The following is a 266,462-nucleotide window of genomic DNA, read 5'->3' on the forward strand; positions in this document are numbered from 1 at the left end:
TAATTTAGGCTGACATCTCAGTGCAGTACTGAGGGAGTGCTGCACTGTCGGAGGTGCCACCTTTCGGATGAAAAATTAAACTGAGACCCCGTCTGCCCTCTCAGATGGATGTAAAAGTTCCCATGGCACTATTTTGAAGAAGAGCAGGGGAGTTCTCCCTGGTGTCCTGGCCAATATTTATCCCTCAACCAACATCACTAAAAGAGATTATGTGGTCATTATCACATTGCTGTGTGCGCAAATTGGCTGCTGTGTTTCCCTGCATTACATCATTGACTACACTTCAAAAAAAAGTACTTCATCGGCTTTGGGGTGTTTTGGGGCATCCTGAGGTCGTGAAAGGCGCTATATAAATGCAAATTCTTGATAGCACCATTATCCTTTGGACAGTTGACACGACCTTTTGGGAGTCAGCACAGGATCATCCTGGGAGCATATCAATATTTGCAGAGATCCCCCACCCAGAAAAGTATGGACATGAGGAGTGCCTGCCAGAAATTTCCCTCTTGAACTGGTGGAACAGTGGGATGAAAGCATGGTCTCAGGTACACCAGTGTATTGGTCCATTTATTGACCAATCGCACACTGTTTTATACACTGGCTTCACGTTTCAGATGATTAACTAACATGCTCAATTTCACAACATTTATAAAGCACTTAGGGTAGACGTAGAGAAGGTGTTTCCACTTGTGGGGAAATCCAAAACTAGGGGCCAGAAATATAAGATAGTCACTAATAAGGAATTCAGGAGAAACTTCTTTACTCAGAGAGCGGTGAGAATGTGGAACTCGCTACCACATGGAGTAGTTGAGGCAAATAGCAGAGATGCATTTAAGGGGAAGCTAGATAAGTACATGATGGAGAAAGGAATAGAAGGATATGTTGACAGGGTGAGATGAAGTAAGGTGGGAAAAGGCTCGTATGGAGCATAAACACCAGCATGGACCTGTTGGGCCGAATGACCTGTTTCTGTGCTGTAGATTCTGTGTAATTCTATGTAATTTATTGTCTGTTCATATCTATTCTTATAATCACAATTCCTTTCCAACCAAATATTTATCCAGCTTATTTTTAAACGAGTTAATTAACTCATCCACCAACTGCTTCTGTTAGGTTCCTGTTCCACATATCCACTACTGTGTTTTAATGGAAAAAGCTTCTTCTAATCTCTATCTTGTTGAAGCTTGTTCATTTTAGACCAGTGACGTTAATTTTAATTGTTTTATTTTTATTTTCATACAAATTCTTCTCTGCCAATTTTCTCTCCTCTCAATTATTGGGTTCCTGTTCCCCTCACATGGTGGATGATATTCAGGCTTTGGAAAGGGTGCAGAGATGAGCTACTAGATTAATTCCCAGCAGAAGCATCTTAGTTATCAAGACAGTTATCAAAGCTGGGACTCTACACTTTAGAGAAGCATAGACTTAGAGATGATCTGATAAAGGTTTATAAGATGATGAAGGGAATAGATTGTGTTCGAGTTGACAATTTGTTCCAATTAAATAGGTTAGGGAGGACCAAGGGTCATAATTTTAAGTAGTAAAAGGCCAGAGCGAGGTTAGATGTCAGGAGGTGGTTCTTTTCCCAGAGAATAGTGGACCTCAGGAACAGGCTGCCGGCTCGTGCGGTGGACGGTGATTTGCTGAATTCCTTCAAGTGAGAGCTGGACCTGTTTCTGGCTGGGGCGGAGATCGCCTCTTACAAAAGGGTAGGCGCTGCATAGAATTATCAGGGCCAGAGAGATCTCCTGGACTAGTTTCAATCGCCTAAGGGGGTCGGAAAGGAACTTCCCAGATTTTGTTCCCCCAAATCGGTCCGGGTTTTTATCTGGTTTTTCACCTCTCCCAGGAGATCACACGGCTTTGGATGGAATGGGGACTGTTTATGTATTGTGATGCACAAGGTATCAGAAATTGTGTGGGACAGGCTGGATGGACCAAAGGGTCTTTTCCTGTCTGTCGTTGTTCGTATCTTCACAAGTTCAGGAGAACCCATCTCCTTCCAGTACCTCATCCAAGTGGTCATTGTTTACATGAGAGGCTTGGCGTTAAGTGTTGGAAATCTTACAGTCTTGTCCTCCCTGACATTCACACACATGTATTTCCAGTAGGCGTCTCTGGGTAGCGATGAGAAGTGGGAGCCTTGGCCTATTTTCCACTCTCTTACTCAGGGGCACTGAGGCCTACCTTAGCAACTTTTACCACCACCTGACTGAGAACAGCTAACTGAACACAGACCAGAAATGAAAACGTGGCCATTCCGCCAAGTATGATTCAGAAACACCTTCTGGAAACTGGCCGGTGGCCATCAGGAGGACCACTATACTTTCCTTTATTTTTTTTATTCGTTCGTGGGATGTGGGCGTCGCTGGCGAGGCCGGCATTTATTGCCCATCCCTAATTGCCCTTGAGAAGGTGGTGGTGAGCCGCCTTCTTGAACCACTGCAGTCCGTGTGGTGAAGGTTCTCCCACAGTGCTGTTAGGAAGGGAGTTCCAGGATTTTGACCCAGTGACAATGAAGGAACGGCAATATATTTCCAAGTCGGGATGGTGTGTGATTTGGAGGGGAATGTGCAGGTGATGGTGTTCCCATGTGCCTGCTGCCCTTGTCCATCTAGGTGGTAGAGGTCGCGGGTTTGGGACGTGCTGTCGAAGAAGCCTTGGTGAGTTGCTGCAGTGCATCCTGTGGATGGTGCACACTTTGGTTTCCCAAAGTATTTTCCTGTAAAGTGCACGTTGTTAGGACAACCAATCCAAAAGTCACACTCAACATTTTTCCTGACAAAATGTACCTTATGCTTTTCACAGAGTGCCAGATGAGTGAATGAATTCAGATCCGTAATGTGTAGTGAGGTGGGGACAGTTCGTCATCAGATCTGGATTTGCACAGCCACTTTTGTCTGTATTAGGTTTGTCCAAATTCAAGTCACACTATAAGAAAACATTTTGTGAGGCTCGTTAAACCTACCAATATGATTTAAATTGGTCACACACTAGATTAAGTTTTGCACTGGCCCGTTTCCATTAGGCTACCTCTCTGCACACAGTCAAAGTTGCAAAGGGAGCTATGAGTAATTATGCATGGAAAATTGCAGGCAGTCATTTCACTATACATTGGCTAGCTGTGAGCTAGCAGTTAGGTATTCTCACCTTGATTTAGCCTGGACCACCTAATCAGCCATAATATCCGTCCTCATATGCAGCAACTTACCTTAAAGTGGACACATCCCTTTAAATTTGGGCTGCTCGGCTGATTTTCTGTATCCCCCATTAGGCAAGCTGCTGCTACAAGCCCAAGTTGTCCTGAAATCTTATGATAATAATTCAACTAACCTGATCAGTAAAACTGCAGTTAGGTCAATGCACTTTTGGCTAATTTTTGCACCAGTAGTTAACCATTCTCGGCTCAGGTTTTACCAAGACTGCAAAATCAGGTCTTCTGTGTATATTTGCAATTCTCCCAATATTCGCTATGTAATGCTTGATTTACTGCAATGCATTCTTAATTTGTTGTCAATTGGTTAACTGTAGAAATAGTAGAATATTATACAAAAGGAGAGTGTGTGTAACTTTGGCTGTGAACAACACAGCCCACACTGTATAATATGGGCAAAAATTATCTGAAAATAGATAACATTCAACAAGAATTACTAACTACAGTGATTAATGATAGTGAATACAAGGAGGAACGTTTATTTGTATGTTTGCGTCAGGCCCAATGCCAAGAAGAACCACAATTTAATGTACCATAGGAAATCAGGTCTGTTCACTAGTGCGCGTCACAGTTTTGCACTAAATTGATATCAATGACCTATTAAAGGCCAGTCCCAGTGCACTTATGCACTCCCATGTCAAAATTGTGTTTATAAAATGGAGAAAGCTATAGGTTGCACGGAGGCACACAACACGGGCTGGTAGACAGGTTGAGGGAGGGGAGTTGTCCGACATTTAAAATGAGGCCTGTGTGTTTTATAACTCAATGCTCATAGCATTAAAGGGATCAAAAGTAACTTCCGACACCGTGGCTGTGAGTTCTTTTCCGATTGCCAAGGCAATCAAATGAATTGCTTATTATTCGCAGTCTATGGGGAAACAACATCAACACTAGTCGGTTAGGGCTTTTTTCTGTAGAAAACAGAAGGCAGAGGGTTGACCTAATTGAGGTCTTTAAAATGATGAAGGGGTTCGATGGGGTAGAAGTAGGGAAGATGTTTCCAATTGTGGGGGAGTCCAAAACTAAGGTCCACAAATATAAGATAGTCACTAATAAATCCAATAGGGAATTCAGGAGAAACTTCTTTACCCAGAGAGTGATTAGAAGGTGGAATTTGCTGCCACAAGGAGTAGTTGAGGTGAATAGCGTAGATGCATTTAAGGGGAAGCTGGATAAACACATGAGGGAGATCGGAATAGAAGGATATATCGATAGGGTTAGATGAAGTAGAGTGGGAGGAGGCTCGTGTGGAGCATAAATACCGGCATTTTTAACTTGTCTGATTACATTTTGCTTTTAAAAACATTAAAAGTAACTCTTTCTTTTCTGTTCGAAAATCCTTTCTGTGGAAAATTATCCAAAAAAAAAATCCCAAAACGTAACACAGCACAGCTGCAGTCTTGGAGTTGAGGGTGGCAGTCGAGAGACAATGCTGGTAATCGCAAGCACGTGTGTGAAAAGTGATCAACGGCAGACAGCAGGACGTAAAGAGAAAATTCAAGTGTGTCGATGAATGTAATTCTTCCTGTGTTGAGAATCCCTACGTGGTCAGTTTTCGGTAAAATATTAAGATGCCTATGTGGCAAAGAAGCAGAATGCAAAATGGTTAGAAAGGGTTAATTAGTTAGTAACTGAGATTGGTACAGGTGGCCTGGCCCTCCTGCTGGGCCATATGTTTGCGTAGTCAGCAGGTTTGCATGGTCTTAGCAATGTAGAGTCTTTGATGTGATTCAAGGACTGGTCTGAATGTCTCCATGTTTATGGCAGATCAATATAGGTAACGAGCTTAGCCAAAGTTGAAAGACATTCCAGGTTGGGAGATAAGGAACAGAAGGAACAGGGAAGAACATTCCAAGTTGGAAGGTGAGGAAGTATCCCCTTTGATGTCTAACAGCAACATGGTCAGCACATGATTATCTATGATTGGCCGGAAATAATGTAACCTCGCATGGCAACCTGTGCCCGGCTTATGATTGGTGTTGACCCTCGTTAAGTATGTTCCAACCCTATTGATTTGTATAAAAACGTGTGGATTTCTGTATGTTTTTGTTCTTGCTCTGCCAGCATAGAGGGACTCTATCAGGAGTCCAAATCAATGCTGCAGACTAAGAACCCTGCTATTAAAGATGTGTTCAACTTTAAAATGTATTCGACTTCAGTTTTTACTGAACCAGACTGAGGGGAAAGAATCCGGATCGTCATTTGGTGGCAGCGGTGGGATCTTAACGGTCGTTCACCGAGAGTTCGCGGAGTAAGAGGCGGATTGTCTCAGACACGGAGGAAGGAAATGGCGCCCCGATGTAAGTAGTCTTAATTTACTACGTCGGTTTTCCTCCAATCCGTCAGTCTGACGATGAATCGTCCAATCGCTAACACTCGTGTGGCGTCCTTACAAGATTCAGGTCAGTCTGGCGAATACACAGAAATAGCAGGAAGAGGTCAGTGGTCGAATATCACTGAGGGAATAACTTGTAAGCGGTAGGTCAGTGGTTAATATCACTGAGGGTATTCAGGGTTTAAGTTCCTGGTGATTGGATATAAACAGGAACTATTGATAAAACTTAGATGCCGCAAAAAGGCTCAGGAATTAATTTGGAAAAATAACAGAGGTACCACAGCCAAAGAACTAATTGCTTTATGGAGACAGTACTAAAAAAAAATATGGATAGAATTAAGTGACTAGACAAATGTTTAAAAGACAGAGACCCGAAAAAGAAAGGTTCTGTTGTTTAAGTGTACTGTCCCTTTAAAAAGCCTGTCTTGATCAGTGTTTTTTTGTCGGTGTTGTGGGCCACGCCCCCTTCTTACTGTGTCTTACGTGTTTTCTTCCTTTGTGTAATGTATCTGTCTTGTCGTGTGTTTAATTCTGATACTGCCGAATTAAAATTGGAGTTATTGAGGTTAAGTGACCTATTAAATTCTGGTTCTTATAAAGTGTGGGCATGTTAAATTCCAGACATGGGATCTACAAAAAATTGGCATTTTGAATGTTTATTTTGTGATTGGCTGTGGTTTAAAAAGAGGTTAAAAATTAACGGGATAGATTAAAAAAACTATCTGGTATCACTGTGATAGGAAAAGTCGGAAAGCTGGAACAGCTCGGAGCGTTGATTATAATCACATCCACTAAAAGTATGTGAAAAAATAGTGTGTATATAGTATAAAGCAATCCACAAATGTGAGAAGTAAAAAAATCAGTCAAACCTGTGTGAAGTGAAATTTTGAAGGTGAGAACTTAATCTCAAAAGGGAGAAGGATCAAGTTACTCCTACCACAAGAGCAAGTTAATATTAACCCCTTCCATCCCAAGAAGCCAGACTGTCATGCAGATAGAAATGACCCAGTCGGTTGAGAACTGTCTGAGGCTTGCCCAGAACACAGGTGAACATGAGGTAATAATTGGTATAGGTTATATTAGTAAAATTGTCCCAATTACTCGGAAATGCCAAAGGCTACAATTGACTGAGATATAAGTTTTCACGCTACAGTGAAAAATTGATAAGAAAGGAATGTAAAACAAATCATATGAAAAGGAAGCATAGTTTAGACAATTGGAAGTCCATTACTTGAGCTATGTACTGACACAGGGTACTAAACACCTATCAGTTTTACCCTGCCACAGTATGATAAGGAAGTTTTGACAAGTTCTGGGGCTATTCAATTTTATTTGAAATTAATAGTAGAATACAAGATCTGACCAAAGAGGGGAGACCTTCCCTGACAAATTATATAACTCGCATTGAGACTGCTAAGAAAACTCAACAATTAGATCAACACCTCCTAACTCAAGTGCTAAAACAAAGAGCGACATGGAATGGAGGTGGACATCGTAAAAAGAGATAGGCAAATATGGAGACGTAAAGATCTGTGATAAGTGATATAGCAACTGCCTTTGCCTCAGTTGTTAACACCATTGATTTGGCAACATTAGATCAAAAGGTCAGAGATTTAGGGTCTCGCATTAAAGATATATTATAAGATAAATGAAAATACAGATAAGGAATTGTCTGAGGATCAAATGCTGACCATATATTTGCAAAGGATAGCTACAGTGCTAGAAACACATGCCCAAACCATTAATAAATTTAATAAAAGAGGAATATAACGTATCTTAGCAGGCGGCTGCTAATGATATCTGCTTAATGTGGTTACATCTTGAAAACACAGAGATTAGGACTTGGAGTTAGAAATTCCAGTCTACAGCCCTGCGTACATCTGTATTGTAAACAATTTTACAACACCAAGTTATAGTCCAGCAATTTTATTTTAAATTCACAAGCTTTCGGAGGCTTCCTCCTTCCTCAGGTGAACGATGTGGAAACATCGTTCACCTGAGGAAGGAGGTAGCCTCCGAAAGCTTGTGAATTTAAAATAAAATTGCTGGACTATAACTTGGTGTTGTAAAATTGTTTACAATTGTCAACCCCAGTCCATCACCGGCATCTCCACATCATTACATCTGTATTGGGAGAAACAATATTTAGAAGATATCCGCACGATGGATACAAAATTACAAGATTATGAGGGGCCCAGATAAAGTAGACAGGAAGTACCTGTTTCCCCGAGCAGAGGGTTCAAGAACTAGAGGACGTAGATTTAAGCTAATTGGCTGGAACAAAATTAAAGGGATGTGTTACTAGACATGCTGTCACTGTGTGTCCACATAGTGTTGGACACAGCCTTGAAGCACAGTGTGGGTTTAATAATACCGGTACCAATCCGGATATTAACTGTACCATGGAGGCCCTAGAGGCGGATCTAAAACCCACTTAAGTGGTATATGCCGGAGAGGGCGAATATTGTGTTACAACTAATTTGAAAACGTTTAAATATGCCAATCTAACTTGTGATATTTTAAGTCCAGAATTCTACTCCATTTCTGAAGTCCTGGTTCGGATTGGACCCGAGGAACTGGTAGAGATACACCGGCATAACCTCACCACCTTACAAGTTTCTGAGAATGTCAGAAAGGACTTCAAAGCATATCAGGACACATTTGGGTATCTGACACCCCTGTTGCCTAAATACTTGAAAGCATTGCGAATGGAGACATGCCTCTCCCAGAAGGTTTATTATAACCTACAACAGGACAATAACAACATTAAGCATGACATTGACCAAATTAAAGTCACCACCTGGTGAAATGACCTCTGGAATTTGGGACTAAATATACAGATCCATCCTTGGATTAGATTAGTTTCATATGTATTAGTCGTAGTGCAGTTTGTTGTAACGTGCTTCTTGATTTTCATTGCATGTAATAAATGTAAGCAGAGGATGAAGGGTTTGGCAAAGATAGTAAAACAGAGCCTGGGTGAGAATGTCCCCATTGTCTCTGTGATTTCAACTAAGAACACATCTTAATGGTACTGGGAGTAGCACCCGCTGGGGTAAGGTGCATGTAAAAGGGAAGACAATTATAGTTTGATAGGATTATCAGATGCTCTGCCTCTCTTCCACCCGGACTGGTGGCCAACACGAAGGGAACCTGGTTAAGATGAGGTACAGCATCTAACGGGATATTGTAGGGAGAATTTGGATTAAGGGATATAATGGGGAGGGCACTAATTCACAGGTGTAAAATGGTCTGAAAGGTACCATTCAGTCTAGTTAGGCTGGAAACAAAATATAAAGCACCATAGGATATTTGACTATGTTAGCCTTTTCAAATTAACATGAATAGGTTTAGCTGACCAAGGACATTCGCAACTTACTTGAGAGATGTTTAGAAGGAGTCTGTTCCTGAGAACAGATAAGAGTACAAAGGCGTATTGATGAAACATGTTTGTGTTCTATTGGGACTTCTCTAGTTCAAGGGCTAGTCATATTCATTGTTATAATTCTTATAGTTTATTGCTTACTTAAATGTTGCTGCGCTGCAGAACCTGCAGAACCAGTGAGCACCGTAATAATTGGTTATCATAAAATGATAAAAGGGGGGAATGAGAATCCCTACGTGGTCAGTTTTCGGTAAAATATTAAGATGCCTATGTGGCAAAGAAGCAGAATGCAAAATGGTTAGAAAGGGTTAATTAGTTAGTAACTGAGATTGGTACAGGTGGCCTGGCCCTCCTGCTGGGCCATATGTTTGCGTAGTCAGCAGGTTTGCATGGTCTTAGCAATGTAGAGTCTTTGATGTGATTCAAGGACTGGTCTGAATATCTCCATGTTTATGGCAGATCAATATAGGTAACGAGCTTAGCCAAAGTTGAAAGACATTCCAGGTTGGGAGATAAGGAACAGAAGGAACAGGGAAGAACATTCCAAGTTGGAAGGTGAGGAAGTATCCCCTTTGATGTCTAACAGCAACATGGTCAGCACATGATTATCTATGATTGGCCGGAAATAATGTAACCTCGCATGGCAACCTGTGCCCGGCTTATGATTGGTGTTGACCCTCGTTAAGTATGTTCCAACCCTATTGATTTGTATAAAAACGTGTGGATTTCTGTATGTTTTTGTTCTTGCTCCTGATAGAGGGACTCTATCAGGAGTCCAAATCAATGCTGCAGACTAAGAACCCTGCTATTAAAGTTGTGTTGAACTTTAAAATGTATTCGACTTCAGTTTTTACTGAACCAGACTGAGGGGAAAGAATCCGGATCGTCAGTGTCAGGATGCACTTTCTCTATCCTTTTGTTCTCACTTGGTCTGTGGATGTGTTTTAAATGTGGGGTCTCGAGTGTAAATGAATAGTTTAAAAGACTTATTATTAATTTGCTTAAAATAATAAATTGCAATGGATAAAGCAATAATTACACAGAATTACATGGAATTTGCAGCACAGAAACAGGCCATTCGGCCCAACTGGTCTATTCCGGCGTTTATGCTCCAGACGAGCTTCCTCCCTCCCTACTTCATCTCACCCTATCAGCATACCCTTCTATTCCTTTCTCCCTCATGTGTTTATCTAGCTTCCCCTTAAAACCATCTATGCTATTCGCCTCAACTACTCCTTGTGGTAGCGAGTTCCACATTCTCACCACTCTTCGGGTTGTAAAGAGAAACCACATTGGAATAATATTTATAAATTCAATTAACTAACGCTTGGCATCACTGATCTATCAATACGTTTCTTCCAGCAGAAGCCTTGTTCACAGTCCCATCATCATAGTCTCAGTGTCAGAAAAATAATGTTCCGTCTGACCACAAGGTGTCACCAAGTTTCTTATTTAAAATATTGCTGTTCACCTGGGAAACCCACATACCTTTTCCTCCAACGATTGGGAAATGAGAGTTTGGAACATTTCAGGGGCAATGAGGTCGATTTTCATCCCCCCTTTTTCAGCCAGGAATGGGGTGGAACGCCATGAGAATCGGGGAGCAGAATTTACTGCCCGCTCTCAATCATCCCGTCCCCGGTGCTGACAATATGTGGGGGTGGGGCGAATGTGGATGCAACTATACCAAGGGCCCCGAGCTCGGGTTGTGGGGGTGGGGGGATAAAATTTATGAATGAAACCGATCAGTGACAATGCAGTAAAGAAAATAGAATTCAAAGAAGTTTCCGAATTTCTGTAAATCTTATTTTAAGACTTTCAATTTGCAATTCATGGGCCCGATTTTACCAGGGGTGCAGGTTCCCGGCGGGTGGGCAAGCGGGCGCGTTGGTAACGCGCCCGGTGAAATTAGTGGGTTTCCCGCGCCATCGCAGCAGGCAAACCACAAATTGGATTCACTTACCTGCTCCTCCGGGTTCCCCGCTGCTGATCTGCGCGTCGGGCGGGCTGCGCATGCGCAGTACGATCTGTCAGCTGGAGGCGCTCTATTTAAAGGGGCAGTCCTCCACTGACAGATGCTGCAACAAATAGCAAAGATGACTGCATGGAGCAGCCCAGGGGGAAGGCTGCTCCCAGTTTAATGATCCCTCACCCCAGGTATCAATACATGGGGTGAGGAGGAGGGGGAGGACAGAGATCTTCCACCCGGCGGGTGGGAGGAAGCGGCCTGTCTCTGCCACCAGGAAGGCCTGGCTCGAGGTGGCAGAGGGGGTCACCAGCGCAACCAACATATCGCGCACCTGCATACAGTGCAGGAGGCGGTCCAATGACCTCAGTAGGTCAGCCACAGTGAGGACACGTAGTCTCTCCCCTACACTCCGTCTGCCACATCACTGCCCCCACCCCACATCTCCTTCGGCACTGCCAACACTACTCTGTCACATCACCCCTCATACCCACTCAAACCCCATCCTCATCTTACCTGCACCTACTCACCTCGCCAGTACTCACCCTGCCATTACCAAGCAACCCAATCCTCATACAATCTCATGGCTCTATCCCATACTCATCCTCTTGTGTATCTCTCTCACGGCCAGCCTCACTCAACCTGCCACCACCTGTGCTGCAGCCACAGGGCATGCATCAGATACGTGCAGTAGGCAGCGTAAGGCAAACGTGTCGTGAGCATGAAGGGGATGCACAAGGGTGTTTGAGGGTTTGTCATGGTTGTTACTTCTATTGAATTTCAGAACAACTCACATCACACATTCTATTGGCACCACTACTGCCATGTCTTCGCGAATCCTGTCTGGTTTGTGCAATAAAGCCCACTCGTGGGTATCACTATGAGGACCCACCACTGATGCCACCCATTGTGTCACTGCAGAGTGGGTGTAGGTGTATTTGCAGGGCTCTTCTGCGCAGACGACTGAGAGACATCGGCGATGTGCCCGGTGGCACCCTGGAAGGATGCGGAGGAGAAGTTCGGGAGGGCAGTGGTGACTTTGACAGCGACAGGTAAGAAGATGGTGCTCGGGCCAGCCGGGAGCAGCTCGGCATGAAAGAGGCTGCAGATGTCCACGGCTACATGTCGAGTGACTCTGAGCCTCCGTGTGCACTGCTGCTCAGAGAGGTCCAGGAGGCTGAGCCTCCGTCTGTGGACCCTGTGGCGAGGGTAGTGCCCCCTGCGACGCATCTCTCTCTGCGGTTGCCCTCCCTCCTGCTGTACAGGTGGATGTGTCACAGCACTCTGTTGTGGAGCTCCACGTGTCAGAGGTGGCTGGCAAGGTTGGTGAGGCTGGTGATGCTGTTCGCCCTCCGAGGAGGTCATGACTGCAGCTACGGCGGCCCCCATCCGGCAGATGTACATCTGAGGGGGTCCGCAAGGTAGGTAAATGTCTCCGGACCCCGGGGTAAGTGTGCAGGTTGGTGACTTTGACCGTCAGGAGGAGGGTGGTGGAGGCCAAACTTTGTCCCAAGTGACAGAGTGGCCTCCTGCAATGGGTGAGGGTCTCCACCCCCCCCCCACCTGTCAAATGGACCTTTGCAGCTGCCACAGGCTGATAGCTGCAACACGTCCATTCCAGCTGGGAGTGTTTCCCCCAGTACGGGAAACAGTCCCATGTTGCTCAAAAATCACACACAGTCCCTTAATCAGGTCAGTTAATGACCTGAAATAGCAAAGTAAATAGCGTCAAGCGGCATCCCGTTGGCTTTAATTGCCTGCGGGATTCCCATCAGCGGGGGCTGCGCGCGCACGCCCGTGCGTCAACGGGGAACCCGGAAGTGGGCGGGATCGAGGCGGGATCGGGTCCCGCTCCTGGATTTCGCAATTTTCGAGGCCCCCCCCCCCCCCCCCCCGCCGAGAACGCACCCGAGAGCGGGTGCTAAAATCGGGCCCCATATCTTTGTCTCAGCAAATGAATCAATCAAGTCTACAGATCTTGTTAGATCACTTTCAGCGGCCAGGGTCGCTGAACTTTTAAGTCTTGACCGACCCATGGTTGCGAGCTGGTAGTTCTTCCCAGGTTTGAGCACACTAAACAATCTTTCTGCACTGACCATGGATGCTGGTTTGCAGCAAAATATGCAAAGTGCAACAATCAGGTTGAGGAGGAGGTTCTGAAGAGGGACTCTGTGCCGCTTTATTCAGGAAACGAGGCCACAACAGTATTTCTTAGTCAGTGTTTTCTTTATAAATGTGTTTGAGGAACTCTAATTCTACTTTTATACCAACAACAGCAACTTGCATTTATACAGTGCCTTTAACATAGCGAAACGTCCCAATGCATTTCACAGGAGCGTCCGTCAAGCAAAGCGAGCCACATGAGGAGATGTTAGGACACTTGGTCAAAGAGGTAGGTTTTAAGGAGCATCTTAAAGGAGGAGAGCGAGGTACAGAGACGCAGAGGTTTAAGGAGGGAATTCCAGAGCTTAGGGCCCAGGCAGCCGAAGGCACGGCCGCCAATGGTGGAGCGATGAAAATCGGGGATGCGCAAGAGGCAAGAATCGGAGGAACTCAGAGATCCCGGGGGGGGGAGGGGGGGGGTTGTAGGGCTGGAGGAGGTTACAGAGATAGGGAGGGGCGAGGCCATGAGAAGATTTGAAAACAAGGCTGAGAATTTTTAAATCGAGGCGTTGCCGGACCGGGAGCCAATGTAGGTCAGCGAGCACGCAGGTGATGGGTCAGTGGAATAAGAATTGAGAAAATCATCGTGATCAACGTTTTTTGTTTTCAAGGAAGGTCCATATGAATTCAAATCTTTTGCAGGTACATGTGAGTGCATCAGACCGGTTTTTGAGTCCACTTATAGAGTCCGTGATGGGAAAGAAAATATTGTCCTGAAGTTGGTCCTTCACAAGTTTGTCCTTATAAACACCTTCTGTAGATGGTGGATGTGAACGGCAAGGTGCCACTGATATCTCTGGAGAATGGATGCCAAAAATAGCTGCAACAAGCTCTCGTTCATTACTAATTTTGTTCCATTTTTCTCTCGACTGAGCCAGTTCAGCGATAAGGCCGTGGATGTTGTCTCTTCCGACCCCAAGTGTAGCATCTCAGTACTTAAGGTTTAGATTCCATTCATTGATTACAATAATGGGATCAGAAGTTTTAGCTATTTAACTTATTTACTGAGTAGTCTGAGACCTCCCCCCCCCCCCCCACCCGAAGTCCATTTTTCTGCTTTTACAGATAGAAGCTCTCTATTTGAGAAACAATAGTCCCTCTCTAAACCTCTCTACCTCTCTCTCCTCCTTTAAATCGCTCCTTAAAACCTGCCTCTTTGACCGAGCTTTTGGTCACCTGTCCTAATATCTCCTAATGTGTCAAATTTATTTTTGATAATGCTTTACTATGTTAAAGGAGCGTGCTGCCGTTGTCATGCCGATCCTGGGCCCGAAAATGGGCCTACATGAATTTCTACCCTGATGTCACCATTAATTCCATTTACAGCTGTTCCCATGCTGCTGCTCTGTTTTCTCTCTCTCTATCTCTCTCTCTCTCTCACGTAGATTTATATCTGACTCTTTCAACTCCTCAACTCCTTAAAACTGGAGTTGTAGTTCTTAATAATCTGGATGATTTTATTTAGTGAAATGAATACTTACGATATCAGGATGCCATTTAACAGCATTTTATACTTGCAATACTAAAACATGACAATGATGCTAAATACATATGAAACATGTTTTCTTTCAATACCCTGGTGACAAGACATTTTCTTAATGTGTTTTTTATTGGTTGCCTTAAAAGGATGATAAAGTCTGAATATTTTTTCGCTATTTTTGTTCAGTGTTTTGAGACATGTTAAATCCTGACTGCTTCACCCCTGCCTATTCACATAATCTAGAATGTTTTGCTGCACATGGAATATACGATGACATAGAATCATAGAAAGTTTACAGCACGGAATGAGGCCATTCGGACCATCGAGTCCGTGCTGGCTCCATGCAAGATCATTCCAGCCGGTCCCGCTCCCCCGCCCTATCCCTGTGGCCCTGCAAATTTTTTCCTTTCAAGTACTTATCCAGTTCCCTTTTTGAAGGCCATGATTGAATCTGCCTCCACCACCCCCTCGGGCAGTGCATTCCAGATCCTAACCACTCGCTGTGTAAAAAAGTTTTTCCTCATGTCACCTTTGGTTCTTTTGCCAATCACCTTAAACATGATAAAACATGATAAAAAGAAAGAACTTGCATTTGTTATCGCGCCTTTTACGACCTCAGGACGTCTGGAAGCTCTTTACAACCAATTAAGCACTTTTTATTTTTGAAGCGTTGTAATGTGGGAAACACGGCAACCAATTTGCGCACAGCAAGATCCCACAAACAGTAATAAGATAATGACCAGCTAATCTGTTTTTAGTGATGTTGGTTGAGGGATGAATGATGGCCGGGACAACGGGGAAAACTCTCCTGCTGTTCTTTGAATAGTGCCGAGCGATCTTTTACGTTGTCCTGAGAGGGCAGACGGGGCCTTGGTTTAACGTCTCATCCGAAAGGTGGATGTTGATTTGCACTTGTGGGAATGGTGGCTGAGAATCTCAGCCCTTTCCTGCTGACACCCAGAGGGGAATGGAATGAAATCAGAAAACAGCGGCCTAAATTTTTACTTGGAGCCGGGAAGACGGCGGTGGGGTGGGGGGGTGGGGGGGGTGGGGGAGTTCCTGACAGGAAACACGGAAGTACAGGTTTCCCGGATGTCCCTAAGATTTTGACGTAAGGACCTCTTTTATTTTTTTTTTGTCGGTTTCCCGCCCCTCAGGCCGGTCTGATTGACAGGCTGGCCTTAGTCGGAGAGGAGAACAGCCAGGAAGCGGATGCAAGAAGATAAGTCTTAGATTTGGTGGGGGGGGGGGGGGTCATGGGGGGGGAGGTCGGGGGTCAGAAATCATCAGGGATCGGTCATCAGGGTCGGGGATCATCAGGGGGTCGGGAGTCATTGGGGTCGGGAGTCATCGAGGATCATCCAGGGATTGTAGATTGTGGGGGGGGGGGGGGGTCGTAGGTTGTGGAGAGGGAGTCGGAGATTGTGAGGGGAGAGTCGTAGATCATGGAGGGGTCGCTGCGGGTAGGCTTGTTGGGCCTGGCGGAAGCACTCCTGCGCCTCCAAACCTCCAAGCTGTGCTATAAAGGCACTTACCTGCAAAGCCCAATCATCTTCAGCTGCTTCATCAATGACCTTCCCTCCATCATAAGGTCAGAAATGGGGATGTTCGCTGATGATTGCACAGTGTTCAGTTCCATTCGCAACCCCTCAGATAATGAAGCAGTCCATGCCGCATGTAGCAAGACCTGGACAACATCCAGGCTTGGGCTCATAAATTGCAAGTAACATTCGCGCCGGACAAGTGCCAGGCAATGATCATCTCCAACAAGAGAGAGTCTAACCACCTCCCCTTGACATTCAACGGCATTACCATCACCGAATCCCCCACCATTAACATCCTGGGGGTCACCATTGACCAGAAACGTAACTGGACCAGCCATATAAATACTGTGGCTACAAGAGCAGGTCAGAGGCTGGGTATTCTGCGGCGAGTGACTCACCTCCTGACTCCCCAAAGCCTTTCCACCATCTACGAGGCACAAGTCAGGAGTGTGATGGAATACTCTCCACTTGCCTGGATGAGTGCAGCTCCACAACACTCAAGAAGCTCGACACCATCCAGGACAAAGCAGCCCGCTTGTTTGGCACCCCATCCACCACCCTAAACATTCACTCCCTTCACCACCGGCGCACTGTGGCTGCAGTGTGTACCATCCACAGGATGCACTGCAGCAACTCGCCAAGGCTTCTTCGACAGCACCTCCCAAACCCGCAACCTCTACCACCTAGAAGGACAAGGGCAGCAGGTACATGGGAACAACACCATCTGCACGTTCCCCACCAAGTCACACACCATCCCGACTTGGAAATATATCGCCGTTCCTTCATCGTCGCTGGGTCAAAATCCTGGAACTCCCTTCCTAACAGCACTGTGGGAGAACCTTCCCCACACGGACTGCAGCGGTTCAAGAAGGCGGCTCACCACCACCTTCTCAAGGGCAATTAGGGATGGGCAATAAATTCCGGCCTCGCCAGCGACGCCCACATCGCATGAACGAATAAAAAAAAAAATTGGGGCCTCCTCTCACGCGGCGTGAAGGAGAAAGCCCGGGAATCCCGGCCCCCAGGAGTTAAAAACAAAAAAGCTGTAAAAATGGAGGCCTGCAGCCTCCTTGAAAGCTTTCAGTGTCCGACCCGCCTCCTGAGAGCAGGTTGGTCGCCCGCCCCTCGTCCCGCCTCCGTTAAAACCGGAAATGGGCGGGTTGGAGGCGGGTGTTAGACTTTTAACATTTTTACTGCCCATCCACCCCAACCCACCCGTTTTTCTGAGTTAAAATTCAGGCCAGCATGCCTGGGAGCTGCTTTATGCAGGAATGCACTGCAGCCTGATTGATGTTACAGATGTCTCCAGCTGCAACCTGAAATAACTCTGATGCACAGAAACTCAGGGCTGTGGTGACCTGAACTGCCACAGGCAATGGGAACGCCCCAGTTTTAAAATTCTCATTCTTCTTTTCAAATTCCTCCATGGCCTCGCCCCTCCCCCTGTCTCTGTAACCTCGCCCCTCCCCCTGTCTCTGTAACCTCGCCCCTCCCCCTGTCTCTGTAACCTCGCCCCTCCCCCTGTCTCTGTAACCTCAGCCCCTCCCCCTGTCTCTGTAACCTCGCCCCTCCCCCTGTCTCTGTAACCTCGCCCCCCTCCCCTATCTCTGTAACCTCGCCCCCCTCCCCTATCTCTGTAACCTCGCCCCTCCCCCTGTCTCTGTAACCTCGCCCCTCCCCCTGTCTCTGTAACCTCGCCCCTCCCCCTATCTCTGTAACCTCGCCCCCCTCCCCTATCTCTGTAACCTCGCCCCTCCCCCTGTCTCTGTAACCTCGCCCCCCTCCCCCTATCTCTGTAACCTCGCCCCTCCCCCTATCTCTGTAACCTCGCCCCTCCCCCTATCTCTGTAACCTCGCCCCTCCCCCTATCTCTGTAACCTCGCCCCTCCCCCTATCTCTGTAACCTCGCCCCTCCCCCTGTCTCTGTAACCTCGCCCCCTCCCCCTGTCTCTGTAACCTCGCCCCTCCCCCTATCTCTGTAACCTCGCCCCTCCCCCTGTCTCTGTAACCTCGCCCCCTCCCCCTATCTCTGTAACCTCGCCCCTCCCCCTATCTCTGTAACCTCGCCCCTCCCCCTGTCTCTGTAACCTCGCCCCTCCCCCTATCTCTGTAACCTCGCCCCCCTCCCCTATCTCTGTAACCTCGCCCCTCCCCCTGTCTCTGTAACCTCGCCCCCCTCCCCCTATCTCTGTAACCTCGCCCCTCCCCCTATCTCTGTAACCTCACCCCTCCCCCTGTCTCTGTAACCTCGCCCCTCCCCCTATCTCTGTAACCTCGCCCCCCTCCCCTATCTCTGTAACCTCGCCCCTCCCCCTGTCTCTGTAACCTCGCCCCCCTCCCCCTATCTCTGTAACCTCGCCCCTCCCCCTATCTCTGTAACCTCGCCCCTCCCCCTGTCTCTGTAACCTCACCCCTCCCCCTATCTCTGTAACCTCCCCCCTCCCCCTATCTCTGTAACCTCGCCCCTCCCCCCATCTCTGTAACCTCGCCCCTCCCCCTATCTCTGTAACCTCGCCCCTCCCCCTGTCTCTGTAACCTCACCCCTCCCCCTGTCTCTGTAACCTCACCCCTCCCCCTATCTCTGTAACCTCGCCCCTCCCCCTATCTCTGTAACCTCGCCCCTCCCCCTATCTCTGTAACCTCGCCCCTCCCCCTGTCTCTGTAACCTCGCCCCTCCCCCTGTCTCTGTAACCTCGCCCCCTCCCCCTGTCTCTGTAACCTCGCCCCTCCCCCTATCTCTGTAACCTCGCCCCTCCCCCTGTCTCTGTAACCTCGCCCCCTCCCCCTATCTCTGTAACCTCGCCCCCTCCCCCTATCTCTGTAACCTCGCCCCTCCCCCTGTCTCTGTAACCTCGCCCCCTCCCCCTGTCTCTGTAACCTCGCCCCTCCCCCTATCTCTGTAACCTCGCCCCTCCCCCTATCTCTGTAACCTCACCCCTCCCCCTATCTCTGTAACCTCACCCCCTCCCCCTGTCTCTGTAACCTCGCCCCTCCCCCTGTCTCTGTAACCTCGCCCCCTCCCCCTGTCTCTGTAACCTCGCCCCCTCCCCCTATCTCTGTAACCTCGCCCCTCCCCCTATCTCTGTAACCTCACCCCTCCCCCTGTCTCTGTAACCTCGCCCCCTCCCCCTGTCTCTGTAACCTCGCCCCCTCCCCCTGTCTCTGTAACCTCCCCCCTCCCCCTGTCTCTGTAACCTCGCCCCTCCCCCTGTCTCTGTAACCTCACCCCTCCCCCTATCTCTGTAACCTCGCCCCCCTCCCCTATCTCTGTAACCTCGCCCCTCCCCCTGTCTCTGTAACCTCGCCCCTCCCCCTGTCTCTGTAACCTCGCCCCTCCCCCTATCTCTGTAATCTCGCCCCTCCCCCTATCTCTGTAACCTCGCCCCTCCCCCTGTCTCTGTAACCTCGCCCCTCCCCCTGTCTCTGTAACCTCGCCCCTCCCCCTATCTCTGTAACCTCACCCCTCCCCCTGTCTCTGTAACCTCGCCCCTCCCCCTGTCTCTGTAACCTCGCCCCTCCCCCTGTCTCTGTAACCTCCCCCCTCCCCCTGTCTCTGTAACCTCCCCCCTCCCCCTGTCTCTGTAACCTCGCCCCCTCCCCTATCTCTGTAACCTCCCCCCTCCCCCTATCTCTGTAACCTCGCCCCCTCCCCCTATCTCTGTAACCTCGCCCCTCCCCCTATCTCTGTAACCTCGCCCCTCCCCCTATCTCTGTAACCTCGCCCCTCCCCCTATCTCTGTAACCTCCCCCCTCCCCCTATCTCTGTAACCTCGCCCCCTCCCCTATCTCTGTAACCTCGCCCCTCCCCCTATCTCTGTAACCTCGCCCCCCTCCCCCTATCTCTGTAACCTCGCCCCTCCCCCTGTCTCTGTAACCTCGCCCCTCCGCCTGTCTCTGTAACCTCCCCCCTCCCCTATCTCTGTAACCTCGCCCCTCCCCCTATCTCTGTAACCTCGCCCCTCCCCCTGTCTCTGTAACCTCGCCCCTCCCCCTGTCTCTGTAACCTCGCCCCCTCCCCCTGTCTCTGTAACCTCGCCCCTCCGCCTGTCTCTGTAACCTCCCCCCTCCCCTATCTCTGTAACCTCGCCCCTCCCCCTATCTCTGTAACCTCGCCCCTCCCCCTGTCTCTGTAACCTCGCCCCTCCCCCTGTCTCTGTAACCTCGCCCCCCTCCCCCTATCTCTGTAACCTCGCCCCTCCCCCTGTCTCTGTAACCTCGCCCCTCCCCCTGTCTCTGTAACCTCGCCCCCTCCCCCTGTCTCTGTAACCTCGCCCCTCCCCCTGTCTCTGTAACCTCGCCCCCCTCCCCTATCTCTGTAACCTCGCCCCTCCCCCTATCTCTGTAACCTCGCCCCTCCCCCTATCTCTGTAACCTCGCCCCCTCCCCCTGTCTCTGTAACCTCGCCCCCTCCCCCTGTCTCTGTAACCTCGCCCCCCTCCCCTATCTCTGTAACCTCGCCCCTCCCCCTATCTCTGTAACCTCGCCCCTCCCCCTATCTCTGTAACCTCGCCCCTCCCCCTATCTCTGTAACCTCGCCCCCTCCCCCTATCTCTGTAACCTCGCCCCTCCCCCTGTCTCTGTAACCTCGCCCCCTCCCCCTATCTCTGTAACCTCGCCCCTCCCCCTATCTCTGTAACCTCGCCCCCTCCCCCTGTCTCTGTAACCTCGCCCCTCCCCCTATCTCTGTAACCTCCTGGGCCCTTAGCTCTGAAATTCCCTCCCTAAACCTCTCCGCCTCTCTCTCTCCTCCTTTAAGACGCTCCTTTAAACCTACCTCTTTGACCAAGCTTTTGGTCACCTGTCCTAATATCTCCTTATGTGGCTCAGTGTCAAATTTTGTTTGATAATCGCTCCCGTGGAGCGCCTTGGGTCGTTTTACTACATTAAAGGTGCTGTATAAATGCAGGTTGTTGCAGTAATGGGCAGCAGCTCCTGTTGTAGCATTCTGCAGATGGCCAGTCGTGCGAAGTGCACTCTCCTCCTGCACTGCCCTTCACTGATGTCCGGGTAGCTCACCGTGGGCCTGTAGAAGCTATGAGCAGAGTAAGGTCACCTGTTAGCTGCCCTCCTCCTGCCTGGCCTCTCTGCAGGGCCAATGGCTACTCCACGAAGCTCGCCCACTTGTTTCTGCTGCTGCTTCTGATTCTCCTCTTCCTGCAGCCAGTAAAGTTTGGCCAATATCTACCCCCGCCCGCACCCCTCCCCTGTTTTCCTGTCATGCAAACACCTCCCCGTGCTAAGGGAGTGGTTGGAATGGGGAAAAAAAACAAATGCAAAAGAAGAAAAGCACAGTTTCAACCAGAAAATGCTCTCAGTAAAAACCTCCTTCTACTCTCCACATAGATACCAACGATCTGACTATTTGCAGGTGAGTGCCCCTTTAAATACCGTCTGTTTCTGACCCTAACCACCCAGCGGGACTGGGCGGGTCCAGCTCTAAATGTTCACGATGCTAAAGGTTATAACTATCAGGAAAGACTGAACAGGCTGGGGCACTTTTCTCCACAAAAGAGAAGGCTGAGGGGTGACCTGATAGAGGCCTTTAAAATTATGAACGGGTTTGATAGGGTGGACGTCCAGGTTTTGGTCTCCCCCCACTTGCGGGGGGAGACCAAAACCTGGGGCCACAAATATTAGATAGTCACTAATAAATCCATTCGGGAATTCAGGAGATACTTCTTTATCCAGAGAGCAGTTAGACTGTGGACCTCGCTACCACATGGAGTAATTGAGGTGAATAACATAGATTAATTTAAGGGGATGCTCGATAAACACATGAGGGAGAAAGGAATAGAAGGACATGCTGATAGGATGAGATGAAGTCGGGTGGGAGTTGGCTCGTGTGGAGCATAAACACCGGCATTGACCAGTTGGGCCGAATGGCCTGTTTCCGTGCTGTAAATTCTATGTTAAAGTGCATGAACTTGGCATCAGGGTTTTATTGACATCGTACGACTCCCTCTGACATACTTTAACGAGGCTCCTGCCCATTTCAGGGGGGCTGCCTACGTCTAGGCTCCAATGAAGCTGGCAGCGGGTCAGATCGGCAGCAACAAATGGAGCGGCAAGTCCTGTGCTCCCATTTTCATAGCGTTACCGCCCCATTGCCACCAAAAAAAACGGGGATGAAATTTAATTCCAGTATTTCTGCCAAAGCGGCTTGACCTGAGGAGCAGGAAACATCTCTGGATCGATCTGTAGCTTTGTACTTCCAAACAAAGCTGGTTTTCAGGCTATCTAGTGTTTTTTTTTTGTAAAATGGAGATTAATGAAAGGGTCAAGAGTAGCACGGAATCGATGGCCCAAGTCCTGTTTGCTTTTGGTACCGTTATTACCCACTGACAGTTTTATTGACTCTTGTCAAAATATAGAGGACATAAAATCACAAGGCCTGCAGAGCTCAGATGGAGGAAGTGTTTACACATCCCACCCCCCCCCCTGGCTCCTTATCATTTAAATCGCATCATATTACACAAAAAGTCATCTGTCTCTCTTGGCTTCTGAATGCAGCCAATGTTTTAAAACTCCGCTCTCTTTTACTGCTTGGCCTAGTGTTGGATACATTTCAAACCCAGGCGTTTACTTCATTGTATCTGAAACTTATCTTTGCAACGAAGATCGGCAATGTGTCCAGAGAAAGAGCGAAAGGATATCATCAACATCGTTCAAGGTACTAACTATTATCCATTTTATTTTTAAGAAACATTCTAGTAGGTTCTGTGGTGGAGGTGGTTCAGTTGCATCTGTGAACTAGAAGTGTGTGTTATTTTATGCACATTTCCCGGTTTAAAGACTGTTGTTGCCATTTGATGAATCTTTTTTAGTAGCAGCTTGATCAGTACAAATCGGTGTGCAGTGTGCGTGCCTTTATCCCCGAACAGCCGCAACTTTGCATTTGTTTCATGTTCGCAGATCATCAAAAAGGCTCATGAGAAAGCTGCAGAATATTTTATTCCGATCTCAAGGAGAGCGAGAAACTGCCACTTTTGAATACTTAGCTTCAATCCGATGTAGCAATGGATTCATATAGGGTTCCCGTTCAGCCAGTACAGTTGCTCAGTGCCAGCCTCCTGTCGGTTTCTGGTTATAAAAAGCTTCCATGCTGTCACTTTAATGACATCAACCCTTGCACCAACAGGATAAGGGGTAGATAACAGTGTGAGTCGTTAAACCAAGGCCGCCTCTGCCCTCTCGGGTGGACGTAGAAGATCCCATGGCACTATTTCGAAGAAGAGCAGGGGAGTTCTCCCCGGTGTCCTGGCCAATATTTATCCCTCAACCAACATCACTAAAACAGATTATCTGGTCATTTATCTCATTTATGTTTGTGGGATCTTGCTGTGCGCAAATTGGCGTTTCCCTACATTACACTTCAAAAAGCACTTTATTGGCTGTAAAGCGCTTTAGGACATCCTGAGGTTGTGAAAGACGCTATATAAATGCAAGTTATTTCTTTCTTTAAATTCGGAGAAGTGCATCACTTCAAACCCCTGCGTGTTCTCTCTTGTACCCTCTTCATACTTTGACACCAAATTTCCATAAGTTAATTTATAGGCCGTGCGTCCCAGAATGTATAACCAAAAACCCTGTGAAAACCAACATAGTTCTCACTCACAGTCGTCCTTACATAGATTTACATAGATTGTACAGCACAGAAACAGGCCATTCGGCCCAACAGGTCCATGCTGGTGTTTATGCTTCACACGAGCCTCCTCCCGTCCTACCTCATCTAAACCTATCAGCATATTCTTCTCTTTCTTTGTCCCTTGTGTTTATTTAGCTTCCCCTTAAATGCATCTAGTTTGCCTCAACTATACCTTATAGTAACGAGTTCCACATTCTAACCACTCTCTGGGTAAAGAAGTTTCTCCTGAATTCCCTATTGGATTTATTAGTGACTATCTTATATTTATGGCCCCTAGTTCTGGTCTCTCCCACAAGTGCAAACATCTTCTCCACGTCTACCCTATCAAACCCTTTCATAATCTTAAAGACCACTATCAGGTCACCCCTCAGTCTTCTCTTTTCTAGAGAAAAGAGCCCCAGCCTGTTCAATCTTTCCTGATAGGTAAAACCTCTCAGTTCTGGTATCATCCTAGTAATTTTTTTTTGCGCCTTCTCCAGTGCCTCTATAATCCTTTCCATAATATGGAGACCAGTACTCAAAGTGTGGTCTAACCAAGGTTCTATACAAGTTAAGCATAACTTCATTGCTTTTCAATTCTATCCCTCTAGAAATGAACCCCAGTGCTTGGTTTGCTTTTTTTATGGCCTTACTAACCTGCGTCGCTACTATTAATGAATTGTGTATCTGTACCCCCGGTATTGCTATCCATTCTGCTACTTGTCCCCTGACTCCACGTGCTCTGACCTTAGTCATGTGTCTGTTCTGCGGTACCTTTTGAAAATCCAAATATATTACATCTACTACATTATCCTTGCCTAGTCTTTCTGTTACTGGAGCAGGCTCTAGGGGCCGTATGGCCTACTCCTGTTCCTGTACTCCTGTTCCTATTTCTTATGTTCTTCAAAGAATTCAATACGATCGGCCAAGCATGACCTTCCCTTTTGGAATCCGTGCTGACTATTCTTGATTATACTTTCAGTTTCTAGATGTTTTTCTATTACATCTTTGAGTAAGGATTCCATTATCTTACCCATCACTGACATTAAGCTAATTGGTCTATAGTTCCCTGGACTTGTTCTATCTCCCTTTTTAAATATAGGAATCTCATTAGCTGTCCGCCAGTCCCCAGGCACTAGTCCCTCTTCTAATGAATTTTTATATATATGTAATAGTACCTCTGCTATCTCTTCCCTAACTTCTTTTAATATGCGTGGATGCAATCCATCCGGACCAGGGGTTTTATCCTCTCTAAGTTTGATTTTTTTTAAAAATTTGTTCATGGGATCTGGGCGTCTCTGGCAAGGCCAGTATTTATTGCCCATCCGTAATTGCCCTTGAGAAGGTGGTGGTGAGCCGCCTTCTTGAACCGCTGCAGTCCATGTAATGAAGGTTCTCCCACAGTGCTGTTCGGAAGGGAGTTCCAGAATTTTGACCCAGCGACGATGAAGGAATGGCGATATATTTCCAAGTCGGGATGGTGTGTGACTTACAGTTATACAGCACGGATAGAGGCCCTTCGGCCCATCGTGTCTTGGAGGGGAACGTGCGGGTGGTGTTGTTCCCATGTGCCTGCTGCCCTTGTTCTTCTAGGCAGTAGAGGTCGTGGGTTTGGGAAGTGCTGTCGAAGAAGCCTTGGCGAGTTGCTGTGGTGCATCCTGTAGATGGTACACACTGCAGCCACAGTGCGCTGATGGTGAAGGGAGTGAATGTTTAGGGTGGTGGATGGGGTGCCAATCAAGCGGGCTGCTTTGTCCTGGATGTTGTCGAGCTTCTTGAGTGTTGTTGGAGCTGCACTCATCCAGGCAAGTGGAGAGTATTCCATCACACTCCTGACTTGTGCCTTGTAGATAGTGGAAAGGCTTTGGGGAGTCAGGAGGTGAGTCACTCACCGCAGAATACCCAGCCTCTGACCTGTTCTTGAAGCCACAGTATTTATATGGTTGGTCCAGTTAAGGTTCTGCTTAATGGTAACCCCCAGGATGTTGATGGTGGGGGATTCAGCAACAGTAATGACGTTGAATGTCAAAGGGAGGTGGTTAGACACTCTCTTGTTGGAGATGAGCATTGCCTGGCACTTGTCTGGCGCAAATGTTACTTGCCACTTATGAGCCCAAGCCTGGATGTTGTCCAGGTCTTGCTGAATGCGAGCATGGACCGCTTCATTATCTGAGGGGTTGCGAATGGAACTGAACACTGTGCAATCATCAGCGAACATCCCCATTTCTGACCTTATGATGGAGGGAAGGTCATTGATGAAGCAGCTGAAGATGGTTGGGCCTAGGACTCTGCCCTGAGGAACACCTGCAGCAATGCCCTGGGGCTGAGATGATTGGCCTCCAACAACCACCACCATCTTCCTTTGTGCTAGTAATGACTCCAGCCACTGGAGAGTTTTCCCCTGATTTCCATTGACTTCAATTTTACTAGGGCTCCTTGGTGCCACACTCGGTCAAATGCTGCCTTGATGTCAAGGGCAGTCACTCTCACCTCACCTCTGAATTCAGCTCTTTTGTCCATGTTTGGACCAAGGCTGTAATGAGGTCTGGAGCCGAGTGGTCCTGGCGGAACCCAAACTGAGCATGGCTGAGCAGGTTGTTGGTGAGGAAGTGCTGCTTGATAGCACTGTCGACGACACCTTCCATCACTTTGCTGATGATTGAGAGTGGACTGATGGGCCGGTAATTGGCCAAATTGGATTTGTCCTGCTTTTTGTGGACAGGACATACCTGGGCAATTTTCCCCATTGTCGGCTAGATGCCAGTGTTGTAGCTGTGCTTGAATAGTTTGGCTAGAGGCGCAGCTAGTTCTGGAGCAGTTTATCAATTATTTCCCCCCTTTCTATCTTAAAAGCCTTTATATCTTTTTTGATCACTTCTTTTAATGTCATGCCCACCATGTTAGTCTCCCTGGTAAATAGTGAGGCAAAGTAATTATTTAATATTTCTGCTGTTTCGCTGTCATTACCTGTGAGTTTATCATGTTTATCCTTTGATTGTCCTATCCCGATTTTTCTTTTGTTATTTATGTGTCTGTAGAATACTTTACTATTTCTTCTTATATTCCTTGATAATTTAATTTTGTAGTTTCTCTTTGCCTTCCTAATTTTTTTTTACTTCTTTCCTAACCTTTTCATGTTCCCTTTTGTCATCCTCTCCTTTGTTGCCTATGTACTTAGTGAATGCCTTTATCTTTAGTTTCAGTTTTGCCCTTATTTCTTGTTCTTGCTTTTTAGTGGGATATATTTCTCCTGGACTCTATTGATCACCATTTTAAATTTTTGCCACAAAAGAGAGAGACAATGCAGACACTGTAGTTAAGGAGGAGTGTGAAATATTGGATGGGATAATCATAGTGAGAGAGGAAGTATTAAGGGGATTAGCATCTTTGAAAGTAGATAAATCACCATGCCCGGGTGAAATGTATCCCAGGCTGTTTAAAGAAGCAAGGGAGGAAATAGCGGAGGTTCTGAGCATCATTTTCCAATCCTCACTGGATACAAGTCTGAGCGACAGGATAAACCGTCACTTAGAAAGGCACGGAGTAATCAAGGACAGTCAGCATGGATTTGTTAAGGGAAGTTCATGTCTGACTAACTTGGTTGAATTTTTTGAGGAGGTAACAAGGAGGGTAGATGAGGGTAGTGCATTTGATGTAGTCTACATGGATTTTAGCAAGGCTTTTGACAAGGTCCCACATGGTCAAAAAAGTACAAGTCCATGGGATCCAAGGGAGAGTGGCAAGTTGGATCCAAAATTGGCTCAGTGGCAGGAAACAAAGGGTAATGGTCGATGGGTGTTTTGTGGCTGGAAGGATGTTTCCAGTAGTGTTCTGCAGGGCTCAGTACTTGGTCCCTCGTTTTTTGTGGTATATATATTAATGATTTGGACTTAAATATAGGGGGCATGATTAAGAAGTTTGCAGATGACACAAAAATTGGTCATGCGGTTGATAGTGAGGAGGAAATCTATAGACTGCAGGAAGATAATAATGGACTGGTCAGGTGGGGCAGAAAAGTGGCAAATGGAATTCAATCCAGAGAAATGTGAGGTAATGCATTTGGGGAGGGCAAACAAAGCAAGGAATACACAATAAATGGGAGGATACTCAGAGGTGTAGAGGAGTGCTTGTCCACAGATCCCTGAATGTAGCAGGACAGGTAGATAAGGTGCTGAAGGCATACGGGATACTTTCCTTTATTAGCCGAGGCATAGAATATAAAAGCAGGGAGGTTATGCTGGAACTGTACAAAACACTAGTTAGGCCACAGCTTGAGTACTGCGTACAGTTCTGGTCACCACATTACAGGAAGGATGTAATTGCACTAGAGAGGGTACAGAGGAGATTTACGAGGATATTACCAGGACTGGAGAATTTTAGCTATGAGGAAAGATTGGATAGGCTGGGGTTGTTTTCCTTGGAACAGAGGAGACTGAGGGGTGATTTAATTGTGGTGTACAAAATTATGAGGGGCCTAGAGTGGATAGGGAGGACCTATTTCCCTTAGCAGAGAGGTCAATGACCAGGGGGCATAGATATAAAATGATTGGTTGAAGGATTAGAGGGGAGCTGAGGAAATTTTTTTTCACCCAGATGGTGGTGGGGATCTGGAGCTCACTGCCTGAAAGGGTGTTAGAGGCAGATACCCTCAATTCATTTAAAAAGTTACCTGGATATGCACCTGAATTGCCGTAACCTACAAGGCTATGGACCAAGTGCTGGAAAGTGGGATTAGGCTGGGTGGTTCATTTTCGGCTGGCACGGACACGATGGGCCAATGGCCTCCTCCTGTGCCATAAAATTTCTATGATTCTATGCTATTTCTTTGTTTATCAGTAAATTGTTCCAGTTTACTTTTTATGGTTCTATTCTCATCCCCTGAAAATCAGCTTTTTTCCAATTTATTACTTTGGTCTTTGTCGTATTTATGTCCTTCCCAATCTTTATCTTAAGCCTTATTATGTTGTGATCGCTATTGCCCAGATGCACCCCTTATTTCTTTTATCTGTTCTGGTTCATTTCCCATTACTAGGTCCAGCAGTGCTTCATCTCTTGTTGGGCTTTTTACATACTGGGTTAGAAAGGAGTCCTGCACACATTGTGAAAACTCTATTCCTTGTACCCCTTTACCTACCTCTTCTTGCCAGTTTATTTGCAGACAGTAAAAATCTCCCATGATTATAATTCTGTGTTCTTTACTCATTTCACATATTTGCTTACATATTCCTTCCTCCACCTCCTTTCCACTGTAATCTTACTCCCCTTTCCTTCTCACCCTGTCCCCGCTGTGTTGAAGTCAAAACTCACCCTACAGTCTCCTCCTCTAACTCATTCTTTCCCATGAACTCAACGACCTGCAACTCCTTACCTTCTTCAGTCTGTGCTTCCTCCAACAATCTCCAGGCTTTTAAAACCCAAGGTAAGTGTCAACTACTTCCTGATTTATATTGCTTTTTCTCTTTTCTCCCCCAACCTCGGTACCTGCACTATGGCTCTTGATCCTTTCTCTATAACATTTAAAAAGAAAAAACTGCTGCTTTTGTCTGGGGGCTCTGATGCAGGAGGTTTACTGCAGGGCAACTGCAAATCCCTGATGCAACTCTCTTGGGAGGTTCCATGCATTATATCATTTGGCATATACTTGGATGGGTATTTGAATCATCCCCTGTGTAAAGTCTGGTTCATCCAAATCCAAACAGATTATCCTTACTAACACTCCCTCTGTACAGTAGTGCGACATTTCCATTTCCCACATCAGACATCATTGTGTCTTACATAGAATTGCATGGAATTTACAGCACAGAAACAGGCCATTCGGCCCAACTGCTCTATGCCGGTGATAATGCTCCAAACGAGCCTCCTTCCACTCTACTTCATCTCACTCTATCAGCATATCCTTCCATTCCTTTCTCTTTCATGTGCTTATCTAGCTTCCCCTTAAATGCATCTATGCTATTTGTCTCAGCTACTCCATGTGGTCATGAGTTCCACATTCTCACCCCTCTCTGGGTAAAAAAGTTTCTCCTGAATTCCTTATTGGATTTATTAGTGACTATCTTATATTGATGGCCCCTAGTTTTGGGCTCTTCTCTCAATGGGGCTAATGAGAGTGAGGAACATAAAGTAATTATTATCAGTAGAGAAAAAGTACTTGAGAAACTAATGGGGCTAAAAGGCAATAAATCCCCTGGACCTGATGGCCTACATCCGAGGGTTCTAAAAGAGGTGGCTGTAGAGATAGTGGATGCATTGGTTGTGATCTTCCAAAATTCCCTAGATTCTGGAACGGTCCCATTGGATTGGAAGGTAGCAAATATAACACCACTATTCAAGAAAGGAGGGAAAGAGAAAACAGGGAACTACAGGCCAGTTAGCCTGACATCGGTCGTCGGGAAAATGCTGGAATCCATTATTAAGGGAGTGGTAACAGGGCACTTAGAAAATCATAATATGATTAGGCAGAGTCAGCATGGTTTTATGAAAGGGAAATCGTGTTTGACAAATTTATTAGAGTTTTTTGAGGATGTAACTAGCAGGGTAGATAAAGGGGAACCAGTGGATTTAGTATATTTGGATTCTCAAAAGGCATTCGATAAGGTGCCACATAAAAGGTTGTTACGCAACATAAGGGCTCATGGGGGTTGGAGGTAATGTATTAACATGGATAGAGATTTGGTTAACGGACAGAAAACAGAGAGGAGGGATAAACGGGTCATTTTCAGGTTGGCAGGCTGTAACTAGTGAGGTGCCGCAAGGATCAGTGCTTGGGCCTCAGCTATTTACAATCTATATTAATGACTTGGATAAAGGGACCGAGTGTAATGTATCCAAGTTTGCTGACGATTCAAAGGCAGGTGGGAAAGTAAGCTGTGATGAGGGCACAAAGAGTCTGCAAAGGGATATAGACAGGTTAAGTGAGTGGGCAAGAAGGCGGCAAAAAGAGTATAATGTGGGGAAATGTGAGGTAATTCACTTTGGTAGGAAGAATAAAAAAGCAGAATATTTTTTAATTGGTGGGAAACTATTAAATGTTGGTGTCCAGAAAGACTTGGGTGTCCTGGTACAAGAAACACAAAAAGTTAAGATGCAGGTTCAGCAGTCAATTAGGAAGGCAAATGGTATGTTGGCCTTTATTGCAAGGCGGTTGGAGTACAAGAGTAAGGAAGTCTTACTACAATTGTACAGGGCTTTGGTGAGACCACACCTGGAGTACTGCGTACAGTTTTGGTCTCCTTATCTAAGGAAGGATATACTTGCCTTAGAGGCAGTGCAACAAAGGTTCACTTCATTAATTCTTGGGAGGAGTGGTTGAATAGAATGGGCCTATACTCTCTGGAGTTTAGAAGAATGAAAGGTAATTTCATTGGAACATATGAGATTCTGAGGGGGCTTGACAGGATACATACTGAAAGGTTGTTTCCCCTGGCTGAAGAGTCTAGAACTAGGGGACATAGTCGCAGGATAAGGGGTCAGCCATTTAAGACTGAGATGAGGAGGAATTTCTTCACTCAGAGGGTTGTGAATCTTTGGAATTCTCTGCCCCAGAGGGCTGTAGATGCTGAGTTGTTGAATATATTCAAGGCTGAGATAGATAGATTTTTGGACTCTAAGGGAATCAAGGGATATGGGGATCGGGCAGGAAAGTGGAGTTGAGGTTGAAGATCAGCCATGATCTGATTGAATGGCGAAGCAGGCTTGAGGGCCGTATGGCCTACTCCTGCTCCTATTTCTTATGTTCTTAATGAGACTGATGTTGTAGACAATTAAGACTGTGGACCATTGGCTACCAGAAATTGGTGCAGATTACTCGTTCTCACTTTACTTCGGATCTTTAAGTGACAAATAAAGGAGACTTTCAACCCATCATTCTTAGCTGGACCAAAGTCAGATTCCGAAGATGAAAGGATAATATCTTCCCCCACTACGCTACATGAAAGAGTGGTGGACCAAGCTGAGAAATTAACATGCGGGAAGGGCGGTTACAAGATAGACTTGTACCCAGAAAGTACAGTTGGCAGTGGTTCTGCCTCAGGACCATAAGATTGTGAGTTAAAAATGTGCTTTAATGTCAAGCGGGAGCTGCAATATAGGAAAGAATGAAAGAAGTTGCATTTATGTAGCACCTTTCACAACCTGAGGACGTCCGAAAGTACTTTACAGCCAATGAAGTAATTTTTGGAAGTGTAGTCGCTGTTATAATCTAGGAAACGCGGCAGCCAATTTTGCGCAAAGCAATGTGATAATGACCAGAGAATCTGTTTTTTAGTGATGTTGGTGGCGAGACAGGATTGGCCAGGACACTGGGGAGAACTCCAATGCTGTTCTTCGAATAGTGCCATGGGATCTTTTACGTCTACCTGAGAGGGCAGACGGGGGCCTTGGTTTGACGTCTCATCAGCAAGACAGCACCTCCGACAGTGCAGCGCTCCCTCAGTACTGCAGAGTTAGCCTGGATTTTGTGCTCAAGTCTCTGGAGTGGGACAACCTTCTGACTCAGAGGCGAGAGTGCGAGTCACCTGAGCCACAGCTGACACTATCCTTCAGATAAGATGTTCTTTCTATTCTGTCCTGGTGGTTGACAATGATTTCCTGACACTAATCTTAGAACTAGAGCTATTTCTCTTCCGTCAAGGCCTTGATGTAAACAAGACTCATACTGTTATTGAACAACACTTTGGTTAGCTGCCGTCAAATTAAATAAACCATTTTTGCAGTTCAAATTACTCACAACCACCATAAAACACTTTGGAAGAGTATTATTATACCTACGAAAGGCAAGTTAAAAGTATGAAACAGTTATTTTTAAAAAAGCACTATGAAATTGAGCAATATAAAATCTTCCACTGATGATTCCTAAATAAATATTTCTGAGGGTTAAATTTTAATACACATTAAACAGTTAGCAAATCAAAACCTAACTGACTTTAATTTGGCATGGGATAATATACAGGAAGAAGAGAACCCAGTAAAGTATCTGTACGTAGCATCAGCCTAGATTTTGTGCTCAAGTCTCTGGAGTGGGCCTCACCACTCAGACGCAGCGATTGTACCCTGCAACCCTGGCCCCCCTCCCACCGCCCCGCATGCCCAAAAATGGGCCTCCCGCATTTCTTGCCCACTTAATCTGTGGGCGCCTAAAAAAGAGGTTACTATTTTGGGTTGTCACCATTCATCTGTACATCCGTAACAAGTAAAACACACACTTGTTATTATGAAGCTCTCTCTGAGTGTTTTAAGTTCACTAAACTGAAGGTCACAAGAGGAACTGAAAAAGTGCGGACAGCAGACGATGAGCTGAAGGTCTCCCACTTTCTTTCCGTCTTCCTGCCGAGTATTGTACTGGATAAATTAATCAAGGATACTTTTAGAAATGGATCTCAATTAAATATTTAAGTTCTTTTTGAAATAAACATTATTTGCAATGATAGAAATTTGTATATTTACAACAACAAGGACAACTTGCATTTGTATCGCTCCTTTAACATGGTAAAACCATCCCAAGGCGCTTCATAGGAGCATCTATCAAACAAAATTTGACACTGAGCCAAAGAGGGAGCTATTAGGACAAGTGACCAAAAAGCTTGGTCAAAGAGGTAGGTTTTAAAGAGCGTCTTAAAGGAGGAGAGAGAGGTAGAGAGGCGAAGAGTTTTAGGGAGGGAATTCCAGTGCTTTGGGCCTAGGCAGCTGAAAGCACAGCCGCCAATGGTGGAGCGATGAAAATCAGGCATACGCAAGAGGCCAGAATCGGAGGAACGCAGAGATCTCGGAGGGTTATAGGGCTGGAGGATGTTATAGAGATAGGGAGGGGCGAGGCCATGGAGGGATTTGAAAACAAGGGTGAGAATTTTAAAATCGAGGCAATGCCGGACCGGGAGCCAACGTAGGTCAGCAAGCACAAGGGTGATGGGTGAACGGGACTTGGTGCGAGTTAGGATATAGGCAGCAGAGTTTTGGATAAGCTCAAGCTTATGGAGGGTGGAACATGATTGGCTATCCAGGAGAGCATTGGAATAGTTGAGTCTAGAGGTAACAAAGGCATGGATGTGGGTTTCAGCAGCAGTTGGGCTGAGGCAGGGGCAGAGACAGGGGACGTTACGGAGGTGGAAGTAGGCGGTCTTGGTGATGGAGCGGACATGGCGCAGAAGCTCAGCTCAGGGTCAAATAGGACGCCAACAGTCTGCTTCAGCCTGAGACAGTGGCCAGGGAGGGGGATGCAATTGGTGGCTAGGAAACGGAGATATGTCAAAACAGCAAAAGAAGGGGGCAGTGGTTCAGGCAAGTTTAGGATAGATGGAAAGAAGTTTTCCTTTACACAAAGAATGGAACAGGTTAACAAGAAGGTTGGTTGAGGCCAGAATACTGGACTCTGTTAATAAACAGCTCGATTCTGTAACAGGTAGATGGTAGGCTTGCTACTCTGAAAGATGAGCCACGGTGGCCTCCTTCATCCAATGTATCTTATGATTTTGTGATATAAATCGTATCCTATGACTGCTCCTCATGTTTCCTGTATCTAACACTCAACTTTACCAGCAGATTGAGATGAAGCCATGAGTAATAACTTGGCATACTCTTGCACCTCTTCAAATTTGGTTTCTAGATAATCCCTTTTTACAAGCTACTGAAATCAAAAGCAAAAGTTTACACTGAACCACCAATTTTACATAGAATTACATTTAATGTACAGCACAGAAACAGGCCATTCGGCCCAACAGGTCCATGCTGGTGTTTATGCTCCAAATGAGCCTCCTCCCATCCCTCTTCATCTAAACCTATCAGCATAATGTTCTATTCCTTTCTCCCTCATGTGTTTATCTAGCTTCCCCTTAAATGCATCTATTCTATTCACCTCAACTACTTCTTGTGGTAATGAGTTCCACATTCTAACCACTCTCTGGGTAAAGAAGTTTCTCCTGAGTTCATTATTGGATTTATTAGTGACTATCTTATATTTATGGCCCCTAGTTCTGATCTCCCTTGCAAGTGGAAACATCTTCTCTACGTCTCCCGTACCAAGCTCTTTCATAATCTTAAAGACCTCTATCAGGTCACCCCTCAGTCTTCTCTTTTCTAGAGAAAAGAGCTCCATCTTGTTCAATCTTTCCTGATAGGTTTAACCACTCAGTCCTGGTATCATCCTTGTAAATCTTTTTTGCACCTGTTTCCAGATATATTTCCTAAACGTTTTATTCCCAGACATCTGGATTCAATTGAAGCTTTATTTCCCAGGGAATATAGTTCTTCAGTATCTGTGGGAAAATAAGTTATCTACGTTTGCGTGGGTTTACGGTTCAAATAGAAGGAATATGAGCATTAGCTGGCGTACTGTGGTACTTAAAGGAAAGTCACTTCAGGGTACACTTATTAGAGTCTATGGCCTGTATTTTAATTGCCAGCGGGTTGAAACCGACTTTAATGTCCAGGCCTCATTTAAATCCTGCTGTTCTGGGAGAGAAGTCGGCGGGAATTGGAGGAAAATCACATGGCCCGGAAGCCACCCACCGACACCAGGTAGGAGGCAGGAACGGCTTCGGGGGCTGTCTTGCAGGGATCTTCGTGTTCAGGAACCGAGGTGCGAGGGGGGCTGGTGGGGTCCGCAGCAGGGGAGCCCTGTGCTTTTCTCATGAAGCCCAGCGGACCACTCTTGCAACTCCTGGCCCCATAAAGTTAGTTAAAAAAAAAACCTAACCTGGCTCCTTTTTCCTGCTGTCTTCACCCAGCGGGAAAGCCCCAGCGACTTCCCGCTCAGGCCATCCAGTTAAAATTGCAGTCGGGTCCCGATGGCGCCTGCTCAGTGCAGCGGCTGGAAATTCCGAACGCTCGATTCCTCTCAGCTCCAGATAAGTAACCTAGGCGATTTGAACTGCCCATCCGCCCAGGCGAGGCAGGTAGGGTTAAAATCGCCCCCTGTATTTTCATCTGATAAACAATTTCAACAAAAATGTAGGTGCAAGTAAACATATGTTTGTCTGTTTAGGCTTCAGCTAGTATCCTTCCAAAAACAGAAAAGCCAATCTTTTTTTGTTGCGGCCTTGTTAAAGGTAATTTTAAAGGCTAAACGTTTATAAGTCACAGGCTGGAGCTGTTTTCTCTAGAAAAGAGAAGATTGAGGGGTGACCTGATAGAGGTCTTTAAGATTATGAAAGGGCTTGGTAGGGTAAACGTAGAGAAGATGTTTGTGGGGGAGACCAGAACTAGGGGCCATAAATATTAGATAGTCACTAATAAATCCAATAGGGAATTCGGGAGAAAATTCTTTACCCAAAGAGTGGTTAGAATGCGGAACTCGCTACCACAAGGAGTAGTTGAGGCGACTAGCAATTCTGGGCACCACGCTTTAGGAAGGATGTCAAGGCCTTGGAGAGGGTGCAGAGAAGATTTACTAGAATAGTACCAGGGATGAGGGACTTTAGTTACGTGGGGAGACTAGAGAATCTGGGATTGTTCTCCTTACAGCAGAGAAGGATAAGGGGTTAAGAGTTGTTCAAAAATATAGGTTAAATAGGGATAAACTGTTTCCACAGCAGGAAGGTCAGTAACCAGAGGACAGAGATTTAAGGTATAATTAGCAAAAGAACCAGAGGTGAGATGAGGAGAATTTTTTTTTTATGCAGCGAGTTGTTATGATCTGGAATGCACTGCCTGAAAGGGCGGTGGAAGCAGATTCAAAAATAACATTCAAAAGGGAATTGGATAAATACTTGAAGGGGAAAAATTTGCAGGGCTATGGGGAAAGAGCAAGGGAATGGGACTAATTGGAGAGCTCTTTCAAAGAGCTGGCACAGGCACGATGGGCCAAATGGCCTCCTCCTGTGCTGTAAGATTCAATGATTAATGATGAACTCAAACAGGATTCTACGCACATTCAAATCAAAAAGTGACATTTTGCTACCAGGTGAGACCTGACATTGTGGATAGGAAGATTTGGAAGTATCACCACAACACAATTAGTATCAAATGGCATTGTTGTCTTTCCTGATGTCACATTTCAAAGTATTAAACATCTAGCTATAATATATTAAAAGTCTCGCATCCTGCTTGCACTTCCTGTAAGCATCACACTTACTTCCTGTCACATTTCAACCATCACACTTTCTTGATTGGTAATAAATCAGAATTGAATAGGTATGGAAAGTAGAATCTAAAGTAATTTTTTTTTACAAAGTGGCCCTGATAGTACAGTGTACATTGCATGGAATAACACCCCAATTGTTAAAAAACTGTGAATATTCCTCCAACTCGCTATGAGCAACGCCATTGGAGATCTGCTAGTACATTTTTTTTAAAAAGAACAAGCCAGTCTTTTCCTGCTGTGACCCCAATAACCTAGACTTTTCCCCAAGGGCAGGAGCTGGAGATTTAAAAGCAACCGTCAACCTACAGAAATTCCCCTCTGCAATTATCCTCTGACTTAACAAACGCATAAGAAGAGGTAAGTTTGAAAGGGCGCTCAAAAAAGTCACACTTGTCTGCATGGACACACAGGGGAATCAGGTGCTGAGGTCTGGCACAAATTAGCAGACTATAAAGATAATGGGTACGAGGTTACAGGTAGAAAAAGAGAGAGCTGGTTACGTTCACATATAGAATGAACGGGTAAGTGGGGAGGTGAGATCAGTGGGCATATAAATAGGCTGTGGGCGGGAAGGCTCGGCTGACACACACAGATGGAGGGATATACAAATCCGGGGTGGTAGATATTACAATACATTGCAGGTACAGAAGAGAGTAGCATTTAACTCGTGAGGGATTATGTGCGGTATCAACTTGTTACCATGTAGAATGGCTAGTAATATCTCACCTGACGTCGGGAGATATGAGCTGGTAGTGTTACATTTGTGGGATAAAGCATGGTTCTGTTTGCCCGACATTATTAGAGACTACATTTCAAAAGTACTCCATTGGCTGCAAAGCACGTTGGGATGTCCTGAGGGCATGAAAGGGGCTATATAAATGCAAGTTCTTTCTCCTTTATGGGCATAGATAACAAAAATTATTCAGTTGTCACCATCATCTTAAAATTTAATCAGTACATGAGTCTTTACCATATTCATCATATTAACATCACTTTGCAATAATTTAAATGTAGATCCTCTTCCACCATTGGCTGGACTTGCCTTCATTCTTGTGCTTCTCTTGATCCTCACCAACGTATGAACGTCCCTTTCGAAGCATTAAGTGACCAAAACTGCATCCCTTACTCCAGTGTCTAAACAGTTACCATTTTGACCTGACTTGTATTGAATATTAACATTGCCCCAAACTGTATTATCAGCTTCATAGAACAGGTTTGCTGAATGTTTTTAGTAAATCTCAACAGATCTACAACTTCCTTCACTTTGCAGTAATGCCTTCAGGAAGCTCTCATCTGATACTGTTGTTAATCATACAATCTTACAGCGCAGAAGGAGATTCATGGCCCATCGTGCCAGCTCTTTGAAAGACCTATCCAATTAGTCCCACTCTCCTGCTCTTGCCCCATAGCCCTGCAATTTTCTTCCCAAATATCTATCTATATCTAATACAGCCATCACACTCCATGCACTTAATGCTTCGAAAGGGACGTACATACGTTGGTGAGGATTGAGAGAAACACAGGGATGAACCCGAGTACAAAGGGGATGAGCTGGGAGGAAAGATTAAAGAAGTTTATAGTCCAGGGGGAGAAGTTTAAGGTAGAACCTCATTGAGATATATAAAATATTAAATGTTATTGATCAGGTGAACTCAGAATATTACTTCATGACAAGTCAAGCCAATGGTAGAAGAGGATCTACATTTAAATTATTATATATCTATTATTATAATTAGTTTTTTGAAATGTATTCTATCTGCTCAATTCAGATCCTCAGCCAAAACCAAGCAATGGTGGCGGGTTGGCAGCAAGGGGGGGGTGAAGGTGCGCGGGGCAAACCCGCATGAACCAAACTCACCGTTTCCGACGCGCTCGCACGTTGATTGCTGATCATTAACGTCCTCTCCGGGTTTTGCACCCGGCAGCCAGCCTGATTGACATCTGTTTTCACCAGGCATGAATCAGAAGCGGTGGGCAAGCCGCCCAGGTAAGTTAAAAAATCTTTGTAATCACTTACTCTGTCACGGGTAAAGTGCCTTAAGTACCTCAGTGAGGTACATTTGGTTCTTTAACCGTCATCCCGTCGGCTTTAATTGCCGGCGGGACTTCCGTTATCGGGCCGCTCGCATGCGCACAGGTGGGTCCCTAGGAACCTCGGAAGTTGGCGGGTTGGGGCCGGCTTCCGAACCAGAAAGGGATTTCCGCAATCTTCAGAGCGCCCCCGCCCCCAACGCACCCTAAAATTGAGCCCCGAGAGTCTTTGGATCTAGTTTGTGATACCATAGTAACAGGAATCCTCGTTAGATTTAGCAGCACAGCTCTAGGCACAGACTGGAGGTTTAGGTTCCATTTGTGCAACAGCAATAAACACTGCCAGTACCAGAGATATCAGCAAAAATCTTTTCAGGATGTCTTCCAGATAACAGTGGGGACGTTTTACTGGCATGTTAGTGGGGACGTTTTACTGGCATGTTACAGTGAGGACGTTTTACTGTTATGTTACAGTGAGGACGTTTTACTGGCATGTTACAGTGAGGACGTTTTACTGGCATGTTACAGTGAGGACGTTTTACTGTTATGTTACAGTGAGGACGTTTTACTGTTATGTTACAGTGAGGACGTTTTACTGGCATGTTACAGTGAGGACGTTTTACTGGCATGTTAGTGGGGACATTTTACTGGCATGTTACAGTGGGGACGTCTTACCTGCATGTTACAGTGAGGACGTTTTACCGTTATGTTACATTGGGGACGTTTTACTGGCATGTTAGTGAGGACGTTTTACTGGCATGTTACAGTGAGGACGTTTTACTGTTATGTTACATTGGGGACGTTTTACTGGCATGTTAGTGAGGACGTTTTACTGGCATGTTACAGTGGGGAAGTTTTCCTGTTATGTTACAGTGGGGACGTTTTACTGGCATGTTACAGTGAGGACGTTTTACTGGCATGTTACAGTGAGGACGTTTTACTGGCATGTTACAGTGAGGAGGTTTTACTGGCATGTTACAGTGAGGATGTTTTACTGGCATGTTACAGTGAGGACGTTTTACTGGCATGTTACAGTGAGGACGTTTTACTGGCATGTTACAGTGAGGACGTTTTACTGGCATGTTACAGTGAGGAGGTTTTACTGGCATGTTACAGTGAGGACGTTTTATTGGCATGTTACAGTGGGGACGTTTTACTGGCATGTTACAGTGAGGAGGTTTTACTGGCATGTTACAGTGGGGACGTTTTACCTGCATGTTACAGTGGGGACGTTTTACTGGCATGTTACAGTGGGGATGTTTTCCTGGCATGTTACAGTGAGGAAGTTTTACTGGCATGTTACAGTGAGGAAGTTTTACTGGCATGTTACAGTGGGGATGTTTTACTGGCATGTTACAGTGGGGACAGGTAACTTGTTAGAGGTCATAGAGACCCATGTTTTATTCGCATTGCCTTGTGAGTAGCTTGTGATTTTCTCAATTGGTATTGAGCCATTTGGCACAATATTGTTTATTCCATTACTGGATTGATGAACATTTAGGCACTTACATGGGTCAAGTGGTCAAGGAGTGTTCCAGAATCATTATAACAGGTATGCTGTGGTTGACCTTTTTTAATCTGTTAAAAAAAACTCAATCTCAGGAACTGCACATTTCAAAACTGCACATTTCTGCACTAAAAACAGGAATTGCTGGAAAACACTCAGCAGATCAGGCAGCATCTGTGGAGAGAGAAACAGAGTTAACCTTTCAGGTGGCTGACTTTTCATCAGAAGTGGAAGATGACTGGAGATGAACAGCAAGTGCAGAACCAGGGGAAAGAGTGGGGGGGCGGGGAGGAAAGAACAAAAGGGAAAGGCCTGTGATAGGGTGGAGGACAGAAGTGATTACATAGAATTACACAGAATGTACAACACAGAAACAGGCTATTTGTCCCAACAGGTCCATACCGGTGTTTATGCTCCAAATGAGTCTTCTCCGTCCCTACTTCATCTAATCCTGTCAGCATGTCCTTCTAGTCCTTTCTCCCTCTATCTAGTTTCCCCTTAAATGCATCTTAGCTATTCGCCTCAACTACTCCTTGTGGTAGTGAGTTCCACATTCTAACCACTCTCTGGGTAAAGAAATTCCTCCTGAATTCCCTATTGGATTTATTTGTGACTATTTTGATACACTCGTGGGATAATGCCCATTGAATGAGTGCCTATTTCGAGGTTTTACGTGGCTCGTCCACGTTGCAATATCCAGCTTCACCACAGCCAAGTTGGGCCGGCTGCTAGTGAATCGCAGGTACTTAAGGTGGGGAGGAGGGGTTGATCTGTGATTGGGAAAACAGACGTTACCGACAGGTTCACCGGGCATGGAATCCACCATAACGGAGAGACGTGACTGAGCTAGTGTTGTTTGGTTAGCGGCAATGCTTGCCGATTACCCATGATCATCATCTGATGGTTGGGCTTTATTACTAATTATCACACATCAGACAACGTTCAACATAACAACAACGGATTTAACATGTAACATATTTACAGAGCGTCGGCTTAGCGGCTCTTAAGTTGACCCATCAACTTTGTCATTTAAATGTCCATATAGTGTCTCTTGTTTCGGGGACCCCCCGCGGGGTTGCATCTATTCTGGTTTCCATACCCACTGAACTGGGGATTAAATGGTGTATCGGCTCTCCTCTCGGAACGCCTTCCTCGAGGTTCTGTGGAGCTCTCTTCGACATCACCGGCTGAGAACTACTTTCACGGTCCCCTGGTCTATGGAATTGACTGACGGTCCGTTCCAGTCCAGTCTTCCGTGATTTGGTTTACACTGGGCACTTGTAGATCTTGACAGGTTGCCATTCTCCATCTCGATAGAGGCTTGTGATGCTGGGACTGCAGGAGTCAGTCTAACGGTGCAGCTTTTGTATTTTACGCCTTGGTTGGCTGCCCCCAAACGGCGGGGAGGTTTTTTTGCCCGGTACCAAACCCATCCGGCCGAGAGCGAACTCACATATTTTTGTTTTAGAAGGTTCCCCTCCTGAGGGAATGTGATCTCCGTCTGATCACCCTTTGTGCATTCTCTGAGCAGTCGCAACAGCCACGTATCGTGAGGAGGCTGGCGGGAACACGACTCACTGTGGCCGAGAACACACAAGAGAGTCACAGTTACAGTAAGACAAAGACTTCACCAAGTGAGTGCTAGTTGGGTCGCGATTTAACAGCAGAGCTGCACGACTACAGTTACGTTGCTACTGTAACCGGACATACTAAAACAAACACCGGCTGAGGGCAAGTCGTTACCCCCAACTTTTGGTTCCACACCAGGCATCTACCTGGGCTCTTGCCTGGACAGGTCAGGAGAGAAATCGCTTACCCTCCGCGGATCTACGCAGATCACCCGTTAAGCAAGTTCTTTGAGCAGCCCATTCAGCCAACGATGTTATGTTGTTTCCAGTGGGACCACGGCTCACTGTGACCGAGAACTTAAAAACTGTCACAGCTACGGCAACCAGAGGGCAACCCCGCAACCTTCTCAACGTCTACCCTGTCAAACCTTTTCATAACCTTAAAGACCTCTATCAGGTCACCCCTCAGTCTTCTCTTTTCTAGAAAAAAAGACCACCTGCCTGCTCAATCTTTCCTGGTAACTGTAACCTCTCAGTTCTGGTATCGACCGAATAAAGCTTTTTTGCACCTTCTCCAGTGCCTCTATATCCTTTTTATAATAAGGAGACCAGAACTGTTCACAGTACTCAATTGTGGTCAAACCAAGATTCTAAACAAGTTTAAAATAACTTCTCTGCTTTTCAATTCAGTGCTTGGTTTGGGTTTTTTATGGCCTTTTTAACCTGCATCGCTACTTTTAGTGATGTGTGTATCTGCACCCCCAGATCCCTCTGCTCTTCTACCCCATTTACACTCCTATTATCCAAGCAGTATGTGGCCTCTTATTCTTCCTACCAAATTGATGATGGTGCAAGGCAAAATGAGGTGATAATGGGGCCGGTTTAGAAACAAAAGAAGGGTAGAGAAGAGGTGCAAATGGTTACAGCAAAATAGCAGAGGGAGACGGAAGCATGGAAACTCTGGCAAAGAGGAGAGGGGTCCCATGGCCCGGGAATGTGGGGGAGGATGGCGGGTAGACCCCAGGGGTGCGGACCACCCTCCCGGCTGTGTATCGACAGGGAATCCCCACCCCAAGCTCCAGCCCGCACCTCCCCCACTCCCAGTGGTTGCACATTTTGGAAATTGTTTCAATGCTTCTAAAATTAGAAAGCAGAACAGGCATGCCTACCATTTTTTAAATCAACAGAGGAAAGTGTAGCCAGAGAAAACCAAGCAAAAGGAACATTTTGAAAATATCAATACCTGATATTTTCTTTTAATTAGATAAAACAAATTGAATGTTTATTTTAATTTTCCATCTGGTGAACCATTAAAACATTGGTTCAAGGCTACCTGCTTCATTCTGCCCTTGGTGGAGTGACAGGAGATTGACACAAAATAGCTCATTTCGGACCCTGAACAGAAGTAAATGTCAGTGACAGATTGCTGTGTATTTTGGCGATGGAGTGGTTTTGTCCTGCTAAAGTGTGATGCAAGACTCTTAACACTTTTATAGCAGAGTGTAAAATCACCCCATCAGTGATATAAAAAAGAAAGAACTTGCATTTATATATCACCTTTCACAACCTCAGGACATCCAAAAGTGCTTTATAGCAAATGAAGTACTTTTAAAATATAGTCACTGTTGTAATGTGGGAAATGCGGCAGCCAATTTCCACACAGCAAGGTCCCACAAACAGCAACGTGATAATGACCAGATCGTCTGTTTTAGTGATGTTGGTTGAGAGATAAATATTGGCCAGGACAGTGGGGAGAACTCCCCCTACTCTTCTTCAAACAGTACCATGGGTATCTTCTACATCCACCTGACAGGTTTAATGTCTCATCCGACAGACAGCACCTCAGACTTTTTATTTATTCGTTCATGGGATGTGGGCGTTGCTGGCGAGGCCAGCATTTATTGCCCTTGAGAAGGTGGTGGTGAGCCACCTTCTTGAACCGATGCAGTCCATGTGGTGAAAGTTCTCCCAGTGCTGATAGGTAGGGAGTTCCAGAATTTTGACCCAGCGACGATGAAGGAACGGCGATATATTTCCAAGTCGGGATGGTGTGTGACATGGAGGGGAACGTGCAGGTGATGTTGTTCCCATGTGCCTGCTGCTCTTGTCCTTCTAGGTGGTAGAGGTCACGGGTTTGGGAGGTGCTGTAGAAGAAGCCTTGGCGAGTTGCTGCAGTGCATCCTGTGGATGGCACACACTGCAGCCACAGTGCGCCGGTGGTGAAGGAAGTGAATGTTTAGGGTGATGGATGGGGTGCCAATCAAGCGGGCTGCTTTGTCCTGGATGGTGTTGAGCTTCTTGAGTGTTGTTGGAGCTACAATCATTCAGGCAAGTGGAGAGTATTCCATCACACTCCTGACTTGAGTCTTGTAGATGGTGGAGTCAGGAGGTGAGTCATTTGCCACAGAATACCAAGCCTCTGACCTGCTCTCGTAGCCACAGTATTTATATGGCTGGTCCAGTTACGTTTCTGGTCAATGCTGACCCCCCAAGATGTTGATGGTGGGGGATTCGACGATGGTAATGCCGTTGAATGTCAAGGGGAGGTGGTTAGACTCTCTCTTGTTGGAGATGGTCATTGCCTGGCACTTGTCTGGTGCAAATGTTACTTGCCACTTATGAGCCCAAGCCTGGATGTTGTCCAGGTCTTGCTGCATGCGGGCACGGACTGCTTTATTATCTGAGGGGTTGCGAATGGAACTGAACACTGTGCTATCATCAGCAAACATCCCCATTTCTGATCTTATGATGGAGGGAAGGTCATTGATGAAGCAGCTGAAGATAGTCGCAGGTTTGGGAGGTGCTGTTGACACTGCCCTGAGGAACTCCTGCAGCAATGTCCTGGGGCTGAGATGATTGGCCTCCAACAACCACTACCATCTTCCTTTGTGCTAGGTATGACTCCAGCCACTGGAGAGTTTGCCCCCTGATTCCCATTGACTTCAATTTTACTAGGGCTCCTTGGTGCCACACTCGGTCAAATGCTGCCTTGATGTCAAGGGCAGTCACTCTCACCTCACCTCTGGAATTCAGCTCTTTGGACCAAGGCTGTAATGAGGTCTGGAGCCAAGTGGTCCTGACGGAACCCAAACTGAGCATCGGTGAGCAAGTTTTTGGTGAGTAAGTGCCGCTTGATAGCACTGTCGACGACAATTTCCATCACTTTGATGATTGAGAGTAGACTGATGGGGCGGTAATTAACCAGTTTGGATTTGTCCTGTTTTTTGTGGACAGGACATACCTGGAAATTTTCCACATTGTCGGGTAGATGCCAGTGTTGTAGCTGTACTGGAACAGCTTGGCTAGAGGCGCAGCTAGTTCTGGAGCACAAGTCTTCACCACTACAGCCGGGATGTTGTTGGGGCCCATAGCCTTTGCTCTATCCAGTGCACTCAGTCATTTTTTGATATCACGTGGAGTGAATCAAATTGGCTGAAGACTGGCTTCTGTGATAGTGGGGATATCGGGAGGAGGCCGAGATGGATCTTCCACTCGGCACTTCTGGCTGAAGATGGTTGTAAACGCTTCAGCCTTGTCATTTGCACTCACATGCTGGTCTCTGCCATCATTGAGGATGGGGATGTTTACAGAGCCTCCTCCTCCCGTTAGTTGTTTAATTGTCCACCACCATTCACAACTGGATGTGGCAGGACTTCAGAGCTTTGATCTGATCCGTTGGTTGTGGAATCGCTTAGCTCTGTCTATGGCATGTTGCTTCCGCTGTTTAGCATGCATGTAGTCCCGTGTTGTAGCTTCCCCAGGTTGGCACCTCATTTTTAGGTACGCCTGGTGCTGCTCCTGGCATGCTCTTCTACACTCCTCATTGAACCAGGGTTGGTCCTGGTATGCCACCACTAAAAATGGGCATTCCCTGGGATATGGGACTAGGGCAGGAAAGTGGAGTTGAGGTAGAAGATCTGCCGTGATCTTACTGAATGGCAGAGCAAGCTCGAGGGGCCGTATGGCCTACTCCTGCTCCTATTTCTTATATTCTTATGTTCTTATAGAAGCAGCTAGAATGTTATGACAGAGAGAAACTATTTCTTCTGGTGGGGGAGTCTAGAACAAGGGGACATAACCTTAAAATTAGAGCTAGGCCATTCAGGGGTGATGTCAGGAAACACTTCTTCACACAAAGGGGAATGGAAAACAGGAACTCTCTCCCCCAGAAAAGCTGTTGAGGCTGGAGGTTAATTTAAAATTTCAAAACTGAGATTGGTAGATTTTTGTTAGACAAGGGTATTAAGGTTTACAGAACCAAGGCGGGTAGATGGAGTTAAGATACAGGTTAACTTTGAACTAATCGAATGGCGGAACAGGCTTAAAGGCCTTCTCCTTTTCCTATATTCCTAAAAGTGATGGTTCAGTATTGTACGTGACTAAGGCAATTAGCTGTGAAGTGTAAAGCATGTGAAGCACAAAATCCAAACATAGATTATCAAAGTTGTACTTCAAACAAGTTCCGTTGGCATGCATTAGAGAAAGATTGTGATCTGACTGAAGTGTTGGAAACAGCCTGGTCAATTTAGCTATTAGAAAGCAGGGCACAGGATGGGGAATGTAAGTCTAATGTTGCTATCATGAAGATAAATATTAAGCAATGAAAAGTTAAATATTAAGCAATGCTGTAGAATTTTTGCCATCTATGTCCATACATTTGTCATATATCATAAAGCAAAGCAATGGGATTGCATTCAATAAGCTTGTCAATATGTGCTGGACTTAAGCAAGTACTGGTTTTATTGTTTATTGTGAATATTTATTCTGGAAGCATGCAGTTAAAAAATATAAATAAGAGCATTCTGTCAGTTTTGTGGATGACCTAAAATCCAACTCGATCAAGAGTTAGAAGTTCAGCATGCAGACCTTTGATTGGTTTATGCTAATGAACCACTGGTTAGGCCTCAGCTGGAGTATTGAATCCAATTCTGAGCACCACACTTGGGGAAGGATGTCAAGGACTTGGAGAGGGTGCAGAGGAGATTTACCAGAATGAGGGAATTCAATTATGTTATATAGACTGGAGAAGCTGGGATTCTTTTCCTTAGAGCAGAGAAGTTTAGGGGGAGATTTAATAGAGGTGTTCAAAATTATGAAAGGTTTTGATAGAGTAAATAAGGAGACACTGTTTCCACTGACAAGAGGTTTCGGTAACCAGAGGACACAGATTTAAGACAATTGGCAAAAGAACCAGAGGGGAGATTAGGAGACTTTTTTTTACGCAGCGAGTTGTTATGATCTGGAATGCACTGCCTGAAAGGGTGGTGGAAGCAGATTCAACAGTAACTTTCAAAAGAGAATTGGATAAATACTTGTAAAGGAAAAAATTGCAGGGCTATGGGGAAAGAGCAAGGGAATGGGACCAATTGGAGAGCTCTTTCAAAGAGCTGCCACAGGCACGATGGGCTGAAAAGCCTCCTTCTGTGCTGTATCATTCTATGATTCTGACAGCTGTGGTTTGTCATCACTCAGCATTTAACTTTTGAAAGAAAGAAGCTATGGCCTATTTTTCAAGATTATAATTTGGAATTACATATGAACCAGTCAGGGAGATAATGCTGTCAACATACATTGCCGAAATTGGTGACAAGAGAGTGATCTTGTAAAAAGTGGTTTCTCTAAATTTATTCAGAACTCAGTTCTGCAAACACATAATCAAAAGCGAAATACTGCGGATGCTGGAAATCTGAAATAAAAGCAGAAAATGCTGGAAATACTCAGCAAATCAGGCAGCCTCTGTGGAGAAAGAAACAGAGTTAACCTTTCAGGTCGATGACCTTTCATCAGAACTGGAAAAAGCTGAAGATTAAACAGTTTTTAAGCAAATGCAGAGCTAGGGAAAGGGGGAGAGGGAGAGGAGGGGAGGAAAGATCAAAAGGGGAAAATCTGTGATAGGGTGGAGGGCAGGAGGGATTAAATGACAAAAGGGATGATGGTGCAAGGCAAGGAGGGTGGTAATGGGACAAGTAAAGAAACAAAAGATGGGTCTAGAGGAGCTGTAAATGGCAATATCAGAACCATTACCAGCACTCGCTGTCTGAAACAATGGGAGCAGTGGTTATGATCTGAAGCTATTGAAATAGTGTCTGTGGCTGCAGTGTGTTCCATCCACAGGATGCACTGCAGCAACTCGCCAAGGCTTCTTCAACAGCACCTCCCAAACCCGCGACCTCTACCACCTAGAAGGACAAGAGCAGCAGGCGCATGGGAACAACACCATCCGCACGTTCCCCTCCAAGTCACACACCATCGCCATATATATATATTGCCGTTCCTTCATCGTCGCTGGGTCAAAATCCTGGAACTGCCTACCTAACAGCACTGTGGGAGATCCTTCACCACACGGACTGCAGCGATTCAAGATGGCGGCTCACCACCACCTTCTCAAGGGCAAATAGGGATGGGCAATAAATGCTGGCCTCGCCAGCGACGCCCACATCCCATGAACAAAAAAAAAAGCACCTCTCCCATTCTCTTTTAAATGAATTTATGGGTGGGGGGAAATTCAACTTCAGTGGGGGTGCAAAGCGGGCAGTAGCGAATCGCCAGCCCCATTATACACCCCGCTCGATTTTCCTTCCCTTTCCGCATTCCGACTACCCTCTGTCCGAAGATTTTTTTTTTGACCTCCCTTTAATTCTTTAACCAACGTGTAACCATTTGGAAGCTTACCGGAGTTTTCCATGTATATAAAACATATGTCGGACGAGAACATTCTGTGGAAATCAATTCACGGTCGGGCCTAGGACGCTGCCCTGAGGAACTCCTGCAGCAATGTCCTGGGGCTGAGATGATTGGCCTCTACATAAAATGGCTGTGAAGTATCTGATATGAATTGAAACAATAATTGCATCTGTTGAAGTGCAGCACGATGGGCAAAATGCTAGATGGTCAATAGTTCGACATGCATATCTTTATACAAAAGGTACAAAGGAAATATTGCGCCATGCTGTTTGATGACTAAATCACAGTATTATTGGATTGTCAGAATGAAGCTTTCAAACGTGAAAAAAAAGATAACCTACACTTCTCTTATTATTGTGTGTGGAAGTTTCTGAGATCAAGGCTTTGATGCATTTTCATAAAGAATTGAAAGAAATTGTCACAATAACCATGAAAATACCAACAGTTCTGAAGGTTGAAATAAAACGCAGAAGAGTGGGTGGCATTTTATAAAGCAAAGGCCATTAAAGGTAACAACAGAAAAGCATCAGTCATAATCACTGTTTACAAAGGCCTCAAACTGACAAGAGTAATTTGCACAGTAAGATTGCACCAGCAGCTAAATCTGTTCTGAAATCACAAATAACTTCAAGCGCATTGTGCAGTGTTGTCAATTGCCTTCAACTGCAGGGCCCTGACGAAAGTTTGTGAGGCATAGGTTATTGTTCAATATTCGTTCTTTATATGAGCTGACCCCCCCACATGACCTTGTTAGATTAGCGACATCACTCAGCACCAGGAGCAATAATGAAAAAAAAAGGTATCAAATGATTGCACAGCTGTCTGTGATTAAAGTCTTTTATCAAAAATTCAAAATATGCTGGTGGATCATATTGGGTAGAGGTTAGAGTGTGGATCTTAGCTCCCGGACGGGAGCTGCCAAACCTCTCGCCGGTAGGCCTGTCCGATTTTAACAGCCCACTGGCCAGCTGCCCGCCCAAAATGACGACCCACTGATGTGGGGAAGTAAAACGTGTTCATTATTTTGTATTATTGCACGAGGACAAGTTGTACTGATTGATGAATTCGACGAGTCCAACCATAACTGTTGCTCTGTACATTCGCTTGCTGTGAAATCAAACAGCTTAACATTTTGGATCTGGCGTTTCCTATATTAAAACAGTGACTACACTTCCAAAGTACTTCATTGGCTGTAAAGCGTTTTGGGACATCCTGGTGTTGCGAAAGACATTGGGCTCGAATTTAGCAGGCCTGCGGGTTCCCAGCGGGTGGTCCTCCGGGAGCGTGGTCAACACGCTCGGTGAAATTAGTGGGTTTCCCGCGCGATCGTAGCAGGGAACCCATTAATCGGAATCAATTACCTGCTCCTCCGGGGTCCACGGCGCTGGCCTGCGCGTCGGTCGGGCTGCGCATGCGCAGTACGATCTGTCAGCTGGAGGCTCTCTAGTTAAAGGGGCAGTCCTCCACTGACAGATGCTGCAACCAATGGAACAAATTTCAGCATGGAGCAGCCCAGGGGGAAGGCTGCTCCCAGTTCAATGATGCCTCACCCCAGGTATCATCAGATGGGGTGAGGAGGAGGGGGAGGACACAGATCTTCCACCTGGCGGGCGGGAGGAAGCGGCCAGCCTCTGCCACCAAGAAGGCCTGGCTCGAGGTGGCAGAGGGGGTCACCTGCGCCACCAACATATGGCCCACCTGCATACAGTGCAGGAGCCGCTGCAATGACCGCAGTAGGTCAGCCGCAGTGAGAACACGAAGTCTTTCCCCTACACTCCGTCTGCCAAAACACTGCCCCCACCCCACATCTCCTTCGGCACCGCCAACACTACTCTGTCACATCACCCTTCATACCCACTCACACCCCATCCTCATCTTACCTCCACCTACTCACCTCGCCAGTACTCATCCTGCCACTAACACACAACCCAATCCTCATACAATCTCATTGCTCCATCCCATACTCACCCTCTCGTGCATCTCCCTCACGGCCAGCCTCACTCAACCTGCCACCACCTGTGCTGCAGCCACAGGGCATGCATCACATATGTGCATTAGGCAGCGTAAGGCAAACGTGTCGTGAGCATGAAGGGGGTGCACAAGGGTGTCTGAGGGTTTGTCATGGGTGTTACCTATATTGAAGTTCAGAGCAACAAACAGCACACATTATATTGACACCACCACTGCCATGTCTCCGCGAATCCTGTCCGTTGTGTCCAATAATGCCCGCTCCTGGGTATCACTATGAGGACCCACCACTGATGCCACCCATCGTGTTACTGCAGAGTAGGTGCAGGTGTATTTGCAGGGCTCGTCCGCGCAGACGACTGAGAGACATCGGCGGTGTAGCCGGCTGCACCCTGGGATGATGCGGAGGAGAAGGTGTGGAGGGCAGTGGTGACTTTGACAGCGACAGGTAAGCAGTTGGTGCTGGGGCCAGCCAGGAGCAGCTCGGCATGAAAGAGGCTGCAGATCTCCACGACTACATGTCGAGCGAATCTGCGCCTCCCTGTGCACTGCTGCTCGGAGAGGTCCGGGGAGCTGCGCCTCGGTCTGTGGACCCTCTGGCGAGGGTAGTGCCCTCTGCGATGCGTCTCTCTCTGCGGTAGCCCTCCCTCCTGCTGTGCAGGTGGGCGTGCAACAACACCGTGTTGGGGGGATCCACGTCTCTGCGGCGGACGGCGTGGACTGCGAGGCTGCTGGGGCTGGTCATGCTCTTCGTCCTCCGAGGGTGTCCACACACCACCCATCTGGCAGGTGTTGGTCTGAGGGGTTGTGCAGGGTAGGTGTGTGGTTCCTCGGACTGGGGCTGCGGTTTCGTGTCGGTCTGTCCTCTGGCTTGGCGGGGGGTGGTGGGGGGCAGGGGTTGCCCTATGTGACGCGGTGGCCTTCTGCGTGGGTGAGGGCTCTCCCCCGTGGAGCGCACCTTGGCACCTGCCACAGGCTGCTGGCTGCAACACGCCTGGTTGGAGAGAGACTGTTTCCCCCAGTGTGGGAAACTCACTGCCTTGAACCTAAAATCCCACACTTCCTCTTTTGACAGCTGCTTCAGCTCATTAAATGACCTCAACAAGCAAGGTAAGTACACTCAAGTGGAACCCCGCTGGCTTTAATTGCCTGCGGGATTCCCACCAGCGGGGCTCGCGCGCAGCTCCGCACGTCAGCGCGGTACCCGGAAGTGGCCGGGATTTCGTCGCGATCCGGTCATGTGACCGGATATCGGGATTTTCCGGGCCCCCCCGCTGGAAACCCGCCGGAAACCCGACGCCAAAATCGAGCCCATTATGTCTTTCTTTCTCTCTTACCAGGTATTTTTTTGGCTCCACTTTCAAAAAAGATTGGAGAGGCCTGTGCAAAAGACATGAATTCAGATTACATCACAACAGGGTTAATAGTATTACATCTCTGAGTTATGGGGCTCGATTTTAGGATCGTGTTTCCGGCGGGTTCCCAGTGGGGGGGCCCCGAAAATCCCGATCTCCGGTCACGTGACCGGATCGCGACGAAATCCCGGCCACTTTCGGGTACCGCGCTGACGTGCGGGGCTGCGCCCGCGAGCCCCGCTGGTGGGAATCCCGCAGGCAATTAAAGCCAGCGGGGTTCCACTTGAGAGTACTTACCTTGCTCGTTGTGGTCAGTTAATGAGCTGAAGCAGCTGTCAAAAGAGGAAGTGTGGGATTTTAGGTTCAAGGCAGTGAGTTTCCCACACTGGGGGAAACAGTCTCCCTCCAACCAGGCGTGTTGCAGCCAGCAGCCTGTGGCAGGTGCCAAGGTGCGCTCCACGGGGGAGAGCCCTCACCCACGCAGAAGGCCACCGCGTCACATAGGGCAACCCCTGCCCCCCACCACCCCCCGCCAAGCCAGAGGACAGACCGACACGAAACCGCAGCCCCAGTCCGAGGAACCACACACCTACCCTGCACAACCCCTCAGACCAACACCTGCCAGTTGGGTGGTGTGTGGAGACCCTCGGAGGACGAAGAGCATGACCAGCACCAGCAGCCTCGCAGTCCACGCCGTCCGCCGCAGAGACGTGGAGCCCCCCAACACGGTGTTGTTGCACGCCCACCTGCACAGCAGGAGGGAGGGCTACCGCAGGGAGAGACGCATCGCAGAGGACACTACCCTCGCCACAGGGTCCACAGACTGAGGCGCAGCTCCCCGGACCTCTCCGAGCAGCAGTGCACAGGGAGGCGCAGATTCGCTCGACATGTAGTCGTGGAGATCTGCAGCCTCTTTCATGCCGAGCTGCTCCTGGCTGGCCCCAGCACCAACTGCTTACCTGTCGCTGGCAAAGTCACCACTGCCCTCCACACCTTCTCCTCCGCATCCTTCCAGGGTGCAGCCGGCTACACCGCCGATGTCTCTCAGTCGTCTGCGCGGACAAGCCCTGCAAATACACCTGCACCTACTCTGCAGTAACACGATGGGTGGCATCAGTGGTGGGTCCTCATAGTGATACCCAGGAGCGGGCATTATTGGACACAACGGACAGGATTCGTGGAGACATGGCAGTGGTGGTGTCAATATAATGTGTGCTGTTTGTTGCTCTGAAATTCAATATGGGTAACACCCATGACAAACCCTCAGACACCCTTGTGCACCCCCTTCATGCTCACAACACGTTTGCCTTACGCTGCCTACTGCACATATGTGATGCATACCCTGTGGCTGCAGCACAGGTGGTGGCAGGTTGAGTGAGGCTGGCCGTGAGGGAGATGCACGAGAGGGTGAGTATGGGATGGAGCAATGAGATTGTATGAGGATTGGGTTGCGTGTTAGTGGCAGGGTGAGTACTGGCGAGGTGAGTAGGTGGAGGTAAGATGAGGATGGGGTGTGAGTGGGTATGAAGGGTGATGTGACAGAATAGTGTTGGCGGTGCCGAAGGAGATGTGGGGTGGGGGCAGTGTTGTGGCAGACGGAGTGTAGGGGAAAGACTTCGTGTTCTCACTGCGGCTGACCTACTGCGGTCATTGCAGCGGCTCCTGCACTGTATGCAGGTGGGCGATATGTTGGTGGCGCAGGTGACCCCCTCTGCCACCTCGAGCCAGGCCTTCTTGGTGGCAGAGGCAGGCCGCTTCCTCCCGCCCGCCGGGGGGAAGATCTGTGTCCTCCCCCTCCTCCTCACCCCATCTGATGATACCTGGGGTGAGGCATCATTAAACTGGGAGCAGCCTTCCCCCTGGGCTGCTCCATGCTGCAATTTGTCCCATTGGTTGCAGCATCTGTCAGTGGTGGACTGCCCCTTTAACTAGAGAGCCTCCAGCTGACAGATCGTACTGCGCATGCGCAGCCCGACCGACGCGCAGGCCAGCGCCGTGGACCCCGGAGGAGCAGGTAATTGATTCCTATTAGTGTGTTGCCTGCTACGATCGCGCGGGCAACCCACTAATTTCGCAGAGCGTGTTGACCACGCTCCCGGAGGACCACCCGCTGGGAACCCGCAGGCCTGGTAAATTCGGGCCCATGGTGTTATATAGTTAGATATCAGGCAGTATGGGATGTAGACGCCGTTTTCCATTGGCAAGCCCTTGCTCCCTGTGAATTGAAACGTGACCTTAGCAGAGGGGTCAGTGACCAGGGGGCATAGATTTAAAGTAATTGGTAGAAGGATTAGAGGGGAGCTGAGGAGAAATCTTTTCACCCAGAGGGTGGTGGGGGTCTGAAACTCACTGCCTGAAAGGGTGGCAGAGGCAGAAACCCTCAACTCATTTAAAAAGTACCTGGATGTGCACTTGAAGGGCCGTAACCTACAGGGCTACAGACCAAGAGCTGGAAAGTGGGATTAAGCTGGATAGCTCTTTTTCGGCCAGAACAGATACGATGGGCCAAATGGCCTCCTTCTGTGCCGTAACTTTCTATGATTCTACAAGGTATTCTCGGATAGCAAGCAGCTTGAGTGAACTCTTGCAACTGTTCAGATATGCAAATAACATGGTTTCCCACCATACCCTCCTGATCTCTCCAACTGATAGCAAACACTATGCTGAAAACTACAAATCAAGTTTATTAACATATCGGATTAAAGAAAGAGCAGATTGTAGCTAAATTGTAATACTTCATTATATCTCACACTTGCAAAACTATAAAAATTAAAAATTATTTTCCAGTTCGCTGCAGTACTTGAAACAATTTGGGGGTAATTTTAACCTAACTCACCGGGCAGGAAACCCATGGGATCGGGTGGAACGCTGGTTTTACCCCCCGCCCCCATATTGCTCTCCGTTGACTTCAATGGGAGAACCTTCACCACACGGACTGCAGCGGTTCAAGAAGGCGGCTCACCACCACCTTCTCGAGGGCAATTAGGGATGGGCAATAAATGCCGGCCTCGCCAGCGACGCCCACAGCCCGTGAACGAATTTTTTAAAAATGGAGAGTAAAATCAGAGGGTGTTTAAAACCACCGTTGCACCCGATCCCATCAGTTTCCCGACGGGCAGGTTCGGTTAATATTACCCCCTGTTGTGTCAACGTGAGGAAGACAAGTTAGAGAATCCTTCATTAATCTCACTTGCGAAGCAAGAAGCGAACTGTGAAACAAGCGACACCAACCCGGGGTATATATCCTTCGTATCCTTTTAATGTTAAGCTGATAGTAAGGAAATCCAAGAAAGTGTTCTACACAGTTAAGCAGCTCTGTCAGAGTAAGGCTCAAAGAGTATCAGGATGATGTCTCAAGGACCAGCCAAGTAATTCACACACCTCCAGGACAAAGCAGAGGTGACAGACTGGTAAACAGGACAAATAAATCGCAGGTGCTGGAAATCAGAAACAAAAATAGAAAAATGCTGGAAAGTCTCAACAGGTCCTGCGCAGAGACCAGACATTTCAGGTCATCACAACAGTCCTGGTAAACAGGATCTCCTGTTCAGCCGGCCATTTCAGTGAGTGGTTCATTGAAGCCTCGTATGACACTAAAGGAAATAGACTATAAATATAGGAAGATCGCTGCCAGATCAATATGATTTATTCCTATCACCTAGGTGAGCGATGTAACTCAGTTGGTAGCACTCTCCAGCCTCTGAAGGTTGTGGGTTCAAGTCCCATTCCGGAGGCTTGAGCACAGAATCTAGGCTGACACTCCAGTGCAGTACTGAGGGAGTGCTGCACCGTCAGAGGTGCCGTCTTTCGGGTGAGACGTTAAACCGAGGCCCCGTCTGCCCTCTCAGCTGGACGAAAAAGATTCCATGGCACTATTTGAAGAGGAGCAGGGGAGTTCTCCCCTGTGTCCTGGCCGGTATTTATCCCTCAACCAACATCACTAAAAACAGAGTATCTAGTTGTTATCACATTGATGTTTGTGGGACCTTACTGTGTGCAAATAGTCTGCCACGTTTCCTACATCATAACAGTGACTACACTTCAAAAGTATTTCATTGGCTGTTAAGCATTTTGGGATTCCCTGAGGTCATGAAAGGCGTGATATAAATGCAAGTCTTTCTTTTTTCTCACTTGTTCGACAAGGAAGATAACATTCCATATATTTCCGCAATTGTAATAATAGAAATCACCAAAGAAAAATAACCCAGTCGCACTAATTACATAAATCTGAGCCATTGATACAGGAGTCCTGATCCACAGATGTGTAGTTCTTATATAGGGTGTTCCTAATACACATCACAGGTTACATGTCGCGCCATGTTGGAGTACAAGCCTGTTGGAGTACAGCTTGTTGATTGAGCAAGGGTAGGCATTTTCAATGTTTCTGACTTGAGATTATAAAAAGAAACTCATAACAGGATTTTAAAGAAATATAAATAGGAAGTAGAAATTAGGCAACGCAAAACTCCTGCACGTCGTAACTGCGACGTAGACAGGTCTTATGCATACAATTCCTAACATCGTCAATAAAGTAGTCCCACAGTGAAGGCGACCACAGTACAGAACCCCCAAGGTAAAGGAGACACTGTTTTAATTCTGCATTTAAAACAAAAAGGTGCTGCCATTACTGGCACAGACATGTTGAATCTGAACAGTGCTGGCATCAGATTTTTAGCAATATTACTAGATCTGGAGATAGGTAAAGACATAGAGCAAACCCAACGCGACCCTCCCCATACCCCACCCTACCCCACCTCCCCATGTAAAGCGCGTAAAACAGTCTGCAGACCGATCGAAGAATCGCATTCACTTAAAGTTCACTTCAGTTTTGTTGAAAGAGATTAAATGCAATTGTGCGTCCTTGACGGTTTGAAAATAAAATAAAAGGCATTTCTTACCAGCGTGCACTAGCAAGTGTGGGTGCTGGAGAGAGAGAGGTCCGTTGGGAGCGAGCGGCTCAAAGCCTGAGACTGTTAAGTGCACAGTGCAGCGTTTATGGTGACGGTGGAGATAGATTTTTCGCTCCTCTTCCTCTGCATCATCACAATCGCCACTGCAATCCAAATGGTTTCGCAGAAGGTCAAAGACGAGCAAAGTGGAACTGATCGGCTTTGTGTGACTCCCAACAGTTTTGCTCTGAAAATCACAGAAGGCACTTCCTGTACTTTGGAAATGTAATACGAGTGAGAAAACGAGCTAAATATTCCAGATTGAGGCACATTAAAACATACATTTTATTCAGGATTATCCATACCAGGACCTCACCAGTCCTACTTGAATGTGTGCGTGTATGCGTGTGTGTGCATGCAGGTGGGCAATTGTGTGCGTGAGTGTGCACGCGAGTGTGTGCTCGAGTGTGTGCACGCGCTTTCTTGACGAACTGCTTTTGAGCTCCTATCAGGCTATTTACTAAATTTATTTTGTCATTAAAAAAAAATTCTAAGTGGATCCTCTCTTTTAAAATATTTGGGAGGAGAGATCAACCCTCTCCGCAGTCAAAATTACTTGTAATGTATTTCATTTTTTGCATTATATTAAAATATTTTCAGCGTCATTCTGTAGTTGTCCTACCGCTGGGATCCGGGCCGTCCGATTAATGGGCAAACGAGTTGGATATAGATATTTTTTTAATTACTAAAAGCAAGTGGACTTGCCAATATTTGTAAGTGCTGCATGTACTACAGTGAAAGTTAAAGGCAGAATGACCTCGGAAATAACCACTGTAGTTAATCGTTCGCAAGGTCTGTATCGCACTGTCCTTCCTTGGCCACGCATATCAGCATAAAACAAAAATGCAGCACATGTGCAAGGATACAGTCCAGAGCTAAAACATACCTTCAAAGGGGAGGGAGAAAAGCATGATTTAAGCTCTTGGCTGGATTGGCAGATTTATCATCAGTGCAAAGCAAAAAACAAACAGCTCCATTACCTGAAGCCTTGCTGGGATGTTTATTTTGTGCTCCACCCGCTTTCCTTTTTATACCAGGGACAAATAAATCAGGTTTGCTCCATTTTCATGTGGCCCAGAAACAGGCAGGAGGCTGTATGGAAAATCCCACCAGCCAGTGCATGCGTGAAAGTAAAATGCTGTACAGTCCCCACACCCGGCAGGCAGCAACCGATCCAAAGGCTTCAGAGTTTTCAATTTTGTAGCTCGTCTCAGCACTCACCATTTCGTGCCGGGGAGGAGATTGTGTAAATCTGAAAGCAGCATTCAAATACTATCGAGTTATTGAGTGATGTCATTAGGAACACCCGATACAGACTGCTCCCAGCACCCAACGCTAATCGAAAGTGAACCCCCATAATACTGGCACACCCAAAAGTCACTCACAAATATACATATGTAAAGTAAGAGGATATTAAACAGGACAAATCTGCACATGAATACATAGAAAGGTACTAACATTACCATAAAAAAGTAACCACAAACAGTTGGCAAAGTACGTACCCTCACCATAAATAAATAGAGGGGTACACACACTCACCATAAGAAAATAGAGGGGTACACACACTCACCATAAGAAAATAGAGGGGTACACACACTCACCATAAGAAAATAGAGGGGTACACACACTCACCATAAGAAAATAGAGGGGTACACACACTCACCATAAGAAAATAGAGGGGTACACACACTCACCATAAGAAAATAGAGGGGTACACACACTCACCATAAGAAAATAGAGGGGTACACACACTCACCATAAGAAAATAGAGGGGTACACACACTCACCATAAGAAAATAGAGGGGTACACACACTCACCATAAGAAAATAGAGGGGTACACACACTCACCATAAGAAAATAGAGGGGTACACACACTCACCATAAGAAAATAGAGGGGTACACACACTCACCATAAGAAAATAGAGGGGTACACACACTCACCATAAGAAAATAGAGGGGTACACACACTCACCATAAGAAAATAGAGGGGTACACACACTCACCATAAGAAAATAGAGGGGTACACACACTCACCATAAGAAAATAGAGGGGTACATACACTCACCATAAGAAAATAGAGGGGTACATACACTCACCATAAGAAAATAGAGGGGTACACACACTCGCCATAAGAAAATAGAGGGGTACACACACTCGCCATAAGTAAATAGAGGGGTACACACACTCGCCATAAGAAAATAGAGGGGTACACACACTCACCATAAGAAAATAGAGGGGTACACACACTCACCATAAGAAAATAGAGGGGTACATACACTCACCATAAAAAAATAGAGGGGTACACACACTCACCATAAAAAATAGAGGGGTACACGCACTCACCATAAAAAATAGAGGGGTACACACACTCACCATAAGAAAATAGAGGGGTACACACACTCACCATAAGAAAATAGAGGGGTACACACACTCACCATAAGTAAATAGAGGGGTACACACACTCGCCATAAGAAAATAGAGGGGTACACACACTCACCATAAGAAAATAGAGGGGTACACACACTCACCATAAGAAAATAGAGGGGTACACACACTCACCATAAAAAAATAGAGGGGTACACACACTCACCATAAAAAATAGAGGGGTACACACACTCACCATAAAAAATAGAGGGGTACACACACTCACCATAAGAAAATAGAGGGGTACACACACTCACCATAAGTAAATAGAGGGGTACACACACTCACCATAAGAAAATAGAGGGGTACACACACTCACCATAAGAAAATAGAGGGGTACACACACTCACCATAAGAAAATAGAGGGGTACACACACTCACCATAAGAAAATAGAGGGGTACACACACTCACCATAAGTAAATAGAGGGGTACACACACTCACCATAAGAAAATAGAGGGGTACATACACTCACCATAAGTAAATAGAGGGGTACACACACTCACCATAAATAAATAGAGGGGTACATACACTGACCACAAATAAATAGAGGGGTGCATACACTCACCGTAAGTAAATAGAGGGGTACACACACTCACCATAAATAAATAGAGGGGTACACACACTCACCACAAATAAATAGAGGGGTACATACACTAACCATAAATAAATAGAGGGGTACACACACACACCACAAATAAATAGAGGGGTACACACACTCACCATGAAGAAATAGAGGGGTACACACACTCACCATAAATAAATAGAGGGGTACACACACTCACCATAAATAAATAGAGGGGTACACACACTCACCATAAATAAATAGAGGGGTACACACACTCACCATAAATAAATAGAGGGGTACACACACTCACCATAAATAAATAGAGGGGTACATACACTCACCATAAATAAATAGAGGGGTACACACACTCACCATGAAGAAATAGAGGGGTACACACACTCACCATAAATAAATAGAGGGGTACATACACTCACCATAAATAAATAGAGGGGTACACACACTCACCATGAAGAAATAGAGGGGTACACACACTCACCATAAATAAATAGAGGGGTACACACACTCACCATGAAGAAATAGAGGGGGATGTACACTACTTGACCTCGTCCTCACCAATCTACCTGTCGCAGATCCATCTGTCCATGACAGTATTGGTAGGAGTGACCACCGAACAGTCCTCGTGGAGACGAAATCCTGTCTTCACACTGAGGACACCATCCAACGTGTTGTATGGCACTACCACCGTGCTAAATGGGATAGATTCAGAACAGATCTAGCAGCTCAAAACTGAGCATCCATGAGGTGCTGTGGGCCATCATCAGCAGCAGAATTGTATTCCAGCACAATCTGTAACCTCATGGCCCGGCATATTCTTCACTCTACCATTACCAACAAGCCAGGGGATCAACCCTGGTTCAATGAGGAGTGCAGAAGAGCATGCCAGGAGCATCACCAGGCGTACCGAAAAATGAGGTGCCAACCTGGTGAAACTACAACACAGGTTGCTAAACAGTGGAAGCAACATGCTATAGACAGAGCTAAGCGATTCCACAACCAACGGTTCAGATCAAAACTCTGTAGTCCTGCCACATCCAGTCATGAATGATGGTGGACAATTAAACAACTAACGGGAGAAGGAGGATCTGTAAACATCCACATCCTCAATGATGGCAGAGTCCAGCACGTGAGTGCAAAAGATAAGGCTGAAGCGTTTGCAACCATCTTCAGCCAGAAGTGCCGAGTGGATGATGCATCTCGGCCTCCTCCCGATATCCCCACCATCACAGAAGCCAGTCTTCAGCCAATTCGGTTCACTCCACGTGATATCAAGAAACAGCTGAGTGCACTGGATACAGCAAAGGCTATGGGCCCAGACAACATCCTGGCTGTAGGGCTGAATAATTGTGCTCCAGAACTAGCCGCGCCTCTAGCCAAGCTGTTCCAGTACAGCTACAACACTGGCATCTACCCAACAATGTGGAAAATTGCCCAAGTATGTCCTGTCCACAAAGAGCAATCTGGCCATTTACCGCACAATCAGTCTACTCTCAATCATCAGCAAAGTGATGGAAGGTGTCGTCGACAGTGCTATCAAGCGGCACTTGCTCACCAATAACCTGCTCACCGATGCTCGGTTTGGGTTCCGCCAGGACCACTCGGCTCCAGACCTTATTACAGCCTTGGTCTAATCATGGACAAAAGAGCTGAATTCCAGAGGTGAGGTGAGAGTGACTGCCCTTGACATCAAGGCAGCATTTGACCGAGTGCGGCACCAAGGAGCCCTAGTAAAATTGAAGTCAATAGGAATCAGGGAGAAAACTCTCCAGTGGCTGGAGTCATACCTAGCACAAAGGAAGATGGTAGTGGTTGTTGGAGGCCAATCCTCTCAGCCCCAGGACATTGCTGCAGGAGTTCCTCAGGGCAGTAGTCCTAGGCCCAACCATCTTCAGCTGCTTCATCAATGACCTTCCCTCCATCATAAGGTCAGAAATGGGGATGTTTGCTGATGATTGCACAGTGTTCAGTTCCATTCGCAACCCCTCAGATAATGAAGCAGTCCGTGCCCGCATGCAGCAAGACCTGGACAACATCCAGGCTTGGGCTCATAAGTGGCAAGTAACATTCGCTCCAGACAAGTGCCAGGCAATGACCATCTCCAACAAGAGAGAGTTTAACCACGTCCCCTTGACATTCAACGGCATTACCATCACCGAATCCCCCACCATCAACATTCTGGGGGTCACCATTAACCATAAACTTAACTGGACCAGCCATATAAATACTGTGGCTACAAGAGCAGGTCAGAGGCTGGGTATTCTGCGACAAGTGACTCACCTCCTGACTCCCCAAAGCCTTTCCACCATCTACAAGGCACAAGTCAGGAGTGTGATGGAATACTCTCCACTTGCCTGGATGAGTGCAGCTCCAACAACACTCAAGAAGCTCCACACCATCCAGGACAAAGCAGCCCGCTTGATTGGCACCCCATCCACCACCCTAAACAATCACTCCCTTCACCACCGGCGCACTGTGGCTGCAGTGTGTACCATCTACAGGATGCACTGCTGCAACTCGCCAAGGCTTCTTCGACAGCACCTCCCAAACCCGCAACCTCTACTACCTAGAAGGACAAGGGCAGCAGACACATGGGAACAACACCACCTGCACGTTCCCCTCCAAGTCACACACAATCCCGACTTGGAAATATATCGCCGTTCCTTCATCGTTGCTGGGTCAAAATCCTGGAACTCCCTTCCTAACAGCACTGTGGGAGAACCTTCACCACACGGACTGCAGCGGTTCAAGAAGGCGGCTCACCACCACTTTCTCGAGGGCAATTAGGGATGGGCAATAAATGCCGGCCTCGCCAACGATGCCCACATCCCATGAATGAATTAAAAGAACTATAAATAAATAGAGGGTTACATGCACTCACCATAAATCGAGGGGTACAAACACTCACCATATTCTCAGGACGTGGGCATCGCTGGCAAGCCAGAATTTATTGCCCATCCCTAGGGTACTGCACTCATTTTAAATAAATAGCATGGCACATACCTCTCCATAAATAAAGGGGAACATACACTGACCATGAATAAATTGAAGTATCCGTACTTTCACCATATATAAATAGAGCTGAATATACTATTACCATCAATAAATAGAACGATATGTCGTCACCATAAATAAATAAACGGATTCTGCTACAAATTTCCGCTCTACACTAAAATACACCCTTGGTTTTTTAGTATCACAGTTCTCACCCATTGGCAGACCCGACATGCCCTCAATACAAGAATTTATCTTCACCGCCCATTATCTAGTCATACAATAGTATGACCCAGGGGCACAGAAACGAAGCCCTTTGCTTGAGACTGTAATCCGAACATTCTTCCACTTGCATTTCTCCTATCTCCAGGAAGGCGGACTGAAAAACAGTCCAGTGAGGTGAGGCCAATTGTAAACCAACAAACTGGTTTTATTTCACATTTACAGCATGAACAAGCATTATACACTTTTCAGTGCATTTCAATCTATTTCATTACATTCTTCATGACATAGAAAATAACAAAGGATACCATTCTATCCCAATTAATGGATTAGATTTACTTTACAGACCAGTAAATCCCAAAAAATAGTTGGCCCCAACCTTAGGAAGAAAGTTTTCCCTCTGTAACTATTTTCACTCCCAAATTCTGCACACTGACCTAATTCCACTTCAACCGGAAACCAAAAACTTGACCTCTAACCCTCCTCCAGCTATACAGGGATTGGTTTAGTAGAGCTGACCATCAAACCAGCAATTGCCCTCCTGGCTGTGGGTCCCATGGCAACAACCTCCCACTAGATTCAAATGAATGAGGCCATTCCAACATTATATTTATCAATGTCCATAAATATATTAACAAACATCATTGTCTCCAACCGATATGGTATGTAAGAAACACATTTTACCAGCACTTTACATAGAATGTACAGCACAGGAACAGGCCATTCGGCCCAACTGGTCTATGCCGGAGTTTATGTTCCACATGAACCTCTTCCCTCCCTATTTCATCTAACCCTATCCTTCAATTCCTTTCTCCCTCATGTGTTTCTCTAACTTCTCCTTAAATGCATCTATGCTAGTCTCCATAATACTCCTCATGGTAGCAAGTTCCACATTCTCACCACTTTCCGGATTGTAAAGAGAAACCATGTTGCAATAATGTTTGCATCCAATTAGTCCCACTCCTCTGCTCTTTCCCCATAGCCCTGCAGATTTTTCTCCTTCAAGTATTTATCCAATTCCTTTTGAAAGTTACTATTGAATCTGCTTCCACTGCCCTTTCAGGCAGAACATTCCAGATCATAACAATTCGCTGCCTAAAAATGTTTCTCCTCATGTCCCCCATGGATTTTTGCCATTTATCTTAAATCTGTGTCCTCTGGTTACTGACCCTCCTGCCCGTGGAAGCAGTTTCTCCCTATCTACTCTATCAAAAACCCTCATAGCAACTTGAGAGCAGCATTTGATATAACTAACTAACTAACGCTTGGTCACTCTCTGGGTAAAGAAGTTTCTCCTGAATTCCCTATTGAATTTATTAGTGACCATCCTCTATTTATGACCCACTAGTTCCAGTCTCCCCCATACAAGTGGCAACATCTTCTTTACGTCTACCCTATCAAACCCTTTCATAATCTTAAAGACCTCTATCAGGTCACCCCTCAGTCTTCTCTTTTCTAGAGAAAAAAAACCCCAGCCTGCTCAATCTTTCCTGATAAGTATAACCTCTCAGTTCTGGTTTCATCCTAGTAAATCTTTTTTGCACCTTCTCTAGTGCCTCTATATCCTTTATTATATGGAGACCAGAACGGTTCACAGTACTCCAAGTGTGGCCTAACCTAGATTCTACACAAGTTTAACATAACTTCCCTGCTTTTCAATTCTATCCCTCTAGAAATGAATCCCAGCACTTGGTTTCCTTTTTTTGTGGCCTTATTAACCTGCGAAGCAACTTTTAGTGATTTGTGTATCTGTACCCCCAGATCCCTCTGCTCCTCTACCTCATTCCAAGCAATATGTGGCCTCCTTATTCTTCCTACCAAAATGTAATACCTCACATTTATCTATATTGAAATTCATTTGTCTAGCCTCAGCTATTGGGTCAAATATGCTTTCCCATATAGCTTCTGTGTTGTGTGGATTTAAACCCTTGGGCACTGAATTTAACTTAGAATCATAGGATCGTACAGCACAGGAGGAGGCCATGCGGCCCATCGTATCTGTGCCAGTTCTTTGAAAGAGCTATCCAATTAGTCTCACTCCCCCGCTCTTTCCCCATAGCCCTGCAGATTTTTCTCCTTCAAGTATTTATCCAATTCCTTTTGAAAGTTACTATTGAATCTGCTTCCACCGCCCTTTCAGGCAGAACATTCCAGATCATAACAATTCGCTGCCTAAAAATGTTTCTCCTCATGTCCCCCATGGATTTTTGCCATTTATCTTAAATCTGTGTCCTCTGGTTACTGACCCTCCTGCCCGTGGAAGCAGCTTCTCCCTATCTACTCTATCAAAAACCCTCATAGCAACTTGAGAGAAGCATTTGATATAAATTAATCCAAAATTATCTCCCAGGTTAAATAGTCAAAAAATCTCAAAACATGAAGGCATCATAACTAAATTAAAATGTCTGTAAATAGAAGGGTACATTCAGTCACGGTGAATAATTAGAAGGGCGCATAAACTTATCATGAATAAACTTCCTCTTTAACGGCTAGTTGCAGCCCTCTAAGAGCCTTGTCGGATTTTGTGCTCTCCAGCCAAATATGCTGCAGAAAAAGCTCTCTGGGCAAGATTTTCCTTCACCCAAAGCCTGTTCAAGTTCAAGGCTCACTTATGCTTGCAACGCATAGGGTTGGTCTGATCCATCTCCCTCATTCTGATGAACTAGAGGGAGAGAGACACACACGACCTCAGCACAAATGAAGGTGAACGTATCTTCGTTCTTAATAAAACGAGAGGCACATCCCCTCACTGTAAAGAAATAGAGGTTATGCAGACACTCAGTACAAATAGATGGAATGGGCTAAGATGAGGAATAGAAACTAAAATGGGGGTATCGTCAAGCACAACACGAATAAGTAAAAGGAGGTCTTTTGGGGGGTTGTTTATTATTAACGTGTGGGCCTTCTGCCCAGGAAGTTCTACGAGAGGCCCGGTCTATTTTAACGGCGGGGCCTCGTTAAAGTTGACGCAGCAAGCTGCCAGTCCGAAATGGGCGCCCAGAGGTAGCACACGGGTTCCAGCTGGAGAATATTGAGTTGTCCAGAAACTCCCTGGCCGGCATTCATCGGGGGAAGGGGTTGGGGGGGGGAGGTTCTCTCGAACGTGGAAGGGCGACAACAGCATAAACGTTGTTTTCTGGGGCTCGAAGGAATACTTCTGCTCCTCCAGGCCCCACACAAATACTTTACACTTACCTGTAAAGGCCTTCGATTCTTGCCTGCCAGGTTTTACTGAGTGGACATTCCAACCAGTGGGTCATCAAAATAGCTTTGGGATCCTGCATGTGTCATAAGACCCCAATTTACATGTATTCACGTGGCTCCCACCTGAGTCAGGAAGACATCGCAACCACCCAAGAAAATAGCAATGTTAATTAGGCCGTGGGGCGGTAGAATCATAGAATGGTTACAACACAAAAGGAAGCCATTCGGCCCGTCGAGTCTGTGCCGGCTCTCTGCAAGAGCAATCTAGCTGGTCCCACTCCCCCACCCTTTCCCTGTAGCCCAGCAATTTTTTTCCCTTCAAGTACTTATCCAATTCCCTTTTGAAAGCCATGATTGACTCTGCTTCCACCACCCTATCAGGCAGCGCATTCCAGCTCATAACCACTCACTGCTTAAAAAGCTTTTCCTCATGTCGCCTTGGTTCTTTTGCCAATCATCTTACATCTGTGTCCTCTGGTTCTCGACCCTTCTGCCAATAGGAACAGTTTCTCTCCATCTGCTCTATCTAGTCCCCTCATGATTTTGACCACCTCTATCAAATCTCTTCTCAACCTTCTCTGCTCTAAGGAGAACAACCCCAGCTTCTCCAGTCTATCCACATAACTGAAGTCCCTCATCCCCGGAATCATTCTAGTAAATCTTTTCTGCACCCTCTCCAAGGCCTTCACATCCTTCCTAAAGTGTGGTGCCCAGAATTGGACACAATACTCCAGTTGTGGCCGAACCAGTGTTTTATAAAGGTTCATCATAACCTCTTTGCTTTTCTGCTCTCTGCCTCTATTTATAAAGCCCAGGATCGCGTATGCTTTTTTAACTGCCTTCTCAACCTGCCCTGCCACCTTCAACAACCTGTGCACATAATACCCCCAAGTCTCTCTGTTCCTGCACCCCCTTTAGAATTGTACCCTTTAGTTTATATTGCCTCTCCTCATTCTTCTTACCGAAATATATCACTTCACACTTCTCTGCAATAAATTTCATCTGCCATGTGTCCGCCCATTCCAGCCTGTCTATGTCTTCTTGAAGTCTATCACTATCTTCCCTCATTGTTCACTACGCTTCCAAGTTTTGTGTCATCTGCAAATTGTGAAATTGTGCCAGTTCACCCAAATCCAAGTCATTAATATATATCAAGAAAAGCAATGGCCCCAGCAGTGACCCCTGGGGAACACCACTTCCTCCGGTCCGAAAAACAACCGTTCACCACTAGTCTCTGTTTACTGTCCCTTAGCCAATTTTGTATCCATGCTGCCACTGCCCCTTTTATTCCATGGGCTTCAACTTTGCTGACAAGCCTGGTATGTGGCATTTTATCAAACACCTTTTGGAAGTCCATATACACCACATCAACCACATTGCCCGAATCAATCCTCTCTGTTACCTCATCAAAAAACTCTATCAAGTTAGTTAAACACGATTTGCCTTTAACAAATCCGTGCTGGCTTTCCTTAATTAATCCACACTTCTCCAAGTGACTGTTAATTTTGTCCCGGATTATCGTTTCTAAAAGTTTCCCCACCACTGAGGTTAAACTGACTGGCCTATAGTTGCTGGGTTTATCCTTACACCCTTTTTTGAACAAGGGTGTAACATTTGCAATTCTCCAGTCCTCTGGCACCATCCCCGTATCTACGGATGATTGGATGATTATGGCCAGTACCTCCGCAATTTCCATCCTTAGTTCCCTCAGCAACCTAGGATGCATCTCATCCGGACCTTGTGACTTATCTACTCTAAGTTCAGCCAGCCTTTCTAGTACCTCCTCTTTATCATTTTTTAGCCCATCCAGTATCTCAGGTAGAAGAAAGAAAGAAAGAAAGAAAGAACTTGCATTTATTTAGCGCCTTGCACGATCTAAGGTCGTCCCAAAGCTCTTTACAGCCAATGAAGTACCTTTGAAGTGTAGTCACTGTTGTAATGTAGGAAACACGGCAGACATTTTGCGCACAGCAAGATCCCACAAACAGCAATGTGATAATGACCAGATAATCTTTTTTTGGTGATGTTGGTTGAGGGATAAATATTGGTCAGGGCACCAGGGAGAACCACTTTGCTCTTCTATGAAATAGTGCCATGGGATCTTTTATGTCCATCTAATAAGGTAGACGGGCCTCGGTTTAACATCTCTTCCAAAAGACGAGCAATAGGTGGATTTCAACCCCCGTTCCAGCCAGTCTCCACTGGACGGAGGGAGTTCAAACTCCCCCTGAGGAGTGGATATTTTGTGATTCTTCCGAATGAAATGGATGATGCACACATGTTAATTTGAATTCAAAATTGTTATATGTCCTCTCTTCATTTACAATCTTTTCAATAGTTCATTAAAATTCAATCAGTGCAGGAGGCTGATGATGCATTTCAAACATTTTACTGTTCCGTGGACTTGTTATTTTGAAAGAAAACTAATTCAACGTAAGAACATTTTGGCTTCAAATGGAAATGAAATTAGTACTAAGACTGACTCTGTATTCTGTGCCGTACATTGTCTCTTTGATAGAGTTCCCTATATATCTCCAAGTGACTCAGCCCGATAATAAATGTACCAGCAATTGGGAAAACTGGATTTCTGTCTGCTTTACACATGTCAGTTTAACTTTCACAGAAAATGCTTCCATTGAACACTTAATTTACATTTTTTGTTACATCAAGGTCCATACAATTTGCCACAAATTTGCAGAAAATGTGTTCATGGTTCAACCTGTGAATAATAAAGCTGGTGGGACTTGCCTAGATCCCCATATGAATCCAGGAGAATACACGGACCTGTGAATTCCAACTGAGCATGAAGAAACAACATCTGTCTTTCAGGAGCACGTTGGGAGTTTGACGAGGGTCAAAGAACAAGCTTTAATCCGTTTGAAAGCGGAAAGAACACGGCCATTGTTAAGGGAAGAATGGGCAGATTGCTGGGTGAAAGACAAAAGGAAGAAACAAATTTCTTATAAGATAAGAGCAGAAGTTGGAAGCACGATGGGATGGTTCACACGCTGATGCTTTAAATTGAATGCCAAGATAGCATTTAAATGCCAGTTAAATCATATGGCAATATACCACAGGGGGACATCCTGACCTTGGTAGGAGGACAAATGAGTTGATAACGGGATTAGGTACCTGTGCTTTGAGGAACAATTATGGTTACTAGAAATGCTTATCATCGTATCATAGTAGACACAGGAGGAGGCCATTTGCCCATTGTGCCTGTGCCTGCTTTTTGAAAGAGCTCTCCAATTAGTCCCACTCTCCTGCTCTTTCCCCATAGCCCTGTACATTTTTTTCCTTCAAGTATTTATCTAATTCCCTTTTTGAAGTTACTATTGAATCTGCTTCCATCACCCTTTCAGTCAGTGTATTTCAGATCATTACAACTCGCTGCGTAAAAAACGTTTCCTCATGTCGCCTCTAGTTCTTTTGCCGATCACCTTAAATCTGTGTCCTCTGGTTACTGACCCTTCTGCCACTGCAAACAGTTTCTCCTTATTTACTCTACCAAAACCATTCATGATTTTGAACACCTCTATCAGATCTCCCCTTAACCTTCTCTGTTCTAAGGAGAACCCCAGCTTCTCCAATCTCTCCACGTAACTGAAGTCCCTCACCCCGGTACCATTCTAGTAAATCTCTTCTGCACCCTCTCTAAGGCCTTGACCTCCTTCCTAAAGTGCGGTGCCCAGAATTGAACACAATACTCCAGCTGCCGCCTGACCAGAGTTTTATAAAAGTTTAACATAACTTATGTTGGATAAAAGAAGTCTTGAGATACTTAGGCTTGGATTTGGTACTGACTGTCTAGTCTAGTCCATACTACTTATGCCACTGCCTTTTGGAGCTTTTTGTCTCAGGTGCTCACCCTTACCCTCTCCTTAACCTTATGTCTGCCAACAGTACAGCCACGGAAGCATCCTAGAATCTGGGTGCTTTAGTCACCGCAGATGTCCATGGTACTACTCCTCCTCCTGCCATCTTGAAGTCTTCCCATATTTAATGTGCTTCTGGCCCTTTCAAGTGCTGCATCACCAATGCATTTCGCTCACCCCCAGTGATGGAAAGCCACTCCGGAGTGGGAAAACCAACCGACAGTACAGTAGCGTAGTGGTCATGTTACTAGACCACTAATCCAGAGGATGTAAGTTCAGTTTGAGAATTAGGATTCCATTTAATAAAAGACCTGGAAATAAATTTAAAAACAGGTTATCAATAATACGGGTACAGTAATATAATACAGGTACGGTAGCATAGTGGTTATGTGACTGGACTAGTAATCCGGAGTCATGAGTTCAAATCCCGCCACGGCAGCTGGGGAATTTAAATTCAATTAATTAAATAAAATCTGGAATTAAAATACTAGTATCAGTAATGGTGGCCATGAAACTACCGGATTGTCGTAAAAACCCATCTGGTTCACTAATATCCTTTAGGGAAGGAAACCTGCCGTCCTTACCCGGTCTGGCCAAAATGTGACTCCAGACCCACAGCAATGTGGTTGATTCTTAATTGCCCTCTGAAATGGCCGAGCAAGCCACTCAGTTGTAAAATCTCACTAAAAAAAGTCATAATAAGAATGAAACCGGACGGACCACTAGGCACCGGATCTGACAAAGGCAAACCAAGCCCAGTCGACCCTGCAAAGTCTTCCTCACTAACTTCTGGGGACTTGTGCCAAAATTGGGAGAGCTGTCCGACAGACTAGTCAAGCAACAGCCTGACACAGCCATAGTCACAGAATCATACCTTTCAGCCAACGTCCCAGACTCTTCTATCACCATCCCTGGGTATGTCCTGTCCCACCGGCAGGACAGACGCACCAGAGGTGGCAGTACAGTGATATACAGTCAGGAGGGAGTGGCCCTGGGAGTCCTCAACATTGACTCTGGACGTCATGACATCAGGTCAAACATGGGCAAGGAAACCTCCTGCTGATTACCACCGACCGTCCTCCCTCAGCTGATGAATCAGTCCTCCTCCATGTTGAACACCACTTGGAGGAAGCACTGAGAGTAGCATGGGCACAGAATGAACTCTGGGTGGGGGACTTCAATGTCCATCACCAAGAGTGGCTCGGTAGCACCACTACTGACCAAGCTGGCCGAGTCCTGAAGGGCATAGCTGCTAGACTGGGCCTGCGGCAGGTGGTGAGCGAACCAACACGAGGGAAAAACTTACTTGACCTCGTCTTCACCAATCTACCTGTCGCAAATGCATCTGTCCATGACAATATTGGTAGGAGTGACCACCGCACAGTCGTCGTGGAGACAAAGCCCGGTCTTTGCACTGAGGATACCATCCAATGTGGCACTACCACCGTGCTAAATGGGATAGATTCAGAACAGATCTAGCAGCTCAAAACTGGGCATCCATGAGGCACTGTGGGCCATCAGCAGCAGCAGAATTGTATTCCACCACAATCTGTAACCTCATGGCCCGGCATATTCCTCGCTGAACCGTTACCAACAAGCCAGGGGTTCAACCCTGGTTCAATGAGGAGTGCAGAAGAGCATGCCAGGAGCATCACCAGGCGTACCTAAAAAATGAGGTGCCAACCTGGTGAAGCTACAACTCAGGACCACATACATGCTAAACAGTGGAAGCAACATGCTATAGACAGAGCTAAGTGATTCCACAACCAAAGGATCAGATCAAAGCTCTGTAGTCCTGCAACATCCAGTGATGAATGATGGTGGACAATTAAACTAACGGGAGGAGGAGGCTCTGTGAACATTCCCATCCTCAATGATGGCGGAGTCCAGCAGGTTAGTGCAAAAGACAAGGCTGAAGCGCTTACAATCATCTTCAGCCAGAAGTGCCAAGTGGATGATCCATCTCAGCATCCTCCCGATATCCCCACCATCTCCAGTCAGTCTTCACCACCAAGCCAGTCTTCAGCCAATTCGATTCACTCCACGTGATATCAAGAAACAGCTGAGTGCACTGGACACAGCAAAGGCAATGGGCCCCGACAACAACCCGGCTGTAGTGCTGAAGAGTTGTGCTCCAGAACTAGCTGCGCCTCTAGCCAAGCTGTTCCAGTACAGCTACAACACTGGCATCTACCCGACAATGTGGAAAATTGCCCAGGTATGTCCTCTCCACAAAAACCAGGACAAATCCAATCCGGCCAATTACCGCCCCATCAGTCTACTCTCAATCATCAGCAACGTGATGGAAGGTGTCGTCGACAGTGCTATCAAGCGGCACTTACTTACCAATAACCTGCTCACCGATGCTCAGTTTGGGTTCCACCAGGACCACTCGGCTCCAGACCTCATTACAGCCTTGGTCCAAACATGGACAAAAGAGCTGAATTCCAGAGGTGAGGTGAGAGTGACTGCCCTTGACATCAAGGCAACATTTGACCAAGTGTGTCACCAAGGAGCCCGAGTAAAATTGAAGTCAATGGGAATCAGGGGGAAAATTCTCCAGTGGCTGGAGTCATACCTAGCACAAAGGAAGATATTAGTGATTGTTGGAGGCCAATCATCTCAGCCCCAGGACATTGCTGCAGGAGTTCCTCAGGGCAGTGTCCTAGGCCCAACCATCTTCAGCTGCTTCATCAATGACCTACCCTCCATCATAAGGTCAGAAATGGGGATGTTCGCTGATGATTGCACAGTGTTCAGTTCCATTCACAGCCCCTCAAATAATGAAGCAGCCTGAGCCCACATGCAGCAAGACCTGGACAACATCCAGGCTTGGGCTGATAAGTGGCAAGTAATTGCACATGTCACTCTGCTTTTTAAGAAAGGAGAGTGAGGGAAACCAGGAAATTATAGACCAGTTAGCCTAACATCTGTTGTGGGGAAAATGCTGGTGCCTATAATTAAGGATAGGGTGACTGAATACCTCGAGAATTTTCAGTTAATCAGGGAGAGCCAGCATGGATTTGTGAAAGGTAGGTCGTGCCTGACAAACCTGATTGAATTTTTTGAAGAGGTGACTAAAGTAGTGGACAGGGGAATGTCAATCGATGTTATTTATATGGACATCCAGAAGGCATTTGATAAGGTCCCACATAAGAGACTGTTAGCTAAGATAGAAGCCCATGGAATCGAGGGAAAAGTAGGGACTTGGTTAGGAAGTTGACTGAGCGAAAGGCGACAGAGAGGAGGGATAATGGGTAGGTACTCACATTGGCAGGATGTGACTAGTGGAGTCCCGCAGGGATCTGTCTTGGGGCCTCAATTATTCACAATATTTATTAACAACTTAGATGAAGGCATAGAAAGTCTCATACCTAAGTTTGCCGATGACACAAAGATTGGTGGCATTGTAAGCAGTGTAGATGAAAACATAAAATTACAAAGCGACATTGATAGATTAGGTGAATGGGCAAAACTGTGGCAAATGGAATTCAATGTAGACAAATGTGAGGTTATCCACTTTGGATCAAAAAAGGATAGAACAGGGTACTTTCTAAATGGTAAAAAATTAAAAACAGTGGATGTCCAAAGGGACTTCGGGGTTCAGGTACATAGATCATTGAAGTGTCATGAACAGGTGCAGATAATAATCAATAAGTGCAATGGAATGCTGGCCTTTATATTTTTTTTTTTATTCGTTGACGGGATGTGGGCGTCGCTGGCAAGGCCGGCATTTATTGCCCATCCCTAATTGCCCTTGAGAAGGTGGTGGTGAGCCGCCTTCTTGAACCGCTGCAGTCCGTGTGGTGACGGTTCTCCCACAGTGCTGTTAGGAAGGGAGTTCCAGGATTTTGACCCAGCGACAATGAAGGAACGGCGATATATTTCCAAGTCGGGATGGTGTGTGACTTGGAGGGGAACGTGCAGGTGGTGTTGTTCCCATGCGCCTGCTGCCCTTGTCCTTCTAGGTGGTAGAGGTCGCGGGTTTGGGAGGTGCTGTCGAAGAAGCCTTGGCGAGTTGCTGCAGTGCATCCTGTGGATGGTGCACACTGCAGCCACAGTGCACCGGTGGTGAAGGGAGTGAATGTTTAGGGTGGTGGATGGGGTGCCAATCAAGCGGGCTGCTTTATCTTGGATGGTGTCGAGCTTCTTGAGTGTTGTTGGAGCTGCACTCATCCAGGCAAGTGGAGAGTATTCCATCACACTCCTGACTTGTGCCTTGTAGATGGTGGAAAGGCTTTGGGGAGTCAGGAGGTGAGTCACTCGCCGCAGAATACCCAGCCTCTGACCTGCTCTCGTAGCCACAGTATTTATATGGCTGGTCCAGTTAAGTTTCTGGTCAATGGTGACCCCCAGGATGTTGATGGTGGGGGATTCGGCGATGGTAATGCCGTTGAATGTCAAGGGGAGGTGGTTAGACTCTCTCTTGTTGGAGATGGTCATTGCCTGGCACTTATCTGGCGCGAATGTTACTTGCCACTTATCAGCCCAAGCCTGGATGTGGTCCAGTTCTTGCTGCATGCGGGCTCGGACTGCTTCATTATCTGAGGGGTTGCGAATGGAACTGAACACTGTGCAGTCATCAGCGGACATCCCCATTTCTGACCTTATGATGGAGGGAAGTTCATTGATGAAGCAGCTGAAGATGGTTGGGCCTAGGACACTGCCCTGAGGAACTCCTGCAGCAATGCCCTGGGGCTGAGATGCTTGGCCTCCAACAACCACTACCATCTTCCTTTGTGCTAGGTATGACTCCAGCCACTGGAGAGTTTTCCCCCTGATTCCCGTTGACTTCAATTTTACTAGGGCTCCTTGGTGCCACACTCGGTCAAATGCTGCCTTGATGTCAAGGGCAGTCACTCTCACCTCACCTCTGGAATTCAGCTCTTTTGTCCATGTTTGGACCAAGGCTGTAATGAGGTCTGGAGCCGAGTGGTCCTGGCGGAACCCAAACTGAGCATCGGTGAGCAGGTTATTGGTGAGTAAGTGCCGCTTGATAGCACTGTCGACGACACCTTCCATCACTTTGCTGATGATTGAGAGTAGACTGATGGGGCGGTAATTGGCCGGATTGGATTTGTCCTGCTTTTTGTGGACAGGACATACCTGGGCAATTTTCCACATTGTCGGGTGGATGCCAGTGTTGTCGCTGTACTGGAACAGCTTGGCTAGAGGCGCAGCTAGTTCTGGAGCACAAGTCTTCAGCACTACAGCCGGGATGTTGTCGGGGCCCATAGCCTTTGCTGTATCCAGTGCACTCAGCCGTTTCTTGATATCACGTGGAGTGAATCGAATTGGCCGAAGACTGGCTTCCGTGATGGTGGGGATATCGGGAGGAGGCTGAGATGGATTATCCACTCGGCACTTCTGGCTGAAGATGGTTGCAAACGCTTCAGCCTTGTCTTTTGCACTCACGTGCTGGACTCCGCCATCATTGAGAATGGGGATGTTTGCAGAGCCTCCTCCTCCCGTTAGTTGTTTAATTGTCCACCACCATTCACGACTGGATGTGGCAGGACTGCAGAGCTTTGATCTGATCCGTTGGTTGTGGAATCGCTTAGCTCTGTCTATAGCATGTTGCTTCCGCTGTTTGGCATGCATGTAGTCCTGAGTTGTAGCTTCACCAGGTTGGCACCTCATTTTTCGGTACGCCTGGTGCTGCTCCTGGCATGCTCTTCTACACTCCTCATTGAACCAGGGTTGATCCCCTGGCTTGTTGGTAATGGTAGAGTGAGGAATATGCCGGGCCATGAGGTTACAGAGTGTGCTGGAATATAATTCTGCTGCTGATGGCCCACAGCGCCTCATGGATGCCCAGTTTTGAGCTGCTGGATCTGTTCTGAATCTATCCCATTTAGCATGGTGGTAGTGCCACACAACACGTTGGATGGTGTCCTCAGTGCGAAGACGGGATTTCATCTCCACGAGGACTGTGCAGTGGTCACTCCTACCAATACTGTCATGGCAAGATGCATTTGCGACAGGTAGATTGGTGAGGACGAGGTCAAGTAAGTTTTTCCCTCGTGTTGGTTCGCTCACCACCTGCCGCAGGCCCAGTCTAGCAGCTGTGTCCTTCAGGACTCGATCAGTCGTGGACCAGATGGGTTTTAACGACAATCCGGTAGGTTCATGGCCATCATTACTGATACTAGTATTTTAATTCTAGATTTTTATTTTAATTAATTGAATTTAAATTCGCCAGCTGCCGTGGCGGGATTTGAACTCATGACTCTGGATTTTAGTCCAGGCCTCTGGATTATTAGCCCAGTAACATAACCACTACGCTACCGTACCCGATATCTGGAGGATGAGAGTACAAGGGGACAGAGGTTATGCTGCAGCTATACAAAACCCTGGTTGGACCGCACCTGGAGTACTGTGAGCAGTTCTGGACTCCGCACCTTTGGAAGGACATATTGGCCTTGGAGGGAGTGCAGCATAGGTTTACTAAAATGATACCCGGATTTCAAGGGTTAAGTTACGAGGAGAGATTACACAAATTGGGGTTGTATTCTCGAGAGTTTCGAAGGTTAAGGGGTGATCTGATCAAAGTTTATGAGATATTAAGGGGAACGGATAGGGTGGATAGAGAGAAACTATTTCCGCTGGTTGGGGATTTTAGGAGTAGGGGGCACAGTCTAAAAATTAGAGCCAGACCTTTCAGGAGCGAGATGAGAAAACATTTCTCCACACACAGGGTGGTAGAAGTTTGGAACTCTCTTCCACAAACGGCAATTGATACTAGCTCAATTGCTAAATTTAAATCTGAGATAGATAGCTTTATGGCAACCAAAGCTATTAAGGGATATGGGCCAAAGGCGGGTATATGGAGTTAGATCACTGATCAGCCATGATCTTATCAAATGGCGGAGCAGGCACGAGGGGCTGAATGGCCTATTCCTGTTCCTATGTTCCTAACATTTGAGCCAGACAAGTGCCAGGCAATGACCATCTCCAACAAGAGAGAGTCTAACCACCTCCCTCTGACATTCTACGGCATTACCATCGCTGAATCTCCCATCATCAACATCCTGGGGATCTCCATTGACCAGAAACGTAACTGGACCAGCCATAGAAATACTGTGGCTACAAGAGCAGGTCAGAGGCTGGGTATTCTGCGGCGAGTGTCTCACCTCCAGACTCCCCAAAGCCTTTCCACCATCTACAAGGCACAAGTCAGGAGTGTGATGGAATACTCTCCACTTGCCTGGATGAGTGCAGCTCCAACAACACTCAAGAAGCTCGACACCATCCAAGACAAAGTAGCCTGCTTGATTGGCACCCCATCCACCACCCGAAACATTCACTCCCTTCACCACCGGCGCACTGTGGCTGCAGTATGTACCATCCACAGGATGCGCTGCAGCAACTCACCAAGGCTTCTTCAACAGCACCTTCCAAACTCGCAACCTCTACCACCTAGAAGGACAAGAGCAGCAGGTACATGGGAACAACACTGCCTGCACGTTCCCCTCCAAGTCACACACCACCCCGACTTGGAAATATATCGCCGTTCCTTCATCATCGCTGGGTCAAAATCCTGGAACTCCCTTCCTAACAGCACTGTGGGAGAACCTTCACCACACGGACTGCAGCGGTTCAAGGAGGGGGCTCACCACCACCTTCTCGAGGGCAATTAGGGATGGGCAATAAATGCCGGCCTCGGCAGACACGCCCACATCCCATGAACGAATAAAAAAAATAAAAAATAAAAGTGACCTATGTAGCTGTCGGATTGTCGTAATAACCCAATTGGTTCACTAATGCTCTTTAGGGCAGGGATCCTGCCATCCTTCCCCACTCTGGTCTATATGTGACTCCAGTCCCACACCCATGTGGTTGACTCTGAAGTGGCCTCGCAAGCCATTCAGTTGGATCAGACCAGGGAAACTAGGGATGGACTATAAATGCCGGCCTTGGAAGCAATGCTCACATCCTGAGAATGAAAAAGAATGAGACAGCCCCTGCCAGAAAATGGTGTGGGCAGAATTCCCACTCCTAAATTTCCTGATGGGCAGAGGAAAATCTAGCCATATGACTCAGTAATCCACCAAAGAGAGCCTGGCACACCAAGGCTTCGGGTAGATCACAGGGCCTCCATCTCAGAATAAGTTTCCCCCAATTACACAAAATTTATAGCAAATGGAGTTGAATCGTAACTACAAAATATATTTTCTGGCAACTAGGTGACACTGCAGCTTTAAACACAAATAGCTACTCAGCAATACTAGGAGCTGTTAAGCTGCAATAAATGCCACTTCTCTTCAGATGAGAACCACATAAATTGGGCATTCAAATGAAACCAATTTGTCCTCCGAGCTCTTTACATGGATGGTACAGCTGCCAATGTTAGAGATACCTTAAAGCCTAGCTCTTTGACCAAGCCTTTTGATCACCTGTCTTAATATCTCCTTATGTGGCTCGGTGTCAAATTCTGTCGGAAAGTCGCTCCTGTGAAATGCCTTGAGACGTTTTTGTACTATGTTAAAGACGCTATATCAATGCAGGTTGCTGTTGTTGTTGATAGTGCAATACACACCACTTTGTTGACAGCTCCTATAACAATTGCCCCTCTGGTCTCCTCTGAGTAAGCAGCGGAGATGAAGATTAAACACATTTGGAAGGTGCAAATACAGTCCACATTGTCAGCTACAAAAACTGAGAGCTGTAACTGTCAAGAAACCTTCAGCGTTCAATGTTTAGTTGTGTCAAAGTGAAGCTCAAAGAGATGTTTTGATGACGTGATGAGGCATTATATAAATGTTCATGTGGTATTTCCATATACAATCCCTTAATCATGTTTTGCATACAGCACAAAAGCAAATGCGCACGCTGGCTGGCCCCCAAAACAACACTTGCCTTTTCTAAAGTGCTTCTCATGTAGAGAACAGCATCTCAGCACATTTTATAGCCATGTAGTAGGAGGGAAAGATGAAGGGGGTGCAGCCATGGTCAAAGCAAGAGGCGTTTGAATTCAGGAAAGGAAGTGAGGAGGCAGGGGGATTTTTGGGAGGGTGCTCCAGTAGGGTTGCCATCTCTGATTGGACGTATTCCTGGAGGTTTCACCCTGCCTCCAACCACCCTGCCTGGTCAAACAGCCTTTCCCTTCCCCACCCCCCACCCCCATCTCTAAAACTAATAAACAAAAGTGTTCAAAGAAAATGAAGAAAAAAAGACACACACACAATTTCTTTAATGATTGTTCTCCCGGGTGTTGCTCGCAGCAGTGACTAATCTTTAATTCCTAGAGACTCCAGGGCAATCCTGGAGGGTTGGCAACCCTAGGTTCCAGACAACAGGGGCTTAAGGGCTGAAGGAACAGCAATACAAAGATTGCTCTGCTGGCCTGTGCAAGTCAAGCAAGCCGAGCATTCATCCCACTCCCAGAAACAACAGAAGAAACACCGTCTGCCAGCAGTTACTTTCCCCCCACCTTTGTATTTACAATTGGGTAGGGTTGCCAACCCCTCCAGGATTGTCCTGGAGTCTCCAGGAATTAAAGATTAATCTCCTAGGCACTGCTACGAGCAACACCATGGAGAAAACTCATAGGGGCATTTAAAAAAGTTTCTTTGAACACTTTTGTTTATTTGTCACAAAAGTACTGAAGATGGGGAAAGAAGCTGTTTGACCGGGCGAGACGGTTGGAGCGGGAGGTCATGTGATGTAACCTCCAGGACTATGTCCGACCAGAGTTGGCAACCCTGCTGTTGGGAGACTTTTCTTCAAAAGGTTTTGTGACGTAGCACCGTAACTATGCCATTTCCAGCTTGGACCAGATGTCATCTGGGCAGCCTTTGTTTCACATCACGAAACATATTGTACAATTAGTTCTCCAAGGTGTCAGTGCTGCGAGCTCACCCATTATACAGCTGCCGCTCTCCTTCCGATGCCTGTGGCATTAGTTTCCCTGGTAACAGCATTATAACACACATTTAAGACGTAAAACTTCTCTGCTACTTTTCTGTAGCATTCTCTGCTTTTATTTATACATTTCCCCAGAAGTTTTGCTTTTCTGATCTTCCAGTTAAGTGGCATTTCTGTACTGCTCTGAAGAAAAAGACATTTGCATTGACAGGGAGAACCTGGGGGTACACATACACATATCTTTGAAGGTGACAGGACAAGTTGATAAAACAGATAAAAAAGCATATGGGATCCTTGGCTTTATAAATAGATGCACAAAGTACAAAAACAATGAAGTTATGCTAAACCTTTAAAAATCACTGGTTAGATCTCAACTGGAGTATTGTGTCCAATTCTGGGCACCACACTTTAGAAAGGATGTCAAGGCCTTGGAGAGGGTGCAGCGGAGATTTACCAGACTGGTACCAGGGATGAGGGGTTTCAGTTATCTGGAGAGACGAGCGGTTGTTCTCCTTAGAGCAGAGAAGGTTAAGAAGAGATTTAATGGAAGTGTTCAAAATTCTGAGGGGTTTTGATAGAGTAGATAGTAAGAAACTCTTTCCACTGGCAGGAGGGTTGGTAACCAAAGGAGACAGATTTAAAATAATTGGCAAAACAGAGGGAGAAAAGGTGACATTTTTTTACTCAGCAGGTTGTAATGATCTGGAATGCACTGCCTGAAAGGACGGTGGAAGCAGGTTCAATAGTAACTTTCAAAAAGAAAAAATTTGCAAGGCTACGGGGAAAGAGCTGGGGAGTGGGACGAATTGGGTAGCTCTTTCAAAGAGCCGGCACAGGCACGATGGGCTGAATGGCCCCCTTCTGTGCTGTATGATTCTTTGATTCTTTGTTTTTCTAAATGTGTTGTTGAACACAGACTAACGTGGGCTTCAAATGGCCACCAGGTGAAATTTGCACAGCTCTTTATGAGACAACCAAATCCACCCAATTATAATCTTCCGGTGTCCGTGTATTACATTTCTGGCCACTTTTTTATTTGGAAGAAATGTGGCTTTGAAGATAAGCGTGTTGATTCTTGAAAGGTTAATTACACGTACTTCTGCCGCGAAAATCCTAGAGTGCACAGCGAGAATCCTCTGAATGTTATTTCCAACTATTTTCCTTTACTCATTCAAGTTCTTCATTTTCTTGGCACCAGTGTCAGGACTATGTTGAACAGGGTTATCGTTTCGAATACTGTTATCTATGGAATAAGGCACTGACATCCAGCTACCTGTAATTGTTATAATGATACGTCCTGCCAAAGGGCCAGCCAATCACCAGCACTCGTAGAACCACAAATATTGGAGCAAATGTTATTGAACAGTTGCCACAAAGCATTTGGGAATCAAGAATTTTGAATGTTATGAAGGGCTTGCTATAGCAAATGTCCCTTAATATTTTATAAGTGAATACATGAAACTCATGGTCTAACAGCAAACATATGTAAAACTGAGCCATAACAAGTGGACAGTTCTAGAATTTTAAAAATACCTATTTAAAGAAACATCTACATCCATGATCTTAATACAGCAGAAAGCAAAATATGTAGTGGATATCTGTGTAATGAATTTTGGTAACTTTATTACTTGTATTATGAACTTCTGTGATTCAAACTTGCTGCATCAACAATTACATTATTAAGAACATGAGAACATAAGAAATAGGAGCAGGAGTAGGCCATATGGCCCCTTGAGTCTGCTGTGCCATTGATTAAGATCATGGCTGATCTTCGACCTCAACTCCACTTTCCCGTCCTACTCGGCCCTAATAATAATTTTTAAATTATTCATAATTAAGTTAGAGTCATTGAATCATAGAATCGTTACAGCACAGAAGGAGGCCATTCGGCCCATCGAGCCTGTGCCGAAAGTTGTTTACAAACTTTCCAGGTTCTTCATTCTAGTAAGAAAGCCGGTGACAGAGAGGCTTTAAGATATAGTTATTCATAATCAATAGTAGATTTCTGCAAAATTACTTTTTGATACATCTTTTTCTACAGGTAACTTGTAAATTCGGGTCTGCTGGAGATGCCTTCTTGGGTTCAGTGGCATCAGTCACCCCCGCAAGCAAATCACACTGCCCCAGTACCTACTTATACTATAGTGTAAGCCAGGGGTTGTTTCAAGGTGTCCCCCTTGAAATACAAACTGGATAATGTGGGGTTAGAAATTTGTCTCGAGTGGTAACGCATCGGCATAATACGTCCAGCCCAGTATTCAGTACCATTCACTTCAATGGAACTGGATATCAGGCGGGGCATATAACGGGCGGGCCATGCAACACCAGCCAAAACTAATTTCTACCCCCTATAACTTTCACACATGCCGTCTCACGCGCTTCTCCGATCTTTCAGTAGGTGGGCTGTTTGCACTTTAGTGAGGCAATGCCAGAATGAATTATTAAGCTGTTTTCCTCCCTATGTTAATTAGGTCCGGACCCCTCAAAATGGACCAGGCCTCCTTTCGGCGCTATTGGGCCTACCAGCTGTCAGCCTGGCGCCTGAATACCGCGCGGAGGGAAAATCTACTCCATGGTGCGTTTAAATTCATCTGCGGTTTGCAGGGAACAAGGGCTCACTTGCAGCAATGGTCTTCAGTGCTGCCCTAGTTACTTTTTTACTCAAAGAAATATCTGAATAAAACCTAAAAAAAAAAGTAACAGGGGCTTTCTGAAGTAAAAACAGATACTGCTGGTGACACTCGGCAGGTCAGGCGGCATCTGTGACGAGGGAAAGGTCGGATTAACGTTTCAGGTCGATGACCTTTCATCAGAACTGGGCTTTCTGTTTGGTGCAGCCATGTTTTTTTTGGCTGCAAGAAAGTTAAAAAGTTGAAGTACTACTGCCCAATGCCCATCCTTTTTAATAATCACATTGGAGGGAATCTGATTGCATAAATCGTCACAACGAATGATGTAAATGCAAGAAGGTAAGATGAAAATTTGAATTTATTCTTATCAAATAGTCATTAGCCATTGCATTATAGGAAATAGAACAGAAAAAGCACCAGGGAGAGTCTGTGAGTCAAATGTCTCCCGTATCCAACAGTTACAATCCAGTGTATGAAGGAATGATTTGGGGCCTGAGCAAATGCTTCCTTTAAAAGAATATTCCCATTAACAGAGTGTCCATTAATGGAGATCAACTCTATGGATGCCACGGGCTGGAGTTTCTGCTCATTCATCACAATGTAAACAGCAAAGGCAGAAGGGAGAAACCTAGCATGCACCTTTACTTTATCCAGATTAAAACTGCAGTTGACTTATGCTGTAAAACTTTGTAACCTTTCAAAGTACAGCTTTCACAAATGATCTGTGAATAGGTTTGTATATGACTAAATAGTATGACTTTAATTATGAAATATTTGCTGGCTTTGCACTCAATAAAACTCATCTGCTTTAAACCTTATCGAACCTAATAAATTGGAACTCGATATAAGTGACAGAGAAAGGAAGAGACTAATTCATTTGACAACTGGGAATAGACAGAAAAGAGCAATTAATATTATATGACAGGTTATATGAGAAGCACTCAACTAGAATATTATAACATTAACTGAATGATTGTATTTGAAAATTGTCATCTTACCTGGTAGCATTACAAATTCTGCATTGCGTTTCAATAAAATTGCTGTATTTCCAAATCTTTACTACTCTTCTTTCAAGAAATGAGTCTCAATATCAAATTTTCAGTTTCCATACTTTAGGGTTTCACATAGTATCATAGTATCATAGTAGGAACAGCACAGGAAGAGGCCACTCAGCCCATCGTGCCTGTGGCAGCTCCTTGAAAGAGCTATCCAATTAGTCCCATTCCCCTGCTCTTTCCCCATAGCCCTGTACATCTTTTCCTGTCAACTATTTATCCTTTTCCCTTTTGAAAGTTACTATTGAATCTGCTTCCACCACCCTTTCAGACAATGCATGCCAAATCATTACAACTCGCTGCATAAAAAAATGTTTCCTCATGTCTTTTGCCGATCATCTTAAATCTGTGTCCTTTGGTTACCGACCCTTCTGCCACTGGAAACAGTTTCTCCTTACTTACTCTGTCAAAATCGTTCATGGTTTTGAACACCGCTATCAAATCTCGCCTTAACCTTCTCAGTTCTAAGGAGAATAATTCCAGCTTCTCCAGTCTCTCCACATAACTGAAGTCCCTCGTCCCTGGTACCATTCTAGTAAATCTCTTCTGCACCCTCTCTAAGGCCTTGACATCCTTCCTAAAGTGTGGTGTCCAGAATTGAACACAATACTCCAGATGAAGCCCAACTAGTGTTTTATAAAGGTTTATTTCTGTCTTCACAAAGGAGGACACAAATAACCTGCCAGAAATGTTAGGGAAACAAGGGTCTAGTGAGAGGGAGGAACTGAAGGAAACCAGTATTAATAAAAAAATAGTGCTTGGGAAATTAATGGGGCTAAAGGCTGACAAATCCCCAGGGCCTGATAATCTACATCCCAGAGTACTAAAGGAAGTGGCCCTGGAAATAGTGGATGCATTGGTGGTCATCTTCCAAAATTCTATAGAATCTGGAACAGTTCCTACAGATTGGAGGGTGGCAAATGTAACCCCACAATTTAAAAAAGGAGGGAGAGAAATAACAGGGAATTACAGACCAGTCAGCTTAACATCAGTAGTGGGGAAAATGCTAGAGTCTATTATAAAAGATGTGATAACAGAACACTTGGAGGGCATTAACGGGATTGGACAAGGTCAACATGGGTCTATGAAAGGGAAATCATGCTTAACAAATCTGCTGGAGTTTTTTGAGGATGTAACTAGTAGAATAGATAGGGGAGAACCAGTAGATGTGGTGTACTTGGATTTTCAGAAGGCTTTTGATAAGGTCCCACACAAGAGGTTAGTGTGCAAAATTAAGGCACATGGGATTGAGGGGAATATACTAGCATGGATTGAGAATTGGTTGATAGACAGGAAACAGAGAGTAGGAATAAACGGGTCTTTTTCCGGGTGGCAGGCAGTGACTAGTGGGGTACCGCAGGGATCAGTGCTTGGGCCCCAGCTATTCGCAATATATATCAATGATTTGGATGAGAGAACTAAATGTAACATTTCCAAGTTTGCAGATGACACAAAGCTGGGGTGGAATGTGAGCTGTGAGAAGGATGCAAGAGGCTCCAATGTGATTTAGACAAGTTGGGTGAGTGGGCAAGAACATGGCAGATGCAGTATAATGTGGATAAATGTGAGGTTATCCACTTTGGTTGTAAAAACAGAAAGACAGATTATTATCTGAATGGTGATAGATTGGGAAAAGGGGAGGTGCAACGAGACCTGGGTGTCCTTGTACACCAGTCGCTGAAAGTGAGCATTCACGTGCAGCAAGCAGTTAGGAAGGCGAATGGTATGTTGGCCTTCATTGCAAGAGGGTTTGAGTACAGGAGCAGGGATGGCTTACTGCAGTTATACAGGGCCTTGGTGAGATCACATCTGGAGTATTGTGTGCAGTTTTGGTCTCCTTATCTGAGGAAGGATGTCCTTGCCATGGAGGGAGTACAACAAAGGTTTACCAGACTGATTCCTGGGACGTATGAGGAGAGATTGGGTCGACTCGGCCTATATTCACTAGAGTTTAGAAGAATGAGAGGTGATCTCATCGAAACATATAAAATTCTAACAGGACTAGACAGAGTAGATGCAGGGAGGATGTTCCCGATGGCTGGGGAGTCCAGAACCAGGGGTCACAGTCTCAGGATACGGGGTACGCCATTTAGAACCGAGATGAGGAGAAATTTCTTCACTCAGAGGGTGGTGAACCTGTGGAATTCTCTACCACAGAAGGCAGTGGAGGCCAAGTCATTAGATGTATTCAAGAAGGAGATAGATATATTTCTTAATGCTAAAGGGATCAAGGGGAAAAGCGGGAACAGGGTACTGAGTTAAACGATCAGCCATGATCATTTTGAATGGCGGAGCAGGTCCGAAGGGCCGAATGGCCTACTCTTGCTCCTATTTTTTTTCTATGCTCTTTCTAAGCATAACTTCCTTGCTTTTCTGCTCTATGCCTCTATTAATAAAGCCCAAGTTCCCATATACTTTTTTAACAGCCTTCTCAATTGTCCTGCCACCTTCAAAGATTTGTGTACATACAACCCCAGATCTCTCACATGTGTAAGTGAAACGTTGGAGAATGGGACTTCTTGTTAAAGTCTCAAAATCTGTGCTGCTATTTCCCTCATTACAACAGTGACTACACTTCAAAAGTACTTCATTGGCAGTAAAACGCTTTGGGCCGTCCTGAGGTCGTGAAGCTCCGTTGTGGGTAATAGCTAAATGGAAGTTTCAAAGGTGAAGTGGAGTGGTACGGTGATGAAGTGTAAGAGGTAGAGGGACACACACACACACCGACAGACAAACACACACACACACACACCGACAAACACACACACACACACCGACAAACACACACACACACACCGACAGACAAACACACACACACACACACACACCGACAAACACACACACACACACACACACACACACCGACAAACACACACACACACCGACAGACAAACACACACACACACAGGCAAACACACACACACACAGACAAACACACACACACACACCGACAAACACACACACACCGACAGACAAATACACACACACACCGACACACCGACAGACAAACACACGCACATACACACGCACACACAGACACACACCGACACACCGACAGACAAACACACACACAGACACACCGACAGACAAACACACACACAGACACACCGACAGACAAACACACACACACAGACACACCGACAGACAAATACACGCACATACACATACACACACAGACACACACCGACACACCGACAGACAAACACACACACAGACACACCGACAGACAAACACACACACATACACACACACACAGACACACCGACAGACAAACACACACACAGACACACCGACAGACAAACACACACACATACACACACACACACACCCCGACAGACAAACACACAGACACAAACAGACACATACACACACAGACAGACAAACACACAGACACACCGACAGACAAATACACACATACACACACACAGACACACCGACAGACAAACACACACACAGACACACCGACAGACAAACACACACACACAGGCACACCGACAGACAAACACACACACATACACACACACAGACACACCAACAGACAAACACACACACACACACCGACAGACAAACACACACATAAACACACACCGACAGACAAACACACAGACACAAACAGACACATACACACACAGACAGACAAACACACAGACACACCGACAGACAAACACACACACATACAAACACACACATACACACACACACACACACAGACAAACACACAAACAAACAGACACAGACACACACAAACAGAAACACACACACAAACACCCAGAGACACACACACAAATGGTGAGTTCACATGTATGATTTGTTTAGGAATGATAATGTGAAAAAGCTGTACATTGTTTTCCAGCAGCAAGAGTAAGGGTTATAAAAATAAGGACCGAGTAACTAATAACAGCTCAAACTGTACTTTAAAGGTTATCAACTTATAAATTCGGCCACGCAGCGCCCACTTTTTGGGCCCTAAGCGGCCTGCCAAGCCCCCAATATGACGGGCGGGAAGCTCGCCGACATTTACGCCACCCGCCCTATTGACAGAGGAGATCCCGCTGGTGGCAGGAGCGCACGTTGGCAGCATTCTAAGTCAAGAATGAGGTAGGTAAATGAGGGCCCTGCACTTCCTGCAGGACCCGTTGTAGATTTTCAATCGCCCTGGCACTTCCCTCACCAAGTGCTGAACACACACAGCAAAGTGAGGGCAAGACCCATGAGGCTAGACTGAAGAAAGGCATTCGGATGGTCGTAGTAAGGACGTGAAGAGGATTGAGGGATTGTCAATATATGGGGGGGTGGGAGGGATGATTCTCGTGAGGTGCTCTTGGATGAGCTGCTCACTAAGAGCTCTGGCAGCTGGGGGCACCGGTGGTCGATGCTGCTCATGCTCTTCCTTCCTCTTCATGCTGTCCTTCCTCCTCCTCCTCCTCCTCCTTCTACTCCTTTTCCTGCTTGCACTTCTTGCTGCCCAGGTGGTGGTAAGGGCTGGTCCCTCATGATGGCAAAGTTATGGTGCATGCAGCAGATGACCACAAATCTGGTAACCTGCCCAGGGCTGCACTGCAAAGCTCCTCCTGAACTATCCAGGCAACGGGGACGGTGCTAGAGCACGCCGACTGTCTGCTCGATGGTGTTTCTGGTGGCAGCACTGCGTTGTAGGCCAGCTCTGCAACTGGGCCCAGGTTCCTGACAGGTTCCCCCTGGCTGGTGAGTCTAGAACTAGGGAGCATAGTCTCAGAATAAGGGGTCGGCTATTTAAGACTGAGATGAGGAGGAATTTCTTCACTCAGAGGGTTGGGAATCTTTTAAATTCTCTACCTCTAAGGTCTGTGGATGCTGAGTCATTGAATATGTTCAAGACTGTGATAGATTTCTGGACTCTAGAGGAATCAAGGGACATGGGGATCGGCTAGGAAAGTGGAGTTGAGGTCGAAGATCAGCCATGATCTTATTGAATGGCGGAGCAGGCTCGAGGGGCCGTATGGCCTACTCCTGCTCCTATTTCTTATGTTCTTATGTTCTTAAAGCTTGAGGGCTACGGTGACCTTAACATGCTGTCCATGCCCTGGTTCGAGGCTCGGGTTGTGTGCTACAGCAGGTGACACAGCTCGGTGACACCCTCCTTGGTGAAGCAAAGGTGCCTCAGACATTGCTCCTCAGTGAAGTTCAGAAGACTCGCTGTGGGTATGGCCTCTTGTGCAGTGCCCTCCTCCTCCCTTTTCCCCCAGCTACACCTGCTCGCTCCTGCCTTCTTGGCTGCTCCCCCTTTTCCTCCAGCCCCAAAGGCAATCCTACCGGACAGCCCATGACTGCATTAAACTGACAAAAGCAGTCCAGCACCAGCAAAAACATCTTAGCCGAAGTCAGAATTAAGTTGTAGAAGTCAGAAGATAGGCCAAAAAACGCCCAGAAGTGAACTAGCAGCTAAGACGGACAAAGCACCAACTAACCTGCATGGAGGGGATAAGCCCTCTAAATAGCGTTGCTGAAGAATCCTTGCTGCCTGTTAGCGCCACGAGTTCCTGAGCGAGTTTATCGCATGGCAAGGCAGGCGCTGGGGCAGACCGATATCACAAAAGGGTCTTACAACTAGCATAGGGCCCTTATTTAAATATTATAATGTGCTTCCTGAATCGTCCCTGGACGCCTACAGAGGAGCGCGCTGCAATATGGCGGGCCATGCGCTTCCGGTGCAGGGTGGGTGTGCGCCCCCCCCCCCCCCCCCACCCCCCCGACTCCCGCCAACGAATTTCTAGGCTAATTTCATTCAATCCGGATGTCCCGATTATGCACGCACACCTGCTCACAGCAAATTAATTCTCCGAGCAATTATCTAGAAGAGGCTTCCAGGTGGAGATGTGGGGCAGTACTTGCTGATGGGTTCTTTATTGCTGGGACTTTTCAGATGTAAGTGGCACAGTGGGTGTAAAGCACAAACTGGTGACTCATTGTATTCACAGTAATCTCTGACACTCTGGCTGAAAAAGCACACCGATATATTTCCGACAGGAAAGGCTGCTTAATACAGCACAAAGCTCGATTAGTGTGGAATAGGTCACTACTGTCTGATTCCTAATGGCATTTAAAACCCACAGATTGCTGTCCATGACTCTGCAATCAATGACGATATCAGTTATAAGATGCCACTGATTATTAAATAATGTGTAATAAGAAAAGCAAGTCCCTTTGCTTCTAGTGCCATTGGCTAGTTTCTGATCAAGTAGTTTATTAATTTACAGATAACATCCAAAGTGCTCACACGGGCACATATTAGTTTTCTAAGGCACCCACATTGCCTTGATAAAGGACTACCCATTATAAAACGAAACTTACCATTTTGTCCTTGTACAACACCTTGGTTGGGCCTCATTTAGAATACTGTGTCCAATTTTGGTCCCTTCACATGGTGGGTAATATTGAGGCTTTGGAAAAGGGTTCACAAGAGGAATGATTCAGGCGACCAAAAGCTTGGTCAAACAGGTAAGTTTTAAGGAGCATCTTAAATAGGACCGCACCATCCCCGAATCCCCTAGACCCCAAAAATCCGTCTATCTCAGTCTTGAATATACTCAATGACTGGGCATCCACAGCCCTCTGGGGTAGAAAATTCCAAAGATTCACAACCCTCTGAGTGAAGAAATTCCTCCTCATCTCAGTCTTAAATGGCTGACCCCTTATCCTGCGACTATGCCCCCTAATTCTAGACTCTCCAGCCAGGGGAAACAGCCTCTCAGCATCTACCCTGTCAAGCCCTCTCAGAATCTTATATGACATCACCTCTCATTCGTCTAAACTCCAGAGTGTATAGACCCATTCTACTCAATCTCTCCTCATAGGACAACCCTCTCATCCCAGGAATCAATCTAGTGAACCTTTGTTGCTCCTTCCTTAGATAAGGAGACCAAAACTGAACACAGTACTCCAGGTGACGTCTCACCAAAGCCCTGTACAATTATAGTTAGCCTTCCTTACTCCTGTACTCCAATCCCCTTGCAATAAACACCAACATTCAATTTGTCTTCCTAAGTGCTTGCTGTATCTGCATGCTAACTTCTTTTGTTTCTTGAACAAGGACACCCAGATCTCTCTGAACATCAACATTTAATAGTTTCCCACCATTTAAAAAAATTCTGTTTTTCTATTCTTCCTCCCAAAATGAATATCCTCACATTCCCCACATTATATTCCATCTGCCACCGTCTTGCCCACTCACTTATCCTGACTATATCCCTTTGCAGACTCTATGTCCTCCTCACAGCTTGCTTTCCCACCTAGCTTTGTATCGTCAGCAAACTTGGATACATTACACTCGATCCCTTCATCTAAGTCATTAATATAGATTGTAAATAGCTGAGGCCCAAGCACCGATCCTTGCGGCACCTCACTAGTTACAGCCTGCCAACCTGAGAATGACCCATTTATCCCTACTCTCTGTTTTCTGTCCGTTAACCAATCCTCTATCCATGTTAATATGTTACCCCAACCCCATGATCCCTTATCTTGCGGAACCACCTTTTATGTGGCACCTTATCGAGTGCCTTTTGAAAATTAAAGGTGCTGTGTAAATGCAAGTTATTGTTGTCAAAGAGGTAGGTTTTAAGGAGCGTCTTAAAGGAGAACTGAGAGATAGAGAGGCGGAGATGTTTAGGAGGGGAATTCCAGAGCTTAGAGCTTAGGCAGCTGAAGGCACAGCCGCCAATGAATGAGTGAAGAAAATCGGGGGATGCACAAGAGGCCAGAATTGGAGGAGCGCAGAGATCTCGGAGGGCTGCAGGGCTGGAGGAGGTTACAGAAATAATGGAGGGATTTGAAAACAAGAATGAGAATTTTTAAACCAAGTCATGGCTGGACCGGGAGCCAATGTCGGTCAGTGAGCACAGGGGTGATGGGTGAACAGGCAGCAGAGTTTTGGATGGGCTTAAGTTTGCTCAGTCCCCTTTGTAAGGTGGTTGATCTAAACCCTCTATCTTTGGCGGTCTAGGCCAAGGACTATGGCCTAAACCCCCAGCGTGAGCGCCATGATCATCATTCGGCAGGCCAGTGTGTCTCTCCTCACTGGGAGTACCAGCTGTCAACCGTCCCTGATCTGCTCCTAGGCCAGGGATCAGGAACCCCCAACCTGGAGAGTCCCTGCCTCTAGCTTTTCCCTCCGCCCCTGCCCCCTCCACATCATTGGCCTTGTAAGGGTGGCCAGAGGCTCTGGCAATAGGGAACTAATGGGGAAGGCCGGCATCCAATGCATTCGGGTCCCAGGCTAGTTTGTGGCCTTTGGCTGCACTCTCATACCGCAGAAATGCGCTGAGAAGGCCCTATTAAATGTAAGAGCCCCGTGGTGGCTTAGTGGATCAATACTTGTTCCTTTTTTTTATTCGTTCATGGGATGTGGGCGTCGCTGGCGAGGCCGGCATTTATTGCCCATCCCTAATTGCCCTTGAGAAGGTGGTGGTGAGCCGCCTTCTTCAACCGCTGCAGTCCGTGTGGTGAAGGTTCTCCCACAGTGCCGTTAGGGAGTTCCAGGATTTTGACCCAGCGACGATGAAGGAACGGCGATATATTTCCAAGTCGGGATGGTGTGTGACTTGGAGGTGAACGTGCAGGTGGTGTTGTTCCCATGTGCCTGCTGCTCTTGTCCTTCTAGGTGGTAGAGGTCGCGGGTTTGGGAGGTGCTGTCGAAGAAGCCTTGGCGAGTTGCTGCAGTGCATCCTGTGGATGGTGCACACTGCAGCCACAGTGCGCCGGTGGTGAAGGGAGTGAATGTTTAGGGTGGTGGACGGGGTGCCAATCAAGCGGACTGCTTTGTCCTGGATGGTGTCGAGCTTCCTGAGTGTTGTTGGAACTGCACTCATCCAGGCAAGTGGAGAGTATTCCATCACACTCCTGACTTGTGCCTTGTAGATGGTGGAAAGGCTTTGGGGAGTCAGGAGGTGAGTCACTTGCCGCAGAATACCCAGCCTCTGACCTGCTCTTGTAGCCACAGTATCTATATGGCTGGTCCAGTTACGTTTCTGGTCAATGGTGACCCCCAGGACGTTGATGGTGGGGGATTCAGCGATGGTAGTGCTGTTGAATGTCAAGGGGAGGTGGTTAGACTCTCTCTTGTTGGAGATGGTCATTGCCTGGCACTTGTCTGGCGCGAATGTTACTTGCCACTTATCAGCCCAAGCCTGGATGTTGTCCAGGTCTTGCTGCATGCAGGCACGGACTGCTTCATTATCTGAGGGGTTGCGAATGGAACAGAACACTGTGCAATCATCAGCAAACATCCCCATTTCTGACCTTGTGATGGAGGGAAGGTCATTGATGAAGCAGCTGAAGACGGTTGGGCCTAGGACACTGCCCTGAGGAACTCCTGCAGCAATGCCCTGTGGCTGAGATGATTGGCCTCCAACAACCACCAACATCTTCCTTTGTGCTAGGTATGACTCCAGCCACTGGAGACTTTTCCCCCTGATTCCCATTGACTTCAATTTTACTAGGGCTCCTTGGTGCCACATTCGGTCAAATGCTACCTTGATGTCAAGGGCAGTCACTCTCACCTCACCTCTGAAATTCAGCTCTTTTGTCTATGTTTGGACCAAGGCTGTAATGAGGTCTGGAGCCGAGTGGTTCTGGTGGAACCCAAACTGAGCATCGGTGAGCAAGTTATTGGTGAGTAAATGCCGCTTGATAGCACTGTCGATGACACCTTCCATCACTTTGCTGATTGAGAGTAGACTGATGGGGCGGTAATTGGCCAGATTGGATTTGTCCTGCTTTTTATGGACAGGACATACCTGGGCAATTTTCCACATTGTCGGGTAGATGCCAGTGTTGTAGCTGTACTGGAACAGCTTGGCTAGAGGTGCAGCTAGTTCTGGAGCACAAGTCTTCAGCACTACAGCTGGGATGTTGTCGGGGCCCATAGCCTTTGCTGTATCCAGTGCACTCAGCCATTTCTTGATATCACGTGGAGTGAACCGAATTGGCTGAAGACTGGCTTCTGTGATGGTGGGGATATCAGGAGGAGGCCGAGATGAATCATCCACTCGGCACTTCTGGCTGAAGATGGTTGCAAACGCTTCAGCCTTGTCTTTTGCACTCACTTGCTGGACTCCGCCATCATTGAGGATGGGGATGTTTGCAGAGCCTCCTCCTCCCGTTAGTTGTTTAATTGTCCACCACCATTCATGACTGGATGTGGCAGGATTGCAGAGCTTTGATCTGATCCGTTGGTTGTGGAATCGCTTAGCTCTGTCTAAAGCATGTTGCTTCCGCTGTTTGGCATGCATTTAGTCCTGAGTTGTAGCTTCACCAGGTTGGCACCTCATTTTTAGGTACGCCTGGTGATGCTCCTGGCATGCTCTTCTACACTCCTCATTGAACCAGGGTTGATCCCTGGCTTGTTGGTAATGGTAGAGTGAGGAATATGCCAGGCCATGAGGTTACAGATTGTGCTGGAATACAATTCTGCTGCTGCTGATGGCCCACAGTGCCTCATGGATGCCCAGTTTTGAGCTGCTAGATCTGTTCTGAATCTATCCCATTTAGCACGGTGATAGTGCCACACAACACGTTGGATGGTATCCTCAGTGCGAGGACAGGTCTTCGTCTCCACGAGGACTGTGCGGTGCTCACTCCTACCAATACTGTCATGGACAGATGCATCTGTGACAGGTAGATTGGTGAAGACGAGGTCAAGTAAGTTTTTCCCCTCGTGTTGGTTCGCTCACCACCTGCCGCAGGCCCAATCTGGCAGCTATGTCCTTCAGGACTCGGCCAGTAGTGGTGCTACTGAGCCACTCTTGGTGATGGACATTGAAGTCCCCCACCAAGAGTACATTCTGTGCCCATGCTACCCTCAGTGCTTCCTCCAAGTGGTGTTCAACATGGAGGAGGACTGTGCATCAGCTGAGGGAGGACGGTAGGTGGTAATCAGCAGGAGGTTTCCTTGCCCATGTTTGACCTAATGCCATGAAATTTCATGCGGTCTGGAGTCAATGTTGAGGACTCCCAGGGCCACTCCCTCCTGACTGTATATCACTGTACCGCCACCTCTGGTGGGTCTGTCCTGCCGGTGGGACAGGACATACCCAGGAATGGTGATGGAAGAGTCTGGGACATTGGCTGAAAGGTATGATTCTGTGAGTATGGCTATGTCAGGCTGTTGCTTGACTAGTCTGTGGGACAGCTCTCCCAATTTTGGCACAAGTCCCCAGACGTTAGTGAGGAGGACTTTGCATGGTCGACAGGGCTTGGTTTGCCTTTGTCGTGTCCAGTGCCTAGTGGTCCGCCTGGTTTTATTCTTATTATGAGTTTTTTTTAAGCGAGATTGTACAATTGAGTGGCTTGCTGGGCCATTTCAGAGGGCAATTAAGAATCAACCACATTGCTGTGGATCTGGAGTCACATGTCGGCCAGACCGGGTAAAGACGGCCGATTTCCGAACCAGATGGGGTTTTACAACGATCCGGTAGTTTTATGGCCACCATTACTGATACTAGTATTTTAATTCCAAATTTTATATAATTAATTGAATTTAAATTCGCCAGCTGCCGTGGCAGGATTTGAACTCATAACTCTGGATTATTAGTCCAGTAACATAACCACTATGCTACCGTACCCTGTGTGCGAGTGAGCCGTATGGACCAAAACGTCCTTAGTCCAAGTTACCCGATGTCAGCCAGGCAGTTGTTAACAGTGCTGCAACTGGCCACATTGTCCTTGAGGTAAGGAAAGTCAACTCAGCCAGGGTTTCCACTCCCTGCTGGAAAATTTGCCAGTTTGGATATTTCGTAAGGACTGGATCGGATATTGCTCTGGGGCCGTCCATAGTTAAATAGCCAGCCAACACTCGATCTAGACTCACTCATGAAGAAAGGGCTCTGGTGAAGATATTAAAAGCTCGATGCATTTAAGGGGAAGCTCGATAAACACATAAGGTAGAAAAGAATAGAAGGTTATGCTGATAGGGTGAGATGAAGAAGGGTGAGAGGAGGCTTGTGTGGAGTGTAAATGCCGGCATGGACCAGTCGAGCTGAATGGCCTGTTTCTGTGCTGTACATTCTATGTAATTCTATGCAGCTGACCTCCATGTAAACATAAACCAACAAATGTCATTACTTTGTGGGGAATGGAAAATTGGATGGTAAAAGACACTTGGGGAGCTCGGCTGGAGCAGCACATTACTGCATTGATGTACCAGTTCAAAGGCGGTGAGACACAGAGAGATAACGCAAGAGGGAGTTGCACGATAGTGCTTTCAGAGCAGCTCTTTGAACTTGAAGCTTGTTTTCTTGATTCCTTCAGAGAACGAGTGGAATAACAAATCTGTAAAATCAATCTGTAATAAAAATGAATGCATATTGCAAGAGCTGTAAAGCACAGCAATTATGTGGATTGTTAATTTTACAATGTGACATTTAATCAGCAACTACCAGAATAATACAATATCATAACAGCATAGACAAATACTGACTTGAGCATGTTGCCTATTTATGAGAATTTTGTTTAGCTTTACTCTGATACCGGCTTCCTGTGTACGATGTGTTGTTTCCCAAGCAGAAGTAAGTAATCTATTTTCAACTCACATCCGTACACAATTAGCAGCAGATGAATTGTCCTTGTTAACATCCATAACAATTAAGAGTGAGTAAAAAAAACTTGCAGTCATTTCTAATCATGCTCCATAGAAAATGTTGTGCTTGTGCCAGGGTTCTGCTTGGAACTGGATTACCGTCTAACGTGCGTGAACAGTCAGGGGAATTTCTGCAGAAATCACTGTGGCCCCAATTTTAACCTAACCCCGCCCGATTTAAGTTCCATGGACTTCAATGGAGCATCAAATCGGGTGCGAAACGGGCATCTGACCCGAACCCAACCCACCCGGGTGGGAGGGGGGCTTACGTTAAAATCGGGGCTTTTATCTTTCAGTACAATTCTTGTTTTTTTCTACATTTTCATAGAATCATGCAGCACAAAAAGAGGCCATTTGGCCCATGCTGGTATATTTTTAACTGATTTCAAATTCTCACACTGCTATGATGTAAACTCACATTCGCCTGCATTAGTTGAGGCCTACTGGATTACTAGCTCAGTAACATTAATACTATCACTACTGTACCCCGGTGTCACTGCTTCACGAAGCAGGAAAACCTGTTTTTGACATTGTGTGCAGATTGAGTACTTTTTTAGTGAAACTAACTTTCATTCCGAAGTCGTTACTGTGTAAAAATGAGGTTACACGCACAGAACAGGCCACAGCCACCTGTACACCTTAGCACAGGTAAGAGTTGTCAATTAACCCTAGAATCAACTGACACAGTACTTTTCTTATTGCTTCGGACCTGTTTCACTTAACTACAATGTACTAGATGTCGATGGGGAGTCTCCCGAATTTCCGATACACACTTGAGGTGGGCAAGGCAGCACCGACTGGAAAAAATCACCCCTATTGAGTTAATATAATTAACCACTACAAGCATAACAATATAAAAAACAACTTTCACAAATTATGGTGGCACAAATCTACCTGTGGCCAGCCTGGCGTCATGTGACAGAATTCGCATGTCTTACAACCATTTGAGAACTGTTCTTTTTGAAAAGTCATATATATTTACATAAATAAAATGTGCAGTCTGACAAACTAGAACAGAAATAGAAGTGAAGGAGGAGGGAAACGGATATTAAAAACTGCGACAAGTGTACAGGAACAAATCAGCATGGCAAACACATGGTAAAGCAACACGAATTGCTACAATCGCTTAATTGTTGTAAATTATACACTTAGAATTATCTTCATGCATTTTGGAAGGAAGAACAAGGAGAGGCAACAGAAAGGAAATGGTACAGTTTTAAAGGGAGCACAGGAACAGAGAGACATGGGGGTTCACATACACAAATCTTTGAAGGTGGATGGTAATAAGGCTGTTAAAAAGAATACAGGATCCATGGCTTTATAAGTAGAGGCATAGAGTACAAAAGCAAGGAAGTTATGCTAAACCTTTATAAATCATCCAACTGGAGTATTGTGATCAATTCTGGGCATTACACTTTAGGAAGGATGTCAAGGCCTTGGAGAGGGTGCAGAGGAGTTTTACCAGAGTGGTACCAGGGATGAAGGAATTCAGATATGTTGAGACACTGGAGAAGCTGGGGCTGTTCTCCTTAGAACAGAGAAGGTTAAGGGGAGATTTAATAGAGGTGTTCAAAATTATGAAGGATTTCGATAGAGCAAATAAGGAGAAACTGTTTCCACTGGCAGGAGGGTCAGTAACCAGAGGACACAGATTTAAGATAATTGGTAAAAGAACCAGAGGGGAAATGAGGAGAATTTGTTTTTTGCAGCGAGTTGTTATGATCTGGAATGCACTGCCTGAAAGGCTGGTGGAAGCAGATTCAATTATAACTTTCAATAGGGTATTGGATTAGCACTTGAAAAGGAAAAAAATTGCAGGGCTATGGGGAAAGAGCAGGGGAGTGGGACCAATTGGATAGCTCTTTCAAAATTCAGGCACAGGCACGATGGGTTGAGATTGGTTGTTAACCATTCAATAGCATATAAATATATGTCTGATTCTATTTCACTGGGATCTCTAGTGCTGCAGGACAGTAATATTGAATCTTTTGGAGAAAAAACATTGCTTTTTCAACCAAATTCTCAGGAAAATATTATAATGAGCAGAATGCTTGTGTGAACTTTTAATGAAGCACATTATGTGTACAATAAATTGTGGGTTTCCATTCAAAGAAGATAGAGCTTTAAACTAAAAAAGAGGGGGGAGGGTTGAGGTGAGGAGAAATTTCGAAATCTAAAGGGAAAAGTCAAAGCATTAGAGAGTGTAGCGATTCGGGTAAAGATAAGCAGAGTGTGATCGGAAGGGACAGAGAGTTTAATGATAATAATGCATCAGCAAATAAGGTCAATTCAGGGAAAAATGGTAAAAAGTTAAAATTAAAGGCACTTTATCTGAATGCACGAAGCATTCGTAACAAGATAAACGAATTAATGGCACAAATAGAGATAAATGGGTTTGTGTAATAGCCATTACAGAAACATGGTCGCAAGGTGAGCAAGGTTGGGATCTAAATAGTCCAGGGTACTTGATGTTTTGAAAAGACAGGCAGAATGGAAAAGGAGCAGGTGTAGCCCTAATAATAAAGGATGACATAAGGACAGTGATGAGGAAGGATCTTGGCTCGGAAGATCACGAAGTAGAATCAATATGGGTGGAGATAAGAAATAACAAGGAGCAAAAAACACTGGTGGGAGTAGTTTACAGGCCCCCTAACAGTAGCTATACTGTTGGACAGAGTATTAATCAAGAAATAAGAGGACCTTGTAACAAAGGTAATGAAATAATCATGGGGGACTTTAATCTTCATATAGACTGGACAAATCAAATTGGCAAAGGTAGTTTGGAGGATGAGTTCATGAGTGTCTGGAACGAGCTGCCAGAGGCAGTAGTAGAGGCGGGTACAATTTTGTCTTTTAAAAAGCATTTGGACAGTTACATGGGTAAGATGGGTATAGAGGGATATGGGCCAAGTGCAGGCAATTGGGACTAGCTAAGTGGTATAAACTGGGCGACATGGACATGTTGGGCCGAAGGGCCTGTTTCCATGTTGTAAACTTCTATGATTCTATGATTCTATTCTATGAATGCATTTGAGACAGTTTCCTAGCACAATACGTCGTGGAACCAACCAGGGAACAGGCTATTTTATATCTTGTCCTGTGTAATGAGACAGGGTTAATTAGTAATCTCATAATATGGGATCCTCTGGGGAAGAGTGATCATAATATGACAGAATTTCACATTGAGTTTGACAGTGACATATTTAAGTCAGAAACTAGAGTCCTAAACTTCAATAAAGATATGGGGGGTGAGTTGGCTAAGGTAGATTGGAAAATTAGATTAAAAGATATGACAGTAGATAGGCAATGGCAAACATTTAAAGAAATGTTTCATAATTCTCAATAACATACATTCCATTGAGAAATAAAAACTCCACGGGAAAAGTGATCTATCCGTGGGTAACTCATTAAGTTACGTTAGTATTAGATTAAAAGAAGAGGCTTATAATGTTGCCAGGAAGAGTAATAAGCCTAAGGATTGGAGAGTTTTAGAAACCAACAAAGGATGACCAAAAAATTGATAAAGAGAGAGAAAATAGAATATGAAAGTAAACGAGCAAAAAATATAAAAACAGGTTGTAGAAGCTGCTACAAGTATGTAAAAAGGAAGAGAGTGGCAAACGTAAATGTGGGTCCCTTAGAGGCTGAGACAGGAGAAATTATAATGGGGAATAAGGAAATGGCAGAGATGTTAAACAAATATTTTGTATCTGTCTTCATAGTAGAAGACACAAAAGACATTCCCGAAATAGTGGGGAACCAAGGGTCTAATGAGAGTGAGGAACTTAAAGTAATTAATATTAGTAATGAAAAAGTACTGGAGAAATTAAAGGGTCTAAAAACCAACAAATCCCCTGGACCTGATGGCCTACATTCTAGGGTTCTAAAAGAGCTGCTGCATCGATAGTGGGTGCATTGATTGTGATCTTCCAAAATTCCCTAGAATCTATAACTGTCCCAGTGGATTGGAAGGTAGTAAATCTAATACTGCTATTCAAGAAAGGAGGGAAAGAGAAAACAGGGAACTACAGGCCAGTTAGCCTGACATCAGTCGTCGGGAAAATGCTGGAATCCATTATTAAGGAAGTGGTAACAGGGCACTTAGAAAATCATGATATGATTAGGCAGAGTCAACATGGTTTTATGAAAGGGAAATCGTGTTTGACAAATTTATTAGAGTTTATGGAGGATGTAACTAGCAGGATAGATAAAGGGGAACCAGTGGATGTAGTATATTTGGATTTTCAAAAGGCATTCAATAAGGTGCCACATAATAGGTTGTTACTCAAGATAAGGGCTCATGGGGTTGGGGGTAATATATTAGCATGGTTAGAGAATTGGTTAATGGACAGAAAACACACAGTATGAATAAACGGGTCATTCTCAGGTTGGCAGGCTGTAACTAGTGTGGTGCCGCAAGGATCGGTGCTTGGCCTCAGCTATTTACAATCTATATTAATGACTTGGATGAAAGGACTGAGTGTAATGTATCGAAGTTTGCCAACGATACAAAGCTAAGTGGGAAAGTAAACTGTGAGGAGGACACAAAGAGTCTGCAAAGGCATATAGACAGGTTAAATGGTTGGGCAAGAAGGTGGCAGATGGAGTATAATGTGGGGAAATGTGGAGTTATTCACTTTGGTAGGAAGAATAGAAAAGCTGGAATAGAAAAAATGGTGAGTTTCTATTAAATGTTGGTGTTCAGAGAGATTTCGGTGAACTTGTTCACGAAACACAGAAAGTTAATATGCAGGTATAGCGAGCAATTAGGAAGACAACTGGTATGTTGGCCTTTATTGCAAGGGGGTTGGAATACAAGAGTACGGAAGTGTTGCTGCAATTGTACAAGGCTTTGGTGAGACCTCACCTGGAGTACTGTGTACAGTTTTGGCCTTCTTACCTAAGGAAGGATATACTTGCCCTAGAGGCGGTACAATGAAGATTCATCCAATTGATTCCTGGGATGAGAGGGTTGTCCTATGAGCAGAGATTGAGAAGAAAGACCCTATATTCGCTGGAGTTTAGAAGAATGAGAGGTGATCTCATTGAAACATAAAATTCTTAGAGGGCTTCACAGGGTACATGCGGAGAGGTAGCTTCCCCTGTTTGGAGAGTTTAGAATGGGGGCATACTCTCAGGATAAGGGGTGGGCAAATTAGGACTGAGATGAGGAGGAATTTCTTCACCCAGAGGGTGGTAAATCTTTGGAAATCCCTACCCCAGAGGGCTGTAGATGCTCAGTCGTTGAGTATATTCAAGGCTGAGATCAATAAATTTTTGGACACTAAGGGAGTCAAGGGATATGGAGCTCAGGCAGGAAAGTGGAGTTGAGGTTAAAGATCAACCATGATCTGATTAAATGGCGGAGCAGGCTCGAGGGGCCATATGGCCTACTCCTGCTCCTATTTTTTATGTTAAAGCACACACTAAATTCTTCCAGCCTCAGAATGAAAGAAGTGTATTGGCAACCTGGACTAATCCTAACTCTCATTGTGCGCCCCCCACCCCAGCCAGCCCCCATCTCCTTTCCTCCACTGTGAAGGAATCAATGTAAAAAATGGTGGATGTGGATGATGCATCTCGGCCTCCTCTCGATATCCCCACCATCACAGAAGCCGGTCTTCAGCCAATTTGATTCACTCCACGTGATATCAAGAAACGGCTGAGTGCACTGGATACAGCAAAAGCTATGGACCCCGACAACTTCCCAGCTGTAGTGCTGAAGACTTGTGCTCCAGAACTAGCTGCGCCTCTAGCCAAACAGTTCCAGTACAGCTACAACACTGGCATCAACCCAACAATGTGGAAAATTGCCCAGGTATGTCCTCTCCACAAAAAGCAGGACAAATCCAATCCGGTCAATTACCGCCCCATCAGTCTACTCTCAACCATCAGCAAAGTGATGGAAGGTGTCGTGGACAGTGCTATCAAGCGGCACTTACTCACCAATAACCTGCTCACTGATGCTCAGTTTGGGTTCCGCCAAGACCACTCGGCTCCAGACCTCATTACAGCTTTGGTCCAAACATGGATAAAAGAGCTGATTTCCAGAAGTGAAGTGAAAGTGACTGCCCTTGACATCAAGGCAGCATTTGACCGAGTGTGGCACCAAGGAGCCCTAGTAAAATTGAAGTCAATGGGAATCAGGGGGAAAACTCTCCAGTGGCTGGAGTCATACCTAGCACAAAGGAAGGTGGTAGTGGTTGTTGGAGGCCAATCATCTCAGCCCCAGGACATCGCTGCAGAAGTTCTTCAGAGCAGTGTCCTGGACCCAACCATCTTCAGCTGTTTCATCAATGACCTTCCCTCCATCATAAGGTCAGAAATGGGGATGTTCGCTGATGATTGCACAGTTCCATTCGCAACCCCTCAGATAATGAAACAGTCCATGTCCGCATGCAGCAAGATCTGGACAACATTCAGGCTTGGGCTGATAAGTGCCAAGTAACATTCACGCCAGACAAGTGCCAGGCAATGACCATCTCCAACAAGAGAGAGTCTAACCACCTCCCCTTGATGTTCAATGGCATTACCATCACCGGATCCCCCATCAACATCCTATGGATCACCAATGACCAGAAACTAAACTGGACCAGCCACATAAATACTGTGGCTACAAGAGCAGGTCAGAGGCTGGGTATTCTGCGGAGAGTGATTCACCTCCTGACTCCCCAAAGCCTTTCCACCATCTCCAAGGCACAAGTCAGGAGTGTGATGGAATACTCTCCACTTGCGATGCCCACATCCCACGAATGAATAAAAAAGATGTAACCGCCATTCGGTAAAAAATGGGAAAGGTTGAAACAAAAATGATAATTAAGACATCGCCCAATAAATGAATAAACTGCTGTACTGTAATTAGTTCGAAATTGTAACCTCCCCCCTCCACACTATTTCAATTCCAGCACACAGTCTCATCTCTCAGCTTTGGGTTTCAAACTAGATTAACACTGATATTGGTGCAATGTAAACACAGGTCTGGAGAGACGGTATGGAAGAGACATGACGTTAGCGCACTGCCACGTATTCCATGTGCCTCTGCTGCTGAATTCCACTGTCTTTTTTCTCATTCATGGGATGTGGGCATCACTGGCAAGGCCAGCATGTATTACCCCTCCCTAATTGCCCTTGAGAAGGTAGTGGTGAGCCGCCTTCTCGAACCGCTGTAGTCCGTGTGGTGAGGGTTCTCCCTCATTGCTGATAGGTATGTCGAAGAAGCCTTGGCGAGTTGCTTCAGTGCATCCTGTGGATGGTACACACTGCAGCCACAGTGCACCGGTGGTGAAGGGAGTGAATGTTTAGGGCGGTGGATGGGGTGCCAATCAAGCGGGCTGCTTTGTCATGGATGGTGTCGAGCTTCTTGCGTGTTGTTGGAGCTGCACTCATCCAGGCAAGTGGAGAGTATTCCATCACACTCCTGACTTGTGCCTTGTAGATGGTGGAAAGGCTTTGGGGAGTCAGGAGGTGAGTCACTCGCCGCAGAATACCAAGCCTCTGACCCGCTCTTGTAGCCACAGTATTTATATGGCTGGTCCAGTTAAGTTTCTGGTCAATGGTGACCCCCAGGATGTTGATGGTGGTGGATTTGGCGATGGTAATGCCATTGAATGTCAAGGGGAGATGGTTGGACTCTGGTCTGGAGCCGAGTTGTCCTGGCAGAACCCAAACTGAGCATCGGTGAGCAGGTTATTGGTGAGTAAGTGCCGCTTGATAGCACTGTCGACAAAATCTTGCATCACTTTATTGATGATTGAGAGTAGACTAATGGGGTAGTAATTGGCTGAATTGGACTTGTCCTGCTTTTTGTGGACAGGACATATCTGGACAATTTTCCACATTGTCAGGTAGATGCCAGTGTTGTAGCTGTACTGGAACTGTTTGGCTAGAGGCGTGGATAGTTCTGGAGCACAAGTCTTCAGCACTACAGCTGGGATATTGTCGGCGCCCATAGCCTTTGCTGTATCCAGTGAACTCAGCCGTTTCTTGATATCACGTGGAGTGAATCAAATTGGCTGAAGACTGGCTTCTGTGACGGTGGGGCTATCGGGAGGAGGCCGAGATGGATCATCAACTCGGCACTTCTGGCTGAAGATGGTTGCAAACGCTTCAGCCCTGAATTTTGCATTCACGTGCTGGGCTCTGCCATCATTGAGGATGAGGATGTTCACGGTGCCTCCTCATAGAAACATAGAAAATAGGAGCAAGAGTCGGCTATTTGGCCCTTCGGGCCTGCTCCACCATTCAAAATGATCATGGCTGATTGTTTAACTCAGTACCCTGTTCCTGCTTTTTCCCCATATCTCTTGATCCCTTTAGCATTAAGAATATATCTATCTCCTTCTTGAATACATCTAATGACTTGGCCTCCACTGCCTTCTGTGGTAGAGAATTCCACAGGTTCACCACCCTCTGAGTGAAGAAATTTCTCCTCATCTCGGTTCTAAATGGCATACCCCGTATCCTGAGACTGTGACCCCTGGTTCTGGACTCCCCAGCCATCGGGAACATCCTCCCTGCATCTACTCTGTCTAGTCCTGTTGGAATTTTATATGTTTTGATGAGATCACCTCTCATTCTTCTAAACTCTAGTGAAAATAGGCCTAGTCGACCCAATCTCTCCTCATACATCAGTCCTGCTATCCCAGGAGTCAGTCTGGTAAACCTTTGTTGCACTCCCTCCATGGCGAGGACATCCTTCCTCAGATAAGGAGACCAAAACTGCACACAATACTCCAGATGTGGTCTCACCAAGGCCCTGTATAACTGCAGTAAGACATCCCTGCTCCTGAACTCAAATCCTCTTGCAATGAAGGCCAACATAGCATTTGCCTTCCTAGCTGCTTGCTGCACCTGAATGCTTGCTTTCAGCGACTGGTGTACAAGGACACCCAGGTCTCCTCCCATTAGTTGCTTAATTGTCCACCATCATTCATGACTGGATGTGGCAGGACTGCAGAGCTTTGATCTGAACCGTTGGTTGTGGAATCGCTTAGCTCTCATGTTGCTTCCGCTGTTTAGCATGCATGTAGTCCTGAGTTGTAGTTTCACCAGGTTGGCACTTCATTTTTAGGTACGCCTGGTGCTGCTCCTGGCATGCTCTTCTACACTCCTCATTGAACCAGGGTTGATCCCCTGGCTTGTTGGTAATGGTAGAGTGAGGGATATGCGGGGCCATGAGGTTACAGATTGTGTGTCTGCAGTACTAAACGCTGGAGACCTGAACCTTTAGCTCAGTGATGTTCAGTAAACTATACCATGGCCATTGTGGATAAATACTGTGCTCTACTTAAAACCCCTAGTCACGTATCACTAACCATTTTCAAAATATGGAATTGTCAGCTGTCACTCTTGAGTGCGGAAAGAGTTCAACATGAATTTATTTCTCCGTAAGCTGATTATTTGAGCAACTGCAATCAGACAGCTGCAAATGAGATTCACATCCCTTAAGAGTTTCAATAAATTAAGTGGAATCCCATTATAGTACAAACTGTGCCCGGTTCATTAGAAGGAGTGGGTTCGATTAACCAAATGACCTGCCCTTTTCCACATTTTGTTATATTTTGTAAATGGATTTGCTTTTCTGTTGTCTAAAATTCTTTGTTGATGTAAACCTGTTTATCTTCAGGCAGGGTAAGATTGTTGAGAGAAAAAAAAATCTTTGACCCTATCTGAGAATATTAACTATGGGACAGTTTTTATCCTAATAGATCCATAGTTTTGCATTAATATGATCATGTTCTCCTGCTTTCCCTGATTCTTTTTCTGTTCTTGCGTTGAATCCAATTTGAACGGCCGTTTTAGTCCTTGAACTCCAGCCATGAGAAAAAAATGATTTAGCAATTTGGTGAGTTAATTATCACTGCTCCAAAGATAAGATTTCCATGGTGGTTCCCACAGGGGTTGGAAATGTCTTAGTGCAACTCTGTTGAACTCTTACAATTACATTGACGGGACATGGACGGGGAGTCACCACATCAGTGAAATCGTTTCTACACATAGCAGAGCGTTGATCATAACCCAGGTTCACCTGCCTATCTTGGCTTGGAGAGCAGGCAGAAATTTAGCAAAATTGTTTCCTCGGGAGATGAAATTGGTAGATTCCCAGATACGAGTGGAATGTACAGGCTGTGTGGATGACAAATATTGAAGCAATAGGAATACTCACAACCTCAATAACTCTCATGAATATCAGTAATATTAACTATATAATAACACAAGCAAGATCCTTGCATAATATCATTCAGTTTTCCCTGGTGCTTTGTTTAGTGGTGTACAGACTGGTGCCCCGATGTCCCTTACATTAGATACAAGAAAGACTTGTGTTTATATAGCGCCTTTCACGGCCACAGGACATCCCAAAGCGCTTTGCAACCAGTGAAGTATTTTTGAAGTGTAGTCACTGTTTTAATGTAGGAAACGCGGCAGCCAATTTGCGCACAGCAAGATCCCACAAACAGCACTGTGATAATGACCAGGTAATCAGTTTTTAATGGTGTTGGATGAGGGCTAAATATTGGCCAGGACACCGGGGAGAACTCCTCTGCTCTTTTTCGAAATAGTGCCGTGGAATCTTTTACGTCCTTCTGAGAGGGCAAGCGGGTAACCCGACTAATAAAATCTTACGGTTTCCCACGCGATCGCGAGTTAATTGGTGGCCCTTAACATAGCTTCCGTGTTGAAAGCTGAGCCATGGGCATGACAGGCTGTCAGCTGGAGCGGCTCTATCTAAAGGGCCATTGCTCCAAAGGCTTTAGCTGCACCAAACACCAAGAACACACAATAGGGAGCAGCACAGGGGCAAGGCTGCTCCAAGGTTCAACGATGCCTCACTGCAGCAGCTACTGGCCAGGGTGAGGAGGAGGAGGGAAGTGTTTTACCCAGCGGATGGAAGGAAGTGCCCTGCCACTGACACCAGAAGGCCTGGCTCACGGTGGCAGAGGAGGTCACCGGCAGCAGCAACATCTCCCGCACCTGGGTCCAGTGCAGGAAGCGCTTCAATGACCTAACTAGGTCAGTCAAAGTGAGTACACTTACTGATTCTCCTGCATTCCGTCTTCCACATCACCGCCCCCACCCCCCCAACTCATTCTGCACTGTCAAGACTACTCCATCACATCATTCCTCACACCCACTTAAGGCTCATCCTCAACTTACCATCACTTCCTCAGCACTTCCTCACCTCCCCATTTGTGACCCCACCACTATCACTCACCCCAATCCTCATCCAATGTGATGTCTCTGTCTCATACTCACCCTCTGATGCACCTCATTCATGGCTAGCCTCACCCAAACTAATGCATTCACCAATGCATGTTAGGAGAACCATTCACATACCAGTGACTCCCTGGCCTCACGAGCAGCCAGGTGAGCCGCTGCTCTGACCATGGGTTCCTCCTCCTCCTCCTCTTCCTCCTCCGCCTTCTCCTCCTCAATGTGGATGGCGGATGTGGATGGGGCCTCCTCAAGCGGCACCCCTCTCTGTTGTGCAGGGCACAACACACGACTATAATGCGCCTCACTCTGTCTGGTGCGTATTGAAGCGCTCCCCCAGATTGATCAAGGCACTGAAATTGCATCTTGAGCAGCCTTACAGCATGCTCAATTGTAGACCTGGTGGCAATGTGCTGTTGTTGTATCAACACTGTTGCTCGCTGGTGGGGTTCCTCAGAGGTGTCATGAGCCATGTGTGTAGGGGGTATCCCTTGTCCTTGAGGAGCCAGTCCTTGCGGGTGTTCGGTGCGTGCAAGAGGGACGGGATGTTGGATTCCCTCAGAATGAAGGAATCGTGGCAGCTGCCAGGGAATCTGGTGAAGAAATCTTTTGCAGTGGTCACAAACGAGCTGAGCTTTGGTGTAGTGATAGCCCTTCCTGTTGATGAACAGTCCTGGCTCGTGTGGAGGTGCTCGGTGCTGTATGTGTGCAATCAATTGCACCCTGTACCCGTGGGAAGCCAGCCACAGCATGGAATCCCACTGCCCTCTCCGTCTGACTGAGGTCATCCTTGGGGAAGCTGACGTACTGTGACGTACTCTGCAAAACAAGCCGTCGGTGACCTGTCTTACGCACTAGTGTGCAGACGACTGAGAGACCTCGGCGATGTCCCCAGTGGCACCCTGGAATGATCCAGAGGCAACGAAGTTGAGGGCAGTGGTCACTTTAATTGCGACGGGTAACGAGATGCCGCTCGGCCCAGCCGGGAGCAGCTCGGCATGAAGGAGGCTGCAGATGTCTGCGACCGCCTGGCGACTCACTCTCAGCCTCCGTATGCACTGATGTGGAGATGCCGGTGATGGACTGGGGTTGACAATTGTAAACAATTTTACAACACCAAGTTATAGTCCAGCAATTTTATTTTAAATTCACAAGCTTTCGGAGATTTTCTCCTTCCTCAGGCAAATGTTTCAAGATCTCCTTGAAGCCTACGCATTTATACATATTGAACAATAATAAATGGTGTTTACAGACTGCCCCTGCAACTGCCCGTTGCCAAGGCAATCACCGTGTTCAGACAGAGAGGTGTTACCTGCAGAACCTCCGAATACACATTCAATAAAAAAACAAACAGGGAAAAAAAAGAGAAAAAAAAAACAGAGAGAGAGGCAGAAACATCCGGAAGGCAGAGAGAGCCAGCAAATGACCCATTATATTAAAAACAGATAACATTTGTTCGCTGGTGGGGTAACGTGTAGCGTGACATGAACCCAAGATCCCGGTTGAGGCCGTCCTCATGGGTGCGGAACTTGGCTATCAATTTCTGCTCGACGATTTTGCGTTGTCGTGTGTCTCGAAGGCCGCCTTGGAGTACGCTTACCCGAAGGTCGGTGGATGAATGTCCATGACTGCTGAAGTGTTCCCCGACTGGGAGGGAACCCTCCTGTTTGGCGATTGTTGCGCGGTGTCCGTTCATCCGTTGTCGCAGCGTCTGCATGGTCTCGCCAATGTACCATGCTCTGGGGCATCCTTTCCTGCAACGTATGAGGTAGACAACGTTGGCTGAGTCACAGGAGTATGAACCATGCACCTGGTGGGTGGTGTCATCTCGTGTGATGGTGGTATCTGTGTCGATGATCTGGCATGTCTTGCAGAGGTTACCGTGGCAGGGTTGTGTGGCGTCGTGGACGCTGTTCTCTTGAAAGCTAGGTAGTTTGCTGCGAACGATGGTCTGTTTGAGGTTGGGTGGCTGTTTAAAGGCGAGTAGTGGAGGTGTGGGGATGGCCATAGTATGTGGCCATCCCCACACCTCCACTACTCGCCTTTAGTGTGGGGATGGCCATAGTATGCACTGTAAGTGGTTTTCTTGGGCGTACCGAAATACACCTCTTACTATAAGTTCTGGAGCGATAGGGATTATAAGGACACACATTGTCGGGCTCAACCGTATTGTGTTTAATAAGATTAACAGTGACACTAGTAAACAGTACAAACCGTACAACCCTGGCTTGTCCAATAAGCCCTACCGTGCTAAATTACCACGGCCTAATAAGAAATAAACTAACACAGGACCCCCCCCCAGCATTAAAACCCTCTAAGGTTTGGTTGGGACTTACAATCACCCCCTCACACAGCTAAGTGGTCTTGTGGATGTGTCGACGCAGGCAATATGCTCACCCCGATCGCCCGTTGTCTTGCTTGCAGCTTCTTCCTGCACCTCTCGCTCCTGGTTCCGTACCGCCGACACAGTATCCAAGTTCCAGTTCGAGTCGAGGTCCGTTGATGAGGGATGAAGAGCAGCGCTCAGCTTCTGGCGATGTTCCGTTGAATCGAGCCGAGCCCCACTCGGGAGACTCGCTGTAGATTGATGCCGAGGAGCAGAGAGAGAGAGAGAGTGAGCAGAGCCCAGAGCCTCCTCGAGCCAAGCAGAGCCGAGCTGATACTGTTCTGCGCTGAAACTGTAGCTGAGCCCAAACGATACTAATACTGATCAATGTATTGACTCAAGTCATCTGTCTGGCAGCCACCCCCCCCCCCCCAACCTGTAGTCTGGAGTGACTACAGAACATTTTGGAGGGGGAGGGCGAACAGCCAGCTGTCGTGGTGCACATAGGCACCAACGATATAGGTAAAAAAGGGGATGAGGTCCTAAAAGCAGAATTTCGGGAGTTAGGAGGTAAATTAAAAAATAGGACCTCAAAGGTAGTAATCTCAGGATTGCTGCCAGTGCCACGTGCTAGTCAGAGTAGAAATAGGAGGATATTTCAAATGAATACGTGGCTAGAGGAATGGTGCAAGGGGGAGGGATTCAAATTCCTGGGACACTGGAAACGGTTCTGGGGGAGGTGGGACCAGTACAAACCGGACGGTCTGCACCTGGGCAGGGCCGGGACCGCTGTCCTAGGAGGAGTGTTTGCTAGTGCTGTTGGGGAGGGTTTAAACTAAAGTGGCAGGGGGTTGGGAACCTGAGCAGGGAGAGAGAGGAAAGCGTAACAGGAAGGGACAGAAGGTATGGAGTAATAGGTAAAGTGTTAAAAAAGGAAAAAGCAGGAACTAAGCGTCACAAAACAGATTTGAAAGTTCTTTATCTGAATGCACGTAGCATTCGTAATAAAATGGACGAGTTAACGGCACAAATAACTACGTATGGGTATGATCTTGTGGCCATTACAGAAACATGGCTGCAGGGTGACAACGACTGGGAATTAAATATGCCAGGGTATTTAACAATCAGGAAGGACAGGCAGGAAGGAAGGGGAGGTGGGGTGGCTATGTTAATAAAGGAAGGAATCACTGTAATACAGAGAAATGATATTGGGACAAAGCATCAAGATAATGAAACAGTTTGGGTGGAGATAAGGAATAATAAGGGAAAAAAAACATTAGTGGGCGTAGTATATAGGCCTCCTAATAGTTGCAACTCTGCTGGAAGAAGTATTAATCAGGAGATAGTCGGGGCATGTAATAAGGGAACAGCCATAATTATGGGGGATTTTAATTATCATATTAACTGGACAAATCAAATTGGGCAGAGCAGCCTTGAGGACGAGTTCATTGAGTGCATCAGGGATGGATTTCTTGAGCAGTATGTAACTGATCCTACAAGGGGGCAGGCAACCTTGGACCTGGTCCTGTGTAATGAGTCAGGATTAATTAATAATGTCCTAGTTAAGGATCCCCTTGGAACGAGCGACCACAACATGGTTGAATTCCATATCCAATTAGAGGGTGAGAAGGTTGATTCTCAAACAAGCGTACTGAGCTTGAATAAAGGAGACTATGATGGTATGAGAGCGGAATTGATTAAAGTGGACTGGGAAAATAGATTAAAGGGTAAGACGGTACATGAGCAGTGGTGTTCATTTAGGGAGTTATTTTACAACTTTCAAAATAAATATATTCCACTGAGGAAAAAAGGGTGTAAAAGGAATGACAGCCACCCGTGGCTAAGTAAAGAAATCAAGGATAGTATCCGACTAAAAACAAGGACATATAAGGTAGCCAAACTTAGTGGGAGGATAGAAGATTGGGAATTCTTCAAAAGACAGCAAAAAGTAACTAAAGGATTGATTAAGAAAGGGAAGTTAGATTATGAAAAGAAATTAGCAAAAAATATAAAAACAGATAGCAAGAGTTTCTATAGTTATATAAAAAGAAAAAGGGTGGCTAAGGCAAACATAGGTCCCTTAGAGGATGAGACCGGGAAATTAATGGTGGGAAACATGGAGATGGCAAAAATGCTGAACAAATATTTTGTTTCAGTCTTTACAGTAGAGGACACTAAGAATATCCCAACACTGGACAAACAGGGGACTCTCGGGGGGGAGGAGCTAAATACGATTAAAATCACTCAAGAGATGGTACTCAGTAAAATAATGGGACTCAAGGCGGATAAATCCCCTGGACCTGATGGCTTCCATCCTAGGGTCTTGAGGGAAGTGGCAGTAGGGATTGTGGATGCTTTGGTGATAGTTTTCCAAAATTCCCTGGACTCAGGAGAGGTCCCGGCAGATTGGAAAACTGCTAATGTAACACCGTTATTTAAAAAGGGTAGTAGGCAGAAGGCTGGAAATTATAGGCCAGTTAGCTTAACATCTGTGGTGGGTAAAATTTTGGAGTCTATTATTAAGGAGACAGTAACGGAACATTTAGATAAGCATAATTTAATAGGACAAAGTCAGCATGGCTTTATGAAGGGGAAGTCATGTCTGACAAATTTGCTTGAGTTCTTCGAGGATATAACGTATAGGGTGGATAAAGGGGAACCAGTGGACGTAGTGTATTTAGACTTCCAGAAGGCATTCGACAAGGTGCCACATAAAAGATTATTACTTAAGATAAAAAATCACAGGATTGGGGGTAATATTCTGGCATGGGTGGAGGATTGGTTATCGAACAGGAAGCAGAGAGTTGGGATAAATGGTTCATTTTCGGACTGGCAACCAGTAACCAGTGGTGTTCCACAGGGGTCGGTGCTGGGTCCCCAACTCTTTACAATCTATATTAACGATTTGGAGGAGGGGACCGAGTGCAACATATCAAAATTTGCAGATGATACAAAGATGGGAGGGAAAGTAGAGAGTGAGGAGGACATAAAAAACCTGCAAGGGGATATAGACAGGCTGGGTGAGTGGGCGGAGATTTGGCAGATGCAATATAATATTGGAAAATGTGAGGTTATGCACTTTGGCAGGAAAAATCAGAGAGCAAGTTATTTTCTTAATGGCGAGAGACTGGAAAGTACTGCAGTACAAAGGGATCTGGGGGTCCTAGTGTGAGAAAATCAAAAAGTTGGTATGCAGGTGCAGCAGGTGATCAAGAAAGCCAACGGAATGTTGGCTTTTATTGCTAGGGGGATAGAATATAAAAACAAGGAGGTATTGCTGCAGTTATATAAGGTATTGGTGAGACCGCACCTGGAATACTGCATACAGTTTTGGTCTCCATACTTAAGAAAAGACATACTTGCTCTCGAGGCAGTACAAAGAAGGTTCACTCGGTTAATCCCGGGGATGAGGGGGCGGACATATGAGGAGAGGTTGAGTAGATTGGGACTCTACTCATTGGAGTTCAGAAGAATGAGAGGCGATCTTATTGAAACATATAAGATTGTGAAGGGTCTTGATCGGGTGGATGCGGTAAGGATGTTCCCAAAGATGGGTGAAACTAGAACTAGGGGGCATAATCTTAGAATAAGGGGCTGCTCTTTCAAAACTGAGATGAGGAGAAACTTCTTCACTCAGAGGGTGGTAGGTCTGTGGAATTTGCTGCCCCAGGAAGCTGTGGAAGCTACATCATTAGATAAATTTAAAACAGAAATAGACAGTTTCCTAGAAGTAAAGGGAATTAGGGGTTATGGGGAGCGGGCAGGAAATTGGACATGAAGCTGAGTTCGGATCGGTCAATGCCCTGTGGGTGGCGGAGAGGGCCCAGGGGCTATGTGGCCGGGTCCTGCTCCGACTTCTTGTGTTCTTTAGATTTGTGGTTGGGATCAGATCAGCCATGATCTTATTGAATGGCGGAGCAGGCTCGAGGGGCCGATTGGCCTACTCCTGCTCCAATTTCTTATGTTCTTATGTTCTTATGACTCATAACCTTTGAAATCTTTGTGAAAACTGCTATTTCGTTATCCCGCTCCCAGGTCTTGCACCTGGAGAGACAATGGGTGCTGATTACTGGGTGTCTGTCGTTTCCTGAGTTGATGGCCCCCATTAGCAGGTAATGGGTTTCGAACTCAAACGGATCTTGCTTATCTGGCTTCTCTCCTGGGAGACAATGGCCCGGCCACATCCTGCCTCCCACCAGGAGACTGCGTGTCTCTGAGTTACCTCTCGGAGTATTGTTTCCAGTAATCATGTTTAAATGGTGATGACGTCAATCGGCCTGGGTTCCCTTCCACCCAGCCTGTCAGTGTGAAATGTCCGTTTCCATATGAATGCACCTTAGTCAGGTTAGCCTGGCTCAAAACTCCTGCCAGCCAATCCTGTTCCCAATACACTCCCACGAGCTTGCCAAACAGTACAATTCTTTCTTGGGGATATTGGATTTAAAATATGATTCATAAAAATGGCCAGAACGCTGGTGCTACAGCACTGCTCCTCAGAGAGGTCCAGGAAGCTGAGCCTCGGTCTGTAGACCCTCTGACGAGGGTAGTGCCTCCGGCAATGTCGGTCCCTCCGTTGTTGCCCTCTGTGCTCTTGTGCAGGTCCCTGTGGCGCAGCACTGTGTTGTGGAGCTGCAAGTGGCGGAAGTGCACGCCGTGCCTGACGAGGATGGTGATGTTCCTCGTCCTCGGATGTAGTGGTGAATGCAGCCATCGCTCACCCCATCCTGATGACATCAGTTTAAGGGGGTCCGAAAAGTTGGTAAATATGTGTAAACAGAAGAAGTCTGAGTGGAAACTAAGAATTTTCAGTGTAAACACAAAGATCTCCCAGCCAAAAGTTTGTCTGAGAGAACTGAATGCCCTGCTGCAATAACTCACCTTTTATCCCCATCTGTCAAACAGGGATTTCAATGTCCAAATGGCTGCCGGCTGAAACACGTCTCCTAAAACATGGAGTGTTTCCCACAGCGCGGGAGACACGCTGAGGCTGACTGAAAATCGGTCCCCTGCCTCAATCAGCATGAAATTAACTACTTCAAAATACTTAAAGTATCTAAATAACTGTGTTAACTATCATCCAGCCGGCTTTAATTGCCGGCGGGACTTCCGCATTTGTGAGGCGCGCGCGCGCACACAGACGCGTCCGTGGGGAACCCGGAAGTCTGAGGGTTGGAGCCGGCTTCCGAACCCGTTCAGGATTTCCCCGATTTTCAGAGCCCCCCCCCTCGCCCCCAATGCACCAGCAGAAGAGCACAGAAAAAGAGGAAAGCAGAGAGTGAACATAGCATTGCAGAGTACTGTGCACAGTTCTGGTGTCCGTATTACAAAAAAGATACAGAAGCACTGGAAAAGGTGCAAAATAAATTTACAAGGAAAATACCACAACTGAGAGGCTATAACTGTCAGGAAAGATTGAGCAGGCTGGGAATCTTTTCTCTAGAAAAGAGAAGGCTGAAGGGTGACCTGATAGAGGTCTTTAGGATTATGAAAGGGTTCGATAGGGTAGACTTAGAGAAAATGTTTCCGCTTGTGGGGGAGTCCAAAACTTGGGGTCCTAAATATAAAATAGTCACTAATAAATCCAATAGGGAATTCAGGGGAAACTTCTTTACCCAGAGAGTGGTTAAAATGTGGAACTCGCTACCACAAGGAGTAGTTGAGGTGAGTAGCATAGATGGATTTAAGGGGAAGCTAGATAAATACATAAGAGAGAAAGGAATAGAAGGGTATCCTGATATTGTTAGATGAAGAGGGGTGGGAGGAAGCTTGTGTGGAGCATAAATACCGACATCGACCAGTTGGGCGGAATGGCCTGTTTCGGTGCTGTAGTTTCGATGTAACTTGATGTAACTAGGGCTTTGTATAGCTGTAGCAAAACTTCCTCCCCTTTATATTCTAGCCCTCTAGTTATAAAGGCTACCAATCCATTAGACTTTTTGATCATTTTTTGCACCTGACTACTACATTTTAGTGATCTGTGTACATGGACCCCTAAAGCTCTCTGCACCTCCACTGTTCCTAGATTTTCGCATTTAAAGCATACTCAGATCTAACCTTTCTTGGTCCAAAATGGATGACCTCACACTCACCTGCGTTGAAATCCACTTGTCACAGTTTTGCCCACTCACTTAATCTATCAATGACTCTTTGTAATTTTATGCTCCAGTCTACACTGCTTACTATGCTGCCAACCTTCGTGTCATCGGCAAACTTGGATATATGAATCTCTGGATTCAAAATACTTCCTATTATGCACTTTGTAATCACAGTGATCAGTATGCTAGCTGTAAATCATTACTCCATCCTCATGATTTCTTTATGTACTGCGGGCTGTAAGGAAAGGGGCCTAAGACCAAATTATGAGGCCAATTCAGTTTTTCTCTTCAATTTCTCTCCCATTCGTACAGTTACGAGTGTTGGTCACTCCCCTGGCACCTTGATCAATTGTCCATTGTTTATCCACGAACCTTGATAGCGAGGGCTGGATTCTCCCCTCTCGGCCAGGTAGCAGCAGAGTGGGACCTTCCGCCCGTCACTGTGACTCCACCATGACCGTGACCCATTTTCCTGGTTTGGGGTTCCTCTCGAATGTCGGGTGGGGCTGCCAGCAGAATCACCACCACCAAAAGGCAGCCGGCCACTGCCAAAGAGGAACGTTTTGGCGGGACAAACATCCAAAGACAGCAGGACCATGAAAAAGGGCAGAAAAGCCTCGAAGGTGTAGGAGGGGTTTGGAGCTTTTAGGCCAGAGACTGGGCCAAGGTGTAAAAAGATCTGAGGCCGAATTGGAGGGAGAGATTCCCACAACTGGGACCTTTCCCTCCAAAAGAGGCATCAGTTTACCTTTTCGATTTTTATTCCAAATTTCAAATCAAAATCTTTGCTGCCCAACAAAGGTTATCATGGAGTATTTTTTGTATTACGTAATTTTTAAAAATATATTAATTCTCAAAAAGTGGGCGTTATTGGCAAAGATGGCATTTTTTGCCCATCCCTTATTCCCCTTGAGAAGGTGGCGGTGAGCTTTCTCCTTGAACCGTTGCTCAGCAGTTTGATACAACTCAGTGGCTTGCTGGGCTACTTTAGAGGGCACTTAAGAGTCAACCACGTCGATGTGAGACTGGAGTCACATGTAGGCCAGGCCAGGTAAGGTTTCCATCCCTAAAGGACAATAGTGAACCAGTTTATGACAATCTGACAGCTTCATGGTCACTTTTACTGATATCAGCTTTTGCTTTTATTTCCAGATTTTTTTTGAACTGAATCAAAAATCTCAAACTGGCCATGGCGGGATTATGAACTCACATTTATCTGGGTTGTTAGTCATCACCTACTAGATTTCTAGGCCAGTAACATAACCACGACACGACCTGACTTGCCCACTCTGTGTCATCTAATTATCAATGGTGGTAACACTCTGAAGGTAAAAGTCCCTAATTTTAACACTCTTCAGAGGGCATAAATTGCACAATGTTTGCAATTATCTGTAGCTTTTTGATGCGTTGCACGTACAATGTTTTGCCTAATTCCACCTAATGACATTGGATTGAAATGGCATGAGGAAAAGTGTTGGAGTTTGCAGAGATTCAGACACCAAGAATTAGTAAGCACTCACGGTGAGAGATGAAGCATGAAGAAATCAGGAGGTAAAAAATCAATAATCGATTATTGGTATAATTGGCTATTGATTAAGAAAATTTAGAGATTTTCATTTAAGTATCAATGCTTCAGTTAAGCAACCAGTTATATCCAGACAAGAGCAGTCAGTCTGCAAGGTGGAGATTTTTAGTGAAGGTTGAGCTCCTGTGCGTGGTTATTTAAAACCATAATAAATCTGATTTTTTTTTTAAATTATTATTTGGTGCTGAATTGTTAACATGGCCAGAGGAAAATTGCAGAAGGTTATAGGATCTGTCCCTCATTTCTTACAGAAGAATTGCTGAAGATTGTGGTTATGTTTTGGTGCTTGTGTTGGTAAATATGATTATTACGTTGTTTTAAAATTATTTATTAATTCGCTTTGCCTTCCGAGTTTACAGATTGAGCTTCCATTTCCCCAGTTCACACTCATACTCTTTCCCTGCCAACCAGTTCACACTCATACTCTTTCCCTGCCAACCCGTTCACACTTACACACTTTCCCCTCCATCCCCGTTCACATTCACAATCTTTCATCCTCCATCCCCGTTCATACTTATACTACTTCCTCCTCCATCCCCGTTTACACTTACACTTTTCCCCCCTCCATCCCCGTTTACACTTACACTTTTTCCCCCTCCATCCCCATTCACACTTACATCCTTCCCCTCCAACACGTTCACACTTACACTATTTCCTCCTCCATCCCCGTTCACACTTACACTCTTTCCCCCCTCCATCCCCATTCACATTTAGATTCCCTCCCTCCAACCCGTTCACACTTACACTCTTTCCCCTCTATCCCCATTCACACTCACACTCTTTCCCCTCCATCCCTGTTCACATTCACACTCTTTCCCCTCCATCCCTGTTCACACTTACACTCTTTCCCCCCTCCATCCCCATTCACATTTAGATTCCCTCCCTCCAACCCGTTCACACTCACACTCTTTCCCCTCCATCCCCATTCACACTCACACTCTTTCCCCTCCATCCCTGTTCACATTCACACTCTTTCTCTTCCATCCCCGTTCACACTCACACTCTTTCCCCTCCATCCCCAGTTCACCCTCGCACTCCCTCTACCCCTACCGCCATTTATGCTGCCGCTCTGCTTCCTCTCAATTCACACTGGCCACCTTTCCTTCCTTTCCCCTCTTCATTAGGAACCAATTAACAGAACCTGAAAATTATGTGAATGAAAGGCTGCATATAGTGAAATTTAATGGAAATCGGATCAGAGCTTGAGAATGAAGACCAACTTCAGTGAGCAAGACTTGAAATGTTTATAAAGGACAAGAGGGAAGAATTAATGAGCGTAGTTTGTCCTAGTCAGGGAAAATATCACCAGGAAGTGTATGAGATTAAATTGCCAGAATGGGGGTTATAATGTTATAGCCCTATCTCTGACCCATGCGAATGTTTAACAATTTCCACCATAATGAAATCAACTCGACTGGGAGTTTGTGTGACAAAAATAGAAGCATTTACATTCCGCATTCACAATCGTACATTCTACAAAATGTAGAAGCATTTTTGCCTGTTAGATTAATTATTGGATTATTTCTTGTTCGGCATGAAACGGGCAGTTAAAATTGGGTACTGCTTGCAGATTTTTCAGAAAATATGCATCACGGTCTAGGATGCAAAAGAGTCGCTTCAGATGCCTTGCTCTTGAGAAGCATTTCTTGACACTTTTCTGCTTAGGTGTCATTCTATTTTATCAACATTCCGAATCGAATGGTAAAGTTTGTAATTATTGCAAATATACTGTTTGGGCTGAGTGCTGTTCATTTACCTGTTCAACGTCAAGTTAATGGCTCTGTTGGTTTATAGCCTGAGCCACAATTTGATAGAGCAGGTTAGGCCTCAGCTGGAGTATTGTGGCCAATTCTGGGCACCACACCTTAGGAAGGATGTCAAGGCCTTGGAGAGGGTGCAGAGGAGATTTATTAGAATGGTACCAGAGATGAGTGACTTCAGTTATGTGGAGATACTGGAGAAGCTGGGGTTGTTCTCCTCAGAGCAGAGAAAGTTAAGGGAAGATTTAATGGAGGTGTTCAAAATCATGAGGGGTTTTGATACAGCAGATAGGGAGAAAGTGTTTCCATAGGCAGGAGGGTCGGTAACCAGAGGGGACAGATTTAAGACAGCCGGCAGAAAACTCCAGAGGGGAAATAAGGAGAATTATTTTTAAGCAGCAAGTTATGATCTAGAATGCAATGCCTGCAAGGGTGATGGAAGCTGATTAAATAGTAATTTTCAAAAGGAAATTGGATATATACTTGAAAAGGAGAAATTTGCAGGGCCATGGGGAATCAGCAGGGGAGTGGAACTAATTGGATAGCTCTTTCAAAGAGCCGGCACAGACAGGATAGGCTGAACGGCCTCCTTCTGAGCTGTATCATTGATTCCATGATTCTAAGATATTCTTGAACCTACCGAAGACGAGGAGATCATGTGGCAGCATATGGTACATTCCAGTATAAGCCGGAATACGACGGAAAGTGTCTCTGCTCAAGCCCTGACTCTCACTGTACTCACGTAGATATTGGGGAGGCAGAGGAAAGATCTGCTTTGTAGGGAGTGCGAGGTCTGCTTTTGAGAATGGCTGGTAGCCTTGGACTCGAGCATAACATCTGGTGCAAAAACTCAAAAACAAAATGGTCTGTGGCATCAGCGGATGAAAAATTAATAATTAGGAGTTGTTACTGGCTAATTGTAATATCTCCTTCCTCTTTTTTTAGGCTGTTTTGATTTTGGTAGTACCTAGTTAACATACAATGGGAGGTGTTTAAACCGCCCAATTGGACACAGCAACGTCTTGATAAGAAGCCAACTGGGAGTTGGAAGTCCTGATTTACAAAAAAGACAAAGGCCCTGAAATGCACCGAGCACAAGGGCCATGTGTGTTTGTCAGAAATTCCTTTTCCACTATTTTAGTGCAAGCATTAACCTACTTTAAATGTGGGGTTAATCCCTCCAGCCAAACAGCATGAGAGAGGAATTTCACCTGAAATCGTAAAACATTCATCCGCTACTATCCCACCATGTAATTTCAGGGCCATTGAGTTGTGGAAAGCCTCCATGGGAGCATGAATCCACATCTTAGATTAGTGAGTTTTAAAGAGAGGCGAAGGGAAAACTCAATATATTCTGACTGACAAAAGGACCAAGGAGGAGATGATCTGACTTTGTTTGGAATGGGTGATTTTTTTTTTAGGTTGAACTTGACGAGAGATGTCAGCACTGTGGAGTGAAATCAGCCAAAGGTACACCCTAGATAGGAATAAAACAAGGTAAGTCGCTGCTGGATAATGCTCTTGCTGATGAATGTGCATCAGTCCCCATCCCTCCCCCTCGACTGCACTGTGACATTTCAATTTCCATTACCAGCTATCCTCTGTCAGTGAGGCTGCTAATTAGTGATCAGAAAGCTTTGTGTTGCAGACTAGGACTCATTAAGAAGTGCACTGAAACCGCAATGACTCACTTCACTCAAGTCCTCTCCAACCAGCAGAGTGCCATTCATGTTAACAATCAAAGCTAGACTCAAACCCGGGGACATAGAAGTGGGAGAGCACAGTACCCTATGCCAAACAGTACTCTACAATTTAAGTTATTAAGTGAATGGATGAATTAAATGTCAGCTGTGGCTCAGTTTGGTAGCACTCTCGCCTCTGAGTCAGAAGGTTGTGAGCTCATGTCCCATCCCAGTGACTTGAGCCCATCGACTGACACTCCAGTGCAGCACTGAGGGAGTGCTGCACTGTCAGCGGTAACATCTTTCGGATGAGACATTAAACCGAGGCCCCATCTGCCCTCTCAAGTGGACGTAAAAGATCCCACGGCACTATTTCAAAGAAGAGCAGGGGAGTTCTCCCCGATGTCCTGGCCAATATTTATTCCTCAACTAACATCACTAAAAAAACAGATTATCTGGCCATTGCTGTTTGTGGGACCTTGCTGTGTGCAAATTGACTCCAATGTTTCCTACTTCTTCTTCTTCGGCAGTCCCTCAGGGTCGAGGATGACTTGCTTCCACTCCGGGAGGGTGGGTTCTGCGGTGGCTGAATAGTCCAATCCTGGAGCCGCAGACTCTGCCACAGGTGGGGCAGGTAGTGTTTAATAAGGCGGGTGGGTGAGACGCTCTGGATTCTGTGCGCTCTTTCCACTGCTTACGCTTGGCCTCCACGTGCTCCACTCGGTGACGCTCGAGGTGATTGGCTCCTTCGCGGATGCTTCTTCTCCAGTTTGGGCGTTCTAGGACAAGCAATTCCCACGTGTCGGTGGGGATGTTGCATTTTTTTTTAAGGGAGGCTTTGAGAGTGTCCTTATAGCGTTTCCTCTGCCCTCCTAATGATCGCCTGCCATTGCGGAGCTCGAAGTAGAGCACTTGTTTAGGGAATCTTGTGTCGGGCATGCGGACAATGTGGCCCGCCCATCGCAGCTGGTTGAGCGTGACCAGTGCCTTGAAACTGGGGATGTTAGCCTGGGAGAGAATGCTCACGTTGGTACACCTATCCTGCCAGTGGATTTGCAGGATTTTGCGGAGGCAATCTCCAGGGAATTTGCAACAGTGACTACACTTCAAAAGTACTTCATTGGCTGTAAATCGCTTTGAGGTCCTGAGGTCATGAAAGACACTGTATAAATGCAAGTCTTTCTTTTATTTTATTTTTTCCTTCTTTTTTTCCCTTATGCTTTCATTTGTCATCCTTCTTCTTTACTTTTCTCCTATGTGACCTGAGATTGGTCTTCATACCTCACTGGCCCTGAACTTCCTACTTAAGGCTGTTATAAAACCATCTTTCATCTGGTAGCGCTGTATTTTGGGGGACGGTTTGTCTCCAAGAAGTGACCAGAATCACAGTATAGAACTCTGAAATCCGTGCGACTGGTGCGAAGAGGATTATGGTCTCACAGCACTTGCCAGGATTTGAATCAATCTCAGACAAAACGCCGGGAGAGAAATCGGACATCGTTGCCATCTTTTTTCGGGGTGGGGTGGGGGGCAATAAATGAGCATTGTGGGAACAAATTTTCGGGTGGTGACCTCTCACGCCCACCCTCCCCCGGAAGTGGGCCCTGCTGCTGAATTAGAAACCGGCTACTTCCAGGTGTGAAGGGTGCCTGCTGAAAAACCCACCTCCCGCCATCCCAGGACCCAGCGACCCATTTGTCAGAGCTGGCCGAAATTCCTCAGGCCCCGATCAGAGAACTGCATCAGGACACCCGATTGGAATCCGCAGCCCACTGCTTTCATGCAGGTGAGGCCTAATTTTGATCAGGCCTCAGGCGCCGTGTTTGGGGGTCACCCATTTTGCACTGGAAACCAGCGCTAATCAAATTACTCCCCCTCCTTTTGTTGTTTGTTGGAGGAAGACTATTTATCATTTATCGTTTATTTTAGGGCAAGCTATCAACAGATAATGCGATCAGAGTCGATAGTTTAGATGGGGAGCTAGAAACGGCACATGAAATGTTGGGCTGAATTCTGTCCTCCTCCACTGAAATTTCCATGATTCTTTTAGCAATTGGGTCATAGAGTCATAGAGTCATAGAGTTATACAGCACGGATAGAGGCCCTTCGGCCCATCGTGTCCGCGCCGGCCATCAAGCCCTGTCTAATCTAATCCCATATTCCAGCATTTGGTCCGTAGCCTTGTATGCTATGGCATTTCAAGTGCTCATCCAAATGCTTCTTGAATGTTGTGAGGGTTCCTGCCTCCACAACCCTTTCAGGCAGTGAGTTCCAGACTCCAACCACCCTCTGGGTGAAAAAGTTCTTTCTCAAATCCCCTCTAAACCTCCCGCCTTTTACCTTGAATCTATGCCCCCTTGTTATAGAACCCTCAACAAAGGGAAAAAGCTCCTTAGTATCCATCCTATCTGTGCCCCTCATAATTTTGTACACCTCAATCATGTCCCCCCTCAGCCTCCTCTGCTCCAAGGAAAACAAACCCAATCTTCCCAGTCTCACTTCATAGCTGAAGCGCTCCAGCCCTGGTAACATCCTGGTGAATCTCCTCTGCACCCTCTCCAAAGCGATCACATCCTTCCTTAGTGTGGCGACCAGAACTGCACACAGTACTCCAGCTGTGGCCTAACCAGTGTTTTATACAGCTCCATCATAACCTCCTTGCTCTTATATTCTATGCCTCGGCTAATAAAGGCAAGTATCCCATATGCCTTCTTTACCACCTTATCTACCTGTTCCGCCGCCTTCAGGGATCTGTGAACTTGCACACCAAGATCCCTCTGACCCTCTGTCTTGCCTAGGGTCCTCCCATTCATTGTGTATTCCCTTGCCTTGTTAGTCCCTCCAAAGTGCATCACCTCGCACTTTTCCGGGTTAAATTCCATTTGCCACTGTTCTGCCCATCTGACCAACCCATCTATATCGTCCTGCAGACTGAGGCTATCCTCCTTGCTATTTACCACCCTACCAATTTTTGTATCATCAGCAAACTTACTGATCATACCTTTTACATTCATATCCAAGTCATTAATGTAGACCACAAACAGCAAGGGACCCAGCACCGATCCCTGTGGTACCCCACTGGCCACAGGCTTCCAGTCACAAAAACAACCTTCGACCATCACCCTCTGCCTTCTGCCACTAAGCCACTTTTGTATCCAAAGTGCCAAGGCACCCTGGATTCCATGGGCTCGTACCTTCTTGACCAGTCTCCTGTGGGGGACTTTATCGAAGGCCTTACTGAAATCCATGTATACCACATCCACTGCGTTACCCTCATCCACACGCCTAGTCACCCCCTCAAAAAATTCAATCAAATTAGTCAGACATGATCTTCCCTTGACAAAGCCATGTTGACTATCCCTGATTAATCCTTGCTTCTCCAAGTGGAGACTAATTTTGTCCTTCAGAATTTTTTCCAATAATTTTCCTACCACTGATGTTAGGCTCACTGGCCTGTAGTTCCCCGGTTTTTCCCTACTCCCCTTCTTGAATAATGGTACTACATTAGCGGTTCTCCAGTCCTCTGGCACATCCCCTGTGGCCAGAGAGGTTCTGAATATATGTGTTAGAGCCCCCGCAATCTCCTCCTTTGCCTCACACAGTAGCCTGGGATACATTTCGTCCGGGCCTATACATTTTAAACTACAAAAAGCAAAAGCATTTTGGTAAACAGGAAAGGCCTTTAGATTCAATAAGCACCACATTTTATAAGGAAACTTTTAGTTAAGCCACTCGATGGAACAATTTTCAATAGCAAAGGGTGCCTTTGGATGTGTTAGCAGATTCTCCCATTACTGTCGTAACTAAAGGGTTGTTAATCCTTCAACAATAACTTCCGCTTGATTCTGGCCCCATTGGTTATTAAACAACAAGCTTTAATAGATTGACTCACAAAAGTATTATAGTTAGAACACAACTGTCTTCAGAGTGGCGGGAAACAGCGAGAGCGGAGCGGGGATAAAAACAGCGCAGAGCGAGAGCTCACCAGAGCGGCGGGAAACAGCGAGAGCGGAGCGGGGATAAAAACAGCGCAGAGCGAGAGCTCACCAGAGCGGCGGGAAACAGCGAGAGCGGAGCGGGGATAAAAACAGCGCAGAGCGAGAGCTCACCAGAGCGGCGGGAAACAGCGAGAGCGGAGCGGGGATAAAAACAGCGCTGAGCGAGAGCTCACCAGAGCGGCGGGAAACAGCGAGAGCGGAGCGGGGATAAAAACAGCGCAGAGCGAGAGCTCACCAGAGCGGCGGGAAACAGCGAGAGCGGAGCGGGGATAAAAACAGCGCTGAGCGGGAGCTCACCAGAGCAGCGGGAAAGAGTGAGAGCGGAGCAGGGATAAAAACAGCGCTGAGCGGGAGCTCACCAGAGCAGCGGGAAAGAGTGAGAGCGGAGCAGGGATAAAAACAGCGCTGAGCGGGAGCTCACCAGAGCGGCAGGAAAGAGTGAGAGCGGAGCGGGGATAAAAACAGCGCAGAGCGAGAGCTCACCAGAGCGGCAGGAAAGAGTGAGAGCGGAGCAGGGATAAAAACAGCGCTGAGCGAGAGCTCACCAGAGCGGCGGGAAACAGCGAGAGCGGAGCGGGGATAAAAACAGCGCAGAGCGAGAGCTCACCAGAGCGGCAGGAAAGAGTGAGAGCGGAACGGGGATAAAAACAGCGCAGAGCGAGAGCGGACCAACCGCGTTCTGATCAAAAAAATCAAAGAGTGACGTCACAGGTAAAGCAGGAGGGTGGTTGGTGGTGAGTATTTCTTTTTCTTAGAACTGTGGGCTAATTTACAATAAAACGAGGTAACATAACCACATTTATAATTAACTAATTAACTAAACTTAAGGTCTGCAGGTTTTATAGCAGGTAGTGTTTTTTTTTAGTGAACCTAGGTCCCTAGTATAGTTAACATTTTCTAATTTCAACGTAATTTAAAAGGGGTAACTAAGCTAAGGCAAGTCATGGCAGCAGACCTCGCACCCGTGATATGCCCCTCCTGCAAGGTGTGGGAAGTCATGGACACTACCAGTGTCCCTGCCGACCATGTGTGCGGGAAGTGTGTCCACCTGCAGCTACTGACCGATCGTATCTCGGAGCTGGAGCTGCGGGTGGATTCACTGTGGAGCATCCGCGATGCAGAGAAACTCGTGGATAGCACGTTTAGCGAGTTGGTCACACCGCAGGTAAAGGGTGTACAGGCAGGAAGTGAATGGGTGACCACCAGGCAGAGTAAGAGGTGCAGGCAGGTAGTGCAGGGGTCCCCTGTGGCCATCCCCCTCTCAAACAGGTATACCGTTTTGGATGCTTTTGGGGGAGATGGCTCACCAGGGGAAGGTGACAGCGGCCAGGTTCATGGCACTGTGGCTGGCTCTGCTGCACAGGAGGGCAGGATAAAGAGTGGCAGAGCTATAGTGATAGGGGACTCGATTGTAAGGGGAATAGACAGGCGTTTCTGCGGACGCAACCGAGACTCCAGGATGGTATGTTGCCTCCCTGGTGCAAGGGTCAGGGATGTCTCGGAGCGGCTGCAGGACATTCTGGAGGGGGAGGGTGAACAGCCAGTTGTCGTGGTGCATATAGGTACCAACGATATAGGTAAAAAACGGGATGAGGTCCTACAAGCAGAATTTAGGGAGTTAGGAGTTAATCTAAAAAGTAGGACCTCAAAGGTAGTAATCTCAGGATTGCTACCAGTGCCACGGGCTAGTCAGAGTAGGAATGACAGGATAGCTAGGATGAATACGTGGCGTGAGAGATGGTGCAAGAGGGAGGGATTCAAATTCCTGGGCCATTGGAACCGGTTCTGGGGGAGTTGGGACCAGTACAAATTGGACGGTCTGCATCTGGGCAGGACTGGAACCAATGTCCTAGGGGGAGTGTTTGCTAGTGCTGTTGGGGAGGGTTTAAACTAATGTGGCAGGGGGATGGGAACCGATGCAGGAAGTCAGTGGGAAGTAAAGTGGTGACAGAAACAAAAGGCAGTAAGGGAGAGTGTACAAAACATGACCGGACAGATGGTCTGAGAAAGCAGGGCAAAGACCAAGGGAAGTCTAGATTAAACTGCATTTATTTCAATGCAAGAAGTCTGATGGGCAAGGCAGGTGAACTCAGGGCATGGATGGGTACATGGGACTGGGATGTTATAGTTATTACTGAAACATGGCTAAGGGAGGGGCAGGACTGGCAGCTCAATGTTCCAGGGTACAGATGCTATAGGAAAGATAGAGCAGGAGGTAAGAGAGGAGGGGGAGTTGCATTCTTGATTAGGGAGAACATCACGGCAGTAGTGAGAGGGGATATATCCGAGGGTTCGCCCACTGAGTCTATATGGGTAGAACTGAAAAATAAGAAGGGAGAGATCACTTTGATAGGATTGTACTACAGACCCCCAAATAGTCAACGGGAAATTGAGGAGCAAATATGTAAGGAGATTACAGACAGCTGCAAGAAAAATAGGGTGGTAATAGTAGGGGACTTTAACTTTCCCAACATTGACTGGGACAGCCATAGCATTAGGGGCTTGGATGGAGAGAAATTTGTTGAGTGTATTCAGGAGGAATTTTTCATTCAGTATGTGGATGGCCCGACTAGAGAGGGGGCAAAACTTGACCTCCTCTTGGGAAATAAGGAAGGGCAGGTGACAGAAGTGTTAGTGAGGGATCACTTTGGGACCAGTGATCATAATTCCATTAGTTTTAAGATAGCTATGGAGAAGGATAGGTCTGGCCCAAAAGTTAAAATTCTAAATTGGGGAAAGGCCAATTTTGATGGTATTAGACAGGAACTTTCAGAAGTTGATTGGGAGAGTCTGTTGGCAGGCAAAGGGACGTCTGGTAAGTGGGAGGCTTTCAAAAGTGTGTTAACCAGGGTTCAGGGTAAGCACATTCCTTTTAAAGTGAAGGGAAAGGCTGGTAGAAGTAGGGAACCTTGGATGACTCGGGAGATTGAGGCCCTAGTCAAAAAGAAGAAGGAGGCATATGACATGCATAGGCAGCTGGGATCAAGTGGATCCCTTGAAGAGTATAGAGATTGCTGGAGTAGAGTTAAGAGAGAAATCAGGAGGGCAAAAAGGGGACATGAGATTGCTTTGGCAGATAAGGCAAAGGAGAATCCAAAGAGCTTCTACAAATACATAAAGGGCAAAAGAGTAACTAGGGAGAGAGTAGGGCCTCTTAAGGATCAACAAGGTCATCTATGTGCGGAACCACAAGAGATGGGTGAGATCCTGAATGAATATTCCACATCGGTATTTACGGTTGAGAAAGGCATGGATGTTAGGGAACTTGGGGAAATAAATAGTGATGTCTTGAGGAGTGTCAATATTACAAAGAGGGAGGTGCTGGAAGTCTTAACGCGCATCAAGGTAGATAAATCTCCGGGACCTGATGAAATATATCCCAGGACGTTATGGGAGGTTAGGGAGGAAATTGCGGGTCCCCTAGCAGAGATATTTGAATCATCGACAGCTACAGGTGAGGTGCCTGAAGATTGGAGGGTAGCAAATGTTGTGCCTTTGTTTAAGAAGGGCGGCAGGGAAAAGCCTGGGAACTACAGACCGGTGAGCCTGACATCTGTAGTGGGTAAGTTGTTAGAGGGTATTCTGAGAGATAGGATCTACAGGCATTTGGAGAGGCAGGGACTGATTAGGAACAGTCAGCATGGTTTTGTGAGTGGAAAATCATGTCTCACGAATTTGATTGAGTTTTTTGAAGGGGCAACCAAGAAGATAGATGAGGGCTGTGCAGTAGACGTGGTCTACATGGACTTCAGCAAAGCCTTTGACAAGGTACCGCATGGTAGGTTGTTACATAAGGTTAAATCTCACGGGATCCAAGGTGAGGTAGCCAATTGGATACAAAATTGGCTTGACGACAGAAGACAGAGGGTGGTTGTAGAGGGTTGTTTTTCAAACTGGAGGCCTGTGACCAGCGGTGTGCCTCAGGGATCGGTGCTGGGTCCGCTGTTATTTGTTATTTATATTAATGATTTGGATGAGAATTTAGGAGGCATGGTTAGTAAGTTTGCAGATGACACCAAGATTGGTGGCATTGTGGACAGTGAAGAAGGTTATCTAGGATTGCAAAGGGATCTTGATAAATTGGGCCAGTGGGCCGATGAATGGCAGATGGAGTTTAATTTAGATAAATGTGAGGTGATGCATTTTGGTGGATTGAATCGGGCCAGGACCTACTCCGTTAATGGTAGGGCGTTGGGGAGAGTTATAGAACAAAGAGATCTAGGAGTACAGGTTCATAGCTCCTTGAAAGTGGAGTCACAGGTGGATAGGGTGGTGAAGAAGGCATTCAGCATGCTTGGTTTCATTGGTCAGAACATTGAATACAGGAGTTGGGATGTCTTGTTGAAGTTGTACAAGACATTAGTAAGGCCACACTTGGAATACTGTGTACAGTTCTGGTCACCCTATTATAGAAAGGATATTATTAAACTAGAAAGAGTGCAGAAAAGATTTACTAGGATGCTAGCGGGACTTGATGGTTTGACTTATAGGGAGAGGTTGGATAGACTGAGACTTTTTTCCCTGGAGAGTAGGAGGTTTAGGAGTGATCTTATAGAAGTCTATAAAATAATGAGGGGCATAGATAAGGTAGATAGTCAAAATCTTTTCCCAAAGGTAGGGGAGTCTATAACGAGGGGGCATAGATTTAAGGTGAGAGGGGAGAGATACAAAAGGGTCCAGAAGGGCAATTTTTTCACTCAAAGGGTGGTGAGTGTCTGGAACGAGCTGCCAGAGGCGGTAGTAGAGGCGGGTACAATTTTGTCTTTTAAAAATCATTTGGACAGTTACATGGGTAAGATGGGTATAGAGGGATATGGGCCAAGTGCCGGCAATTGGGACTAGCTTAGTGGTATAAACTGGGCGACATGGACATGTTGGGCCGAAGGGCCTGTTTCCATGTTGTAAACTTCTATGATTCTATGATTACATTAAATGACAAGCAAGTAATACAACCCGATTTCCCATGGACTCAAGTTGAACAGAACCAACATCCGTAGGCTGCCTGCAGTTGGACTTCTGACAATCCCAAGAGCTCTAACTTTTTGGGGGGAGCATACTCTATCTTTATACTATTCGGCAGCATTGTTCTGCACGTAAGCATCTCTGGTCTTATCTCATGGTCGTACGTCTTCCCACCATACTGTCACCACGTTAGCAACTCAAGATAAGCTGTTTTATGTCATGTAGCTAATGACCTCAACCCTCATCTCTGTTTACAAGCTGTTTGTTCCTTTGGGGAATGCATGGCCTTTCTTATCTGAGTACAGCCCCCTTATTCGGCCTTGCACAGCCCCACCAATGTTGGTCTCTTAGCAACCACATCTCTTGTGTTGGTGTAAACCACCTTCTGACATTATAGCTTCTCGAAACAGGCCATCTCTTGACCTTTGGGTGTTTGTAGTTCTGAAGTTTCAGCATTCTCTGTCTTTTACAAACTGGAACTGTTTCCAGCAAAAAAGAGCAACGAGCTCTGTGTCGGAAGTTCATAGAACTATTTGTATCTATTTTGCAAACTGAAATCACTATACTGTAACCTATATAGAGTGATGAAAGCAGTGCTGCAGAGAATAAAAAGCAAATACACCTGGGTCTTCCATATGCGAAACAAAACCTTGGTTTGTTCTGGTTTTGTGCACGATTGTGCGTGTGTATACGGAACAAGTATTAGGGTACTTATCGGGGGTTAGTAGTTCTCACTAAAAGAACTTGACTTGAATGTGCACATACTGGTGCTCTTCTGTAATATATTGTATGCTACATCTCCTTTATGTATGGGTTTTGAGATAGTACATACTGTCAATTAAATGGCAATTTTTCACAAAAACATTGTACAGATGGATTTGTACTATAAATTACATTGTATTGATGCTTTTGGGAAAAAAAACACATTGGTCACCTAATTGATTTATGGGGATCAATATAATCTTGACGGTTAAGTTATCAATGACACGGCTTCACCGCCCCCCCCCCCCCCCCCACCCAACATCCGCCCTCTTGCTGTGATGCTGGGGAGCTTTATGCGAGCTATGTGAGATGGGATATTTGACCATTTTTTTTATTCGTTCATGGGATGTGGGCGTCATTGGCAAGGCCAGCATTTATTGCCCATCCCTAATTGCTCTTGAGAAGGTGGTGGTGAGCCGCCTTCTTGAACTGCTGCAGTCTGTGGGGTGAAGGTTCTCCCACAGTGCTGTTAGGAAGGGAGTTCCAGGATTTTGACCCAGCGACGATGAAGGAACGGCGATATATTTCTAAGGAGGGATGGTGTGTGACTTGGAGGGGAACATGCAGGTGGTGTTGTTCCCATGTGCCTACTACCCTTGTCCTTCTAGATGATAGAGGTTGCGGGTTTGGGAGGTGCTGTCGAAGAAGCCTTGGCGAGTTGCTGCAGTACATCCTGTGGATGGTACACACTGCAGCCACAGTGCGCCAGTGGTGAAGGGAGTGAATGTTTAGGGTGGTGGATGGGGTGTCAATCAAGCAGGTTGCTTTGTCCTGGATGGTGTCGAGCTTCTTGAGTGTTGTTGGAGCTGCACTCATCCAGGCAAGTGGAGAGTATTCCATCACACTCCTGACTTGTGCCTTGTAGATGGTGGAAAGGCTTTGGGGAGTCAGGAGGTGAATCACTCTCCGCAGAATACCCAGCCTCTGACCTGCTCTTGTAGCCACAGTATTTATATGGCTGGTCCAGTTAAGTTTTTGGTCAATGGTGAACCCCAGGATGTTGGTGGTGGGGGATTCGGTGATGGTAATGCCGTTGAATGTCAAGGGGAGGTGGTTAGACTCTCTCTTGTTGGAGATGGTCATTGCCTGGCACTTGTCTGGCGCGAATGTTACTTGCCACTTATCAGCCCAAGCCTGGATGTTGTCCAGATCTTGCTGCATGCGGGCACGGACTGCTTCATTATCTGAGGGGTTGCGAATGGAACTGAACACCGTGCAATCATCAGCGAACATCCCCATGCTTGGTTTTAAACCATGTTCTTACAGGACAATACGTCAAATTGAGGCCCTATCTGTCTGCTTTGGTGAAAGCTCCCATGTCACTATTCGAAGCAGAGCAGGGAATTCTCCGGCGCATTGGGAAAGAGTTTGAGGTGGACAAAGTGAATCTGTGAGCTGGGGGAATGGAGGGGCAGTGTGCTGATCAGTTGTGCGGCAGTGGGGAGGGGGAGTGGGGGAGATAGAGTTGAAGGGAAGAGAATGGCTCGATGAATAGAGGGGATTGGAGGAGAGTGTGTCTCTGTAGGGTGGAGTTGAAGGAGGAGAATGGTCTTAATTTTCACCTTCACTGCCTGAGTTCTAATCTGGCAGAGCTGACCACCTGGAACACAGAACTGGAAAAATCTTATGGTCAACAAGACCAAATTCAAATTCCCAATTTGCTGTTCAGCATTTTCTTTTGCATAGTTAATTAATTACAACTTTCAACTTTCTTTCTCCCATTAATAGACTAACCGTTGTTCGTGGGAGTAAGAGATTTTAAAATATGGAAAAAATAATTAATTCCTAATGACAAATGAGTTTTCAACAAAAATGAGAACATTTCCCCTCTTTTTCAATAAAGCAAGTCAAAGTCTGTGTCCATTATAGATTCCAAAATGCTGCAAAAGATAGTCTCAAAAATCAAAATCTTCTGGGGGGGAGATACGCCCCAGAGTTCACGTACTTACAGTTTACTTCCTCTAATACACGTGTTGGGCATCTCTGCCGCCTAACTTACAAGCCCTGTGTCCTGCTGCAGCTTCAGTGTAACTATGTGTTTTCACATGTCATCGACGTTGGAAATTCACCCGCTCAGAAAAGAGAAGGCCGAGGAGTGACCCAATGGAGGTCCTCAAAATTATGAAGGTGTTCAATGGGGTAGACTTGTAATGTAGGAAACGCGGCAACCAATTTGCGCACAGCAAGACCCCACAAACAGCAATGTGATAATGACCGGATAATCTGTTTTTTTAGTGATGTTGGTTGAGGGATAAATTTGGCCTGAACACTAGGAAGAATTCCCCTGCTCTTCTTCAAAATAGTGCCATGGAATCTTTTACATCCACCTGAGAGGGCAGACAGGGCCTCAGTTTAACATCTCTTCTGACTGACAGCGCCTCTGACAGTGTAGCACTCCCTCAGTACTGCACTGGTGTGTCAGTCTTTAGAGTGGGACTTGAACCCACAAGCAATCTGACTCTGAAGTGAGCATGCTACTCACTGAGCCACGGCTGACACCGTCACATCTAAGAAGAGGAACCTCTAAGAAGAGGAACCACTAAAAAAAAGATTCTGGACCTTGCAGTCTAATGGAAAATAACCATTAAAATAACAGTTATGTCAAGTAGCTATCTGCAGATTTTTTGTTTTAACAAGCATCTGAAAGATTAGCTGAGAGGCCACTTTATCACAAAAAGCAGCCATCAACTCCCCCACCACCAATGAGTCACAGTGTCCGTGGCTGGTCAATGCTCAGCTCATGTTGAAATGAAAGGCTTTGTTTGAATATTTATAATTCATTAATCTGCTGTTGGAAGTTCCTTGATGGAAATGAGCTGAACAAGGTATATTTCCAGAGTGACTTGGTAAAGTACTCCAATGGCTGAGCTCATCAGATTGACGTTCTACCCATTTGTTGTTTTGCTAACATCTTGTATAGAAACTTGGTTAGACCACACTTAGAGTACTGGTGTACAGTTCTTGTCTCCATATTATCAAAAGGATATAGAGGCACTGGAGAAGGTGCAAAAAAGATTTGCAAGGCTGGGGCTCCTTTCTCTAGGAAAGAGAAGACTGAGGGATGACTTGATAGGTGTCTTTAAGATTATGAAAGGGCTTGATATGGTAGACGTAGAGAAGATGGGCGCTAAATTTGTCCGTTTAGCGCCGCTGTTTTGGCACTACATGGCCTCTCCGACATCCAAGATGGCGTCTTGAATGCACATGCACTTTTCCAGCGTGACGTGCGCCAGACGCCAACTTGGTATAGGAGTTAGCGCAGTGGCAGATAAAAAATGATGGAATCATGTAAAGTAGGGAGAAAATGGCTTCAATCAGTGTGCAGCGCTGATTTAAAGTGACAGACACCATTTTGGGACTTAACGCTCAACTCAATGCACAGTCTTAACCCCGACCATCTGAACGTGCCTTCGAGTGCCTGGAGGACCCTCCACCAGCGCTATTTAAAGAGACCATGCAGGATTTACAGGTTAGTGGCTGGTTTATTGCTTCTGGCTGCCGAGACCTTTGTAACTGTTTTTGGAGGTCTCCTATACTTGAATACAAGGTCTAGGGGACATAACCTAACATTTAGAGCCAGGACTTGCAGGAATGAAGTTAGGAAATGCTTCTACACCGAAGGTGGGAGAAGTTTGGAACGCCCTTCTGCAAACAGCGGTTGATGCTAGCTCAATTGAGAATTCTAAATCTGTGATTGATAGATTTCTGTGAATCAAGGGTATTAAGGGATATGGGGCTAAGGCGGGTATATGGAGTTAGGTCACAGGTCCACCCTGATCTCATCGAATGGCAGAACAGGCCTGAACGGCTAAATGCCACCGCCACTTGCTGCCTCCTGATATGTGCCAGCTTCTCCTGAAAGAAAGTGGAACGTGTGTCTGGGTGATGGGCTTATCATGGTTGAATAGCTGTGTGTGGCTTGTGAGTTGTGGGTGGGCAGCTTGCAATAGTGGTAATGTGTAAGGGTGAGATGGTTGATTACAGATGGAAGCCTTTATTCAATGTTTTAACATAACTCATCAGTTTGTAAACATAGGGACGGGAGCTGCACCTGTGTTTTACTTGTGCGATGTCTGATCTCCATTCAGACTCTGTGCAGACAGCAGACTGTTATTTTCAGCAAATAACAGGTACCAGCTGCCTTTAAGAGATTTCTAACAGGCAGCCTGCCTTTAAGAGATTGGAGCTCCCCCTGCTGGTGGAAAGTGCAAATTGCATGGAATCCTCGTTCAACGCTGATTTGTAAAACACAGATTGCAGGTAAGTCCTCAGGCGTGACAAAAGTCTCGTCCTGCCTGCGCAGGGGATATTACGTGTGGGGTGATAGCGGATGATGCTACCCCCGCCCAAAAACATGCCCTATCCAATTTTTCCCCCAATGTTTCCACTTGTGGGGGAGACCAAAACTCAGGGCCTTCAGTTTAAGATGGTCACTAATATCTGAAAGCGAATTCAGGAGAAACTTCTTTCTCCAGAGAGTGGTTAGAATGTGGAACTCACTACCACAAGGAGTAGTTGCAGCAAATAGCATAGATGGATGTCAGGGAATGCTAGATAAACACACGAGGAAGAAAGGAATAGAAGGAAATGCTGACAGGGTTAGATGAAGTAAAGTGGGAGGAGGCTCTTGTGCAGTATCAACACCAGCACAGACCAGTTGGGCCGAATGGCCGGTTTCTGTGCTGTAAAATTCTATGCAATATTCAGGGCAGTTTTTAAGTTGTTGCATCTTTTGAAACTGTTGGTCAGTTTTTGCCAGTTTTCTGGGCTGGTATTTATGTCGCTGTTCCTCCAGTGAGTGATGGCATCAGATGGACACATAACACCTTCAGATCAAATTAAAATAAATGATTTATATATTATAGCTCTAGTGAAATAGGGGAGGGAGAAATTTGATACAAGCGTATAAATGGACATAGTCATTTTCAGGCTATAATTACTAGTAAAAGTCAGAATGGTATTTTTTATGATTATGATTATTAATGAGTGACTTGTAAACAAAGAAAGACTTGCATTTATATAGCGCCTTGCACGACTTCAGGGTGTCCCAAAGCACTTTGCAGCCAATTGAGTACTTTTGAAGTGTAGTCACTGTTGTAATGTAAGAAACGCAGCAACCATTTTGCACACAGCAAGATCCCATAAACAGCAATGTGATAATGACCGGATAATCTGTTTTTTTAGTGATGTTGGTTGAGGGATAAATTTGGCCTGAACACTGGGAAGAACTCCCCTGCTCTTCTTCAAAATAGTGCCATGGAATCTTTTACATCCACCTGAGAGGGCAGACAGGGCCTCAGTTTAACATCTCTTCTGACTGACAGCGCCTCTGACAGTGTAGCACTCCCTCAGTACTGCACTGGTGTGTCAGTCTTTAGAGTGGGACTTGAACCCACAACCAATCTGACTCTGAAGTGAGCATGCTACTCACTGAGCCACGGCTGACACCATCACAGCTAAGCACCTTTGAAGAGGAATCACTAAAAAAAAAGATTCTGGACCTTGCAGTCTAATGGAAAATAACCATTAAAATAACAGTTATGTCAAGTAGCTACCTGCAGATTCTTTGTTTTAACAAGCATCTGAAAGATTAGCTGAGAGACCACTTTACCACAAAAAGCAGCCATCAACTCCCCCACCACCAATGAGTCACAGTGTCCGTGGCTGATCAATGCTCTCCTCATGTTGAAATGAAAGGCTTTGTTTGAATATTTATAATTCATTAATCTGCTGTTGGAAGTTCCTCGATGGAAATGAGCTGAACAAGATGTATTTTCAGAGTGACTTGGTAAAGTACTCCAATGGCTGAGCTCATCAGATTGATGTTCTACCCATTTGTTGTTTTGCTAACATCTTGTATAGAAACTTGGTTAGACCACACTTAGAGTACTGGTGCACAGTTCTTGTCTCCATATTATCAAAAGGATACAGAGGCACTGGAGAAGGTACAAAAAAGATTTGCAAGGCTGGGGCTCCTTTCTCTAGAAAAGTGAAAACTGAGGGATGACCTGATAGAGGTCTTTAAGATTATGAAAGGGCTTGATATGGTAGACGTAGAGAAAATGTTTCCACTTGTGGGGGAGACCAAAACCAGGGGTCATCAATATAAGATAGTCACTAATAAATCCAAAAGCGAATTCAGGAGAAACTTCTTTACCCAGAGAGTGATTAGAATGTGGAACTCACTACCACAAGGAATAGTTGAAGCAAATAGCATAGATGCATTTAAGGGGAAGCTCGATAAGCACATGTGGAAGAAAGGAATAGAAGGATATGCGAATAGGGTTAGATGAAGTAGGGAGGGAGGAAACTCGTGTGGAACATAAACACCGGTATGGACCAGTTAGGCCGAATGGCCTGTTTCTATGCTTTACATTCTATGTAACTGTATGTAATAATTAGTTAGCTAAACTTGTTCCATCAAACATAAGAACATAAGAAATAAGGGCCGGTGTAGGCCATATGGCCCCTCGAGCCTGCTCCACCATGGCTTTATGAAGGGGAAGTCATGTCTGACAAATTTGCTTGAGTTCTTTGAGGACATAACGTACAGGGTGGATAAAGGGGAACCAGTGGACGTAGTGTATTTAGACTTCCAGAAGGCATTCGACAAGGTGCCACATAAAAGATTATTGCTCAAGGTAAAGAATCACTGGATTGGGGATAATATTCTGGCATGGGTGGAGGATTGGTTATCTAACAGGAAGCAGAGAATTGGGATAAATGGTTCATTCTCGGACTGGCAACCAGTAGCCAGTGGTGTTCCGCAGGGGTCGGTGCTGGGTCCCCAACTCTTTACAATCTATATTAACAATTTGGAGGAGGGGACCGAGTGTAACATATCAAAGTTTGCAGATGACACAAAGATGGGAGGGAAAGTAGAGAGTGAGGAGGACATAAAAAACCTACAGGGGGATATAGACAGGCTGGGTGAGTGGGCGGAGATTTGGCAGATGCAATACAATATTGGAAAATGTGAGGTTATGCACTTTGGCAGGAAAAATCAGAGAGCAAGTTATTATCTTAATGGCGAGAAACTGGAAAGTATTGCAGTACAAAGGGATCTGGGGGTCCTAGTGTGAGAAAATCAAAAAGTTAGTATGCAGGTGCAGCAGGTGATCAAGAAGGCCAACGGAATGTTGGCTTTTATTACTGGGGGGATAGAATATAAAAACAGGGAGGTATTGCTGCAGTTATATAAGGTATTGGTGAGACCGCACCTGGAATACTGCATACAGTTTTGGTCTCCATACTTAAGAAAAGACATACTTGCTCTCGAGGCAGTACAAAGAAGGTTCACTCGGTTAATCCCGGGGGTGAGGGGGTGGACATATGAGGAGAGGTTGAGTAGATTGGGACTCTACTCATTGGAGTTCAGAAGAATGAGAGGCGATCTTATTGAAGCATATAAGATTGTGAAGGGGCTTGATCGGGTGGATGCGGTAAGGATGTTCCCAAGGATGGGTGAAACTAGAACTAGGGGGCATAATCTTAGAATAAAGGGCTGCTCTTTCAAAACTGAGATGAGGAGAAACTTCTTCACTCAGAGGGTAGTAGGTCTGTGGAATTTGCTGCCCCTGGAAGCTGTGGAAGCTACATCATTAAATAAATTTAAAACAGAAATAGACAGTTTCCTAGAAATAAAGGGAATTAGGGGTTACGGGGAGCGGGCAGGAAATTGGACATGAATTTAGATTTGAGGTTAGGATCAGATCAGCCATGATCTTATTGAATGGCGGAGCAGGCTCGAGGGGCCGATTGGCCTACTCCTGCTCCTATTTCTTATGTTCTTATTTTCTTATTCAATAAGAACATGGCTGATCTTCGACCTCAACTCCATTTTCCCGCCCTATCCCCATAACCCTTGTATCCTTTAGTGTCCAAAAATCTATCGATCTTAGACTTGAATAAACTCAACGACTGAGCATCCACAGCCCTCTGGGGTAGAGAATTCCAAAGATTCACAACCCTCTGAGTGAAGAATTTTTTCTTCATCTCGGTCCTAAATGGCAGATCCCTTATCTTGAGACTATGACCCCTAGTTCTGGACTCTCCAGCAAAGAGAAACAGCCTCTCAGCATCTACCCTGTCGAGCTCTCTAAGAATTTTATACATTTCAATGAGATCACCTCTCATTCTTCTAAACTCCAGACAGTATAAGCCCATTCTACTCAATCGCTCCTCATAGGACAACCTCCCCATCCCAAGTGTCAATCTAGTGAACCTTTGTTGCACCACCTCTAAGGCAAATATATCCTTCCTTAGGTAAGGAGACCAAAACTGTACTCCAGGTGTGGTCTCACCAGAGCCCTGAACAATTGCAGCAAGACCTCCTTACTCTTGTACTCCAACCCCCTTGCAATAAAGGCTAACATACCATTGGCCTTCCTAATTGCTTGCTGTACCTGCATGTTGACTTTCTGTGATTCGTGTACAAGGACTCCCAAATCCCATTATGTCAATGCAATGTGGTCTTCATATTGTATTGATGCAGAAACTATGTCACAGCAGTGGTTTGAAGCCACTGACTTAAAGGCACTTCAAGTTTTGATAAGTGGTATGGGATTGTAGCAATTAAGAATCACAAACTTCATAATACTATAGTTCATATAGACTTCACGCTCTCTATTGGAGAATTAAGTTAAAGCTTTCCCACTGAACAATGACGCAAGTCTCTGTGCCTGTTTAGCACGGTCCCATTGGTCCTATCCTGCCAGCAGTTCAAATACTCATAAAAATTACAGAGTGAGTATTGACACCAGTGTGTCAGCCAATAAATTGGAGGCGGGGCGGGAATTCCAGCAAACAGAGTCTATTTAAACAGAGTCACTACGAACTACAGCAAACAGAACTCATGACCGAAACTACAGCAGAATCTCCCGATAAAAGCAGGGTTATTTCTCCAGCAAAGTGCAGTGAGTAGAGGGTAGTTACATAATACAAATTATGAGTGTAAAATCAATCCCAGTCACTCCAGGTATGATTGATGGGGGAATTACCCAATCATCTGCATTCTGGCCAGGACTTGTGGTGTCACTATATGCAGCCTAAAAATTATTTCAGCTGTCACCTTTATTAAACTTTGGAATTCGATTCGTTTTACTGAGTGTATCATATGCCAGATTTTGGCCTGACTAAATGTACCTTCACTTGTTGCAAAATGCCCAGTTATTACAAGTTCATTCTGTAATGTCTTCTTCCTCTCTTCTACCTTGTGCTCGTGTAAAGCTTTTACGTAATGATGCAGTTTCTCCTTTTCTCCAGTCTTGCACCCATACTGCCATTCCTTCAACATCACTCCTCGAGCTTACAGCATCCTCTTTCCTCCTCACATTTACACAGATGTTCGTTTGCATCAGCCTCCTCCCACCCCCCCCCCCCCCACCCATCCCCTATCATCTTGCATCATTTCTTTTCCTCTTTGAGCTTTGTTCCCTCACAGCCTCCAATTTAAGCATTTCTAACGGTCAACACCCGCTCCTTTGGCCCGGAATTTCCTCGGAGATGCTCTCACTCTGCCGTAATTTCGTCAGCGGTGCGGCAGAGCCCCCCGTTTATGCACAACTAGCCCCTCTCCTTCCGTTCTCACAGTTCAGGCCCCCCCCCCCCCGCTGCTACCCCAGGGAGTACCAACAGGCCATAACCTTGTGGTCCTGTGGATCAGTGGCAAGAGAGGCAGGTGAGGGCGAAATGGGCCAGGAATCCGGGCCCTGCTCCTTACCAGCATTTGCATGTGGGGAAGAGGCAGCCAGCAGTGGTGCCAGTGAGGGTAAGGGGAGGAAAATCAAGATCGAGTCTGGGCAAACACAATGGGCCTCTCCACCCAATTTTCCGTCCTGTAGCTGCCACAATCCTGCCTGATTTTGGGCAGAACATAAGAAACATAAGAAAGAGAATCATAGAATCATAGAAAGTTACGGTGCAGAAGGAGACCATTCGGCCCATCGTGTCTGTGCCGGTCAAAAATGAGCTATCCTGTTTAATCCCACTTTCCAGCTCTTGGTCCGTAGCCCTGTAGGTTACGGCACTTCAGGTGCACATCCAAGTACTTTTTAAATGAGTTGAGGGTTTCTGCCTCTACCACCCTTTCAGGCAGTGAGTTCCAGACCCCCACCGCCCTCTGGGTGAAAAGATTTCTCCTCAGTTCCCCTCTAATCCTTCTACCAATTACTTTAAATCTATGCCCCCTGGTCACTGATCTCTCTGCTAAGGCAAATAGGTCCTTCCTATCCACTCTATCTAGGTCCCTCATAATTTTGTACACCTCAATTAAATCTCCCCTCAGCCTCCTTTGTTCCAAAGAAAACAACTCCAGCCTATCCAATCTTTTCTCACAGCTAAAATTCTCCGGCCCTGGCAACATCCTCGTAAATCTCCTCTGTACCCTCTCTAGTGCAATCACATCTTTCCTGTAATGTGGTGACTAGAATTGTACACAGTACTCAAGCTGTGGCCTAACCAATGTTTTATACAGTTCTAGCATAACCTCCATGCTCTTATATTCTATGCCTCGGCTAATAAAGGAAAATATCCTGTATGCCTTTTTAACCACCTTATCTACCTGTCCTGCCACCTTCAGGGATCTGTGGACTTGCACTCCAATGTCCCTCACATCCTCTACACCTCTCAGTATCCTCCCATTTATTGTGTATTCCCTTGCCTTGTTTGCCCTCCCCAAATGCATTACCTCACACTTCTCTGGATTGAATTCCATTTGCCACTTTTCTGCCCACCTGACCAGTCCATTGATATCTTCCTGCAGTCTACAGCTTTCCTCCTCACTAACAACCACACAGCCAATTTTTGGATGATCTGCAAACTTCTTGATCACGCCCCCCACATTCAAGTCCAAATCATTATTATATACCACAAAAAGCAAGGGACCCAGTACTGAGCCTTGCAAGACCCCACAGGAAACATCGCAAAAACACCCCTCAACCATTACACTTTGCTTCCGGCCACTGAGCCAATTTTGGATCCAACTTGCCACTGTCCCCTTGGATTCCATGGCCTTTTACTTTTTTGACCAGTCTGCCATGTAGGACCTTGTCAAAAGCCTTGCTAAAATCTATATACACTACATCAAACGCGTTATCCTCCTTGTTACCTGTTCAAAAAATTCAATCAAGTTGGTCAGACACGACCTTCCCTTAACAAATCCATGCTGACTGTCCTTGATTAACCCATGCCTTTCTAAATGACGATTTATGTTATCCCTCAGAATAATTTGCCCACCATCGAGGTTAGACTGACTCGCCTATAATTACTCGATCTATCTCTTTCTCCCTTTTTAAGCAATGGTACAACGTTAGCAGTCCTCCAATCCTCCAGCAGCACGGCTGTAGCCAGGCAAGATTGGAAAATGATGGTCAGAGCCTCCGATATTTCCTCCCTTGCTTCTCTTAACAGCCTGGGATACATTTCATCCGGGCCTGGCGATTTATCTACTTTCAAAGATGCTAAATCCCTTAATACTTCCTCTCTCACTAAGTTTATCCCATCCAATATTTCACACTCCTCCTCAACTACAATCTCTGCATCGTCCCTCTCTTTTGTGAAGACAGATGCAAATTATTCATTAAGAACCATACCCACATCTTCCGCCTCCACACATAGGTTACCTTTTTGGTCTCTTATAGGCCCTCATCTTTCCTTAGTTATCCTCTTGCTCTTTATGTATTTATAAAACATTTTTGGGTTTTCCTTAATTTTATTTGCCAGTATTTTTTCATGCCCTCTCTTTGCTTTCCTAAATAGGAGCAGGAGTAGGCCATACGGCCCCTTGAGCCTGCTCCGCCATTCAATAAGATCATGGCTGATCTTCAAACTCAACTCCACTTTCCCGCCCGATCCCCATATCCCTTGATTCCCTTAGTGTCCAAAAATCTATCGATCTCAGTCTTGAATATACTCAACGACTGAGCATCCACGGCCCTCTGGGGTAGAGAATTCCAGTGGATGGCCATAGATAATCCAGGCCTGTGATTCTAAGAAGAAGTGGAAAGCTGGGATAACTACTCAACAACTTACCTCTATTTGGGCATGGAGCTTTCAGTCACTCCCTCTGCCTCAGATATATGCTGTGGGCCCGGGTTGCTAACTCTGGTTGGACTTATTCCTAGAGGTTTCATCACATGACCTCCTGCCTCCAACCGCCCCACCCCCGCCCTTCCGCCATTGGTCACCCGACAGGACCATCCTCACTGTGCACAGCCTTCCTACGCCAATCGAAAAGCGAGCAGCCTCTTTATTACCCGATTGGATGATTCTTGACTGTCAGTCAAACAGTACTTTTTTTCCAAGTCCAATATTTTTCCAGCTGGTAAACAAAAGCGTTCAAAGAAATTTTCTTTTAAAAACACAATTTTTTAAATCCCCCTACAATTTTTCTCCTGGTGTTGCTCACAGCAGTGTCCTGGAGATTAGTCTTTAATTCCTGGAGACTCCAGGGCAATCCTGGAGGGTTGGCAACCCTATGTGGGGCCTCACCCCACCAAGATAATTAGGTTCCTCGAATTCAAATTTTTCATCTATTCCCAGTACAAAGCAATCAAAAAATAGTGTTTACATGCAGCAATTGCTCATAATGGATTTCAAAGGCATAATGGAGCCTTCCAGGGCCCTTTTCCAGTGTCATAATCATGCCGGCGTTATCAGAAAGTGCTTCTAGTGAGATCAAGACTGATTGCTTTACAATTAAAATGCATTAACATGTTAAGGCCATCTGTACTTTTTACATTCGCCTCTAGTCACGTCAACCATGGAAAATCATTTCTAATCACGCACATAGGATATGAGCTGTTCACAATTCAGCAATGTGCCTGCAGTACAACAGATTTAAAGTCACCTCTTGTAAATAGACGTTTAAAAAATTGACTTCAGGATCCAAAATTAGAGGAAACGCCATTTGTCACAGCATTTTCAATACTTAGTCAAATCCTCCCTCCCAACAGTGACGTGAATAGATGTAGAAATGGGAACCCTGGAGACCCTGGTCTGAAATGCTTGCATAAAAAAGATTCGACATATCTCAAAATTAAATCGCACCCTGTTAAACGATACTCACTTAAAACATAAAAGCATAATCCTAATGTAAAAACTGTCACTATCAATCCATACTGTTCAACACATATATTTAAACCTTCACTGAATTCCGACCTTTTCACATTTTCTCCACAACAAGTATTTACCATTTTCCACATGGAGGGTGTTACCTAGGGAATTGACGATAAAAATAGAAAAGAGTTCAGCCTGTGCAGAAGAAGAAAACATCTGCAGCAAAAAATAAAATGGGCACGGATCCACCTGTAACTTTAGTAATACTGTTGCACTCAAGACAGAATCCATTAATTGAATGTAAGTGCAACAGATGTTTTGTAATCATTTTATTCTGGCAGATGGTCACAGAAAGAGATTTATATGTGAAAGTGAACGATTATACTCAGGATTCGCCCCGTGTTTATGAGATTGTAACAGGGTTTTCTTGGCACACTGGTTAAGACCACATGTATCTGTAATTCTTTCCCATTTTTCTTTTACTGTAGAGGGAGATTCATAGCTGAAACATACAGGCATGTGCAAGATGGTAAAAAGGTTCTGCAATCTCTCTGGTCACTCCTAAAAATAAATACCTCTCAATTGCCCAATCCTTCAGGTATCCATCTAATTCTCCACACTCGTTTAATTTTCTATCGTCTATCCCAGAGAAAATTATATTTGTATCTTGTACCCAGGGCCCTTAGAATTCTGATCAGGCCAATTTCTATGGCAACACCAAATAATTCTGCAGAACGAGAGTATAAATTCTGCAGCAAAGCCTCCCCGGGATATTGGGACATTTCAACTTCAATGTATTAAATATTTTCAGAACATTATGTAAACACAGTGCTAAACTGGTAGCCCTTGTTTAGAAAGGTGTGCATGTTAAACAGGCTAAAAGCAGTTTCCTATGTGTAGCCTCTGAGTCCCCAGTAATAGCTGGCACTTAACAGCTGCCTGTCTCACCCGACTGTTCACTTAGCTGGTAAGTGACAGCTAAATTTTAAGTAGGTTATCAGTGCCTGGTAAATCGATACTGGTATTCTGAATCACAATGGTGTCAGTTGACCCCAATTCTTTAATTCCCATGCATTTGCAGTTTAATAATCTCCATTACATAAGAACACAAGAACCTAAGAATTAGGAGCAGGAGCAGGCCGTACGGTATTCAATCAGATCATGGCTGATCTTCGACCTCAACTCCACTTTCCCATCCGATCCCCATTTTTGTTTTATTCGTTTATGGGATGTGGGCGTCGCTGGCAAGGCCAGCATTTATTGCCCATCCCTAATTGCCCTTGAATATCCCTTGATTCCCCTAGACCCCAAAAATCTATCGAGCTCAGCCTTGAATATACTCAATGAATCAGCATCCACAGACCTGTAGGGTAAAGAATTCCAAAGATTCACAACTCTCTGAGTGAAGAAATTCCTCCTCATCTCAGTCTTAAATAGCCAACTCCTTATCCTGAAACTAAGCCCCCTAGTTCTAGACTCTCCAGCCAGGGGAAACAGCCTCTCAGTATCTAACCTGTCAAGCCCTCTCAGAATCTTATATGTTTCAATGAGATCACCTCTCATTCTTCTAAACTCCAGAGAATATAAGTCCATTCTACTCAATCTCTCCTCATAGGACAACCCTCTCATCCCAGTAATCAATCTAGTGAACCTTTGTTGCATCGCCTCTAAGGCAAGTATATCCTTTCTTAGATAAGGAGACCAAAACTGTGCAGAGTACTCCAGGTGACAGCTCACCAAAGCCCTATACAATTGTAACAAGACTTCCTTACTCTTGTACTCCAACACCCTCACAATAAAGACCAACATTCCATTTGCCTTCCTAATTGCTTGCTCTACCTGCATGTTAACTTTCTGTGTTTCTTGTACGAGGACACCCAGATCTCTCTGAACATCAACATTTAATAGTTTCTCACCAGTTAAAAAATATTCTGTTTTTCTATTCTTCCTACCAAAGTGAATAACCTCACATTTCCCCACATTACACTCCATTTGCCACCTTCTTACCCACTCACTTAACCTGTCTATATCGCTTTGCAGGCTCCTTGTGTCCTCCTCACAGCTTACTTTCCCACCTAGCTTTGTATTGTCAGCAAACTTGGGTACATTACACTCGGTCCCTTTATCTAAGTCATTAATATAGATTGTAAATAGCTGAGGCCCAAGCACTGATCCTTGCGGCACCCCACTAGTTACAGCCTGCCAAACCGAAAATGACCCATTTATTCCTACTCTCTGTTTTCTGTCCATTCACCAATCCTCTATCCATGCTAATACATTACCCCCAACCCCATGAGTCCTTATCTTGCGTATCATCCTTTTATGTGGCACCTTATTGAATGCTTTTTGGAAATCCAAATATACGACATTCACTGGTTCCCCTTTGTCTACCCTGCTCGTTGCATCCTCAAAAAACTCTAATAAATTTGTTAAACACGATTTGCCTACCATAAAATCATGTTGATTTTGCCTAATCATATTATGATTTTCCAAGTGCCCTGTTACCACTTCCTTTAACAATGGATTCCAACATTTTCTCGACGACTGATGTCAGGCTAACTGGCCTATAGTTTCCTGTTTTCTTTCTCCCTCCTTTCTTGAATTGCGGCGTTACATTTACAACCTGCCAATCCACTGGGACCGTTCTAGAATCTAGGGAATTTTCGAAGATCGTACCAATGCATCCACTATCTATGCAGCCACCTCTTTTAGAACCCTGGGATGTAGCCCATCAGGTCCAGGGGATTTATTGGCCTTTAGTCCCATTAGTTTCTCAAGTATTTTTCTCTACTGATATTAATTGTTTTAGGTTCCTCACTCTCATTTGCCCCTTGGTTCCGCCCTATTTCTGGTATGCTTTTTGTGTCTTCTACTGTGAAGACAGATACAAAATATTTGTTTAATGGATACAGGCTTGGTGCCGGAGCATTGGAAGACTGCCAAACGTTGTACCATTGTTTAAAAAGGAAGGAGGGATAGACCAAATAATTACAGAACAGTCAGTCTAACCTCGGTGGTGGACAAATTATTGGAATCAAATCTGAGGGACAGGATAAACCGTCACTTAGAAAGGCAAGGAGTAATCAAGGACAGTCAGCACGGATTTGTTAAGGGCATGTCATGTCTGACTAACTTGATTGAATTTTTTGAGGAGATAACAAGGAGGGTTGATGAGGATAGTGCATTTGATGTAGCCTACATGGATTTTAGCAAGGCTTTTGACAAGTATCCAGATGGCAGACTGATCAAAAAAGTACAAGCCCATGGGATACAAGGGAGATTAGCAGGTTGGATCCAAAATTGGCTCAGTGGTAGGAAGCAAAGGGTAATGGTCGAGGGGAATTTTTGTGACTGGAAGGCTGTTTCCAGTGGGGTTCCACAGGGCTCAGTGCTTGGTCCCTTGCTTTTTGTGATATATATTAATGATTTGGACTTAAATGTAGGGGGCATGATTAAGAAGTTTGCAGATGATACAAAAATTGGCCATGTGGTTGATAGTGAAGAGGAAAGCTGTAGATTGAAGGAAGATATCAATGGACTGGTCAGGTGGGCAGTAAAGTGGCAAATGGAATTCAATCCAGAGAAGTGTGAGGTGATGCATTTGGGGAGGGCAAACAAGGCAAAGTAGTACACAATAAATGGGAGGATGCTGAAAAGTGTAGAGGAAGTGAGGGACCTCGGAGTGCATGTCCACAGATCCCTGAAGATAGCAGGACAGGTAGATAAGGTGGTTAAGAAGGCATATGGAATACTTTCCTTTATTAGCCGAGGCATAGAATATAAGAGCAGGGAGGTTATGCTAGAACTGTATAAAACACTGGTTAGGCCACAGCTTGAGTATTGCATACAGTTCTGGTCACCACATCACAGGAAGGATGTAATTGCACTAGAGAGGGTACAGAGGAGATTTACGAGGATGTTGCCAGGACTGGAGCATTTTAGCTATGAGGAAAGATTGGATAGGCTGAGGTTGTTCTCTTTGGAACAGAGGAGGCTAAGGCGTGATTTAATTGAGGTGTATAAAATTATGAGGGACCTAGATAGAGTGGATAGGGAGGACCTATTTCCCTTAGCAGAGAGGTCAATAACCAGCGGCATAAATTTAAAGTGATTGGTAGAAGGATTAGAGGGGAGCTGAGGAGAAATCTTTTCACCCAGTGGGTGGTGGGGGTCTGGAACTCACTGCCTGAAAGGGTGGTAGAGGCAGAAACCGTCATCGCATTTAAAAAGTACTTGGATGTGCACCTGAAGTGCCGTGACCTACATGGCTATGAACCAAGTACTGGAAAGTGGGATTAGGCTGGGTGGCTCATTTTCAGCCGGCACGGACACGATGGGCTGAATGGCCTCCTCTTGTGCCGTAAATATTCTATGATTCTATGAGCGTTTCTGTGTATATGTTTATGTGCTTATCTGTGTACGTAGACACTTGTTTCTGCTTAGAATCATAGAATCGTGCAGCACAGAAGGAGGCCATTCGGCCTATCGTGTCTGTGAAAGAGCTGCCCAATTAGTCCCACTCCAGTGCTCTTTCCCCATAGCCCTGCAAATATTTCCTTTTCAGAAAGTTATTATTGAATCTGCTTCCACCACCCTTTCAGGCAGGGCATTCCTGATCATAACAACCAATTGCGTTAAAATAAAATTCTCCTCATTTCCCCCCTGGATTTTTTGCCAATTATCTTAAACCTGTGTCCTCTGATTACCGACCCTCGGCTTGTTGGCTGTCTAGACTTTATTTTGATCTCCCATGGGAGCAACATTTTGAAAGAGCATAAAAGATGTAATATTATATGAACTGAATTACTGTATAATTTCAAAGGAGAAAGAAATTTGTTTTCATAGAGAATGCTTTATTTACTATCGCTCCTAATTTGGCTTTGACTTACATTACATAGAATTACATAGCATTTACAGCACAGAAACAGGCCATTCGGCCCAACTGGTCTATGCCGCTGTTTATGCTCCACACGAGCCTCCTCCCTCCCTACTTCATCTCACCCTATCAGCATACCCTTCTATTCCTTTCTCCCTCATGTGTTTATCTAGCTTCCCCTTAAATGTATCTATGCTATTCGCCTCAACTACTCCATGTGGCAGCGAGTTCCACATTCTCACCACTCTCTGGGTAAAGAAGTTTCTCCTGAACTCCCTACTGGATTTATCAGTGACTATCTTATATTTATAGCCCCTAGTTCTGTTCTCCCCCGCAAGTGGAAACATCACACATGTTTTTAACTTAGAATGTCATTCAAATTCAAAGAGAAAAGAGCAAGACGCAGACTGGGGAAGGGAGCCCATCACCTGTGTGTATTGGAAAATGGCAGACTACATGCCCACAGTTTCCCATTCCACACTGGCAGCAGGCGAGGGTTGTTAAAATCTACCCCGAGGGTATGTCCACCAAAATCAGATCTCATCAGACTCCCAACAATGTGGAGATGCCGGTGATGGACTGGGGTCCTTACATTTGTCGACTCCCAACAATGTAGGTTTTAAATGAACAATCGACAGGAATTTCCTCAGGGCTTCTCCCGTTCTGCCGGAGTAACTTTTTTTGGAAGTTCGTCAAAGCCCGGTTTAGGTGTGTAAACAGGATTCCAGCAACGGTTACAGCGGCAGTGGGAGAGAAGCCCAAAGGAAATTCCCAGAAAATTAACATTCGCAATGCCAATACAAATCGTTCTGATTAAAGCTACTATGTGTACACAGATTCTCGTTACTTTTTGTGAAGGACTTTCATTTTTTAAATTCATTCTCGGTATGGTGGGCGTCGCTTGCAAGGCCGGCATTTATTGCCCATCCCTAGTTGCCCCTTAAGAAGGTGGCGGTGGGCCTTCTTCTTGAACAGCTGGGTAGCAGTTTTGATGCAACAGAGTGAATTGCTAGGCCCCTTCAGAGGGCAGTTAAGAGTCACCCACATTGATGTGGGACTGGAGTCACATCTACTACCTCAGGCTAATTGGTTTTCAAATTGAAATCGTTTTTTTTTTAATTTGTCAATTTAAATTCCACTAGCAGGCTGGAATTTTACTTCCTTGCACAGGTGCGGAGGGACCGTGTTCTTGTGCTGGTTTTGTGTCAGCCCAGCTTGGCCGATGGGTCTGCACTGGGAGAAAAGAGGTTTGCGCTGCTCCATGAGGCTAGCCTCATTATTTGTGGCATTCTAGCAGCGTGTCCTGTGCGCCCTGCGAATTGCAATGCTTGGCACCACTGGAGAAAGTTCATGCAGACAATCCAAAAAGAGCTGGAGCAGAGATCAGACCTGCTGGTGCACAGCCACGGGAAGTGCCTCCCTGTACCTCTTAAAGTTGTATCGCCCTTGGATTGGCAAGCATACATTATTGTTAATGTTTTACTTTGTAGCAAACTTCTGTTAGATTGACTTTGAAAATTTTTTCTTGGTTGTTTAAGCTCCTGTTATTTGACGACACCCAGCTCTACCTTGCCATCACCTATCTTGACCCCTCCACTGCCTCTAATTTGTCAGATTGCAATTTCCTCCAATTAAACATTGGGGATACCAAACCCATTGTTTTCACCACTTGTCAAAACCCCGTTCCCTGGCCCCCAATTCCATCCCACTCCCTGCCCACTTTCTCAATGGATGGAACAACCACGGCTGCATGCCCACGATTTTCCAAACTTCAGACTCATCCCAGTTTACATTAACGGAACAAAGTATTTACTCTCATCAAGGTTACACAGTGCAGAAGGTCCATTTAAAGGGAACATTTATTTAAAGTGACCATTTACTCAAACATCAATTGATGCTCTAATTATTCTGCAATGTTTGCTTAATTGGATGAAGTGAACCTTTCAATTGTTGCACAGCATTCGTTACACAGGCTTCGATCATACAACAGCAGAAATGGGACCAAAAAGAAAAATGTGGTTTTGAAATTTTTTTATCTTCCCGTTTCATGCTATTATTTGAACACTTTCATCCTGGTTGTTAGCATTAGAACACACATGTACATTATTTTACATAGAATAACATAGAATTTACAGCACAGAAACAGCCCATTCGGCCCAACTGGTCTATGCCAGTGTTTATGCTCCACAGAGCCTCCTCCCTCCCTACTTCATCTCATCTTATCAGCATACCCTTCCATTCCTTTCTCCCTCATGTGTTTATCTAGCTTCCCCTTAAATGTATCCACACTATTCACCTCAACTACCCCTTGTGGTAGCAAGTTGCATATTCTAACCAATCTCTGGGTAAGAAGTTTTTGTAAAATTTCTGTAACATTGGATTTTTAAAAATATTTTGAAAGTAGTCATTCTGGGATCACTAAGGTTCATATCCTCTTTCAGACCAAATGCTTCTTTTTCACTCTATATAAAGCCTAAATCCATCCAAGACTTGAAAACTTCTACAGCGGACTTGATGGGTTGAATGGCATTTTCTCACTCCATAATTTCTTATGCTCTTGCTTGGGGCATATTTATAATTTGAATCCACTCAGAGCTTCAACATTCAATCTATCAAAGAGTACTCAGTACTCCTTAATATGAGTCAGAAGGTCATGGATTTAAGTCCCACTCCAGAGACCTGAGCACATAATCGAGGCAGACACTTCAGTGCAGTACTGAGGGAGTGTTGCACTGTCAGAGGTGCCGTCTTTCGGATGAGACGTTAAATCAAGGCCCTGTCTGCCCTCTCAGGTGGATGTAAAAGATCCCATGGCACTATTCGAAGAGAAGGGGAGTTCTCCCCGGTGTCCTGGATAATATTTATCCCGCAAGGAACTTTGCTAAAACAGATTATGTGGTCATTATCACACTGCTGTTTGTGGGACCTTGCTGTGCGCAAATTGGCCGACACGTTTCCTACATTACAACAATGACTACATTTCAAAAGTACTTCATTTGCTGTAAAGCACTTTGGGATGTCCTGAGGTCATGAAAGGTGTAAGTTCTATTAGAAAGCCCCACTGAGACTAGGCAGATAGAAAACACAGAACTCACAAAATCCCAGCCAGCAGATCCATTGTGTTTTTTCAAGCATTAAATTTACTTGCACGATTTTGTAAGCTTCCCATCTGCGTTGTCCAGTTAGGGCTTTGTAAGTCATACTAATACCGTGTACATGGAATGAATATAGAAATATTGAGAGTGGATTAAATTTACGAGAATGCACCCTGAGCAATTTGTTTCTAATCTAAATCCATGTCTGAATTATTCCACTGCTCAGATGGAGCCTATCTCAGATCTGCCTGAGGAAAGTAAGATGGAACTGAAAGAGAATAAAAATCACGGGGCTCATTACTCTTGCCAAAAAGGTACAGCTTTACCCCATTGTAGATGTACCTTTCTGGCAAGCATCGTGGATCAGGTTCCATGTACCATCCATTGAAACAGCCCCAAACTCCATACTCCCAGAGTATTAGGAGTGGATTAATCAGTTGTGAGATAATTGGAACACAAGCTGGTAATCTATGTACCTAAAGCCTGAATAATTATAGGAAACAGGTCAGAAACCTGTCGAATACAAATAAACCTAGAGTTAGGAACAGCTAACCACTCGGACATCAGAAAGAAAACATCTACGGCCACAGGTTTGCGTTAACTTTTGCGGCCTGGATGTGTCCGTGTTTGATATATATGTTGAGTGCGAGAGGTTGCAGCCCCAGTTCCACTACTTGAAGGGTCTGCACCTCAATTTCTGGCCTCACTTCAGTCCCACGCTCCTGATCCTTGGCCACCCGGTGCGGAGGGGGTCGGGCAAGTTGGAGGACTTCCTCGTGGATCTGCTCCTGGACCTGGCCAAGGTAGCCATCTATAGGTCTAAGATGAACGCGGTGAGCCGGAGAGGTAGGGGTTCGTTCTGGCTGCCTGCCTCTCTTCTGCGGTCTTGTCCGCCAGTACGCTTGAGGCACCGCAGGGTGTAGTGGACACCTGGAGTAATATTATAATTTAGTTTTATAAGTTCCCCTTTGTTTTGTTCAAGGGAAAAGAAAAAAGAATCGAGAGAAAGCTTTCTGACTATAACATACCTCATTGTGTTCTAACGTCCTTAAGCCATGAAGAAACTGACAGGAGTGAAGATATTAGCAGCAAGAGAATTTCAGATGTGTTTTTTTTTCTACTGGCTTGTCAGCTCACTAAAATAGAAATTCAAGTATCGCGAATGGCCCACAGCACTTTCACTGGACTAGAAGGTGAAAAATATTCCATCTGAAGCAAAGACCAGAGAATTTTGAAATTGTAGCACTTCGTCTCCCTTTCCCTACAGCAAAGGTTTGAGACTTGTATGTGATGGGAGGAAAGGCTGTTCTACCCAGGGATACAGGAGTGAGTATTAAAATAGAGCCCATTCCTTGTGTTGGGTGGGACGGTACAACACAAGGCTAGAAATACTGTTAGGAATAACAATGAACAAGTGCTTCTTTTTTTAAATTTCAAAATATACTTTGCTTCAAGAGACACACAATTTAATGAAAATATCTCAATTCCAAACCAATACAATTCAAACCAATACAATACAGATGAAAAAATATGATCCCAATATCACAATTCAAACACAGTACATTTCTTATGACTCATGGTGTACAATACAAAGTAGGGTGGCCTTACACGGTGGCCTTCCCCCATATATCGCACCTCGCTTCAGTCCGCCCCGCAGCACGTACTTCTGGACCTTGGAGTGTGCCAGTCGGCAACACTCGGCCGTGGACCGCTCCTTCAGCTGGAAAACCAGCAGGTTTCGGGCAGACAAAAGGGCCTCCTTCACCGAGTTGATGGTCTTCCTGATATCTGTCTTGGCGTGCGTCCGGGGGAACAGCCCGAAGAGCACAGTGTCCTGTGTTACCGAACTGTTGGGAATGAACCGGGACAGATCCATCCCCAATCTCTCTCCACACCCTCTGCACGGAGGGGCAGTTCATCAGGAGGTGGACAACGGTCTCTTCCCCACCGCAGCCTCGAGGGCAGCTCGCGGTAGCACTGAGATTCCGTGCATGTTGGAAAGACCGCACCGGGAGGGCCTTTCTCACCACCATCCAGGCTACATCCTGGTGCCTGTTGGTCAGTTCTGGTGACGAAACCTTCTGCCAAGAGGCATCGACCGTCTGGTCGGAGAAATGCACGATCGGATCCACCCTCTCCTTTCCTTGCAGGACTCTCAGAAGGTTGCGTGTCCACCACTGTCTGATGGCCTCGTGGTCGAAGGGGTTCCTCCTCAGGAACTTTTCCACCTGGGACAGGTGGGGGGGAGGGCGGTCCAGCTGGACGGGAGGTCCTGCACCTGCTCGGCCAGCGTGGCTAGACCCAGCCTTCTCAGTGCGTTGGACAGGTAGAAACTCAGCACAAAGTGACACTTGGTGTTTGCGTACTGGGGCTCCACACATATCCTGAGGCAGCTACACACAAAGGTGGCCATCAGGATCATAGCGGCTCTTCCCCCCTTTGTCTGGGGGTTGTACATGGTGACCCTGCGGACCCTTGGACCTCCAGACAAAGTGGAAGATAGCTCGGGTGACTGTGACGGCGGAGTTGTGGGGAATGGGCCAGACTCTGGCCATGTAGGGCTGCACTGCAAGTACCTCACGCCTTATCACCAGGTCCCTGCTGATTATGGAGAGGGAGCACCCCACCCACATATCAAGCTTTTGTTTAGCCTTGGCGACCTGCTCCTCCTAGTTTTTGGTGTAGGCCTGGGGCTCCTCGAACCAGATTTTCAGCACCTTCAGGTAGTCGGACTTGACGATGAAGGGGACAAAGGATCGGGTCTCCCACCTGCCAAAGAACATGGCCTCGCTATTACTTCGGTTCACTCTGGCCCCCTGAGGCCAGCTGAAAACGGTCGCAGATGCCCATCAGTGTGTGGACCGACTGCTGATCGGAGCAGAAGACGGTGACATCGTCCATGTACAGGGAAGCCTTAACCTGACAGCCTCCGCTGCCTCACGTAACCCTATAGCATTCCTCTGTCCGCTATTTTAGTAGAGGTGTTAAGCTGGTTATTAGTTTTAAGTAGGTTATTGCCTCTTTTAAAATAGTGAACTGAGGAATGTCATCAAAATGTGTTCATCCACTATTAATAGTAATTTGTAGTGAATACAAAATTGTGGTTTAGGGGTTAGTGCGAGTGCACTGGTCAGTGATTAACTTCACCACATTCAATTGTCCTAAATGATAGTCATCAAATTTAGTCAATCTTTGATTTCAGTTCTGTAGCCATTTAGTTGTGACCAGATAGATATTAAACTCATTGGGAAGCAACTTAACTTCAACTGTTTTTTATTCCATGTGTAATTCTTGATTTTGTCACGTTGAATTTAAAATAATTTGGATAAATAATATATGCCACTCTGATATCAATTTTATTTTTTACATATTCCTGGTCAAATTTCCTCTTTTAAAAAAAAATGATGACAAACTATTTACGTTACAGGCAATGTAGTCACTATTTACTTATTGTCCATTTATAACATGCACCAAATCAGTTCCTGATATAACTGATATCTTATTCAGTGTTACAGTTATCTGCTTGAATGGATTCTGACAGAGTTTCCTCCCATGCAGACACAGCAATCTTTATAGGCAACTCATTAATTTTGCTAACCAAATGACACGAGAACAGTTTGAAGCTAAATAGCTGCATCTCATGCTGCCCGAGGAGCAGGAGTCTCCCTGGTAAGAGTCTGAACTCGCTTTTTTTTTCATAATCCAGTCTTTGCCAGCTGAGCAGAGCATCACTTACCATCCTCCACAGGAGCATTTATAGAATCATAGAATCATAGAAGTTTACAACATGGAAACAGGCCCTTCGGCCCAACATGTCCATGTCGCCCAGTTTATACCACTAAGCTAGTCCCAATTGCCTGCACTTGGCCCATATCCCTCTATACCCATCTTACCCATGTAACTGTCCAAATGCTTTTTAAAAGACAACATTGTACCCGCCTCTACTACTGCCTCTGGCAGCTCGTTCCAGACACTCACCACCCTTTGAGTGAAAAAATTGCCCCTCTGGACCCTTTTGTATCTCTCCCCTCTCACCTTAAATCTATGCCCCCTCGTTATAGACTCCCCTACCTTTGGGAAATGATTTTGACTATCTACCTTATCTATGCCCCTCATTATTTTATAGACTTCTATAAGATCACCCCTAAACCTCCTACTCTCCAGGGAAAAAAGTCCCAGTCTATCTAACCTCTCCCTATAAGTCAAACCATCAAGTCCCGGTAGCATCCTAGTAAATCTCTTCTGCCCCCTCTCTAAGGCCTTCATATCTTTTCTGAAGTGCGGTGCCCAGAACTGGGCACAGTACTCCAGTTGTGGCCGAACCAGTGTTTTATAAAGGTTCATCATGACTTCCATACTTTTGTACTTTGTGCCCCTATTTATAAAGACCAGGATCCCATTTGCTTTTTTAACCGCTTTCTCAACCTACCTTGCCACCTTCAAAGATTTTCGTACATATACCCCCAGATCTCTCTGTTCCTGAACCCCTTTTAGAGTTGTGCCCTCTAGTTTATATTGCCTCTCCTCGTTCTTCCTACCGAAATGTATCACCTCGCATTTTTCTGCGTTAAATTTCATCTGCCACGTGTCCGCCCATGCCACCAGCCTGTCTATATCCTCTTGAAGTCTATCACTATCCTCCTCACTATTTACTACCCTTCCAAGTTTCGTGTCATCTGCAAATTTTGAAATTGTGCCCTTTAAAACTAAGTCCAAGTCATTAATATATATCAAGAAAAGCAGTGGTCCCAGCACCAACCCCTGGGGAACACCACTGTACACCTCCCTCCAGTCCGACAAACAACCTTCACCACTGCTCTCTGTTTCCTGTCCCTTAGCCAATTCTGTATCCATGTTGCTGCTGTCCCTTTTATTCCATGATAAGCCTACCATGCGGCACTTTATCAAATGCCTTTTGAAAGTCGATATATACTACATCAGCTGCATTGCCCTCATCTACCCTCTCTGTTACCTCTTCAAAAAACTCCATCAGGTTAGTTAAACACGATTTGCCTTTAACATATCCATGCTGGCTTTCCCGAATCAATCCACACTCGTCCAAGTGACTGTTAATTCTGTCGGGGATAATCGTTTCTAAATGTTTCCCCACCACTGAGGTTAAACTGACTCGATCTCGGTCTTGAATATATTCAACGACTGAAGCATCCACAGCCCTATGGGGTAGAGAATTGCAAAGATTCACAACCCTCTGAGTGAAGACATTCCTCCCATCTCAGTCTTAAATGGCCGACCCCTTATCCTGAGACTATGCCCCCTTGTTCTAGACTCTCCAGCCAGGGGAAACAGCCTCTCAGCATCTACCCTGTCAAGCCTTCTCAGAATATTATGTGTTTCTATGAGATCACCTCTCATTCTTCTAAACTCCATGGAGTATAGGCCCATTCTACTCAATCGCTCCTCATAGGACAACCCTCTCATCCCAGGAATTAATCTAGTGAACCTAGCTGTACTTGCATCTTAACTTTCTGTGTTTCGTGTACAAGGACATCCAAATCCCTCTGAACACCAACATTTAATAGTTTCTCACCATTTTAAAAATATTCTGTTTTTCTATTCTTCCTACCAAAGTGAATAACCTCACATTTCCCCATATTATACTCCATCTGCCACCTTCTTGCCCACTCACTTAACCTGACAATATCACTTTGCAGACTCTTTGTGTGCTCCTCACAGGTTACTTTCCCATCTAGCTTTGTATCAACAGCAAACTTGGATACATTACATCTAAATCATTAACAGAGATTGTAAAAGCTGAGGCCCAAGCACCAATCCTTGCAGCATTCCACTAGTTACAGCCTGCCAACCTGAAAATGACCTGTTTATCCCTACTCTCTGTCTTCTGTCTGTTAACCAATCCTCTATCCATGCTAATGTATTACCCCCAACCCCCATGAGGCCTTATCTTGTGTAACGACCTTTTATGTGGCACCTTATCGAATGCCTTTTGAAAATCCAAATATCCACTGGTTCCCTTTTATCTACCCTGCTAGTTACATCCTCAAAAAACTCCAATAGGTTTGTCATTCATGATTTCTCTTTCATAAAACCACATTGACTCTGCCTAATCATATTATGATTTTCTAAGTGCCCTGTTACCACGTCCTTAATAATGGATTCCAGCATTTTCCCGACCACTGATGTCAGGCTAACTGGCCTGTAGTTCCCTCTTTCCTCTTTCTCTCCTTTCTTGAATAGCGGTGTTACATTTTCTACCTTCCAATCCTCTGAGACCGTTATAGAATCTAGGGAATTTTGGAAGCTCACAGCCAATGCATCCACTATCTCTGCAGCCACCTCTTTTAGAACCTTAGGATGTAGGTCATCAGGTCCAGGGGATTTGTCAGCTTTTAGCCCCTTTAATTTCTCCAGTACTTTTTCTTTACTAATATTAATTACTTTAAGTTCCTCACTCTCACTAGACCCTTGGTTCCCCATTATTTCTGGTATGCTTTTTGTGTCTTCTGCTGTGAAGACAGATACAAAATACTTGTTTAACATCTCTGCCATTTCCTTATTCCCCGTTATTATTTCTCCTGTCTCAGCCTCTAAGGGACCCACGTTTACTTTCGCTAATCTCATCCTTTTTACACACTCGTAGAAGCTCTTCCAATCTGTTTTTATATTTCTTGCTTGTTTACTCTCATATTCTATTTTCTCCCTCTTGATCAATTTTTTGGTCATCCTTTGCTAGTTTCTAAAACTCTCTCAATCCTCAGGCTTACTACTCTTCTTGGCAACATTATTTTTTAACCTAATACTACCCTTAGCTTCATTAGTTAGCCACGGATGGATCACTTTTCCTGTGGAGTTTTTATTTCTCAATGGAATGTATATTCATTGAGAATTATGAAATATTTCTTTAAATGTTTGCCATTGCTTATCTACCATCATATCTTTTAATCTAATTTCCCATTCTCCCTTAGCCAACTCGCCTCTCCCACCTATGTAATTGGCTTTGTTTAAGTTTAAGACTCTAGTTTTGGACTTAAGTACATCGCACTCGAACTCAATGTGAAATTCTATCCTATTATGATCATTTCAATAAAGTTGTCTTTGATGGCACATCACTCTTCCCTAGGTTAACAAAGACAGGTTCATAAATATCTGCACTTTGTAACTGTTTCCAGCTTCCCCTCTTTCCATTATGGCTCAAAGCATTATCACTCCAGACTGGATGGAATTCAGTGTCAGATTTAGAAATATAGAAACATAGAAAATTTACGGCACAGAAAGAGGCCAAGGTGAGCTCCAATGATGTGGACTGGAATATATTTTCCTTAATTCTTCCCACCAGTCCTCCACCGCAGGTTAAGATGTGTGTCCATGATGTAGTCCGAAAGATGGCGGCAGTGAGCTCATACATTTTCTGGCTGCTCACCAGAGGACTTGCCAATTCTCTGATGACCAACTGGTGATTAGCTGCCAACTGGTGATTAGCCGCCAATTGGCGGCTAACATCTTCAGTGTTAGATCGGCTCCAAGATGACACACCCTGTATGGGAGATTGGAAATTAATCAATGCCGCATGGCCAATTCAGGAGTCTGATACAGTCCCCTCCGCTTATACCAGGCGCATTCGTGCGAACACGATTTGCCCCTTGTACGCGATGGGGCTGGTATGGTGTACTCTCGCTGGTGGAAGGAGGTTTCACTGAAGATGTTTTCCTTCATCAAGCTTTCTATCCCTGATAGTTGGATGAGTTTGTTGGCAACACCCAGTTTGCCAAATGTAACAAGCCCTGAGGAACAAAAACAGCAACAACACTGCTCATTTCTACTAAAGGCCAATCTACACAACAATGAACAGAATGAAATAGCCAACTTACGGGTGCGAAGCTGCATCACCGCGGATATTCACCGCTTGGGGCTGGCCATCAAAGTTGCCCTGTAACGACTGAATGAAAGGGTTTCACGATAGCCCAAAGCGGCAGCAAAAATGAGCATGAACGTTACAGTAATATTATATGACTCTTTAAATAGGTTTTGTCAAATGACTTGTGCTGACCTCTCTCATTTACTATCGGAGACTATAAGATCAAATATGGAAACAAAAGGCTATACCCTCGCAAGTCCAGCAAGCATTTATTTGTCACTTTTGTCCAAGAGCACTCAGTCTATGAATTGGGTCCCCCCCTCTCCAGTTCATTTGAAAATGGACATCTCACCAACACACTGAGCAATAACTTTTTACTGGCCCCACTTTTGGTTGTACAACTCGTTGAACATTAGCCTAGAAATTTCTGCTGTTAAAAGTGTATTAATGGCAAGAACTATGCAAAATGGAGCCAAATAACTGGGAGCTCAGAAACTGGCTGGCTTCCCGCCCACTTGCTACATAAATTCGTGACCTGGTTGCCTGGCAGTGATGTATTCTCTCATGCAGAATGAGCAAGAGCTTCATTATAAAGTTTCATTCTATGCAAAGAAATATTAATGTTTTTCTTACAAGGACGTAGTTCCCCATGTAAAATTGGCATTAAAGGCCAGAAAGGTTCTTGACTTTTGGGAAGGGATCACTTAAGCTGCACTGGTCAGTTAATCTTGCTGCCTTTCAGTTTCATGCTGTGGGGGTTGCTTTCAGTAACCCCTCACACAAGTTTTCGTGGGGAAGAACTAGGAATGCTGAGGATATCAGATGGCATCAGAGGTGACCGGCCAAACCCACCATTATGCCACCAACCATATCTACAGGTACATGAGTATCGACAGTGGAGAATTGCTTCTCCATCCTCTAGTTCTTTAAGAAGGCAGTTTCAGAGCTGTGCCACCTGCTATATGGAGACCTGCCCCCAACCTCCAGTCTGGAGATGGCACTTCCTGGTGTAGTCAAGGAGCCAATGCCCTCAACTTTTATGCCTTTGGCAACTTTCAGGCTACCACAGGGGGCATTTTGCAATATCATTGGCCAGATGTATCAACACTCAACTCTCAGCTGGCATAGGTCCTGCTAGGCCTAGGGAGAGCCTAGTGGGAAGACTCTCCAGAGTAGCCCAGGAACTTCCCCAAACATTACATAGAATTACTTACAATTTACAGCACAGAAACAGGCCATTCGGCCCAACTGGTCCATGCTGATGTTTATGCTCCACGCGAGCCTCCACCCACCCCTCTACTTCTAACCCTATCAGCCTAACCTTCTATTCCTGGCTCCCTCATGTGTTTATCTAGCTTTCCCTTAAATGCATCTATGCTCCCAGGAACTGCCCTAGGATGTATGGGAGAGCGGGCAGAGTACTCCCCTGCTCTCCCTGACAGGAATTTGGGACGTTTCCACATGGGGTGGAATACTCAGCAGATCCCGGTTCCACGCCAAATCGTGTCCCCTGTGGAGGTGATCCACGTGCTCTACGTCCTCCCAGCCTCTAGAATTTTGGGGATGAGCCTGCCTGCATAAGTGAAGGTTACCGCAGCATGAAGCTTTCATGCTGCTGCTTCCTCCCAAGGCACTCAGGGGAAATCTGCCACGTCAGGCAGTGTGCAGTGCACCTACATGTATCATTAAGGTAGATAGTCAAAATCTTTTCCCAAAGGTAGGGGAGTCTATAACGAGGGGGCATAGATTTAAGGTGAGAGGGGAGAGATACAAAAGGGTCCAGAGGGGCAATTTTTTCACTCAAAGGGTGGTGAGTGTCTGGAACGAGCTGCCAGAGGCAGTAGTAGAGGCGGGTACAATTTTGTCTTTTAAAAAGCATTTGGACAGTTACATGGGTAAGATGGGTATAGAGGGATATGGGCCAAGTGCAGGCAATTGGGACTAGCTTAGTGGTATAAACTGGGCGACATGGACATGTTGGGCCGAAGGGCCTGTTTCCATGTTGTAACTTCTATGATTCTATTCTATCATGTGAGCTGCACTATGCTTGTATTTTTGTCACTCCTCCTGTGGAAAGGTAGCAACAGCGGGACAGTGGAGAGCTCACTGACAGGGTTCCATTAAGTGCAAAGTGTTACATATGGTTCCCATGTGGGCATAAAGGCATTTTCATATGAACCCCGTGATCTTCATGAATCAAAAAGATTTACACTCAACTGCTGCTCAGGTGATATCTGACCACAGAAACATTATACTGCATATCTGGCTCAGTCGGTAGCACTCTTGCCTCTGAGTCAGAAGGTCATGGGTTCAAGTTCCACTCCAGAGACTTGAGCACAGAATCTAGGCTGACACCCCCAGTGCAGTACTGAGGGAGTGCTGCACTGCTGGAGGTGCCGTCTTTCAGATGAGCCGTTAAACTGAGGCCCCGTCTGCCCTCTCAGGTGGATGTAAAATATCCCACGGTACTTTTCGAAGAAGAACAGAGGAGTTCTCCCGATGCCCTGGCCAATATTTATCAACCAACATCACTAAAACAGATTCTTGGGCCATTATCTCATTGCTATTTGTGGGAACTTGCTGTGCGCAAATTGGCTGCCACATTTCCTACATTGCAACAGTGACTACACTTCAAAGAGTACATCATTGGCTGTAAAGCGGCTTGGGACGTCCTGAGTCAGGAAAGCTGCTATAGAAGTGCTTTATTTTACCAGTGGTCATAATGCAGTAAACAGCCACGATCTCTTTGCTGTGCCTGCATTGAGTGGTGCCCGCATTGTGGTGCCCGCATTGTTTGGTGCCCGCATTGTGGTGCCCACATTGTTTGGTGCCCGCATTGTTTGGTGCCTGCATTGAGTGGTGCCTGCATTGAGTGGTGCCTGCATTGAGTGGTGCCCGCATTGTGGTGCCCACATTGTGGTGCCCACATTGTTTGGTGCCCGCATTGAGTGGTGCCTGCATTGAGTGGTGCCTGCATTGTTTGGTGCCTGCATTGTTTGGTGCCTGCATTGAGTGGTGCCTGCATTGAGTGGTGCCTGCATTGTTTGGTACCTGCATTGAGTGGTACCTGCATTGAGTGGTGCCTGCATTGAGTGGTGCCTGCATTGTTTGGTACCTGCATTGAGTGGTGCCTGCATTGAGTGGTGCCTGCATTGTTTGGTACCTGCATTGAGTGGTACCTGCATTGAGTGGTGCCTGCATTGAGTGGTGCCTGCATTGTTTGGTACCTGTATTGAGTGGTACCTGCATTGTTTGGTACCTGCATTGAGTGGTGCCTGCATTGTTTGGAGAAGAAGAAACACGGGGTGAATGGGTCTTAAGGGTCTCCACAGCGCCCATGGCTGCTGAACCCACTGAACCCCTAAAAGCAGAGAAACACCTCAGCATCCGGATGCTGGTTCCTCAGCTGCCAATTCCACCTGCAAGAAAAGTGTGCTGTCCAGCTCTACAATAAAAGAGTGCGTGCAAAAGGGCAATGGCTGTGCGCAGTGCTTGAAATAGTACCCCCAGAGGGGACAGCAGTTCCTAACTTAGATTTGTGCCATGGTTGGTAATCCCCACAAGAAATGTGTGCAAAAATAAAAAGCACTTATCTTTGTCTTGCTCCTAACAAACCTCTTCCTTATTTGCAGTCAGGTATGAGAGAGCTGGGTGACTGCATTGACTCGTTCAGTGACCTCCATCCCTGGAGATGGCATCTGTGATTTTACGGGATGGTAGCCTTTAGCCCCAGATAGGGCTACACACCTATGGGGCACCTCCTGCAGCAGCATCTCCAACTCTACGCCAACAAAGGAAGCAATGTTGCCCATAATGTCTTCGCTGTGCCATTGTGAGCAATTAGCCCGTTTTCTGCCGCTACCATCACAATTCTTCTCCCCTTATGACAAGCGGCAATCCTTTAAGAGCTGCTGCCTCATCAGATTTCACACTTCCCAGTCAAGTGTGATACAGATCAAGCTCTCAGGGCGAGCCTTTCCTGTGCCAATAGTCTACTCACAGGGAGGGACACCATTTCAAAATAATGTGGTGTAGCCTTACCCCTGAACAACTGGCGCAGGTGAACTTGCATCTTGGGCCAGAGAGCTTCACTTTTGTCTGTCTCTCAAAATCAGGACTAATTTCTCAAGACTGGTTTTTCTGTCGTTCTCTGATGACCGGCACTGTCGGAGGTGCCATCTTTTTGAATGAGACGTTAAACCGAGGTGCCGTCTGCCCTCTCGGGCGGACGTAAAAGGTCCCACGGCATCATTTCGAAGAAGAGCGGGGGAGTTCTCCCTAGGGTCCGGGACCAATATTTATCCCTCAACCAACACCACTAAAAAAAAACAGATTATCTGGTCATTATCACATTGCTGTTTGTGGGGGCTTGCTGTGCGCAAATTGGCTGCCACATTTCCTACATTACAACAGTGACGACACTTCAAAAAGTACATCATTGGCTGTAAAGTGCTTTGGGACGTCCTGAGGTTGTGAAAGGCGCTATATAAATGCAGGTCTTTCTTTTTTAAAGGGATGTTTCTTAGAAGAGCTAGTAAACGGGCTGTTCCATGTTTAAGCTACATTTTTTAGATTAATCATATCTTAAATTCACCTCACTGTTTAAGAATAACCGTATGAGCTGGCTGGGCTCAGTAACAAAGCTTTGGCAAATGTTACATAGTAGCCCTAATAAGGTAATTTTTGACAAAGCTCTGTCCTAATTGTGTTGTTGCAACAAAAAGGGAACAGCGAAAAAAGGTCAAACATTATTATATTCACATAAAAAAGAAATGAGCTGCTGTTTGTAAATCCCTGCCCCACTCCTGTTGTTTACAAAGGCTTTGTTTAAAAAAGTAATTGTGATTTACAGCCGGAAGGTTCAGTTTAATCATTTGCACATGTTTCTCTGGACCTCACAGACCGTTTATCAGGGTGTGTGTCTGCCAGGAGTAACTGGGCTCAGAGCGAGTTTGTCCTGATAATGCTGTACTGGTGGAGATTTGCTATTGATTATCAGAGAACAAAGCAGATCTCAGCCAGTGCAGATTTTACAAAATGAATATTGGTTAGCAAAGAGTTTGCAAACATTTGAATTCCCTCAATGGAATCAGTTAGTAGATTTACTGTCCAGTGTGGGAATGGACCACGCCAGACTAGGAAATCCTGTTGTTCAGTGCCTGGTCTCTGCTGATTGCATCGATGGTGACAACTGGCCTTAATATTGGGGGAGAAATAAGCTAGGGTTCCTGTTTCTGATTGCTGTCCAATGACTTCTGCTGGAAAGGGTCCATAGGAATAAGGAACACAGGGACAGGAGGAGGCCATGTAGCCTCACGAGCCTGTTCCGTCATTCAATGAGTTCATGGCTGATCTGTGACCTAAATCGATATACCCACCACAGCACTACATCCCTTAATACCTTTGCTAACAAAAATCTATCAATCTCAGATTTAAAATTCACAATTGATTTAGCATCAACTGCCATTTGCGGAAGAGTTTTCCAAACTTCTACCATCCTCTGTGTGTAGAAGTGTTTCCTGACTTCACTCCTGAAAGTCCTGGCTCTAATTTTTAGGCTATGTCCTCTAGTCCTGGACTCACCAACCAACAGAAATAGTTTCTCTCTACTCTATCAGTTCCCTTTAATATCTTGAAAACTTCGATCAAATCATCCCTTTAACTTCCAAGTTCCAGGGAATACAACCCTAGTTTGTGTAATCACTCCTCGTAATTTAACCCTTGGTGTCCAGGTATCATTCTAGTAAATCCACGCTGCACTCCCTCCACGGCTAATATATCCTTCCTAAGATGCAGTGCCCAAAGAACTGAACACAGTACGCCAGTTATGGTCTAACCAGGGCTTTGTATAGCTGCAGCATAACTTCTATCCCCTTGTATTCTGGTCCTCTAGATATAAAGGCCAGCATTCTATTAGCCTCTTTGATTATTTTCTGTACCTGTCCATGACATTTTAATGATCTATGTACATGGACCCCTAAGTCTCTTTGGACCTCCACTGTTTCGAGCTTTTCACCATCTATCCCTTTTAGATCCAAAGTTGATGACCTCACACTTGCCTACATTTTTTTTATTATTCATTCATTGGATGTGGACATCGCTGGCAAGGCCGGCATTTATTGTCCATCCTTAATTGCCCCTGAGAAGATGGTGGTGAGCAGCCTTCTGTGTGGTGACAGTTCTCCCACAGTGCTGTTAGGAAGGGAGTTCCAGGATTTTGACCCAGCGACGATAAAGGAATGGTGATATATTTCCAAGTCAGGGTGGTGTATTACTTGGAGGGGAACGTGCAGGATGTGTTGTTCCCATGTGCCTGCTGCCCTTGTCCTTATAGGCGGTGGAGGTCGCAGATTTGGGAGGTGCTGTCGAAGAAGCCTTGGGGAGTTGCTGCAGTGCATCTTGTAGATGGTACACACTGCAGCTACGGTGCGCCAGTGGTGAAGGGAGTGAATGTTTAAGGTAGTGGATGGGGTGCCAATCAAGCGGGCTGCTTTGTCCTGGATGTTGTCGAGCTTCTTGATTGTTGTTGGAGCTGCACTCATCCAGGCAAGTGGAGAATATTCCGTCACACTCCTGACTAGTGCCTTGTAGATGGTGGAAAGGCTTTGGGGAGTCAGGAAGGGAGTCACTCGCCGCAGAATACCCAGCCTTTGGACCTGTTCTTGCAGCCACAGTATTTATGTGGCTGGTCCAGTTAAGTTTCTGGTCAATGGTGACCCCCGGGATATTGATGGTGAACATTGAAATCTATTTGCACAGTTTTGCCCATTCACTTAATCTATTAATATCTCTCTGTAATTTTATGCTTCCATCTACACTGCTTACAATGCTGCCTATCTTTGTGTCATTGGCAAACTTGGATATTTGGCTCTCCATCCCGTCATCTAAGTCGCTAATAAATACAGTGAATAGTTGAGGCCCAACACAGATCCCTGTGGGACACCACTAGTCACATCCTGCCAATTTGAGTACCTGCCCATTATCCCTACTCTCTGTCTCCTGCTGCTCAGCCAATTTCTAACCAGGTCAGTAATTTGCCCTCAATTCCATGAGCTTCAACTTTAGCTAACAGTCTCTTATGAAGGACTTTATCGAATGCCTTCTGGAAGTCCAGATAAACAATATCCATAAACATAGCCACTAATTTAGTTCCCTCTTTAAAAAATTCAATCAGGCTCGTCAGGCATGACCTACCCTTCACAAATCCATGCTGGCTCTCTCTGATCAGCTGAAAATTTTCAAGGTGTTCAGACACCCTATCCTTAATTATAGATCCTAGTAATTTCCCGACAACAGATGTTAGGCTAACTGGTCTATAATTCCCTGGTTTCTCTCTCTCACCTTTCTTAAATAGTGGAGTGACATGTGCAATTTTCCAATGTAAAGGAACAGTTCCTGAATCAAGAGAACTTTGGAAGATTATAGTTAGGGCATCTGCAATGTGCTCACCTACTTCCTTTAAAACCCTAGGATGGAAACCATCTGGTCCTGGGGATTTGTCACTGTTTAGTGCCATTATTATGTTAAAGTTGCTATATAACTGCGAGTTGTTGTCGTTGTTCTAAAGGGTAATTTTCCAACTCTGCACTACCCAACGGGGAGCCTCACTGACCAGCAGCTGACAGCGGAAATTCGGACGCGCACTGCATAATGGTCAAAAAAATCATGCGCAGTGCCCGTCTAAATTTCTGATGAGCACTACAAGTGGACAACGCTCCCCGCCAGTAGTGCAAAGTGAGAAAATTACCCCAATAGTGTAAGCTATGAGATTGCTAGGTTTTCGTTAGGTAAAGCTATCAAGGGATAGGGAGTTGAGGTACAGGTCAGCCATGATTGCTGAGGGAAGTAAGGGCGGAAATTGCATAGGTGCTGGCCATAATCTTCCAATCCTCCTTAGATATGGGGGTGGAGCCAGAGGACTGGAGAATTGCAAATGTTACACCCTCGTTCAAAATAAAGGGCGTAAGGATAAACCCGGCAACTACAGGCCAGTCAGTTTAACCTCGGTGGTGGGGAAGCTTTTAGAAACAATAATCCGGAACAAAATTAATAGTCACTTGGACAAGTGAGGATTAATAAAGGAAAGCCAGCATGGATTTGTTAAAGGCAAATCATGTTTAACTAACTTGATTGAGTTTTTTGATGAGGGCACTGCGGTTGATATTGTGTATATGGACTTTCAAAAGGCGTTTGATAAAGTGCCACATCATAGGCTTGCCAGCAAAATTGAAGCCCATGGAATAAAAGGGGCAGTGGCAGCATCGATACAAAATTGGCTAAGTGACAGGAAACAAAGAGTAGTGGTGAACGGTTGTTTTTCGGACTAGAGGAAGGTGGCAGGACAGGTTGAGAAAGTAGTTAAAAAAGCATACGGGATCCTGGGCTTTAGAAATAGAGGCAGAGAGTACAAAAGCAAGGAAGTTATGTTGAGCCTTTATAAAACACTGGTTCGGCCACAGCTGGAGTATTGTGAGAGATTACACAAATTGGGGTTGTATTCTCTGGAGTTTAGAAGGTTAAGGGGTGATCTGATCGAAGTTTATAAGATATTAAGGGGAACGGATAGGGTGGATAGAGAGAAACTATTTCCGCTGGTTGGGGATTCTAGGAATAGGGGGCACAGTCTAAAAATTAGAGCCCGACCTTTCAGGAGCAAGATTAGAAAACATTTCTCCACACAAAGGGCGGTAGAAGTTTGGAACTCTCTTCTGCAAACGGCAATTGATACTAGCTCAATTGCTAAATTTAAATGTGAGATAGATAGCTTTTTGGCAACCAAAGGTATTAAGGGATATGGGCCAAAGGCAGGTATATGGAGTTAGATCACAGATCAGCCATGATCTTATCAAATGGCAGAGCAGGCACGAGGGGCTGAATGGCCTACTCCTGTTCCTATGTTCCTAATTCTGGGCAATGCTCTTTAGGAAGAATGTGAAGGCCATAGGCTGTAGAAAAGATTTACTAGAATGGTTCCAGGGATGAGGGGTTCCAGTTACATGGATGAACTGGAGAAGCTCGAGTTGTTCACCTTACAGCAGAGAAGGTTAAGAGGAGATTTGATAGAAATCAAATCATGAAGGGTTAAAATAAAGTAAATAAAGAGAAACTGTTCCCATTGACAGAAGGGTCGAGAACCAGAGGACACAGATTTAAGGTGATTGGCAAAAGAACCAAAGGCGACATAAGGAAAACCTTTTTTACGCAGCGAGTAGTTATGATCTGGAATGCACTGCCTGAAAGGGTGGTGCAAGCAGATTCAATCGTGGCTTTCAAAAAGTAATTGGATAAATGCTTGAAGGGAAATATTTGTGGGGAAGGAGCAGGGGAATGGGACTAACTGGAATGCTCTTACAATGAGCCGGGATGGGCTCAATGGGCCGAATGGAATCCTTCTATGTTGTAACTATTCAATGATTCTTCCAAGATTCTATGATTTAATTGAATAGTGGAACAGGTTGGAGAGACTGAGTGGCCTACTCCTGTTCCTAATTTCCTGTGCAGGCAAAGCCTTTACATCATGTCAAGTTTCATGTAATTATTGTCTCTATTTCTAATGTATCAGCATTGTTTGTAGGATGCAATTTTTTTCTATAAAAGCCGCACTAATCTAAACCTGTTGTTTAATTATTTTTCCATCAGATTAAGGAAGCTAAAGAAGCAAAGCTGTTAAAAACATATATACAATATACTTTGAAATGGTTGGTAAATGAGATCGAGGTAGTGATTGGAATTTTTCTTTCCCCCCGTATTCTCCCCTCCTCACCTCCAGCTCCATGAGTCCCAGCAACTTGCCAGCACCTCCTTCACATTAGCCTTTACAAAGTGCCAGCAGACTATTTAACAATCACAATCACATCACAATCATATACATATGCAATTTACCCCAGGTGCTCGTCTTACTGTCCAGGCCTCATAGCGCCCGAATTTGGTGGATTGTGTCATTAACATGGCCCAGTTGCACCCCCAGTGCATGCCGACCCCAATGGCAAATGGGTGGATACAGAACTGCAGCTGCAGGCCTGGCTGCTGCCCTCGAGGCCTTCTTGGAGAATAGCAGCCAGAAGTCCTCCAGATCTGAGGACCTGATGAAAAAATTGCAAAAGGAAAGGGGGCCATTAGCCTTGGTTTACTGCCGGACATCCTCAGAGGGTCTGAGGGCTTCCTATGCACAAGGCCCACCACCAGCTCCTTGGGACACCACTGGAAATGGGCCCTCCTGAGACAAAACCACAGTAAATTGAGACAGGAGGGCAGAAGTGCCGTCTCTCTCACCTCGTTACTGTGGCTGCCTTGACCCTGCTAAGAAATCACAGGATGAGGTAAAGAGGGCAGAGCCCTGACTGAACGGGTCTCTGCCTCCTATTCTGCTCCATAAAGACTAGAAAACGAGCAATACCCAGGCACTAGGGAGTGCAATATCAGGACCAATCTATCCAGTTAGTATTGATAAGGGAATTTTCAGGCCAGGTGTTTCCAGCTGTATTCCAAAATTTGAGCCTTATTGAAACTTCTTGAAGCAACAATAATTACCATTTAACCGTAATAAGGAGTGGGAACCCTGTGTGTGTTTGTATTTTTTATATTTTTTAATTTTGTTACAAGGAATTTAGGATTTTGTAGAATTACATAGAATTGTACAGCACAGAAACAGGCCATTCCACCCAACTGGTCCATGTCGGTGTTTATGCTCCACACGAGCCTCCTCCCACCTTTCTTCATCCAACCCTATCAGTATATCGCTTCTATTCCTTTCTCCCTCATGTACTTATCAAGCTTCTACTTATATGTATCTACGCTATTCACTTCAACTATTCCATGTGGTAGCGAGTTCCACATTCTCACCACTCTCTAAGTAATGAAGTTACCCCTGAATTCCTTATTGGATTTATTAGTGACTATCTTATATTTAAGACATCCTCTCAAGTGGAAGCATCTTCTCTACATCTATCCTATCAAAACCCTTCATAATTTGAAAGACCTCTAACAAGTCGCCTCTCAGTCTTCTCTTTCCTCGAGAAAAGAGCATCAGCTTATTCAGTCGTTCCTGATAATTGTACCCTCTCAGTTCTGGTATCATCCTTGTAAATCTCTTCTGCAACTCCTCCAGTGTTTCTATATCCTTTTTGTAATTTGGAGACCAGAACTGTGCACAGTACTCTAAGTGTGGTCTAACCAAAGTTCTATATAACTTTAACTTAAATGATTAACTTAAAGTTTAACTTAACTTAATTTCATCTTAAATATTTCTAATGTCCTTTTTCAGATACGCCTTCCACTTCCTGTTGCAGTGAAAACTGACAGTACGCAAAGCCGTGACCACAAGACAATTCCACGTCAAGTACTTGTTTTTTTAATCAGTTTGTTGAAGATTAATTCTCCTTGAATTTTACCTTTGACACCAAATGCAACAAATGGCAGGACTTAACATCTCACTGGGCACAGATACCAACATCCCTCCACACACAGACACCACCATCCCTTCTTGGCTGGCAAATAGAACAACGCCTGAAATAAATGGCAGCGGCCGTATGAATGTAAGTGATGTGAAGGAGTGCACCCAAATCCAAATCCCCACTGAGGTGTATCTCATCCTTGCAGGAGTAAGTTTGTTCGAGAACCTGCTGGTCATCATTGCAGTGATCAAAAACAGGAATCTACATTCTCCTATGTACTTCTTCATCTGCAGTTTAGCGGCTTCAGACATTCTACTAAGTTTGACCAAGGCCTGGGAAGCAATTACAATATCCATAAAAAATCACAATGAACATCTGTTCACTAAAGCCTTGTTAGATAAATTAGATGATATGTACGACTCACTGCTGTGTATTTCTTTCTTAGCCTCCATTTTCAATTTGGCAGCAATCACGACTGACAGATACATAACTATTTTTCATGCTTTGCGATACCACACTATCATGACAGGAACGCGAGTAGCTTTTATCATTGCAGGGATGTGGCTGTTTTGTACTTTTAGTGGCATCGTCATGATCGCTTTTGCCCATTATTACGCCATTGTTAGCTTCTTTATTATATTGTTCTTCATAACTTTGGTTCTTATTGTGTCCCTTTACATATACATGTTCATGCTGGCTCAAATGCATGCAAAGCAGATTAGAAACCTCCCAGGTAACACAGTTCATCGAAGAACCAATTTGAAAGGAGCCCTCACGTTAACTATCCTGCTCGGTATCTTTATTGCCTGCTGGGCCCCATTTTCCCTACACCTCACTCTCTACTTATTCTGTCCAGCAAACCCATACTGCACATGTTTTTTTACGTTCTTTCAGGTTGATCTAATCTTTATCATGTGCCATTCAATCATTGACCCTCTTATTTATGCATTCCGAAGTCCTGAATTATGCAGTACTTTTAAGAAAATGTTGTGTTGTTTCAAAAGACAGAGCTACTTTCGTGGCTCAGCGAGTTTTTCAAATGACTAGCTGAGCTACACAGACCAGAAAGGTCTAGATTTGGTCCCCAGTTTTTGCTGAGTTCTCTGATCTCAGGTGGAGCGGGTGGTATGGATGCTATAATTGGTAGCACTCTTGCCTCTGAGTCAGAAGGGTTCAAGTAATACTCCAGAGACTTGAGCACAAAATCCAGGCTGACACTCCAGTGCAGTACTGAGGGAGTGCTGCACTGTCAGAGGAGCCATCTTTCAGGTGAGATGTTAAACCAAGGCCCTGTCTGCCCTCTCAGATGGGGTATGGCACTGTTCAAAGAAGAGCAGGGGAGTTCTCCCCACTGTCCTGGCCAATATTTATCCCTCAACCAACATCACTAAAACAGATTATCTGGTCATTATCATATTACTGTTTGTGGGGCTTTGCAGTACACAAATTGGCTGCCACATTTCCTACATTACAACAGTGAGTACACTTCAAAAGTACTTCATTGGCTGTAAAGATTTTGGGATGTCCTGAGGTTGTGAAAGGCGATGTATAAATTCAAGTTCTTTCTTTGCAGTATCCCTGGGCTAGGGAAGAGAAATATCAGTTAGGGTTTCTACTCCTAATCAATATCTTGCAACTCCTGCTGGAAGTACGATACAGGTGTACAATAGGCAAGGATTGGGCTCAGCTGCAAAGGCTGCCCATACTCACTGTCAAGGTCCACATGTGAACAATGGCCACTTTGTCAGGATGCAATAAGATGGTCAGAGGCAATGGAACTGTACTTTCAGGAGAGAAAATGAGGTGAAAGGGCCAAAAAAAAACAGCAACATTGATGTTAATCTAATATAAGTAATGATTTTAAAAATCAATAAAATGCATTCAATTTTTGCAGAATATTATTGTAGCACGAAGGGTGCAGTATACACAGTGATGATATTGAAAGCTAATACTTACTGCTCTAAATAACTGGTCTACAGTATACACCAAAATGTTAGGTTTGAGAGATGATTTTCTGTGGCTCACTCACCAGGAGCATGACAAAAATCTGAACATTGCCCCTGATTCTCCGACCTTGGATGCGCATTGCCCATAATTTCCAGCAGGCACCTCTGATGGGTGAGACTCGCCATTGGACTCCCCATAAAGTTTCCACCATTGTGCAAAACGCTGATTGTTCATTGGAGTAAATCGATATCCTCCCAGTCTCTAAATCTGCTGTTCAGGAAGTCAGTAGTATGGTTGTCATTTTCTGAGCACGGGCTGGCGACAAGGAAGCTCACACACTGGCGGAAAAAACATGGGCGTTGTTTGTCATTTTCCATTCAGCACCCCCCCCATCCCACACCACACCACACGACTGCACAATTGATAGTCGACATGCCAGAGAGTGGACAGTACCAACTAAGATGCGGCAGAAGCAATTGCAGGGCCATCCCATGAACCAGTATAAGGAGGTATAGGAGCACTTGAATCTCAAGTGGCTCCCAGTGAAACCCTACAGCCAGTTAGCTCACTTGCCCCATCCAATAGGTCAGTACAGGTTAGGCGTTACAATTTGCACACTATGTCCTTAAGCGGAAACACCCTGGGAAAAGGCACTAACATCACTGATACATGATGCTGGACTATGGGTCTACAAATACCAACCGCCTTCCTATACCTTGCTCCCATCACCATTCATGTATGAGCCTTGACAGTGAGTCCCAGCCAAACCCAATCTTGTCCTCACCCAACATCCACCCATACCTACTTCCACCAGGGGTACCTGTATAGTGTCCAGCACTGGTAATTCTGGCTGATTGTGCCTTCTATAATCCCCACTACTGTCACTGAAATCATATAACTCAGCACAGACCCATCCTGGTATGTATTTCTCAGAGACACCAAGCCGTCTAGGAAGTGTATTTTTTTAAATACCATAATTTATGAGTGGCAAATTTAGGTTGTTATGCAACCAATGTTGTAATTACATACTTGAAAGGGGAAGATTTGCGGGGCTATGGGAAAAGGACAAGGGAGTGGAACTAATTAGATAGCTCTTTCAAAAAGCCGGCGCAGGCACGATGGGCCGAATGGCCTCCTTCTGTGCTGTATTATTCTATGATTCTACTACGCTCCCTGTTCAGACAGGATGAGCTGTGTTGGAAGTTGGTATTGTTCCTTGAAGTAAAGACACATATATCTGTCACTGTTGAATTTAGCATATTTGTCTATGAAAATCATTAGAGGAAGTTACCTTCGAATTTGATGTTAGGCGTACGGTAGTGCTGTTGTCAAATCATATATTTGTGACATTTTGAATTATTTATAATTAATGCAGAATCAGCAACATGTTGTTAAAAGTACCACAGCCTGCGAGCTTTATTTTACATAATGGCATGATTGAACTCCACCAATGTATTTGAGAGTAATTTATTCATATTCTGCTCTTATATTTCATACTGATTTTTAATTCAACTATTAAACAGATGCAACAGCCCCAGTGCATGAAGGGAGCTCATCTTTCTTGCTTTGTACTAGTCTATTAAGCAGATCAAAGAATGTTCCATAATATTTACATTTCATTTAAATTTGCATTAAGGTATATTTAGTCACAATTTCAACAATATGATTCAATAAAGGACCCTTAAAAATGCTTGTATACTTATTTCTAAAAATTGCTGCAAGGCACCAGAATCTTGCAATGAAGCTCAATGCAAGCTTCAGGAACAGTATATGATTTAACCCATTAACTCTCGCTCTGTGATCAGGGTTCCTGACAATGATAGGCCTGCAGCTAACCTTCTACAATCTTCTGGAGCAAGGCCCAGCCAAGGGACGAGCCATTCAAAAGGCTAAGAGCAAGATAACCATGTGCTCCCATCCTCTGACAGGCATCCAATTATGGTCCCCAACAAAGGAAAATCAGCCTGCTCATCTCTACCTTTATGACAGTGCATGAATGAAGGGTACTTGGAACTAAGGAAAAAAGCTGTGTTTCAGCTGGGCTCAGAAGTAGCCCTCTAGCAGGTTGTGGGTTCAAACCCCACTTTAGGACTTGCTGTACAATGAGAAATGTTGGGCATCATTTTAGCACCCGCTATCGGGTGCGTTCCTGGCAGGGCGGGGGCTCCGAAAATTGGGGAATCCCGGAGCGGGTTCGGAGCCCGGCTCCAACCCGCCCACTTCCGGGTTCCCCACTGACGCGCCGGCGTGCGCGCGCAGCCCCCGCAGGTGGGAATCCCGCAGGCAATTAAAGCCAGCAGGATGCCACTTGAAAGTATTTATGTTGCTTGTTCAGGTCGTTTACAGACCTGATTGAGCTGTTTTATTAGGAGGGATGGGATTTTACACTGAACTGAGACTGTTTCCCATACTGGGGGAAACACTCCCAGTTCAAACGGAGGTGTTTCAGCCAGCAGCCTGTGGCAGCTGCAAAGGTGCATTCGACAGGAGGCCACTCCGTCACATTGGACAAAGTTTGGCCTCCACCACCCTCCTCCTAACAAGAAAATTCACCGACCTGGAACCGCAACCCCGGTGTGAGGACACACTTACCTACCTTGCGGACCCCCTCAGATGTACATCTTCCGGATGGGGGCTGCCGTAGCTGCAGTCATGACCTCCTCGGAGGGCGAACAGCCTCACCAGCCTCGCCGGCCAAGCCGTCCACCTCTGACACGTGGAGCTCCACAACACAGTGCTGTGACACATCCACCTGTACAGCAGGAGGGAGGGCAACCGCAGAGAGAGATGCGTCGCAGAGGGCACTACCCTCGCCACAGGGTCTACAGACCGAGGCTCAGCTTCCTGGACCTCTCTGAGCAGCAGTGCACACGGAGGCTCAGAGTCACTCGACATGTAGTCGTGTACATCTGCAGCCTCCTTCATGCCGAGCTGCTCCCGGTTGGCCCGAGCACCATCTTCTTACCTGTCGCTCTCAAAGTCACCACTGCCCTCAACAACTTCTCCTCCGCATCCTTCCAGGGTGCCACCGGGGACATCGCCGACGTCTCTCAGTCGTCTGCACAAAAGAGCCCACCAAATACACCTACACCCACTCTGCAGTGACACAATGGGTGGCATCAGTTGTGGGTCTTCATAGTGATCCTCAGGAAAGGGCATTATTGCACAAACCAGACAGGATTCGCAAAGGCGTGGCAGTAGTGGTGCCAATATAATATGTAATGCGAGTTGGTCAGAAATTAAATATAAGTAAAAACCATGACAAACCCTCAAACACCCTTGTGCATCCCCTTCATGCTCACGACACGTTTGCCTTACGCTGCCTAGTGCACATATGTGATGCATGCCCTGTGGCTGCAGCACAGGTAGTGGCAGGTTGAGTGAGGCTGACTGTGAAAGAGATGCACGAGAGGGTGAGTATGAGATAGAGCCATGAGATTGTATGAGGATTGGGTTGAGTGGTAGTGGCGGGATGAGTACTGGCGAGGTGAGTAAGTGCAGGTAAGATGAGGATGAGGTTTGAGTGGGTATGAGGGGTGATGTGACAGAGTAGTGTTGGCAGTGCAGAAGGAGATGTGGGGTGGGGGCGGTGATGTGGCAGATGGAGTGTAGGGGAATGAATAAGTGTACTCAATTTGGCTGACCTACTGAGGTAATTGGAGCGCCTCCTGCACTGTATGCAGGTGGGCGATATGTTGGTGATGCCGGTGACCTCCTCTGCCACCTCGAGCCAGGCCTTCCTGGTGGCAGAGGCAGGCCGCTTCCTCTCGCCCGCCGGGGGGAAGATCTCTGTCCTCCCCCTCCTCCTCACCCCATCTAATGATACCTGGAGTGAGGCATCATTAAACTGGGAGCAGCCTTCCCCCTGGGCTGCTCCATGCTGTAATTTTTTCTATTTGTTGCAGCATCTGTCAGTGGAGGACTTCCCCTTTAAATAGAGCTCCTCCAGCTGACAGATCTTACTGCGCATGCGTAGCCCGCCCGACGCGCAGATCAGCAGCGGGGAACCCGGAAGACCAGGTAAGTGGATCCAATTAGGCTGCCATCACGCGGGGGGCAGACTAATTTCACCGGGCGCGTTACCCATGCGCCCAATAGCCCCCCCCGCCGCGAACCCGCAGCCCTGGTAACATCGAGCCCGTTATCTTTCAAATCAGATGCTAAAGTGGAGCCCTATCCAGATGGGTGGAAAAGATTGCCTGGTGCTATTCAAAGAGGAGCAAGTGAGATCTCCTGGTATCTTTGGAAAATTTTACACCTCAACCAACACCAACAAGACAGTTTAATGGTTATTCATCTCATTTGCTGTTCATGGGATGTTGCTGTGGGCAAATTGGCTGCTGCATTTACCTACACATTAACAGTGATTACACTTGCAAAGGGCTGTGAAGTGCTTTAGAACATCTTGAAAGGCGCTATGTAAATGTGCATTTTTCTTTCAGGAATTGGATCTATTATTCAATTTTTTTTCCCCTTGATCCTGATTCAATTTAAGGTGACACTCTGCCATTCAATTTAGTACCTGAGAGTTTCCGATAACTATTGTATCTTGGAATGTATAAAGGGAAAAATGAACTGCCCAGTACCTGGATGTAGATTATTATTGGCTGTCTACCTGTTCTCTTAAAAGAGTGTTGGCATGGATCAAAAAGGGGGTGAGGAAAGCTCATTAAAAATAAGGCAATCAAATTTGTCGTCTTAAATCAAATACAAAGCATATTTAGATCTAGCACTAGATTTGAAACTGGAACATTGGTTCCAACACTAAGGAACAGATGTTGGATTTTGATGAATTCATTAATCAATTATGAGTTCACTTTTTCTAGGTTTTTGAAGATACGGCTTCAGAAGACGAGACTGATTTGCATTCTGAATTTAAAGACCTGTGGTTGCTAACCAACTGCTTATTGTCGGAATTTAAATTTATTAACCTGCTAAGAGGTTGCTTCCTCCAAACGTATCATCCTGTCCAGCTTACAATAGGGCCCATTTTTCTCATTACTGCAAATAGGGAACTCTCAATTCTCAGGTGCTGGAAAGACAAAAAGGGGATCCATTGCCAGATCTCCGCCCCCATCGCTGCTGTCCCAGGACTTGCTGGCTTCCCCAAATGGGCATTACTGGATCTGCACCTGCAAGCTCAGAATTAATGATGCAGCATTCACAACCCTCCCGTCTCATTTTCCTGTATTTCCATCCATGAGCTGCCCAAATCCAGGAACCTTTTCATATCTGGCTCCTTGTTACATATTTTGGGTCTGCTGTAGACATTCTGTTGGATTCATTGTCCCCAATCTCTCCGATAAGCAGGTCCCGCATTGCTTACGATCCAGAGTTTACCTTTACTGCCCGATATCCAGTTCTACAATATCGTGAACCACAGGCATAAAAATTAAACCCCTTATTATATGAACTGAATAGTGTAATCTCACACGTTCATTACATGAACTTCTCCAATCTTCCAAAAGGCAGTCTGATGACCATTTTACAGAGATGAGGCCAAATATAAATTAACAGGGGGATTTGCTTTATAATCAGTAAGTTAACGAACAGAGTAACATTTTCAAACAAATTACAATTTATTCCATAACACTCCTCGTAACATTAAAAATAACAAAACATTACATAGAATTTACAGCACGGAATCAGGCTATTCAGCCCAACTTGTCTATGCCAGTGTTTATGCTCCACATGAGCCTCCTCCAACCCTACTTCATGTAACCCTATCTGCATATCCTGCTAGTCCTTTCTCCCTCATGTATTTATTTAGCTTCCCTTAAATGCATCTATACTATTCGCCTCAACTGCTCCATGTGGTAGCAAGTTCCACATTCTATCCACTCTCTGGGTAAAGAGGTTTCTCCTGAATTCCTTATTGGATTTATTAATGACTATCTCATATTTATGATCCCTAGTTTTGGACTCTCCCCCCACCCCGAATGGACCCCGTCTCTGTTGGCGGGCTAAATACAACTTTTATGACCAGCAATTGCTCCAATCCTGACCAGCACCTTCAAGAGACCACTCCGATTCCCTATGTCTGTCTCCCTCACCAGATCTTCCACACTGAGTCAGATTATGTTTTAATGTATCCTTTGTTTCCTAGCTGAACAGGAAGCCAGGAATTTGACCTTGAACCCGGCTCCCAAGGATTAGCCAGCTGAGCTGTCAGTTAAACTGGTTTCCACCTTCCTGAGTGAAGGCTCTCAACAATAATAAGTTTGAATGATCACCAACTTCATTGTCTCAAGCAACCTGAATAAACAATTCATCTGAATCTAATCCACGTTTCCCAGAAGCTGTGTGTTGCGGATTTAACCTCTTGTAAACTGAATTGGCTTAATATCGTCATTTTAATATAGAATTATACTGGATCCCTCTGTGGAAAAATAGTCAAAAATCTTAAAATATGGCACGCCTGTCACATTATTTGATTCTGCACAGAATCTATTATAAAATGCAGATCTCATCTTAGGCTCACCCACTATTACCTTGTTATTTAGACCATCAATGAGTTGAATCAAATCCAACCGACAGTCCGATTTTGAAGGTTGATAATAGCATCCTTCAATTTCTTTTTAATCAGGACCGTCTATTTTGCTGTGATTTGGTACCGGGGAGCTTCAGTCACTTTTTCCTGGGTAATAGAGATTCCACAACTAGTAAGTTTTTTCTACAAAAGACTGAAGCAAGACTAGTTGAGACTAATTGGATAGCTCTTTCAAGGAGACGGGCTGAATGGCCTCCTTCTGTGCTGCATGATTCTATAATTCTATAAAGACCTCATATAATTATTTGAAGGCTTTTTTTGGCAGAAGGCTGGTACAAGAATGAAATGCAATCACATGAAACAGTGGGCGCTCAGCGCTCTTACTGCATCACTGAGGATATTGTAATGTAATCCCCAAAGCAAAAAAACACTAAGGCTTCTGAATTAGTGACGGGTTCCATCAAATGTAAATGGAACGAGAAAATAACCAGCTAAATGGTCACCCAACTGCCATTCATGATGGAACATGCGAATTATTCTGTTTGATTCTTGAATTGTCACAAAATGTCAGAGCAGTAAAGGTTTATCTATGAAAAACAAACCATGAACTGACTGAATCTGATTTATATTTACTGATAAGGAGTTACATTTCTCCTTCAGCGTTCAAGCACTGATGGAATTCTCTGATGTACCTCAAGGGGCGATAAATCACTGAGTTCTAGAGAAGACACCGTAAATTCCCAATCTATGTAACTGATATTGAAACACAGAATAGAGGGTCGTGAGACTGTTACGGCTGATGGTACCAAGTAGAGATTTTCCTATGTCTCTTACCCAAGCTTGTGGAGTGACTTAGAGATGCTTCTCCCAATTGGGAAAACAAACGCTAGTGTGTCTGCCAGCCATGGCTCAATCGTTAGCACTCTTGCCTCTGAGTCAGAAAGTTGTGAGTTCATAATCACAAATGTAAGGACTTGCACAACACCAGGTTATAGTCCAACAGTTTTCTTTTAAATCACAAGCTTTCGGAGCTTTCCTCCTTTGTCAGGTGACCTGACGAAGGAGCAAAGCTCCGAAAGCTTGTGATTTAAAATAAAACTGTTGGACTATAACCTGGTGTTGTGCAAGTCCTTACATTTGTCCACCCCAGTCCATCACCGGCATCTCCACATCATTCATAATCCCACTCCAGGGACTTGAGCATAAAATCTAGGCTGACGTCCACTGCAGTACTGAGGGAGTAATATCGTTTTAAACTCTGTATTGTTACTTTTTTCTAATATTTAATACTATTGCATGTTTGATTTAACTGTTAATAAATGAGACATTGATTACCATTTGGTGTCATGTCCGAATCTGTTACAAATTGGTGACCGGGGCAGGACGCGACTAATCAATGGGTTACGTTGACATAAAATCAAGCGTCTAAAAGAAAATACATTTGAAAATCGACAGACTTAATTTGATCACAAAAGACGCGAATTGTTCAAATTCTGGAAGCGAGTATACTATCACTTTTAGTATAAGTGATCATGGCAAGTGTCCACGAAATGTTAGAAAAGAAACTGAAAAAGAAATTAAAGGGGTCCGAGGAACCTTTAGAATTGATCTCCAAAATAGTGGAGGAGGATGAGATTATGAGATGGCCATAGAATGGGAAGAAGATCAAGTTCGAAATAGATGAAGGCGAGAGTTGGCAAAAGGTGCCTTCTGTGGGCGGCAAACTTGTGTGCACTTAAGCGTGAGGAACATATTAAACAATTAAAAGAGGAAAATGGAAATCAGTTAGAGGAAACTAAGAGACAGTCAGATGAAATCGAGAGGTTGAAAGAACGTCTGACTGATGCCATGACTATGCCAGAGAGTTCACAATTGCTGGCTAAAACTGCGACAGCACAGGGACCACAGAGTCAGAAAATATTACAAGAGAGAGATAGACTTACAGAGAAAAATGGGAGACCAGAGTCGGAACTCGTCGACTGTAGAGGGGCTTTAAGGGAGGCTCTGTGTCAACCCATAAATTTAGTAGACCACACACGGTGTAAGTTAATGATTCAGGAGTTACGGGGCAAATTGGGATGACAAGGGGCTGTCGTGACTACTGGAGGAACAGAGGGTCGTAACAACAGATGTTTCCGATGTAAAAAAAATGGGCATTATGCCGCAGTCTGCTGGAGTGATGTAGCACCCACCTGGCAGAGAAACAATGAGGGAAATCGGACCATGATTCTCCAAAAACCGGAAGGGGTGGAACAAAAATTAGATAAACGAATAACCCTCCTGATTACCCAACAACAGAACTGGTTAGGCGGTTACCAAGAACTGTTGAGTGTTAAGAGAGATAGTATACATACAATGACCCAAGCGGGTGGTGATGGAGTCAAGGTAGACGGGGAAGGGTTGGCCAAGGAGGTTGCAAACTATCGTTCCCCAGACAACACAATGACACAAGGAGCCGATGATGAAAATAAAGTAGATTTGATGGCTTAGATGAGGAAGTAGAAATGAAAGTGGCAGAAGTCAAAGATGCATTTAAGCAAACACAAAGCTTGTTACAGGATACGAAACCAGAAGGGAGAGTGTCAGTTGTAGAGGTTCTGGAAAGTGAACCGGGAAGTCAGCATGATGGGCTCCTTCTGTGCCGTAAATTTTTCTGTATTTCTATGAAAGGTACTGGAATTCTCGACTGGGTCCTCAGTACCCCCTTCTCATCCATAATCTATGTCACTATACTCCTTCCTTCCACTAAAGGAGAAAAAGGAGAAAACTTTTAAACAGGAGAGCCAATACAAGCCTGATAAATGGCCTTTCCCATCTGACATTTTAGATCGTAACAAAATTGAGTTAAGTAGGAAACATCAGAGATTGAAAATTCAGATGAAAGATAAAGGATAGTTGATTTAAAACAGGGAGAAAAAATTAAAAGGGAAGATTCCGTCTCTCCGACTGTTACCAGCTACTGAATTTTTCTTTAGTTTTTAGTGTACTGTCTCTTTAAGTGTGTTGCACTCTGCAACATGCAGGCTGCAGCTGGCTCTGTTTCCTTATCTTTTCACAGAACTGACGTAGTGTTAGCCCATTGTAGTCCCGGTTGTTTCATGTAAGCATTTCAATTATTGTGTTTTCTCGAAGCACATGCTGCCTTACGTGTGTTGGTTGTTTTCTGTGCGTGTGTTATTTTTGAGACATGATGTGGAGATGCCGGTGATGGACTGGGGTTGACAATTGTAAACAATTTTACAACACCAAGTTATAGTCCAGCAATTTTATTTTAAATTCACAAGCTTTCGGAGGCTTCCTCCTTCGTCAGGTGAACGATGTGAAAAAGTTCACCTGACGAAGGAGGAAGCCTCCGAAAGCTTGTGAATTTAAAATAAATTTGCTGGACTATAACTTGGTGTTGTAAAATTGTTTACAATTTTTGAGATATTGAGTCCTTCTGTTTTTGGATTTGAATTGGAGTGATTGAAGCTAGCTGCAAATTATGAAACTGGTTTTCTGTGGATGGCCACTACAGACAGCTGGTGATGCAAATCATGTGAATTAATCCCTCGGTGCACAACTTGGGATTATCATGTAAAATTTGGCATTTTCAGAGTTCATAACCCATTACAGGAATCAATATTTTTAAGGTGCTTGAAAGCATGAATATGGTTTTTGAGTGTGTTCATTTCAATTTAAGATTGTGCCCCCAGAATATGGGAGTTTTGAGGAAAACTTTTGTGCTTTACATTTAAATTGAAGACGCATGGAATGGGTTTGAAAGCACTGTTTTTTAAGTTTGGTTACTGCAGTCAGAGATTATTCCTGCTCTGTTAAACTTTTTCTTCTGTCTCTTTTGTCTTCTGATTTATGTAATTGAATGTATGTAGATTTTTATCACACTAAGAGAAATGGTGCACAGTTTTACTAAGTGCAATCAGGAAGATATTTAGGTAAACTCACATAGAGACAATGGGAACATGATAAAACAATGCACAATTAGAGGAATTACTTAAAGGAATGAATAGGCAGGCGGGGGATGTTGTATCAGATCAAGGTGAGTCCCTTTCCTATGTTCCTATGTTCCCTGGTTTCAATAAAAGAAAAGGCAGAAAGATTAAAACAGATTAGGGATATTGGCAATCATTCAGAATAACAGACTATTAAGGACAACTGATCTCAAAGGCAATTATATATGAAGGGTTTCTACTTAAATCAGATTCAAAAAGGGGTTAAATAGTATTAAGAAACAATTGGATCCCAAATTTTATATGAGAGAAACAGATGATAATCTGGAAATCAGATGGGAATATGGATTGGTGTAAAGTGCTAAGAATTGGATTAGTGTTTTATGCCAAGAAGCTTTGCAAGCAGAGTGACATTATTTCACTTCTGATCCCCATGGTAGTGGTGATACCACTGCTATTTTTGCTTTACACCAACCATAATTACTAAATTGGAGCTAAAATATTGGTGCTGTTAAGGCCACAATGTTACAAAAATGCAAGTAAATATCACCCTCCAGACAGGAAGCTTATGAGCGGTTGTAAATTTGGGCCACAAAGGCATCATGTGTACTTAATCATGCCATCAGGAACGTTAGATGGAGGTAGGGCCACTTAGAACTGATCGATTCTGTCCTTCAATAAGGCTATCACTGATTGGTTGGTTGAGGGAGCTGCCTCAGGAGCAGTGTTTTAACAGGTTAGATATAGAAAATCAGTATTATCATCAGGGAAGACTGACAGGACAACTGAAGAAGTTATTAACCAAAATAAATGAGGGTAACCTGGACCTGATCGATGAAGGTTCAGAGGGTCTCTTGTCTTTTAATGAAATAGTCCAGGTGTTCATGCAATTCGGGATAAGATTAACAAAATCATTTACAATCAAGAGACCATTGCGTCTCTAAGGTGGTGGTGTACAGCATTTATTTGAGCCAATGGCAAGAGAGAATAATAGAAGGGCTGAGAGACAAAGTCAAGGAAAAATTATCCACTTAGATAACGGATGAACAATTAATTAAGCGGTCACCCAGCGAAACTAACCTGTGTCTAGTAAGTCGCTTTGCGAAGGTGCATATTGCCAAAGTGCCTTGCAAACAGCGTGAAGCCCAGGAATTTTTTGGGCTATTGATTGAGCTCCCTAGACTGGGCAACCAATCTGGCCTACCTACTCACATTGCTTACCAAGGAAATGGGAAATACAGTTACACGACTACCGAGAAGACCTTCACACACGGAGGTAGAGAGTGTCCACTAGCATGGCCCATGGGATGTGTAAGTCCCTCCCATGAGTACGAGCTAGGTTCTCATTGGGTCGTCCCAGTACTGTAGTTGATCATGACATCACTAGACTGCAGATCCGTGGGGACTTGATGGAGGAAGCATTACAGGTTGTATTTTGATTTGGGCACCCTATTCCCCCTTTATCATTTAGTCTTAAAAGCGTCTTGGGTAGAAGTGCTACCTCTCAGAAACATCTGGTCAAAATGCAGCAGGATAACAAGGAAGTAGAGAAAGGTATACCAACCCTTGGGGCCAGGTCATGGTGGGAGAATGTCTATAATGCTGGTGAATCCCCATGGGCATGTTTAGCGTCATATGCTTTTCTGATCATACAAGTTCTGGTTACCAAATCACTAATTAGGCTCTAAATTGGGCCGCGTAGCGCCCGTTGTGTAGGCGCTACGCGGGCTCGGAAGGACCTAAAATGGCGTCCGGAATACGCACGCCCACTTCTTGCATGACATGCACTGGAAGCCATATTGGTAAAGGCGTTCGTGCACGCACAGATAACGAATACCGGCAGCATGTAAAGTAGAGAGAATATGCAGTGGATCAAAGTGCAACACTGATTTAAAGGGACAGATGCGATTTTGGAACTCAGCCAAGGCACTGTCTTAACCTCGCACAGCTGAACAGGTCGTAAACAGCATGGAAGACCCCCCCCCCCAACAGCGCTATTTAAAGGGATCATGCAGGAGTTACAGGTTAGTTGTCGGAGTATTGCTTCTGGCTGCTGATGCATTTGTACCTATTTTTGGAGGTTTCCTATACTTGATTACAAGGACTAGGTGACATAACCTAAAAGTTAGAGCCAGGACTTACTGGAGTGAAGTTAGGAAATGCTTCAACATGCAAAGGGTGGTAGAAGTTTGGAACTCTCTTCCACAAACGGCAGTTGATGCTAGCTCAATTGTTAATTTTAAATCTGAGATTGAAAGATTTTTGTTAACCAAAGGTATTAATGGATATGGGGCTAAGGCGGGTATATGGAGTTAGGTCACAGATCAACCATGATCTCATTGAATGGCGGAAGAGGCTCAAGGGGTTAAATGGCCTACTCCCGTTCCTATCTTCCTATGTTCCTATAATAAAGTTTCAGCACTCTACAGGGAGTGGGCTGGCTAGCTGACAGGCAACAGCAAGGGCACTGGCAGAGTGGCAGGGGTGGGACAGGAACGCTGTCATCCTGAGAGGGGAAGCTCACTCACCTGACGAAGGAGCAAAGCTCCGAAAGCTTGTGATTTCAAATAAAGCTGTTGGACTATAACCTGGTGTTTTGCGACTCCTTACATTTGTCCACCCCAGTCCATCACCGGCATCTCCACATCATGTTCCATGGAGCCACTGCCACTTACTGCCTCCTGTTATGCGCCACCTTCTCTTGCAAGAAAGCAGAACGTGTGATGGTGAATGTCCTGCAAGATGTTTGGGTCATGTGGCTGTCATGGTTGAATAGCCACCAGTGTGTGTGACCTGTGAGTTGTGGATGTGTGGCTCGTAACAGTGGTAATATGTGAGGGTGAGGGAAAGCTTCTGATTGAAAGAGTTGAGTACTGATTGAAAGAGTTTGTTGGTAGGTGGGTGATGGGGAGGTGTAGTGCGTGGAGCAGTGGATGAGGCTAACGGTGCAGTTGGTAGGAGACGCCACTTGACAGTTGACCTCACTCACCTTGACCACTCGTGTCAAAGCATTGAACTTCTTCCTGCACTGCATCCATGTTCGTGGTGCTATGCGCCTGGCATTGGCTTCATCCCCTACTGCCTCCCACTGCCTCGGGAGCACATGTCTGGAGGGCCTCTTGCCCCTCGCCCCCGCAGATATAGGATGCCCCTCCTTCTGTTCACCTCTTGCACCAAGACCTCTAGTGCATCATCAGGGAACCTTGGTGCACACTCTCTCACAGGCCCGGTACAAACGCAGATCGGCAGATTGGTGAGGCCTGGCATGCAGAGGATGTGGGATTTAGTAGTGTGCAACCTTTATTCAATGTTTTAACATAACTTAAGTTTGTAAACATACGAACAGGACCTGCACCTGTGTTTCACGGTGTGCGATGTCTGATCTCCATTCAGACTCTGTGCAGACCCGTATCTTATATTTTGCAAAAATCAGATTCACTTCCCAATTGACTTCCACCACTTCCTGCAGCCACAATGCACCTCCCCTTTAAGAGATGCAGGCTGCCTTTCAGTGGTGCTAGCCCCCTGCTGGTGAGCAGCCACTCAACAGCGCAGGTAGCGCTGGCTCCATGCAGCAATCAGCTAAATCACCAGGCAGCATGAATGTTACGTGCTGTCTGCATCGCAATGACCGGGCATGGGTTAATCGCGCACTGCGACCCCCACGCCCGGTTTCGGGGGTTATCCAATGTAATCTCCATAGTGTCTACCTGCTGGGTCCATGTTATAAATTGGATAGCCTGGTGGTGAAGGATAGAATACTAGAGCCTAGTCTTCAGTTGCTTCCAAGCCTTTATTCACAGAACTCCCGATTACACCCACATCACACCCTAGATCAGCTCTCTTATAAATGGAGACTAGAGAGTTCCCAATTGATACGCGCCACCCGTATACAATTAACACTAATTGATATAAATCACATGGATACAATTAACAGTCCACAGTTGGGTCAGTTAAAACAGAATGTGCGTCATTCCAACCCATTCTCCTATCGGACCAGATTGATTAAATAAGTGAGGGGTCAAATACTTGGTCTTCTCTATCCCTAGGTGGGGAATCTGTAAGAATATTGGGAATAGGGACAAAATTGACATCTTTTTGATTGTAGGGGGAATGATAAAGGGGGAATAGGTTAACACTATTAATCATCATGCTTTGCAAACGGTGCTGCTTTAATTTGAAAGCTGAGTTATTTTGTTTTGCTGAATTGTAAAATACTGACCTTCGACTAATGACTGAACTTTGTCATTCCCATTGTGCGGCAAGACAGCTATGGACAATGACTCAGAAAAGGCAAGGATGGTGATGAGAACAGGATAAGGGCAGGCAGCTAGATGAATAAGGGTTAACCAGATGGTCATTTGACCTCTGTGAGAAACCACTTTGCAGAAGGTATTGTGACCGGATGAGTCAGCTGACCACTTGAATTCTGTAAAAAAAAACCTTGCAAAGGATCTTGTGAGCAGATGGGTCAAGCTGGCAACATTGCATTTTGTGAAAAAACAATCTCATAAATCTACAAGGGTTTTATAGATGAATAACAACGCGGAAATGGTTCCTGCCATGGAGCTTCAAAAACCCAACATCGTTTGAGCTCGGCTTGAGGAATCAGCAAAGACAACTAGCTGTCAGAAGACTACAACCTCTGCCCAAAGATCTGCCAAGCTGTTAGAAGATTGCCCAGCTATCAGAAAACAACTCGAAAAGACTACTTAATTACAAACTCTGCCCAGAGATCAAATGGGGTAATATTGTTTTGATCTCTGTAGTACTATCTGTAGGATAATATTGTCTTTAACTCTGTATTGTTACTTTTTTCTAATATTTGATATTTTTGCATGTTAGATTTAACTATTAATAAATGAGACATTGGTTACCATTTGGTATCACTTCCAAACCTGTTGCATGACGCACCCGCCTGACTCAGGCAGGGGCCTCATGGGTTTATGCTAATCGGGGTACTGTTGCGTAGACAGGACCCCAAAGCCGATTTTGCGGTCTACTGGGTGGAGCGTCTGCCGTGGACGCTACACCAGAAATGGAGGCCCTCCAATGTAAGTTATACTTTATATTTATGTGGGGCCAGAGGTAAAAGGAAGCTTCCCTCGTGATAATTACCAATGCCTCACAAATTTCCTCCATGCTCTCTCTTAACACTTTGGAATAAATACCACCTACCTAGGGATTTATTCATTTTGAGTCCTTTTGGCCCGTCTGGAGTCTTGCATCTCATTTATACTAAATCCATTAATTTTGGCTAAGTTATCTGTTTGGACAGGACATGTTGCTCATGTGTTCCTTTCTGAATAGGGAGGAAACAATCATTCAAGGACTTTACCAAATTTTTTGCTCATTTTCTGTTTCAAACCTGTTTGCACCTTTTATGGTTCTCACCTCTTCTCTGACTACCCTCTTACTGTTGAAGTACTGAAAGAATTGCTTGCTGTTTTACATCTGGAGCTCAACATTCTTTCCAGGCCTTCCTTTGCCCCTCTGATCACCCTTTTAATATGTTTCTGTGTGCTCCTATACTCATCCTAATGATCAGCATCCACTTATCTCCCATACTGGAGGTGTACCTCTGCAGCAGTAAAGAACCCTCAACATGGGCTCAATTGTGAAATGGTGGTGGGTTGGCCGCGGGGGGGGGCGAAGGTGCGCGAGGCAAACCTGAATTTAAAAAAATGTACCTTTTCCGACACGATCGCGATGTAATTGATAGTGATTAAAGTTGTTTCAGGGTTTCGCACCCGGCAGCCCCTGATTGACAGGCTGGCCGCCGACAGGAGAGAAAGAGAGAGAGCAAGACGTCATCCGACGCTGGAACGGAAGATCGGGGTGGGGGGAGATTGGAAGATCGGGGGGGGGGGGGGGGGGGGAAGAGGGGAAGATCGGGTGGGAAGAGGGGAAAATCGGAGAGGGGGAGATCGGGGCAGGGGAGAGGGGGAGTTCAGAGAGGGACATCAGGGGGGGTGGGGGAGAGGGGAAAATCGGACAGGGACATCAGGGGGGTAGAGGGGGAGATCGGAGCGGGAGACATTGGGGGCTGAGAGGGACATCGGAGAGGGAGACATGGGGGGAGAGGGGGACATGGGAGAGGGAGACATCGTACTTCGGAGCAGGGTGGAAAGGCAGGTTTATTTTGTTTTTTAATTTTGTGCAATGGTTTTTTATTAATTTATTGGAATGAATCGGAAGCCGTGGGAAAGCCACCCAGGTAAGTTTAAAAACGTTTTAACTATCTACTATGTCAGAAATAAAATGCCTTAAGTACCTCAATGAGGTACATTCGGTTCTTTAACTATCATCCCGCCCCCAATGCACCCGCAATTTCCTTTGAAAATCGAGCCCATGGGTTTAGAACATAAACATCCGGTCTCAAAAATTTTCCTTGACTGCTTTAAGCATATTACAGATAAAGTAGATCGTGGAACTCCCTAAAATATAGTTAATTGTGTTTTCAGAGAGCTTTTGATAGAGTTTCACATTAAAAAAGGAAATCTAATTAAACTGAAAGCCTCAGGAATCCAGAGGGAATATAAAAATAGAACAAAAATGAGGAAATAAAATCATAGAATCCAAAGGAGACCATTCGGCCCATCGTGCCTGTGCCGACTCTTTGAAAGAGCTGTCCAATTAGTCCCATTCCCCTGCTCTTTCCCCATAGACCTGCAAATTTTTCCTTTTCAAGTATTTATCCAATTCCCTTTTGAATGTTATTATGAATCTGCTTCCACCTCCCTTTCAGGCAGTGCATTCCAGATCATAACAACTCGCAGTGTAAAAAAAATTCTCATCTCACCCCTGGTTCTTTTGCCAATCACCTTAAATCTGTGTCCTCTGGTTACTGACCCACCTGCAGACCAAATTTGCCAATGACCAGGGGCCACCGCAAAATGAATGAAATTGCAGAATTCCTGCCCAGAATTTGAATTTGCTTCTGAGTAGTTACAGAAGATTTCCAATCTTCCACCGCCTCCCATCCAATTCCCAACCTGCTGTCACCTCCTTCTCCCCACTCCCCTCCCCCGTCTCCCCTCCCCCCTCCTCTCCTCGCCTCCCCCCCACCTCCCCACAATGTCTTTTGTGACCAGCCACTGCTTACAGCCCTTGTGGGCCTAATCTACAATGGAAGATTTAAAGGTGTAGCAAGTGCAAAGGCTCCCTATCTGGTAAATCCCTTCCTTCAGAAAACTATCTGAGTTGTGAGAGACGCAGGATTAAAATGAAATGTTTCTAAAGAGGAAAAAAAATCTTCGGTGACTGTTCCTCTGATTAAAAACTGAAATGAAAGCTTCAGAGTTTTATTATTTGCTCAAGTTCTTGCCTGTACAGCAGGGATTACAAGCAGGTTAAATTGAGCATGGAAGATAGGAATTTCAAAAACTGAATTTATTTGATGCAGTTGAATGGTGCAAGATTACAAGAGCACAGAGTAAAGAGCCTGGGCCCAGCTGTCCAAACAGTATTCCAAGAATATACTTCTGTTTCAATCTTACAGAGCCTGTTGTATGAAAAAGGAAAATAAGTTTTGCAGAAGCTGAGGCATATATTAATTTGTGACTTGTATAACAGTGTGGCTTCATCAATTTTCAAGAAGAAAATAGATTTTATTCGATATAATAAGACTTGACACATTAGCCATTTAATTATGTGAGCTGTCTCACATCATTTATGTGTTATTGACATAGGTCGAACATTAAAAAGTTCTCTGAATGGCAGTCAATAGCAAATGACATTGTCATATGTGAACAGAAATTGGAACAGCAAACTGACTAAACAGTACTGTGCATCATGTAGCCCTTTTTAAAGCTGTGCAACTATTTAATGGCCCAGATTTTGCTATGGCAGGGCATCTAATGGCGTCTGCCGTTAGTTAGACCCACCCTTGCCCATTTAGATTTTTCAATTTTTTAGCGTTGCAAGTTTGCTGAAAGTGCGAGCTGGTAACATCGCACAGGGCATCTGGGACCTGAGTGAACAGGGCAAGCAACTGGGTATCTCCTTAACCACTCAGATTGAAGGATTGTGAAATTAACAGCGGAAGGACTGAGAAGGAAGTGTAATTAGAGTGGGTGAATTCAATGTGAAATCAGGTACAAAGAGAAATAAAGAGAGAGAAAGAAAGATTGGATTAAGAGAGAAAGAAAAAAGAGACAGAAAAAACACGTTAAATAAAAATAAATTTAAAATTTTACATTTTTTAAATCTCCAACAACAAGTAAAACCTGAAGGAATGATTGACTGGCAGTAATTAACATTTACCACATCATTAAAAGAAGTTCTGACAGCTAAAAAGCTCCCTTTGTCTGAAACCATAAATATGCGCAAACCTTAAATGGCTCTAAGGCAGGCTGCTTGTGTCATTTCAGAGCACCCCTAACTATCTGCGGTGAGTTTAACAACTTTAACGCCATGCAATGCATTTGAACGGTGTGACAGACAGCAAGATGCCAGAACGGCGGAGAAGTGCAACTCAGACTGCAACTTTTGGATATTTGAGTTTAACCACCCATCAGCCCCTCGCCTGAAGTTGCTGTATCATTTGTGCATAAAAAAACGGCAAGTGCCATTAGACTCACCGTTATTTTGAAGCAAAATCTGGGCTAATAGTTATTTTCAGAGTTCAGGTAGAGTGCAGGATGTGACTCCTTCCGAAACATGGTAGAAAACTCAGGACTCTAAGTAACATGACCCTCGCTATCTCCGTAACCTCCTCCAGCCCTACAACCCTCCGAGATCTCTGCGCTCCTCCAATTCTAGCCTCTCGTACATCCCCAACTTCCTTCACCCCACTATTGGCGGCCGTGCCTTCAGCTGCCTAGGTGCTAAGCTCTGGAATTCCCTCCCTAAACCTCTCCGCCTCTCTACCTCTCTCTCCTCCTTTAAGGCACCCCTTAAAACTTAGTTAGTTTTCTGGAGCAATATGTACTAGAACCAACAAGAGGGCAGGCCGTACTAGATTTAATAATGGGTTATGAGCCAGACTTAGTTAATAATCCAACAGTAAGGGAACATTTATCTCACAGTGATCATAATGTGATCAAATTCAATGTTGGGTTTGAAAAGGAGAAACTTAACACAATTACTAAGATTCTAGATTTTGGTACGGCTAACTTTAACGGGATGAGACAAAGACTGACCACAGCAAACTGGTCAAAACTGTAATCGGATAAAACTATAGATGAACAGTGGGAGGTATTCAAAAAATAATTTAGCTTAATATAGAACAAAAAAGGGGCAGTCACACTGCTGGGAGTGTACTATAGACCCCCAAACAGTCAGAGGGAGATAGAGGAACAAATATGTAGGCAAATTTCTGAGAAAAGCAAAAACAATAGGGCAGTAATAATAGGGGATTTCAACTAACCTAATATTAACTGAGATACAATCAGTGTGAATGGTATAGAGGGTGCAGAATTCTTAAATTGCATACTGGAGAATTTTTTTAGCCAGTATATAGCAAGCCCAACAAGAGTGGGGGGGGCAGTTCTGGATTTAGTTTTAGGAAATGAAGAGGGGCAAGTGGAAGAAGTAGCAGTGGGAGAGCGTTTTGGTGGTAGTGATCATAATACAGTTAGTTTTAGCATAGTTATGGAAGAGCAGGAGTTAAAGTTTTCAATTGAGGAAAGGCCAATTTTACTAAACTGAGAAGTGATTTAGCAGAACTAAACTGGAAACAGCTACTTGAAGGTAAATCGGTGTCAGAGCTGTGGGGGACATTCAAAGGGGTGATTCAAGAGGTTCAGGGTAAACATGTTCCCACAAAGAAAAAGGGAGGGGCTGCCAAATCTAGAGCCCCCTGGATGTCAAGAAGCATTCAGGGTAAGATAAGGCAGAAAAAGAAAGCCTATGATAGACACTGGGAACTCAATACTACGGAAAGCTTAGAGGAGTATACAAAGTGCAGGGGTGAAATTAAAAAGGAAATTAGGAAAGCAAAGAGAGGGCATGAAAAAATATTAGCAGGTAAAATCAACCCAAAGATGTTTTATAAATACATTAAGAGCAAGAGGATAACTAAGGAAAGAGTAGGGCCTATTAGAGACCAAAAAGGTAAACTATGTGTGGAGGCGGAAGTTGTGGGTATGGTTCTTAATGAATACTTTGCATCTGTCTTCACAAAGGAGAGAGATGATGCAGGGATTGAAGTTAAGGAGGACGAGTGTGAAATATTGGATGGGATAAACATAGTGAGAGAGGAAGTATTAAGGGGATTAGCATCTCTGAAAGTGGATAAATCACCAGGGCCGGATGAAATGTATCCCAGGCTGTTAAAAGAAACCAGGGAGGAAATAGCAGAGGCTTTAACAATCATTTTCCAAACTTCACTGAATACAGGCGTAGTGCTGGAGGATTGGAGGACTGCTAACATTGTACCATTGTTTAAAAAGGGAGCGAAGGATAGACCGAGTAATTACAGGCCAGTCAGTCTAACCTCGGTGGTGGGTAAATTATTGGAATTGATTCTGAGGGACAGGATAAACTGTCACTTAGAAAGGCACGGACTAATCAAGGACAGTCAGCACGGATTTGTTAAGGGGAGGTCGTGTCTGACTAACTTGATAGAATTTTTCGAGTCAGTAACAAGGAGGATCGATGAGGGTAACGCAATTGATGTAGTCTACATGGATTTTAGCAAGGCTTTTGACAAGGTCCCTCATGACAGATTGGTCAAAAAAGTAAAGATCCAAGGGAATGTGGCAAATTGGATCCAAAATTGGCTCAGTGGCAGGAAGCAAAGGGTAATGGTTGACGGGTGTTTTTGTGACTGGAAGTTTGATTCCAATGGGGTACCGCAGGGCTCGGTACTAGGTCCTTTGGGGGTATGATTAAGAAATTTGCGGATGACACAAAGATATGCCGTATGGTTGATAGTGAGGAGGAAAGCTGTAGACTGCAGGAAAATATCAATGAACTGGACAGAAAAGTGGCAAATGGAGTTCAATCCAGAGAAGTGTGAGGTAATGCATTTGGGGCAAACAAGGCAAGGGAATACACAATAAATGGGAGGATACTGAGAGCTGTAGAGGAACAAAGGGACCTTGGAGTGCATGACCACAGATCCCTGAAGGTAGCAGGACAGGTAGATAAGGTGTTTAAAAAGGCATATGGAATGCTTCCCTTTATTAGCCAAGGCATAGAATATAAAAGCAAGGATGTTATGCTGGAACTGTATAAAACACTAATTAGGCCACAACTTGAGTATTGCACACGGTTCTGGTCACCACATTACAGGAAGGATGTAATTGCACTAGAGAGGGTGCAGAGGAGATTTACGAGAATGTTGCCAGGACTGGAAAATTTTAGCTATGATGACAGATTGGATAGGCTGGGGTTGTTTTTCTTGGAACAGAGGAGGCTGAGGGGTCATTTGATTGAGGTATACAAAATTATGAGGGGCCTAGATAGAGTGTGTAGGAAGGACCTATTTCCCTTAGCGGAGGGGTCAATAACCAGGGAGCGTAGATTTAAAGTGATTGGTAGAAGGATTAGAGCAGAAATGAGGAAAAAAAATTTCACCCAGAGGGTGGTGGGGGTCTGGAACTCACTGCCTGAGAGGGTGGTAGAGGCAGAAACCCTCAACTTATTTAAAAAACACCTGGATATGCACCTGAAGAGCCACGACCTGCAGGGCTACGGACCAAATGCAGGAAAGTGGGATTAGGCTGGGTGGCTCGTTTCTCAGCCGGTGCGGACACGATGGGCCGAATGGCCTCCTTCTGTGCCGTAAACTTTTTATGATTCTATCACCAGTATATACCCGTAAGGGGCAAGAACTCTACTTACCAAATAAAACAGCCATGGTTGACAAAAGAGGTGAGAGATAACATAAAACTAAAGGAAAGAGCATACAAAAATGCAAAGAATAGTGTAGATCCAGGGGACTGGGAGAGATATAAAGAACAGCAAAAGAAGACAAAAAAAGATTATAAGAACTGCAAAAAAGGAATATGAAAATAAAATTGGGAGGGATATCAAGATTAACACAAAAAATTTTTACAATTATGTTAGAAGAAAAACGGCAGTCAAGGTTAATGTGGGCTCTTTAAAAACAGATGCAGGTAATATCGCAAATGAAAATAAGGAAATGGCAGACTTGTTGAATAATTACTTTGTGTCAGTCTTCACAATAGAGGAAGAGGATAACATACCTGACATTCCAGGGAAACTAATAATGAATCAAGGACTGGAACTCACTAAACTTAATGTAAGCAAGAAAACAGTATTCGAAAAAGTAATGGCATTAAAGACTGACAAATCCCCAGGACCTGATGGGTCCACCCCAGGGTTTTAAAGGAAGTAGATGAGGAAATTGCAGATGCTTTAGTCATAATCTTCCAAAGCTCTCTCGATTCAGGAACTGTCCCTTTAAATTGGAAAATTGCAATTGTGACTCCATTATTTAAAAACGGTGAGAGAGACATAGAAACTTGGAAATAAGAGTAGGCCATTCGGCCCTTCGGGCCTGCTTCGCCATTCAAAATGATCATGGCTGATCATCTAACTCAGTACCCTGTTCCCGCTTTTCCCCCATATCCCTTGATCCTTTTAACATTAAGAAACATATCTATCTCCTTCTTGAATACATCTAATGACTTGGCCTCCACTGCCTTCTGTGGTAGAGAATTCCACAGGTTCACCACCCTCTGAGTGAAGAAATGTCTCCTCATCTCGGTTCTAAATGGCAGACCCCGTATCCTGAGACTGTGAACCCGGTTCTCGGCTCCCCAACCATCAGGAACATCCTCCTTGCATCTAGTCCTGTTAGAATTTTATATGTTTTGATGAGATCACCTCTCATTCTTCTAAACTCTAGTGAATATAGACCTAGTCGACCCAATCTCTCCTCATACGTCAGTCCTGCCATCCCAGGAATTAGTCTGGTAAACCTTCGTTGCACTCCCTCCATGGCAAGGGCATCCTTCCTCAGATAAGGAGACCAAAACTGCACACAATACTCCAGATGTGGTCTCACCAAGGCCTTGTATAACTGCAAACTAAGAAATTATAGACCTGTTAGTCTAACATTTGTTGCTGGGAAGATATTGGTGTCTATAATTAAGGAGGATCTGACTGAGTACCTAGAGAAATTTGAGCTGATTAGAGAGAACCAACATGGATTTGTAACAGGTAGGTCATGTCTAATTAATCTAATTGAATTTTTTGAGGAAGTAACTAAAGTAGTAGACAGGGGAATGTCTATGGATGTATTTTATATAGACTTCCAGAAGGCATTTGATAAGGTTCCACATAAGAGACTGTTAGCTAAAATTAAAGCTCATGGAATTGAAGGTAAATTATTGACCTGGTTTCGGAGATTGGTTAGGCAGTAGAAGACAGAGAGTAAGGATAATGGGTATGTACTCGAATTGGAAGGAAGAGACTAGTTGTGTCCCACAAGGGTCTGTGCTGGGGCCTCAACTATTCACTATATTTATTAATGACTTAGATAATACAACAGAGAGCCAAATATCCAAGGTTGCTGATGATACAAAGATTGATGGCATAGTAAGTAGTGTAGACAGGAGCATAAAATTACAAAGAGACATTGATAGATCAATTGAGTGGACAAAACTGTGGCAGATGGATTTCAACGCAGGTAAGTGTGAGGTCATCCATTTTGGACCAAGAAAGGATAAATTTGAGTATTTTTTAAACGGTGAAAAGCTAGGAACAGTGGAGCTCCAAAGAAATTTAGGGGTCCATGTACACAGATCAATAAAATGTAGTGGTCAGGTACAAAAAATATTCAAAAAGGCTAATGGAATGTTATCCTTTGTAACTAGAGGGCTCGAATATAAAGGGGAGGAAGTTTAGCTACATCTATACAAAGCTGGTTAGACCACATCTGGAGTACTGTGGATGGGTTATGGCACCGCACCTTAGATAGGATGTATAGGCCTTGGAAGGAGTGCAGCGCAGATTCACCAGAATGTTACCAGGGCTCCAAGGGTTAGATTATGAGGGGAGATTACATAAACTAGGCTTGTATTCCCTTGGATATAGAAGGTTAAGGGGTGAGTTGATTGAGGTTTTTAGGATTTTGAAAGGATTTGATAGGGGAGATAGAGAGAAACTTTTCCACTGGTTGGAGAGTCTAGGACTAGAGGACAAAACCTTAAAATCAGAGTCAGGCCATTCAGGAGAGAAGTTAGGAAACACTTCCTCACACAAAGGGTGGTAGATGTGTGGACTCTCTCCCACAAAAAGCAGTAGATGCTAGCTCAATTAATCATTTTAAGTCTGAGATCGATAGATTTTGCTAGCCAAGGGTATTAATGGATATGGAACCAAGGGTGGATGGAGTTAGGATACAGATCAACCATGATCTCATTGAATGGCGGAACAGGCTCGAAGGGCTGAATGGCCTACTCATATTCCTGTGTTCCTATATTCCTAAATTCCTACCTCTCTGACCAAGCTTTTGGTCACCACTCCTAATATCTCCTTATGTGACTCGGTGTCACATTTTGTTTGATAATCGCTCCTGTGAAGCGCTTTGGGGCATCTATTCATTCTTCCTCTATTATCAGGCAATCTAGGTCTCACTCCCAGGTATCCTTTTCCACTGTCCTTTGATCTGGAAGGAAAATGGTACAGAGGACGAAGGGAGTTATAGGCATAGTTCTGGGGCAGGCAGCTCCCACTGGAGTTTTTAGGTGTCAGCTTTGGCTCAGTGGTAGTGCTGTTGCCTCTGTGGGTTCAGCACATAATCTAGGCTGGCACTTCTGTGCAGTACTGTGGGAGTGCTGCACTGTCGGAGGTGCCATCTTTTGGGTGAGACTTTAAACCGAGGCCCTCTTGGGTGGACGTAAAAAATCCCATGGCACAATTCAAAGAGGAGCAGGGAAGCTCTCAGGGTGTCCTGGCCAATATTTATCCCTCAATCAACACCTACGAAAGATGATCTGGTCATTTATCTCATTGCTGTTTACTGTGCTCAAATTGGCTGCCACATTTCTTACATTGCAACAGTGTTCAATACTTCAACACTTCAGGTATTCCTCCTTGGCTTTGTGTCATCCTGAGATCGTGAAAGGCGCTATATAAATGCAAGTTCTTTCTTCTTTCTTGTTTTTGAACATGGCTGGCTCTTGGAGAAAGTGTTTAATTTTGAGGTAACAAAATAGGTCCCAGTGGGTCAGGTGAAATTTGTCAGTTGACAAGGCATGTTCTGGCCTCTGAGCCTTGGGTGAAACATCATGTGTACGTTTTTCCCATCCAATTCGTCCCCATCCAATTCTCACCCACCATTGAGATTCTAATGTACTGCCCAGGGGTAATTCCACTGTCGATGGTACAGCTGGGTGATGACGTTGGTCTTGGTCTGGTCCTCACCCCTGCGCCTCATCTTGTGTAAATGACTGATCTTTAAGGTGTACGAATCTGCTAGGTTACTGGCAGGGCTGGTAGTCCCCGCCCATTAATTGTTGCCTGTTCCTCGGCTTTCAGCCCTTTGTGTTAACACTGAATTCAACAATTGATCCTCCCCCCCCCTCCTCCCCCTCACAGAGGTACCAGCCAAGAATTTCCTGGGGTGGCCTTTATAGGGGTGGATCTGGGTTTGGGCCGAACTTCTGCTCATCCCATGGATGTGACCCTGACCCTGTTCCAAATCCCATGGTCAGGGAAATTTGCATAATGTGGGCAGACACCACCCATGCCTTTTCAGTACTATTGGGGTGCCCACTTCAGTGGGGGTAAGGGATTTGCTGCATCACCTTCGGGCAAGAGGGCCAGCCAAAGATCTAAAAATAAATTCTTATGAGGCCTATTTTTAAATTTGTCTCTTTTCCAACAGCAATGAATCGCACTGCAACCCATTGCAGGAAGGAAATTGACTTTTTATATTCCAGTGGGCAGCATTTCATAGAATCAAAAAGCAAAGGAGGCGGCCATTCGACCCATCGTGCCTGTGCTGGCTCTTTGAAAGAGTTATCCAATTAGTCCCACTCCCCTGCTCTTTGCCCATAGCCCTGCAAATTTCTCCTTTTCAAGTATATATGTTCACTGGATTATTAGTCCTCCAAATAACCACTACGCTACCAAGCCCATACATATTTCTGCCATGGCACCTAGTTTACCTGCTTTATGCAGATGTACATAGTGTTGGGGACACTGAGGCGGAACTGGCGTGATTTCCAGTGGATGGCATCATCCCAACATTCCCCCCTTCTTCCGGTGACACCTGCAAGAAGCGCCCACCCCCACTTCTGGCAGAATTTTGAACGGGCCATAAAGGTATGGAGACCAGCGTAACAGGGTCCCACCACAAATTCCACCACTGCCAGTCCAGATTGCATTCTTATTCTGCCTCCAGAATGGAGGAATTGTGAGGGTCCCATGTTTAGGCAACACTGGGAACTTTGCATCCCTCAAATGAAGCGAGAGCTGCAACATATCCACCGCAATTCCGTATCTGGAGTTTGGGTTTGTTTAATGTGGACGTAACAGAATAGGTCATGTTGGGTCAGGTGGAATTTGTCTGACAGTTGATGAAAGGGCATGTTCTCATAGAATCATAGAAATTTACCGCACGGAAGGAGGCCATTCGGCCCATTGTGTCAGTGCCGGCCAAAAAAGAACTATCCAGCCTAATCCCACTTTCCAGCTCTTGGTCTGTAGACTTGTAGGTTACAGCACTTCAAGTGCACATCCAAGTACTTTTTAAATGCGACCCCTTTCAGGCAGTGAGTTCCAAACCCCCACCACCCTCTGGGTGAAAAAATTTCTCCTCAGCTCCCCTCTAATCCTTCTACCAATTACTTTAAATCTATTGACCTCTCTGCTAAGGGAAATAGGTCCTTCCTCTCCACTTTATTTAGACCCCTCATAATTTTATACACCTCAATTAAATCTCCCCTCAGCCTCCTCTGTTCCAAAGAAAACAACCCCAGCCTATCAAATCTTTCCTCATACCTAAAATCCCCCAGTCCTGGCAACGTCCTCGTAAACCTCCTCTGTACCCTCTCTAGTGTTCTGACCCTGTTTGTGAAATATCATTTATACTCTTTACCTTGGCCATGTTTAAGATGAGCTCCCCTTCAACCTCCCCACCCTCCCCTCTCCCCCCCTACCCCACTATTCCAACGCTTTTTCAAAATTCTGCTTCCTACAGGGCAATTGTTTTTTTTATTCGTTCATGGGATGTGGGCGTCGCTGGCGAGGCCGGCATTTATTGCCCATCCCTAATTGCCCTTGGGAAGGTGGTGGTGAGCCGCTGTCGATGGCGGATGGTGGATGGTGAAGTTGGCTTTTGCCTGGTCCCTCGCCTCATCTTGTCTGAACGTCTGATCAAAATGAGCTCACTGGATGATTGGTGGGGCTGCACATTGCAATAGGACGTGCAAACAAGGCAATGGGCCTGTGAGGCCAGAACATGCCCTTCCAACAGCTGGCGCAGAAATTCCACCCGCAGCTTAAACATCTGGGGACTATCATGTTTAAGCAGAATTGGGTACTGATCCTCTCTCCAATGAAGCCATCACTGGAGCAGTATCTGGAGTTTGAGGTTGGTTTTCCTTTCCTTGGCCTGGACTGAGGCTGTCTGCGAGTGGCCTCTTGTCAGCCTAGACATGGCGTCATCTCCTGTCGTTCTAAGGTTGCGAGTTCTTTGCTGACGCTGTCCTGTCACCCATGCAGGTGCTGTGGCCTATGCATTGGGCTGTTCATGGTGGGAGGGGGGCCCTGCGTCCATGTCCTCCTGCTTCTCAGGGGCTGTTGTTGCAATGAGGTTTCAAGGTGGGCTGGTAGGGATTTCCCGGGTTGGCAGAGAGAGGTGCGTTTTGCTTTGTAAGAAGCTGTGGGCTGCCTCAGGGCTTTGGGTGGAGGGGGAGGGGATGGAGAGCATCCTTCATTTGAATTTGAAGCTTGGTCGAGTAAGTCATTCTGCATTTGATGCGTTGGTTGTAGACAGCAAGTTTATTAATATCAAAGACTCAGGGCACACGTTTCCAACGTGACGTGCGCCGGACGCCATCTTGGTATAGGAGTTAGCGCAGGCGCAAATACCGAACGCCGGAAGCATGTAAAGTAAGGAGAAAATGGCTTCAATCAGTGTGCAACGCTGATTTAAAGTGATAGACACCATTTTGGGAGTTAACGTTCAATTCAACGCATAGTCTTAACCCCGACCATCTGCTCGTGTCTTAGAGTGCCTGGAGGACCCCCCACCCGGCGCTATTTAAAGGGACCATGCAGCATTTACAGGTTAGTGGCTGGATTATTGCTTCTGGCTGCCTAGACATTTGTAACTGTTTTTGGAGGTCTCCTATACTTGAATACTAGGACTAGGGGGCATAGCCTATCATTTAGAGCCAGGACGTGCAGGAGTGAAGTTAGGAAACGCTTCCACACGCAAAGGATGGGAGAAGTTTGGAACGCTCGTCTGTAGGCGGCAGTTGATGCTAGCCCAATTGTGAATTCTAAATCTGAGATTGATTGATTTCTGTGAACCGAGGGTATTAAGGGATATGGGGTTAGGGCGGGTATATGGAGTTAGGTCACAGGTCCACCATGATCTCATTGAATGGCAGAACATGCTCGATGGGCTAAATGCCACTGCCGCTTGCTGCCTCCTTCTCCTGCAAGAAAGTGGGAAGTGTGTCTGAGTGATGTGGCTGTCATGGTTGAATAGCTGCCAGTGTGTGTGACCTGTGAGTTGTGGGTGGGCGGCTTGCAACAGTGGTAATGTGTAAGGGTGAGAGGAAGCATCTGATTGGAAGAGTTGAGTACTGATGTAAAGAGTTTGTTGGTATGTGGGTGATGGGGGGCTTAGTGCGTGGTGCAGTTGGTAGGAGACGCCACTTGACAGTTGACCTCACTCACCTTGACCACTCATGTCAAAGCATTGAACTTCTTCCTGCACTGCATCCATGTTCATGATGCTGTGCGCCTGGCATTGACTTTGTCCCCCGAACCCCCCCACCCGGTGGATATAGGATGTCCCTCCTTCTGTCCATCTCTTGCACCAAGGTCTCTAGTGCATCAGCAGAGAATCTTGGTTCACGCACTCTCGCAGGCCTGGTACCAACCCAGATCGGCAGATTGGTGAGGTCTGGCGTGCAGATTGGAGGATGTGGGATTTAGTAGTGCGCAACCTTTATTCAATGTTTTAATATAACTCTGATGTGGAGATGCCGGTGATGGACTGGGGTTGACAAATGTAAGGAATCTTACAACACCAGGTTATAGTCCAACAGTTTTATTTGAAAATCACAAGCTTTCGGAGGCTTTCTCCGGAAAAGCCTCCGGAAAGCCTCCGAAAGCCTGTGATTTTCAAATAAAACAGTTGGACTATAACCTGGTGTTGTAAGATTCCTTACATTTAACATAACTCAACAGCTTGTAAACATAGGGATGGGAGCTGCATCTGTGTTTTGCATGTGCGATGTCTAATCTCCATTCAGACTCTGCGCAGACGGCAGACTATTATTTTCAGCAAATAACAGATACCAGCTACCTTTAAGAGATTTTTAAGAGACAGCCTGCCTTTAAGAGATTGGGGCTCCCCCTGCTGGTGGAAAGTACAAATTGCATTGAATCCTCGTTCAACGCTGATTGGGAACACCGCTTGCAGATAAGTCCTCTGGCCTGACGAAAGTCTCGTCCTTTCTGCGCAGGGGGCCATTGGGCACCGGGTAATAGCAGATCGCGCTACCTCCGCCCAATAACAGACCCTATCCAATTTTTTCTTCCCCCTTGTGTTTCTGTCAGAGTTGGCGGGCCAGATCTGCCAAAATTGAGACCCGTCACTTTTGGAAGTGTCATGCACCCTTGACCCTCACCCAAAACACATCATCCCCTTCGTCTGAAAGTTTCAGAATCATACTACAAAGGCCTTGGGGCGTTGTGGGTCCATGGGCACATTCCAATGATGCTCCTAATCCTGTTCAGGTTTAGGAGGGTCATTAGGGCATGGAATTCTTTACCACAAGTGGCTATTGAGGCAGAGACTATAACATCATTTGAAAGGGAATTGGAGAAGTGTCTGAAGAAGAATAAAAAAGGATACGGGGAGAGGGCTTGGAAATGAGATTAGAGTAGATAGCTCCAGCTGAAGTATTAGCATCAGCACAGGTACAGTGAGTCAAATGGCTTCCGTCTGTGCAGTAATTTCCATGACCCACTACAATTGCCACCAGTTAAGTAAGACTATAAAATATTATTGGATTGAATTGTTATGTGCTGCTTGCTTAAATAAGAACACTCATTGCACTTCAAGAGTAATTCATTATGTGCAAGAAAACAATCTCTTCTTGGACAGATATACCACTCTGTATACATTTTGGGATCTTCCGTCACTGATAAGTTCAGTACAACGTACAATATAACTTAATATCTATAAACAATAAACCATACTTAAGACATTGTCTGAGCTCATGAGGTCTTCATTATAGTTACACATGCACAATTTGAAGAGAACACATTATATTTGCCCATTTGTATATGATACCCACAATACAAAGGCCTAAAAATCAAGGAACCGTTTCTAAAGATTTTCTCAGGAATATGTCGAAAAGCATCATGTAGGATGAAAATTTGTTTCAGTGTACAGTGTTTATCTGGACAAAGAATAATAGATTCTGTTTCATTGTTTTTTCTGACTAAACCCAATGACCACCAAACTTCCTGACATAACTTGAAATATAAATGGCAAAATCAGGTGACAGTTTCTATATCAATTTTAATTGGACAAAGAACTATAGCGAATTTGTAATGACTTTATTTAAAAATGGAACTTTTCAGACTATTTGAAGGGCAATATTATACTAAACACAATTTAGCTTAAACAAATCTTGCTTTGAGAATCATCCAACTGTGAACATTTGTTTTAACAAAGTAAATACAAAGTATGATGTACCAATTGTTCAGATTTAATGAACGTTTTCATTATCTCCCTTTCACATGCAGTTCACCAGCTAGACTCAAGAGGTATCATTAAAATCGCAATTATTTTTCCTCTCCCTCAAATTTTTTTTCCTCTGATTTCCTTCCCTTTTATCCATTCCTCTGGGCAACTTATGCTGCACTAGTGTTCTATCTGCAGCAGTTCTACCTCCACAAGTGGTTATTCCTGATGTGCCATCCTGGTTAATGAATGTCAGTAGGTTAAACAGCCATGTCAAATCATCAGAGCCAAGCCCAGTGCTGTCCTCACCCCATTCCCATACGTATGGACTTTCAGCGCAAGTGGCTGCCTAGTGATGAGGTGCAAAGCACTCTGGACACTCTTCCCCAGCCCAGGTTTGAAGGGGGGAACAGCAGCACTCTCGGTATGTTCCCAGTTGAAGCTGGCTAGATTATCAGACCATGGAGCTAAAATCTGAGACCTTCTACACCCTGAAAACTATAGTTTAGTACAATTATACAAAACTGTCTCAAATTTTCACTACTTCATTTCATAATGTCACAGCTTTTCAGAATTCTACAAAACAATGTCAATTTTAATCAAACAATATGCTCAGGAATATTAGCCAAATGCTGCCTTTCAAACATGCAACATCCATTCAGTCCACTGGAAGTTTAAATAAACAAAATAAAATGATAAAATTAAATCAGACAGTCTAACCTTGATGTTCAAACTGATCTAAAATTGTTGCTTTGCAAGGTGAGTCCAAAATATTGTGCTCTTTGTTTAGCATCTGATTTTACTAATGTCCTTTCCTGCTTTTGTAGTTGACAAACCATCTTCTTATCATGTCTGACTTTCTGGACATTCCCTCAGCCTCCAGGGGAATGGGTAGCTTGTTGAAGAAAATACGTTTTTGTTCTCGCTATCTTAGAATCATAGAATCATACAGCACAGAAGGAGGCCATTCATTCGGCCCATCTTGTCTGTGCCGCCTCTTTGAAAGAGCTATCTAATTAGTCCCACTCCCCTGCTCTTTCACCATAGCCCCGAAAATCTTTGCTTTTCAAGAATACATATCCAACTCCCTTTTGAAAGTTACTATTGAATCTGCTTCCACCATCCTTTCGGGCAGTGCATTCCAGATCATAACAACTCGCTGCGTAAAAAAAATTCTCCTCATCTCCCCTCTGGTTCTTTTGCCAATTACCTTAAATCTGTGATCTCTGGTTACCGACCCTCCTGTCAGTGGAAACAGTTTTTTCTAACAAAACCCTTCATAAATTTGAACACCTTTAGAAAATCTCCCCTTAACTTTCTCTGATCTAAAGAGAAAAAATCCCAGATTCTCTCTCCTCTTCCCTTAATCTGTGGGGTACTCCAATGTTCTAGAAAAATTTTGCTTTGCTGAGGTGAAAGGAATCTCAGAGCAACTTACAAATTTCCATCGTCTGTCAACCAAAGTTTGTAAAGAATTTTGTTTGATCATGAATACTACTCTTAACGTTAACCTAATATCTGTTTGACTGTCAGATCTTAATCTTTCACTTTTAGCCACGTTGGGAGGTTTGAAAGGCAGCTGCCTTCGCTAGTTGCAGTGTTATTTGCCAGAAAATCCACAAGCTGCCCTTAAGCTGTAGCAGCAAATTATCTCCTTGAATGTCTTCCGCATTTCTTGACTACGGAAGGCATAGATGAGTGGGTCAATGATTGAGTTACACATAATGAGAATCAAATACAAGTTGAAGTGTGACATGAAACACACACAGTACAGATTTCCAGGGCAGGAGATCATAAGGATGAGGTGCAGAAAAAATGGAGCCCAACAGACGATAAAGATACCAAGCAGGATTGTTAATGTGACAGCGCCCTTCATACTCGCTCTCTGATGAATCGAGTTGTAGCCAGACAAAGCAGCAATCCGCTTGGCGTGGGAACGAGCCAGCAAGAACATGTGGCTGTAGAGAGAGGCCATGAGGACCAACATGATGAAGAACAAGGTGACAAGACAGATGATGACAGTTGGACTTTCAGAGTAGATGATGAACATGATACCACAGCCAGTACAGAATGTCCAGATACCTGCAATAATAAAAGCAGCTCGTTTTACCGTCATGATGTGGTGGTAACGTAAAGCATAAAATATGGTGACATATCTATCAACAGCTATCGCCAAAAGGCTGCACATGGATGCCACAACAGAGATGCAGATCATCGAGTCAAACACATTGTCCACCTGTTTGACAAAACTGTCTTCAACAATCAATTGCCTGTTGTTAAGTAAGGCTATCACAATGGTCTCCCATGCATTAGACACACTTACCAGCATGTCTGCAACAGCTAAGCTGCAGATAAAAAAATACATCGGAGAATGTAGATTCTTGTTTTTAATAATTGCAGCAATGACCAGAATATTTTCCAGCAGACTCATAATACCCAGAGTCAGAAACACCTCAATTGCTACACTGACTTGTTCACATGAAGGAGAGGTGCTCTTTGTCCTGTTCGTTGTATCATCGACAGGAGTTTGGTTCTTCCACCATAGTTCACGTGAGTGCAGGTCAGTTAAATTCATGTTTAACATTTACAAATCAAGAAAAGAATAGTCCTCTGTTGTTTTCAATGTGAAATGCTCATTGAGAAAGGTGCATGTTCCACATCTAATTTTCCCTAAGTGAGGAAAGAAAAATTTTAAGTTGAGCAGTGTGATTTTCTGATTGCAATTTCTGATTGCAATTTAGACTAGTTTTAAACTCTAGAGGCTGTAGCTGATAATTCCCCAATTGCTCGGGGCAGGTATCAGCATGTAAAGAAAGAAAGAACTTGCATTTATATCGCGCCTTTCATGACCTCAGGACGTCCCAAAGCGCTTTACAGCCCGTGAAGTACTTTGTGAACTGTAGTCACTGTTGTAATGTAGGAAACACGGCAGCCAATTTGCACACAGCAAGATCCCACAAACAGCAATGTGATAATGACCAGATAATCTGTTTTTGGTGATGTTGGTTGAGGGATAAATATTGGCCAGGACACCGGTGAGAACTTCTCCTGCTCTTCTTCAAAATAGTGTCCGTGGGATCTTTTACATTAACCTGAGAGGGCAGACGGGGCCTCAGTTTTACATTTCATATGAAAGACGTATATAGACATCCGGGGGGGGGGGGGGGGGATGTTCGACATCGTAGGGCCGGTTTTTAGGAGTAAAATAAACTTTGGGGGAGGGGCGGGAGGGGGGGAACGACACGAGTTTCAGGTCACCCTCATTCTCTCCGACATTGTGCGCAGGCTCGCTGGCAGGCAGCACAATGCACTCATGACCAGAAGTTGTTCATGCACAGACATCAGTCTTCTCCCATGAGTTGGGCCCTTGAAGTCAGGATCTGTGTCCTCTGTAGCGGGGCCAGGATGCGGGCTCGCCCTCCGACGAGCTGGTTCCTGGGCTCTCCTATCTCCCTGCCATTGCTCCTGCGCGCTTGTGCTGGGTATATCTACAAGTCCAGACTCCTCTAACTGAGCCTCCGAGCTACGCAGGGTGCCGATCTCTGAGATGATACCTGCAAGAGTACGGTGGAGTGATGGCGTGGGCTCAGGAGGTCTGTCCTCCTCCTCTGCTTCTTCTTCTTCTTCTTCTGTTGCAGCTGAGCCCTTGACTTCTGATGGACCTGGAAAGGGAAGAGTGGGACATGTTAGTGGCAAGGGTGAGAAGAGACAGAGGAGTGGCAGCTTGAAGCATCGCCACTTTGTCAAGCGGAGTGTATTTAGGAAGATATTTTGGTGAGCAGAGAAAAAAAGGGCTAAAAGATGGCTAAGCATCCTGCGGAGCATATCGTCCAGCCTCACCAGTTGCAAAGTTCTTTACTAGGGTTGCTAACCCTCCAAGAATGAAATTGAGTCTCTAAGAATTAAAGATTAATCTTCAGGTCAACTGAGGGGAAAAATCATAGGGCCATTAAAAAAAAATCTTGTTTATTAGTTACAAAAGTGCTGTTTGACTGACAGTCAAGAACCGTCCAATTGAGTAACATAGAATCTGTTCGCTTTCCATATGGCGTGGGAAGGCTTGGTGCTGTGAGAATGGACATGTTGGACGACCAATGGGAATGGGGGGGCATTGGGTGAGGGGGGGCAATTGGAGGGAGGAAGCCGTATGATGAAACCTCCAGGAATACATCCAACCAGAATTGACAACCCTCTTCTTGACGCGCCTCTCAACCACACTCTGCGTCACTGCTTCATCTACTGGGGAGAGGACGTGGATGGGCGACGACGCTCCTCCTGTCCGAGACTGCTTCCTCCGAGAGCTTGTCCTACCAGATGACAGGAAATGTGTTTGTTTCTGCCATCTGAAAGGAAGAGCAGCTCCCACCTCCAGGTCACCTCTTCTTCCAACACTTCCAAAGGAGCAGCGGAAAAACCTGGGGAGGGCAGGGGGTTGGGGCTTTCCTGCAGCACCTCTACCTGCCATTTCACCTGCTCAACTTTAATTCAGATGTCAGCAGCCGAAGTCCACCTCCCCTTTAAGAGGTGGAGGCTGCCTTTGAATGGCACCGCTGACGCCCGATTTCCCGCTGCCCCAATCGGGAAGCTGCCAATGTAAGCGGGTGGGTCAGCGCTGGCAGCTCGCCAATCTTAACCAAATGAGGGTCGAGCACCAATTTCACTCGTGCTCCATGCTCTCACGTTTGGGTCCGGAAACCGGCGTGAGTTGAATTTCTCCCCCTCGGGGAGTAATTTCACGAACCTACGCTCCCAGCACAGAGTTTGGCTGCTGGGAATACATACAGGGAATTCAAACAGGCACCCAAAATTCCCAATATGTATTCCAGGCAGGCTAAGCTCCACGCCATGGACGCAAATTCGTAAAATTACCCCGATTGTGTTTTGAATATCTATCCAGAGGACGTTGGACTAATTTGCAGCCTCTGAAAGTTATTAGCTTATCTGACTTCTGTTATTCTTTCCTCTCCTGTTTGTTTTGATCAGTCATATATAGAAAGCTTTAGTCCATGCTATAAAGAAGCTTCTCCAGTTCTGATGATGGATCCCACTTGAGATATTAATCTATTCTTTGCTCTTTGTTCTGACTGGCCTGCTGCATAGTTCCATCATTTTCATGTTTTTTTATTAATATAAATGTTTGTTTAAGAACATTCTAAATTCAAACATATAATTCAGAACAACAACCAAATGAAAGACTTTAGCACATACATCCTATTTTCAGTCATAGTAGTAATTGGCGTATTTTTTTTAAAAAGATGAGCAGGTAAACTGATTTAAAAGTTACTTACTGGTCGATGATCTGCTTGATATATAAATCGTCGTTTCCCCACAATATTCTTTGTATCGAGCAGCACACTCTCCCCTGGTTGTTTATTTTACAGTTCGCAGGTATGGACCAATATGGATTGCAAAGCAAATTCCTCTAGTGTCATTAGACACAAGCTGCACAAAGCTTGGTGTTGCACCTGCTTTTTGCTATTAACTGGATAGATAGCACCTCCTCTCACTCTCAGCACTAGCCACCAACTGAACAGCAGAACACTTGTTCAGCCTCAGATGCTTATCCAGTGACAATACTGGAAGTACCTGCTTCTTAGGTTAACTGCAGGGCCATCTTCTGGTGTTGGAGATATTCAAATCTGCAATGTATGAGCCCAAGATAGGAATCATTCTCTCAGCCAAATAGTCATTTTAAAGTAAAGAACAAAATTAGATTATTTTTTTTCCAGCACATTTCTTTCAAGCAATGCCATTCATAAAGAAAATCAGAAGAGGTAGCCAGTCAGATCTCGGCGTCGGCTGACACGGGCACATCTTGTACTGATACTGTACACAATCATTGAACTGAAACATTTCCAGAGTTTGCTGATTTCGAACGTTTACTGCCGCCCGCTACAACAGACCCTTAAATGTTCCCCCATTCTAATCAAGACACTGAAACAAATAAACAGGAAACGACTGTGAATGGATTGGCATTCTCAGAATTTGCATATATCAATGCTGTGCATTCCCAAGATTTCGTTAGCAGGTCATTAATTTTTTAGTTGAAAGGGGAATTTCATTCCAAAGATTCTAAATTTAATGTGAAAATGTGAATACAGGTGAAGCCAGTAACCTTTAGTGAAATGGCAATGTCAATATCTTACATTGACGCTGCTGCCTCACTGACTGATTGGGGAGACATTGCTCTAAATTTGACTAAGCAGTCCAGTTTTCCCATACTTTAACAAACTCACTGAAAATCGGTCCATTCACATAAACATACTGTAAAGCGTAATGGGAAATAAATTGCTCCTCCTCATCCTCTAGCCCCAATGGCACATCCATTCTTAAAATGTCTGTCACCGAGCGCTTGTCGTTAAAAAAAAAACAGGAGAGAAATTCCACTTGCACCAGTTTCTGGCCTGGAACGCGGTCTGGAGCTGGATCCCCTACGGCCAGACCTTCTCGAGGTCGCCCGCTAACGCCGCAATTCTGGGAAAGCTCTGACTTCTGGTTTAGCTGCATCCATCTGATAGAAGCATGAAAGGAAGAAAAGAAGGAAAGGATGGATGAATGGATGGAAGGAAGGCTTCAATTTATACAGTGCCTTTCACGACCTCAGGACATCCCAAAGCACTTTACAGCCAATGAAGTGCTTTTGAAGTGTAGTCACTGTTGTGTGGAGGTGGAAATCTGTGACCTGCCTGATGCAGCAGCACACAGCAAATTGACTGATGTTGTTCGTGTCACCTGTTGCAACCTGGAATGCCCCGGAGGCATCGAAATTGAGGGCCACAATGATTTTTATAGCCACAGTTTTTTTTTTATTCATTCGTGGGATGTGGCAAAGTCAGCATTTATTGCCCATCCCTAATTGCCCTTGAGGAGGTGGTGGTGAGCCACCTTCTTGAACCGCTGCAGTCCGTGTGGTGAAGGTTCTCCCACAGTGCTGTTAGGTAGGGAGTTCCAGGATTTTGACCCAGCGACGATGAAGGAATGGCCGATATATTTCCAAGTGATGTACATGACCTGGTGCTGGGCTGCAGTTGGTGATGCAACAGGTGACCTAGCTCTGTAACTGTGTCCCTGGTGAAGCAGAGCCGCTGAACACATTGATCCTCACTTAAGTTGAGGTAGGACGTTCTATTGCAGAAGATCCACGCGGTTTAAGGCTCCTGTGCCCTCCCTTTCTTCTTCATCCGCCAGGAGCTGTTGGTCTCTAACCTTAGGATATCCCAAAGCACTTTACAGCCAATGAAGTACATTTTCAAGCGTAGTCATTGTTGTAATGTAATAAATGCAGCATCCAATTTGAGCACAGCAAGATCCCACAAACAACAATGTGATAATGACCAGATAATCGGTTCTTACTTATGTTGGTTGAGGGATAAATATTGGCCAGGACACTGGGAAGAACTCCCCTGCTCTTCTTCAAAATAGGATCAACAAGGTCATCTATGTGCGGAACCACAAGAGATGGGTGAGATCCTAAATGAATATTTCGCATTGGTATTTACGGTTGAGAAAGGCATGGATGTTAGGAAACTTGGGGAAATAAATAGTGATGTCTTGAGGAGTGTACATATTACAGAGAGGGAGGTGCTGGAAGTCTTAACGCGCATCAAGGTAGATAAATCTCCGGGACCTGTTGAAATGTATCCCAGGACGTTATGGGAGGTTAGGGAGGAAATTGCGGGTCCCCTAGCAGAGATATTTGAATCGTCGACAGCTACAGGTGAGGTGCCTGAAGATTGGAGGGTAGTAAATGTTGTGCCTTTGTTTAAGAAGGGAGGCAGGGAAAAGCCTGGGAACTACAGACTGGTGAGCCTGACATCTGTAGTGGGTAAGTTGTTAGAGGGTATTCTGAGAGACAGGATCTACAGGCATTTGGAGAGGCAGGGACTGATTAGGAACAGTCAGCATGGTTTTGTGAGAGGAAAATCATGTCTCATGAATTTGATTGAGTTTTTTGAAGGGGTAACCAAGAAAATAGATGGGGGTTGTGCAGTAGACGTGGTCTACATGGACTTTAGCAAAGCCTTTGACAAGGTACCGCATGGTAGGTTGTTACATAAGGTTAAATCTCACGGGATCCAAGGTGAGGTAGCCAATTGGATACAAAATTGGCTTGACGACAGAAGACAGAGGGTGGTTGTAGAGGGTTGTTTTTCAAACTGGAGGCCTGTGACCAGCAGTGTGCCTCAGGGATCGGTGCTGGGTCCGCTGTTATTTGTTATTTATATTAATGATTTGGATGAGAATTTAGGAGGCATGGTTAGTAAGTTTGCAGATGACACCAAGATTGGTGGCATTGTGGACAGTGAAGAAGGTTATCTAGGATTGCAACGGGATCTTGATAAATTGGGCCAGTGGGCCGATGAATGGCAGATGGAGTTTAATTTAGATAAATGTGAGGTGATGCATTTTGGTAGATCAAATCGGGCCAGGACCTACTCCGTTAATGGTAGGGCGTTGGGGAGAGTTATAGAACAAAGAGATCTAGGAGTACAGGTTCATAGCTCCTTGAAAGTGGAGTCACAGGTGGATAGGGTGGTGAAGAATGCATTCAGCATGCTTGGTTTCATTGGTCAGAACATTGAATACAGGAGTTGGGATGTCTTGTTGAAGTTATACAAGACATTAGTAAGGCCACAATTGGAATACTGTGTACAGTTCTGGTCACCCTATTATAGAAAGGATATTATTAAACTAGAAAGAGTGCAGAAAAGATTTACTAGGATGCTACCGGGACTTGATGGTTCGACTTATAGAGAGAGGTTGGATAGACTGAGACTTTTTTCCCTGGAGAGTAGGAGGTTTAGGGGTGATCTTATAGAAGTCTATAAAATAATGAGGGGCATAGATAAGGTAGATAGTCAAAATCTTTTCCCAAAGGTAGGGGAGTCTATAACGAGGGGGCACAGATTTAAGGTGAGAGGGGAGAGATACAAAAGGGTCCAGAGGGGCAATTTTTTCACTCAAAGTGTGGTGAGTGTCTGGAACGAGCTGCCAGAGGCAGTAGTAGAGGCGGGTACAATTTTGTCTTTTAAAAAGTATTTGGACAGTTACATGGGTAAGATGGGTATAGAGGGATATGGGCCAAGTGCAGGCAATTGGGACTAGCTTAGTGGTATAAACTGGGCGACATGGACATGTTGGGCCGAAGGGCCTGTTTCCATGTTGTAACTTCTATGATTCTATGATTCTATAGTGCCATGGGATCTTTTACTGAGAGGGAATACAGGGATTCAGTTTAACGTCTCATCGAAAGACGGCACCTCCAACAGTGCAGCACTCCCTCAGTCTGCGCTGGAGTGTCAGCCTAGATTTTGTGCTCAAGTCTCTGGAGTGGGACCTGAACCCACAACCTTCTGACTCAGAGGCGAGAGCGCTACCACTGAGCCAAGGCTGTCGTCTTTGGCATTGGCTTGGTCTTCTTCTTTCTCTTCCCCCCCCCATCAATGGCTCACCCATTCTTCACCAACCTGCAGTGCAATGGTGCTGAATCTCCTAAAGTTCGTTTTCCTAGTTTCTCGCAAACAGATATGACAGCCCCATTAGCCTAAAAAAGGCCTGCAAGCCCACTAGCAGCCTAAAAAGTATTCCGGGGGAGATCGGGCACAGGAGAACCCGACCCAATATTCAAATCCCCCCCCTACATTTTCAATTTAACCCCCAAAAACGGGTAGAACTATGTTGAATTTCTCCTCTGCACATCAAACCCAATAGAATGGGAGCGGTAATATTGGTTAATAAAAGGCCTGGCAGGGTGTTTAAACAAAATAACTGGCATTAATATTTTCATATCTCTCTATAGAACAATTTTAACGAACATGGGGGGGGAGGAGATTGAACTTGGCGGGGGCACAAAACAGGCATTGGCAGACCATTACATGCCTCGCCAGATTTTCACTTCCATTGACATTGGCCGATTCACTACCACCCTTTTCACGCCTCCCCCCCCCCCCCACCGCCGAAGTTGAATCACCTCCTCCGGCCCAATCCCACCCCACCCCACCACCCCCCCCACCCCACCCCCAATCACCATACATTCGGATCTTTGGCAAACCTGACCTGGTATTCCAAACAATTATTTCATGATCACTTATGCAAGAGCAATCAGCCTGGATGCTTATTTCAGATTCAGTGTGAAAACACACAGACGTGGCCAAATAAAACATTTATTTATGGCAAGAAATGATTACAAACAATTCCTAAACTGTTTCACAGTTTTTTTTATTCATTCATGGGATGTGGGCATCTCTGGCAAGGCCAGCATTTATTGCCCATCCTTAATTGCCCTCGAGAAGGTGGTGAGCCGCCTTCTTGAACCGCTGCAGTCCGTGTGGTAAATGGTTTATTAGTGTGTTTAAATAGTTTATTAGTGTGTTGAAATAGTTTATTAGTGTGTTGCATTTGTGCGTCACTCTCCTCATTAATATGTTGCATACATGTTCTGGCTTTACACATTAGAATTCTGGTTGCCTGATTCTACAATAAATCTGTCACTGTAAGGGCACATATTCATCAAATCTCAGCTCATCCATCTAACACCAGCTTTGTCGCTACATGACATTCTCCATTCCGATATTATACTAAATTTTGTGTTCAGTAATTTGGCAATGCCGATGTGTTATGATAGATGGTTTGAATTATAATAAGTAAAGGGTAGAGATCAATTGCAGCAAGCTCTAAAATATTTCTACAGAATACCGCAAAACTATTAAAATATCCTTTCAATGAGGGACTTCAGTTATGTGGGGAGACTGCAGAAGCTGGGATTGTTCTCCTTAGAGCAGAGAAGGTTAAGGGGAGATTTAATAGAGGTGTTCAAAATCATGAAGGGTTTTGATAGAGTAAATAAGGAGAAAATTCGACAAGGTGCCACATAAAAGATTATTGCTCAAGATAAAGAATCACTGGATTGGGGGTAATATTCTGGCATGGGTGGAGGATTGGTTATCTAACAGGAAGCAGAGAGTTGGGATAAATGGTTCATTCTCGGACAGGCAACCAGTAGCCAGTGGTGTTCCGCAGGGGTCGGTGCTGGGTCCCCAACTCTTTACAATCTATATTAACGATTTGGAGGAGGGGACCGAGTGTAACATATCAAAGTCTGCAGATGATACAAAGATGGGAGGGAAAGTAGAGAGTGAAGAGGACATAAAAAACCTACAAGGGGATATAGACAGGCTGGGTGAGTGGGCGGAGATTTGGCAGATGCAATACAATATTGGAAAATGTGAGGTTATGCACTTTGGCAGGAAAAATCAGAGAGCAAGTTATTATCTTAATGGCGAGAAACTGGAAAGTACTGCAGTACAAAGGGATCTGGGGGTCCTAGTGCAAGAAAATCAAAAAGTTAGTATGCAGGTGCAGCAGGTGATCAAGAAGGCCAACGGAATGTTGGCTTTTATTGCTAGGGGGATAGAATATAAAAACAGGGAGGTATTGCTGCAGTTATATAAGGTATTGGTGAGACCGCACCTGGAATACTGCATACAGTTTTTGGTGTCCATACTTAAGAAAAGACATACTTGCTCTCGAGGCAGTACAAAGAAGGTTCACTCGGTTAATCCCAGAGATGAGGGGGTGGACATATGAGGAGAGGTTGAGTAGATTGGGACTCTACTCATTGGAGTTCAGAAGAATGAGAGGCGATCTTATTGAAGCATATAAGATTGTGAAGATGCTTGATCGGGTGGATGCGGTAAAGATGTTCCGAAGGATGGGTGAAACTAGAACTAGGGGGCATAATCTTAGAATAAGGGGCTGCTCTTTCAAAACTGTGATGTTGAGATGCTGGTGATGGACTGGGGTTGACAAATGTAAGGAATCTTACAACACCAGGTTATAGTCCAACTGTTTTATTTGAAAATGAGGATGAAAAAAACTTTCAAAACTGAGATGAGGAGAAACTTCTTCACTCAGAGGGTAGTAGGTCTGTGGAATTTGCTGCCCCAGGAAGCTGTGGAAGCTACATCATTAAATAAATTTAAAACAGAAATAGACAGTTTCCTAGAAGTAAAGGGAATTAGGGGTTATGGGGAGCGGGCAGGAAATTGGACATGAATTTAGATTTGAGGTTAGGATCAGATCAGCCATGATCTTATTGAATGGCGGAGCAAGCTCGAGGGGCCGATTGGCCTACTCCTGCTCCTATTTCTTATGTTCTTATATAACTGTTTCCACTGGCAGAAGGGTTGGTAATCAGAGGACACAGATTTAAGATAATTGGAAAAAAAGCCAGAGGGGAGATCAGGAGAAATATTTTGACGCACTGAGTTGTTATGATCTGGAATGCACTGCCTGAAAGGGTAGTGGAAGCAGATTCAATAATAACTTTCAAAAGGGGAATTGGATAAACATTTGAAGGGAAGAAAATTGCACGGCCACGGGGAAAGAGCAGGGGAGTGCGACTAATTGGACAGCTCTTTCAAAGAGCCAGCACAGGCACGCTGGGCCAAATGGCCTCCTTCTGTGCTGTCACATTCTATGGTTCTGTGAAAATGCTCTTTATCTGTTGGGCATTTTTCTTTTAATGAAGAACAGAAGAATGAATCCCTGTAATTAGTGGCCTGCTAACAAAATCACATTCTCATTTTGTTACATAAATTACAAAGAAAAACAGACTGTGAAAAAATTATGCCATTATGTCTAGTTTTAATTAAAGGATAAGCAGTTTTAAAAAAAAGCAACTCCTGTTCTGACGATGCCACCTTCCACATCAATGCTTCCAATATGTCCTCCTTTTTCCTCAACCAAGGTTTCTCCTCCACTGTAGTTGCCAGGACCCTCGACCGTGTCCGTCCCATTTCCCGCACTTCTGCCCTCACCCTTTCCCCTCCCTCCCAGAACCATGATAGGGTTCCCTTTGTCCTCACCTTCCACCCCACCAGCCTCCACATTCAACGTATCATCCTCCGCCATTTCCGCCACACCCAGCGCAATGCCACCACCAAACACAGCTTCCCCTCCACTCCCCTTTCAGCATTCCGAAGGGGCCATTTCCCCCACGAACACCCTGGTCCCCTCTCCCATCACCTCCGACACCCGGTCTCCTTCCCACGGAACCTTCCCGTGCGAGCGCAGGAGATGCAACAGCTGCCCTTTCACCTCCTCCCTTGCCACCGTCCAGGGTCCCAAACACTCCTTCCAGGTGAAACAGCGATTTACTTGTACTTCTTTCAATTTAGTATACTGTATTCGTTGCTCATAATGCGGTCTCCTCTACATTGGGGAGTGTTGAGATAGGGTTCCCTTTTTGTGGGCACTCAGCCCTAGGTTACCCTTCAATAATTTGCTTGGCGTCCCAATTGGGTATAACAAGGCTTTAATATAACATCAGCAGAATCATCAATTCACACAGTATTTAAGGGATAACAGAATAGAAGGTTAGTTTAACCCTGTTCCAAGTCTTCTGGACCACAGCGCGGCACAGTAGATCTCATTCTCTGCTGTGTTTAGATCTTTTGTGATTTTTGATTTTTACCTTTCCTTATTCTTTTGTTGGATACGCCCACTCTTGCATTTGCTGAAACTCATCTAAAATGCACAGACGGCCTGTCTTTGCTCAATTTGGCTTTAACCTGCCCTCCACCCTCTCAGAGGCCTTCCCTCTTGTTCTTCCCTCCCCTCCTCTTCCTCCAGCCTCCCTTTCCCTGGCTCTGTACTTGTTTAATCTACAATTTCTTCCAGTTCTGACAAAAGGTCATCGACCTGAACCATTGGGCTCGATCTTACAATGGTGGCGGGTTGGCAGCGGGTTGGCGGGGCGGGGGGGGGGGGGCGATGAAGGTGCGCGGGGCAAACCCGCATGAACAAAACTTACCGTTTCTGACGCGATCACACGTTGATTGCTGATGATTAACGTCCTCTCCGGGTTTCGCGCCCGGCAACCAGCCTGATTGACAGAGAGAGAGCGAGACGTCATCCAGCGCTGGACTGGAGGACCGGGGGATGGGGGTGGAGAATGGAAGATCGGGGGGCAGAGGACGGAAGATCGGGGGGGGAGAGGGGATGATCGGGTGAGAGGGGAAGATCGGGGGGAGAGGGGAAGATCGGGCGGGAGGGGGGAAGATCGGGGGTGAGAGGGAACGATCGGGGGTGAGAGGACGGAAGATCAGGAGGGGAGAGGGGAAGATCGGGAGGGGAGAGGGGAAAGATCAGGGCGTGAAGAGCGGACATCGGAGGAAGATTGGGGGGGTGAAGAGGGAGACACCAGGGGAATATCGGGGGGGTGAAGAGGGGGACGTCGGGGGAAGATTGCGGGGGGTGAAGAGGGAGACATCAGGGGAAGATCGGGGGGTGAAGGAGGGGAACATCAGGAGAAGATCGGGGGGTGAAGAGGGGGACATTGGGGGAAGATCGGGGGGTGAAGAGGGGGACATCAGGGGAAGATCGGGGGGTGAAGAGGGGGACATCAGGGGAAGATCGGGGGGTGAAGAGGGGGACATTGGGGGAAGATCGGGGGGTGAAGAGGGGGACATCAGGGGAAGATCGGGGGGTGAAGAGGGGGACATCAGGGGAAGATCGGGGGAGTGAAGAGGGGGACATTGGGGGAAGATCGGGGGGTGAAGAGGGGGACATCAGGGGAAGATCGGGGGGGTGAAGAGGGGCTCATGGGGGGGACATCGAGGGGGGTGAAGAAGGGGACATTGGAGCGGGAGACATCGGACATTGGAGAGGTTTCAAAGGTAGGTTCATTTAATGTTTTCACTTCCTTCCATGGTTTTTTATTTAATTTATTTAGTTTCTTTTTCCCTGATCTGGCCCTTTACACCTGGTTTCACCAGGCGTGAATCAGAAGCGGTGGCCAAGCCGCCCAGGTTAGTTAAAAACCTTTCTAAGTATTTAATCTGTCACAGGTAAAGTGCCTTAAGTCCCTCAATGAGGTACATTTGGCTCTTTAACTGTCATCCCACCGGCTTTAATTGCCTGCGGGACTTCTGTTTTCAGGTCGCCCGCGCGCACACAGATGGCTTTCGAACCCGAACGGGATTTCCGCGATTTTCAGAGCCCCCCGCCCCCAACACACCCGCAATTGCCTCCTAAAATCGCCCCCATTAAGTCTGTTTCTTTCTCCACAGGTTCCGCCTGACTTGCTGAGTATTTCCAGCATTTTCTGTTTTTATTTCAGATTTCCAGCATCCGCAGTATTTTGCTTTTGATCAACTGCAGTCCAGATCCCTGCACCAAGTTTATTTTGGTACATGTATTTTAAGGTCAATTCAAACTGGCTTTCAAATTTTATGCTTGAAAGGAAGAACCAAGCTAACCATGAACAAACACAGTCTTATAATGTGTTCAGTTAAATGCATAACCACCAATTATTTTGAATATGACCGTCAGTTGCAAGAATATACAGGTTTGCTGCAAGTATTGAATATCAATATAATGTAAAATGTCCAGAACATTATGTTTAAACCTGCAAGTGTGTGCCTACGTGCAGAGTCGAAACAACGTAGCTATTGCTTGATACAGTTGTGTGTGAGCTCTGAGTGATCATGGTCACAGCACGCACTTGAAACCAGGGCAGTCTAAAATGGACATCTTCTGCTTGGCCATATTAACCATCAGACAGATTGGCAGCATTCGACATTGTGTATGGAAGGCATCCTATCTTCTGCTGCGAGGTGTCAATATTAGAGACTAGCCGGAACAATGGGGGGACAGGAGTAAAATGGACATCTCCCGCTTGGCCATATCAACCAGCAGACAGATCGGCAGCATTTCACATTGTGTATGGAAGGCATCCCGTCTTCTGCTGTGAGAATGGTCAGAAAAATGGGAGGACAGGAACTAGTGATAACCTAAGTGTGGAGGTGGAAGATGTGGGTATGCTTCTGAATGAATAGTTTGCATCTGTCTTCACAAAAGAGGGGGACGATGCAGAGATTGTAGTTGAGGAGGAGGAGTGTGAAATATTGAATGGGATAAGCATAGTGAGAGAGGAAATATTAAGGGGTTTAGCATCTTTGAAAGTAGATAAATCGCCAGGCCCGGATGAAATGTATCCCAGGCTGTTAAAAGAAGCAAGGGAGGAAATAGCGGAGGCTCTGACCATCATTTTCCAATCCTCACTGGACACAGGCGTGGTGCCGGAGGATTGGAGGACTGCTAACGTTGTACGGTTGTTTAGAAAGGGAGAAACAGACAGACCGAGTAATTACAGGCCAGTCAGTCTAACCTCAGTGGTGGGCAAATTATAGGAATTAATTCCAAGGGACAGTATAAACCATCATTTAGAAAGGCATGGATTAATCAAGGACAGCCAGCATAGATTTGTTAAGGGAAGGTTGTGTCTGACTAACTTGATTGAATTTTTTGAGGAGGTAACAAGGAGGGTTGATGAGGGTAACGTGTTTGTTGTAGTCTACGTGGATTTTAGCAAGGCTTTTGACAAGGTCCCACATGGCAGACTGGTCAAAAAAGTACATGCCCATGGGATCCAAGGGAAAGTGGCAAATTGGATCCAAAATTGGCTCAGTGACAGGAAGCAAAGGGTAATGGTTAACGGGCATTTTTGTGACTGGAACGCTGTTTCCAGTGGGGTTCCACAGGGCTTAGTACTAGGTCTCTTGCTTTTTGTGGTATATGTTAATGATTTAGAATTAAATGTAGGGGGCATGATTAAGAAGTTTGCAGATGATACAAAAATTGGCCATATGGTTGATAGTGAGGAGGAAAGCTGCAGACTGCATGAAGATATCAATGGACTGGTCAGGTGGGCAGAAAAGTGGCAAATGGAATTCAATCCGGAGAAGTGTGAGGTAATGCATTTGGGGAGGGCAAACGAGGTAAGGGAATACACAATAAATGGGAGGATACTGAGAGGTATAGAGGAAGTGAGGGACCTTGGAGTGCATGTCCACAGATCCCTGAAGGTAGCAGAACAGGTAGATAAGGTGGTTAAGAAGGCATACGGGATACTTCCCTTTATTAGCCGAGGCGTAGAATATAAGGAGGTTATGCTAGAACTGTATAAAACATTAGTTAGGCCACAGCTTGAGTACTGTGTACAGTTCTGGTCACCACATTACAGGAAGGATGTAATTGCACTAGAGAGGGTACAGATTTTAGCTATGAGGAAAGATTGGATAGGATGGGGTTGTTTTCTTTGGAACAGAGGAGGCTGAGGGGAGATTTAATTGAGGTGTAGAAAGTTATGAGGGGCCCAAATAGAGTGGCTAGGAAGGACCGATTTCCCTTAGCCGAGAGGTCAAAACCAGGGGGCATAGATTTAAAGTGATTGGTAGACGGATTAGAGGGGAGCTGAGGAAAAGATTTTTCACCCAGAGGGTGGTGGGGGTCTGGAACTCACTGCCTGAAAGGGTGGTAGAGGCAGAAACCTTCAACTCATTTAAAAAGTACTTGGATGTGCACTTGAAGTGCCGTAAACTAGAAGGCTACGGACCAGGTGCTGGAAGCTGGGCTTTGGTTGGGTAGCTTGACCGGTGCAGACACGATGGGCTGAAGGGCCTCCTTCTGTGCCATAAATTTTTCTATGTTTCTATGTTTCTAGTGGATAGACCAGTCCCAAAATCACATTAAGTTCCTGGGATGGAGATCTAAGGCATCTCATTATCTATTGAAATGCCAGACAGGTTAAATTGATCCAAAAGCAAAATACTGCAGATGCTGGAAATCTGAAATAAAAACAGTAAAGGCTGGAAATACTCAGCAAGTCGGGCAGCACCTGTGCGGAAAGAAACAGAGTTAATGTTTCAGGTCGATGGCCCTTCGTCAGAACTCATGGAGATATCTGTATTCACGGGTGGATCCGAAACATGAAGGGTGGAATTTAAGCTGGAATCCACATATCCACATGGAATAAGTCGGAGCCGGAGACAGTTGCTGAGGAAAGAGATGAGGCTGTGAAAGTGAGTTGTTGAACAAACCTGATACAACATGAGAAGGGAAGCAGGAAGCAATGAAAGTGAATAAGGTAAAAGAGACAAACGGAAATCCCGTCGGAGAGAAGAGCAGAATTTCTTCAAGGCGCATGTTCCTGGAAGAGAAGTGGCCGTGAATTAAACATTGAATCAAAAGCAAAATACTGCGGATGCTGGAAATCTGAAATATAAACAGAAAATGCTGGAAATACTCAACAAGTCAGGCAGCACCTGTGGGGAAAGAAACAGAGTTAATGGGCTCGATATTAGTAATGAGGTGGGTTGCCAGCGGGGGGGGGTCGACAGGATAACTCGCCCAGTAAAATCGGTGGGTTCCCCACGCGATCGCAGCTTAATTGAAGGCACTTACCTTGGCTTCCGGGTTTTGCGCTGGAAAGCTGCGCAGCGGGCGGACTGCGCACCCGCATCATAGGCTGTCAGCTGGAGGAGCCCTATTTAAAGGGGCAGTCCTCCACTGACTGATGCTGCAGAAAATAGGCAAAATTACAGCATGGAGCAGCCCAGGGGGAAGGCTGCTCCGAAGTTTAATGATACCTCACTCCAGGTCTTACTGGATGGGGTGAGGAGGAGGAGGAGGAGGAGGAGGAGGAAGAGGAGGGAGATCTTCCATCCGGCAGACAGGAGGAAGTGGCCTGCCTCTGCCACCACGAAGGCCTGGCTCGAGGTGGCAGAGCAGGTCACCTGCACCACCAACATACCATGCACCTGCATACAATGCAAGAGATGTTTCAATGACCTAAGTAGGTCAGCCGAAGTGAGTACACTTACTCATTCCCCTACACTCTGTCTGTCACATCACCGCCCCCACCCCACATCTCCTTCTGCAGTGCCAACATTACTCTGTCACATCACCCCTCATACCCACTCAAACCTCATCCTCATCTTACCTGCACTTACTCACCTCGCCAGTACTCATCCCACCACTACCACTCAACCCAATCCTCATACAATCTCATGGCTCTATCTCATACTCACCATCTCATGCATCTCTTTCACTGTCAGCCTGACTCAACCTGCCACTACCTGTGCTGCAGCCACAGGGCATGCATCACATATGTGTAGTAGGAAGCGTAAGGCAAACGTGTCGTGAGCATGAAGGGGATGCACAAGGGTGTTTGAGGGTTTGTCATAGTTTTTACTTACATTGAATTTCTGACCAACTCACATTACATATTATATTGTCACCACTACTGCCACGTCTTCGCGAATCCTGTCTGGTTTGTGCAATAATGCCCTTTCCTGAGGATCACTATGAAGACCCACAACTGATGCCACCCAATGTGTCACTGCAGAGTGGGTGTAGGTGTATTTGCAGAGCTCTTTTGTGCAGACGACTGAGAGACGCCGGCGATGTCCCCGGTGACACACTGGAAGGATGCGGAGGAGAAGTTGTTGAGGGCAGTGGTGACTTTGACAGCGACAGGTAAGAAGATGGTGCTCGGGCCAACCGGGAGCAGCTCGGCATGAAGGAGGCTGCAGATGTCCACGACTACATGTCGAGTGACTCTGAGCCTCCGTGTGCACTGCTGCTCAGAGAGGTCCAGGAAGCTGAGCCTCCGTCTGTGGACCCTGTGGCGAGGGTAGTGCCCTCTGCGACGCATCTCTCTCTGCGGTTGCCCTCCCCCCTGCTGTGCAGGTGGATGTGTCACAGCACTGTGTTGTGGAGCTCCACGTGTCAGAGGTGGACGGCGTGGACGGCGAGGCTGTTCGTCCTTCGAGGAGGTCATGACTGCAGCTATGGCGGCCCCCATCCGGAAGATGTACATTTGAGGGGGTCCGCAAGGTAGGTAAATGTGTCTGGACACCGGGGTTGAGGTTGCAAGTTTGTGAATTTTATTATTAGGAGGAGGGTGGTGGAGGCCAAACTTTGTCCAAAGTGACAGAGTGGCCTCCTGCAATGAGTGAGGATCTCCCCCCCACACCTGTCAAATGGACCTTTGCAGCTGCCACAGGCTGATGGCTGCAACACGTCCATTTCAACTGGGAGTGTTTCCCCCAGTACGGGAAACACGCTCAGTTTGGATGAAAATCCCACCCCTCCTAAAACATCCTACAAATCAGGTCTCCTAATGACCTGAACTATCACATTAATTGCCTTAAGTGCAATTAAAGCCGGCGGGAGTCCCGCATGTGGGGGCTGCGCGCGCATCTAAGCGCGTCACTGGGGAACCCGCAAGTGGGAAGGTTGGAGCCGGGCTCCGGACCCGCCCTGGAATCCCCGATTTTCAGAGCCCCCCCCCCCGCCACAAACCCGCCGGCTCGGACGTCCGAAAATCAAGCCCAATGTTTCAGGTCGATGAACTTTCATCAGAATTTTAGGTTAAATTGATTAGCAGTTGAACAAACTGGATGGCCATTATCTGTAGATGGCAGACAGGAAAACATCAGGTGAAATTGATTGGCAGCTAATCAAGCAAGGTGGCTACTGTGCCCACACCTCCTTGTACATGATTGGACAGCAGTCACGTCACCCACGGGGGGGGGAGGCGAGGGGGGCAGTGATGACAACATTAATAGCTAGAGTGAATTGCACCCCTACTGATTGGCCCCTCCAGAGAGAAGAGCAACTGTGGAGGAACTGGATTGGTGTGGTGCAATTTCTACGTCCTATGGGTTTAAATGCAGGACCACGCTTGCAGTAAGAGGGTAGGATCCACACCTGGAGTCACGTCTGTGGGGAGGTAGAATCAAAGCGACAGAGGTAGGCGCAATTTGATGGGATGAGTTGGCGAATGAGGCACAGAGTCGTACCCAGAGTGAAGTGGGTAATATCAATTCCTCGCACCATCCTGTTAACTATCACTTGAATGCTTGCGTGCATTGATCTTTTACTTGTTGACAATAAAGAACCACTATAATCGTATCGGTTTCGAACCATTCGACTTCTCCCCCAAAAACTACACAGTTTTAAAAGTTTCCAAACAATCCACAGCAATCAGTGAAAGTGTATTTTATTGGCGAGATCTGTTCACTGCATATAATTGTATATGGCCCCTAGTTTTGGACTGGGAACATCTTTTCTACATCTACCTTATCGTACCCTTTCATAATTTTAAAGGCCTCTATCAGGCTACCTCTCAGCCTTTTCTTCCCTAGAGAAAAGAGCCCCAGCCTGTTCAGTCTTTCCTGACATTTGTAACCTCTCAGTTTTGGTATCATCCTTGTAAATCTTTTATGCACTTTCTCCAGTGCTTCTAAATTCATAAAATAATAATTGTTGAGGAAGGCCATTAAGCCCATTCAATTCATCCATTGAGACCCTTCCCAATATAGCATCAAATTGTTTCTTAAATGATTCCATAGTTTTTGCCTCTACTACTCAAAATGGAGGATTATCCCACCTGTTGATTAATCAGTGTGAAGAAGAATTTTTTTCCTACATGTAGCAATTTCTATTTGTCTGCAGTAAATTTCATCAGCCAAGCTGTCACTGTTCTGTCCAAACACATAACATGTGAATGAATCCCTGTAATTAATAACCCTGTAATTCATACTCATTCTAAGTATCTGAGCTGCCTCTTCTGATTCAACTGCCCTTCCGAATTTGGTATCATCTTCAAATTTGACCACTTTGCTTTGAGTTTCTGAATCCAGGTCATTTATTAGAAACAATAGTGGTCTCAGCACCCGGCCCTGAGGCACCTCACCCAGTACTGCTCCCCCCACCACTCTGACATAACTCCTCTGACAAGTACTGGTTGTTTCCTATCTTTCAAACACTTTCTTCAGTCAGCCGTAGCTCAATGGGTACCCCTCTCACCTCTGAGTCAGAAAGTTGTGGGTTCAAGCCCCACCCTAGAGACTTAAGCACAAAATCTTGGATGACGCTCCCAGTGCAGTGCTGAGGGAGTGCTGCACTGTTGGAGGTGCCGTCTTTCAGATGAAACATTCAACGGAGGCCCCATCTGCCCTCTCAGATGGACATAAAAGATCCCATGGCACTATTCAAAGAAGAGTAGGGGAATTCTCCCTGGTGTCCTGACCAATATTTATCCCTCAACCAACATCACTAAAACAGATTATCTGGTCATTATCACATCGCTGTATGTGGGACCTTGCTGTACACAAATTGCTGCCGCGGTGACTACACTTCAAAAGTACTTAATTGGCTGTAAAGCGCTTTGGGACATTCTGAGGTTGTAAAAGCCTTTCTTTCTTATTTATTCCTAGGGTTTATCCTGAATCTCCAAAGCTTTGAGTTTAATTATTAAGACTTTCATGGGGAACTTTGGCAAAAGCCTTTTGGAAGTCAACGTACACCACATCATAGGGCTTACCACAGTCCACTGGGTTGTCACTTCCTCAGAGAAGTGGAAAAAGTTTGGCCAGGCAGGATCTTCCCTTTCTGAATCCATGCTGACTACTGTTAACAAGGTTATTGTTGTACAGATGATCCTCAAGTTTATTCCTGATAATTGATTCCATTATTTTACATGGAATTGAAGTAAAACTACTGGGTCTGTAGTTGCCTATGAGTGTTTTGTCACCCATTTTGAATATGGGCTCTACATTGGCCTGTTTCCAATTTTCTGGTACCTTCCCAGTGTTCAATGACTCCCTCATAATAATTATCAGTGCCTCACAAATCTTTTCCCTAATCTCTTTCAGAACTCAGGAACAAGGACCATCTATTTCTGGGGATTGATTTGCTTTGAGCTCAACTAGCCTGTTTAGGACAAGAGAGTGGTTCAACTGATTGAAAACTTCAAGGAAAAGATAAAATATTCTAGCTAATTGCTGTAGTCAGAAAAGACTGTAAGAATGAAAATAACTACGCTTTTAAGAGTTATCTATGAGAAAATATTTTATTATTAGATTGTGAATCTTGTTATTTTGACTACTCAAGCAGCTAATAGAAGTCTTTCTACTGTAAATATATAAATGCTTAACATCCCTGTTAGATTATTCATTTGATCATTGTTGGTTCAATAAATTGGCTTGCTACCTGAAACTAAGGTTTGATACAATGCTCTATCACTTTCAAATACCGATGTGAGATTTTATAAAAGCATAACATAGTCCAGTACCTAATCACAATTACCAAAAAGTGCTGGCTGTTCATTTTCCTGGGCACGTTAATGGAATCTAAACTGGATCTCAAGACAATGATAGACATTCTGGGGAGCTGGGACTAACCTATGAGAGTGATCTAAGACATGAGCAAAAATAATCTAAGTTAAGGAGATTTTTTTTTTAAAAGCCTGGAAAGTAGGCATCTGGGAGACAATCTTATAAACGGTATATAAGATAGTAAATGGGATAGGAACATAGGAACATAGGAACAGGAGCAAGCCATTCAGCCCCTCGAGCCTAGTCTGCCATTCAATTAGATCACAGCTGGTCTGTATCTTAACTCCATCTACCTGCCTCGGTTCCGTAACCCTTAATACCACTGCCTAACAAAAATCCATAAATCGCAATTTTGAAATTTTTAATTGACCCCCAGCCTCAACAGCATTTTGGGGGAGAGGGTTCCAAATTTCCACTACCCTTTGTGTGAAGAAGTGTTTCCTGACATCACTCCTGAACCTCTTTGTTCTGGAATCTCCCACCAGAGGAAATAATTTCTCTATATCTACCTTATCAACTCCTTTAATCATCTTAAACACCTCAATTAGATCACCCCTTAATCTTCTATACTCAAGGGAATACAAGCCCAGTCGATGCAACCTGTCCTCATAAAAGTTCATCTTAAATACTGTTTGAAATTAAACATTAGGGGCTCGATTTTAGCGTCGGGTTTCCTGCGGGTTTCCAGCGGGGGGGCCCCGAAAATCCCGATATCCAGTCACGTGACCGGATCGCGCCGAGATCCCGGCCAGTTCCGGGTGCCGCGCTGACGTGCGGGGCTGCGTGCGCAGGCCCCGCTGGTGGGAATCCCGCAGGCAATTAAAGCCAGCGGGGTTCCACTTGAGTGTACTTACCTTGCTTGTTGAGGTCATTAAATGAGCTGAAGCAGCTGTCAAAACAGGAAGTGTGGGATTTTAGCTTGAAGGCAGTGAGTTTCACACACTGGGGGAAACAGTCTCCCTTCAACCGGTCGTGTTCCAGCCAGCAGCCTGTGGCAGCAGCCAAGGTGCACTCCACAGCGGGTGGGAGAGCCCTCACCCACGCAGGAGGCCACCGCGTCACGTAGGGCAACCCCTGCCCTCCACCACCCCCCGCCAAGCCAGAGGACAGACCGACGTGACACCGCAGCCCCAGTGCAAGGAACCACCTACCTACCCTGCACAACCCCTCAGACCAACACCTGCCAGATGGGTGGTGCGTTGACATCCTCGGAGGACGAACAGCATGACCAGCCCCAGCAGCCTCGCAGTCCACGCCGTCCACCTCTGACACGTGGAGCTCCACAACAGAGTGCTGTGACACATCCACTTGTACAGCAGGAGGGAGGGCTACCACAGAGAGAGACGCGTCGCAGAGGGCACTACCCTCGCCACAGGGTCCACAGACCGAGGCGCAGCTCCCCGGACCTCTCTGAGCAGCAGTGCACACGGAGGCGCAGATTCGCTCGACATGTAGTCGTGGAGATCTGCAGGCTCTTTCATGCCGAGCTGCTCCTGGCTGGCCCCAGCACCATCTGCTTACCTGTCACTGCCAAAGTCACCACTGCCCTCCACAACTTCTCCTCCGCATCCTTCCAGGGTGCAGCCGGGTACACCGCCGATGTCTCTCAGTCGTCTGCGCGGAAGAGCCCTGCAAATACACCTGCACCTACTCTGCAGTAACACAATGGGTGGCATCAGTGGTGGGTCCTCATAGTGATACCCAGGAGCGGGCATTATTGGACACAACGGACAGGATTCGCGGAGACATGGCAGTGGTGGTGCCAATAGAATGTGTGATGTTTGTTGCTCTGAAATTCAATATAGGTAACACCCATGACAAACCCTCAGACACCCTTGTGCATCCCCTTCATGCTCACGACACGTTTGCCGTATGCTGCCTACTGCACATATGTGATGCATGCCCTGTGGCTGCAGCACAGGTGGTGGCAGGTTGAGTGAGGCTGGCCGTGAGGGAGATGCACGAAAGGGTGAGTATGGGATAGAGCCATGAGATTGTATGAGGATTGGGTTGCGTGTTAGTGGCGGGTGAGTACTGGCGAGGTGAGTAGGTGCAGGTAAGATGAGGATGGGGTTTGAGTGGGTATGAGGGGTGATGTGACAGAGTAGTGTTGGCGGTGCCGAAGGAGATGTGGGGTGGGGGCAGTGTTGTGGCAGACGGAGTGTAGGGGAAAGACTACGTGTTCTCATTGTGGCTGACCTACTGAGGTCATTGGAGCGCCTCCTGCACTGTATGCAGGTGGGCGATATGTTGGTGGCGCAGGTGACCCCCTCTGCCACCTTGAGCCAGGCCTTCTTGGTGGCAGAGGCAGGCCACTTCCTCCCGCCCGCCGGGTGGAAGATCTCTGTCCTCCCCCTCCTCCTCACCCCATCTGATGATACCTGGGGTGAGGCATCATTAAACTGGGAGCAGCCTTCCCCCTGGGCTGCTCCATGCTGTAATTTGTTCCATTGGTTGCAGCATCTGTCAGTGGAGGACTGCCCCTTTAAGTAGAGAGCCTCCAGCTGACAGATCGTACTGCGCATGCGCAGCCCGCCCAACGCGCAGACCACCAGCACGGAGCCCGGAGGAGCAGGTAAGTGATTCCAATTAGTGGATTGCCTGCTACGATCGCGCGGGCAACCCACTAATTTCACCGGGCGCGGAGGCCACGCACCCGAAACCCAACCCGCCGGAAACCCGCAGGCCTGCTAAAATCAGGCCCTAGGAGCGGGACAGGTGCACCCAAGTTCAAACTAATAAAAAGGTAACTTTAGGACTGATCTCGGGAGGTTTTCCTTCACGCAAAGAGTCATCAACACTTGGAACAGACTTCCATGATTGGTCTTCCAGGGATAGACTTCCGTGAATAGACACCCAGGAATGGGTTTTTAGGGGTGTTTTTTCAGGAATGGTCTTCGAAGAACGGACTTCCAGGAAGAGAGGAGCAGGTGAAAAGCCTGGACTCATTTAAAAGAAACAAGAAAAGCAAGGAAGTTATGCTAAACCTTTATAAAACACTGGTTAGGCCTCAGCTGGAGTATTGTGTCCAATTCTGAGCACCACACTTTAGGAAGGATGTCAAGATCTTGGGGCTCTATTTTAGCACCCGCTATCGGGTGCGTTCCTGGCGGGGGGCTCCGAAAATCGGAGAATCCCAGTGCGGGACCGGAGCCCGCCCTGAACCCGCGCACTTCCGGGTTCCCCGCTGACGCGCCGGCGTGCGCGCGCAGTCCCCGCTGGTGGGAATCCCACAGGCAATTAAAGCCAGCGGGATGCCACTTGACAGTATTTATTTAGGTATTTCAAGTCATTAACTGACCTGATTAAGGGATTATGTGAGATGGGGTGGGATTTTAGAACAAACTGGGACTGTTTCCCACACTGGGGGAAACACTCCCAGGTCAAATGGATGTGTTGCAGCTGTCAGCCTGTGGCAGCTGCAAAGGTCCATTTGACAGGTGGGGGGGGGTGGAGACCCTCACTCATTGCAGGAGGCCACTCTGTCACTTGGGACAAAGTTTGGCCTCCACCACCCTCCTCCTGACGGTCAAAGTCACCAACTTGCACACTTACCCCGGGGTCCGGAGACATGTACCTACCTTGCGGACCCCCTCAGATGTACATCTTGCGGATGGGGGCCGCCGTAGCTGCAGTCATGACCTCCTCGGAGGGCGAACGGCATCACCAGCCTCACCAGCCTCACCGTCTACACCGTCCACCTCTGACACGTGGAGCTCCACAACACAGTGCGGTGACACATCCACCTGTACAGCAGGAGGGAGGGCAACCGCAGAGAGAGATGCGTCGCAGAGGGCACTACCCTCGCCACAGGGTCCACAGACCGAGGCTCAGCCTCCTGGACCTCTCCGAGCAGCAGTGCACACGGAGGCTCAGAGTCATTCGACATGTAGTCGTGGACATCTGCAGCCTCTTTCACGCCGAGCTGCTCCTGGCTGGCCCGAGCACCATCTTCTTACCTGTCGCTGTCAAAGTCACCACTGCCCTCAACAACTTCTCCTCCGCATCCTTCCAGGGTGCAACCGGGGATGTCGCCGATGTCTCTCAGTCGTCTGCGCAGAAGAGCCCTCCAAATACACCGACACCCACTCTGCAGTGACACAATGGGTGGCATCAGTTGTGGGCCCTCATAGTGATCCTCAGGAGCGGGCATTATTGCACAAACCAGACAGGATTCGCGAAGACATGGCAGTAGTGGTGCCAATATAATATGTAATGTGAGTTGTTCAGAAATTCAATATAAGTAACACCCATGACAAACCCTCAAACAACCTTGTGCATCCCCTTCATGCTCACGACACGTTTGCCTACTGCACATATGTGATGCATGCCCTGTGGCTGCAGCACAGGTAGTGGCAGGTTGAGTGAGGCTGGCCGTGAAAGAGATGCACGAGAGAGTGAGTATGAGATAGAGCCATGAGATTGTATGAGGATTAGGTTGAGTGGTAGTGGCGGGATGAGTACTGGCGAGGTGAGTAAGTGCAGGTAAGATGAGGATGAGGTTTGAGTGGGTATGAGGGGTGATGTGACAGAGTAGTGTTGGCAGTGCTGAAGGAGATGTGGGGTGGGGGCAGTGATGTGACAGACGGAGTGTAGGGGAAAGACTACGTGTACTCACTTTGGCTGACCTACTGAGGTCATTGGAGCGCCTCCTGCATTGTATGCAGGTGGGCGATATGTTGGTTGCGCTGGTGACCTCCTCTGCCACCTCGAGCCAGGCCTTCCTGGTGGCAAAGACAGGCCGCTTCCTCCCGTCCGCCGGGTGGAAGATCTCTGTCCTCCCCCTCCTCCTCACCCCATGTATTGATACCTGGAGTGAGGCATCATTAAACTGGGAGAAGCCGTCCCCCTGGGCTGCTCCATGCTGTAATTTTTGCTATTTGTTGCAGCATCTGTCAGTGGAGGACTGCCCCTTTAAATAGAGCGCCTCCAGCTGACAGATCTTACTGCGCATGCGCAGCCCGCCCGACGCGCAGATCAGCAGTGGGGAACCCGGAGGAGCAGGTAAGTGCATCCAATTAGTGGATTGTCTGCTACGATCGCGCGGGAAGCCGACTAATTTCACCGGGCGCGTTACCCACGAGCCCGGTAGCCCCCCTGCCGCGAACTCGCAGCCCTGCTAACATCGGGCCCATGGAGAGGGTGCAGAAGAGATTTACTAGAATGGTGCCAGGGATGAGGGATTTCAGTTATATGGAGAAACTAGAGAAGATGGGGTTGTTCCCCTTCGAGCAGAGAATGTTAAGAATCATAGAATCATAGAATGGTCACAGCACGAAAGGAGGCCATTCGGCCCGTCGAGCCCATGCCGGCTCTCTGCAAGAGCAATCCAGCTAGTCCCACTCCCCCGCCCTTTCTGCATAGCCCTGCACATTTTTTCCCTTCAAGTACTTATCAAATTCCCTTTTGAAAGCCACAATTGAAGCTGCCCTCAGGCAGTGCATTCCAGATCACAACCACTAACAGCATAAAAAAGTTTTTCTTCATGTCACCTTTGGTACTTATGCCAATCACCTTAAATCTATGACCTCTGTTTCTTGACCCATCCGCCAATGGGAACAGTTTCTCTCTATCTACTCTGTCCAGACACCTCATGATTTTGAATACCTCGATCAAATCTCCTCCCAAACTTCTCTGCTCTAAGGAGAACAACCCCAGCTTCTCCAGTCAATCCGTGTAACTAAAGTCCTTCATCCCTGAAACCATTCTAGTAAATCTTTTCTGCACCTTCTCCACAGCCTTCACATCCTTCCTAAAGTGCAGTGCCTAGAATTTTTATTTTTTCTATTCGTTCATGGGATGTGGGCGTCGCTGGTGAGGCCGGCATTTATTGCCCATCCCTAATTGCCCTTGAGAAGGTGGTGGTGAGCCGCCTTCTTGTACCGCTGCAGTCCGTGTGGTGACGGTTCTCCCACAGTGCTGTTAGGAGGGGAGTTCCAGGATTTTGACCCAGTGACGATGAAGGAACGGCGATATATTTCCAAGTCGGGATGGTGTGTGACTTGGAGGGGAACGTGCAGGTGGTGTTGTTCCCATGTGCCTGCTGCTCTTGTCCTTCTAGGTGGTAGAGGTCGTGGGTTTTGGAGGTGCTGTCGAAGAAGCCTTGGCGAGTTGCTGCAGTGCATCCTGTGGATGGTACACACTGCAGCCACAGTGCGCCGGTGGTGGAGGGAGTGAATGTTTAGGGTGGTGGATGGGGTGCCAATCAAGCGGGCTGCTTTGTCCTGGATGGTGTCGAACTTCTTGAGTGTTGTTGGAGCTGCACTCATCCAGGCAAGTGGAGAGTATTCCATCACACTCCTGACTTGTGCCTTGTAGATGGTGGAAAGGCTTTGGGGAGTCAGGAGGTGAGTCACTCGCCGCAGAATACCCAGCCTCTGATCTGCTTTTGTAGCCACAGTATTTATATGGCTAGTCCAGTTAAGTTTCTGATCAATGGTGACCCCCAGGATGTTGATGGTGGGAGATTCGGCGATGGTAATGCCGTTGAATGTGAAGGGGAGGTGGTTAGACTCTCTCTTGTTGGACATGATGTGGAGATGCCGGTGATGGACTGGGGTTGACAATTGTAAACAATTTTACAACACCAAGTTATAGTCCAGCAATTTTATTTTAAATTCACAAGCTTTCGGAGATTTTCTCCTTCCTCAGGCAAATGTTTCAAGATCTCCTTGAAGCCTACGCATTTATACATGCGTAGGCTTCAAGGAGATCTTGAAACATTTGCCTGAGGAAGGAGAAAATCTCCGAAAGCTTGTGAATTTAAAATAAAATTGCTGGACTATAACTTGGTGTTGTAAAATTGTTTACAATTGTTGGACATGGTCATTGCCTGGCACTTGTCTGGAGTGAATGTTAGTTGCCACTTATCAGCCCAAGCCTGGATGTTGTCCAGGTCTTACTGCATGCGGGCTCGGACTGCGTCATTATTTGAGGGGTTGCGAATGGAACTGAACACTGTGCAATCATCAGCGAACATCCCCATTTCTGACCTTATGATGGAGGGAAGGTCATTGATGAAGCAGTTGAAGATAGTTGGGCCTAGGACATTGCTCTGAGGGACTCCTGCAGCAATGTCCTGGGGCTGAGATGATTGGCCTCCAACAACCACTACCATCTTCCTTTGTGCTAGGTATGACTCCAGCCACTGGAGAGTTTTCCTCCTGATTCCCATTGACTTCAATTTTACTAGGGCTCCTTGGTGCCACACTCGGTCAAATGCTGCCTTGATGTCAAGGGCAGTCATTCTCAACTCACCTCTGGAATCCAGCTCTTTTGTCCATGTTTGGACCAAGGCTGTAATGAGGTCTGGAGCCGAATGGTCCTGGCGGAACCCAGTTGGACACAATACTCCAGTTGTGGTCATACCATTGTTTTATAAAGTCCCATAACTTCCTTACTTTTGTACTCTCTGCCTCTATTTATAAATTGTAAACAATTTTACAACACCAAGTTATAGTCCAACAAATTTATTTTAAATTCCACAAGCTTTCGGAGGCTTCCTCCTTCCTCAGGTGAACGGTGTGGAAATGAAATTTTTGAATCCTTCGCATTTTAAAATCACAGAACAATGCCTGGTGATTACTGCCCGTTGCCAAGGCAATCACAGTGAGCAGACAGAAAGGTGTCACCCAAAAAGGCCACCGAATATACAAACCCCCCAAAAAAAAAGAGAGAGAGAGAGAGAAGGAAGACAGTCAATGACCCGTTACATTAAAAACAGATAACATTTGTTCGCTGGTGGGGTTACGTGTAGTGTGACATGAACCCAAGATCCCGGTTGAGGCCGTCCTCATGGGTGCGGAACTTGGCTATCAATTTCTGCTCGACGATTTTGCGTTGTCGTGTGTCTCGAAGGCCGCCTTGGAGTATGCTTACCCGAAGGTCGGTGGCTGAATGTCCATGACTGCTGAAGTGTTCCCCGACAGGGAGAGAACCCTCCTGTTTGGCGATTGTTGCGCGGTGTCCGTTCATCCGTTGTCGCAGCGTCTGCATGGTCTCGCCAATGTACCATGCTCTGGGGCATCCTTTCCTGCAACGTATGAGGTAGACAACGTTGGCCGAGGCACAGGAGTATGAACCATGCACCTGGTGGGTGGTGTCCTCTCATGTGATGGTGGTATCTGTGTCGATGATCTGGCATGTCTTGCAGAGGTTACCGTGGCAGGGTTGTGTGGTGTCGTGGACGCTGTTCTCCTGAAAGCTGGGTAATTTGCTGCGAACGATAGCCTGTTTGAGGTTGGGTGGCTGTTTGAAGGCGAGTAGTGGAGGTGTGGGGATGGCCATAGCGAGGTGTTCGTCATCATTGATGACATGTTGAAGGCTGCGGAGAACATGGCGTAGTTTCTCCGCTCCGGGGAAGTACTGGACGACGAAGGGTACTCTGTTGGTTGCGTCCCGTGTTAGTCTTCTGAGGAGGTCTACGCGATTTTTCGCTGTGGCCCGTCGGAACTGTCGATCGATGAGTCAAGCATCATATCTCTTTTTTTTGGGGGGGTTTGTATATTCGGTGGCCTTTTTAGGTGACACCTTTCTGTCTGCTCACTGTGATTGCCTTGGCAACGGGCAGTAATCACCAGGCATTGTTCTGTGATTTTAAAATGCGAAGGATTCGAAAATTTCATTTCCACACCGTTCACCTGAGGAAGGAGGAAGCCTCCGAAAGCTTGTGGAATTTAAAATAAATTTGTTGGACTATAACTTGGTGTTGTAAAATTGTTTACAATTGTCAACCCCAGTCCATCACCGGCATCTCCACATCATGGCTACCATCTATTTATAAAGACCAGGATCCTGTATGCTTTTTTAACTGCTTTCTCAACCTGCCCTGCCACCTTCAACGATTTATGCACATATACCCCCAGATCTCTCTGCTCCTGCACCTCCTTTAGAATTGTACCCTTTAGTTTATATTGCCACTCCTCGTTCTTCCTGCTGAAATGTATCACTTTGCATTTTTCTGCGTTAAATTTCATCTGCCACGTGTCCGCCCATGTCACCAGCCTGTCTATATCCTCTTGAAGTCTATCACTATCCTTCCAAGTTTTGTTTCATGTGCAAATTTTGAAATTGTGCCCTGTGCACCCAAGTCCAAGTCATTAATATATATGAAGAAAAGCAGTGGTCCTAGTACTGAGCCCTGGGGAACAACACTATATTCTTTCCTCCAGTCCGAAAAACAACTATTCACCACTACTCTCTGTTTCCTGTCTCTTAGCCAATTTCGTATCCATGCTGCCACTGCCCCTTTTATTCCATGGGCTTCAACTTTGCTGACAAGCCTATTAAGTGGCACTTTATCAAACCCTTTTGGAAGTCCATATACACCACATCAACTGCATTGCCCTCATCAACCCTCTCTGTTACCTCATCAAAAAACTCAATCAAGTTAGTTAAACACGATTTGCCTTTAACAAATCCGTGCTGGCTTTCCATTATTAATCTACACTTGTGCAAGTGACAGTTAATTTTGTCCCAGATTTGTCCCGGATCCCGGATAAGAGGAGATTTAATAAAGGTATTGAAAATTATGAGGGGTTTTGATCGGGTAGTTAGGGAGAAACTGGTTCCACTGGCAGGAGGGTCGGTAACCAGAGGACACAGATTTAAGGTAATTGGCAAAAGAACCAGAGAATAGATGAGGAGAAACGTTTTTATGCAGCGAGTTGTTATGATCTGGAATGCACTGCCTGAAAGGGTGGGAGAAGCAGATTCAATAGTAACTTTCAAAAGGGAATTAGATAAATACTTCAAGGGAAAAATTTGCAGGGTTACGGGGAAAGGGCCGGGGAATGGGACAATTGGATAGCTCTTTCAAAGAGCCGGTACAGGCACATTGGCCCGAATGGCCTCCTTCTGCGCTGTATCATTCTATGATTCTATAAGATAACTGTGGAGTGTGATTCTGCTTACAATCGCTGTACCACAGAACACAAAATCACACACTTACCAGTGATAAAGAAATCAGATCAGTGCAGTACAATCATGTAACACATACATACTATCTATATTTAACAGCTCATTCAGTCCAATAAACTGCTGTGAACCATTTCTTAAAGGTTAATCACCTTCCATTTATCTCCCATTGCATTGATAACACTTAAATGCAGAGTTATGAACGTATCAGTTATTCCCGTTGATTCTTACTATGATTCTTAGCGCACTAAATACTGTCAATTCATTGTGTAATGTTTGCCAATGACGTCAATGACGCCAATAACATTTTCATAGAATCATAGAATCATAGAAAAATTACAGCATGGAAGGAGGCCATTCGACCCATCGAGTCCACGCCTGCTCTATACAAGAGCAATCCAGCTAGTCCCACTCCCTGGCCTATCCCCACAGCCCTGAAAGTATTTCCCTTTCAAGTACTTCTCCAGTTCCCTTTTGAAGCCCATAATTGAATCTGTCTCCACCACCCCCTTGGGCAGTGCATTCCAGATCCTAACCACTCGCTGTGTAAAAAAGTTTTTCCTCATGTCACCTTTGGTTCTTTTGCCAATCACCTTAAATCTATGTCCTCTGGGTCTTCACCCTTCCACCAATGGGAACAGTTTCTCTCTATCTACTCTGTCTAGACTCTTCATGATTTTGAACACCTCTATCAAACCTCCTTTCAACCTTCTCTGTTCCAAGGAGAACAATCCCAGCTTCTCCAGTCTATCCACATAATTAAAGTCCCTCATCCCTGGAATCATTCTAATAAATCTTTTCTGCACCCTCTCTAAGGCCTTCACATCTTTCCTAACGTGTAGTGCCCAGAACTGGACACAATACTCCAGTTGTGGTCGAACCAGTGTTTTATAAAGGTCCATCATGACTTCCATACTTTTGTACTCTATGCCTCTATTTATAAAGACCAGGATCCCGTATACTTTTTTAACTGCTTTCTCAACCTGCCCTGCCACCTTCAACGATTTGTGTACATATGCCCCCAGATCTCTCTGTTCCTGTACCCCTTTTAGAAATATGCCCTCTAATTTATATTGCCTCTCCTCGATCTTTCTACCGAAATGTATCACTTTGTATTTTTCTGCATTAAATTTCATCTGTCACGTGTCCGCCCATGCCACCAGCCTGTCTTTATCCTCTTGAAGTCTATCACTATCCTCCTCACTGTTTACTACCCTTCCGAGTTTTGTGTCATCTGCAAATTTTGAAATTGTGCCCTGTACACCCAAGTCCAAGTCATTAATAGATATCAAGAAAAGCAGTGGTCCCAGCACTGACCCCTGGGGAACACCACTGTACACCTCCCTCCAGTCCAAAAAACAACCGTTCACCACTACACTCTGTTTCCTGTCCCTTAGCCAATTCTGTATCCATGTTGCTACTGCCCCCTTTATTCCATGGGCCACAATCTTGATGATAAGCCTACCGTGTGGCACTTTATCAAATGCCTTTTGAAAGTCCATATTCACCACATCAACTGCATTGCCCTCATCAACCCTCTCTGTTACCTCATCAAAAAACTCTATCAGGTTAGTTAAACATGATTTGCCTTTTAACAAATCCGTGCTGGCTTTCCCTAATCAATCCACACTTGTCTAAGTGACTGTCAATTCTGTCCCGGATTATCATTTCTAAAAGTTTCCCCACCACTGAGGTTAAACTGACTGGCCTATAGTTGCTGGGTTTATCCTTACATCCTTTTTTGAACAAGGGTGTAACATTTGCAATTCTCCAGTCCTCTAGTACCACCCCCCGTATCTATGGATGTTTGGAAGATTATGGCCAGTACCTCCACAATTTCCACCTTTACTTCCCTCAGCAACCTAGGATGCATCCCATCTGGACCAGGTGACTTATCTACTTTTAAGTACAGCCAGCCTTTCAAGTACCTCTTCTTTATGAATTTTTAGCCCATCCAGTATCTCAACTATATCTTCCTTTACTGAGACTCTGGCAGCATCTTCTTCTTGGTAAAGACAGCTGCAAAGTATTCACTTAGTACCTCGGCCATCCCCTCTGCCTCCATGAGTAGATCAATACAAAATATAACACCTTTCATGACCTCAGGACGTCCCAAAGCACTTTGCAGCCAATGAAGTACTTTTGAAGTGTAATGGAGTAAACGCGGCAGTCAATTTGTGCACAGCAAGGTCCCACAAACAGAAACGAGATAAATGGCCAGATAATCTGTTTTTTAGTGATCTTAGTTGCATATTTTGTATTTTGTATCAATATTATACAATGACCATGTTATTTCAAGTGTCCAAACATTGTTTGTTGTTCAAAAACCTTACTGTGAACATGCCACAATCATTAGTTGGTCATTCTGAATTTCGTTATAAAGCTACAATCTTGAATGCGGGACTCGGAACTCAGTAAAACCACTCAATGAATTTCATGGTGTTTATGGTTAAAAAGAAAGTAATAGATATCCTGGAGTCATTTAAAGGTTGTTATTTTATTTCAGAATTCAGAATTATGAACTGCAAAAACAGTTAAATGATTTCTGAGCAAATCAGTACAAACATTTAACATTGAACTGTTAGTTGTCAGCCTTGGCTCTGTTGGTGGCACTCTCGCCTCTGAGTCAGAAAGTTGTGGGTTCAAGTCCCACTTCAGAGACTTGAGCACATAATCTAGGCTGACACTCCAGTGCATTGCTGAGGAGAGTGCTGCAGTGTCGGAGGTGTCGTCTTTCAGTTGAGACGTTAAACCGAGGCTCTGTCTGCCCTCTCAGGTGGACGTAAAAGATCCCGTGGCACTATTTCGAAGAAGAGCAGGGGGAGTTCTCCCCGGTGTCCTGGCCAATATTTATCCCTCAACCAACATCACTAAAAAACAGATTATCTCGTTTCTGTTTGTGGAACCTTGCTGTGCGCAAATTGACTGCCGCATTTCCTACATTACACTTCAAAAGTACTTCATTGGCTGCAAAGTGCTTTGGGAGGTTCTGAGGTCATGAAAGGTGTTACATAAATGTAAATCTTTCTAGTGACAAAAGTGAGCAGGATACAATAACAAATCTGAGTCAACATTTGTGAAATTGACCTTCTGGTCAATGGCATTTTATTGCTTGTTGTTTCTTTCTATTTATTGACTTGAGGATAATTAATGACCTAAAGGATTTACTAGTACAAGATAATATAGGCTTGTTAAAATGGCACTATAATCTGCACAACATAACTGTATCTACAGCAGGAATCCCATAAGAAGGGATTGGTCGTAAGTATGATTAGCAAAGACCAAATGCTTTGCTTTCCTGTACAATATACCCGTTTTCTAGGTTTGACTGAAGAGCAGGATACAGTTGAGAGATAAACTCCACTTCAGGACTTGAGCACATAATCTATTCTGACACATCAGTGTAGAACTGAGGGAGTGATGCATTGCTGGAGAAGCTGTCTTTCAGAGATGTTAAACTGATCTGCCTGTTCAGGTGGACGTAAAAAGATCTCATGGTCCCATGTAAGACAGAGGGAGAGAGAAGGAGATAAAATTCTTTCTTTTATTAACACAATCCAGCAGGTAATTCAGTCTCAACGTGAGTATGCATGCACACCATGCACATGCAATACATGAGTTAAGAGGTTATGGATACATATTCTTAGACCTGATTTCTGCCTTCTGGCTCCTCTATGTTCTGTTTTGCACTCCATATAATCTAAAAAAAATTACGAACATATGAGAGTTAAAACGAAACTCAAATATACATTTATAATACAGAGTGAGAACTGCAGCAGAAATACTGCTGCTTGTCAACAGATGTATCCTCAATATTAATGAGTCTGGAAAGGGAGGTCAAAAATGTCCTTGTAGCTTTAATAATAAAGATGTTGGATTCTGAGGGATAAAAATTCCTCCTGTCAATTATTTTACCAAAAAGTCACTAAATCCATTTTTTCCTATAGGAATTCCGCCTTTTACTCAGACCAAATTTATGTTAGCTAAGATCATCAACAGGAGTGATTTTAAATTTTGATTTTAGCACCACACGTCATCTTTCACATACTTCATGGAAAATCACCAGCACTCAACTTGGAAGCACCAGACAGGCTTTCTGTGTTGAAGATCTCTTACCCTTTTGTGCTGGCAGTGCGTACTGGGCACTCAAACTAGGGTGCCATTGTTTTCTGCAAAATTCCCTATATTGATAGGATTTTTCAAACCCAACAATAGAACTGGATTTCACATCCTTCACTATTTCTCTTCCGGGACTTCCATTTCCTATTCATCTTTTGCTCCTTCTCTTCTGAGCCTGTAATATTCCTTTTATAGCCTTTGGATTCTTTTACTGAGGCATTCATTTTCTCAATGTCTTATATTGTCTCTTTTGTTGGACACCTGGCCCTACAATGTGTTTGCAATTTGAATCTTTTTAAAAGAGTTGTTCCATTTTTTGTTTTATTTCATCACATATGTCATGTACTCCTGAAATAGTACAGTGCGGTCATCACTGCTAATGGATAATTGTTAACAACAACAACTTGCATTTATACAGCGCCTTTAACATAGTAAAATGTCCCAAGATGCTTCACAGGTGCGTTATCAAACAAAATTAGACACCGAGCCACATAAGGAGGTATTAGGACAAGTGGTCCAAAAGCTTGGTCAAAGAGGTAGGTTTTAAGGTGTGTCTTAAAGGAGGAGAGAGAGGTGGAGAGGTTCTTAGGGAGGGAATTTCAGAGCTTAGGGCCTGGACAGCTGAAAGCACAGCCGCCAATGGTGGAGCGATGAAAATAGAGGATGTGCAAGAGGCCAGGATTGGAGGGTTGTAAGGCTGGAGGAAGTTACAGAGATAGGGAGGGGCGAGGCCAAGAAGGGATTTGTAAACAATGACGAGAATTTTAAAATTGAGCCATTGCTGGACCAGGAGCCAATGTAGGTCAGTGAGCACAGGGGTGATAGGTGAACAGGACCTGTTGCGAATAAGGATGCAGGCAGCAGAGTTTTGGATGAGGTCAAGTTTACGGAGGGTGGAAGGTGGGAGGCTGGCCAGGAGAGCATTGGAATAGTCGAGCCTAAAGGTAACAAAGGCATGGATGAGGGTTTCAGCAGAAAATGAGCTGAGGCAGGAGCGGAGACGGGCGACGTCACGGAGGTGGAAGTAGGCGATGGAGCAGATATGGGGTTGGAAGCTCAGCTCAGGGTCAAATAGGACGCCATGGTTGTGAACGGTCTGATTCAGCCTCAGACAGTGGCCTGGGAGGGGGATGGAGTCGGTGGCTAGGGAACGCAGTTTGTGACGGGGACCGAAGACAATGGCTTCGGTCTTCCCAATACTTAAGTATGTCACAGAAAACAACAGTGATAGCAATATTTCACAACGTTACAATATGCTGCTATCACTGTTGTTTTCTGTGGCCGTTCATCAAATCGACTAATGCAAGTGTCAATTCCCCATAGGAACAATAAACTAAAGAGTATTTGAGAAGAACATTCTCGGTGAGCGCATTTACACCAGCAATTATTACGTTGCATTATTTTGACAACTTGGGTAAGATTTCTTCCAGTTGCTATGTCTAGAAATTGATGTTGCCATAAAGCTTTAGTAAATGTGCAATGCTAGCCATCAATGACAAGTGAGGCAGAGTATTTCTTACTGCCCGTTTCCTGACACTAACAGAACTGCTGAATGAAGCAGGCACGGGCAGCTTAGAACAAATTTGCACCGTTAGGCTGCTTGACAGCTCCAGCTGAACTTGGGGGACCCACCTGTTTGAATTCAGGGCTTCAGGCTGGGATTGAGGAGGTGGGGGCGGGGGGAGAGGGGAAGAGGGTAGTTCCTGCACTGCTATTGGTGGATTTAGATTTAGACTAGAGATGGGACCTTGCTGCCTGTGATTCACTGAGTGCTGAAGTGAGAACTCCACATGTTAACCTCTTCTATCCTTGTCTCCTACTAACGTCTCTCATTGACCAGAATCTGCTGGTGCTGTATGGGACTGCGAACGTTCAGTGGTTACTATCTTAGAATTGCTGTACACTTGTAGCTATTATAAGATATTACAATTTAAGAATCATTCTTCCCCATTGAACAAACAAGGGCTAAAAGCTAACATTACTACAATATCAAGAAAAATCAACAGCGGTATTACATTAGCACACTTCAAGTCAGTCTGATTAACCCTTTCTTTACAATGCCCCATCATAACTTATTATGACCCTTTTCATGATTTTAAAATCCTTTATTAAATCTCCTCGGCTCCAGTGGAAATAATCCCGGTATTTTAGCCAATGGGAAGTAAAATTGGACGGGGTATAAAACAGATGGCCAATCAGATCCCATCAGTTTCCTACCGGGCGGTTTAGGTTAAAATTACCCCCAAGGACAAAGAGAAGTTCATACACAAAGGGGGACAGACACGTTGGGAGAGAGAAGTACAGACGCACAGGGAGAGGGGAAGTGATAGTGAGAGATATAGAGGTTCCTAAAAGGAGCATTTTAGGCATTTCGCGACATGTATCTTGTATTTGTGCCTGGTGTGCCAGTCAGTCTTCCAGGCTGCACTAGTGTTTCAGGAGCCAACTCCTCAACTTTACTGCCTCTTTCTTGTGCTGGTACACATTATGGATTCTCCTCCATGGTCAGGCCTTGTGCAAAGTTATGGAGCATGCAGCACCCAGTGACGATAGCAGAAACTCTAGGTGGAGGGGCCTGAACTGTAATGTACCTCTTCGTTGGTCCCAACATCTGAAGTGCTGCTTCAAGGTGTCAATAATATGCTCAATAAAGATCTTGGTGATTGCGTGTGCTTCATTGTATGGACGCACAGGTTCTATCTGTGGCAGCTGCGAGGCTGTAGGTCATTAGCTGGGCTGAAGGGCATGGCCTTGGTCTCACAAAACCATCCTTCCACTCCACTTGCCCCTTCAAATACGGCTGACACTAGCGATTGGTGCAAAATTAATGCAGTGTGGGAACTTCTGGGCATTAATCCCTCTGATTATGTTCACGTAGGTTACAGCACAACGGACAGAGTCCCACATGGCTACACGGACTGGAATCAATTACCTTTTGTACTAGTGGAAAGCCAGCAGTCCAGCAGGGTTCCTCAGCCTTCTCACGCTTCTGCTATCGCTTGGTGGCCAATGTTACGAAAGTGTTGGCCCTCCAAAAAGTACAGTAGAAACATTCCTTTGCATTCCCTTCTTTGAGTTACGAGGCAACCCTCATGTACGTGACTTTTAAATCCCCTATATTATTTCTCCCTATATTGTCTACCCCTACATGGATGACCACAACTTGCTTCCTGCTTCCTGCTCTTGGTCTAAGCAGGCAACTCACCATCCTGGAGGCTTTGTCCTTATAGCACACCTGGCTATCCGTGTTTTCCTGAGCAAAGAATTCTCTATGATTACCAACTCTCCGTGTCTTTCAAAATATGCCTTAGTCCAAGCTGTCCTCTCTCATTTTCTAGCCAGCTCTACTTGGAAACAGGGCAGTAGCACCCTGAAAGTGGCGTGTAAGGACTAACCGCCCCATTCCGCCCATGTGGAATGGGGCTGTCTCCAATTTGCCGGCGGCCTCCGAATAGGAGGCCAAAGAGGGCGCACGGTTGATTTAGATATTTAAATCAGGGTCCTGTGACGTCGATATGGCTCTACAAAAATCAGTCTGGCTGCTGCCCCTCTGGTTCTTACCTCCTTCCGAGATCGGAGCCCCCCCCCCCCCCCCAACCCCTCCCCCATGGAGCTACCTTCTTCCAGCCTGGATGCCGACCGACCAACCAGATTTCCGACTGCAGCCTGCAGGTCTGATGCTAATAAGGCCTGGCCCTCAAAATGGCCTCCCACCAGGACCATCAAAGTCCATTTTGGAGGGAAATCTACCCCTTTGCTTCTTTATACATTCATGGACACTGCTTGGTATCTGTTCATTATTGAAATATATTGGATAGTTTCACCGGCTTTCTTACTTTTCTTGCTACTTTAATCAACCTTAATCCATCCACTATCCTCATTTCCTTAGCACTTGTCTTTACTTTATGATAACCCTGTCCCTGATTGTACTGGTTTCCCAGTCCGATATCTGATGGTTCACTCTCAAAGTCTAGTGTTAGCCTGGCTATTTCACCAACCTGTGATGACTCACCCACTGAATCTAATACTATCCCTTCACCCTCAATAATCCCTTCACTTCTGTCTGCTTTTGTAAGTTCGTGTACCTCCCTCTCTAAAGCCGTAACCCTTTCCTTTAGCTTATTAAACTGTAGACGATCTTAACATCTCTTCAACCATATATTAAATGTGGCTTTCCCCTTCATAAACATCCTACAACAAAAACACTCATAGCCTCCGTTTTATTTTTACCTCTCACTTCTGTTTCCCCTTAAATCCTACTTTTCACGGGTGTCCCTTATTTCTTCTGTTTCTCCCACCTGCCCCCTTTTAATTTAACTTTTCTCAAGTGCTTCCTTTTTGATATTGCTTCACTCTTTTCTTCCCTTTGAATTAGTTTTCGTTTCCCTCTGGTGTTCACTATCAGTTTTTATCAACCTTTGGTAACTCCTTTATAATTAACACACTTGAGGCAGCGAGCAGAATGGGCCGGTCGGCCAGCTGGCCGCTGTTACCCCTATAACGCCCGAGCCACTTTGAGGCCCGGCTTTATTTACCAATGCAGCCAGTAAGCTGCGGCACTCCAAGGCAGCTTGTTGGTTGGGGAGGCGAGAAAATCAACAAGCTCCTACATGGAGTTCATCAACAGCTAGACCCTGGGGGGCGGCAATCCTGGGCGGGGGGGGGGGGGGGGTAAAGACCTCTCATGTATCGGCAGCTCCTCTTGACTCCACAAAACTAGAATCACACAGTGCAGGAGGCCATTCAGCCCGTCGTTTCTGTGCCAGTTCTTTGAAAGAGCTATCCAATTAGTCCCACTCCCCTGTACTCTAACTGAGGCCTTACCAGTGATTTATTAAGGTTTAGCATAACTTCCTTGCATTTGTGTTCTAGGCCTCTAATTATGAAGCCAAGGATCCCATATGTTTTTTTTAAACAGCCTTATCAACTTGTCCTGCCACCTTCAAAGATTTATGTATGTGAACCCCCAGGTCTCTCTGTTCCTGCACCCCATTTAAAATTATACCATTGTTACACCCCTGTTCAAAAAAGAGGAGAGGGATAAACCCGGCAACTACAGGTCAGTCAGCCAAACGTCGGTGGTGGGGGAACTACTGGAGACAATAATCCGGGACAAAATTAATTGGCACTTGGAAAAATATGGATTAATAAATGAAGGCCAGCACAGCTTTGTTTCAGGCAATTCGTGTTTGACTAACTTGATTGAGTTCTTTAATGAAGTAACGGAGAGGGTTGGTGAGGGTAGTGTGGTTGATGTTGTGTATATGGACTTTCAAAAGGTTTTTGATAAAGTTTATTTTTTATTCATTCATGGGATGTGGGCGTTGCTGGCGAGACCCGCATTTATTGCCCATCCCTAATTGCCCTTGAGAAGGTGGTGGTGAGCCGCCTCCTTGAACCGTTGCAGTCCGTGTGGTGAAGGTTCTCCCACAGTGCTGTTAGGAAGGGAGTTCCAGGATTTTGACTCAGCGACGATGAAGGAACGGCGATATATTTCCAAGTCAGGATGGTGTGTGACTTGGAGGGGAACGTGCAGGTGGTGTTGTTCCCATGTGCCTGCTGCTCTTGTCCTTCTAGGTGGTAGAGGTCGCGGGTTTTGGAGGTGCTGTCGAAGAAGCCTTGGCGAGTTGCTGCAGTGCATCCTGTGGATGGTACACACTGCAGCCACAGTGCGCCGGTGGTGAAGGGAGTGGTGGATGGGGTGCCAATCAAGCGGGCTGCTTTGTCCTGGATAGTGTCAAACTTCTTGAGTGTTGTTGGAGCTGCACTCATCCAGGCAAGTGGAGAGTATTCCATCACACTCCTGACTTGTGCCTTGTAGATGGTGGAAAGGCTATGGGGAGTCAGGAGGTGAGTCACTCGCTGCAGAATACCCAGCCTCTGACCTGCTCTCATAGCAACAGTATTTATGTGGCTGGTCCAGTTAAGTTTCTGGTCAATGGTAACCCCCAGGATGTTGATGGTGGGGGATTCAGCAATGGCAATGCCGTTGAATGTCAAGGGAGATGGTTAGACTCTCTCTTGTTGGAGATGGTCATTGCCTGGCACGAATGTTACTTGCCACTTATCAGCCCAAGCCTTGGATATTGTCCAGGTCTTCGACTGCTTCATTATCTGAGAGGTTGTGAACGGAACTGAACGCTGTGCAATCATCAGCAAGCATCCCCACTTCTGACCTTATGATGGAGGAACGGTCATTGATGAAGCAGCTGAAGATGGTTGGGCCTAGGACACAGCCCTGAGGAACAGCTGCAGCAATGCCCTGGGGCTGAGATGATTGGCCTCCAACAACCACTACCATCTTCCTTTGTGCTAGGTATGACTGCAGCCACTGGAGAGTTTTCCCCCTGATTCCCATTGACTTCAATTTTACTAGGGCTCCTTGGTGCCACACTCGGTCAAATACTGCCTTGATGTCCACATAATAGACTTGTTAGCAAAATTTGAAAATCATGGGATTAAAGGGGTAGTGGCTGAGTGGATGCAAAAAATATCTTTATGGTTCTACAGAAAGCAGAGAGTAGTGGTGAACGGTTGTTTTTCAGAGTGGAGGGAAGTATAAAGTGGTGTTCCCCAGGGGTCAATGTTGGGACCACTGCTTTTTTGATATATATTAATGACCTGGACTGGGTCTACACAGCATAATTTCAAAGTTTGCAGTTGACACAAAACTCAGGAATGTAGTAAACAGTGAGGAGGATAGTAAAAGATTTCAGGAGGACAGAGACAGACTGGTGAAATGGGCAAACACATGGAAGATGAAATTTAACGCAGAGAAGTGTGAAGTGATGCATTTTGATAGGAAGAATGAGGAGAGGCAATATAAACTAAATGGTATAATTTTTAAGACGGTGCAGTATGTATGTGAACCCATGGATCTCTCTGTTCCTGCACCCCATTTAAAATTATACCATTGTTACACCCCTGTTCAAAAAAGAGGAGAGGGATAAACCCGGCAACTACAGGTCAGTCAGCCAAACGTCGGTGGTGGGGGAACTACTGGAGACAATAATCCGGGACAAAATTAATTGGCACTTGGAAAAATATGGGTTAATAAATGAAGGCCAGCACAGCTTTGTTTCAGGCAATTCGTGTTTGACTAACTTGATTGAGTTCTTTAATGAAGTAACAGAGAGGGTTGGTGAGGGTAGTGTGGTTGATGTTGTGTATATGGACTTTCAAAAGGTTTTTGATAAAGTTTATTTTTTATTCATTCATGGGATGTGAGCGTTGCTGGCAAGGCCGGCATTTATTGCCCATCCCTAATTGCCCTTGAGAAAGACCTGAGGGTGGACGTACACAAGTCTTTGAAGGTGGCAGCACAAGTTGAGAAGGCTGTTAAAAAAACATATGGGACCCTGGGTTTTATCAATGGAGGCGTAGAGTACTAAAGCAAGGAAGATATACTAAACCTTTATAAAACACTGGTTAGGCTCCAGCTGGAGTATTGTGGCCAATTCTGGGCACCACACTTTAGGAAGGATGTCAAGGCCTTAGAGAGGAGGAGATTTATTAGAATGGTACCAGGGATGAAAGGCTTCAGTTACATGGAGAGACGGGAGAAGCTGGAGTTGTTCTCCTTAGAGCAGAGTTAAGGTGAGATTTGATAGAGGTGTTCAAAATCATGAAGGGTTTTGATAGAGTAAATGAGGAGAAACTGTTTCCAGTAGCAGAAGGGTCAGTAACCAGAGGACACAGATTTAACGTAATTGTCAAAAGAACCAGAGGCGACATGAGGAAATTTTTAAAATCGATTTAAACTGCCTGACAGGGTGGTGGAAGCAAATTCAATAATAACTTTCAAAAGGGAATTGGATAAATTCTTGAAGGGCTAAAATTCGCAGGGCTATGGGGAAAGAGCAAGGGAGTGGGACTAATTGGATAGCTGTACTAAAGAGCCGATGGGTACAGGTACAATGGGCTCAATGGCCTCCTTCTGTGCCATGTCATTCTATGATTCTATGATTTAGTTCATATTGCCTCTCTTCATTTTTCCTTCTAAAATACATGACTTCACACTTCTCTGCATTAAATTTCATCAGCCACGTGTCTGCCCATTTCACCATTCTGTCCATGTCCTCCTGAAGTCTGCTACTATCCTCCTCATTGTGAACTACATTTTCAAGCTTTAATAAAATTTTTAAAATATTTTTGGCTATTCTTTGTGGCCTCCAGCGGCCCCCTTTAAGAACCACTGGTTATGCCGCCCAACACCGGTACAATTGTACCTCAAAATTGCAGTCAGGGTCATATGTACGTCATAGGAAGACGATTTGCATTTACAAGGGACCTCCCCCCACAGGTTCTCTGGCCACCCATCTCAGGACCCTTCACAAGATGGTGGAACTGGAGTGCCAGCGTAAACGGGGTGGTAATTGGCCGAACACCAATTTCAGGCTGCTATCACCGCATTCACACCAGGCGGGGGCACTTAAAATCGGCCCCATCTACCTCTGTGGAGAGAGTGGTGAATGTGTGGAACAGACTGTACAGGGAAGCATTGTGGGGAGGTAGTGTAGAGAATTAAGGGAGAATTGAACAGATATTTGAGGGACTGGGCAATTGACAAGTAGGAATTGACAGATAGATTCCATAGTCTTTTTGGGTCGTGTAAGCTAGAGGGAGCCCAACCAGGTCCTCAAGCAGCTTTTACAGTAATATCTACAGAAAAAAAAAAGTACACACAGGTTCATTTGAAACAGCTGCAAAGCTTGGAAGTGTTAATCAGCATTTATTTGCTGGATGCTACAGTGACAAGGAACCTTATTACAATTAACAAGTGTTGGGGGATTTTTAGAAGCTGTTGTACTCAACAGAAGCATCAATCAGAGATGTACAAGTTTCTGAGTGAGGTGACCTTGCAATGCATTACAGATAAAGATAAAGCATCTCTAGAGATGGATGTAACTTGGAAGGAAATATCACCAGCTGTGAAAGAAATGCATGTAGAGGAGTGTCCAGCTGTTATCGGACTCTCTGTTTTCAAGGCCTTGGCCCTGGGACTAGCAGATTTGATAACGTGGGTAATTCATTACAGCCATGATTTTAATTCGGGGTGCATTTGGGGCAGGCGAGTTGTGGAACGGAGAGAGAAACCCCCTTGGATTCTTCAGCATGCGACCCGGGCCATTTTAACTCTGCAGTGCCTAATTGAGGTGTTTAAGATGATTAAAGGAGTTGATGGGGTAGGTGGAGAGAAACTATTTCCTCTGGTGGGGCGAGGCCAAAAAAACGGGGCGTTAACCTTAAAATTAGAGCTCGGCCGTTCAGGGGTGATGTCAGGAAGCACTTCTTCACACAATGAGTAGCGTAAATCTGGAACTCTCTCCCCCAAAAAGCTGTTGAGGCTGGGGGTCAATTGAAGATTTGAAAACTGAGATTTATAGATTTTTGTTAGGCAAGGGTACTAAGGGTTAGGGAACCAACGCAGATAAATGGAGTTAAGGTACAGATCAGCTATGATCTAATTGAATGGCGGAATAGGCTTGAGGGGCTGAATGGCCAACTCCTGCTCCTATGTTCCTATGTCTCCCGCCTGAAAGAGGGTGGAAATGACGCAAGAGCCAGCAGGCAGGAGCAGGTAATCAGGCGGGAGGCCGACGCCAGCATAAGTTTAAGGTAGGAGGAGGGTCTGAAAGGAGCTGCCGGTGGTGGGAGGGAGAGGGAAGGCTGGGACTGCCGAGGCTCCACCTGACCCACAAGGAATCCGGACAATAAAATAATAATTACTTTGGCTCTTCTGGCCACTCTGCTGCCTCCCGCCAGGTTACACTGTGCAGGCCTCTGGCGATTTGACTTCAAAATAGGGTCGGACGCCAATGATGCCATCGGGCCGCAATTTATCCATGTAAAGCAATCTATGCTTTCCTGTTCATACCAAGGATCGTTGGACTGTGCCTTTCCCCATTTTTCTCGAGGGCCACCCCCCCTCCTCCTCCCCCGGACATAATTATCTTCAATCCTGTTAAACATAATAAACTGTGAACCATTTTCCTCCTTCAATGCAGATCTTACAAATACACTGCAATTGAACGGGCTTTATCTTATCGTGTCAAAGCAGAGCCAATTAACATAAATTATTGCATTCCATCCATGAGGCCACAAGAGCGTTGGAAGAAAGGTCGGTCTGAAAATTGAATCTAGAATTAATTACTTTTTGGTGAAATCCTTAATGCCTATTAAACTGCCACTACATAAAATCAACTCAAGCAGGTTTGTCCTGAACCACGTAATATTATTACATGCAAGGAAATTGGTCTTCTTCCACAATATTTGGCATAGCTTACTTGGAAAGGCCACTCAGGACACACGTGTCCCTGTTATTGGGCCTCGGGAGCAGAGTCTCTGAGTGCACTTCTAATCTAGGAGGTAGTCAATAGATTCATAGGGTTGTGATATTGTCCATTTTTCTTCCTTTCCCTTGCCCTCAATCTATGCTTTCCTGTTTATACCAAGGATCGTTGGACTGTGCCTTTCCCCATTTCTCTCTCTTCCTCAAATTTTTGTTTTGACTGCATTACCTCTTCTTATAATGCCCTTGGAGCCTCTTTGACTGCTATTTTTTTTTAAATTTGTACTCAGGATATGGGTAACACTGGCAAGGCTGTAGTTATTGTCCATCTCCAGTTCCCTAAGAAGATGGCGGCAACGGGCGTTCTTCTTGAACTGCTGCAGTTCCTGTGATGGTGTCGCTCCCATGTTAATATTAGATAAGGAATTCCAGGGTATTGACCCAGCGATGGTGAAGGAACAATAGTACATGTCCAAGTCAGCATGCTGTGTGACTTGGAAGGGATCATGAAGATGATGGTGTTCCCATGATCTTGCTGCTCTTCTCTGTCTTGGTGGTGAAGCTTGCAGGGCTGAGAGGTGCTGTTCAAGCAATCTCCGTGAGTTGCTGCAGTGCATCTTGTAGATGGTACATACTGCAGCCACAGTGCGTCGGTGATGAAGGAGGTGGGTATTGAGTCCAGTGTCAGGGGCACTGATCAAGCTGACCGCTTTGTCCTAGATGGTGTTGAGCTTCTTGAGTGTTGTTCGAGCTGTACTCAGCCAGACAAGTGGTGAGTATTCCATCACAGTCCTGACTTGTGCCTTGCAGATGGTGGAGAGACTTTGAGGGGCTAGCAGGTGAGCCACTCGACAGAGTACTCAGCATCTGTCCTGCTCTTAGAATCATAGAATGATACGGCACAGAAGGAGGCCATTCGGCCCATCATGTCCTGCTCCTCTGCTCTTTCCCCAAAACTGTACACAGTACTCTAACTATGGCTTAGCCAACATTTGCACGGATTTAGCAGAACTTCTTCACTCAATTCCCCTATTTATAAAACTCAAAATGCTGTTGGTCTTTTTGCAGCCTAATTCGCTGTTAAAAGAAGCAAGGGAGGAAATAGCGGAGGCTCTGACCATCATTTTCCAATCCTCCTTGGATACAGGCTTGGTGCCAGAGGATTGGATGACTGCAAATGTTGTACCATTGTTTAAAAAGTGAGCGAGGGATAGACCGAGTAATTACAGGCCAGTCAGTCTAACCTCAATGGTGGGCAAATTATTGAAATCAATTCTGAGGGACAGGATAAACTGTCATTTAAAAAGGCACGGACTAATCAAGGACAGTCAGCTTAGATTTGTTAAGGGAAGGTCGTGTCTGACTAACTTGATTGAATGTTTTGAGAAGGTAACAAGGAGGGTCAATGAGGATAGCATGTTTGATGTAGTCTACATGGATTTTAGCAAGGCTTTTGACAAGGTCATACATGGCAGACTGGTCAAAAAAGTACGAGCCCATGGGATCCAAGGGAAAGAGGCAAGTTGGATCCAAAATTGGCTCAGTGGCAGGAAGAACGGGTAATGGTCGACGGGTGTTTTTGTGACTGGGAGGCTGTTTCTAGTGGGATTCCGCAGGGCTCAGTGATAGGTCCCTTGCTTTTTGTGGTATATATATTAATGATTTGGAATTAAATGTAGGGGGCATGATTAAGAAGTTTGCAGATGATACAAAAGTTGGCCGTATGGTTGATAGTGAGGAGGAAAACTGCAAAAAGATATCAATGGATTAATCAGGTTGGCAGAAAAGTGGCAAATGGAATTCAATCCAGAGAAGTGTGAGGTAATGCATTTGAGGAAGGCCAACAAGGCAAGGGAATACACAATAAATGGGAGGATACTGAGGGTTGTAAAGGAACAAAGGGACCTTGGAGTGCATGTCCACAGATCCCTGAAGGTAGCAGGACAGGTAGATAAGGTGGTTATGAAGGCATACAGGATATTTTCCTTTATTAGCCGAGGCACAGAATATAAGAGAATGGAGGTTATGCTAGAACTGTATAAAACACTAGTTAAGCCACAGCTTGAGTACTGTACAGCTCTGGTCACCACATTACAGGAAGGATGTAATTGCACTAGAGAGGGTACAGAGGAGATTTACAAGGATTTTGCCAGGACTGGAGAATTTTAGCTATAAAGGAAAGATTGGATAGGCTGGGGGTTTTTTTTTTTGGAACAACGGAGGCTGAGGGGTGATTTAATTGAGGTGTGTAAAATTATGAGGGGCCTAAATAGAGTGGATAGGAAGGACCTATTTCCCTTAGCAGAGAGATCAATATCCAGGGGGGCATCGATTTAAAGTGATTGGTAGAAGGATCGAGGGGAGCTGAGGAAAAAACATTTCACCCCGTGGGTGATAGGGGTCCGCAACTCACTGTCTGAGAGGGTGGTAGAGGCAGAAACCCTCATCACAGTTAAAAACTACTTGGGTATGCATCTGAAGTGCATTAACCTACAAGGCTACGGACTAAGTACTGGAAAGTGGGATTAGGCTGGGTGGCCCATTTTCAACTGGCACGTACACGATGGGCCGAATGGCCTCCTTCTGTACCGTAAATTTTCTATGATTCCCGGCTGTTGGGAACAAGGCATCAATCCTTGTTGAATCCAGCATCCAACTGCAGAGTGACTGATGTTAGCAATCTCACCAGTCGCCCCTGGGAAAGACCATGAGGCAAAATGGTTCAAGGCGCGGTGACCTTGACTCTCAACAGCAGAGCCGAGCCTGCCCTGGTGTGTAACTGCAGCTCCTCTTGAAACAAATGGCAAAGGTCTTGAACCACCTCCCTGTGAATCGAAACCTGCAATGACACTGCCCTCTGTTAGATTGAGAAACGTCCTGTCGTGCCAATAAATTCATGCGAGGGTAAAGGCAGGCAAGTGCCCTCTTCCCGAGAGCTGCAGTCATATGAGACCACAGCCCAGGAGTCACCACCTTCAGGGGACCACACCCCCAGAATCACCACCTTCAAGAGACCGCACCCCAGGAATGACCACCAGCAGGAGGCCAGACCCCCGGAATTATCACCTTCAGGGGACCACACCCCCGGAATCACCACCTTCAGGGGACCACAATCCAGGAATCACCACCTTCAGGAGACCGCACCCCAGGAATGACCACCAGCAGGAGGCCAGACCCCCGGAATCACCACCTTCAGGGGACCACACCCCAGGAATCACCACCTTCAGGAGGCCACACCCCCGGAATCACCACCTTCAGGGGACCACACCCCAGGAATCACCACCTTCAGGGGACCACATCCCACGAGTCACCGCCTTCAGAGGGCCACAGCCCCGGAATCACCACCTTCAGGAGACCACACCCCAGGAATCACCACCTTCAGAGGGCCACACCCCAGGAATCACCACCTTCAGGAGACCACAATCCAGGAATCACCACCTTCAGAGGGCCACACCCCAGGAATCACCACCTTCAGAGGGCCACACCCCAGGAATCACCACCTTCAGGAAATGAGGGGAGAAAAATTGGGAGACGGAGTGAAAATGTGCCTTCATGATGAAATGATATTTGACATAATTTATATAATCGCAATGTGTTTTACATCACCGTGTTATGTATAGACAAACAGAAAAACAGTTTTCAATGGTATTGAACCTCATTTAACAAATTGTATTCTTGTACTATTTAGCAAATCATCATAAGTTAATTGTTTCTTTATCTTGATTGACAAATTTTCACTCATTAATGTATGTGTGAAAACAGAGGGTAGTAATTTAGCATTAATTAGAAAAGTCCAAGGAAAAGTTAGCATGACATCCATGCCAATTAAGAGCACTGGTACTTCAGTTCATTCTTGCTACGAGCCCATTGTTCAGAGGGTAGGAGGCAGAAAAATGTGTAATATTTCTGCAGCTGGTGGTTAACCTCAGATACTTAATCAGTTCATTTACCTAACTGTTCATTTGAATACCGTTTGCAGAAACACGTCTACACCACAATAAGAAACAGAACAGAATCGGAACATCTAATGACATTGCTGAATAATTTATAAGTGTTCTTTTAGTCACTACACTTATATTCAATCTTTAAAATGAACTAAGTTTGATTTTATATTTTTACAGCAATTGTATGATTAAAAAAAAGGCATTTTCTGGAATTTTTTTTTAAGTTCTGTAAGTTCCTAACAATGGAAGCACTTATGATTTTACTTCAATTTACACATCATCACGAAAAATGTGGTAATTGTGTTTTTTAATTCATTAAAAAAATGAATGTCTCTTACTTAAAACCAGTGACTCATTGCAGGTTGCTAAGAAACAGGGTGATGGTTACGTGTCTTCCCATCAATACGCCTTTGCCTTTCAGTTGGAGACATGCTGTGTGCCTTTATTAATTCCCAAAAAACATAATGCTTTACTTTTAATATAATATTGATCGTTCTTTTCCATCTCCCTAAGGCCTTAAAATAAAATTCTGGTTGCTCTAGTGCATACAGAAAAAGCTGAAATTAAAAGCAATCTGAATTATGCAATTAATCATGTTATGCAGTTTAATTAATAGAATCATAGAATGAGACAGCATAGAAGGAGGAGGCCATTCGGCCCATCCTGCCTGTGCCGGCTCTTTGAAAGAGCTATCCAAATTAGTCCCATTCCTCTGCTCTTTCCCCAAAGCCCTGCAAATTTTTTCCCCTTCTACTATTTATCCAATTCCCTTTTAAAAGTTATTATTGAATCTGCTTCCACCACCCTTTCAGTCTCCAACTGAAACTGTTTTATTTTTTCTAGGCACAAAGGAAGATTTCCTCTTTGCGCTACATGTAACAAAACTGTAAACCCCTTCTATGTTCTTATGTTCTTTCTAAACGGTTTTGTTACATCGTGCACTGTGGAAATCTTCCTCCTCCCCACCGCATCTTCTCATTTGGCTTTCTCAGTTAAAAACCAAAGCAATGACAATGACAGAATATTTTTCTTTGCAGTTATAGTTAAGCAAAGGTGTATCGACCACTTAAAATGCACAGAGTTATTATAATCCCAGTCCTTTTAAAGTTCTGAGATGAAGTCAACCCAGACATGTGGATTCTTTCTCCTCCGTCACAAAGCTTTTGTGAACCTGCAGATTAGAATTTTCCAAATCTTTTCCATTTGTAGATTTCATTTCCAGTGCAGTCCTTAGCCACAGCAATTTTGATGAGTGAAAAGTTTTTTTTTAAAAAAAGGAGCTACTTACAGAGATCCACGTGTTTTATAAAAAATCCACACGTGTGTGAGTACAGATGAAAAACCAACAAATGAAAGAGAATGGGCTGTGGTGATTTTAAAACTGGTACATTACAGGATTTTTGCAACAGAACAGGCAAGGTATACGCTACCTGAATGGAGATATAGCCAGGGATTATCAAGCTACTAATGTTGACTGCATGAGTCCCATCACAGAAACAAGACCTGTAGGTTGATGAAGTACACCAGTCTCAACTAAGTGTAACAATTAAAGCTTAATTATTTTGTTTAACGATAACAATTTCATTGCTTTTATAGTTCCCTTGATACACAGCCATTGTTAAGGGCAGCAGTGAAAAAGTATAGCAAAACTATCAAGGAAATAGAGGGAAGAAGCCTGGATTTTCTGACCAGGTATGAGTCCAACCAGAAAGAAAGAACTTGCATTTATATTGCACCTTTCACAACCTCAGGACGCCCCAAAGCATTTTACAGCCAATAATTAACTTTTCAAGTATAGTTACTGTTGTAATGTAGGAAATGCAGCAGCCAATTTGCACACAGCAAGGTCCCACAAACAACAATGAGATAACGACCAAATAATCTGTTTTAGTGATGTTGGTTGCAGGATAAATATTGGCCAGGACACTGGTGAGTGAATTCCCCTGCTCTTCTTCAAAATAGTTCCATGGGAATTTTTACATTCACCTGAGAGGGCTGATGGGGCCCTCAGTTTAATGTCTCATCTGAAAGACAGCATCTCCAACAGTGCAGCACTCCCTCAACACTGCACTTGAACATCAGCCTAGATTTTATGCTCAACTCTATGGAGTAGGACTTGAACCCACAACCTTCGGACTCAGGGGTGAGAGTGCTATCACTGAGCCAGGGCTGACGCCACGTGGCATGAGGATTTAATGATATGATTAAATGCAAGTCTTTTTTCCTTCTACAGTAAGTTACTTGTGAATTCTGCTCATCAGGAAATCAGTGTAACCTCTCTTCCTCTTCTAGATGTTCCTGAAGAAGAATGTACAAGCCCCTATCAGCACTTCAGCACATACCATCACTCAATCTATCCCTCCCAAGCACCAGCTCAGAGGTATCCACCTCATGGCCAATTGGAGGTGAGGATGGATGGGGCTCAGGGAGATGTTTGATAACAGAGAAAAGAAGTCAGGGGTTATCTTTGCTCTCCAGTTATCCTGGAGTAGTGGGCAGTTTTGGCAGAGCTGAATGAGGTCCAATAGCGCTTGATGTGGTCCAACCAGATGTGGTGCAGGCAGATCTGGTGATTGATAGATGGCTTAACCAGTGGTGTATCAGATATGCTTAAGTCTATACCATTTGGATGTGAGGGAGCAGTTATAAATCTGCTCAACCACCCCTCACCTTTGATATCCTTAACCCCAGCAAAACCTTTACTCTCTCCCATTCCCGTTGTTCACCCTAGTATGGCCCACATCTACAGTTCAAGTTTAAGGGACGCAGACTTGAGCATATCAGGTTATGCTATCCATCAGAATATCTGGCTGGACCATATCAAGCATTATTGGGCCTCATTGACTTCTACCAAAACCATTCACTACTCCAGGATCATTTTGCAGATGAAATATAGCCCCCAGCTTCATTTCTCTACGACCAACCACCACCTTAAACCCCTCTCCCCTACCCCTCCATAAACCCTTCGCCCCTGACCCCTCCATAGCACCGCCCACCTCCACCCCTACATCTGCTGTCAAAACCCTCATCCATGCCTTTGTCACCTTCAGATTAAACTATTCCATGCTCTCCTGGCCGTCCTCCCATCCTCCACCCTTGTAAACTTCAGCTAACCCAAAATTCTGCTGCCCATTTCGTAACTTACACCAAATCCTGTTCACCCATCATCCCTGTCCTGACTAGCCTACATTGGCTCACGGTGCCCCAAAACCTCAAATTTAAAATTCTCATGTTTAAATTTCATCATGGCCACGCCCCTCCCCATCTATGTAACCTCCTCCAGCTCTACAACCCCTCCCTAAATTCTGTGCTCCTCCAACTTTGGCCTCTTCTGCATCCCTCCCACCCCATCACTGACAAACATGTCTTCAGCCCCCTAGGTCCCATGATCTGGAATTCCCTCCTTAAACCCCTCTGCTGCTCCACCTCTCACTCTTTCTTTAAGACCCTGCCTAAAACCCACCTCTTTGAACCACTTTTCATCACCCCACCTAATATCTCCTCCTTTGGCTCAGCATCCATTTTTTCTGACTTATGCCTCTGTGAAGCACCTTGGGATGTTTCTCCATGTTAAAGATGCTATAGAAGTGCAATTTGTTGTTTTACCTTGAATTCTCACCCCTTTAAGCCTATATTGTACCCATTTACACATTGCCTTTGCAAAAGCTTTCTGGGAGTCTAGGTATGCTAGTTCTTAGGGTTTCCACACAGGCCATCTAGGACGTCATTTCCTGAAGAAATTTAGAGATTGGTCAGGCACATTCTTCGATTTCTGGAGCCACGTTGGCTGCTCTTTATTAGGTCATTATCTCACAGATATTCTTTAAGTTTAGCCCTGATAAAAGATGTCAATATTACTACAAGGTCTATATGGTCACCTTTTCTGACTGTAAGTACATTAGCATCTTTCCAAAGAAGCAGATCTACCCAGCATTCCTCAATTACCTCATGATGACCACCTCTCAATAATCATCCCCTGTCTCCCTTGGTACCCTGTGATAAATGCCTTCCATCCTTAAATATCGGTCCAGCTTCAGCTGTTGTAGTTATTAAGGCTACTAGATGAATGTCAGTTATGGAGGACATTTTACTAAGGTCTTCTCTTGTGACTATTTGAAGAAAGTAATTACTGAGTGTATTTATTTTGTGTTCATCCTTAGTTTCAGCCATGTTAGCATTCTTTTATAGTTCTCACCACTTAAGACTAAGGAGGCAGTTAAATTACTGGAAGAATTTCTTGCTGTTCCAGTCAGCATCTGCACCTATACTCATGTCGAGATTTATTTTTAAATTGTTCTCGCTGTGAACGACACTGACATGGTCACATTCACTGCCCATCCCTAGCTCCCAAGAAGTCAGGGCTGTGCCTCTCCTTGAACCGCTACACTATTTGTGCTGATGGTGCTCCCACAATGGTTAGGGAGATAATTCCAGGATATTGGTCCAGCGACAATGAAGGAGTAACAATATACATCCAAGTCAGGATGAAGTGTGACTTGGAGAGAACGGTACTCCCACACATTGTTGCTCTTATCTTTCTTAATGGTGGAAGTCACAGGGGAGGGAACCAGGATTCCCATATTTGGATGAGAATTTAGGAGGCATGGTTAGTAAGTTTGCAGATGACACCAAGATTGGTGGCATTGTGGACAGTGAAGAAGGTTATCGAGGATTGCAACGGGATCTTGATAAATTGGGCCAGTGGGCCGATGAATGGCAGATGGAGTTTAATTTAGATAAATGTGAGGTGATGCATTTTGGTAGATCGAATCGGGCCAGGACCTACTCCGTTAATGGTAGGGCGTTGGGGAGAGTTATAGAATAAAGAGATCTAGGAGTACAGGTTCATAGCTCCTTGAAAGTGGAGTCACAGGTGGATAGGGTGGTGAAGAAGGCATTCGGCATGCTTGGTTTCATTGGTCAGAACATTGAATGCAGGAGTTGGGATGTCTTGTTGAAGTTGTACAAGACATTAGTAAGGCCACACTTGGAATACTGTGTACAGTTCTGGTCACCCTACTATAGAAAGGATATTATTAAACTAGAAAGAGTGCAGAAAAGATTTACTAGGATGCTACCGGGACTTGATGGTTTGACTTATAGGGAGAGGTTGGATAGACTGAGACTTTTTTCCCTGGAGAGTAGAAGGTTTAGGGATGATCTTATAGAAGTCTATAAAATAATGAGGGGCATAGATAAGGTAGATAGTCAAAATCTTTTCCCAAAGGTAGGGGAGTCTATAACGAGGGGGCATAGATTTAAGGTGAGAGGGGAGAGATACAAAAGGGTCCAGAGGGGCAATTTTTTCACTCAAAGGGTGGTGAGTGTCTGGAACGAGCTGCCAGAGGCAGTAGTAGAGGCAGGTACAATTTTATCTTTTAAAAAGCATTTGGACAGATACATGGGTAAGATGGGTAAAGAGGGATATGGGCCAAGTGCAGGCAATTGGGACTAGCTTAGTGGTATAAACTGGGCGACATGGACATGTTGGGCCGAAGGGCCTGTTTCCATGTTGTAAAAAAAAATTAAAAAAATATGCTTCCCTGAATACCCATTTGACATACGAACAATTACAGATAGGAAAAGACACTCTGGTCCATCCAGCCTGTCCCACAGAATTATGATACCTTGTACATCACAACATATATATTGATATACCCTCCCCACCCCATCCATATGGGGTGGGGAGGGTATATCAATATAGCAGTAACCTCAGGTTCAGGTATCTTATTCCAAATCCTTTTCATATTCATCTATATGCACCTCATTATAGCTTTACCTCCTTTCAGTGTCTACCAGTTATTGATTGCTAAAATGAATGAGCCAATTTTCCTCCCCCAGTTCCCCTGGCCTGAGTGCTTGTCAGACAAAGCTCACCTGAAGTGTACTCTTTCTGCTCTAACCTGTACCTGCAAGTTCAGATCATTTAAATTGACCAGACCCACTCTAGGAAATGGAGAAGAGCCAGACGCTGCTACAAACCTCAGGGACCTGCTGCAGGTTCAATGGCCGGAGCTAATGCACCTTCTGGCTGCTGTCCAAAAGCAGCAACCAGCAGGCTTCCAGCCCCGATCCTCAACCACAGCTGGTGCGGAAAGAGAAGGTACTTACTTTCTGGCTGGCTCCAACTGGTGGCACCCAGGCCCTGCTCAAATCCCCTGATCTAAGCAAGGCTGAGAACAGGGCCTAATGTCTTCTGGGCACCCACATGGCATTGAGGCAAGAGGCAACATGACGTCACTCAGAATTAGTGTCTGAGCCAACCTGTTGGCTAATATCCATTCGCCACTCAATCATGCTTGGGATCCTGTTATACCCCTGCCCTCTCAGTCTCACTCGGGATCCCATTATTTTTTTTTAATTCATTCATTCATGGGATGTGAGCGTCACTGGCAAGGCCAGCACTTATTGCCCATCCCTAACTGCCCTTGAGAAGGTGGCGGTGAGCCACCTTCTTGAACCACTGCAGTCCATGTGTGAAGGTACTCCCACAGTGCTGTTAGGTAGGGAGTCCCAGGATTCTGATGCAGGGACGATTCCCTCAGTCTTGCTTGGGATTCCATTGTATCCCTCCCATCTCAATGGAATGTTTTGCCACGGAGTATTTGAGGCAGAAACTATTGCATTTTTTTTAAAAAGAGGGTGAATATATATTTGGAACAGAGGAAGATATAGGAAGGAGAGAGGGCAGTAGAATTAACTTATCCAGAGTATCATGTAAACCAAACAAACCACATTCACCAAAACAAAAACCAGTAACGTACATGTTTTTGGATTGATCAGTTCCTCTTAACAAACCTCATGTTTGACCAGGATTTCAAACTCACCACATATTCAAACCATCATTCAGCCTTCCTGTGTCAGACTTTAAGATCACATTTTTTGATTCATTTCTACTTTGGCATCACACTTTGATTTACCCCGTAAATTGATTTTCAGTAAATATCACAAACAAAAATCTACCAATAAGGCAAAGCAGAACCAATTAAATGACTAAATTTGTTTTCACCCGCAACCAATCAGAAATCAATAACTATAAGACAGAGCAAAATGCACCAATTTAAAAAAAAACCCATCAGCAAATACAGGACAAGCCCATTAAGTATTAAGAAGTAGCTTTAAGCTGGTTAACGGCTCCAAGAGGCCAGGAACGGATCTGGGAAGCAAGTAAATGTCAGGATTGGGTTAGGTTGGATGGCAGTGTGATTTTCCACCTACCTCCCCCTGTACTTCAACACCCTAACCCACAGGAACCCCTTCAGGCTCTAGACCCCATCATCCCCAAAGTATTCGTCACAACCCCTCCCAGTGCTGAACATGTATTCCATTATCAAGTCGCACAAGATTTTTTTTTAAATAGAAACTTCAACACAGAAACGGGTCGTTTGGTTCAGCCAATCTGTTTTACTATTAATCCTCCGTATGAGAAATAGCCCTAATCCCAAGTGCCTGCCCGGTTCCCATATCATTTTATTCCTTTTCCATCAACCACTATCTAACCTATTCTTAAATGTTGACATAGTATCTGCTTCGATTCGATCACTAATTCTGGTAGTGCATTCCAGCCTCACAGCCCTCTGCATTTTAAAAAAAAGTTTCTCCTGCTCTCTATCATACTAAATCTCTTGCATCTAATCTTGTTTCTAGGTTCCCTCAACCATCAGAGACAGTCTTGTTTCTATCTACCCTGGCCCATCATAATTTTAAAACACCTATCAACTCACTCCACGACTTACTGGGGGAACCACAGCATTATCCCACCACCCACCACAGTACTGTGTATTCCTACATTCACTGCAGCAACAGTCTCCATTTTGGTGCCATTTTGTGTTTCATGCCAACAGAATGGATCTTTCAATATTGCAATGAATAATTTTTGACAAGGTAAGACACAGCTCACATAACCTCATTAACTCTATAAAATGATATACATTGGATAAATGTTCAATTAAAAATTATTCACTCTACTCATGGATCAAAATTTGTTGTCTTAATTCACCTCAACAGGAAACTGTGGAGCGCAGAATTTATTCCAAGTGCCTTGCGTTCTACAGGAAGTTCACTTGACAGTTTATTTTGATGCAGTGAATTACCATTTTACAGTTAGGCAGGACAGTTTAAAATTTGTACATATCCATAGATAATCCCCTAGGGGTTTGGGTCAAACATTAAGTGATTAGACTCTTCCTCCTACACCATTAATCACTGACTACCAATAAACACAACTTTATAAAATTACATTTTAGGTTCTTCCCCTAAACTCCTCCAGGCAATATGTGTCCAATTGAAACCCGTTTCAAACACTCCAGTGAACATTTTGGTACACTTTAATCCAGCCCCAAGGATCTCTTCCCTGTTGTTTCTGCTCATCGGATTACAGGCTTATCTCTGACAGCATCGGTTACAAAAAAATATTCTGGGGAGGTACATAAGAACATAAGAAATAGGAGCAGAAGGCCATATGGCCCCTCAAGCCTGTCCCGTCATTCAATCAGATCCATGGCTGATCTTCGACCTCAACTCCACTTTCCTGCCTGATCCCCATATCCCTTGATTCCCCTAGAGTCCAGAAATCTCTCTCTCAGCCTTGAACATATTCAACGACTCAGCATCCACAGCCCTCTGGGGTAGAGAATTCCAAAGATTCACAACCCTCTGCGTGAAGAAATTCCTCCTCATCTCAGTCTTAAATGGCCGACCCCATATCCTGCGACTATGCCCCCTGGTTCTAGACTCTCCAGCCATGGGAAACAACCTCTCAGCATCTACCCTGTCAAGCCCCCTCAGAATCTTATATGTTTCAATTAAATCACCTCTCATTCTTCTAAACTCCAGAGAGTATAGGCCCATTCTACTCAACAGTACAAGGCTACACACAATTCAATCACAGGAGTTCATGTTTATGCATAAGCCACTCAAGCCTTATGTGACAGTTAGATATGCCTAGCGTACAGTTTACACCTTTCACTCCTATGTATTATTCTATATAACTGGGGAGGCAATTTATTTCAACAACAACTTGCATTTATATAGCGTATTTAAAGTAGTAAAACGTCCCATGGCGCTTCACAGGAGAGTTATTAAACAAAATTTGACACCGAGCCACATAAGGAGATATTAGGACAAGTGGCCAAAAGCTTGGTCAAAGAGGTAGTTTTAAGGAGTGTCTTAAAGGAGGAGAGAGGGGTAGAGAGGCGGAGAGGTTTAGGGAGGGAATTCCAGTGCTTAGATCTTAGGCAGCTGAAGGCATGGTGGGGCGATTAAGATCGGGGATGCGCAAGAGGCCAGAATTGAAGGGGCATGGACGAGGTTTTCAGCAGATGAGCTGAGGCAGGGGCGGAGACGGGGCAATGCTGCGGAGGTAATGGCAAGCGAAATGGCAGAAATACTGAAGTTACTTTACCTCACTTGTTACCAGGGAGACTAACAAAGAGGGCATGACATTAGAAGAAGAGATCAAAAAAAATAAAAACATTTAAGATAGAAAGGGGAGAGATAATTGATAAATTAATCAAACTTAGAGAATACAAAACCCCTGGTCCGGATGGATTGCATCCGTGAATATTAAAAGAAGTTAGGGAAGAGATAGCAGAGGCATTATTACATATATATAAAAATTCATTAGAAAAGGAATAGTGCCAAAGGACTGGCGGACAGCTAATGTGATTCCTATGTTTAAAAAGGGAGATAGAACAAGTCCAGGGAACTACAGACCAATTAGCTTAACATCGGTGGTAGGAAAGATAATGGAATCTTTACTCAAAGATGTAAGAGAAACATCTAGAGCACAAGAATATAATAAAGAATAGTCAGCACGGATTTCAGAAGGGAAGGTCATGCTTGACCAACCTTACTGAATTTTTTGAAGCAATAAAGAGTAGACAAGGGTAATGCAGCAGATGTAATATATTTAGATTTTCAAAAGGCCTTCGATAAGGTACCACATTGTAGACTCATGACTAAGGTCAGAACACGTGGAGTCAGGTCACAGAACGGATAGCAAGTCGGCTACAAAACAGAAAACAGAGTAGGGGCTAAAGTAGCTACTCAGTCTGACAAACGGTGGGAAGTGGTGTTCTACGGAGAGCAGTGCTAGGACCACTGTTGTTCTCAATTTACATTAATGATTTGGATTTTGAATCGGAAGTGCAATTTCAAAATTTGCGGACAACACCAAATTGGGGGTGTAGTTTATACAAAGGAAGAACACGTCAAAATGCAAGAGGACATTAATAAACTGGCAGAATGGGCGTGCAATTGGCAAATGAATTTCAATATAGATAAGTGTGAGGTGGTGCATTTTGGTAGGAAGAATAAGGCGGCCACATACTGCTTGGATAATAAGAGTCTAAATGGAATAGAGGAGCAAAGGGATCTAGGGGTACAGATATACAAGTCAGTAAAAGTAGTGACACAGGTTAATAAGGCCATAAAGAAGGCAAATCAAGCACGGGTTCATTTCTAGAGGGATAGAATTGAAAAGCAGAGAAGTTATATTAAACTTGTATAAAACCTTGATTAGACCACACTTGGAGTATTGTATACAGTTCTGGTCTCCATATTATAGAAAGGATATAGAGGCATTGGAGAGGGTGCAAAAAAGATTCACAAGGATGATACCAGAACTGAGAGGATATCCTCATCAGGAAAGGATATCCTCATCAGGAAAGGCTGAACAAGCTGGGGCTCTTTTCTCTAGAAAAGAGAAGGCTGAGGGATGACCTGATCAAGGTCGTTAAGATAACAAAAAGGTAGATGTAGAGAAAATGTTCCACTTGTGGGAGAGTCCAAAACTAGAGGTCATAAATATAAAATAGTCGCTAATAAATCCAATAGGGAATTCAGGAGAAACTACTTTACCTAAAGAGTGGTACGAATGTGGAACGCACTACCACAAGTAGTTAAGACAAAATAGCATAGATGCATTTAAGGGGGAACTAGATAAGTGAGGGAGAAAGGAATAGAAGGATATACTAATAGGGTTAGATGAAGTAGGGAGGGAGGAGGCTCGTGTGGAGCATAAACGCTGGCATAGACC

At 45.4% G+C, this 266,462-nt stretch overlaps 2 protein-coding genes and 1 long non-coding RNA gene across 4 annotated transcripts; 1 reads left to right on the plus strand and 2 right to left on the minus strand.

Annotated features, from left to right (window-relative positions):
- Positions 1-22,543: 22,543 nt before the first annotated feature.
- Positions 22,544-174,582, plus strand: LOC137310218 (adrenocorticotropic hormone receptor-like). 2 transcript variants are annotated; one of them, XM_067978138.1, is made up of 3 exons: positions 22,544-22,757; positions 120,711-120,786; positions 170,818-174,582. In XM_067978138.1, exon 3 carries the CDS (start codon positions 170,957-170,959, stop codon positions 171,992-171,994), a length of 1,038 nt encoding a protein of 345 aa, XP_067834239.1. In that variant the 5' UTR covers positions 22,544-22,757; positions 120,711-120,786; positions 170,818-170,956; the 3' UTR covers positions 171,995-174,582. The 2 variants fall into 2 exon arrangements, with proteins under 2 accessions (XP_067834239.1, XP_067834240.1); XM_067978139.1 differs by lacking the exon at positions 120,711-120,786.
- Positions 32,528-57,029, minus strand: LOC137305976 (uncharacterized). Its single transcript, XR_010958798.1, has 3 exons — positions 56,798-57,029; positions 40,327-40,395; positions 32,528-33,050 (listed from the first exon to the last, which is right to left on the minus strand). It is a non-coding gene; the product is annotated as an uncharacterized lncRNA (long non-coding RNA).
- A 28,978-nt stretch (positions 174,583-203,560) lies between the features above and the next one.
- On the minus strand, positions 203,561-209,656 carry LOC137310202 (melanocortin receptor 5-like). The gene is made up of 3 exons (XM_067978136.1): positions 209,477-209,656; positions 207,743-207,850; positions 203,561-206,858 (listed from the first exon to the last, which is right to left on the minus strand). Exon 3 carries the CDS (start codon positions 206,770-206,772, stop codon positions 205,789-205,791), a length of 984 nt encoding a protein of 327 aa, XP_067834237.1. The 5' UTR covers positions 206,773-206,858; positions 207,743-207,850; positions 209,477-209,656; the 3' UTR covers positions 203,561-205,788.
- Between the last annotated feature and the right edge of the window lie 56,806 nt (positions 209,657-266,462).

The sequence above is a fragment of the Heptranchias perlo genome, chromosome 3 (genome assembly GCF_035084215.1).
Source record: "Heptranchias perlo isolate sHepPer1 chromosome 3, sHepPer1.hap1, whole genome shotgun sequence".
Classification (NCBI taxonomy): domain Eukaryota; kingdom Metazoa; phylum Chordata; class Chondrichthyes; order Hexanchiformes; family Hexanchidae; genus Heptranchias; species Heptranchias perlo.

What these genes read in the sequence shown, in the direction of transcription:
- LOC137310218 (XM_067978138.1), top strand. Translation starts at nt 170,957, where the DNA reads ATGCAACAAATGGCAGGACTTAACATCTCACTGGGCACAGATACCAAC.
- LOC137310202 (XM_067978136.1), bottom strand. Translation starts at nt 206,772, where the DNA reads ATGTTAAACATGAATTTAACTGACCTGCACTCACGTGAACTATGGTGG.